General features: G+C 35.8%; 26 protein-coding genes and 1 long non-coding RNA gene across 53 annotated transcripts; 11 read left to right on the top strand and 16 right to left on the bottom strand.

Moving 5' to 3' along the window:
* Window positions 1-10610: 10610 nt before the first annotated feature.
* On the bottom strand, window positions 10611-17143 carry LOC110785412 (probable receptor-like protein kinase At2g42960). The gene is made up of 8 exons (XM_021989853.2): window positions 16646-17143; window positions 15285-16034; window positions 15090-15194; window positions 14835-14957; window positions 14419-14589; window positions 13911-14040; window positions 13498-13707; window positions 10611-11245 (listed from the first exon to the last, which is right to left on the bottom strand). Exons 2-8 carry the CDS (start codon window positions 15953-15955, stop codon window positions 11108-11110), a joined length of 1548 nt encoding a protein of 515 aa, XP_021845545.2. The 5' UTR covers window positions 15956-16034; window positions 16646-17143; the 3' UTR covers window positions 10611-11107.
* A 5959-nt stretch (window positions 17144-23102) lies between these two features.
* On the top strand, window positions 23103-44007 carry LOC110785405 (callose synthase 7). Of its 4 annotated transcripts, XM_021989838.2 has the most exons (42): window positions 23103-23550; window positions 24794-24894; window positions 25999-26111; window positions 26243-26330; window positions 26439-26549; window positions 26633-26788; window positions 27533-27622; window positions 27723-27814; window positions 27954-28077; window positions 30584-30718; window positions 30805-30881; window positions 30954-31041; window positions 31339-31461; window positions 31597-31714; window positions 32587-32918; window positions 33035-33087; window positions 33277-33337; window positions 34110-34191; window positions 34286-34335; window positions 34428-34514; window positions 34819-34923; window positions 35059-35153; window positions 35266-35347; window positions 35438-35601; window positions 35723-35846; window positions 36072-36181; window positions 36301-36412; window positions 36485-36636; window positions 38217-38326; window positions 38550-38669; window positions 38753-38821; window positions 38918-39104; window positions 39187-39298; window positions 39598-39720; window positions 40558-40676; window positions 40770-40853; window positions 41315-41427; window positions 41501-41730; window positions 42132-42929; window positions 43015-43065; window positions 43158-43343; window positions 43477-44007. In XM_021989838.2, exons 1-42 carry the CDS (start codon window positions 23337-23339, stop codon window positions 43741-43743), a joined length of 5808 nt encoding a protein of 1935 aa, XP_021845530.1. In that variant the 5' UTR covers window positions 23103-23336; the 3' UTR covers window positions 43744-44007. The 4 variants fall into 4 exon arrangements, with proteins under 4 accessions (XP_021845530.1, XP_056693642.1, XP_056693644.1 ...); XM_056837664.1 differs by lacking the exons at window positions 23103-23550; window positions 24794-24894 and having other exon boundaries at window positions 26248-26330; XM_056837666.1 differs by lacking the exons at window positions 23103-23550; window positions 24794-24894; window positions 25999-26111 and having other exon boundaries at window positions 26275-26330; window positions 26443-26549.
* Window positions 44008-44274: 267 nt separating this feature from the next.
* LOC110785395 (uncharacterized) lies at window positions 44275-50046 on the bottom strand. The gene is made up of 5 exons (XM_056837667.1): window positions 49832-50046; window positions 46883-47082; window positions 45481-45941; window positions 45304-45384; window positions 44275-44896 (listed from the first exon to the last, which is right to left on the bottom strand). The coding sequence occupies exons 1-4, from the start codon at window positions 49926-49928 to the stop codon at window positions 45345-45347; spliced, it is 798 nt and encodes a 265-aa protein (XP_056693645.1). The 5' UTR covers window positions 49929-50046; the 3' UTR covers window positions 44275-44896; window positions 45304-45344.
* A 17018-nt stretch (window positions 50047-67064) lies between these two features.
* Window positions 67065-68384, bottom strand: LOC110785385 (peroxisome biogenesis protein 7). Its single transcript, XM_021989817.2, has one exon. The coding sequence runs from the start codon at window positions 68277-68279 to the stop codon at window positions 67320-67322; it is 960 nt and encodes a 319-aa protein (XP_021845509.2). The 5' UTR covers window positions 68280-68384; the 3' UTR covers window positions 67065-67319.
* A 2278-nt stretch (window positions 68385-70662) lies between these two features.
* On the top strand, window positions 70663-78113 carry LOC110785375 (uncharacterized). The gene is made up of 2 exons (XM_021989809.2): window positions 70663-71344; window positions 77795-78113. Exon 1 carries the CDS (start codon window positions 70765-70767, stop codon window positions 71341-71343), a length of 579 nt encoding a protein of 192 aa, XP_021845501.1. The 5' UTR covers window positions 70663-70764; the 3' UTR covers window position 71344; window positions 77795-78113.
* Window positions 77872-81441, bottom strand: LOC110785371 (two-pore potassium channel 5). Its single transcript, XM_021989804.2, has 2 exons — window positions 80091-81441; window positions 77872-78818 (listed from the first exon to the last, which is right to left on the bottom strand). Exons 1-2 carry the CDS (start codon window positions 81203-81205, stop codon window positions 78614-78616), a joined length of 1320 nt encoding a protein of 439 aa, XP_021845496.1. The 5' UTR covers window positions 81206-81441; the 3' UTR covers window positions 77872-78613.
* A 5358-nt stretch (window positions 81442-86799) lies between these two features.
* LOC110784874 (taxadiene 5-alpha hydroxylase) lies at window positions 86800-90752 on the top strand. Its single transcript, XM_021989326.2, has 3 exons — window positions 86800-88047; window positions 89187-89377; window positions 90182-90752. The coding sequence occupies exons 1-3, from the start codon at window positions 87072-87074 to the stop codon at window positions 90473-90475; spliced, it is 1461 nt and encodes a 486-aa protein (XP_021845018.1). The 5' UTR covers window positions 86800-87071; the 3' UTR covers window positions 90476-90752.
* Window positions 90753-97721: 6969 nt separating this feature from the next.
* Window positions 97722-100135, top strand: LOC110785361 (protodermal factor 1). The gene is made up of 3 exons (XM_021989798.2): window positions 97722-97966; window positions 98195-98771; window positions 99536-100135. The coding sequence occupies exons 1-3, from the start codon at window positions 97810-97812 to the stop codon at window positions 99885-99887; spliced, it is 1086 nt and encodes a 361-aa protein (XP_021845490.1). The 5' UTR covers window positions 97722-97809; the 3' UTR covers window positions 99888-100135.
* Window positions 100136-108958: 8823 nt separating this feature from the next.
* Window positions 108959-116597, top strand: LOC110784644 (GDSL esterase/lipase At1g29670-like). Its single transcript, XM_021989107.2, has 5 exons — window positions 108959-109193; window positions 110089-110213; window positions 115662-115892; window positions 116024-116258; window positions 116353-116597. The coding sequence occupies exons 1-5, from the start codon at window positions 108959-108961 to the stop codon at window positions 116595-116597; spliced, it is 1071 nt and encodes a 356-aa protein (XP_021844799.1).
* Window positions 110469-112404, top strand: LOC130468077 (uncharacterized). The gene is made up of 2 exons (XM_056837663.1): window positions 110469-111783; window positions 112074-112404. Exons 1-2 carry the CDS (start codon window positions 110670-110672, stop codon window positions 112106-112108), a joined length of 1149 nt encoding a protein of 382 aa, XP_056693641.1. The 5' UTR covers window positions 110469-110669; the 3' UTR covers window positions 112109-112404.
* A 7-nt stretch (window positions 116598-116604) lies between the features above and the next one.
* LOC110785351 (uncharacterized) lies at window positions 116605-131138 on the bottom strand. The gene is made up of 18 exons (XM_021989791.2): window positions 130929-131138; window positions 130084-130156; window positions 126992-127035; window positions 125296-125338; window positions 124956-125180; window positions 124692-124814; window positions 123291-123362; window positions 121757-121801; window positions 121596-121675; window positions 121373-121437; window positions 121228-121294; window positions 120985-121098; window positions 119203-119276; window positions 117677-117774; window positions 117536-117592; window positions 117351-117419; window positions 117212-117265; window positions 116605-117033 (listed from the first exon to the last, which is right to left on the bottom strand). Exons 1-18 carry the CDS (start codon window positions 131021-131023, stop codon window positions 116959-116961), a joined length of 1473 nt encoding a protein of 490 aa, XP_021845483.1. The 5' UTR covers window positions 131024-131138; the 3' UTR covers window positions 116605-116958.
* A 5418-nt stretch (window positions 131139-136556) lies between these two features.
* On the top strand, window positions 136557-146265 carry LOC110785333 (DEAD-box ATP-dependent RNA helicase 53, mitochondrial). 4 transcript variants are annotated; one of them, XR_002532596.2, is made up of 9 exons: window positions 136557-137022; window positions 137881-138008; window positions 138157-138565; window positions 138761-138859; window positions 138971-139198; window positions 140369-140530; window positions 144555-145072; window positions 145399-145656; window positions 145849-146265. XR_002532596.2 is itself a non-coding variant. In XM_056837662.1 (8 exons), exons 1-7 carry the CDS (start codon window positions 136642-136644, stop codon window positions 145029-145031), a joined length of 1884 nt encoding a protein of 627 aa, XP_056693640.1. In that variant the 5' UTR covers window positions 136557-136641; the 3' UTR covers window positions 145032-145072; window positions 145849-146265. The 4 variants fall into 4 exon arrangements, 2 of the variants coding, with proteins under 2 accessions (XP_056693640.1, XP_021845468.1); XR_002532593.2 differs by having other exon boundaries at window positions 145843-146265; XM_056837662.1 differs by lacking the exon at window positions 145399-145656.
* A 1433-nt stretch (window positions 146266-147698) lies between these two features.
* On the top strand, window positions 147699-156145 carry LOC110785325 (DEAD-box ATP-dependent RNA helicase 53, mitochondrial). The gene is made up of 8 exons (XM_021989762.2): window positions 147699-148256; window positions 149087-149214; window positions 149371-149779; window positions 150125-150223; window positions 150329-150556; window positions 153347-153508; window positions 154543-154964; window positions 155786-156145. Exons 1-7 carry the CDS (start codon window positions 147861-147863, stop codon window positions 154921-154923), a joined length of 1803 nt encoding a protein of 600 aa, XP_021845454.1. The 5' UTR covers window positions 147699-147860; the 3' UTR covers window positions 154924-154964; window positions 155786-156145.
* Window positions 156146-159107: 2962 nt separating this feature from the next.
* Window positions 159108-162946, top strand: LOC110784865 (WUSCHEL-related homeobox 1). The gene is made up of 4 exons (XM_021989315.2): window positions 159108-159778; window positions 159963-160238; window positions 160388-160467; window positions 162145-162946. Exons 1-4 carry the CDS (start codon window positions 159541-159543, stop codon window positions 162700-162702), a joined length of 1152 nt encoding a protein of 383 aa, XP_021845007.1. The 5' UTR covers window positions 159108-159540; the 3' UTR covers window positions 162703-162946.
* Window positions 162947-170282: 7336 nt separating this feature from the next.
* On the top strand, window positions 170283-175824 carry LOC110784636 (probable polygalacturonase At3g15720). Its single transcript, XM_056836285.1, has 9 exons — window positions 170283-170327; window positions 170941-171096; window positions 171515-171652; window positions 172203-172373; window positions 172610-172817; window positions 172943-173024; window positions 174355-174463; window positions 174569-174685; window positions 175342-175824. Exons 1-9 carry the CDS (start codon window positions 170283-170285, stop codon window positions 175570-175572), a joined length of 1257 nt encoding a protein of 418 aa, XP_056692263.1. The 3' UTR covers window positions 175573-175824.
* Window positions 175825-176087: 263 nt separating this feature from the next.
* LOC110785315 (7-deoxyloganetic acid glucosyltransferase-like) lies at window positions 176088-181787 on the bottom strand. The gene is made up of 2 exons (XM_021989755.2): window positions 181123-181787; window positions 176088-177256 (listed from the first exon to the last, which is right to left on the bottom strand). The coding sequence occupies exons 1-2, from the start codon at window positions 181691-181693 to the stop codon at window positions 176298-176300; spliced, it is 1530 nt and encodes a 509-aa protein (XP_021845447.1). The 5' UTR covers window positions 181694-181787; the 3' UTR covers window positions 176088-176297.
* A 1511-nt stretch (window positions 181788-183298) lies between these two features.
* LOC130468076 (uncharacterized) lies at window positions 183299-185164 on the bottom strand. Its single transcript, XM_056837661.1, has 2 exons — window positions 184596-185164; window positions 183299-184468 (listed from the first exon to the last, which is right to left on the bottom strand). The coding sequence occupies exon 2, from the start codon at window positions 184460-184462 to the stop codon at window positions 183389-183391; it is 1074 nt and encodes a 357-aa protein (XP_056693639.1). The 5' UTR covers window positions 184463-184468; window positions 184596-185164; the 3' UTR covers window positions 183299-183388.
* A 153-nt stretch (window positions 185165-185317) lies between these two features.
* On the bottom strand, window positions 185318-189662 carry LOC110785304 (uncharacterized). The gene is made up of 7 exons (XM_021989743.2): window positions 188914-189662; window positions 187998-188084; window positions 187823-187867; window positions 187606-187701; window positions 187329-187430; window positions 185707-185861; window positions 185318-185619 (listed from the first exon to the last, which is right to left on the bottom strand). Exons 1-7 carry the CDS (start codon window positions 189517-189519, stop codon window positions 185538-185540), a joined length of 1173 nt encoding a protein of 390 aa, XP_021845435.1. The 5' UTR covers window positions 189520-189662; the 3' UTR covers window positions 185318-185537.
* Window positions 189663-192803: 3141 nt separating this feature from the next.
* Window positions 192804-198426, bottom strand: LOC110785296 (uncharacterized). Of its 6 annotated transcripts, none has more exons than XR_008928434.1 (6): window positions 198151-198426; window positions 197884-197956; window positions 197737-197790; window positions 196585-196730; window positions 194554-194803; window positions 192804-194411 (listed from the first exon to the last, which is right to left on the bottom strand). It is a non-coding gene; the product is annotated as an uncharacterized lncRNA (long non-coding RNA). The 6 variants fall into 6 exon arrangements; XR_008928436.1 differs by having other exon boundaries at window positions 197918-197956; window positions 198151-198425; XR_008928433.1 differs by lacking the exon at window positions 197884-197956 and having other exon boundaries at window positions 192804-193233; window positions 194189-194411; window positions 198151-198424.
* Window positions 198427-199707: 1281 nt separating this feature from the next.
* LOC110785288 (50S ribosomal protein L23, chloroplastic-like) lies at window positions 199708-203843 on the bottom strand. Its single transcript, NM_001426361.1, has 3 exons — window positions 203625-203843; window positions 200459-200786; window positions 199708-200312 (listed from the first exon to the last, which is right to left on the bottom strand). The coding sequence occupies exons 1-3, from the start codon at window positions 203794-203796 to the stop codon at window positions 200216-200218; spliced, it is 597 nt and encodes a 198-aa protein (NP_001413290.1). The 5' UTR covers window positions 203797-203843; the 3' UTR covers window positions 199708-200215.
* Window positions 203844-205740: 1897 nt separating this feature from the next.
* Window positions 205741-216061, bottom strand: LOC110785255 (uncharacterized). Of its 10 annotated transcripts, none has more exons than XM_056837657.1 (10): window positions 215705-216061; window positions 214837-215260; window positions 212058-212157; window positions 210107-210163; window positions 208561-208684; window positions 207737-207819; window positions 207202-207272; window positions 206989-207119; window positions 206483-206552; window positions 206133-206366 (listed from the first exon to the last, which is right to left on the bottom strand). In XM_056837657.1, exons 2-9 carry the CDS (start codon window positions 215166-215168, stop codon window positions 206491-206493), a joined length of 960 nt encoding a protein of 319 aa, XP_056693635.1. In that variant the 5' UTR covers window positions 215169-215260; window positions 215705-216061; the 3' UTR covers window positions 206133-206366; window positions 206483-206490. The 10 variants fall into 10 exon arrangements, 9 of the variants coding, with proteins under 9 accessions (XP_021845405.1, XP_056693634.1, XP_021845412.1 ...); XM_056837658.1 differs by having other exon boundaries at window positions 206133-206363; XR_002532565.2 differs by having other exon boundaries at window positions 206301-206366; window positions 206483-206555; window positions 207023-207119.
* A 2071-nt stretch (window positions 216062-218132) lies between these two features.
* LOC110784852 (uncharacterized) lies at window positions 218133-224027 on the bottom strand. 3 transcript variants are annotated; one of them, XM_056837655.1, is made up of 6 exons: window positions 223563-224027; window positions 221790-221912; window positions 221062-221161; window positions 219523-219692; window positions 218685-219058; window positions 218133-218597 (listed from the first exon to the last, which is right to left on the bottom strand). In XM_056837655.1, exons 1-5 carry the CDS (start codon window positions 223986-223988, stop codon window positions 218705-218707), a joined length of 1173 nt encoding a protein of 390 aa, XP_056693633.1. In that variant the 5' UTR covers window positions 223989-224027; the 3' UTR covers window positions 218133-218597; window positions 218685-218704. The 3 variants fall into 3 exon arrangements, with proteins under 3 accessions (XP_056693633.1, XP_021844999.1, XP_021844991.1); XM_021989307.2 differs by having other exon boundaries at window positions 218689-219058; window positions 223563-224026; XM_021989299.2 differs by having other exon boundaries at window positions 218133-219058; window positions 223563-224025.
* A 4420-nt stretch (window positions 224028-228447) lies between these two features.
* Window positions 228448-239895, bottom strand: LOC110785247 (protein CIA1). Its single transcript, XM_021989696.2, has 10 exons — window positions 239548-239895; window positions 238799-238945; window positions 238036-238254; window positions 237851-237912; window positions 235688-235753; window positions 235533-235604; window positions 231915-231977; window positions 230883-230952; window positions 229462-229545; window positions 228448-228814 (listed from the first exon to the last, which is right to left on the bottom strand). The coding sequence occupies exons 1-10, from the start codon at window positions 239722-239724 to the stop codon at window positions 228743-228745; spliced, it is 1032 nt and encodes a 343-aa protein (XP_021845388.1). The 5' UTR covers window positions 239725-239895; the 3' UTR covers window positions 228448-228742.
* Window positions 239896-240995: 1100 nt separating this feature from the next.
* On the bottom strand, window positions 240996-246141 carry LOC110785239 (reticulon-like protein B8). The gene is made up of 6 exons (XM_056837653.1): window positions 245972-246141; window positions 244099-244287; window positions 243799-243979; window positions 243571-243712; window positions 242328-242397; window positions 240996-241401 (listed from the first exon to the last, which is right to left on the bottom strand). The coding sequence occupies exons 2-6, from the start codon at window positions 244280-244282 to the stop codon at window positions 241232-241234; spliced, it is 747 nt and encodes a 248-aa protein (XP_056693631.1). The 5' UTR covers window positions 244283-244287; window positions 245972-246141; the 3' UTR covers window positions 240996-241231.
* A 2397-nt stretch (window positions 246142-248538) lies between these two features.
* On the top strand, window positions 248539-262752 carry LOC110785228 (UDP-glycosyltransferase TURAN). 2 transcript variants are annotated; one of them, XM_056837652.1, is made up of 17 exons: window positions 248539-248755; window positions 248909-249009; window positions 249421-249454; window positions 250270-250325; window positions 250402-250542; window positions 251798-251946; window positions 252030-252119; window positions 252207-252273; window positions 252355-252418; window positions 252492-252606; window positions 255853-256019; window positions 256109-256219; window positions 256342-256403; window positions 257229-257281; window positions 257892-257967; window positions 261210-262112; window positions 262446-262752. In XM_056837652.1, exons 2-16 carry the CDS (start codon window positions 248917-248919, stop codon window positions 261633-261635), a joined length of 1704 nt encoding a protein of 567 aa, XP_056693630.1. In that variant the 5' UTR covers window positions 248539-248755; window positions 248909-248916; the 3' UTR covers window positions 261636-262112; window positions 262446-262752. The 2 variants fall into 2 exon arrangements, with proteins under 2 accessions (XP_056693630.1, XP_056693629.1); XM_056837651.1 differs by having other exon boundaries at window positions 248540-248755; window positions 248900-249009.
* An 800-nt stretch (window positions 262753-263552) lies between these two features.
* On the bottom strand, window positions 263553-267822 carry LOC110785223 (uncharacterized oxidoreductase At1g06690, chloroplastic). Its single transcript, XM_021989664.2, has 10 exons — window positions 267346-267822; window positions 266776-266867; window positions 266626-266666; window positions 266342-266506; window positions 266214-266236; window positions 266011-266082; window positions 265673-265840; window positions 265030-265112; window positions 264874-264936; window positions 263553-263987 (listed from the first exon to the last, which is right to left on the bottom strand). The coding sequence occupies exons 1-10, from the start codon at window positions 267566-267568 to the stop codon at window positions 263802-263804; spliced, it is 1116 nt and encodes a 371-aa protein (XP_021845356.1). The 5' UTR covers window positions 267569-267822; the 3' UTR covers window positions 263553-263801.
* A 10838-nt stretch (window positions 267823-278660) lies between these two features.
* Window positions 278661-286494, bottom strand: LOC110785210 (bifunctional bis(5'-adenosyl)-triphosphatase/adenylylsulfatase FHIT). Of its 4 annotated transcripts, none has more exons than XM_056837649.1 (6): window positions 286315-286494; window positions 281677-281866; window positions 281448-281558; window positions 280412-280558; window positions 279275-279373; window positions 278661-279190 (listed from the first exon to the last, which is right to left on the bottom strand). In XM_056837649.1, the coding sequence occupies exons 2-6, from the start codon at window positions 281848-281850 to the stop codon at window positions 279074-279076; spliced, it is 648 nt and encodes a 215-aa protein (XP_056693627.1). In that variant the 5' UTR covers window positions 281851-281866; window positions 286315-286494; the 3' UTR covers window positions 278661-279073. The 4 variants fall into 4 exon arrangements, with proteins under 4 accessions (XP_056693627.1, XP_021845340.1, XP_056693628.1 ...); XM_021989648.2 differs by having other exon boundaries at window positions 281689-281866; XM_056837650.1 differs by having other exon boundaries at window positions 281642-281866; window positions 286315-286491.
* Between the last annotated feature and the right edge of the window lie 260 nt (window positions 286495-286754).

Below are 286754 nucleotides of genomic sequence, written 5' to 3'. Positions count from 1 at the left end.
AGAAAGAGACCATTCAAGAAAGGTGGAAAGTCCAAGGGCAATGCTAAATCAAAGCAGGACAAGTCCACACCAAGCTGTCTTTATTGTGATGGAATAGGCCATTACAAAAGAGAATGTCCAAAGCTAAAGGAAGATCAGAAGAACGGAACAGTCGTTCCATCTTCAGGTATTTTCGTTATAGACTGTATACTTGCTAATTCAACTTCTTGGGTATTAGATACAGGTTGTGGCTCACACTTATGTTCCAATCCACAGGGACTAAGAAGAAGTAGAAAGTTAAGCAAGGGTGAAGTCGACCTACGAGTGGGAAATGGAGCACGGATTGCTGCATTAGCCGTAGGAACTTACTATTTGTCGTTGCCCTCCGGGCTAGTTTTGGAACTGGAAGAATGTTTCCATGTTCCAAGTCTTACTAAAAACATCATTTCAGTTTCTTGCTTAGATGCTAAGGGATTTTCCTTTATAATAAAAGACAATAGTTGTTCGTTTTATTTTAAAGAGATGTTTTATGGATCTGCTAGATTAGTCAATGGACTTTATTTATTAGATCACGACAAACAAGTATATAACATAAATACCAAAAAGGCCAAAAAGGATGATTCAGATCTCACCTATCTGTGGCATTGTCGATTAGGCCATATAAACTTGAAACGCTTAGAAAGACTTCAAAGGGAAGGAATTCTAGAACCATTTGACTTAGAGGATTATGGTAAATGCGAATCATGTTTACTTGGCAAAATGACAAAGCAACCTTTCTCTAAAGTCGGAGAAAGAGCAAATGAACTATTGGGTTTAATCCATACAGATGTATGTGGACCAATGAGTACAAATGCTAGAGGTGGTTTCAGCTACTTTATCACTTTCACTGATGACTTCAGTAGGTATGGTTATGTCTACCTAATGAAGCATAAGTCTGAATCCTTTGACAAATTCAAGGAATTTCAGAGTGAAGTAGAGAATCAATTAGGCAAGAAGATCAAGGCACTGCGGTCTGATAGAGGCGGTGAATATCTGAGCTATGAATTTGATGACCATCTGAAAGAATGTGGAATTCTATCAGAATTGACTCCTCCTGGAACACCACAATGGAACGGTGTGTCAGAACGGAGGAACAGAACCTTGCTAGACATGGTCAGGTCAATGATGGGTCAGGCCGAACTTCCATTAGAATTTTGGGGACATGCACTAAATACAGCTGCACTCACTATAAATAGAGCTCCGTCTAAAGCTGTCGAAAAGACTCCATACGAATTATGGTTTGGAAAGCCTCCAAATGTGTCTTTTCTTAAGATTTGGGGATGTGAAGTTTACGTCAAACGATTAATTTCAGACAAACTTCATCCAAAATCTGACAAATGTATCCTTGTGGGCTATCCAAAGGAAACAAAGGGGTATTACTTCTACAATACATCTGAGAACAAAGTGTTTGTTGCTCGAGATGGTGTCTTTTTGGAGAAGGATCACATTTCCAAAATGACAAGTGGGAGAAAAGTAGACCTCGAAGAAATTCGAGTCGAACAACAAACTCTAGAGAATGCTCAAGATGACATTCAGGATGAAACTCAGAGATCTTTAGAAGAATCTGGTGAGAATCATGGTCAATCTAGAAATGTTACCCCGCGTAGATCGCAAAGATATAGATCTCAACCGGAAAGGTACTTAGGTATTTTGACGAACGAGAGCTATGACGTTCTATTACTTGAAAGTGATGAACCTGCGACTTACAAGCAAGCTATGACGAGCCCTAGCTCCAAGCAATGGCAAGAAGCCATGCAATCTGAATTAGACTCCATGTCTGAAAACCAAGTATGGGATTTGGTCGATTTGCCAGATGGCTACCAAGCCATTGGAAGCAAATGGGTTTTCAAACTGAAAAAGGACAAGGATGGGAAACTTGAAGTTTTCAAAGCTAGATTAGTTGCAAAAGGTTACAGGCAAGTCCACGGTGTGGATTACGATGAAACCTTTTCACCAGTTGCAATGCTAAAGTCTATTCGAATAATGTTAGCAATCGCTGCATATTACGATTACGAAATATGGCAGATGGATGTCAAAACTGCTTTCTTAAACGGCGTTTTAACAGAAACTGTGTTTATGACACAGCCTGAAGGTTTTGAGGATCCAAAGAATGCTAAAAAGGTATGCAAGCTAAAGAAGTCAATCTACGGATTGAAGCAGGCATCCAGGAGCTGGAATATACGTTTTGATGAAGCGGTCAGTGACTTTGGTTTCATCAAGAACGCAGACGAATCTTGTGTATACAAGAAGGTCAGTGGGAGCAAAATTGCTTTCCTAGTATTATATGTCGACGACATATTGCTTATCGGAAATGACATTCCTATGTTGAACTCTGTCAAGATTTGGCTTGGGAAATGTTTTTCGATGAAGGATCTAGGGGAAGCACAGTACATATTGGGCATCAAGATTTACAGAGATAGATCTAAAAAGATGATTGGACTTAGTCAAAGCACTTATATCAATAAGGTGCTTGATAGGTTCAAGATGGCGGACTCCAAGCGAGGCTACCTACCCATGTCTCATGGAATGACTCTAAGCAAGACTCAGTGCCCAAAAACACTTGATGAGCGTAGACGAATGAATGGGATTCCATATGCATCATTGATTGGTTCAATAATGTATGCTATGATATGTACACGCCCGGATGTTTCGTACGCACTCAGTGCTACGAGCAGATACCAGTCAGACCCAGGAGAGGCGCATTGGACTGCTGCCAAGAATATTCTGAAGTACCTGAAAAGACACAAAGATGACTTCCTGGTCTATGGTGGAGATGATGAATTAATTGTTAAAGGCTATACGGACGCAAGTTTCCAAACCGACAAAGATGATTTCAGATCACAGTCTGGGTTTGTCTTCTGCCTCAACGGAGGAGCAGTAAGCTGGAAAAGTGCTAAGCAAAGCACCATTGCGGATTCTACAACTGAAGCGGAGTACATTGCTGCACATGAAGCAGCAAAGGAAGCTATATGGCTAAGGAAGTTCATAGGAGAACTTGGTGTAGTCCCCTCCATTAAAGGACCAATAGCCCTGTATTGTGATAATAACGGAGCTATTGCACAGGCAAAAGAGCCTAGACACCACCAGAGAGTCAAGCATGTACTTCGTAGATTTCACCTTCTACGAGAGTTCGTTGAAAGAAAAGAAGTCGAGATAAGCAAAATTGGAACTGATGACAACATATCAGATCCATTAACTAAACCTCTGCCGCAAGCGAAGCACAACTCGCACACTGCAGCTATGGGAATCAAGCATATTGGAGAATGGCTTTGATGTCTCTGTTTAATGTTTTAAAGTTTTAGAGTTTAAATCTTTGTAAAACATTATTGGTTAATCATTCACAATAAATGAAAGGAATTCATTTTTCCATTTAATTTGTGGTTTATTAAATGATGAGTCCCTTCAACTTGACGATATATTCAAGATAGACTGTCAGGACCAGTCCTGTGACTAAGAAATGTCTATCAAGTGAACTTGAATGTCAAAGGTTGAAAATGGTCCCTAATCGGAGTTTTCTATAAAATTGGACGCATAGAAAACGTTAGACGATTAGAATGCAAGATGACTAGTAGTTCTGTTTCTTGAACTATGTGGACATGGCAATGTCATAATCATTTGCATAGATACTTACTTTGGGAAGACTAGTATCGGACAAGACCTATGAAACTTTACTGTAAGAGATGAAAGTCTGTCATAAGTAAATTTCATTAAATTATTAGACACTAAATCCTCAATACCTGAGTGATTTGAGATTACTTGTTTGAGAACTGGTTGCTTTGACGTTGACCAACCGTCGCACCGTAAAAGGAGGCTATAAAGGCAACGCTCAGGTAATCACCTATCAAACGAAGTCTAATCTCAAGATCGCAAGATTGGGATTGTCCTCCCATAAATCGGGATGAGATGCTTAAAAGTTGTACAAGGCCACTCGGAGAGCTAGAAACTGTGAAATGCATGGCCGTGCTCGGATGAATCATAGGCTATGATTATCTGTTTATTTGATCAGTTGAACTCTGAAACCGAGGAACACCTCTGGACATAATAAGGATGACAACTCTTACCTTATGTTCAAGAGCAAGCATCGAGCGACAAAGGAATTAGGAAATGCACACTTGTCCCTAAGGACAAGTGGGAGACTGAAGGAAATAATGCCCTTGGTCCAAGTATGCATTCTATGTTAAGTCTAATAAATGCGGTTCAGTATTAATTAACAAGTTAATAAATTCAGTGAGATCAAGTGAGCTGAATGCCTAGCTAGAGGCCGCTTCAGTTCAAGTGGAATTAATGATATTAATCCACAGCTTACTCTTGACTGAACCCGTAGGGTCACACAAATAGTACGTAAACGGATCAAGTATTTAATGGCATTAAATACTCCATCTATGAATATTCGGAACCGACGGATCTTGGTTTCAGTGGGAGCTAAGATCGTCACAGGCAAGAAATGAATACTCCGGAAACGATGATATTGCCGGAAACGGAAATATGGATCGTATCGGAAATATGAATATTATCCAAGTCGTAGATGTTGCCGGAAACGGAAACATGGTACGTATCGGAAAATATTGTTGGAAATGGAAATATTACCAGAATCGGAAATATTACCGGAAACGGAAATATTGTCAGAATCGGAAATATTACCGGAATCGGAAAATAATTCCGGAAACGGAAATATTAAATATTTGTTCGAAACGGAAATTAATTCCGGAATCGGAAATATTAAATATTGTTCGTATCGGAAATAGATTCCGGAAATGGAAATTTAATCGGAAACGTATCGTACGAATTAGCATCGGACGAGGCCTGCCGGACGAAGGCCCAGCACGAAGCCAGGCCATCGCCCAGCAAGCACGCACGCCACAGCCCAGCGCGCACAAGGCCGCGCATGCGTGGGCCGCGCTGCGTGGGCTGCTGCTCGCATGCGTGGGCAGCCCTTGTGGCTGCCGTGTGTGTGTGAGTTTGAGCTCATGCGAGATTCCTGAATCTGCAAGAGTCAGTGTATGATTAAATGTCTATTCCTATTGGATAAATTGATTAAGTAGAGTTCATGTAGAATTCTAATTCCAATTAATTCGCATCCTACTAGGATTACGATTCCTTTTCCATAACTCTATAAATAAAGGCCTAGGGGTCATAATTTATACACAAGTTTCAAAGTATTCAAAAGTGAGTTTTTGAGAGAAAATTCAAACACCCATCTTGCCCCAAAAGTGCCGAATTTTCTGAGTACCTTAAGGGCGATTCTAGTTGGTCAATCTTAAGGCGGATCCGGACGTGCTGTGGACTTTCTACGGAGGGACGACACTTGGAGTCCTAAAAGACTTGTTCTTGTTCGGTTCGGGCGCAGCTAGGGAGGGCACGCAACAAAGAGTATGCATCTAATTATGCTATATGATTATGTGTAAATAATATGTTTCCTGGGTTAATGGTTGTTTCCGCATGATCTATGTAAATGTCATATGTATCATAACCTAACACGACTTACAAGCAAGCTATGACGAGCCCTAGCTCCAAGCAATGGCAAGAAGCCATGCAATCTGAATTAGACTCCATGTCTGAAAACCAAGTATGGGATTTGGTCGATTTGCCAGATGGCTACCAAGCCATTGGAAGCAAATGGGTTTTCAAACTGAAAAAGGACAAGGATGGGAAACTTGAAGTTTTCAAAGCTAGATTGGTTGCAAAAGGTTACAGGCAAGTCCACGGTGTGGATTACGATGAAACCTTTTCACCAGTTGCAATGCTAAAGTCTATTCGAATAATGTTAGCAATCGCTGCATATTACGATTACGAAATATGGCAGATGGATGTCAAAACTGCTTTCTTAAACGGCGTTTTAACAGAAACTGTGTTTATGACACAGCCTGAAGGTTTTGAGGATCCAAAGAATGCTAAAAAGGTATGCAAGCTAAAGAAGTCAATCTACGGATTGAAGCAGGCATCCAGGAGCTGGAATATACGTTTTGATGAAGCAGTCAGTGACTTTGGTTTCATCAAGAACGCGGACGAATCTTGTGTATACAAGAAGGTCAGTGGGAGCAAAATTGCTTTCCTAGTATTATATGTCGACGACATATTGCTTATCGGAAATGACATTCCTATGTTGAACTCTGTCAAGATTTGGCTTGGGAAATGTTTTTCGATGAAGGATCTAGGAGAAGCACAGTACATATTGGGCATCAAGATTTACAGAGATAGATCTAAAAAGATGATTGGACTTAGTCAAAGCACTTATATCAATAAGGTACTTGATAGGTTCAAGATGGCGGACTCCAAGCGAGGCTACCTACCCATGTCTCATGGAATGACTCTAAGCAAGACTCAGTGCCCAAAAACACTTGATGAGCGTAGACGAATGAATGGGATTCCATATGCATCATTGATTGGTTCAATAATGTATGCTATGATATGTACACGCCCGGATGTTGCGTACGCACTCAGTGCTACGAGCAGATACCAGTCAGACCCAGGAGAGGCGCATTGGACTGCTGCCAAGAACATTCTGAAGTACCTGAAAAGGCACAAAGATGACTTCCTGGTCTATGGTGGAGATGATGAATTAATTGTTAAAGGCTATACGAACGCAAGTTTCCAAACCGACAAAGATGATTTCAGATCACAGTCTGGGTCTGCCTCAACGGAGGAGCAGTAAGCTGGAAAAGTGCTAAGCAAAGCACCATTGCGGATTCTACAACTGAAGCGGAGTACATTGCTGCACATGAAGCAGCAAAGGAAGCTATATGGCTAAGGAAGTTCATAGGAGAACTTGGTGTAGTCCCCTCCATTAAAGGACCAATAGCCCTGTATTGTGATAATAACGGAGCTATTGCACAGGCAAAAGAGCCTAGACACCACCAGAGAGTCAAGCATGTACTTCGTAGATTTCACCTTCTACGAGAGTTCGTTGAAAGAAAAGAAGTCGAGATAAGCAAAATTGGAACTGATGACAACATATCAGATCCATTAACTAAACCTCTGCCGCAAGCGAAGCACAACTCGCACACTGCAGCTATGGGAATCAAGCATATTGGAGAATGGCTTTGATGTCTCTGTTTAATGTTTTAAAGTTTTAGAGTTTAAATCTTTGTAAAACATTATTGGTTAATCATTCACAATAAATGAAAGGAATTCATTTTTCCATTTAATTTATGGTTTATTAAATGATGAGTCCCTTCAACTTGACGATATATTCAAGATAGACTGTCAGGACCAGTCCTGTGACTAAGAAATGTCTATCAAGTGAACTTGAATGTCAAAGGTTGAAAATGGTCCCTAATCGGAGTTTTCTATAAAATTGGACGCATAGAAAACGTTAGACGATTAGAGTGCAAGATGACTAGTAGTTCTGTTTCTTGAACTATGTGGACATGGCAATGTCATAATCATTTGCATAGATACTTACTTTGGGAAGACTAGTATCGGACAAGACCTATGAAACTTTACTGTAAGAGATGAAAGTCTGTCATAAGTAAATTTCATTAAATTATTAGACACTAAATCCTCAATACCTGAGTGATTTGAGATTACTTGTTTGAGAACTGGTTGCTTTGACGTTGACCAACCGTCGCACCGTAAAAGGAGGCTATAAAGGCAACGCTCAGGTAATCACCTATCAAACGAAGTCTAATCTCAAGATCGCAAGATTGGGATTGTCCTCCCATAAATCGGGATGAGATGCTTAAAAGTTGTACAAGGCCACTCGGAGAGCTAGAAACTGTGAAATGCATGGCCGTGCTCGGATGAATCATAGGCTATGATTATCTGTTTATTTGATCAGTTGAACTCTGAAACCGAGGAACACCTCTGGACATAATAAGGATGACAACTCTTACCTTATGTTCAAGAGCAAGCATCGAGCGACAAAGGAATTAGGAAATGCACACTTGTCCCTAAGGACAAGTGGGAGACTGAAGGAAATAATGCCCTTGGTCCAAGTATGCATTCTATGTTAAGTCTAATAAATGCGGTTCAGTATTAATTAACAAGTTAATAATTCAGTGAGATCAAGTGAGCTGAATGCCTAGCTAGAGGCCGCTTCAGTTCAAGTGGAATTAATGATATTAATCCACAGCTTACTCTTGACTGAACCCGTAGGGTCACACAAATAGTACGTAAACGGATCAAGTATTTAATGGCATTAAATACTCCATCTATGAATATTCGGAACCGACGGATCTTGGTTTCAGTGGGAGCTAAGATCGTCACAGGCAAGAAATGAATACTCCGGAAACGATGATATTGCCGGAAACGGAAATATGGATCGTATCGGAAATATGAATATTATCCAAGTCGTAGATGTTGCCGGAAACGGAAACATGGTACGTATCGGAAAATATTATTGGAAATGGAAATATTACCAGAATCGGAAATATTGCCGGAATCGGAAATATTGCCGGAATCGGAAATATTGCCGGAATCGGAAAATAATTCCGGAAACGGAAATATTAAATATTTGTTCGAAACGGAAATTAATTCCGGAATCGGAAATATTAAATATTGTTCGTATCGGAAATAGATTCCGGAAATGGAAATTTAATCGGAAGCGTATCGTACGAATTAGCATCGGACGAGGCTTGCCGGACGAAGGCCCAGCACGAAGCCGGGGCCATCGCCCAGCAAGCATGCGCGCCACAAGCCCAGCCAAGGCAGCGCCCAGGCCTACCGCAAGGCAGGCCCAGCGCGCGCCAAGGGCCACGGATGCGTGGGCCGTGCTGCGCGGGCTGCTGCTCGCACGCGCATGGGCAGCCCTTGTGGCTGCCGTGTGTGTGTGTGAGTTTGTGCTCATGCGTGATTCCTGAATCTACAAGAGTCAGTGTATGATTAAATTTCTATTCCTAATTGGATAAATTAATTAAATAGAATTCATGTAGGATTCTAATTTCAATTAATTCGTATCCTACTAGGATTACGATTCCTTTTCCATAACTCTATAAATAAAGGCCTAGGGGTCATAATTTATACACAAGTTTCAAAGTATTCAAAAGTGAGTTTTTTTGAGAAAAAATTAAAACACATCTTGCTCAAAAAGTGCCGAAATTTTCTAGTACCTTAAGGGCGATTCTAGTTGGTCAATCTTAAGGCGGATCCGGACGTGCTGTGGACTATCTACGGAGGGACGACACTTGGAGTCCTAAAAGACTTGTTCTTGTTCGGTTCGGGCGCAGCTAGGGAGGGCACGCAACAAAGAGTATGCATCTAAATTATGCTATATGATTATGTGTAAATAATATGTTGTCCTGGGTTAATGGTTGTTTCCGCATGATCTATGTAATGTCATATGTATCATAACCTAACAAAGCCTTCCCATGAGAAGTGTTGTTCCTTACTCCTTCGTCCCGGAATACTTGAAACGCTTTTTTTATCGGGCCGTCCCGGATTACTTGAAACGCTTCTAAAATTGGAAACTTTACATAATCTATTACTATATACTAAAAGAGACACCAGGAATGACACGTGTCAATTCCTGGTTCAATTTTTTCCCGCCAAAACCACTTTCCCAAAAAAAGTTTATCTGTTTGATTTTATATTTATTCTCTACCTTATTTATAAACTATTTATCTATGCAAACAAAATTTAGTTTATAAATTATGGCAATAATAGATACGGCGTAATAATAATTATTCTAAATTGGTGATATTTTAGTCAATTTGCTATATTAATAATGGAAATATATCACTCAATATTTTGGTGAAATTATCATATTAGCATTTAAATATGCATATTAGAAAATAAATTTAAACGAGTATGTTAAAAATGTTATAACTATGAAGTAGTTTGAGAGATATTTAGTTAAATATTTTGTGAAAAAAATTATCAAAATCCGTGCGTGCACGAGATTTAATCTAGTATTTTATTATTTCTCACCTTACCTAGGGCCCATCAACAACCCTACTACCCCAAATAAACATTAAAAAGTACCCCATTACCCCACACATCTCACTATCTATATTAAAAAAATACCCCACTAGTAACTACCTTTCAATTAAATAAGAAATTATAATGAATTAAACTCCGTACCGGTCAAACGATTTCAAGTATTCCGAGACGGAGGGAGTATAATATAACAGTGGTGTCAATTTTGAGGTCTCCTTTCCATCTCATGCCGCACAGAACAATCACGTAAATGGTCGATCACCATACACAAAATGTCGTCACTTTCATTAATCTTACAAGTTACAACTCATACTTCCTCCGTCTTTTAATACTCGCAACGTTTTGTTTTTCGCCACTATTCATATAATCTATTTTGACTATTTATAGTGTTTTTTATATAAGATAAAACATAGTCATGTGGGATCTTGATAGATTCGTCTTAATGTGTATTTTCAAAATATAACTTTTTATAATTTTTGCATAAAGAGAATTTCAGATATAAATGATCAAAGTTGTGCATTGGCATGCGTGAAACTAACAAACGTTACGAGTATTAAAAGACGGAGGATGTATGTCTCAGTATCGATCTTATTCACGATTTTCCCATGAATATGGGATTCCACGGTAAATATTCGATTTTTAAACACAAAATCAAGGAAATTACTACACCGCAAACAAAAGTCAGTGTGATATTGATACAAATGTTAGAATTACAAAAATCAGACCAACAACTAAAAGTGTTCATATTCATGTTTCCATACGATGTCTCTAAATTCTTTGACAAGGAATGTCTCTTTTACAAGAACACATGAAGTTATATGCCGGTTCATCTCAAAGTATCTTCAAATACTTCGTACATACAGATAATTAATAAATACACAAATTTGTTTAAAAGAAAAAGATTAAAAGAAAAAGCAAGCTAAAACGGGTAGAATTCACCGTGAATGAAAATTAGCAATAAAGAAAAGATAGCAAGATTATTCACTATTCATATCTGGTTATCTGTACATAGGTGCTATTCTGGTCTTAACATTTCCAATCATTCCCCAGCTCCCTGTCTTCCGAACCCCATTACCGAAGACGGGCAAATGAAGAAACATTTCACGCTCTCATGGACTCCTGACAGGTCTTACTTTGGAGGCATCAACGGTCGAGCAGTGACTGCACCATATTTTCTGTGCCAATATTTGATAAACCATGCTGCGACATTCGACGCCTATCCTTGTTTTGTACCAGGTGCTGGAAGGCTATCAATATCTTCCACTCTACTATTTTCATCACCAACTGAACTACCAATCTCCTTGGCGATCTCGAACTCCATGCTCGTTGTACGGCTCTTTCTATTTCTACGGTCCTGCAAAGTGCAAAGAACATAGGTTTTAAGTCGGATAATTTCCATATATGCTATTAGGAGACCTTCTCATAAGGTAAAGATTGCGTGCAAGTGAATTTGTCACGGAAATAAATGACTTCTAGAGGGAAAGACAGATATGTTTAAGCCCCTGGCTCTAAAATATTACACCAAGGCCCTATCTATCTACTACAAGTTAAACATCAGTCCTGAACCTTTGGTCCTATACATTCATCCCTCCCTTTTCCTTTTTTTTACTAAACAGCGGCTCTTAAAATTCAAGATCCGAGATTCAAAAGCCATTTTCTCAGGGCTACTAAAATGACTACGAAAAGCACAAACCAAAGGAACATATAACCAGAGGGTAGCTCCACCAAGTGCAAGTTGGGGTGTGAAATGTATCTGTAAAGTGAAACAGATGTTGAAGCAAAACTTAGGATGCGATATGTGGAATATCTCACAGAAATATCTCTAATGTTTATGCAGCTGTGCAAGGTCCTCAGCAAACCAAGCAATGGTATTTCATAGTTTGGAATAGACCTACCCTCCCTAAGCATAGATTTCTGATGTGGCTTATAATGCAGAACAGAGTGCAGACAAGGAGTAGATTGAAACACATAGGGGTGGCAGGAACTGATAACTGTGTTATATGTGGTCTGATGTCTGAATCTCAGGCTCATTTGTTCGGTTTCTGTGATTATGCTAAGCAATGCTTCAATGAGATTACGGCTTGGCTTGGAGTCCCATTAAAATCTGTGGAAGTCACATCCTTGTGTACTTGGATCAGGAAGGGTTACAACTTACAAAGGAACGAAATGGAGGAAGGGTGTTCTACTTGCTGCTGTTGCTGCTACTAGTTACCTGATTTGGAAGACCAGGAATACAGGGATCTGGGAAAGATCCATCCCTAGTGTTCAGTACACTGTAAAGAACGTAAAATACATAGTGAAACAGAGGACTACTCAGCTCATAGGTAGGAAAGTAAATACAGAAGATAGAGAGTGGTGCGAAAAATTGTAAAGATAGGGTGTTTTTTTTGCCGCTTTTTTCTAGCCTGATTGTTTTCCCCAAGCTACTTAAAGGGGTCCCTCCAAGAGGGTTTGTTCTAAGTAGCTAACCTATGGGGTTTGGTTTTGGATGCTTTGTTAATACATGTTTACCTTTTAACAAAAAAAAAAAAAGGAACATATAACAGCTATTTCCAATGCCATGTACGGAGTTGAGCTTACTAATTCCCTATAAATAACAGCCTTCATGTTCCACTCCGTCCCAAGCAACTGCTTTACACACTAAATTTTTTTAGCAATGATGAAAAAATGGCATCCATGAATTTACTCTCTTATCTTTTCTTCTTTGTTTATTTTTTGTCTATTAAACTCAGGATAGGTGTCAAAAATAATGGAATTAGAGAATAACCAGTTCTGCAGTTCACCGAGCTACAAACCACACCCTAGCAGCTTCTAACTCAAAAATTCTGATTAGCTATAAGTAGAAGCAATTCCCTGTTAAACTCCAATAACCAAAACATGGGGGCCAGCATGTGCAGGCAAAACATTAGCTTTCTATTTCATGAGGGCATTTTGCTGTTTCTCAAACTAATAACTAACTCGGCTTCCAGCTTTTCAGGTCAAGAAACCACTTCTACCTCTCGAGAAGTTGGATCACGCATCTGGCAAACTCTTATCAGCACTAAATTAGATTGTGTCTTGATCGAAGAAATTTGGTTTTCTTAGGGGTTTTTTAGTCAACATAGGAATAATTTATACCAGCATTCTACACGTCAGTGACATCACGTTGTCATGAACAGCTTTTGGAACAATCTTCCAATCGGTGCAGGAAAATTTATGAATGCAGTATTTTTGCCACTTCTCTAAGAGATGCAATGTAAGCTAGTCAACAATTCTCTTCCTCCCATTTGTATGGTCAAACTATGAGAACATACAAAGATAGGTTTTAGATGCAAAATTTAGTAGGTAATATATAAGCATCAGTTTTTTCAGTTGTGCCTTAAACTTTGTAATTTGATAATGTAATGAGAGAAGAAAAAAAGGAGTTTTTGACAATATGAACAGAAAGCAGGGAGTAATTTCGACATACAATGTAGAAAAACATAGCTAACTTTGCAGGACAACTTGTTAGAATAAACTAAAAAGGGCAGTCTAAAGCAAAAATTCAAGGTATATGGGAAAAAGAATATCAATCATAAGAAAACAATGATCTAAAAGATGTACTCTGTGATAACAAGAGAAGGGTACCTCGCGATTTGGAACCTCATCAGCTTCCAACATTCTTACAACCTGACTCATTTTGGGTCTTTTATCAGGGTCAGGATCAATACACCTTAGTGCTACCAGAAGCGAACGTTTCAGAGCACGAGTTGTAGGTTTAACTTCAAGGTTTGGATCTACAACTTCCTCGGCCCTTCTAGTCCCCACCATGATTTTCAGCCACTCTACAAGATTGACCTATCACAAGAATATGATTATCTATATCATCAACTGTCCACAATATGGTTGTATTTATCATCTGAATCACAGTCTAATATTTTGAAAGGGGTCCATATACAATAGTATGACAAAATAAGGTAATCAGCAGAGAATAAAAATTATTGACTGATGAGTGATGTTGCAAATGGAATGAACATTCATGAAAGTATAGTTCCTGATACCTCATTGGCAGGTCGGCTATAATCTACAGGGTCCCGTGCAGTTATGGCTTCTAACAGCAAAACACCAAAACTATAAATGTCACTCTTCTCATTCAGCAACCCGCTATTTGCATATTCTGGTGCCACATACCTGTAGTTTGTAAAATTGTCAGCGGCAACATCAAAAATTTCCATTTAGACTCCATTTGTTTCAACGGAAAAAAAAATTCACAACAATTTTCAAGGGAAAACACAATAGTAAAATAGTTTCCTTTGTTCTTTCCTTTACAAGAGAAGTTGAGAAAAAGGAAATGGAAGTGGAACGGAGAGGATGGAAGAGAGAAGACAAAAAGAGATATAAGGGAGTAGAGAGGAAAATGTAGCATTAATTCTGTACAAAAGGAAAAGTGTTTTCCACTCTTAGCAAAATAAACAAAGAAAATGTTTTTCTGTCAAAACAAATGGAGTCTTAATTGCTGAAAATTGAAGAACTGCACAAAGAAAAGATTAAACATGATAGGAAACTAACCCGAAAGTCCCCATTACTCTGGTGGTGATGTGACTTTCTCCAGAATCCAAGAGCTTTGCCAATCCGAAATCAGAAACTTTGGCGTTGAAATCAGTATCGATTAGAATATTGCTTGATTTTATGTCCCGATGAACAACTTTTGGTTCTATTGATTCATGCAGATAGGCAAGCCTGCAACCAACAGAAACAATTTTATAGCATTGCAAAATTACACTAACTTGTATAAATCTGCTCAACAGTCTTACAAAACCAGTTCATCAAATATGAATCTTGTTCATTACTGCAATTCTTCTCTGTTTCTTCCTTACTTTTAATTTTCCCCTCCTACCACAAGGATACAGTGGCTAATGATTGATATTATTCATAATATTATTTTTGCAAATAATACTGAATTCTAATTGTATTTGAATACTTACGCCTTAGCGGTCCCGAGAAGAACCTTGATGCGAGCCTCCCAGGTAAGGGTACCATGATGACGCATAGCTCCATGAATCCATTGTTCTAAGTTGCCATTGTTCACGTATTCATAAACAAGCATCCTGAAACCCCAAAATCAATTACTTCGTAGCAGATAACTTGTAAGAAATTTTCAGCATTACATATATGAAGGAACTCAAAATTCAAAATCATGAAAGATATATAGTTCTACATCAAGATAGATGATGTATTACCTATGAACCCCTTCAATGCAATAGCCTAAAAGCCGAACCAAGTTCTTGTGTCGAACATGACCGATCGCTTCGACTTCTACCCTAAATTCTTTCTCAGCTTGGCCCCTGTCAATAAACATTCAATGGCAAACTAAGATCAAAATAATAGCATCAGAATAAGTAGGCCTTCATAAGCTTCTGAATCTAAATACTTACAAATTATTCACAAGTCTCTTAACAGCTACTTCAGTTCCATTGACTAACAGCCCTTTATAGACAACACCATAACCACCCTCGCCTATAATATTATTTGCAGTGAAATGATGAGTCGCCATTTCAAGATCCCTAAGAGTAAACCAGTGTCCCCAACCAAGATGTGATATCTCTGGCAAACCAACCAAAGGAGAAGCTGTTGGAAGGCCATAAGGTAATGAAACATGCTTTGGAATTGTGCCAAAACTTCCATCGTCCCCAGAATGTGAGCTGTACGCCCTATCGTGGTGATGAATCGAACTGCATTGACTGATTGTTTCAACATCACTGGATTTACTCCTACCCAAATGAGCAAACATCTTTCCTGAATTTCTGTCACTTGATTTATCATGTACATTGAGGGATAGATGATGATGATGATTATTACTATTATGTTCATGAGGACCCGACGCCACAATTCTATCAACCCGTATATCCTTTGGAACATTCGGAATTTGAGAAAGGGGAAACCTGTCTACCCTTCTTCTTGATTTCCTCCGGAATGTGACCCATACACATAAGATACAAAGAATGACAACTATAAACAAACCAACACATAGTCCAATTATAACATAGAGCTTAATACCCAGAACTCTCTGTGTAAGTTTAGCACTCAAGGGGCCATTAGATGACATTATTAATCTTCTGCCAATACGAAAACCAAATTGATCACCTTATTTGAGTCTACAGGCTCCACTACCTACACATCTTCACCTGTTAAACCATAAAAAAATATGCTTCAAATTTCATATCCCCATAATCTCCAATTGTCCATCAACAAAAAAGGACAAAACCCCCATATGATCCCCAGCCACTTTCGCCACACACGGGCAGCAAAGATACTAGAAATTAGTACAGGAATTGTGAATTTTGGAACAGGAATTGCAAGAAGCCAATAAGTACTAATGGAGATCACATTCTTCATTACAGAATTAAAAACAAGTGACAATTCAACTAGCTATTTCACCCATTACTTGGATCTCCAAAGATGTAATTGCAGCATAAACTACCCCAACATCACAGAAAATTACTCACATTACTTTAAGCTGAAAATTTCCAAATCTAATAGAGATCAAACGCAGAAATTAGCATCACTTGTGAATGAAGTCAAAGATAAAAAGGTCAAAAGGGATGGAAGGAAAACAGAGATAACACAGCTAAAAATAATAATAATAATAATAATAATAATCAACAGTAGTTTTATTCTTAGCCAGTGTACAGAGAGCGGATTCGATCCAAGGTCTTGAGTATCGTCCCCAAAGACTTAACCAACTACGCTAATTGGCGTATACATAAGACACAATAGTGAAGGAAAGCATTTTTACCTTTTAGCAGGAATGGAGAAATCCTAACCTAACCACCTTGATCTTCTTCCTTAAGAATCCAGAGAAGCAAAGAAAGGGTTTGCTTTACACCCAAAACAAACTCAATAAGCATAGATAGGCCAATGTAGACCTAAAGCAAGCTACCAGTAACCAACAAAAAGCTCACAACTTTGAATAAGGAGTAATTTTGAAGGATTCAAACAAAACCCCACTTTGAAATATCATTAAAAACAAGAAATTGCACAACCCAAATGTGAAAAGGAAAACAAAAGGGTATCCCTTATTCCCTTTATTAAATTTAATTTTGCAAATTCCCAAGTTATTTTTCAATGGCCGGCAAATTCAAAGGATGTTAGAGGGTAAATATGGGAAAATATAAATAATATAGGGATCTAATAAAGGTGGAAGCTTTATTTGCAATGGAGGATAACCCAGGAAAGGATGAGTGAGAAACAGTGAAGATGAAGCAAAATTGTGGGTGAAATTGTAAAATGAAGAAAGTTTTTTCTTTTCTTTTTTTTCTTTTTAATAAATACTGGTAATTATTACTCCGTAATTAGATGTATAATCATTAGTTATTGACTCTCTACTTTGTATTAGTTATCGTGTGACACACTGACACTTATTTAACTGTTAGATTATACGGAGTATTTTTTATTAGCTATCGTGTACTCCGTAATACTTATTTAACTGTTGGATCACTATTTCCCCACTTTGTATAACTTCGATTTCATGCAAAGTCTAATAAAGTAAGGATAAAACGTCTGTAAAAAAGTATTAAGAATAACGCGATTTAATAGAAGATTAGCTGTTAATTAGTGGGTTTAAAAATAAAATAAAAAAGGAAAGGGTCAGAATCAGATAGTGAGAGAGAGTTGGGTATTGCCAAGCTGGAAGGGAGCCAAAAAAGGAATTGCTGGAAGACAAAAACAATACATTCCACCTGTTAATGCTACATAAAACTATGGAATATATATGTGGTCACCTTATTTGGATAGATTATTAGATTTGTTTATGTTATGTCATTTTTAAGGGAAGATTTTTATTTATTTCCTCAATTTATTAGTACGGATTATCTCCTTACCGTTACAGTTTTTGTGTCGACCAAATAATAAGGGCATGTGCGGCTAGGCATCGACCTTAAACGGGTCGATCATAGTTGAACCGTTCGTGTTCGGGTTTGTTTACCGGTGGTGATTTTGGGATAGGATTACATATAAGCATGATTTTATCGGTTTTGATCCAGGGGTTTTCAAAGTGTTTGATTTTAGGTTCTAAAGTTTATATCAAATTCTCTAGTATGAATTTTTTCGGGTGAATCGATTATTTACATAATTTAATTATGAAGTTTGATTAAATCCAAATAATTGAAAATGAAACCTAGTTCAAATAACTTCAAATTTAGATTATTCGTAAGGTCGTAACCAATTAACATTAACCCTAAACATTCTGTAATGAATAAACAATATATTTTTGTTTTGACGTACGTAGAATTTTTAAAGATAATGACATAAACGAGATTCGATCTCAGATTACATAGCACTTTCGAAAACTTTAGCCAATACAATTACTAATACATCCACATGGCTACACGAGATGTAAAAGTATGATGCTGCCTGTGATTCCCAAATCCCAAATAAAGTGTACAAGAAAGTGCCCATAATGAATCTTAATCATTTGTCCCAAAACATTCATTTTAAGCAGAAGAACAAAATTAGTGAGAAAACCAAAGCCCTTACAATAATTTGGTAGTGGAGTAGTGGAGGTTCAGGGTAGAATGTTCAGCTTTTAGATTTGCAGTATACAAATGTGGCAGCCTTCTAAATTTTTATAAACATTATTATTATGATATTAATTTTGGTGAATGATTATTTATTGTATAATTACTTTAATCTTGAGTGATTAATTAAAAAATTGAGCATTTCATTGCACCAACAGTCCAAGACAGATATGTCCATTTACTAATTTCTGGCACTAATATATAATTAACTTTTTCTTGTAATAGAAAGAGGCACAAAGGATAAATTGGTGTAGATGAAATTCGATTTTATATCTTCCGTAATACTACCTCCGTTTAAGAAAAGTTCTTTACGCTTTGGAAAATATGTCCAAATTATAAAAACTTTGACCGTAAATTCTCACCATTATATACATCAAAACGTTACATGTAAGATGTTGTTAGATTGGTCTCGGGATGTATTTTCATAATATCAAATTTTTATAATTTATTCACATACGAAATTGTATATATTAGTAGTTAAATATTGCATTGGAAACTGTGCAAATAGTAACTGTAAATATCTTTTCGAAACGGAGGTAGTACCTCTTAATATTTTTTACCAATTAATTATAGGTTATGTTTTATTCGACTTATTTCTTCACTTATATTATCTGAACTTGTTTTGGTAAAAAGTTTATTTGTCTGAAAAAACATTTTTTTGTGTGTATAATGTATGGAAAAAATTATGCTTTATGAATTTATCTTAACTTATCTGAACTTATTTTATTTAAAATAGATTAAAATATTTTAAATAAAACATACTTCGTATCATAAGTAACTTAAGGGATTTCAATATTAGTCCTAGTCAGAAAGATATTTAAGTCCATTTCCTATATAGCCGTTGTACTCCGTATTCAACATTTCAACTAAATTCGTAAGTTGGTCAACAATGTACTCTAGTAACTTCTTAAGCTATTGAAATCAAATAATCAATTCAATCCTGTTTGACCATTAATATTATGAAACTAGCTTTGACCTTCTGCCATGCACATTCGTATACGAATTATACGGGTTTTTCAAATATGCGTAGGTGGTGCAAAATAAAACAATATGGTCGGCAATATTGTGGAGTATGTAGTTGTTTGGTTGACAAAATTTGGTGAAATGGAAAAAGTAAAGCTTTCTACGGAGTATAAAATTTTCAACTTCCAAAAAAATAGGGAGATTCGCTTATCAAATCCCTAAAGGGGTAAGTAGAAATTCTCATGTAAAATTACTTCCCACTTTTTTTTTTGATAATTTGAGTCATTTCATTGCATTATTAGATCATTAAGGCCCAATTCAATTACAATAGTTCAGCAATCTTAATCCATCAAAACAAAATTATGACCCAAAAAACATTTAGACCCAAGCAATGAAATCATCTGCCCTACTTCCTACATTATTAACCAAACAACTTTATGGAACTAATTTCCTATGAATTTGTATTTCATGGGAAATTCTACTTTCTACGTGAACCAAATGACACCTATGTTTCAAAATAGATGTATTAGTTTGATTGATACGCTTCTATAACTTTATCCACTACTATCTCTGATTATCTATTAATAAAAAGATACGGAGTACAGAAATTCGGTATTATGAAGTGTGTGTTGTGACTAATTCGACAACATATTACTACGCCTTTTCATTATGCAAACTTAGTATATACTACTTCTTCCGTCTCACATTAGTTGTTACACTTTCCTTTTTTCCTCTGTCCTAGATTAGTTATTATACTTCTAAATTATGAATGATCCCACAATTACTATATTGTCTCTCTTCCCACTAAATTTTTTTGTCCCCACACCATTTCTTATTCAATTAAAAAAAAAACACTCCATAACTCCTATCACATCTACTTTTTCAGTAAAATAACAATTGATAACCAAACAACCACTTATCACCTAAAACTTTGTGCAAACGTAAGTGTAACAACTAATCTGGGACGGAAGGAGTATTTTATTATTCAAGTAAAAGATAGTATATATATATATATATATATATATATATATATATATATATATATATATATATATATATATATATATATATATATATTATATATATATATATATATATATATATATATATATATATATATATATATATATATATATATATATATATATATATATATATATATATATATATATATATATATATATATAGTGCAAAAGTCAAACTGATGCATCTACTCATGATGGGTGGAGTAGTTTGTATGGTTAATGGTTAGTCAAAGTCGGCTTATTAAGCAAATGAACTAGCCCGAACAAATTTAAGACTCATTTGATAAATAAGCCTTACTAGAATACCCTCGTGTTCGACTAGTTAGTGTTTGCAAAGGTCTCACTTACGGTTCATGCACTAGCTTATATCTTGTGCGATTCACAAAATTTTTAATTTAAAATGTTGGTTATGTTGTCTGTGTGATAGATGAGAGTATTTACACAATAGAATATGATGCAATTGGAGTGTGATTAATTGAATTGGAAAGTTATCTCGAAAAGAAAAGAAATTTGAATGCAATATGAAACAAATCTATGTTCTATAAGTGAAGAGTTGAGGACTTGGTGTCCACGTAAAATGACTAAAAATACACTACTTAAATTACTAAATTGCATGCGTGTATCAAAATTGTCCTTGCTTCTTTACTCTTTAAATTATTTAAATAATGATAGAAGATTAACTAATTAAAAAATTCAATTTAATTACTATATTTGATACATACATAATTTACCAGTATGTTAATTGGCTCCCAAAATAAAATAAAAAAGTCCAAAAACATATTCAATAACAAAATTCACATAAAATCATTTATGCGCACACGCAACGCTTGCATATAGGAATAATAAAATAAATAGTACCATCTTAGAATAGTGGATAAGAGGAAATTAAATAATAGGTAAAGAAAAATAGAAAGGAATAATATGCATGAAATTTAGACCAAAAACAAATACTAGATATAGGGGTCATCTCTCTTACCCTACGAATTGTCGTAGAACGCATTTTGAGCGCGAAATTGACTAGGGGAATTTAGAATTTGATTTTATGCAAATGAGTCTACGAATGGTTTAAAGGAGCCTACCAATGAGTTTTCGAATAGGGATTTACCTTTACGTGGATTTCGAATAGGGACATTTAGGGACATATCAACATAAAATTTCATATCAAGTTCCAAAAGAAAATTACTCCAAAGTGGTCAAGAACCAAAGATGGATACAGAGGCAAGAGTACGAATTAACAATGGATTAATTTGCCCACTTTTGACCTCTACTCCGATTCATATAATATTCGAAAGATGCAACAAAATACTTACAACCATTAAATTAATCATAAGCATTAAAAATAAGTAGGTTAGTTCAATTAAACACATAAAGACTATTTAATGGTGATCAATTCATTTGAGGGGTGATGAATCTTAATTATAGGCTTTTATGGGTTTCATTAAATGATAAAAAAGACTCGTGTGTCCTTGTTTTAAAATTAAAAAACATGGATTCTAATTCTAATTTGAACTTGCGATTTAAATTCTCTTCTCTTCCAAAATAGAAATAACTCGCCTAATTTATTTTTAAAATATTTTTCTCCTCAAAATAGAAATAATAACTATTTCTAATTAAATAAAATACACTTAAATAAATATTTATGTGGATTTAATTTAAAATTCCTTTAAAAAATACTTTATAAGTATAATAAATATATTTATTAATTTAATAAAATACGGGGTATTGCAATCACCTTGTTAGATTGGTTGGATAAATGCTTCGCCGAGCTTGATGAGGAGGAAATGGAGGATTGCCTTACTCTTTGTTGGGTCATATGGGGAGCTCGTAACAAATTTGTAATCGAGTAGCTTGTGCGTGACCCTGAGAAGATGGCGCAATATGCAATTAAAGTGAGTAGTGAGGTTAGAAAGGAAGCGTGCGAGCTAGTGTTGGCTCGATATCAATGGGTAATTCGAATGGGGGCGACATCTTTTATTTGATTATTGAAGATATCTTTGATTATGTCATAGTTTTATTGATGTTAGTTGGCCTTTTGTAAAACGTAGCGGGAATAAGATAGCCCGTAATTTAGCCCACCTTCAAAGTTCAACCTTGGGAGGTTGGCCAACGATTGTGGGTTGAGGACTTCCCGACTAACGTTTTGAATGTAGCTGCTACCGATCTATTAATCTAATCTCCCTTTGATGGGTTCCTTACAAAAAAAACTAGATTTTTTTGAAAAAAATAATTGATAAGGTTAGCGATCTTTCAAGCCAAACTATGTAAAGTTTGAGTTCGGTTTGTTAATTAACCGAACTATATTTTGGAGCTCAAGCTCAACTCGTTTATAAACTAACCTAACTCAAACCAAAGTTTAACCGAGCCGATTCTAAATTGTTCACGAACATTTTAGTTTGTATCCACTTTACGCTGTAGTGTAGTGAACAGTTCAGCGTGTCCACCTTAAACTGTAGTGTAGTGCAGTTTAGTGTGAAAACTAGAATCAAGTAATCAACCAAGACAACAAAACAAAAAGAGGGGATGAGAATGATAATGAAGCTAAGAATATAGAAATAGGAGTAGAGATGTAGAGTAGCCAATAGTGGAGTGGTCGTTAATTGTTAACATCGGAAACAACTTTTCCCGCCCCAACTTTAGTTAACTCACCACTTCCAAATGAATAGTCATATAAATAAGTATAAACTACAATAAAATTAGAAAAAGAAACCCAGAAAACATCCCCCTTTTTGCCATTAAAGTTGAGCTTCAATTCAAAAATGAAAATCCCCCCACCCAATTCTTTTCTTGCTCAAATAATAAAGTGATAAAGGAAAAGCAGTACTTTGGATTCATTGTCCCACTGTCTACACTAAGTATCTTCCCAATCCAATCCCCATAACAATGTCCTCTTCTCACCAATTCAGATTTTCTCAATCCCATTTCAATGGCGAGTACCAGTGGAAGCAAAGACGACGATTTTGGCCTTCCGAGGCCGATGTCCCGGCGGATTAGTCGTGCTCCTACTATGATTGATCCTACCAAGGGTGATAATGTTCCTGTTGATAGTGAACTTGTTCCGTCTTCTCTTGCTGTTATTGCTCCTATTCTTCGGGTTGCTAATCAAGTCGAGAATGAAAACCCTAGGGTTGCTTATTTGTGTAATTTCATCTCTTTTTTCTCCTTCTCTCTTCTTTTTGTGTGTTATTGGTGTGTGTTTTTGTGCAATTTTGGGTTTGATTGAGTTTAATTTTAGTGTTGTTTTTTTGATTTTTTTTAAAATGCTGTGTTTTGATTGGATTTGTAGGGTAAGCTTATTTGTATAAGGTTTGTGTTCATTGATTGTGAATGGTAAAACTTGGAATTGTGAGATGTGTGGTTTGATTTTTGAGTCCATTATAGACTGGAGAGGAAGAAGTAGTGGCAGGTGGTAGTTTCCGCGGCGGCGTCGCTTATCCTCCTTTTACCAACAGCTCTTCACTAGTGTGGATGTCAGAAGACTAATTTGGAAATCAACACTCATAAAGTCAGAAGTAGTGACTCGCTTAGTCACATATATACTTGGGGACTTGGAATAATTTTAGAAAAAGGTGGTTTGGGAGGGAAATAAGGTTGAAATTATGGTTTTTGGCAATAAAGAACATTTCCTATTGTTCCGAAATAATGCCTCAATTTCGATGTGGAAACGTTCTGAAGTAAATTCTGTCATAAGGTTTGTAGTGAGATTACTAGAAATGACTCATGAGTGCCATAACTAAGAGTAAGTTTTGTTTGGGAATGGAGGGAGTTTATAGTAGGACAGTTTGTGGCTTCAAGTAAGTACCCATGCTGTAGACTTTGCTTGATGCTGAATACAAAATCTCATCAAGAATGTGATACTTCGTGTCAAAATAATTGCTATTTTTGACTTTTAGTTTTAGTTTTTACTTGAAATATAAGGTGATAATTTTGCGAAAACACTTCTTTTTGATAAGTTTAGAAAGGTGATAACATTATGGTCTTCTTGCTCAGTACAATCTTCGACAGGTTCATGACAAATCAAGTCAGTTTGACCACCAAAGCTAAATGCGATTTCTTATTTCAAGGCATAGGATATTTGGTCTTTTGGAATGAAAAATATACTACATAAAACAAGAAATTGGATTATGTTCGTAGGTTTTTAAGCTAAACAGGCATAATCTGTTTGTCGAGTTGCTTAAGAAAATAAGAATATTACAGAATATTTCTGTATCAATGGTTATGCTTGCCTTGATCTGTAATGGTAATGGCTGTTTTTATCTTCAGTTCCAGGCTCAGAAGTTATATTCTTGTTGACTAACAGGAATAGGAAATACTGTCTATCAGTATTCACAATTCCTTCTCTTTTGATGCCCTTTTTCTCAACCGGTGTTGTTGATTAACCAGGTCGTTTTCATGCATTTGAGAAGGCTCACAAGATGGACCCAACATCAAGCGGGCGAGGTGTTCGTCAGTTTAAGACGTATCTATTGCATAGACTTGAAAAGGTGGGATCCTCTCCTTCCTGTTCTCTATCTGACCAATTATTTATTTTTTATAAGCTTTATGTTGGGTGGATTGTTGGAGTACTCTTTGCTGCAAAGAGCATATATGTTTTCTATTTGAAAAGGTGAACCCTTTACGTGTGAATTTCTTCCACCAAAGACTCAACTCTCTAGTGGTAGTAGACAGAAAGTTACAAATTTCATTCCATGTAAAAAACATCTTTGGTGATCTATGGATCCTATGAATCTGTAAATTTTAAAATTATCTTTTTGGGTTCTTAGAAGATGAACAGGTAAGGAAACTGTAGGGTTGGGATTATGAGGATTTCAGAAGAATTTGAGGGAGGCCAAGATGTCTTGGTCATCAAAAAAAAGATAGGAAGAAAATGGGTTTGCAAGAGCATATAGCGCTAGATAGAAATGAATGTAAGAAGAGGATCTTTGTGGATAACCGCAGGAGATAATTTATTGGTTCATGCAATTGACCCAATCCTATTGGGATTAAGGCTTTAGAAATGCTGTTGTTGGGTTGAAAAACAATTGTTTCAATGAGGGTTTGTATCTTTAACACCAGAATGTCGAGGGAGGATAGCATCCTTGTATTGTCATTAAGTTTTTTATCGGCAGCAATGGATACTTATGCTGTTCACAAGTTATTGTTAAACCTGTTTGCGTTGTGTGAAATACTTTTTTTGTGGCTTGTTGCAGGACAGATCCTCTGTCACCGAAACTAAGTAAAATTATTAATTTTCCAGAGTTACTAATATTTCGAATGTATCTTTGAGCTTGAGTACTTGCATCTAGCAGACAGACTTTTCTAAGTTTTTTTTTGCATTGATGTGGAAAAGGAGCAAAAAAAAAATGGACAAAGAGAAAAGGATAGTTCACTTGCTTGTTTCTGTATCTTACTTGGTACTGGAGATGTATTCATAGTCTAATGCCTACCGGTCATTAAGTGGTCATAAGGGGTTATGGGAAGATATAGTGTCACTGAATCTTCTGTGGTTCTCCTAGTGTTAGAACAGACAATTTTCTCCCTTAATATGTCCAACTATTCCTAGTGTGGAAAGTACTTGTTATGACATTTCTTTGTTGTCTTTATTACAGGAGGAGGCGGAAACTCGCCCAATATTAGCTAAAAGTGATCCAAGAGAAATCCAGAAGTTCTACCAAAGTTTCTGTGAGAAGAACATTAGACAGGGTCAACACACAAAGACACCGTAAGTTAGCCCCAAAATAGAAAGAGAAAAAATATGGTTAGGGGGAGCTATTGTGTAATCAATAGTACCCAAAAACAATGCTGTTGTTCATTAGATTTGAAATCTTACCTTTTTTTTGTTGTTTTTTGAAGGGAAGAAATGGCCAAGATTTATCAGATAGCGACTGTGCTGTATGATGTTCTAAGGACAGTGGTACCCTATGCTAAAGTTGATGAAGAGGTTTGGCTCATACACTTGCTTTGGTTTTGCTGTTACATTTTTGGTATTACCTTTCATATCAATAGTACAAGGTCAAAGATTGATTCTTAATATTCAAGTTCATGGCAGACAGAAAATTACGCCAAGGAAGTGGAAAGGAACCGAGAGCAATATGAGCATTATAATATTCTTCCCCTCTTTGCTATTGGCGTCAAACCAGCAATCATGGAACTTCCTGAGGTTACTTGCATTCTCTGGTTGTGATTTTGCTTTGTTCCATAGCTGTGTAAATTAATGATGACCTGTTTGTCTGAGACATCCAGATAAAAGCTGCAATTCGGGCTATACGTACTATGGATAGTCTTCCCATGCCACGATTAGCACAAAGTAACCAAGATGATAATGTTATTATGCCGGAGTACAGGGACAAAGCTATCAATGATATACTAGACTGGCTAGCTTCCATCTTTGGGTTTCAGGTAAACATTGTTGTTGAAGTTCTTTCCTATTTTTGTTACGGGCTTGAAGGAGGTTACACTTTGTTTTCCAGTTGGTATACAGCTTTAGCCCTTTTAGATTGTTTAATCTTCTTAATTTTCTCCAACCTTGCTAAAGCAAGACTTTTTCTTACGAGTTTTGCAAGAGCAGGGCTTCATGTTTTTTCAAACAACGTTCATCGAGGTTTTCATGTTTTTGGATGTATCCTCATCATTTTGGAACTTACTCAATGAAAGTCTAATTCTCTACTGAGAAATTAAATTGGGATCTAATTTTCATGAAATTGATCTGATTCAATTTGTTCCGCATGAAATCATCTCTTGGTTGCATAATGTTTTTGAATTGAGTGGAAATTGTGTAATAAGAAATTAGTTTACGAGTAAGGGTGTTTCAACTATAAAATTGAAAATAAGATCTGCCTTTTATCCCATTCTCTTTTCAGATAAACAATCTATTACTCTGAAAGGTAGGGCTGGTAGATCTAGTTTTTGGTATCATATTTTTTGTATCACAGTAAAGTGGTTTAGTTTCTGTATCATGTTTTTTTGTGATCCTTTATATGCACATGTCATCTGTTCTTTTTGTTCTGTTAATGTGTTCTGAGTAAATTGTGGATATCATTTCAATTTATAGAGATCAAACAACAAAGCTGATAGTTGCCAATCTGATATCTCCTTTTTTTTCCTTTCAAATTTTCCTATTCTTTCCTTTCTTTGTGGTAAAAGAAAGGAAATGTTGCAAATCAGAGGGAGCACCTAATATTGATACTTGCAAACATGGATGTAAGAATCAGAAGGTCCGAGGACTATGAAGTGGTAGGTTACCAATATTATTCTTTTCTTTTTTAGGTTCTAATGCTTTATGCTTCAGCTTATTTTTGTTGAATAATTAATACTTACTGATTGAGCGATGCAGCTTGACTTTCAAACTATACACCAGTTAAAGGAGAAGATTTTTAAAAATTACGAAAGATGGTGTGATTATCTTCATTGCAAATCAAATCTCAAGTAAGTTCTCTTTTCCTGTGGACAGGAAGAAATATCTTTTATCTAATGCTCAGCCAAAATGTACTACTAATTTTCAAGATTAAGACATACAAGATTACAAGGTCACTTGTTGACCAGGTTTTTATGTGGGATTTTCAAGGTTTCCTTCAGGAGCTGATCGTCAGCAATTGGAGCTTTTGTATATTGGACTTTATCTGCTTATCTGGGGTGAAGCTTCAAATGTTCGCTTCATGCCTGAGTGCCTATGCTACATCTTCCATAATGTAAGTTTACCTTAGAGTGTTCCTTTTTTGAATTTACTCTTGACCACATCTCCAAGATTCTATTTGCCCGAGGGTTGAAGTTTCTCTACCTTTCTGTAGTCAGAATGGATTGAAATATAACTGACACTGGAATCTTTTTTTGCAAAATACAATTGGAACTCTAAGAAATTATTCAATTTAATTGGTTGTCTGATAAAAGTTATAAAACAAAATCTACTTCAAAGCTGACAAATGATGTTGCATTGATATTTTAATTGATTAGTAATAGTGCATTGATATTTTGAGTGATACCTTGGAATAACCTTTTGTTCCTCTCGAGCCATAGCTCATAATCTCATATAATGTCCAGATATTACCATTTTCTATACTTGCAAAAAATGCATCATGCTAGAATTAATGGGAAATCCTATATGGTATTGCTCTATTTTTGTCCATTCTTTCTGGACTAAATTTTGTTTCATACTCCATATTTCATAAATACTTCGCATAACAACTACTCGTATTACCGTTGCACACCATCGCTTACCATTGAGGTTTCTATTCTTTTTATACTTATATGGGTGTTGTAGCAGCACTTTTAATTCACTTATTTGGTTCAAATGCTCTAATTGATAACAAATAGCCAATAGAGAATTCCCTAGAAAAGTTCTCTCTGTCTCTCCAAAACCCCTTTTCTTCCTTCTTCTCTCCGCCACAGCAGCATTTTTCATGGCTTCATGCTATCTTCATCAAATTGAAGTATTCCAATGCCATGAAAGTGAGTATATCTTGTAGCTTGGAAAAGTGTTTTTCTATTTGTTTGTGTGAAATATGGAAAAAGAAGTTTAAAATGTTTTCACGTCAACTGAGCACTTTGATCTCTGTAGTTCAGCAAAGAAGGAAAATTATAAACGGACAACTAATATGAATGTGTTGAAATATGCCAAATCAGTATGTCACTTCGAGTCTTCAAGTGATCCGGGCCGGTGCATCCCGGTTTGGAGGTTTAGGGGAAAAGGTCACCCCCGAAATTCGTGGTTTTCTGTACAGGATGTTTTCAGGCCTGTTCCGTTTCTGTTTCAGGGAGTAATTTATAAACTCCCTAATTTTGTAATCTGTATTTCCCAAGATCTAAGACTTCTTCTCCTTTTCCTTGTGCACGCAGCTAACGTGAACCACGCAAAATATATGTTTTTGTTTGTTGGTTAGCTTAGTCTTTCAGGTCTGTTCTAAAATGTTTTTGAAAAAAACACCCTTAATCGGCCAAACCATGGGCATTGTTTTTATTAATATCATAGTAGAACAACCGAAATGTAGCTCTGAAAGCTTAAATGTCTCCTCTCAATATTGTTCTATAACTAATATTAAAATAAGCCATGCTGCTGTCATTTTGCACACCTGTCAACTGCAGGAGAAAGTTTTTCGGCTCAAATTTTGTTCTGACATCATCTTTCGTATCCCTGTTTCATTTCCTTCCATTTTTGAGAAAGTACTTCATTTCCCAAGAAGAATAAATAACTCCTCAATTCCAGCCCTCTTTCCTAAACAATTATGTACGTCTCTTTTCCCAATGAAAAAAGTTGTCTTCACCATTACTACGACGGTATGATAATGGAGTGCCATTTTTAGTTGAATTTTCTCTTTTTTCTGGGAATTTCTGAATTGGTTTATGAAACAGGAAACTACCACAGGAAACTAGAAAATAATGAGCTACGGTGTATGTTTTTGCCCCTTTTATCATATTCGTTTGATCTAATTTAGATTTTGTGGTTGTTTTACTTCGTAGTATTTAAATAAGGATTACAATGTTGTTTTACTGATTCTAAATGTGACTGTTCATGGAGAAATGTATATTCCCTTTCTTATGGGAAAATATTCATAATCTTCTAACTTCAAACATGTTAAATATTTTTTTAATGTCGTGCATTGCATGGGAGCTAACACAGTTAACAGCTAAAAGATAGAGTAATGAGGACAAGCTGTCCTCCAAACAGAAAACCAAAATTGCAAATTAACCCAATTTTTTTTTTGACAAAGAAGCATATTGCGTAAATTGACGAAGGGGATATTGCGGAAATTCTCAAAAATAGAAGGGTAATATGTGTCAAAATGTTTTGTCCACCAAGTAAATCTTAGGGTGCCACCAAATAGAATTGTCAAAAGTAAGAGGGTATCACGAAATAGAACTGTCAAAATATCTCCTATTGAGGTTGTTTAGGGCATTTAAATTCTTCTCTCTTGAATCATGTTCTGTAACTGGTAACCCATATGTATGATCAGCACAAAAGGCTACTGCTGATGTTTGTCCTGGGGGGAAACCTGTTCTATGATATTGTGTTATTGCGATGTGAGATTATATGGTACGCAAACTGTTTATCATGTTATAGTGGAATTAGGTGTGTGATTTGTGACAATCATATTTTCAATTGAATATCATATCAATCTTTGTGGTTTTTCCTTGAACATTTCGCAATCTATAATTTTCCCTAAGTAAACTCATGTGTGCTATATTTTCTAATGCATGTAGATGGCTAGTGAAATTCATGGAATTTTTTATAGCAACGTACATCCAATCACAGGGGAGACTTACCAAACTACAAGACACGGTGATGAATCATTTCTAAAGGATGTTATATCTCCAATATATGATGTTGTGCGTAAGGTATGGTGTCTTGTATGTGTATAGTCTATTCTACTTTCCATATGCAAACTTCTGTCTTGAAGAATGACAGCCAATTGTTCTTAAAGGAAGCAAGAAGAAACAAAGGAGGGACGGCAAGCCACTCAGCTTGGAGAAATTATGATGATCTGAATGAATATTTTTGGTAAGTTGAAGGGCATATTTCAGTTTCTGTGCCATATTTGTTTTTTCTTATAAATGGGGTTCTTTTTTATAGGTCTAAGAAGTGTTTCAAGTTAGGGTGGCCAATGGATCGCAATGCTGACTTTTTTGTACATGCGGATGAGACACGGCCTTTAAGCACGGTAATAACAATTTTCTAATATTTTTTTAGTCGTATGATTGTGATAATGATTACAAATGTTATCCTTAACGTTTACAAGCTAATGTGATTGATATAATTCACTTGTTCGTCTTACATATTGACTTGAGTCGTGGGGATTTGTGCTCGCTTCGTATATTTTTGTTTTTCTCGCAGACCACAATTTTAAATTTTCATGTAAATGTAAAACAAGGGTCTACAGTTATAGGGTCCTCCGCTCCTGCACTTTATCACCAAACAAGATGTAAATATGTTACGAAATACATGTCTTCCTCTGCAGAGGCATGATCAAGTTGCAGTTGGAAAGAGGAAGCCCAAGACAAATTTTGTTGAAATGCGTACTTTTTGGCACCTTTACAGAAGCTTCGACCGCATGTGGATATTTTTCATACTTGCTTTCCAGGTAACTTCTGAGTTAAGAGTTCTATTATTTTATTTTATTATATAAACTGTATATTAACTGTCTAGTATTCATGAAAGCTGAAGATTTTGATGTTGATAATAAATCTGTTTGCTGTTATTCCTAATTTGTTTGCAGACAATGGTTATTGTTGCATGGAATCATTCTGGTTCAATTACTTCAATATTTGATACGGATGTATTCGAAACTGTTTTGAGTATATTCATTACTGCGGCTTTCCTCAATTTCTTGGGAGGTACTTTACATGAGCATCTTATATTTTGAGTCTTTACTAGCTATTATGATGATTTGCTTCTGTGATAATGCCTCAACATTTCTACTCTTTGGATTCCACCCGGGTTCAGATCAGTCTGGTCACTTTTCTCTGGATGGAGAATGTTAGTGGCTATGGGTATGGATTTAAGTCCAAGCTGTAAAGGATTTATATTTTAAAGTTTGAATTATCATGGTTATATGTATGAAGATGTACCTAGGGCTCAGGCTCATGTTTTTACAAAACTTTGATTGTTACCTAACTTCCCCCCCCCCCCCCCCCCCCCCCCCCAAAAAAAAGTACTGCAAGAGATTACCAAGAATCATACAACAAAAATGACAGAAATATATTTAGGGCGAAGAACAGAGATATGGTTATATTTATAGAAAAAATGATGAACACCTATCAATACAAAATAACCCACTTTGTTGAGGTGAGGGCCTCTCCTTAAACATTTCTCTTCCAAGAATCCTCAATAATCCTTTACACAAGCTTTCCTCCCCTATTTACGATCACAAAATCTTCTCACTATTCCCCTAACTTCTTTGTGATTTCCCTTCTCATATTCACTGTAACAACCATTACCCTTATCCTTTCTCCTTGTCTACGTCAATGGGGGAGGTTGATTATGCTCATGGCTTGCAGGGTCTTTCTTAATCAATTAGGATCTTAGTGATAGTTATTTTTCTGCTAGTTGGTTGTTGGTTTAATCGACATTTTCTTGATGGTTTCAAAATGAAAGATGGCAAATCATTCTGGCAGAAAGACTTCCCTTTTCACATGCTGGAGGGACTCCTGTTAGAATTATGATATGTGTAGTGTTAACAGTCGTTCTTTTCATTTCTTATATGCAGCAACTCTGGATATAGTTCTCAGTTTTAAAGCTTGGGGGAGCTTGAAATTTTCTCAAATACTTCGGTACATCTTGAAATTTGCCATTGCAGCTATGTGGGCAGTAGTGTTGCCTATAGGTTATACCAGCTTTGTGCAGAATCCAGCAGGACTTGTAAACTTCCTCACAAGCTGGGCAGGAGATCTTAGGAGTCCTTTATTTTTCAAGTTCGCCATTGCCTTATACATGGCTCCTAATATTTTGGCTGCTTTGTTGTTTTTCTTTCCACCGGTAAGAAGGTTTGTGGAAAGATCGAATTCGCGTATCATTATCTTGATTATGTGGTGGGCTCAGGCAAGCATATTCCGCATTACTAACTCTTGCTTTATTCTTTTCTAGTTTCCTGTTAACCTCCTGAAAGCGACTGTTATTTTGCAACAATGCTGATCTTTATTCATTTATTGGTGCAGCCGAAATTGTATATAGCAAGAGGCATGCATGAAGACACATTTTCCCTTCTAAAGTAAGGTCACTTTGAATTAATTTATGGGTAAAGGTTAAATGACTTAAATCTTTGTTGTAGATCATATCATTTTCCATGACTTTCAGATAAAATTGCAGACTTAAGTAGGTGTTCGTAGAAATTATCACTGCACTGTTGATTATAATGCTCTTGCTTGTGGCTCACCATGAAATCATCAATAATTTTCAGGTATATGCTGTTCTGGATCTTGTTGTTAATGTGCAAACTGGCATTTAGCTTCTACGTGGAAGTAAGTTTGGCTCCATCTGAAGTTCTGAAATGTTTATTTACTATGTCCCTGTTTGGTGGTAATGGTGTTTCACAATATGATTATGGTAGTGCATTTTGCCAATTGTTTTTGGATGTTTGACATAAAAGGATGCAGTGATCTGCATAGATTTATTTTCTAGATTCTCTAACAGTCTAACTTCCCCTGCTAGGCTGCTAGTATTCTGACATTGATATTTTGTTCCCTGTACTGGACTAGTGAACTGTCCTCCCTTAAATAAAGTTTCCTTATCATTGGATTTATATAATGATTGTCACTAACTTTTTTTTTTTTAACTACTACTCCGTAGTATTTATTAATGGCCTGTCCTATGCATGGGTTATATCAATAGAAGGAAGGGAGAAAAGGGTGGAGAAAAATAACTTCAGTGATGGGGATGAAACAGGAGAGAGAAAACAAAATGAAAAACTGTCAATGATCCTCATTACTCCCGTTCTATAAAATAAGTCCAAAAAAGTTGTAGATCTTAGTAGGAATGACAAATGTACCTTTGGGTTTGTGTTTTTTTATCATTTTTATGTACTAGGTAGAGATCTCACTTTAAACTTCCGAATTCGATTAATATTAATATAGGAGTGTACTCTAGTCATGATTCAAGTAGCTACTTCTAGTAAATTTTTTATTTCTTTGGTACCCTGGAATTCGTTGAAGGACCAGTGTATTTCTTTCTTTATTGTGTTAAACATTTCAAGTATAGTTCATTGAAGTCTAATCCTTCTTAATTGTTGCTTAGATCTTGCCATTAGTTGGGCCCACAAAGCTAATATGGCGGATGAAAGTCGATAACTACGAATGGCATGAGTTCTTTCCTAATGGTAAGTTTTTCCTGTGTTTTTGTGAATGTCACAATTTCCTCTTTGCAGATGGTTTATGATAAACTAATTGCGACCATATCTGTTGTGCATGTAGCGACACACAATTTTGGAATTATCATTGCTATATGGGCTCCCGTTGTTCTTGTAAGTGGTTCAGAAACAAAACAAAACAAAATGTTCTACTCTGTTATATTCTTATAGTTTCTTTGGTATCATAACATTTTTTTCATTTTTAGGTATATCTTATGGATGCACAAATATGGTATGCTATATTTTCTACCATTGTTGGTGGCATCCTTGGAGCTTTCAGTCACTTGGGCGAGGTTTGTGGTTTTCTTGTTCCATCTTTGAATGCAACATTTAATTGATGCTTTATCCATCATTTCTCAAGAGGATTTCATGCGTTATCTTATGAAGGAGGTAAATTGAAACAGAAGTGGTTGCAATGAAACCTACACTTGCTCATCTGGTGCCTAGATTTATTTCCCATGGCCTTTTCCTTAGTTGAAATTGGGCTGTCATATGCCAAGTGTTTGGATCCATCTATGGTCTACTTAATCTTTAATTTAAAACAAAAATTGAAAAGATGAAGTTTTTGCCTTTCTGACACTTTCTTTCCCTGTATAGATACGCACTCTTGGGATGCTGCGCTCCAGATTTGAGTCTGTGCCTATAGCTTTCAGGAAACGTCTTGTGCCTAGATTGATAGGGGAAACTAAGCGGGGGCCAGTGGTATTGCCATTTATCAATGAGTTTTAGTTTTTAGTATCTTAGTTGTGTACTTGCGTACAATGTAACCCACACCTCATATCTTGATGTGTTGCATTGTCAATTATTTTAATCTAAAGTACACATTTCGCATAACAGGACCCTTTGGAGGCTCGAAAAAATGTTGCAAAGTTCTCTCAAGTCTGGAATGAGTTTATACATTCTTTGCGGTTAGAGGATTTGATTGGCCACAGGTTGGTCATCTTACTTGAGACCTGCTAATATTGCTTTACATGTTAGTGCAGCAGAGTGATTATTTTGTTCATTTTCTTGACTATATTCTTCTTATCTTTCTTTTCTACCTAGGGAGAGAGATTTACTTCTTGTACCATACACATCAAGTAAGGTTTCAGTTGTCCAGTGGCCTCCTTTTCTTCTTGCTAGTAAGGTGTGCCCTGTCATTAAATATTGGTGACCTTTTTTTATATGCTGGTTTGGCTGTTATCTTCTTCATGATTCTACGTTTTATGTTTAACAGATTCCCATAGCACTAGATATGGCGAAAGATTTCAAAAAAAAGGACGACTCCGAGTTATTCAACAAGATCAAGGATGATGACTACATGTATTCAGCAGTGATTGAATGCTACGAGACCCTCAGGGAAATCCTGTTTGAGCTTTTGGAAGACGCAGATGATAAACTGTAAGCTAGTTGTTTCTATTATTGGCCCGTGCTATAACAGAGATCAGGTTCCTTTACAGTTTTTACATGTTATAAGGTGTGATCAATGCTTTTTTTTTTACCAATGTTTTTTTTTTCCCAGAGCAATTAGACAAATATGTGAAAAAATAGAAACTAGCATACAGCAGCGGAAATTTTTAACTGAGTTTCGTATGAACGGACTGCCTTTGCTTCATGACAAAATGGAGAAGTTTCTGAAATTACTGGTGAGATTTTTCATGATGCCATCTTCAGTGTTTTAAGTGATTCTGTTAATAGTTTCACAATTAATGCCCTGTGTGGAATATCCCGGTAGAAGCTGCTCTCTGCCACCGCAGTTGCAGGAGTAAGGTTGTGAACGTCGTGGTCCTTGAGTCTCGTGCATTGGGTTGATGTTGGTTGATGTTGGTGATGTATTTTCATGCTTTCTCACAAGATTGTATATCTGACAGCTGAGCGACAGTGATTATGATGATGAAGACCTATACAAGTCTCATATAATAAATGTTCTCCAGGATATAGTGGAGATCATTACACAAGATGTGATGAGTGACGAACATGAGTAAGCTCTATAATGTCCAGCAATATATATATGTTTTTTTAACAAATCTGACAACCGGAACATTGTGGATGATTTCAATGAAGTTAACATGATTCCTTCTGTTGTTCTTTGTATAACAGTATTCTGAAGAAGCCTCAACCGCACCATCAAATTGATGATGATGGAAAAAGAGAGCAGAGATTTGAAAGGATACACATCTCTCTCTTACGTAATAAATCATGGAGAGAAAAGGTATGCACATTTTAGTGTTTTCTTACTGAATACATCCAGTATATAACCCTTTCTTCCATTTCCTGCCTAGAGGTTGTCCGGCTACATGTTCTCTTGAGTGAGAAGGAGTCTGCAATAAACGTGCCAACGAATCTGGAAGCACGCCGCCGAATGACATTTTTCACTAACTCATTATTCATGACCATGCCATCGGCTCCCTTTGTTCGCAATATGCTTTCCTTTAGGTAAGACCTTCAGAATAAACTTGTCTTTCATTTTGTACTTTGGTCGCTTGCGTTTTCATTGTTGGTTGTTCTTTAATCTTAACTAGCCATACATAATCTACAATAGTCCAAATAGTTGATCTGCAATTTTTATACGCATTTCTGTTTCCAATCTGCCAACTGCAACATTTCTGTACAATACCAATACATGGTACTATACTATGAATATAATCAATGATGAAACATATTTTGTAACAGACATCATTGTTTACTGGTATGAAGAATTGGAAGTAGAAATCCCTGTTGGTGTTCTCACATGTGGGAGAGACAACACCCTCACGAAAAGGGTAGAAATACTCTCACAAAAGGAGAAACTATAACAATGTACATTATTGACAAATTATAGCACATATATTGATTGTCTGATTACGTGATTTAACTATCATAGAGTTGGGATCTGGTGAGAAGGGCTCTTGATGTGAGAAGTGTGGGAGGGTTTTAGCCTTTTAGGTACATTTAGCATAAGCTACAAGTATCTTAACCACAAAGTACATCGAATTAAAAGCATCCTATTGTTCTCATGATTCACATTGAGTACTAATTTCAGTAATATAATAATAGTAATATACTGTGTACACCAGTTAAATTAAATACGGAGTACATGTTAGTGATATTAGCTCTTCATTTTTCTTCCCCTCTATTAATTCATTTTCTTCCCTTCTTCCTCTCTTTCATTTGATTAATATCATGATCAATATTTTGGTCGAGCTTTGAATTTCACATATTGTTTTTTTTTTGTCCCTTTAGTTAAGTGCTTGTTTTCTTCCACTATAATTAATTTCAGAGAGAACTTAGCTTTCATCATTATCCGACAAATTAGCTCCTTGATGAATTTGTCTTTTATGACTATCATCCAGTTTACTTTAGTTGTTTTTCATTGCACATACTCCCTTGCTCTTCCTTGTTTGCTTAATCAAGCTAAAAACACAGATGAATCAAGTTTAATGTCATAGGTACATCAGATTCAGATTAATCATTTCCAGGCTTAATCTAATTTTCTTGCTGTCATGCTCAAAATGCATGATACAAAAACAGAATGCACCTGATTGCGAAATAAGTCTTAAGAGACGGACTCTCTCCTAAGATAGAGAGTGTATCAGTGAGATAAGGAATCCTCTAAACAAAAACCACTGGTATTGTTTTCCAGAGCCATTTTTAATCATTATTTACAAGGTCCTCGAAGATAAATCCCATAGACATGAGAGGGGAATTGAGGTACAATACTCAGCATGAGAAGAAATTGGATCTCCTCCTGCTTGATTCGTTTTGTATCTGGACTAAATATGCAAAATGTATCACAATATGACTTGTTTTCGTGTTAAGAGATTTTTTTCTTATATATTTCCTGTTCTTTTTCTTTTCTCTTTTGGGGGAGTGGGGGCAGACGTATGTTTGACCTCTTCCATATAAGTTATATTTACAAATGGATATGATCCTTTCCCGATTTCGACTGTTGCCTTTGTTTAAAAAATAACGATCCTTATTCATAATTTTTTAACAAATCTATTAATTATTTTACTATTTTCTGTCACATATGATAGTGTTTTGACCCCGTATTACAAAGAAGATGTTCTCTATTCATGGGAGGAACTTCATGAGGAAAATGAGGATGGAATTTCAACCTTATTCTATCTGCAGAAGATTTATCCAGGTTAGTCATTACTTTGTATCCTAAAGGTAAACGAAATATCTGGCCTTTCGACTGGTGTAGTTGAGCCTGCATATATCTTAATCTTTTAACTGTGCCAACATTGGAGATTTGCTGGTTATTGTTTCTGTTTTTATTTTCATCTGTGTTCATACTCTGTCTTCTGTTGTTGTTTCTTCACTAAATTCTGCCTTATGATGTAATTTCTGTGTTGGGATTACTCTAGATGAATGGAATAACTTCAAAGAAAGAGTAAATGATCCAAAACTAGGATATGCTAGCAAAGACATCAAGGAGTTGGTTCGTCACTGGGTGTCTTATAGAGGGCAAACACTTTCTAGAACAGGTGTGAATGTGCTAATTCTTAATTTTTTTTTTCTTTGTAAGTTTAGTAGCTGCCACTCAAGCTTCTCTGTTTGTGTGTTTTAGTTAGAGGAATGATGTATTATCGTCAGGCTTTGGATCTTCAATGCTTCTTGGAATATGCAGAAGATAAGGGTATGCTTTCTTTCTCTTTGTATTTCATTCTGTTTCTGTAATTGTTAGCTCTGAGTTTCATTTTGAATTATGACACTACTTTTTTTTACCTGGCAGCAATCTTTAGTGGCTACAGAACCATTGAGAAAAGTGAAGCACATAAGAAGATTTTCGACTATTCACAAGCTCTCACTGATTTGAAGTTCACTTATGTTGTCTCGTGTCAAGTGTATGGTAATCAGAAAAAATCTAGTGATGCTCGGGATCGAAGCTGTGCCAATAACATTCTAAATCTCATGTTAACGTAAGTTTGTTTTACTAGTGAATCGTAGTTTTAGGAAGGATCTGACATCAACACATATTTTAGTAATATGATAATTTTGTAGGTACCCATCTCTGCGTGTTGCTTATATAGACGAGAGAGATGAAAAAGTCGATGGAAAAAATGAGAAGGTCTATTACTCTGTTCTTGTCAAAGGAGGTGACAAGTTGGATGAGGTATGGAGGTTTTTAAGTTGTTACTTCATGTATCATTATTCTTTGTAGGTTGTCTTTGCCTGTTACTACATGTATGATGGAAGAAAGGGTGATGTCATTAGTGGTGAAAGATACTGCATAAATTTTCACTCTTTTCTCTTTGTGCACAACCACAGTAATTTTCTACTTACTTAATATACTTATCTTACTAATCTTAGTGCACACCAGGAAGGCTGACAGCCCTTTTAGTTTTGGGACGTAGAGCAAGATAACATTTTCTTATGAAATAATTGCTAATGATCAAGTTACATGTATTTTAGGAAATATATCGAATCAAGCTTCCTGGTCCGCCAACAGAAATCGGCGAAGGCAAGCCTGAAAACCAAAACCATGCCATTATTTTCACACGTGGAGAGGCTCTACAAACAATAGACATGAACCAGGTAAGTGATATTTATTCCTTTTTTACCAATTGGTTACTTATCAATTTATCATTCATCTCATCAGCTGATATCCCGCTTCTGACCTCTGATAGTGTTCCTGTTGAGGGGCTGAGTGAGGGGTGGCTGGGTAGGGGCTTGGGTATGGGAACCCAAAGTAAATACTCCGCAAATAATTTAATAAAAGAGGGAGAGTGGGATTATCTTGTTATGATTAATAATATTTGTTTTATATTAGTAAAAATAATATGGTCAAAGTGGGGAAATTGAAAAACAATAACTGTGACTTGTGAATAGGGTGCCAAATAACATGGCATTTTCATAATTAAATCGGTAAGAAAGCAAAAAAAAGTGGGAAAAAAAGAGTGTAAATTAAATGAATAAAATTTGAGATTAAATGAACATAATTGAAGTTTAAATGAACAAAATTTGAGTTAAATGAATATTTTGGTCCCCTTGATAGTTGATATGTTTACGATTATGCCATGTGATTTGTATTATTCATAAATTACAATTATTGATTTAGAAGCACCCATCAAAGTGGAATAACTAAAAAAGAACGGAGGGGAGTACATGACAACTAATTCCAGAGAGAGGTTGGAAATTAATTGGCTTTTTATTTCATCAACAAGATTTGTTTGTGCCTTTTCTTTTTACAGTGTCTAAGTGGGCAGCTTTAATTGTAATTTTAACTCTTTTCTCATTATTCTTAATGAATAGGACATAGAGTACCTTTTTGAATTTGGCAGCATAATTCTAATGTAGTATAAATACAAGATATGCCAAGATGGTAAAATCTTTGGGTTTGCATAACCTCTCGTTCTTGATTTTGTATCACAGGACAATTACTTTGAAGAAGCTTTTAAAATGAGAAATGTTTTGGAAGAGTTTCAAAAGTCACGTCGTAGACGTCGAAAACCAACAATATTGGGTCTGAGGGAACATATTTTTACTGGAAGGTTTGCCTTATATCCTTTCTCTATAGTCACGATTTCCTTGTAAGAACATTTAATATCAACATTGTCGTAATTCTCTTTGGGTTCAATTTTCAGTGTTTCATCTCTAGCATGGTTCATGTCCAATCAGGAGACAAGCTTCGTTACCATCGGTCAGAGAGTCCTGGCCAACCCTCTGAGGTAGATTTTGTTTATTCACATGGTTGAATTGGTTCTTTGTGCCAAGGTTGAACTATGTTATTCATATCAATTATCATCTTAGGCTTTGCTGTTATTGTTCAATATTGTCTAATATACAATCTATCAGTTGATACGTATTGGTTTTTCAACTTGCTGAACTAATATCCCCTAAGTTGTAATGAAGCATTACATATCGATCATATATCTTTTACAAGACCAATACTATTCAAAGCTAATACACCCGATACTTAAGTGAGATTTTTTATGTAACACCATGACAATATACATTTCCTCTAAGGGCAACCAATACTGGATATGGTTTAATGAAGTAAACACAACGTGCTTAAACCCTGTTTCCCTCAAGATTAAGAGCCAATGAATTTCTGGTTCATTCCTCATCAATAATTTGTGCTTCTAACTTCTAATGTTTGTTTTTCTCTCATTTATGAACACTTGAACAGGGTACGTTTCCATTATGGCCATCCTGATATATTCGACAGACTGTTTCACATAACCAGGGGTGGAATTAGCAAAGCATCAAAAATCATTAACCTGAGTGAGGATATATTCTCAGGTATGTCCTTTTACATCTCGAGAACTGAGATCCTATATTTGTAGCCTTTGTTAATTTGCCTCTGTTTTCATAGGTTTTAATTCAACTTTACGGGGAGGTTTCATTACACACCACGAGTATATTCAGGTAGGAAAAGGCCGTGATGTGGGAATGAATCAAATATCCCTTTTTGAGGCTAAAGTTGCCAATGGAAATGGTGAGCAAACACTCAGCCGCGATGTTTATCGACTTGGCCGGCGATTTGACTTTTACAGGATGCTTTCATTCTACTACACTACAGTGGGCTTCTATTTTAGTAGCATGGTATGGATGTCTGACAATCATTGAAGTACTTATTGAAAATCAATTTGCTTTATCGTGACTGACTTAACTATGCATATGTTGAATAGTGGAATGGAATCAATATCAACATATTCATCAAATGCACTAAGAAATACTTAATGTTGTTTGTTGTACACATCTCTAGTATCATTTCCTTGTCATTCAGTACAAAAACTGAATATTTACCCTGATAGCAGGCATTTAGCTGTAAATTAGATACACTTGTAGAACCTTCTCTATTCTTATACCTCTATGTTTAATGACAATTGTTAGAGAAATTGGTCCAGGCTGACGGATTTCAGGAGGGACTTGTTTGCACTTTGCAATGTAAATCTTATACTTTGTATATCTTTGTGGTAACTCATCTTATTCCCGCATTTCAGGTCACTGTTCTGACTGTATACGTATTTTTGTACGGACGTCTATATATGGTATTGAGTGGGTTAGAGAAGTCGATCATAGATAGTGCAACAATAAATCAAACCAAGGCCCTTGAACAGGCTTTAGCACCACAAAGTTTGTTTCAAATTGGTGTACTTTTAGTACTTCCAATGATTATGGAAATTGGGTTGGAAAGAGGGTTCCGTACTGCAATAGGCGATTTCGTAATCATGCAGCTTCAACTGGCTTCTGTGTTCTTTACTTTCCAGTTAGGAACAAAGGCCCATTACTATGGAAGAACTATATTACACGGTGGTTCTAAGTACCGAGCGACAGGGCGTGGCTTTGTTGTGTTCCACGCAAAATTTGCAGACAACTACAGGCGGTACTCAAGAAGTCATTTTGTTAAGGCTCTGGAACTCTTTATTCTTTTGATTGTTTATGAAGCGTATGGGGACTCATACCGTAGCTCAAATCTCTACCTTTTTGTTACATGGTCCATGTGGTTTCTTGTTGCATCTTGGCTTTTTGCTCCTTTCCTCTTTAATCCATCTGGATTTGACTGGCAAAAGACTGTAGATGACTGGACTGACTGGAAAAGGTGGATGGGAAATCGGGGTGGAATTGGTATACAGCCAGATAAAAGTTGGGAATCATGGTGGGATGGGGAACAAGAACACCTCAAGTATACAACTATTAGGGGACGATTCTTGGAAATAGTCCTTGCTTGTCGCTTCTTCCTTTACCAATACGGGATTGTGTACCATCTTGATATAGCTCATGGAAGCAGAAATTTCTGGGTATCCTTTCTAATTCATGTATTTCTATTTTTCATTGCTGCAATTCACAACTTCATGACTTTTATGTGTGATTTTCTCCTAATAGGTTTATGCACTTTCTTGGGTCGTCATGGCTACTGTTCTTCTTGTCTTAAAGGTAAATATGCAAGTTATCACCTTTTCCCCTCTTGTTAAGCCTAGAATATAGCGGATATTGATTCTTCAATGGCTTTTTGGTGTTGTCATCAGATGGTTTCGATGGGAAGGAGGAGATTTGGTACTGATTTTCAGCTAATGTTTAGAATTCTCAAAGGACTTCTATTCCTTGGCTTTGTATCAGTTATGACAGTACTGTTTGTGGTCTGGAACCTCACCATAAAAGATCTATTTTCTTCTATCCTAGCTTTCTTGCCTACTGGGTGGGCTATGCTTCTTGTAAGTCAACACTATCATTTTCTTGTCAGTTTCATTTACTCTCTTAATCCAAACTTTTGTCTATTGATCATGAGTTTTGTGTCACAAGTCTGATGATGGCTAACAAGCGTGTTTTTTCCCCCTTTTCTTCAAGATCGCGCAAACATGCAGGGGTTTGTTGAAGGGTTTAAAGTTATGGGATTCGGTTAAGGAGCTTGGAAGAGCGTATGAATATGTGATGGGACTGATAATCTTTATGCCCATAGCTGTATTGTCGTGGTTCCCATTCGTTTCTGAGTTTCAAACAAGGTTGCTGTTCAACCAAGCGTTTAGCAGAGGTCTGCAGATTTCAATGATTATTGCAGGGCGTAAAGATCGTTCCACTCCAAACATGCAAGGACTAGGGGTGATTGACTTGTAATTATTCTTGTAGTCAACAACAAAAGTTTTCTTAAAAACATTTTGTTGCTTGTATTTTGCAGCTATTAATAATAGTATTATAGTAAGTAGATTAGTAGAGTGTTAGTTATAAATTAAAACAACACTGATAGAGAGCATATTGCACGTAATTTTCGTACGCTGTAATCTACAATTGTGTAAACACCCATGTTATATGAACAAAATGATTTTCATAAAAAATAGATTTGGATTAATTAAAGATGTTTGTATGATTGATGGTGAAATACTACCAGTCTCTTTGTTTTAAAATGAGCACTTGGATTATTGTTCAATCATGAATGCCAACTTGTAGGGCTGTTGAACACAATGATAACGAATTCAATAGGAGGGACTAACAGAAAACATTAATGTTGTCTAGGGTTCTCAGAGAATTATCAAATGGAAAGACTGCAGAAACCTTCCAAATTCAAAGGTTTGAACAATTGCAGACCGGGAATTGTAAAGATGTACTCCGTATAATTGTTGTTACTCGAAGTAATACAAAGAGTGTATATCATTGCAATTAAAAAATATTATTGATGCTGAGATAAGTTCACAAAATGTACTATGCATAAGTACTGTGATTACAGTATGTCTTTCCAGAGAAATTTCCCAGATCTGATGTTTTACTGCACTTTTGACCCTAAGAGAAGTCCAAGTGCCCAACCAGAGGCTAACAGCAATTTAAATCAGGATCAGAAATTTAGAATGACTGTCAGGGAGCCAAACCAGCAGCAGATAAACCTGCAGACTGTCTTTTAAGTGGGTGAAAAACCTAATATATTGAAGCAGTTCTATGAAAACAACACTTTCTCTGAGTCAAGTTGGCCACTCAAATTTTTAACTTCTAGCAGCCGCAATGGGTACATGAAGTGGCACACTCTTTCTACCTTATAGCTGGAGGATCAATGTTCTCTTAACAGATCTTTATCTGAACTTCGGATTCTGCTTTGACTTATGATGATACAGCTCCAATTTGACTAATGATATAGCTCCAATTTGACTAATGATATAGCTCCATCTCTGGTTCCTTGAGTTGCTGTAAGTTGCTGCAGAGCCATGGGTACCATCTTCCTCAAGTTTCTCATCATTAGATTTTCCCCTAAACAGTTTTTCCATCATTTTTTAAAACATACCTGATAAAAAGAACGTTGACATGATGAGAAAGGGTGCTGACACACATATATACTTCAGTGAACTACATAGCATATGATAAATCAGGTGAAAAAACGGACACAGCACTTGTATACAGATGTACAATCCTGCCACAAGATTTGAATATGGAGTGTGGTTGGACAAGGAAGAGGGGAGGGGGCGGGGGGGTGAAGGGGATGGTAAAAGAGGTTTAAACACCACAGTAATTTTATAGAAGCAACAAGCAAGCAACCAATGTCTTGTATACAGCAAATAAGTTTCATTGACTTTATACCATCCAATTGCTAATTCTTGATACTACAAAAAGGGTCCTACTGATTTAGGATACCAAATTATAGCTTTCTTTTCTTTTTAGGCCAAAAGCATAGGAGAGGTAAGTTCCACACACCTCTTGTTAGTGTCATCTCCTCTGGAAACCTAGACAGGCATCTACTTGTTCCCTGCAATTTCCTCGACATACTTGCGTATTCTACAAAGACAGCAATATAAAGGGTTAGATTGGTCTTTGAATCATCGAGAAAAGGAAGGAATCTATGAGATGAATTCACTAAGAATAAACAATTACCTCACTCTAGCAACGCGAATGTGTTCAAGAATCTCCATTTGTTTTACTTTGGGTTTCTCTTCATTTTCTAGTACCAGGGCTGGAAGCTCTAAACTGGTGACCAAGTCATTTTCTATTTTATTTAATTGTTGGTCAAGATCCTCCAAGAAATCAATATAAGACGATGGACCTCTGAAGCTACTTGACATGTTTGTTTCAGTCCCACAGTTGATGCTTTCAGGAACTGTTTCCTCTGCCTCGCTATAAGACAGCATAATTCCTTCGCTGTCAATATCAGGCATGACTTCTTGGTTTTCAGAGACATCAGATCGGTTGAAGGTGGCATCGTTGTCATCATCTAAAATCTTCAAGTCATCTTGTGTTGGAGAGACAATCCGTACAGGACCTCCAGCATCATCTCCATCAATATCAAGATCTGATGCAACGTCCCTGACTAATTGTGCTTCTTTGATTGATATTGCCTAGAATCCGATAAATCTTTCAATGGTATGGGAACACGAAGGATTACAATTCGAATAACAACAAGAACCATGAAAAATCATGTGAAAAAGCCCTAAACTGCTCCAAACTGAAGGAGAGATTCCTATGCAGTCACGAACAACAGAAGAACCATAGACAGTTGCAAATATAGAAGAAATTGTCTACTGTGTGCTGCACTGCTGCATCTCATCAGTTGACAGGTCGTTATTTAATGCAGGTGATGTGGACTTTTTCAAATGCAGAAGCACAGACATATATCAGTCTTTATCTCCAAGAGTAAATTAATTCTAAGAAAACTATCAGACTATGCAACAGTTCTTGAAACAACTTCAACCTAATCATCTATTGACTATTGTGGCTGCCTGGCTAGTAGGGGTGTAACGGGTGTTCACCGGTCCAAACCTGGACCGGACTGGACTGGACTGGACTGGACTGGACTGGACCACCGCAGACCTGGATTTTGACAATTTAAAACCTGGAGACAGGACAAGTTATGCTTGGACCAACAGGAAATTCCCATACCGGAACGGTGTGGACCGGTTGTAGGCTTATTTCTATAGTTTTTAATCTTTTCTACAAAATATGGTACAAAGAAAATAGAAATATAGAAAACTAATTGGTTAAGGACTTTTCTTTAAAGCTAAAATAAAATATCTTATAATATAGTACTCTGTAATATTTAGAACATACTAGAGGAAATTAACTTTTTAAATGGTTTATATTCATATTTCTGAAGGAAAAACCGGTCCATTCCAAAACCCTCTATAACTAGGAGTGACACCCCTAATTGTCGGACAGGTAAGACTACATACTAGATGAATTTTATTGTATTTTTTGAAATTGGGGGATGAAAACATTTAAGACGGAGAGAGAGAGCCAGAGGGGGAAAATCATTAGTCTCTTATCCTACCCATGATCCTACCTCATTTAGCTTTGCTGCAAGCTCGTCAAGCAATTCTACACGACCTTTTGACTTCTCCAAAGCTGACATAATTTTCTTCTTCTGGAAAAGAAGCTCCCGGGCATCATTTTCTTTTCCCTTCCGTACACTTAGTGCTGCTTGTCGACGTAAGTTTTCAGCTGCTTCTGACAGCCGTAGGAGCCTAAATCTTGCATTATTAGCTGAAAAAACTCCAACAGTTCTTTGTCACTATAAGTCATATTTTGTTATATGCAGTCCTATTAGATTCATAAATAACTAAGCTAAAATATATATTATCCACAAAAAATGCTTACAGAAAGCAAGCGTGTTCATGTTTTTCTTTATCTTTTTCCCCCCTCTTTTCACAGAAGCACTTGCCATAGTTGAACCTATTTCTTTAACATAAAAGTGATTGTTATAATGTTATTTTTTTTCTTAAGCTTCAATCAAAACCAACATAAACGAGATCATGGTCAATGAGCCCTCTCAAGATCAAGCAATAACTCCTTAGAAAATGAACGACTGCATGGCACCATCGCATCAAAATCATGCAGCTTCTCTGACTGTATCTACTTTCTCTGCCCCTTACCGCTCTATTTTGTCTTGCAATGTATTTTCCCGGAGAAAATTTTAAATCCAGAACAAAACTGATAAGCGATGAATGGTCCAAAACAATCTGAAACATCAGAATATCTTATGATCTCCTAAGAGGAATTAGGGGGAGGCCTAGGGTGGCCATGGCCCCCCCTATGAATAGAAATATCAGTTGAGACACTAAAAGAAACTAGCTGAGTTGTTTTTGTCAGGACTCAGGAAGTAAGCTCCAATGTTAACGCGGAATCGAATTTGAATCTCCTTGAAGCACTTCTATGTTCCATTTTATCCTTTTTCTACTTGCATCTTACTAACAACACCCCTTGATGGAGCCAAAGATTCATTTGTTCTTTTGGCTTTGGGATGTAATGGACTAAATCAAAATGGCTCTTAAAACCTCTTCGCTTCCTTTCCATGAAGTAGAACATGGTCGTCCCGTTGTCCCGTTATCGCTTTTGGGTCAATTGGAAACAACCTCTCTCGTACGTCCGACCCGGGCGACCCCCCCTACCCTGCTTGTTGCGAGAGCCTCTTTGAGGCAATGGGGTAATGATAATGATAATGATAATGAATGAAAGATCTTACTAACAACACCCCTTCTGGGTTTTTTTAATTAACTTATTTTGCCTTCATTTTTTTTACTCCAATTTTGTTCGATTTGTCTTTATATTTTTTCTTTTGGAAACCAACACATTTAATTATTTTGGTATAAGGAAGCAACACACAGGATATAAGACTTCAAAAGGTCTTGCGCGGGATAACCTTTAAGCATTTTAGGGTAACTTACATCCACCTTACAATATTTATTGTACATCAGGTGAGTTTGTGATAAAACTTAATGGAGCTGAGTTTCTATCACTCACTAGATTCTACTCTGTCAATAGTCATCAAAAGTATCCTCTCATCTCTCTTGGCCGAACATATTATCTAGACTGCATGACAAAGGTACCTAAACTAACATTGTGTTTGGTAACTTGACTTTAATGAGGAAAACTAAGTACACTTGTAGATATGTATGAATTCATCAATTTTATTTGAAAAGTAAATGTGAGGAAAAATGTGGAAATCCTTTAGTTATAATTGGGATATTTCTCCTTTCAGAATCAATGGAAAAACCGTGGAAAACTAGGCAAATCTTAAATCCTCTTAAACCGTTTTCCTCATTAAACTAACCAAACAATTGAAAACTAGGTAAAATATTTTACTTTCAATAGCTTTCTCATTAAACAACCAAACAAGTGAAAGCTATTAAGTTCTTTAATTTCGTGTTTCCATGCATTTCCATTGTTTTGATTTTCAACACATTTCACCACTAATTGTATTTCCAAACACTGTAAAGATTTAACGCACTTAGAGAATCAATAGTAGGCTATCTCTTATTTACCCCCCTCTTAGTCTCTCTCCACCTCATCACTATCACTTAACAAGAAATATCTATCAAAAAACTCAAGAAATAGCCTACCTCTTTTACACTACCTCTTAGATAACTTTTTCATATTTTTTTATTCAATTTGGTAGCAAAAATGTCAAAAGGCAAACATAATACCAATCATTATTCCACCTCACCCCCTCCTACCTCTTATTGAGAGATGTCCCAGTCAACTTCTTAATAAGAGTGAGCTAAGAGTTACCCTAATTTTATTAAGAGCTAGCTCTTAAAATTTCTCTCTCCCGAATGGGCTAATAGATAGCCACTATTGATGCTCTTAAGCAACCACTTGGATTGAATACCTCAAAAGAGTTTGTTAAGCAAAGGTGAGAAAAAAGAACCTCACTTATGAATCAAACTCATTGCTTCTCTAATCAACTTTCAGAAAATCTTATGTCAAACCAACTACAAAGCCCCAAACATGCTAATAACATTGATTCACGCCTTCATCTCTACCCGCTAGAACGAAATCATCACCATAGTGTCATAGTCATCCATAAGCATTCATTAAATTGTCAACTTACCCATCAATCCATCATCTATAGCAAATACAAAAAAGTCACCCTATACCATACAAAACCATCCAATTGCTAAACTGACTTCTCGTATTCACACAATCATGCCCAATCAAATTATGAACAGATTCTCCTACAAAATACTACTTCATGTGTAACTTATCGTTAATTTTCTTAAACACCCACATCCCAAAATCATACAAGAAGTTTATTCAAAAGTAAAATTTAAAGACAATCATTAAAAACAGGAAGAAAACCCCAAAATTAAGGGTTACAATCTAAGCTACAAGATCTAAATGATGAATAATATAGTTTTGAATCCAATAAAATATGATTTTTCCCAGAAAAAAAATTAGCATAGAATGAGGTCAAAATTAATCACAAAAATCAGAAAAGAAACCAAGAAAATACCTTTTGTTCGTGTAATGTGAGCTTCAGAGTGAAGTTGATCGAGTTGAGAACGAAGGTGGTCAGTGTTAATGGTGGAAGCTGAGCACATTGCAATCATTTTTGGGTGTTACCAATCTCTCTCTCTCTCTGTCTCTTGCTCTTCTCGCTTTCGCACTTTTACGGCTCAATGGCTCATCCTCTGGCGGGACCCCCCATGGACTTTTTTTTTTTTTTTCGTTTACGACATTAGACATAATTCCACTCTAATGACTAGTGAGGGCGTTGTTTATCGGTTTACATTGGACAAGATTGAACATTAAGATCTTATTTAAGTATAGTAAAATTATTAAGAAGTACCTTGTTTTTGCTCCAATCTTCTATCGTATGATCTAATACTAAGAAAGACTCGTTGGATTCTTTGTCAAATAGGAGCGATTTTCAACAATAATGTTAGAAGATGCTAAAATTTCTAAAATACGCTCCAATTTATGTTAATTCCCATGATATTGTCCACGTAAGCAAGAAAATCGATCTTTTTTTTAATCAATCATACAAAACCACCAACTGAATTAGCGGCTGAATAAATTAAAGCAAACTGCTAACTCAGTTGACGGTTTATTTTACACAATTTTACACGTTACAAACTAGCTGGGCATGTGTGTCACTGCTAAAAACTATTGTACACATTTTTAGATGTTGTCAGTGCTAGAAACTACATCACATTTTAGATGGTACAAACTACTACATAGGTGGGCATGCGTGTCACAATCTGTGTGTAGTGCATTTTAATACATTTAATAAATTATTTTACAAGTAAACCGTCATTTGAATTGGCGGTTTACTATATACTCCTATAAAAATAAAAATAAAAAGTAAACTGTTCTTTTCTCAAAATTCCCACCATTACAAACAAGTAACCCCGACCCTACACATAAGCCACTTCCAAATGTGGAAAGACCGGAAGAGCAAGGTTGACATGGTGGTAATTGTTGAAGTATTTTAACAAACTTTGTCTTCACGATTAGATGATTATCTTTTATGTTAGGTTGGTGTATGTGATCATATTGTATTAGTATTTTATTGTAATTTTCTAATATCGTTAAATTTGATTATTTTGCAATCATATTCTATTAGCATCGTTTCTTTTTATGAAATGATTTGTTGCAAGCAAATCAGCTTGTTTGGTGCCTATTTAATGTCTTCAAAATGCTTTAACAGGAGGCATTTTGAAGACTTGTTAAAGCATTTTGAAGACTTAAAAAGGCATAAAACAAGCTGATAATGATATTCATTCAAGTAGGTATTACCCAATGCATTAGTGTGTCCAAAATACAAAAATGAAAAGAAGAATGATTCATTCCTTTTGATGTTGTATATTTCTCAGCAGCGAAGAACATCCAAGAACAACACATTGAGAGTTGTGGCGGCAAGATTGAATTTTGGGATTTAGATGCAAGTTAGTATTAATGTATTATAGATGAAAGGTGTTTGGGCTCCCAATTGATTCTCACTTGGGCCACTAAGTCCAAAGCCCAATGGCTCTAAACAAACAGCATCAAACCTACCAATGGCTAGCCAGCCATCCATCAAGGCCCAAGGCCCAAAAGCAATAAATGACCTATGGGCATTTATTATGCAAACACTATAAATAGGCCGCCAAGGCTCACACCTCAAGGTACGTCCAATTTATCGCCTTAGGACTACTCTTCTAGAGAACTTCTCTCTAAAATCCGAGCATCGTTCTTACTTAGGCATCGGAGGGGCTTTCCTCGGAAACACCCCCGAGGCTAGTGACTTTGCTCTTGTGCAGGTGAATTCGGACTCTACTCATTCAAACAAGCAAGATCTTCAACACATACGAAAGGGCCTTCATTCGAAGCCCATTGTTTCCGTATTTACAACACCGGAACAATTTGGCGCCGTTTGTGGGGAAGAACACTTCAAAGCCTTTGAAAGACATCAATCACCTCTTTTCGCGAAAATGGTTAATGATGCTATTAACAACAATGATGACGATATGATGGTGCGGTCAGATTCAGAATCTGACCAAGAGGAGCACCCTCAATCGATGGCGAGGTCACAGCCAAGCAAAGCTACGACCGCCACAAACGCAGGACCTCCGATTCCAACTAGGGAAGAGCTCACTGCGGCCATGACCATCATGCAAAACTTCCTCTTCAATGAGAAGCAACAAGGATTGGCAAACGACCGCAGAGAAGAGAGGAGGACCAGGCGAAGGCTGAACGAACAGCCCAGTGTAGAAGTGTCCAGACCCGAAAGAGAGCTCCTCCCCTTGACAGGAACACACTTGACGTCGAGATGGATGGAAAGCACGTGGGACACCCAAAAAAGGGCACAACAACAGCCAGATTGGTTTGCAAGACCATCGCCTACTCCAACAGCTCTCCAAAGCGAATCGACTACTCGTAACACTCGGATCCGAAGCTCGGTGCTCAGCAGGTTGAGGCCCTCGGTCCACTCAAGGTTAAGACCTTCGATCCACACGAGACTCGGGGTAGGCGAGCCAAGCAGATCTGGCGAACGACCCGAGGTCAGTAGCCGAGAGAGAAGAAGAGACAGGAGGCATGGTCGAACCCCTAGCCCCCATCGTACGCCCGAACGTTCTAATCACAGAACCTCGGCAAACGAAGGCATCAGGGCTAGACTCGGGAAAAGAATCATGACTCCCACGTCATCCCCTTTCTCGGACGAGCTAATCATGGAAGAAATACCAAAGGTAAGACTGCCAGCACACCTAACCTACAGCGGAATCACAGATCCGAGGGATCATGTCATCTCAGCAGCAAATGTTCCTGAGTCCCTACTCCGAAGCATGTTGGTGTAAATATTTCCCAACCACGCTAACTGGAGTGGCGGGAGAGTGGTTTAGATCGCTGCCGAAGGGATCGATCAAGAGCTGGAAAAAGCTGAAAAAGAGATTCTGCACACAGTTCGTGAGCAACAATCGCCCCGAGCGAACCACAGCAGAACTGACCTCAATCCAACAAGAAAGAGACGAAAGTCTAAGAGAATTCATGAAGGAATCAACAAACATACCAAACTTGCAGCCAGACGTGGCCATCTTCGCCTTGAAGCACACGCTCCAGGAGGGGAAGTTCCGTGACGAACTCTCAATGAAGAACCCCTCCAGAATAGCCGACGTGCTCCAAATGGCTGATGCGTTCATCAGAACTGAAGAGTTCAACAAGGCCGCTGCAAGACTGAAAGGATCGTCGGATCCGAGAGACACAAAGAATACCCAGAGCAAGCCCGAGGGCAGCTCAAGGAAAGGGAAAGAGAAAGTAGGAGCTAGAGAGATGAGCCCGAAGAAAGACGGGAGAAGGGGTGAACTTCAACCCAAATACACTAACTACACTCCACTAGCTCTGCCCCGAAAAGAGATCTTTAGCCTCAACAGAAATGATGAAAAGTGGAAACTACCGGGGAAGCTCAAGTCCAACCCAGCTCGGAGAAACAAGAACAAGTGGTGCGAGTTTCATGATGACTTCGGTCACCACACCGAAGAATGCAACTCGCTGAAAGACAACATTGAGGACCTCGTTCGTCGAGGCTACCTGAAACAGTACTTGTTAGACCGAAGGGAGGAAAAAGAAAAGGCCGCCAGTGGCAAACAACATGAGCAACCCCAGAAGAGGGTCTACGAAGCAACAGGACACAAGAAAAACGACATCCTAGTGGTGTTCGGGGGACAGAAGTCTGGCCAGGCCAGCAAGAAACACCTAAGAGCCCTCTCCCATCGGGTCAACTTCAGCGCGGTGGGAGACAACCAGCCACATCCCCCGAACATGACCTTCACTGCTGATGATTGCTTCGGAGTCCAGTACAAACATGACGATCCTCTAGTCATTTCCATGGACCTCAATAACCACAACGTACATCGAGTGTTAGTCGACGGAGGAAGTGTCGTCAATATCATCTTCAGAAACTGCTTCGAGCAGCTGATCCTCGAAGAATCAGAGGAAGCACTGACGAAAGTCAGTTATCCTCTGATCGGATTCAACGGATCCGCAGCTATCCCTCGAGGAAAGATCACCCTACCAGTCACAGTGGGTGAAGGCCAGGCGGCAAAAACCCTTCGGGACGAATTTCTGGTGATGGACTGCGACTCCGTATACAACGTAATCATGGGAAGAACCATGATTCACAAGATGCAAGCAGTCCCCTCCACATGCCATCAGCTGATGATATACGTCTCGGATGCAGGATTCGCCGAACGAATCAGAGGTGATCAAGAAGTGGCGAGAAGAACCTGCCACACTGCTGTCCGAAAGCCCAAACTAGGGGACGGCCCCGAGGAAGAAAAAGGAGCCACGGGAGAGGAAAGCGAGGCAAAAAGGAGAAGAGCAAGCACGAGCAGCCTATCTCTCGCAGAAGTTGATGCTCGCCCCGAAACCCTGTCTCCTGAGCCAGATCAAGAAATGGAGGATATCTTCCTCGAAGATAATTCAGACAGGAGCGTCCGAATAGGCAAGGGCCTAAGCTCGGGGCTCCGAATCGATTTGATCCGACTACTCAGGGATCACAAAGACATCTTTGCATGGTCAGCAGCAGATATGCCAGGGATAAATCCGAAGCTGATTTGTCACAAGCTGGACGTCAACGCTGAAGCTCGGCCAATCAAGCAAAAAAAGAGAAATTACTCCTCGGAGAAAAACAAAGCCATCGCCGAGGAGGTGAAAAAGTTGCAAGAGGCCGGATTCATCGAACCATGCATGTATCCGAAGTGGCTGGCCAACGTGGTGATGGTCAAAAAAGCGAACGGCTCATGGCGAATGTGCGTGGATTTCACAGATCTGAACCGAGCCTGCCCCAGAGACTGCTATCCCCTGCCAAGGATAGATCAATTGGTTGACTCCACCAGCGGTCATGCACTGCTCAGCTTCATGGATGCCTTTTCAGGCTACCACCAAGTATTCATGCACCCCGATGACAGGGCAAAGACAGCGTTCATCACAAGCGCAGGAGTGTTCAACTACAAAATGATGCCTTTCGGCTTGAAAAATGCCGGAGCCACCTACCAGAGGCTAGTTGATCACGTCTTCGCCGACCAGAAAGGGAGGAATGTGGAGGTCTATGTGGATGACTCCATCGTAAAAAGCATCAAGGAGGAAGACCATGTCAAAGACTTGGCAGAGACCTTCGGAAATCTGAGGAAATACAGCATGAAGCTGAACCCAAAAAAATGCGTCTTCGGGGTGAAGTCAGGGAAGTTCCTCGGATTCATGGTGAGCGAAAGAGGAATTGATGCGAACCCAGACAAAGTCCAAGCGGCATTGGATTTACCCGAGCCGAAGACCAAGAGAGATGTGCAGAGGCTAACCGGCAGGTTAGCCGCACTAACAAGGTTCATATCAAAAGCCTCGGACAAGGGAGCCCCCTTCTTCAAAGCACTGAAACCAAAGAACCTCCCCGGAGGAGAAGCAGAACCAGTCAAGAAAAAGGGGGTCCCGAGGAAAGTGGATCCCGAACTGATATGGGAACAGGAGCAAAAAGAAGCTTTTCAGCAACTCAGAGCCCACCTAGCTCAACTGCCGACACTGGCCAGACCAAAGGAGGGGGAAACCCTGTACCTATATGTCGCAGTTAGCCCTGGAACCGTCAGCGCAGTGCTTCTTCGGGAAGAAGAAAAGAAGCAACAGCCAATCTACTTCACCAGCCGAACACTCACAAGGGCCGAAACCCGGTACCCACTCATCGAGAAAGTCGCATATGCAGTAGTGGTAGCTGCACGAAAACTGAGGCCATACTTCGACTCCCACCAGATCACAGTACTAACTGACCAACCGCTCGAGAAAGTACTCGACAAAATAGAGAGGTCAGGAAGATTGGCTGCCTGGGCCTTCGAACTATCAGAGTTCGGCATCAAATATCAGCCGAGGACAGCAATCAAAGCACAAGCATTGGCAGACTTCTTGGCCGAGTGCTCATACCAGGAAATGCTGGATGATACGAAAAGCACTTGGGAGGTCTTCACTGACGGATCTTCCACAATAAACGGCTCAGGAGCAGGAGTGGTACTAATCCCCCCGACGGGGAAAAGCATAGAGTATGCATTGAAGTTCGGCTTCAAAGCAACTAACAACGAGGCCGAATATGAGGCCGCAATCGCAGGGATAGAGCTTTGCTTATCCCTGGAGGCCGAGCATGTTTGCCTCAAAACTGATTCCCAGCTTGTAGCCAACCAGATCCGAGGGGAGTATGAGGCCAAATGGCCCAGCATGACAGCCTACTTAGCAAAAATTAAATCCTTAACGTCAAAGTTAAGATCCTTTGAAGTCATCCTCATCCCCCGAGGACAAAACACGCAAGCAGACGCACTGTCAAAACTCGCAAGCTCAACACTCATCGACCTAAACAGGTCGGTCCACGTGGAAGTTCACCAAGAGAGAAGCATTGACTTGCTACCCACCACAGTATGCAGTTTACGTACCGAACCCAGCTGGATGGACGCAGTAGTTGCATACAAAGAAAGGGGAGAACTTCCCGAAGATAAGCTGCAGGCGAGAAAACTGAAAAGATTCAACAAATGGTTCATCATCAGCGCCGAAGGAGAGCTCATGAGGAAATCATTCTCTGCTCCGCTGCTAAAATGTGTGGGTCCAACAGACGCTGACTACATCCTAAGGGAAATCCACCTCGGGATATGCGGAAACCACATCGGAGGCAGGACATTGGCACATAAAGCCCTTCGGGCTGGGTACTGGTGGCCCACTATGGTTTCCGAGGCAAAGCAGATGGCAAGGAAATGCGAGAAATGCCAAAAGTTCGCACCAGCCATCCATCAACCAGCTCAAACCCTACAATCAACACTGTATCCCTTACCATTCGCACAGTGGGGGTTAGACATCATTGGTCCCTTCCCCTCAGCGACGAACCAGAAGAAGTGGTTGATTGTAGGAGTCGACTATTTTAGCAAATGGATCGAAGCCGAAGCTGTCTCCTCCATCACCGAACCTCAGGTCCGCAAGTTCATATGGCAGAACATCATCACAAGGTTCGGCATACCAAGACTGATGGTCTTCGACCACGGGAAACAGTTCGACAACACCCCGTTGCAAAAGTGGTGCAAACAGTTCGGCATACACCTAGCTTACTCGGCAGTCTGCCACCCACAAAGCAACGGGCAAGCCGAAGCTGCTAACAAACTCATCCTCAATGCACTCAAGAAAAGAGTCGAGGATGACAAAAACAAGTGGTTAGAAGAGCTACCCGGAACGCTATGGTCCCTTCGGACCACTGAGAAAGAAGCTACCGGGCAAACACCGTTCCACCTTGTATATGGATCCGAAGCTGTAATCCCTGTGGAAATCGGAACAGAAAGCCTGAGGATCCAGGCATACAACAGGTATGATGGGCTCCAAGGAGAAAGCAACAACCAACTTCTGTCTGAAGCTCTCGATCTACTGGATGAAGCTCGGAACGATGCAAGGACACTCAACGCAGCCTATTTGCAGAGGGTCAACAAGCATTATAACCGAAGAGTCAACGCCAGACCCCTAAAAGTCGGTGATCTAGTGCTCAGAAACGCCGCCTCGGTTCAGAAAGGACGGATCCATGGCAAACTCTCAGCCACTTGGGAAGGACCATACATCATCCATTCCGAAAAAAGGCCAGGCACGTTTATGCTGAAACAGTTAGATGGAACAATTTTGAAGAACCATTGGAATACCGATGTTCTCAAGAAATATTTTGTATGATCTCTGTCTGTAAACCAAGTAAGTTGTTTAATGAGAAGAGGAAAGCCATTGGCACCATGTGTTTCATTAAACTTATCTCTATATTTATTGTCCCCTTATATATATATGCAGCCTCGGATCTGATCAATCCGAGACTAAAAACAGGTTGACTTTGCCCATTCCTTGATAAAATGCAAGAAATGACCAAATCATACACTTCAGGGAATCGTCCAGAATCCTCGGATTCGCGATAACCAAATAAAACTTGTTCGCCACAAACAGTCGCTCGAATCAAGTTATAAAACTCCGGCTCAGATCCACGGATCGCCGAAGGCATAACTAAGAGGCAGACTAGCGATCTCTTGCCCAGGTTTCCGAACCACAAGAGATCGGAAGAACAATCCAAACCTCTGAGCAGATCGACGGATTTGAAGAGTCTGGAAACTAAAGAGTCTCTTAGCAGATCTACGGATTTGAAGAACTCGCAAAACTAAAGAGTCTCTTAGCAGATCTACGGATTTGAAGAACTCGCAAAACTAAAGAGTCTCTTAGCAGATCTACGGATTTGAAGAACTCGCAAAACTAAAGAGTCTCTTAGCAGATCTACGGATTTGAAGAACTCGCAAAATTAAAGAGTCTCTTAGCAGATCTACGGATTTGAAGAACTCACAAAATTAAAGAGTCTCTTAGCAGATCTACGGATTTGAAGAACTCGCAAAGTTAAAAAGTCTCTTAACAGATCTACGGATTTAAAGATCTCGCAAGATCAAAAGGTTTTTAGCAAGTCTACAGAAAGAGGAGCTCGAAAAATCTACGGATTCAAAGACCTAAAATTGCGAAAGTACAAAGTTGAAAAGAAGCAGCCAAGTAACAAACATTCATTTTTTATTCAATATTTGGGGGGAGTAAAAATACATTGAAAACCTCAAAAATTGAAAACAAAATGAAACAGTTAAAATCGGCAGCCATCAACAGACAATACCGGCCTACCGAAGTACTAAAGAAAACAAAAAGAAATGAGTACAACGCAGCGCCGAGGCAAAAGGGGGGAAAGGCAAGCACATGTTCGGAAGTCCTCAACTGGAACCGACCGACTCTGAAGAAGACGACTGCCCGAATCCCTAACTCTTGGGAGTCTCAGGAGCAGCCCCTAGGGGAGCATCCTTCGAAGAACCCCCAGCAGTAGTGTCACCTTCGGAAGACGCCTTCTGGGCCCGAGCCTCTGCAAGAGCAGTTTGACGTTCAGCTTCAGCTTCGTCTCGATCGGCCTGGCACTCCACCAAGTGATCCTGGGCCCTCATCCAGAGCGGAACCTTCTCATTCCAAGGGAAATGAGGCATGTGCTTCGCAAACATGCGCCGAGCACCCAGGATGCCATTCCAGTATTGCTCTCTACACTGATCAGCAGTGTAGAGGTCAACTCTCTCTTGCTCCAACTTCCGAATGGCCGCATCCTTCTCTCGGATCTTCAGCTGGAGAACGGGCACCTTGTCAGCTTGATTCTGAACAATCTCCCGATGCTTGATAAACTGCTGAAGCCTCGCCTCCGCTTCCTGGCTCTGCTTAATGGCCGCCTCAAATTTAGACGTCATCTCCTTGAGAAGACTGTCTTTTTCTTCAAGTTCGCTCGCAAACTTGGCGGCCATTTCTTTCCTCTCCTTGTCGAAGGAAGCTATCTTTTCAGCATCCTCCTCGACTTGGAAAGTGAGCTTCCCAACTTCGGCCCCAATCCGCTCAGCCGACTCCCTAGCCTCACGACTGTACTGAAGGTACAGTTGCTTGACCTCCACCAGCTCGGCGAAGAGCTGCCCAGCCTTCTGGTCCAAGATAGGGATATCACGAACATAAGCCTCCTGATATCTCATCAGTTGTCTCTCCTCAACCGAGCTACACTCGGAAGCGAACGAGGACCAGAAAACAGCCTGGGAAAGAAGAAAAGATGAGAAAAGATGAGGAAAGAAGAAAACAACAAACCAAAAACGGAACTCAAAACAGAATTTCCAACACTTACCTCATTCAGATAATATTGGGCCATCATAGCTGGGTTCCTCTCCTCAGCTCCAGGAACCCTCCACTGCGGGTTGGCCCGAAGAAGATTCTCCCGTGCAGCTTCGGGACCCACCAAAGATCAGCAGTGTAGAGGTCAACTCTCTCTCGCTCCAACTTCCGAATGGCCGCATCCTTCTCTCGGATCTTCAGCTGGAGAACGGGCACCTTGTCAGCTTGATTCTGAATAATCTCCCGATGCTTGACAAACTGCTGAAGCCTCGCCTCCGCTTCCTGGCTCTGCTTAATGGCCGCCTCAAATTTAGACGTCATCTCCTTGAGAAGACTGTCTTTTTCTTCAAGTTCGCTCACAAACTTGGCGGCCATTTCTTTCCTCTCCTTGTCGAAGGAAGCTATCTTTTCAGCATCCTCTTCGACTTGGAAAGTGAGCTTCCCAACTTCGGCCCCGATCTGCTCAGTCGACTCCCTAGCCTCACGACTGTACTGAAGGTACAGTTGCTTGACCTCCACCAGCTCGGCGAAGAGCTGCCCAGCCTTCTGGTCCAAGATAGGGATATCACGAGCATAAGCCTCCTGGTATCTCCTCAGTTGTCTCTCCTCAACCGAGCTACACTCGGAAGCGAACGAGGACCAGAAAACAGCCTGGGAAAGAAGAAAAGATGAGGAAAAGATTTAAAAAAAAAAAAAAAAACAACAAACCAAAAACGGAACTCAAAAGAGAATTTCCAACACTTACCTCATTCAGATAGTATTGGGCCATCATAGCTGGGTTCCTCTCCTCAGCTCCAGGAACCCTCCACTGCGGGTTGGCCCGAAGAAGATTCTCCCGTGCAGCTTCGGGACCCACCAAAGATCCCACGTGAGCCATGAGGTTCTCCCCCAAAACCGGAGCTCTAGCATAGCGAGCCATCGCCTCCCTTACCTCCTCGGGGATCCGTTTCAGCGGAACATCCGAGCAAGGGTCAGCGTGGATCAGTCTATCCAGGGCCGAGGTCGAGGTAGAGCCCAAGGTCGAGTGGCGCCTCTTCCTCGTCAGACCCTGTTCGGGTTGCTCCTCCTCAGCAGAAGGGACCTCCTTCTCAACTTCGGGAACCTCTATGTGAGCTTCGGTGAGATCCACCATCTCCTTATCTGGACTTTTCTCCCTTTCGAGAGAAACGTCAGCAGATTCCTCCTTCTGCTCGGCCACAATAGGGACATCCGAGCCAGGAACAAGGTCGGCTTCAATCGCCTCCATCACCTTGGTTATATCCTGGATCTCGATCCCTAAAGCAGCAGACGGCTTCAGCGGAGAGGGGATGGTATCTTCCTCAGCCAACGGTTGGTCCACGGGCGGCGGTTCCGCAACCACCACACTCTTCAACTTCTGCCCTGGCAAGGGCATGAAGTGAAGGAGATTCTTGGGAGGAGGCATGACTTCCGAAACCGCTTCCTACAGGGCAAACGCTCAAAGGTCAGTTTCGGAAAAAGAGAGAACGGACTACAAAAAGCTCCAAGTCAGAACAAATACCTTCTCCGAGGACTGAGAAGCCTTCGCTTTCTTCGGATGCGCGGAAGGCCTCAAAAGAGTGCTACCCTTCCTTTTGCGCTGATCCTAAACAGAGGAGACCAAGGGTCAATAAATGTAAAAGAAGACAAAGGAAGGAATAAAGAAAAAACCGTGAAGTACCCGGTTCCTAGATAAAGAGATATCTATCCGAGCCGGAGATGAAACCGAAGGAACGGCACGCGGCACAGCGTCAGTCCCAGGACCCTAAAAAGATGGTCCAGGACCAAGACGTTAGCCGACGGCCAACCAGAAAGAAAGACAAACAAAAGACTTCGAGATATAGAAACACTCACCGGATCCGAGGTTGTCCTCAAATCAGGGAGCACGACCTTCACTGGAACAGCTTCGGGAGAAGAGGCAGAATCCCACGGATCAGCTCGAACTTCAGATATCCGAGCGACACCCGACGGAGACAGCACGTAATCCTTCAAGCGAGGATTACGAGGATTCTCTTTCCCGAACTTGTAATCAGGAGCCGAGTCGTGAATGGTCTTCAGATCCAAAGAAATGCCCAAAACCACAGGATCAACGCAGCTAAAGCCGTACTCTGCAGAAACAAAGCACAAAACAAAGTCAATAAAACGAGACAAAAAGGAGGAGGACAAACTTACTAAAGCACGGTCCCAGCCGAAAGACACCTACCCCTGTCAAAAATCCTGCTGAGACCGGCAACAGCAAGAATGTCCTCCCGCAAGATATAGTTGAGGTTCGGGAGCCAGTTGGACGGCAGTTTGTAGTTGTCCTCCTGAGCCAAAAACCACTGGATGAGATCCACGTAGTGGTGATGGTTCCGATCCGGAGCAGCCACGCTTCGCATATCAGGATCAGGAGTCACAAACCACTTCGGAGGGCGGTAAAAATGTGGATGCTTCGGATCTGTCGGCACACGAACGAACAACCACTCCGTCTTCCAATTATGGTCAGAGCTGAGGTAAGGGTAGGCCGTAATGTAGTTCGGCTCCCCCTTCCTTCGGGACTTTTTGTTGATGATGGTCCACCAACCATACCCATCCCCCTTGGAAGCGTGATTGAAAGACAGATCGTGGAGATCCCGAAACACGGCAACAGAACAGGGAAAGTTAATAAAATCGCACACCCATCTAAATCCGATGATGTGCCTCATAGATTTGGGGGTAAGTTGGGCCAAGCTGATGTTATACGACACCAGAAGCTCGGAAATGAAGGGATCCAAGGGAAAGCGGAGACCGTTCTCCAAGTGATGAGTATACACAGAGATGAACCCCCTCGGCGGATGAGTCACCCGAGGACGCTCCTGATCGGGAAGCTCGCACCAGTACCCCAAGGCGTGCTGGATTCCGTATAACTCTTCGGCCCTCCGATGGTAGTTCCCCAGCTTCGCCTCCACCAACCAGTCACCACTGACCGATTTTTCCAAAGGACCATCGATCTTAGTGGTCTCATGCAGGATCGGGGCATACTTGCCCTGCGGATCAGCTTCAGTCCAATGAACTGGAAACTCAGGGTAAGGACGGCGCACACCCGAAGAACCAGCTTTCTTACCAGAAGTTGCGCGTTCAGACACGCTAGACCCGCCAACAACATCATCTTTGGAAGCATCCCAACCAGTCGAACGCCTCTCCGCCGGCCTCTCCGAAGGCCGACCCCTCGAAGTTTTCGGTAACCTGCCCGAAGGCACGTTCTCCCTCTCACTAGAGGACCCAACGACGAACTTGCTTTTGCCCCTATTCTTTGCCATGGTCGCGAATTCTCGGCCTAGGGTTTAGATTGAGGGGTAGAAGGAAAAACGAAGAGGAAAAGAAAATTCAGAAACAAATTACCTTTTTCCGAAGCGGAATTCGCCGATAAAACGAATAACCCAAGTTCCCGAAGTCTAAAGCTGGCCGAAATTCGTAGATCTGAAGAAATTTGAAAACTGCGATCGCCGGAATTTAGAGAGAGAATAAGTTTGAAGGAAGGAGTAAAAAATTCGAAAGGAGCAAAGCACCCAGTATTTATAGAAAAAAAAGGGAGGCGCATCAACTTCTTCAACCCACGATCTCCACGACACAATACAACTCCCAACACTTGTCATCAATGCAAATCATCCCTTTTCAAAAAAGAGAGGGAACTTTCGGACTTCTGACAGCTGGAAACCCACCCATTTAATTCTAAATGGACCGGGTCTGGGGGGCATGTTGTTTGGGCTCCCAATTGATTCTCAATTGGGCCACTAAGTCCAAAGCCCAATGGCTCTAAACAAACAGCATCAAACCTACCAATGGCTAGCCAGCCATCCATCAAGGCCCAAGGCCCAAAAGCAATAAATGACCTATGGGCATTTATTATGCAAACACTATAAATAGGCCGCCAAGGCTCACACCTCAAGGTACGTCCAATTTATCGCCTTAGGACTACTCTTCTAGAGAACTTCTCTCTAGAATCCGAGCATCGTTCTTACTTAGGCATCGGAGGGGCTTTCCTCGGAAACACCCCCGAGGCTAGTGACTTTGCTCTTGTGCAGGTGAATTCGGACTCTACTCATTCAAACAAGCAAGATCTTCAACACATACGAAAGGGCCTTCATTCGAAGCCCATTGTTTCCGTATTTACAACACCGGAACAAAAGGTATAAATGTGTGAGATCTTGGCTCAAAGTGTTGCACGCACAAATATTAGGAGGGAAAGAGAAGAGAGGTCAACTCTCGGAATGTTGACTTTTTTGCCCAAAAGTTGGATAAGTGTTTTTTTAATAAAAAAAATCAAGCCAATAAAGCACTTTTGACTATTTGGAGCAAAAACAAATTGGAACAAGGTAATTTTTCACAATTTTATCTTTAACTTTTCATAACTTGGAGATTGAACTGGTTACGCCTAAAAACTCTAGATTTAATCCGGACCATCGCTTCAGATCAGATTTAGCCATACTTGGTAGAAGCAAAACCCAATGAGTCTATTACTAAAATGATGAAATCCAAAAGGCTCTCTTCCAATGTAAGACATCAATCTGAGAGAAACCCAATTTTGGCCACATTTACAGTAGTGTTTAAAGATGGCCGTGGGCCGGGCCCATGCCAGCCCCACTGTGCATTGGGTCGGGTCAGGCTGGGCTGAAAGTTTAAAATGGGGCTCACATCCACAGGCGGTTGTGTCTAAGTGTAATTTTACAAAATGTAACATGTTTTGTCGTGCTTTTTCAAAAAAATGCGGTCATGGCTTTGTGCTCATGCCCGAGGCAGGCCGGCCCACAACCATCTTTACTCTTTAGTAGTGTTTAGACCTGTGAGAACCAGTAAGGGAGGGTGCGGGGACCAGAAAAATAAACGATATACAGCGTCGATTAAAACAAAGCAAACTATAATCAGTTACCAAGAAGAACAAAGCAAACTATGATAAGCTCATCGATCCAGTACGTATATAATTTATCATGTATACCATTCAGCAACAGGAAACTGCAACTCCCTCCAGCCCATACATAATTATATATATATATATCTTTCCATTAGACTTTGTCACGTCTATTTAGATTTTAGAAAGCCAAGTAATAAAGAAGACAGCCTCACCCAACAAAACCAGAAAACTAAACAAAAAGAATGATCATAATGATACTCAATAACCAAAAGGAATCAGCAGATAAGCTCGTCGTTTTAGTATGTATCTGTAATTCAAAGTTAAACTACCAAAGGAGCTTTCTTGCAAGTCAGCAAAGCATAGGGGTGAACTTGAGAATTTACATACATTTATCAAATTCACACAAGTCTATCTCTTCGACCACGACACCACATGTAGGAAAAAACACAGAGACTTACTTCCACTTCCTAAACAAACCTGACTTCTTCTCTTTCATATGGACGGAAAAAACCAGGTATTTGAGGTGAATTGATTCCCTTTCCCCCCTGGATCTTTGGCTATATACATGTACCAATATCAATCCCATACCGTTATTCGTTACTTTCCATTAACAATTTTATGGATTTACCCCTAAGAGTGAGCGCACATGTCTACTTCTCGGGCTTATTATACGAACCATTGACTAGGGTTATTCTCAACAAAATGCAATAACAAATCCAAATCTGTGAATACTAAAAATGTTCAACCTGTGAACGCTTTTGAAAAATAAAGGGAAAATAAGGCAAGGATGAAGAATATATCAAAACTAGTGCCTAAGGTAAGCAAGTGAAACATATACCTCACCATAACAGTAAATTTTCCCAACATACAGCAAGAATTAATCATCACTGTCAGCAATTTATTAAGCTATCATTTGTGAAACGATCATGCTGTACATTTCTTGAATATCATGAGATTCTTATACACACCATTATATAATAAAAACAGGATCACCAGATAACCGAAGAAGGGGTGGATGAATAAAGAAGAAACCATTAGAGTCGCAGAAAGTTTTGCAACGCCTCTTTGAACCCATTGCTAGCATTCAATAAAGGCTGGATAGGTTACAGATCGTTTGCAGACCCTAGCACAGTTGGTCTCTTTGTTGTACATGAAATACAACAGCAGACACGCCAAACAAAAGCTTCTCAAAGCTGGTGAAAATCAACTTCTTTAGTTTATCAGGTGGTTTGTGGAGAGATAACACACACACAAATGACACCGTTACAGGCAGATGTGTTATGCATGATCATCTAATTCCAATTACAGGAGCCTCAGTAAAAAACCAAGCAACAATAATGTCTAAAATCTATACTTTGAACAATACTGAGTAACCAGCAGATAAGTTTAACGATCCAATATATATCTACTATTACTATTGAGAAGTTTGTAGTGCAACAGCTACTGTTTATAAGACTTGGAATGTCAGGAAAAAGACTATGTGGGGACATAAGTGTTGGTGCTGTTACTAAAGAGATTCAAGGGGCAGTGAGAGTTAGAATTAGGAGCATGGTCCGAGTCTGACCAGGAATGGTTTAGTTTCTTGTAATGTGTTAGTTTTTTGTTAAGAGGGTCTTGTGGTTGTTTTTAGGCTTGGGGACGGAAGAGTCCTTCCTAGAAGGTTTGTTCCCCCAAGTACTCTGTTTTGTATGGTTGTTTTGTGCTGAATGCTAATAAATTCATCTTACTTACCAAAAAAACATATAAAAGCTAAACTGTCAAAGGAGGTTTTCTTGTAAGTAATCCAAGGAACTTCTTCCACAACCACCATCTAAGTCAATTAAGCTACCCCTACTCCAGAAACATTAAATTCTAACAATGTGAAAAGTTAACTATTCTAAAAAATGATGAATGACAGCACTGGAACAAAGAAGTGAGCATTATTTACACATTTGATAACATGCCAAACACTTCACTCAAGGGCAAAGTCACTATAGATATTCAGCTGCCAGTTAGCTGAATGTACAATACTAACAAAAACACCAATGCAATAAAAATCAAGCATAGTAACACGATGAGAAAGAGGATTAAGACTTTGAATTGGCTTTGAAAAAGTAGTTATTCAATTCAGCTCCTTTTGACAATTAACATTTAACCCTTACCTATCTTCCTTTGCTTGACAGACTCTTTAACTTCAAATACCTTCAGATAACTAAAATGAATAACTGAAATGCAGCTTAATGACCTTTCATAATATCCCTCCCTACCTCGTGTTTAATTGACCTAACAACAACTACATTCCTTCGACTTTCCATATTAACACAGTTTCATCTCTTCAACCCAAATATGGAGGGAAAACACACACAAACTTGCTCAAGCCTTGACTGATTCATATAAAGGTCAAACATCCACCCACCCTAAACCGAAGCTTCACAAAATACATTTACCATCATTGATTCCATTGTGTGGTGTTTTAAATGCTGATAATGTACAACCAGTGCACATTGTCCAGACTACAACTTCAAGTAACCAAGGGAAACAAGCAACTCAGCATAACAGTAAAGTTTACAGCAACTATCACTGTATCACTCATCACTACAAGCATTGCCGCCATTAATGGGGCTTTGATTGCCGGCTCAATTACTAGGATAATCAGTATCATCGAACCAGACAAAGCAACTTTTTTTTTATGCAAATCAGTATTAAACTACCATTTGCGAAACATTCAAGCTATACATTCCTTGCAGATCATGAGAATCCATACACATAAAAATGGATCATTGGACAATCCAACAAGGGGTGAATTGTATAATCAACTAAGTGCAATTACATCCAAAAAGGGTGGTGTACATGATCTTATTGAAATACTAACTATATCAACATTTTTTAGCCATAAATAAAATTCAATAGCTCAACACAAACAAGTACAACATACCTCCTCTTTCAAAACCCCCAAAAAAGCCTCTTGCTAAGTGGCTCTAGGATCAGTCCCATGTTGCCAAACATAAGCCATCTCATCCCAACCAGTACTAGCCAATAACCCTTCAACAAGAACACTCATATCGATTCCAACTGCGAATTCGGTATGATGATCATACTTCCCAATTAAGGCATCCTCCACCATGAAATCCCACATACAAACAGTCATATCATATGAACAACTCATAACCATATTTCGCCGATGGGGGGAACACTTCACCTTCCTCACAGCATACCCATGACCAGCAAGAACAGCAATGGGAGTCCTGTAACTCCTCACATCCCAAACCCGAACCGTCTTATCAACCGATCCAGTAGCCAGCAAACACTCATCATACTTATTCCAATCACAGGACAGTATCTCATGTTCATGACCAGGGATGATCATAGTAGAACCCGGCTCACGGACATCCCAAACCCGAACCGTGCAATCCCCCGAAGCCGAAGCGAAAACATCGGCGTGCCGGGGATTCCAGGCAACGGAGTAAACGCAGTAGGCGTGTTCCTTGAAGGTGCGCACACTGGTGGGTCGATCGACGGTCCAAAGCTTGACGGTGTCATCCCATGAACCGGAGATGAAGGAATCCCGGCGAGTAGGATTCCAATCGACGGCGTGAACTTCGCGGGTGTGTTCGGAGAGAGAGCGAGAAGGGTTTTGCGGCGGAGGTAAAGAGAGGTCGTAAAGCTTGAGGGAACCGTCGGCTACGGCTGCGACAAGGAGGTTGTCGTGGGATTCGGACCAGGCGATGTCGTAGATTCCGTCGGCGGTGTCGAAGAAGGCGAGTTCAGTGACGGGGGTGGGAGATGGAGAGGGGGAGAGGTCGAGGATGTGGAGACGGCCATTGCCGAGGATGCCGAAGTTTTGGGCGGTGGCAACCGCCAAGCGGTGTTCGTAGAAGGGGCTAAATTTGACGGCGTAGCCGTTGAACGGGGTTTTGAACACCGGCATGGTGTTGATACTGGTGTTGATTGGATGTTGTATGTGGCTAATTGGCTATATCACCTTTCACCTTATAAAATTATGTCACCTACTCCGGTCCAAACTCTTCCGGCTTAAGTGAAGAACCGAAAGTACTCCTCTTTAGCAAATCAACCCAACTCTTTAAGCGGAGTCAACAAAAGTTGCACTTTAGCCAGTCAACTCCCTTCTAATGTAAGAATACGATGATGTGTATTATCTTTTTTACTCTTATTCCTTAAAAAGAGGTTATTCAATAGGATAAAGTAAATTCGGCATGCTCTGATGTGTTTCAAAACACATCATAGGGGCATTTCTGTAAATACATTGAATTTCAATGGACATGTTTTAATCGTAATGGTACATGTTTTTATCGTAATGATACTCCGTTTAACGAAATGGTACTTTCTTTTTAATGAATGGTACACAAAATGCCCATCACAGCATGTCGAAATTCTGCTCCCCATTCAATAGAGTTTTTGAGTCTAAAACTAGCAAGCAACTAGGCTAACCTTTTGTTGGTTAAGGAGTCATTCAATAAAATAATACCCACCATACATGCATAAGAAATATTCTTGGTCGTACACAATCTTACGAAAAATTCCAGAAGATAGCTAATATGATATGCTATTCTTGCACCAACATGGCAGTGCAAGAATATTTTTTGTGTTGATCGACCACACCCACTCGACAAAATAGTTGTGCGGGTAGGTGTTTCTGCCGAGATGAATTTTTATTCTCTTATCTTCTTTCCACTATAAATAAGTCCAATATGCACCTCCGAAAATGGCACGATTTGATACACAAAATCTCTTTGTTAATACTCCCTCTCTGAATAATCCCCTTTAAGCCTCAATTTATTTTGAAATACTTTTTGTCTCTTTTCTAGCCTAATCCTAAACTCAATCACCTTGTTATTACTGTGGTGAAACTTTAACTTAGGGGTTTAAGACCATATCGAGGATAGTCTTGAGGATTTGACATTGATCTAGTAAAGAAAATAAGTAAGATTATGAGAACACAACATAGTTCTCCAATTGTGTGGTAATGTGAAATTTAATACTTTAATCTTTTGTTACCATATAAATGTTCACATAACTTATAATTTGAATCACGACTAATACGATTAATCACTCACTGGACAATTAGGCTCCTCAAATCTATATATCTAAATCACGTTTTCAACATTTTGCAAATTAGATTATATTTGTGCATACAAACTCAACAAACTACTAATCTAGATAACGCATGTCCTATTGAATGATTTATTACATAAAGTTTCAGGCTAGTAAAGACCGTTGCTAAGGTAACATTGTGCACTCTACGTGTTAATAATTTTACCCCCCAACACAATCTCTACTATATGAATGTGTGTAGGGTGATCTACATTTGAGATCACAAAGGAATCTAAGATCTTCTAACCAAATATTTGAGCCTTCTCAGATGTGTCATTTGTCTTACTCTTGTACCACAAACACCGAGTTTGTAAGTTTTCTCCCACAAAGTCAAACCCTATTAGCGACTCCATACTAGTTTAGGCAGGATAAGTCCATTCCTTAATCGAAATCCACTTCAATTTAATGATGGAAATGCACGCGCCTTGCCCCCTTCAAAAGGATGGGGGGGATTTTTTGGCACTCCTCACAATGATCAAACAATTAGCATACCCTAGACATTAAGTTTTTGATGTCATTTACCTTAAAGCACACAAGTGTTTGATGTTTTAATTTGTCTTAACTCTGGAGTTTAGAAAAAATTATTTTGATCAAAACTTTATCCAACTCTTACACACAACGTTTTTTTATGTGTTTTTACCTTAAACCACTCTCGAAATTTCAGAAAAAACTCGTTTAGATCAAAACCGTAGCCTACTCTTATACATTGACTTTTAATTGATATTTAATTTAAACTAGACCAAAGCCCTAAAATCAATACTCCTTCCGAATCTCAATACTTGCAACACTTGTTTTACTCGTCGTTTATGAATACTTGCAACACTTGTTTTACTCGTCGTTTATGAATACTTGCAACACTTCTACTATTGGGATTGGACCATAAATTTGTTTCTTGTTCCCTTTTCATATTTATCACATTTGCATCGATTCTTTATTATTATCTCTCACACAAACCATTAAAACATCTTCATTAACTCCACTTACCCATTATTTTATTCATTCATATGTGTTACAGAGTATCACATATTATTAAAACTACGTGCAAATACAAATGTTGCGAGTATACGAAAATAGCCAGAGTATAAAAAGGAATTAGTTGTGAACTTGTGATCAAAACCTTAGCCTACTGGCCCTACTCCTCAAACACTCTACGTCTCTACCTATTGGAATTCGCACCCTAGAACTTAACACACGACAGTACGGTACAAACCAAAAAAATTGCAAACTTTTAAGAACGTGATTACGTAGCTCCAAGGGTTTATCTTCACCAGTCACTACCTATTCTCTACTGGTTCTCAAAAATGAAGTATTTACGATTCATTTCACCCAAATTCACAACTCTACAAAACCCTAGACCCAATTTTTTAGGGTTCATTCAACCATCAAATGCTAACTCCACGCGGAATCACACTACTCCAGCTCAAGAATCAACGCCTAAATCACCGCCACCGGCGGCGAAGATCACCTCAATCGCCAATGAAATCTCGAATTTAACATTGCTGGAAGTGGCGGATTTGACGAGTTTGCTAGGGAAGAAATTGGAGGTCAAAGACTTGCCGATTGTCTCGTTGATGATGCCTGGAATGGGGTTCAGCCTCCGAGGAATGGGTGGCGCTGGAGGCGGTGCTGCGGCAGCTCCGGCGGAGGAGGAGAAGAAGGAGAAGACTGCGTTTGATTTGAAATTGGAGGCGGGATTCGAGGCCGGGGCGAAGATTAAGATTATTAAGGAGGTTAGAAGTTTTACGGATTTCGGTTTGAAGGAAGCTAAAGAGCTGGTGGAGAAGGCTCCGGCTGTGTTGAAGACTGGGGTTTCGAAGGAGGACGCAGAGAAGATTATCGAGAAGATGAAGGCGATCGGTGCCAAAGTGGTCATGGAGTGAGGTAAGTTATGTTAAATGATCTTTTTAAAATTATCTTTATGGAAATTCACTTCATTTGGTAGAACTTTGTATTTGGTGGTGTTTGTTATATGCATTTGTTGTTGGATTATATATGCTTTGAGTTAAAATGGTATTTTTGTTAAAAATCAGTAAATCAACCCGACTTACATGACTATGAACCTCTGCAATCATTACTGAAGCTGAGTTCTCCATTAGATTGTTGATTTAGGCAATAGTACTTAGCCGTATCAGAATTCTCTTTCCCTGGACTGGTAATGTAGAAGCTTGATTTGGGTTGTTAAACGGAATTGGAAAAAGAAATGGGATTGGACATGTTAATGGGTTTTGGCAACTATGTGACTAGTTGCTCTTTGAAGCTGGGGAGTGGCTGGAAAGAAGTAAATTCAGGAAAAATTCTTCCTTAGTTCGGGTTGAATTGTTTGTGGCGATTGAGTTTAGGAATTAGGGGGCATCTAATCATCATGTTCCGACTTTTTGGTTAAGAGCAGAGAAACCTTTGTGAAGTTGGGAGCATATTTTTGTCAAAGTTTGCTACTTACATGGATTGTTTGCACTAAGTGATGTTGGATAATGTTTCTGGCACCTCTTTGTGAAGGCATTTCCTTGGTCATGTATATTGAGGTTCGCGAATGGACCACATAGTTAGTTTCTTTTGCTTTAAATACTTATTAAGGGTGGGAAGAATCTGATTTTAGCCTTAGTCAAAAAGTTTGGATTGCGGACACTAGTTGATGTTGGAAAATACTATTTGCTACTTAGCTGTTGAGAGTTTTGCTTGGTCTTGTATACTGAGGTTCTCAAATGTCTCACGTTCTTGGTGTTGTTTGCGTCAACCACTTACCAAGGTTTGGAGGAATCTGATTCAAGCTTAAATGGGAACTTTTAGGCCCTGTTTTGTTCACCTTATTTTCACTTATTTCAGGAAAAATAAGTTCAGTTAAGTTCAGATAAGTTCAGATAAGATAAGTTCAGGAAAAATAAGGGTTGACCAAGTACAACTTATAACTAAAATAAGTTTTGATAAGTTTTAATAAGTTCAGATGAGTTCAGTTAAGTTCAGATAAGTTCGTATAAGATAAGTTCAGAAAAAATAAGTGAACATCAGGTGAATAGAACGCACCCTTACTTATCATTAAGCGCTGATTTCTATTTTATTCAGCCTTTGTTTTTAGTGTACTTACTGTTTTGAAGTGCGTAGATTGGTTGAGGATACTACTAAAATTTGAGCTTGGAGAATTCCCACCCTCGACAACTGAAACTTTAAAATTTGATATTCTAGCAATATAGCTTATATATCCTTTAGTGAAGTGATTCACATAGGTATTCATAAATTAGTGTCCACCTTATCTACTTTTTTTATTCCATATCATCTATCCTTGACATATTAAGGCAATGTACCTGTAACGGCTGTAAGTTTAAGATACCTGTGCAGTAATCATCTCCTCTCTCTCTCTCTCTCCAAAAGCTCAGAGTTAGATACAGATTGATAGACAAAAGTGCTCTCTCTCGGCCCTTACCTGGTTACTCCGACCCCCTTTTCTTCCTTTTGAGCATGAGCACCAGCAACCCCCATGACCCCATCTGTCTAGAATTCTAGATCCTTACCCTCCCCTCTCCACCAGACATCAAACTACTCCGCAAATCAAGTCCAACATGTTACCCTGCAGCCACCACAATAATTCTCAGCAATAAATCTTAACCACCTCAGCTTCGCCACTTCGCGGTGAGCCATATCTGCAACGTTCCTCATTGCTTGCTGTCCTTCTTTTGTTATCTGTCATTTAACAGGACATAAGGGTAGAAAGATTTTTGCACAGCGACTCAGCTAGTAATCAGAATTCAGTACGTCATTAGGGTTTGTGTTGGGTGGTGCCGTGGTGGCAGTCTTCCTTACACAGCAGATTTGAGGGGGATTAGAGGCTTTGGAGCGGTAGGGAATGGGGATGATGGCTGGTGGCACGGTTGTCTGATGGCGATGGTGGGAATATGGAGGTAGATCAAGGGAGGGAAGAAAGCCACCGTTATTTCTAGAGAAAGGAAGCAGATTTGTGATTCTTGATAGGATTTTGCTGGAGAAGGTGGGAATTGAGGTGAGTGGAGAGTAGGAAGCAGGGAGCCGGGAGGACAACCACTGTTTTCATCTGGGCAAGGGAGAAATATTTACAAATTGTTTTAGAGGATCTGCTGAAAAAGTGGGCATGTATGGAAGGAAGAGGGAGGAGCAGTTTTTGTTTTTTGGTCGTAGTAGGCTGAGAAGGGAAAGAGACAGGGAAGGGAGGGTTGCTGTGCGGTTGCGTTACTAACAGAAAGAGAAGGTGCCAAGGTGGATACTGGGGTGACTCGGGTGAGTAGAGAGTAGGGAGAACAATCTCTGTTTACATTTGGAGAAGGCATACTTTTTCCCGAAAAGGTGGGAATGTAGGGTGAGAAAGAGGGATCAGTTTTTTTCTTTTCTTGCCAGAAATGGGGAGGCTGAGAAAGAGGGATCAGTTTTTTTCTTTTCTTGCCAGAAAGGGAGGGTTGGGTGGGTAGTGTCGTTTTACTACAAAGCTATATAAACCTATCATATCGGCTTTTTGCAATGCTAACTTTAAATTGGCCCACCAATGTATCTCTTATAAAACACCGTGCCATTTTCAGGAGTATTAAACTACTTTGAGATGAGGGAGTAAGGCAAGGGCCAAAAAGTTAGGAAAAATCTAGACAAGGGCTACCATGTTCAATTTACATCTGATTATAAGTTTATGTGAGTTAAGATAAGTTCTGGTAAGGTAAGGTATAGGTATAAAGGAAATTCAGGTGAAAAAGAAAGCCTTTAGCCCTTTATGATATTTGTGAAACCAAGTCAACAATTAATGAATAATAAGGTCAGAAAAGTCTAGACAAGGGCTACCAAGATCATTTTATAACTGAGAATAAGTTTTGGTGAGTTAAGATAAGTTGGGTAAGTTTATATATAAGGCTATAAGGGAAATTCAGGTGAAAAAAGAAAGTGTTTATGGTATTTTTGAAACTGAGTCAGCAAAGAATGGACTTCTAGGGTAAGAGCATTTGTGCCTTAATAGAAAAGGGATGGACATTGGCGTTATGTTTACTCCTATAACGTGTTTGATTCACTAAATACATCTTCATTCTATTCTCTTTCATACATATGGCGCAAGTACTCACAACCAATCCATAATTGTAGTTTTTGAGGCTTCTAGTCTCATACCGCATTTGAATCAGAGGAACCAAATGCTTAGAAATTTCCTCATGACACTGGTGTAAGTTGTATGTTTGAAAGAATGGACAAGATATGAATCAATACATTAAGTCCTAGTGTGAAATAACTACATTGTCCAACTCCCAACCTCCATTATTACAGATATGATGTTGTTTTTCCCTATCCCTTTTCACATCACGTCACGTGAGTTCTGTTCCAGATGTAGGGAGTAAAATAAGTTAGATTAGAATCTGGGTTTAATTCCATGGATAATGTAGATAGGATTGTAAAGTATGATAGCCTTGAGAAGCAAGTAAAACTTTCTCAGTTCTTTTGTTAATCTGTTTTATATTTTGAGAACAGGTGGATTGAACATAAAATTTCGCCTGCTAAAATGGGTAATAAAGTAGAATATTTTGCTATGTCAAACAATTGAATTGGATTCGATCAGATGGTACTGAAAAAATGGAATGAGCTAAACCCCGAAGTATATAAATTGTATGTAGGCTTATTGAAACTTGAAAGGAAGAAGGGTATATAGGTTACGTTGTAGCCTGCTCATTTCTGCTAGACATCTCAGACTATTAGCGATTGATGGGAGCAGGAAGAGTTGGAAATGAAAAGGAGTGGATTGTTTGTGGAGTGCTTCCTGGAAACTAAGTTAGATGTACTTCTTTTGAGATTTAAAAAGACTCTCGTTCGAGCAAATTTATACTCCGCATGAATTTATATAGTATTCATATGGTGGAAAAGGTCTTGTTTTAACTTGACAGACTATGGTCCAAAGCCTAGAAAGACTTAAGAGTATTGTGGGCACTCATTTGGTTCTTGGATTTCTTGTTGCTTAGGTAAAGGACAGCAGCATGCCTCATCTGCATTTTCCCCCCCTCTGTGTGTGTGTGTGTGTGTGGGTTGGGGTTGGGGTTGGGGGGGAGAGGGGGGAGAGGGGATTAAAATCTGCAATATCATACCTTGAATCATTGCAGCATCTACTTCTACACCTTTGTTTACTTTTGGCTCCGCCAACCTGGTTTTGACTTTTGAGTTAACCAACTCACCGGCATCACCGAATACTTGCGAAAAGGAAGAGAGTCCACATTCCAATTACTTAATCTTTGGCTCCAGTATGTTGTTTCTTTGCTTGTTTCTTTGAGAAAGAGAAGTGTATGGTGTTAGCACAATGGGAGTCTAACCCATTTTTTGGGTTTACTTGAAGTAAGATGGAAATTTATTGAAGATAGTTTCACGGATATAGTACCTGGGAGGCTGTATTGGAGTACTCGGTTTACATTCTTTCTGCATCAATTGAGACTAGTTATAATTGTCTAACATTGTGTATGAGGGGAGCAATATATTTTAGCATTACCCAAAATTACAATCTGTTAATATTTCACTTGGGGTTTATTGAACTTTCTTTCTTGTCTCTTCTGCTCCTATAATTCCAGTATTATTTTGGGGGCTGGGTGCTTTACCAATTACGGAGTACCCCTTAATAATTATTCATTTGCTATGTTTTAGCTTGATGAGACTTTGCTTTATATTTTAAAAGTTCTAATAACGGTATTTTTTAGATTTATAAGAGTTCTCTTTCTGAGGGTTGCTTTTGGTCTTGCCTATTATGTGAAAGTTCTTTCGTAGACTGTTTTTGGATAGTTTTTTTATTTTTAAGGGTGATCATCTGAACCATATAGGTATAATCTACAATGTTGATTACTCATTCCCTACAATGAAAGTATGTATTGTCTTAAACTTGTAAGTTTTCTCATATTCTTCATATTTGGTTTATCATAATTGATAACTTAATCAAGTTTCTGGACATTGTTATGGCTTTACCTCGACTACCAACTTTTGGATTCCTTAAACTTTATAATGAACTGCTTTTTACATTGTTGGCCCAATTGCATGACTATGTCTTGGCTGGTGCTCTTTTCTTTTGCAAGAGCTATAAGCCCTATACGTCGACCTACTCGTCACCTATCAAATTTGGTTTCCACAAGATAAAAGCGGTCTGGTTCCATATATGGACTGTTGCACACCCCAAAGACCTAGTTGATCCTTACGAAGTTACGGTTGGAGTTTAAGAAGATCAACAATTTTTATTTCAAAATTACCCTCCTTTAAGAATTTAGGATTATCCTAAAACACCATTTCATACTTGTCAAAATTAGCTTTAGAATTAGACATAAAAAGCTTATCCCCAACAAGTTTCAAATCATTACTTGGATTTCAATGATCGATGAGATTTTCTCTAAACTAGTTATAATTGTCTAACATTTGTACAAGGGAGCAATATATTTTAGCATTACTCAAAATTACACTCTGTTAATATTTCAACTTTCTTTCTTGCCTCCTCTTGAGCCTATAGTTCCAGCATTATTTTGGGGGCTGGGTGCTTTACCCCTTAATTATTCATTTGCGATGTTTTAGCTTGATAATAATAGTATTTTTTTAGAAAGAGTTCTCTTTCTGAGGGTTGCTTTTGGTCTTGCCTGTGATGTGAAAGTTCTTTCTTAGACTGTTTTTTGGATAAAATTTTGACTTTTAAGGGTGATCATCTGAACCATATAGGTATTAACTACAATGTTGATTCCTCATTCGCTACAATTATAGCATATATTGTTTTCAACTCGAGAACCTACATAGATGTTGAAGCCTGAACATGAAAAAATAGAACTAATGACTGTGGAGTTGGACCCAATTATAAAAAAAAATCGACTCCCCTAACTAGATGTCATTTGAGCTATTTGCTATTGGATTTCTGGATTTTTGTCCTAGCATTTCTATATGTGAATGATTTGGCTTAATGAGGAAAAGTAAGCAGTTTTAGTATTTGTAGAGGATTTTGTGTCCATCACTTGTGCTTTCTTTAAAAGTTTCTATATGTGAATGATTTGGCTATATGTGCTTTCTATATGTGAATGATTTGGCTTAATGAGGAAAAGTAAGCAGTTTTAGTATGTGTAAAGGATTTTGTGTCCATCACTTGTGCTTTCTTTAAAAGTTTCTTTCCACTCATTTTTGTGCTCTATTTTCGTGGAGTCCTCGGTGAGTCGGTGGTTCATTATGGTTTACGAAATCATATGGCAACTTTTATTAGCTGTTTGGATTTGGGTGAAATGGTTTCCGGGGAATAATCTCTTCCTTATTTCATTTGTTAATGCTTGCAATTCAGTAATATTTCTAATTTTAACTTGAGTCTGTCTAATACATGCATTTCTGTCCTTACAGGTTCATCTCGGGTTTTAGTTAGATTTTTTGCCTAAAGAAGGTTTGGCAGAATGAAGGATTTCTTCTCTAATTTGTGGCATCGTTAAGCTTGCCAACTGTTGCACACACCATGCTTATTAGAAAGGGCTATGATAGGGATAAATTAATATCTCAATGATATACCTTGGTTTTTCCATCAAACTTGTAAGTTTTCTCATATCATTCATCGTTGTAGTCTTTAATGGAAGTAGGTGATAATGATCAAAATTGCACACTCAATCATGTACCTTACAGTTCTGCAATGGTTACTGCAACATAATAGAACATCTCCATTCTTAGATTTGTCAAACTGTTTTCCTTTACGATTTTCTCGATTATTGCACTGCTTAGATTTCGTTTTAATTTCAAGTGCTCGTGTCGGATAGCAATGTTCATATTTTGATGATATATTTCAGCAGTATCATGCTTACCTATCTACTTAACTTATGGGGACTTGAGTGGATTTACAGATTTTAGTTATGATGAATTTGAGTGGTATGACTGTGATATTACAGTATGCACAATTTACTGCTTTCATAAAATGCTCAATCGATCAGAAGTTGTTCTTTTTGAGCAGGAAGTAATGTGTTGCATCATATATTAACAAATGTATTATTTTCTGATGTGAAAAATCGTGAAAATTGTTTGATCAGAAAAAAAAGATCTCTTTCATCATCTCTCATGACTCACGATGCTACTCACTCAGACTCAAGTTCATATACATACAAGTATTATACAATACACATGCCGTTGAAAATGGCTGGTAAAGTGCTGTTAATCCTCGGACATGAGTAAGCCTTTTCATGTTGTGCCGTGACTTGCCTCATCATCATCATCATGTTGAGCTTCAGAGCATGGTATCTTATCACATCTTGCGAGATCTGTGATTGCAATTCTTCGACTGTGGGTGTACTCCAGAGCATCGAATTGCTTGCAGATCTCTTCAACGTCATTGTCTGTTATTTTCCCCATCTCTTTAAGCTTGAATATAACATACTCAGATTTACTGCAAACACCAAAATACTGTTAAAAGGCAGATGGCGGATCCGAAATTAAGAAAAATGGTCATGCGGTCTTGGTTAGAGGTATCATTATTGTTTGTAATGTTTTTTATTTGCTATAGAAAAACTGTTTTTTATTGGTGTTACACCGCTTCACCCTTAGGGCTACTTTAGATTTGGGGAGAGTTTTGGGTGGATAGGGTTGTTGCGGGGGATCGAACATTTTTATGATCTACTTCGTAGTTTGTAGTATCAAGTTTTCTATCTAGTTTTACACTTTTACAATAAGGGCGTGTTCGGCGGTAGCATTTGAAGTAGCGGATAGCGTTTTGACCAAGTCAATACGCTACTTGTAAAATTTGTAAGTGTTTGGCGAGGTAGCGGTTTAGGTAGCGTTTAGCGGTAGAGGTAGCGGTTGAGTAACTTTTATCAAACGTTAAAAATAGTAGCGTTTAAGGTAGCGGGTATCGTTTGCCAAATTTATATTAAAGTTCTAAATAATATTTCAGCTTTTATTTTATTTTATAATACAACCGTTACTTTTACCGAACACTCATATTAGGTACCGCTACTTTGACAGCTAACCGTTACCCGCTACTATTGACCGCTATCCGCTACTCCAATCGTTACCCGCTACTCAATCGCTAACCGCTTTCCGCTACCGCTACTTTTGCCGAACAGGGTCTAAGGCAATGGCCACTTGTTTTCATTACTTTCTCCCCCCACCAGTTAAGCTCCGTTTGTTTTGGTGTAAACTTTTTCATGAAAAACGATTTTTTTCTTTTTCAATCATTTTTGGCAAGGGATGAAAACAATTTTCATGACTCCTCAAAGGTGAAAAAAAAAATTCCATTTGAAAGAAAGGAAAATAACTTTTTCACTTTTCTTCCTTACCTCCTTTCTTCCCATCAATCTTCTCGCATTTTATTATTTCTTTTAATTTTCTCGTAAAAAACAAAGACAACTAGTTTGAAATTGTATTTTTTTTTTGGAAAGTCATTTTTTATTGAAAACGTTTTACATCAAATCAAACGGAGCCTTAAACAAAATCCTCTACTGGCCACACTTTACGAATAGCCGCTTTAATGTCATAAATTTGGCATGCTGTAAAACGTGATAGTGTTTCGTGTTGGCCATCATGATCATCTCCCAATAGTAGAAACTAGCAGACCTTAAGACGGCTAAGTGGACGGCTATTTAAGCTCTGATATAACAGAATTAGGTAACAGAAAAAGTAAAAAAAAATGCTGATAAAACTGAAGGTTAAATAAAATTACCTGATACTTCCATCATGATCAATATCAGCTTCCATTAAATCACCAAGAGTCATTCTCTTATGAAGAATCTCTTTTGCCGTTCCTCTATTCCTCTTCTCAATCCTATACTCAGTTAAATACAAGAACGCCTTAGCAACCGCCAACGTACTCGCCAACAACCACACAATAGCAAAACATCTTCCTCCAACTGTCTTAAAAGCATGATCTCCATACCCAACTGTCGTAACAGAAGTAACAGACAGATAAAAACTGTCAACCCAACTCAACTTCTCCAAGTAATGAACAGTAATCGTCCCAATAGTAAGACAAACAAAAACAACCCCTAATGCCAAACAAACCTTAGTCCTTATCCTCATTCTACCTTTCGTTTTATCAATAACATAGTCTCTTATAATCTTATTCAGCTTCGTTTCATCGAGAAAAACCTCCTCTTGCGACTCAAGCACGTAGGTAACCAACCCGTTTAACAACACATCGATGAACCCAAACCCGACTAGGATAAAGATACATGTGAACATCTTAGTAAAAGTTGAGGCGGGTATAATATCACCATAACCAATGGTGGATAAAGTTACTACAGTAAAATACAGAGCATCAACCACCTTATTATCAGTTCTTTGACCTTTAAATGTGTGATGGGTTAAAGTAAATACAGTTACCCCAACAGTTACATATAAGAGCAACCCAACCATAGCTAACTGAAGAATCCGTGGGGCCCTCTTTGTTCGATGTTTATGATCAAAAGAATGGTGTGGAATTAGCCCTTTTTCCTCAGTGAAAAGAGGTGGAGCAGAACATGATCTGTCAAAGTTGATAATCAGATCTTTATCTAAAGGACTGCAACTCATTATAGGAGGACATGAAATTGCTGTATCATCTTTTAAAAGCCTAGCAGTTGATTGACGTTCCATTAATTTTCTTCGAATTGAGTTAGCTCGTGGTGTATTGATGGCTTCATTGTTGAATAGAAGTGGTCGTAAAGATGATTGTGATCTTGGTGTGCCACGATCAAAGTAGCTACCAAGGAGTTGTTGTCGTGGCGACCCTGTTTCACGAGCCATTCGTCTTGTTCGTGGTGTGGTTGTTGTATCTTCTGGGAGAAATGGTTCATCCATTGTTAAACTTTTCTGCAACAAATTTTGGTTTTAGAGATTTGCTCAAATGTAAAAGAGTAAGCAGATTGGCTTTTTGGTTGTATCTTCTGGCTTTTTGGCTTTATGATCTGTTTTTTTTGGTTTAAGGTTTCCTAAGTTTAAGAAAATTGAGTTTATTTTTATGATTTTTTGAGTGGTTGAGAGATGCAGACAATTGTCTAGATACTACTGGTCAGGGAAATGGGACATCTGTGTTTTTTTTTTTGTTTTTATTGACAAAGATCTCTCGATATATATATTTACACGTATTAATTATGATTGATAAAGGTACAATAAAAAAATGATTTGTAGAAACTGTTTAAGGATTTGTTTTTCAAAATCAGGTGAATAGAATGTCACCACAAAATTGTGAACTATGTTTATAAATCGACGAATGGGTGGTATGAGAATCAATTGATGATTTGATGAAAAATACTATGCTCATTCGTTTTGCAATAACCAAAACAAATCATAACGGTGGAGATTCGATTTTAAGTAAAGATTGAAAATGCTTTCTATTCATTTGACATGCAGAGACATAAAGGAACAACAATGTCAATTTTGATAACCAACATAAAGTTGGTGGAGAACTCACCTTGTGACTTTAAGATCACATGATCAAGCTCTACCAGCGATTAAAATGGCTTCGGAGTTCATAGGATAACGTTTTTTGAATCTATCTTCAAATTAAAACCAAATATCAAGTGTGTAAATTGAATATTAATAGAGATTGATAAATTAAAAAAAGTAATATTTGCGTATGAGATAGCCTAAGTTTTTCAAATCGTATAGTTGTACATGTTAACTTGAGAATATATTGACAAAAAACAAATATTTCCTCCGTCTTTTAATACTCGCAATGTTTGTTAGTTTCACGCATGCCAATACACAACTTTGATCATTTATATCTTAAATTCTCTTTATGCAAAAATTATAAAAAGTTAATATTTTGAAAATACACATTGAGACGAATCTAACAAGATCTCACATGACTATGTTTTATCTTATATAAAAAGCACTAAGAATAGTCAAAGTAGATTATAAAAATAATGGCAAAAGTCCAAACGTTGCGAGTATTAAAAGACGAAGGAAGTATGTATTGTACCTTGAAAAGTATAACCGATTATAACAAGGTCTTATAGTGTGAAAGATAAACGGAGGGATTGCCGGATTGTTTTGTTATCCAAGTCAACAACGAAACCGTCGAATGAAAGTGCCAGTTGTAGTTCAGCTGTAAAATACTCCAGTTTTCTATTTACATTTGCTGAAAGCAACTAATACCGATTTTGACCTTTTTTGGATTTATTTGTTGATGATGTTATTGACAAATTCCCTTTCTCCTACTAACCCCGATAATTAAGGAGGATTAAATTAATAGGTCCGATAACCTCGTTGGCAAAATAAAGGCTGGGACCAGACAAAATCCATACTCCGTGTTTTTCTCAAACTCGATTTCTGTGATGAACTTCACCTCTTCAGGACCCATAACTTTTAAATGATCTGATCTTAACTAAATTTATTGTAGATCATATATAAAATACTTAATAATTTAATTCTAATTTATTTTAATAGGTTTATTATACTCCGTAATTATTATAAAACAAAACTATTAAATTGGTGTCGCTACTACATATTGTGATTGAATAATGTGATTTTATTTCACGACTCTCTTTTAAAAACACGGAGTTAATTTGATTCAAAAAATGGTATATTATACCTAAGAAAATTGGTGCTTAATTTATCAATAGTCACCATGTGAACATTAAAAGTCATTATGTATTTAACATGACTGATAGAGTAAATTATTGGCTTTAGGTCCACAATAATAATATTATTGTGGATCAGATCCATGCAAGAATAATCCCTATAACCTACATTAGCTATTGCTAATGAACATCAAAATTTCCAGGACTTAAGATATATTTTCTCTATTTCGGAATAATGGTTATACTTCCTCTGTTCCTTAAATATTACACTATCTTGACTTTACGCTTCATAACACATGACTTTGACTCTTAATCTCTCGAATTATGCATAGGCAAAAATTATAACAAAATTGTTATTTAAAAAGTATATATGGATATGAATCCAACAAGATCTTACCTGATTACATTTTTTCTCATGTATATATTACAAAATATGGTCAAATGCATAGCGTAAATAACATAAAAGTCAAAATGGTGCAATATTTGTAAATCGGATAAAGTACTTCACTTTTAGAAGTCACAATTTGAAATTATGTCTGAATATGCCACTCAAACAAATACACAAATTGTATCATGTGAGATTGTGAGGTTTTGTTATATTTGTCATTTTTAGAATATACTATTGACTATTGATATTGATGATAAAAGCAAACAACAAATAACACTTTATCTTGTAGGACAATTAAGGTGTCTAAATGGATATCCTTAGAATATGGTTGGCCTTTCCAATTGAAGGTCTCACTCATATACGAGTAACTTTTAGATTAAATTGCCAAATGAACCAATATTTAATGAAAGCCTGAAATAAAACACTTAAGAATAACAACAAAGTTCATGTATATTTCATCCTCTAACTGCTTCTTCTATTCAACAACCGGGGGCCTATCATAGAAGAATTAGCTATCGTTGTTAGTGTTAAGTAGTTTACTTCATTTTGTTATGTAAATTAGTTGTCGTAATTTGTAAACTTCGTTAATTTATGCAAATTTAAGCATATTTAAAAAAAAAAAATGATTCTTCTAATTCTCTCCGCTTCTTTCTTCCTGTTGGCGCTCCACAATTGACATGGGCCTTGTTGCTTTATTGGCCCGCTTTGGACTCTTCCACTTGTGGGCCTTTGGTGGTTTGATATCATAATCTGTAACTGGGCCTCGGTCCGTTATTAGTGGTAATTTAGAGAAGCCAAGTGCACCCTTTAAGGACAAAAATAAAAAATGTGTATAACAAATACAGAGGAAGTAAAAATCTCATGCTGTGATGTATCACCAAAAATATAACACCAACAAAGAGACAAAATAGAGAAAAGACAAAACTGCTTGCTGTCATATTTTTTTGGACCGATTACGGATCTAACAAATGATGTAATGGTACAAAAAATGAAATGAAATGGTATTTTTTAAGTAAGAATGGCATTTTGTAAAAAACAAATGGTGTTTTGTTAAAAAATGGTACTTGTTTTCTAAAGAATGGTACATTGTAAAAGAGAAATGGTAGTTCATGTCACTTTCTCTCTCCTCTTTTTCTGTCATTCTCTTCTCTTTTATTTATTAATTTTGTCCTTTTCCTATTGTCCTACTCATATTGTCATATTCCTAATTTGTTTGATGTTGGTGTAAATTTACGAAAATAACAGACTGCCGCTACGCCAACCTCAACAAATACATCCTCGCTTAATTTTATCTTAGCATCAGCAATACTTAATTACTCCACTTATTAGTCACAAGTGTACGTGAAAGTGCACAATGGAATGAGAGTGACTTGAATCCCTAGTGTTGAAGCTTGAGATCAATTGAGGTCGTTTCAAATGTATATGAATCGAAGGCCATTGAACGGGAGTCAACGAAAGGAGGGAAGGCTTTTGAACGTACTCGTAACTTCTTGCTTAATTGGTTGCTATAATTTACTACTATTTTTCGTTGCATAATGTTCTTCTCATTTTAAATTGTGGAGGGAATTAAGAAAATATTAATCTTACGAATATTGAACGAGAAGGAATTATTAAAAAGAAAAAAAGATTTTATGCTTTTGCATTAATTGAAGTAGAGAGAAAATACTTAAAAAAACAAGATATATATATAGTTTTTATATTTATCAACCTTTTAAGTTTTATGTTTTCGTATTCACCACCATATAAAAGATAACTAGATTTTGGGCTCGGGCAATGCCCCGAAGGCCGAGTCATCACTTGAATAATTGTAACTAATGCCTATTTTTCTGTAAAAATAAATAAATCATAATTAACTTCTATTTTTATTAAAATCATTTTTCTTTCTTTGCTATCACTTAATTATATATCGTTTGCAAATGTAACACGTAAATTTGCATAGCCAAGTGGATAAGTCATTTGTGGTTCCAATCACTAAGTTAATTATGGGTTCGAATCTTGTATTTGTAATTTTTGAATAATATTGGATGACACGTAATGACATGTGTCAAATTGAAAGAGGAGGGCGCCACGTGGCATTGTATACTTTCTTACAAACGCCTTTCAATATATTAGTATAGATTTTATACTTACCACAACTTTATGAAACGTTTTGTGTTCACCATCTCTTAACGGATTTCATCCAATTTTCCATCCATATAGATTTCACTTTACTAACTCTTTGATTTTAACTATCCACATAAAATTTCCTCCTCCCTCATCTTCTTCCGTTTCTCTGATTCCAAATTGCATTTGCTTCCTTTGTTGATACCATTTTCATGGCAATAGATAAAAAAAAACCATTAAAAAAAATATTAAACAAAAATAAATAATCAATGTCAAGCAAGTTCAAAACATGACGGTCTGTCAAATTTTGTTTTCAATTAAATGTAAGAATGGTTGCCCATGAATTAAGGGTTTCCATGGACTTGTAATAATAGAAGGCCGGAATTATAGATTAATGTTTCAATTTGAGTGATTGGGTTATAAGTCAACTATGTGTAAAGTAGTTCATCACTTAAACCCTAAGGATAACAAAAAGGAGGGATTATTATTATTGCTAATGTCTCTAGAAAAGAGTTCCTTCAATAATTAAAACTAACTTCAAAATTACTTAATTGACTAATTGTGTGGGAGGGAAAGAAATGAGGAATTAATTCCATCTTCACCATGTGATTGCACAATGATACATGAATAAAAAACCTTCCCATTGTGCCACCTGCCTCATGATAAGGAATATATAGTATTCTTTTAACAAACATGACTACAACAACCATTCGAGGGGTTACTAATGAGTTCTTGGCTTATTGATTAAGATTAAAGACCTATGTACAACAGATCTCAGGTTAAAATTTCTACTCCTCTCATTTATAATTGGTATTGTCCAAGACTCCCGGTGGCGTACGTAAAGATGGTCGAAAAAAGCCCGACTTGGCGCGGGCACGAAAAAAGCAAGGCTCAACACGATGACGAAGTCGTGGGCCGGATCTGACCCAATATTTTTGGAAAAAGCGCGACAAGACACCGCACGACTCGACAAAGCACGGCTTAGGCACGAAAACCCATGAGCATGGGCCATGTTTTGAAAGTTTTAACGCGACACGAAGCCGTCTGGACCTGACCCATTTAGGCCCTCGGCCCAAAGTCCAGCCCGGCCCATGGCCATCTTTAGGCGTATGGATCGGCTACATTCTCCGCAGTCACATTTGATCTTTCATTTAAGTTACAAGAACACATGTCGATCATAGTTACATGAAGCCACGTGATTGATTGATTGATCGATATACGGAGTAAAAGACAATATATGTGACTTTTTAATAATAATCTAATGGATTTTAAAATCTAATAACAACCCTTTTAGTCAATAATTCTATTCTATGATCATTACTAACAAGTAATAACCATCTAGAATCAAGAACTTTAAAAAAACATTTGTTACATTCCCCCAGTAGTGTTCATTTTGTCCAGCTTTGATAGATTCAATTTGTTAGATCTTTGTTAAACTAGTAGCAACTCATTGAATTTCTTAATAGCAAAGTGATTGATCATGATTCTCCCAAAAATCAATATAATTTCCAAATCTCTCATAATTAATTTATTATTAAATTATCCAGCTGTATTTTAAACTGTATTAACTTGAAACTAAACTAAACCAATCTTTATTTCCTTGCATTACATTTTGGTGATTTCTTAGCCTAACATTACACTGCACCAACACATGGCTGACTATCTTCGTGCTCTTGTAGCAGCATTGATCGGCATTTCCTTCCTGTTTCTTCTTCTTCTTCTTCGACAACGAAAGAAATCCAGATCATACGAGAAACGGCTACCACCAGGCGAAATGGGTTTCCCATGGATCGGAGAAACACTGGATTTCTACAGAGCCCTACAAAAGAACACCCTTTTCGAGGATTTCATCGCCCCAAGAATTCAAACTCACGGGAAAACCTTCAAGACGAGGATAATGGGAAGCCCTACAATCGTCGTCAATGGAGCTGAGGCAAACAGGTTCTTTTTATCAAACGAGTTTAAGCTTGTTGTCAGTTCATGGCCTGCTTCTGCAGTTCAGCTAATGGGGGTAAACTCAATCATGGAGAAATCAGGGGAACAACACCGTCTTGTTCGATCTATTTTGACTACTTGTCTCGGAAACACAGGTTTGGAAGCTTTGGTTCCCAAGATTTGTAGCGTTGTTAAGGGTCATTTGGATAAGAATTGGGGTCACTGTAATCAACAAGATGAAAAGATCATTTCGTTGTATAAAACAGCGAAATTCTTGTCGTTTAGAGTAACGTGTGAGTGTCTGTTTGAGATGGGAGGAGAAGACGAGGTGTTGTTTGAGTGCTTCGAGAAAGTTCTAGAAGGGGTTTTTTCTCCGGTTGTTCATTTACCGGGAACGAGTTTTTGGAGAGCGAAGAGAGCAAGGGCGGTGATTGAGAAGGTGTTGCTGAAATTGGTCAGGGAAAAGAGGTTAAAAATGATGGAGGAACAAACACGGTCGTCATCGTCGTTGTCGTTGTCGTTGTTGTCGAGGTTGGTGGGAGCAATGGTACGAGGTGAGATTACAGAGGTGGAAGTTGTTGATAACATTGTTTTGCTCATCTTTGCAGCTCATGATACCTCCTCTTTTGCTATTGCCATGACTTTTAAGATGTTGTCTCTAAATCCACATTGCTACTCTTTGTTGCTTCAAGGTATGCCCCCACTAACTAGTTTATTGTACTCCCTCCGTTCCAAAATGTTTGTTACATATTCCTTTTAGGTTGTTTCAAAATGTTTGTTACATGGGGAAATCTTTCCTTTTATAAACTTATTATAATATTATTTTTTGTGCCAACTTTTAATTTTAATTGGTCCAATTTTTTCAACTCATTAAATTTCTTTACAATTTCCCAAGTATGTTAAGTTAGCAATCTTTGTGCTTTTCCATTATTGGTTCATTTTGATAAATAAAACAATCTTATTGGTTGTTGTAATTATTAGTGGATTGAGGTTTTACTTGGTTTATTTTTTTAATAAAAAACCAAAAGAATCTTTATTATACATTAATAAACGTGCAAAAGTCCAAACGTAACAAACATTTTGGAACGGAGGGAGTATATTGTATATACAGCTGGCAAACATGTCGTGTCGGGTTGTGTTCGTGTAAAATATAAACGGATTGGAAAACACAACGTTAAACCGACCCGTTTAATAAATGTGTCGTGTCGTGTTGACCTGTTTAATAATCGTGTTGGAAACTTTTGACATTAACTCGTTTATTTTGTGTCGTGTTTACATGTTTGTTCAGTAAAATTGATTCCATTATAAAGGTTTATCACCAAATATATTGAATCCCTAGTTGTTTTTTCTTAGGCGGTTTAAGTCGTGTCAGTTTCGTGTTGAGAATCACAACACTAATTCGACCCATTTAATTAAACGTGTCGTATTGTGTTGACCTGTTTAATTAAACAGGCCATAAACCCTTGACAATATCCTTTTTTGTGTTCGGCTCGTGTCGTCACTTATTTTGTCACCTCTAATTGTATACAACATGTTTAATCACTTGAAACAAGTAATTAAAAGTCATATTTACCTATTCATTCAACGACAGAATGACCGTATCATATACAACATGTTTAATCACCTGAAACAAGTAATTAAAAGTCATTTACCTATTCATTCAACGACAGAATGACCGTATCATATACAACATGTTTAATCACGCGAACCACATAAAAGTCAATGTTTGCCTATTCAGTCAACGTTATTGGTTATCGATTTAAGTCTTTTATGCACATTTGTTTTTCTAACTTAGTAACATGCTTTGTTGCATGTGTTCTTCACTATGCAGAGCATAATAAGATTAGGAGCAAGAAAACAAAGGAAGGTGAAAATTTGACAATGGAGGATGTTACAAAGATGAATTATACATGGCAAGTAGCGCGGGAAAGCATACGCCTTTTCCCTCCGATTTTCGGGTCTTTTCGAAGAGCCATTACGGATGTCAACTTTGATGGATTCACCATTCCTAAAGGATGGAAGGTTTGTTCTTTCAATTAAGAAACCTCTATATTATTTCTCAATAATGAAAACCAACATCGGTTGAACCTCTAAAGAGAATCTGTTATTATTGTTGTATAACTAAATTAACTAACCTTGTTTGTCATGGAAGAGCATTATTTGCCAACATTATTGTAGAGCTACCACGTTGACTATCTCTACAATAATTTTAACAATTTTGTATCTTCTATATTCATGTCATCTCTTCATATGTCGTGATGAGTTGGCAAGTAGTAGCGCCATGTCATATCACGCACCATCGTTGTTTATTGTGTCTTATAAAAACCAATGTTTTTGTCAATCCTCGAACTTAAAAAAGTCAAAAGTAGTTCTTATTTAATGTCCAAATTTCTGTATGTGAGTAACAAATTATGATAACAAAATTTTTCTTAATTTTTATTCATTTATTAATAAAATCATATTCTCTGTATCTTGTTTAGAAAATTATTTGGATCAAACATAAAACCGTTGAATTAACAGAGAAAAATATATAAAAATATAATGTCGCACTTTCTTTTGATAAGTAAAAACACATTTGATTACGAAATTTCTTATAAATCATAAGTAAAGTAGTACAAAAAATAAAATTTTAAATAATGTAAATTACCCAAAAATCTAGTTTACCGATTATTAATTAATTAACCCATTTCATTCTTAAACTGCATAAATAATGAAATTCTTATTATTCTCAAAATGTATATATAGAATCATACATTTATGAGTGAATTTAAAATAAATAAATAAAGCTCCAACTACACTAATTAAGTTCTCCCTTTAATGGCGCAGGTACTATGGACAGCTTACGGGACACATTTCAGTGAGGAGTATTTTAAAGATCCAATGAGATTCGACCCGAAAAGATTTGAAGATCCGATATCACCTTATGTATTTGTTGGATTTGGAGGGGGTCCAAGGGTTTGTGCAGGTTACCAGTTAGCTAAGCTCAATATTCTCATCTTCGTGCATTTGGTTGTCACTCGTTACGATTGGTCTTTAGTTCAACCAAATGAGACCATTGTTATGGATCCTCTACCCTTCCCTTCTCAAGGAATGCCTTTAAAAGTTTCTCCCAAAATTTGATTACGTGAATAATTGATTAGTTAGAGTAGAATAAGTGAATAACCTACTTCTTTTTCATTTCTCCCGAAAGGGTGTGTACAAATTCTTACTATACACAAATACAAGTGTACCGAAATATATGTACACTTGTGTAAACTGAATTATTTATCAAATATCTTCTCCAATCCTTTGAATTTTGGGAAATCAACCACATCTTCAGAGAAGCAAACTGAGCAGTTGGTTGAATTGCTAACGTCGGGCATTTAGTTAGTGATAATATGTATGTTCAATCGCGTAATAGCCTTCAGTTATATTCTATTTTTTCTAATGACTACTTAAATGTCGCCCTTGAGCAGAGGAGCTCCTAATGTATTATTCTCTTTACATTTCAAAAAAAAAAAAAAAATGAAATACTCCTTGTCTACTGTAGATGGGATTGTAAATCAATAATCGTATTTTTTGGGTGTATGGAGTAATTGGATAATGCATGACAATGTGTTTGGTGCATTCTTTCAAGCATGAATAATCTAGACTTCCTTTATGCGGGGTTCACGGTACTCATATAAACAAACAGGCGGCAAGCTCTCACCATGTTCAGCCCCACATCTCCCTTTCTCATTGATTTGATTTAAAAATTCTAGACCTGATCAAATGGCGGGCTGGGCCGAGTTTGGGCCAGGTCGAGCGAATAAAAATCTGCCCATTATGTCGAGCCGGGCCAAGCTTCGGGCCAATTTTTGTGCCCAAAATCCGCTATTTCGGGCCAAAATTAACGGGATTTTCGGGCCATTTTCGGATCGGGCCAAATTTATAACTAAAATTGTTGTTTTACGTTATCCAAAGCCCGTATTTTTTTAAAAAAAGTTCGGGCCGGGCCAGGCCAAAACCCGCAAATTTTCGGGCCGGCCCCATGATGATCAGCTCTAAAAAATGCAAACTTGTTTCGAATTCAAATTTCAAATATAATTTAAAATTTATTTATTTTTGTAAGTCATTTATTTTGAGGACAGACCATCTATATATATTTTTTAAGATACAAATTATAATCTAGTATCAAAAGTGTTATTTTGCCTTAGAATATATTTGGAATTTGACTATATTTATTAGATTGTTGACGGGTTAATGACAGAGATAATTATTTTAGTGAGATCCCGATCGGAATGTCTAACGAGATGATGTTTTCGTCCAAGTGGAACTAATCCTGATTAGGATTATGACGTACTATTGACTGAATTCGTAGGGTTACACAAATGGTACATTAATGGATTAAAAAATTTAGTCAAACTAGAAAGTCTATAAATCTTCTAAAGAATATTGAGGATCGGGAACAATCTTATAAAGTGGTTAACTCTTTCTTCTTTTTATCAATGTAGTACATTCACAATGTGATATTTCGTAGGGGTTAATGTTAACCAATAATCACTACTCCGATACTGTTGGGATAAGAATTAAGCTCACTCTATGATCTTAATACGAATTTTTTTCTTTATATAGGATGATAATTAACCTGTAGTAGGTTATTCAAAAGGACTGGGTATGCAGAAACATTACTTTTGGGCTTTTTATGGGCTATGAATACAGCCCAACTAAAATGTTTAACAAAAACAGTACTTTGAAAATTGAGAACCTTTTCCCAATCTTCTCTTTCAAACAAGCTGGGTACTTTAACCAGGTTTTCCAAAATCAGCAAATTTTGTCCAATTCTTGTTGTTAACGGATAGTCCCTCCGTCCCGTAATATCTGCACCGTTTTCCATATAAAGTCGTCCCGGATTATTTGCACCGTTTCTGTAACTGGTAAACTTTTATTAATATTATATCAACTACTCTCTTTACATGTCATATTGTGCCATTGTGGTCCCATACACTGATACACCCTCCCTCCAACCCTTACGGCCTTACCTCCTTTAAAAAATTAACACATGTCCTTTACTTATATTAAAAAAAATACCCCCACTATCAACTACTCCTTCCGTCTCTTTTTATTCTTTGCGTTTGGTATTTTTCACGCGATTTAACGATTAATTAATTTGTATCGAGATTCCTCAATTTTTTTTTATTTAAACAAGATTAATTACTTTTATTTATAATGTTTTCCCTTTTATCAAAATTATGATATTGGAAAATGAGAAAAATTTAATGTCCCAATGAAAAAGTGTGAGATATTAAATGACCCAATGAATTTAATTGGCTAAAATAATAATTGGACACAAATTTTGATAGAGTACTAAGTCATATAAAAGGAAATGTAATAAACATTTTGAAATACCAAAAAAGAAAAACGTAAAGAACAAAAAGAGACAGAGGAGTATCATCTAATTAAATAATAAGTCAATTACATTGCATTAAACTCTGTGTTGTTCTAACCGGTTCAAGTATTCTGGGACGAAGGGAATACGTATAAATAGGCAGTTGGTTAGTCAAATATTCAGGGTGCATCATGTTCACATAACTTACACGCGATTAACTTATTTTAGCTGTAAATTAAACTTGATTAATTATTTGTTTTTAAACTTATTTGATCTTAGATTCAAAAAAATAGATTAAAGTTTTATTTTATAAACGTAGATCCAAGTTGTCCGCCGCTTGGTTTTCCACTCGTAATCAGCAAGACATACGAGCTGAGTATAGAATACAGTGGAGAATTGTTAACTTGTGTAGTCGTGTTGGAAAATGTTTGGTTGACCCTAAGAGTTGGCAACCCCTAAGATACATATAACATAAAATAATATATAAGCATAATTAATTGGAGAGAGAAAGTGTTGTATATAAAGTTTCAATGTATTTATAACCAATCAAAATTCAATATTGGAAGGGTTACCAACCCTTAAGGTCACTCTATCATTGTCCGTATTGAGTAGTTAAATTATTCACAAAGTTCTCAGTTACTCCTAAAGAGAAATATTACGAGGAACATAAAAGTTATTCGCAGATCTCAGTCGATGGACTGGCCAAATAAAAGTTACTGATCGATAAGAGTTACTCCGTTAAACCCAAACATGTCACGAAAAAACGGTACAAATTCGCCACAATCCACAATATAAAATGTTGATAGATCTGATCAAAGACCATTCTGCAAATCCAGTCTGTATCATTAAATGCCTTTTGACAAAAGTCAACAATGGAAGTTCTACATACGGTACCCAACTTTTTTTTTTGTAAATTTTCAACATCTATTAGGCCCGTTCGTCCTTACGGAGTACGTAGTACACGAGTGCTTACTTAAAACGTCTCAGTTTAAAAAATCAAACTACTCCAGTTTTGGGCCCGGGCGATGCCCCGTGTTACTATATTAATGACATTCACATGTACTTATATTTTCTTTTTCCAATGATAACATGAACACATGTAATAGCTTAGTGGTAAAGATTTTATTGTTTAAACTCAAGGTCAAGGGTTCAAACCTATTACATTGAGCAAACCACCCATAAGAAGAGCGTCATGTGTCACATAAACTTCTTTTAAACGCCTTTTAATATATAGTACTCCCTCCGAATCTAAATATTATTCCCGTTTCCTTTTTTAGTGTCCCAAAATAATCTTCCCATTTCTTTTATTTCCTTTTTAATCTCTTCCTTGTAATTTGAACTTTGTAATTCTATTGGTTTATCAATAAAAAAAACCTTGTAGTCTCATTGGTTGGTTTAAGTTTGGATGGATTAATGAGTTGGCATTTTTATTCCTTAAATTCTATTGGTTCAACTATTTTATTTTCTTGTGAAAATGGAATCAAAAAGCAACAATTCCCCATACAACTACATTAATAATAGTTAATCTTATAATGTTTCCTTAATAACCGCGTAAAATGACAAACGGGAATAACATTTAGGTTCGAAGGGAGTATAAATGTTCACCGATACACAACGAACGTGTTTACGTATTAGCGTATTGTTAGATTTATCTTGACACATCACATTTTCATAAATTTTAATTATAAATATTGAAAATATTGTTGCTCGAAATGAACATTTAAAACTAAAGTACATATGGTTGATAAAAAATATTAAAAGGGGTATAAAATGTCACTCAATTTTCCCGATCAGGCGATCATCCATCTTACATTCTTAGTTTCTTACCACCTCGCACCTTTTAATTGCCTTTGCCGATAGATATTGGCAGTTTGACCAACGCGCGGATGGTGCAGGGGCCTGCACGTAGATCTACGTGCACCTGCACCAAAACGCAAAAAATAAAAAAATACAAAAAGAACATAAGAAACTAAACAGAAAGAACATAATAGAGTAAACGAAAAGAACATTAACCAACAGCTGAAAAGAACACTAATGTTAAAAAACTAATGAAAATGTACAAAATTGAAATTACCATATTCTCTCTCCTGATACACTATAAAAAGAACAACTATTTTACAAAAAGAACATCATGTGAAAAATGCAACAGAAAAAAAAAACATATTATCGATAATATTATAAAAAATTTAAAAACAGTAAAAAAGTTAAAAAGAACACAAAATAATTAAAAAAAGAACAACAACTTTTTTAGAAAACACAAAGAACAAAATCAAAAGAAAAATAAAATAACAAAAACTCAAAAAAATTTAAGAAAAAAACAAAAAAAAGAACAAGAGAACAAAACACATGAAAAAGAACAACATTTTCTTTTTCCTTATCGAACAAAAGAACAGAATGAAAGGGACGAAAAGAACAACGAATCTATGTTCTTTTATTAGTTGTATTTGTTCTTTTCAAACCACTTAGTGTTCTAATTAAAAAGACAAAAACGACGATATTTTGATGCACTTACAACTAGATCTATATTTTTATTTAAATGTATTTTTGTTCTTATCCAACGCACCAGATCTATGTTCTTTTATTAAGTGTTATTTGTTCTATTCAAACGATTTTATGTTATAATTAAAAAAAGACAAAACGACGATTTTTTGATGCACTTAAAACTAAATCTATATTTTTTTTAAAAGTATTTTTGTTCTTTTACCACGAATCAGACTATGTTCTTTTTGAAATGTTATGTGTTCTTTTCAAACCATTATATGTTCTTTTTTTAACAATCTATGTACGTTGATATAAAAGAACAAACTATGTTGATTTAAAAGAACAAACTATGTTGATGTCACGGTAAAAGTAAAGTTGTGAAAAGAACATTACAATTTGAAAAGAACATTAGAAGAAAGAACAAGGAAACGTACCTTAAACACTTGATCAACATTTATCAGGATCATCAATATCTTTTAATAAATCTTCAAAAACTGATCTCAATCCTCGGAAAATATCACGCTCTCCAGATATTCTCTTGCTTCGAAAACTAGCCAAATTGAACTAGTGTTTTTCTTAATTCACTCATTTTTCAACAAAGGAGAAACATTCAGAAGGAATTTTAGAGAGAGAATACGGAGAAAATACATTTTTACTCTTTCACTCACCATCTCACTCTTTCTCTCTCAAAAAATCTCTCTTATGTTGAGAGCATATAAATCCTCTCCTCTTTCTCTCTCTAAAATGTATTTATAAAATGACTAATGGTTATGATTCATAAGTACAATTATTATATATATAGTTGCTGAAAAATAGAAAATGAAAAAATAGGAATTAGAATCAAAGAATAACAGAGAAGGAGAAAGGAAAAAAGAGTGCATAATGCATGAGAACTATGCACGTGTTTTTATTTTGTTCTTTTAGCAGAATATTATAAAAAGAACAAATGAAAAGACTAAAAGAACAAATAGAGAGACTAAAAGAACAAGTTAAGTACCTTGTCCAACAATAATATATGATTCGGAATCATCATTTTCATCATTCTGTTATGAATTATGAAGCACATTATTCATAATATCTGAAAAAAAAAATAGGTTAACATGTATAAAACCAAGAAAAAGAACGCAACCAAAAGAACAAAGGACAAATAAAAAGTAAGAAGAAAAATGACACAATAAAATAAAAAGAACAAGTTATGAAATGCAAATGAAATTGAAAATAATAAAAAAGAAGAACACAATAGAATGAAAGAACAAATTATGAAACGCAAATGGTCTATTTTTCTACTATAATGAAACTGTTCTTTTAACACGAGCATAAAGAATCTGTTCTTTTAATACGAGCATATGTTCTTTTAATACGTAAAAATGTTCTTTTCTGGAAAAAAATCGTAATTACATAATCCAAATCTTCAAAATCAGCGATTTCAACGAAATCGGCGTGTTGTTACATAATAAAATCATCAAAACCATCAAAACTCGATTATTACAAAAACAAAATCATCAAACACACGATTATTACAAAATCAAAATCATCAAAACCTAGAATTTATTATTTCAAAATTGAAAAATTACCTCCCGAAATCTGATTATCAGCTGTAGAATTCAGATTTGAAGAAGAAGAAGAATCGATTTAATTTGATGTTGAAGCAGAAAAATCAATGAATTTTTGGGAATTTTCACTACTTTCTCTCTCTAAGAACCATTTTAGAAAACCTAGTTCATACTTTTTCTCTCCTCTTCACAATTTGAGTTCAAAACATAAAATCTAGAAGAATATATATCGCAAGAAAAAAGCAAAACGAATAAAAAACGCGAAATACAGAGCTGAAAAGAACAGAGACTTTAATGTTCTTTTGTTCAAGGAAAATGTTCTTTTGTTCCCAGGATTTAATGAAACAAGCGCGTTTTATGTGTTTTTTATGTCGTTTTGTTTCCGGTGCACCTAAAGCACGGTGCACACGCCTGCACCATCAAATTTGCGCAGTTTGACACCCTACTATGGTATGAAATGTTATTTTTCTACCGTAATAGGTTCAAAATCCAAAAATATATTAGAATGTATAATTAAAAATAACTAGAATACATATGGTAAATAACTAGAGTACATAAAATGACATTACAATAGTAGTAGATAGATAAAAGCGTTAATATTTTAAGTATTACGAAGGTCTATGTGTAAGGGTGTTTTTTTTTAATTGATAATATAAAAGAGTTTTAGAGTAACAAAACAGTTGATATTATCAGATTTCCTTAATAAACCATCTTGAAGATGGGGATATATATCATTATTATTCCAATTACCCCCAAAGAAGGTTGAGATTAATTAACAAGATAATTGTACAATACTCCGGTCCAAAATAAAACAATCCAAGATATAGATGAATTGAAGATCAAAGAGAGTTATAGTAGGAACAATAAATGAGAAATATAAATGCAAGCAGCAACACATCTATCGATCAACTAACCATGCATATTACACATACTTTTCTACCTGCTTGTATTTATTCACCATAACCCTAGACTACCTATTCTACTCCCCCTTTTTTTCTCTTTATATTCTTCACCATTTTTCTTCATTTCTCATCTTCATAAAACAATACTTCTCTTTTTTTGAGAGAGAAAATATGACAGAAAAAAGGAGTATGTTTTTGTGGGTGGTTTTGGTGATGCTTTCCACTAATAATCTTGTTATTCCAGTCATTTCAATTACCAATAATAATAACAATATTGTTGGTAATGAAAAAACTTACTATTCTCCTGCTGACCCAACCCCTTCTTCAGGTGCATGCCCATTTCTTTTCTTTCTTTTATTATTTTTTTATTTATTTATTTATATTTATCTTTGATAGAGATGGATATATTTTATGGAACTTACATGCATGCATAATCTAATTACGTTTTTTTAATAAGGAAACATGAATTAATTACTATAGTAATATATAAATGGTTAAATATATCATGGTTAATTCATTTGACTAATTATATTACATGGTTAATTTAACATTGCAGGTCACCATGGAACTTCCCACAAGCAAAAATCTCAGCATCATGGATCATCCGCCTCCACTGGTGGTCAAAGCAACTGCCGTACCCCTCCTTCACCAAGCAGCAGCGGCGGAAGCGGTGGCTACTATCCTTCACCAACACCAAACCCTCCTAGCAAAGGAGGAAGCGGCGGCGGAGGGTCACACCATCCACCTAAACACCATACACCTTCTCATAACCCTCCTAGTGGTGGAGGTTGCCAATGCCCTACACCACCATCATCCTCACCACCTCCTTCAAGTGGTGGTGGAGGTAGTTATAATCCTCCAACGACTCCCGTCATTGTGACTCCACCAAGTACACCTTTAGTTTCTTCACCTCCTCCTAGCAGTGGTGGTAGTGGTGGCGGTAGCTATTATCCTCCAACCCCAAGCAGTCCTTTGGTTTCTTCACCTCCTCCTAGCAGTGGTGGTGGTGGTAGCTATTATCCTCCAACCCCAAGCAGTCCGACCACTCCACTGGTTCCGTCGCCGCCTTATCTTCCGGATCCAACCACTCCTCCTACGCCTTTTGATCCTTCCTCTCCACCATTCCCATGCACGTAAGTTAATTACTTCGTTCGTATATGTGTTCTGTTTGTTTTGTACATAATCAATTACTTGATTTAATCCACCACTTTTAGTTTTATTGCGTACCTTATTAATTAATAAGAAAAGTTGTGATATAACAAGGTCCTACATGCAAGTTTAAAGTTTTCAAAACGAACGTACCTTCTAAAGTCCTTTACTCTGTTCGATTTTAATTTCAAAATAATTACCCAGTACATAAAATTAAAATGATAAATGACAAATCTACCTATATTAAAAATAAAGAAAGTGGGGACACATGTCCCCGACCATTTGAGTAATTTTAAAAATCAAATGACTTGTAATATCAATCTTATATTAATTAATTAATTAAATAATAAATTAATTATTTGATTGGTACTTTATGCATGTTTTTGTATCGAAGCTTATTGACTTGTTAATAATTATTACTCCTTATCGACGAGTACGACGTGCTACATGAATTAATTTTGTGTTGTGATATAACAAGGCCCTACAAGTTCAAATCCATCCAAATAAACATTTTAAATTCTTTTTACTTTAAATATTTTTTGCTGCACAAATCACAAATCCACGTACAATGAAAATAAAGAGAGTAGGGCCACATGTCCCTGACCATTTGTGTAATTTTAAAATTAAATTAAATGGACATTGTAATATCAATCTTATATTAGTTAATTAATTACTTGGTACGTACATACTTTGTGTTTTCTTGTTGAAGCTTGTAGACTTGTTAATTATTCTGTGTGAGACGATGCAGATACTGGGGAAGTCATCCAGGGTTGATATTTGGAGTGTTAGGGTGGTGGGCAACAGCCGGCGGCGTATTCGGTGGCGTGACGGCGTTGCCAGGACTAAACACAGGAAGCAGTCTTCAAGAAATGCTAACAAACCCTAGACATGATGGTTATGGTTCCCTTTATAGAGAAGGAACTGCCTCTTTCCTTAACTCAATGGCGTCAAAGGAGTTCGCCTTCTCTACAAAGCAAGTCAAGGATTCCTTCCTCTCTTCTCTCGACTCCGATAAGGCTGCCGGTGCTCAAGCTAAGCTCTTCAAGCTTGCTAATGAGAAGAAGCTCAAGTTTGCTACCACTACTTCTTCCAAACCTTGATTAATTATTATTAAAGTTCATGCAATGACGACATACTTTTAGTAGTTTTAATTATCGTATTAGTTAATTAACGAGTGATTATTATTATTATTATTATTATTATGTGTTGTTTTGTTAATTCGTGATTATTGGAAGTATCTAAGTAATTTTATGTGAGACTTGATCGATGTTATTAGCACTATGAATCTATATATTATATATGATGAGTTGGATGTTTCTATCAAAATATATGGTACGTTGTTTTTATATTTTTCTTTGTTACATTTTTTAATTATATAGCACGTTATTTAATTCAAACCTTTTAAGAAAATATATATATATAAATCAACTTTAATTCTGTAGAACATTCTTGAACATGCAATATGGACGTACTATATGTGTAATGCACTAATGCTAGCTTGTTTCGAAAGAGATAATAACTCCTTATGGCCTTATGGAGTTATGGGAGAAGGATGGACGTATTCCACTAATTAACTTCAATTCTTTTCGATGTGAAAATAAAAAATAAAAACCTTATAATTAATGAATTTACTTATTAAATGAAACAAAGATAACCAAATAATTAAACATTTATCGCCCTCAGTCAATTTTATCAATAAACATTTTTATATATAGGACGGACAATGTATGATTTAAAATTTTTGATAATAATCAACGTATCTTGGTATATCTTATATATATACCACGTAAATTACATGGTTGTTGCACGTAGAGGTGGCAAATTAAGATTATCAAAATGTCATTAAGGGTCAAATTAAATCCAATAAATTATAATCAATACTTGAGTCTATGGTCATTTTCCAGAGTATTATACTTGTATTAATTAGTCAATTGCAAGTTGGATGATACATTTTAAGTTTGAACCAGATGATGTTAATACGATCTAGCTCGCTACATGTATTAGGTCTTTTCCTTCAAAGACTTGTATAAAAAGTTGATTTGAGTTTGATATCGATGTTAATAGACTCAATATGATACGAGTCAGTTTTGTCAAATCTAGCTCACTCCACGACATATAGTAGATGTCATGTTTCTCTACGAAGACTTGTATAAAAGGTTGAATTGAGTCCGAATAATAAAGTGCGAAGACAAAAGTAGTAGAACAATAGAAGATTAATATGGTGTTTTTGTGGGGCTTGACTGAAGAAAAACGACAAGCAATTACTACTTAATTAAATAGCCATAATAAATGAGATTGAACCATCCCTATTTACGAGCTGAGTACGGACTACTATACAAATGCATGACATGTTTGAATTTTGAGAATCAATATTCATTCGATTCAATTCAAATCGTATACACCAACTTCTTCCCACCACAATTAATTCATTATTTCATATAATTAATGTGCTTCGAATAAACAGCAGAGAAAACCTGCACATTCAACTATAACACATGCAATGTGACCAGTTTCATGTAAGTGACTATTAATGCAATAAGGGATTTTCTACGATCTGACAAGTGTTCAAAGACCGTTGTTACGGTAACTAAGATTTTCTGTTAAAAGAGTGTATTTGGTTCAATTTATCTTTACCTTGTACAGTTATACTTATCCATTTCAGAAAAAATAAGTTTGGAAAAATTTAGATAAAATAAATTGAAGAAAACAAACAAACCTCTAATTTAATTTTTAAGGAGTATCAACTAATTTGAATATAAACTAAATAGATCGAGTTAAATTTATTATAATTTGGCCACAAAAATAGATTATATAAAGCCTAACAAGTCACAACTCACAAGTAACAAACTAACAACTAACAAGTGCTCATGAGTTGATGAATTGATGGGCAGTCTTGCTCACTAGTACTTCGTAATAAATACTAGTGCCTTAAATTAATGTCTAATTTTACAGCTGTAATACTAGGGAAAACCCAAACCTTGGATTCCATATTTATGGAACATTACTTATAATGTTATTCTACACTTGTAAATTTAATTCATTAGTTTTCCATTTCCATTAAAGAAAATCCAAAATCAGAAATACTTTCTCCATACTTAATTTAATAAGATTAGGTTAACATTAAATAAGTAGTACTACATAGGAAGCATGGTGGATCTTGGTTAAAAAGTACGAGGGACCAAGGTGTGATACTTCAATCTTTCGTTAAGTACAAGTTCACTCAATCAATATATCACAATATATCACAATATTTTAAGTTTTTAACTTCTACGTAGTATATATAACTGATAATTTTAAAAAAAAGTACTAGGGGACAAATCCAAAATGGTCAGCCTTGGTGAAAGATCTTATCCTGGTACGAGTACATTTATAGTGTGAATCTACATCAATCTATGCAAAACTTTCCTATTTTATCGATTTAGTAAATGACTCGGCTTAGTTGTTATACGAAATGGTTGTAAGACGTGTCAAGCAGTTTACATGCCATGCTTTTTATTGATTCTTTATTAGCGAATATGTTAATGTTTTTTTTTGTGTAGAGAGAGTCGAGAGACATAAAGGGACAAGCAACAAATGATGTAGACGGGATTCAATCTCATTCTCGGATAACAAATAGTGTATATGTTAATGTGTTGATTACATTAAAGCTTTTTAATACGGTGTAGGAACGTTTTGATTTTTGAGATTAGCCAAACTAAAAGGGTACGTAGTTTTTCTCTATAAATCACAAAACTTGCACGAGACTACGACAGTATTTTCTTATATTGCATGGGGTCAATTTATATTTGCATTGAGCTTAGTGCTTCAATAACTAATTACGGAGTCATTTTTTGGAAATTGAAGAAGCAAACATTATGACAAAGATCGTCTAGATGTGGTTTGGTTTAGTCACACCATAAGTACTTTAGTTAATTAATTATAAGTATTTATTTATCAATAACGTATTCATACGTACGAGTGTACGACAGTTTTTTATGGATCTTTTACCAAATCAGCTACTTTTACAATTTTATTTACCAAAATGGCTACTTTTAAAATCTATTTCTCAAACTAGCTACTACCTATAATTTATTTACCAAAATGACTATTTTCATTTTGTGGCAAAAACAATTAAACTGGTTTGATTTGGTTCATTATTTAATATAGTTAACCTTTTTTTTTTTGGGTTTATTAATTTTTTTTTGTCTACTCTATACTCCGAAATCATTTTTCTTTTGATATTGCCCACAAATAATTTAAAATGTTGCTCATGATGGTTTTATTTCGATACATACACGATGCATGCACCATTGTAATAATTTAAGTTCATTTTTTATCCATTTTAATATTTTAATTACGTTTAGTTTTGACAACCTAAACTCGATCCAATGTTGGGCAAATTTGTATTATGCATGCATGCTTGTTATGACGCATCATCTTCTCAAATTACACCATTGCTACCTATTTCTTGCTCCAATGATAAGTTAATTATTAATTAATTATTTTAATTCAATTCATAGTTTCATACTTAATAATGAGAAATTACAGTAATTTAAAAAAATTAAAAAATACAATTGACTATAGTAAGATAGTGGTCCGCCTTGTAGGAATAATAGACGCAAATATTTGCACTGTCAGGCGCCTTTATTACACGCGCTTCTCCTTCACGTCACTTTCACGCACACGGTTTTAGAGTATGTTAAATTCTTGGTTGATCGAGTTTGCTAAGCAAATTCGTTTAACACAACGAATTCGCGTATCTAAGCGACCGAATTAACATATCCGCAACAACACTTCAGCTAATTTCTTTATATTTGTAATATTTGCGAGCAAGTCCCTATAAAAAAACTTTTGAAGTTGCTAAAAGGCTAAAAGTATTAGTAAATCGTCAATCGGCTTATTATTAAAAAAATTCAAACCGGTTCACTATGCAAAAAAAATTAATCGGGTTCATTAGTTTTATAAAAGCCCAAACCGGTTTATTGGTTTTTAATTTAAAGTCAAAAGAGTAGCTAATTTTTTTTTTGAAACTAAAGAGTAGCTACTTTGGGAAATACAATTTAAAACTAGCCGTTTTGGTAAATAATTTTTTAAAAGTAGCTAGTTTGGTAAAGGATCCGTTTTTTATACCAAACTGTTTGTATTTTGTGGATCATACAATCGAAACTATATATACTCCGTAGTTGCTTTTTTTTTCTTTTTTTTTTTGACAAAGGCTAACTAAACAACCGTAGTTGCGTATATGGAGGCTTAAATGTGTAAAATGAGCAAATAAAATGAACCGGCTTCACGTAGTGATTAAAATGTCATCTAAATCTTCTTCTATAAAAAAGTCGAAAGGGTGAAAAAATTTGGCGTAACTTTTTATACCTATTATACCCCTGCATTTGCCTTATTATTACGAGCATGCATGTGTCCTACTACTATATTTTATGCTTTGTATTTTTATTTTCTATTGGTTTCCATGTTGGTTTTGCATGATACTGGCACACACATTGATTCATCCACGTGTACATTTTGTAAAAAAAATGCCCCTCTCAAAAGGCTCAACAAAAGGTTGATCAAAAGGAGGATAGAGGGAAAATAACACTTTAGTTTATACGGAGTATGCCTTCTTCATTACAAGAATTTTCATTATTTGATTAACGTGTGTAATTTCTACATGCAAGTGACTCATTATATAATTTTTTTTATTTTTCCAAATTACATTAGATAATAGCTTGAGAAAACACATGTATATTGACACGATGGGTAAGTTTAATTTTTTAAAACTTCAACTATGGTGCAACATTACAAATCCTCAAATCTCTACGTTTAGTTTGAATGGTGTCTTGGTGTTATTTTATTTTATTTTTTGGCGGCATATTTTAGTGTATACTCTCTCCGTTTCTATAAATGGTATACTTTTACTAATATTATATCATTTTTCTCACTTAACAATGGACCCACATGTATTCTTACTTCCTAAAAAAACATTAAGAAATTCAACCACCTAAAATCCCACCAGTTTATTTGACACATTTCCACTAACTATATTAAAAAATATCCAACTATCAAATACCACCAATATATTAATAAGTTAATTAAATTGCCTAAACTATGTGCCAGTCAAATTAGGACGAGTATTAGGGGACGGAAGAGTATTTTTGAGTGATCGATATGCAATAAAGTTGCATGCCACAAATTATGTTTATTGCAATCTTATCTCTACTATTCTAAAAGTCCGTTAAATTTCATTGATTTGGCCGTTGTATTCAATTAAACTTCAAATTTTTTAGATTTAAATTCATTATAGAGTATGTGGTTTATAATTCTTTAGTTCACAGGTTATATTATAAACATTACCATATACGAAATATTCTGTAATAGTGTAATTACAATTATATAGCGGACACGTGCAAAACACGTGCCCGTTACTAGTAATGTACTACCTCCGTTTCAGAAAGTTCTTTACGCTTTGGAAAATGTGTTCAAATTATGAAAACTTTGACCATAAATTCCCACTATTATATACATTAAAATGTTACATGTAAGATCTTGTTAGATTGGTCTCGTTATTCATTTTGAGAATATTAACTTTTTATAATTTTTTTCCGTACAAAATTGGATATATTAATAGTCAAATATTACACAGGAGTCCGTGCAAATAGTAAGTGTGAAGATCTTTTTAAAACGGAGGAAGTACAAAAGCTAGCCCTTCTCTCAAACCCCCCCCCCCCCCCTCCCCCTCTCTTCTACAAGACCTTATTTATTTTATAGGACTTTTGCTAGATTATGTATGCAATCTTTATATTAATTTCTACACAACCTACTTAGAACACTTTCTTTCGAACTTTTTCTTATACACACATTAAAAAAAAAGAACAAGAAGAATACACGTGGCTAATAAAACATTCTATTTTAAAATATTAGTATAAATAGATGCAAGAATAATGGTTGGATATTCAAACTTTTAAATAACACCACTAAAACAACTTGAAATCAATTACTTTGGTTATAACGACACAAGAATGTTAGAATGCTATAGATTACCGATATTCCTTAGAATCTATCTATATATATTACTAACTTCAAGGCAATCCATGACATCTCTCAATGGGTCGCGATGGCTTGGCAAGTGATATGGCGTCGCCATGTCATACACATACATTATTGGTTGTTGTGATCTCACAAAAAATTATTGACATTCATCCTCAAACTCACGACCTCTTGTATGTTAACATAAAGTTTTATCCATCACTCCAACAATACATTTTATGACTCTAAAACTATTAAAAAGTAGAAAAACCATTCTTATCAATGTATAAAACTTTAATGCTCAAATTTATGTACTTGAATAACAATTTATGATAAAATTCCTTCTTTTTATTCATTTATTAATAAAATTATAAGTAGTATATCTTTTCTAAAAAAAGATTTAGATCAAACATAAAATTAATAGAGAAAAGAATCGGAAAAAATGGTTCGCTTTCCTTTAGCTAATCAAATAAAGTTTTACGCAAATAATGTAAATTACTCAAAAGTTTAGCCTATTGATTGTTAACTAACCAATTTTATTTTTCAACTATATATATATATATATATATATGAACTTCATATTATTCTTTAAATGCATACATACAAAAATTTATAAATGAATTTGAAATGAATAAAAAAACTTAAACTATATGCAACACTCGGAGAATCGCCCGAGCCACTAACTAGTTAAACCCCAAATTTTATTCAATGTTTAACCACATTATACAAAATTAACAAATGCAAGGAAACCCGTTTATTAAATATGCTTTTATACACGATGCTAAATCAATGAAACTCAATACTCCCTCTGTTTCATTTTGTTTGTTACGTTTGGACTTTTGCACGTTTATTAACGTATAATAAAGATTCTTTTTCTTTAATATTAAAAAAATTAACCCAAATAAAACCTCAATCCACTAACCACTATAACAACCAATAAAATTGTTTTATTTATCAAAATGAACCAATAATGGAAAAGCAAAAAGATTGCTAACTTAACATACTTGGGAAATGGTAAATAAATTTAATGAGTTGAAAAAGTTGACCAATTAAAATTATGATTTTTTGTATAAAACCACCTTTTAAAGTTCAACTTTTTGAAATAACCACCTTATATGTTTTTTTTCAAAAAAAACTTTAAACTTCTAAAGTTTAAGAAATCACCACCTTCTTTTAACTTCCGTCAAATATTTCGTCAAATGTTCCGTTAACTTCCAAATGTTTGGCCGTTGGATGTGAGACCCACTGACGGAATATTTGACGGAAGTTAACAGAAGGTGGTGATTTCTTAACGGATTTTTCATGAAATGCCCCTGAGGTTTGCGTTAATGCACCAAATACCCCTAATGTTTCCAGAATGCACCAAATACCCCTGAGGTTTAAAACAATAACACAAAATACCCTTAATGAGCATTTTCCGTCCATTCCGTTAAGTCTCCGTTATCGTGAATTTATTTTTTTGTCCTTACTCAACCATTATCTCTACTAATCCTAATATTAACCCTTAATTATATTATTTAAACCCCAAAAAAATTAACTACTATTTTTTTTTTTTAAAAACCCAATTCCCTTTTCCTCTTTTCTTTGGATCTTCAACGGCAGCAACACCATGGCTGCCCTTTTCTCTCCTCCTTTCCCTTGGCCTTCACTCTTAATTTCTCTCACATCCATGGAAGTTGTTCTTCATCTTCAAAATTCTAAAGCTTTTATAATCCTCTTCAGATTATTATTGATTGATGTTGTGATTTTGCCCCAATTCTTCTGAAATCAATTGAATTCAAATAATACCCAACTCTCCAAATCCCTCATAAACGATTTAATTGATATTACCCAATCACCAAAACCTGGTCTGTAGATTTGAAGGAGATGGTGGCTCTTGGGCGTTGGGGGTGGTGTCGATTCTTGGGTCACCGAATCTTTGGGGTGGTGTCGACTCTTGGGCAGCCGAACAAGAAGAAGGAGAGGACTTGAAAGTCACAGTTCTTCCCCAAATCACACCGGGAACAAAAATAGCAATGGAGGTGGAGATCGACGAGAAAGAGATCAAATCCGCCGGCGGAGAAGCTTTGACCGATGGGCGGCGAGGATTGCGTATTCACGGCTGGGAGATCGAGACTTCAAGAAGGAGAGAGAAAATCCAGCCACCGCGACCTCCGCCAGAACAAACACCTAGAGCTTATCGGAGAAGCCAATGTCGGAGAAACCAACGTCGTGGGTTCGATGATGATAGGAGACAGAAAAGATGAGATTTCGAGGGCTGATGAGGTTGATAATTGGGCCTCTATGAAGAAGCAATTTCAATGGTGAATAGTGGAAGAGGGTAGCGGTGGTGGTGATGGTGGGGGTGATTCTCATATAATGGTAATGGTGAAGAAGAGGAGAGAGACTTCCATGGGAAGAGGAAAGAATAAAGAAAAAGAAAGAGAAAGGAAGAGAAGAAAGAAAAGGGAAATAGAAAAAAAAAATTAGAGTTAAGTTAACGGAAAAGTTAACAGAATAGACGGAAAAAAGTCAATAAGGGTATTTGATGATATTGTTTTAAACCTCGGGGGTATTTGGTGCATTCTGGAAACATTAGGGGTATTTGGTGCATTAACGCAAACCTCAGGGGCATTTCATGAAAAATCCGATTTCTTAAACTTTGGAAGTTTAAGGTGGTTTTTTTTTAAAAAAACATATAAGGTGGTTATTTCAAAAAGTTGAACTTTAAAAGGTGGTTTTATCCAAAAAATCCTTAAAATTAAGAGTGGGCACAAAAAATAACACTATAATAAATTTATAAATAGAAAGATTCTTCCATGTAACAAACAAAATGAAACACCCTAAAAGGAATACGTAACAAACAAAAAGAAACGGAGGGAGTACCAATTAGCCAATTATGAAAAGTCCCTTGAAGTAAACACAATAATTATTCAGTAATTAAACACAGTCAAAATCAACAAATGCAAAAAAAAACTCTTAAAGAGTTACTACGTACATAGTAACATGATCACTAAAGCGATGAAACTTAAAACCAATTACTTGCTATATAGACCACATTAATGAAATAAGGGGTATGTTAGATTTCGGTTTATAATATATATTCTCTTAGAAATACATCTTTGTCACATCGCTTCTTACACGATTTACAAAAGCTTTTTTCTAAACCATAAAATAGTATACGAAGTATTATTCAATGGGATTATTACTAGTGACAATTGCAATATTAGTTGCAAGCTCGCAACTAAATATTATTACCGGGGAACCCCAAGTACCTTGTTTCTTCATATTTGGAGATTCATTGTCAGATAGTGGTAATAACAATAACCTTGTAACATTGGCCAACGCCAATTTTCTACCCTATGGGATTGACTTTCCTGATGGTCCTACGGGGAGATTTACCAACGGCCGGACCACCGTTGATATTATTGGTAATTAACTTTTTGCATACGCACTGGCTATGTTTAATTTTTCTTAAAAAATAATTGTTGGTCTATAATAATCATGTTAATTTGATATGGAGTAGATAATATATCTTGAACTAGATTAGGTCCAGTGCATGCACGGATATTTGAAAATTATTATTTGACTATCTTTTTTATAAAATATTTAGTTGAATTATTTATCCCTTAAATCTATTTCGTAATTAATAATCTCGAATGTACTCGTTTTATGATATTTTAACTTACTACGTATTATATATTTTATATGTTTAATATATTGATCTGACTAAAATATTTGATATATTTAATATGCTAATTGGGCCAAAATATTGAGTAAGAATATTTTCTATTATTGATATGACAGTTTGACTAAAATATTAATAATGACATATTCCATATTCCTATATTTTTTTCCATATATAAACATTTATACAAAAGGAGAGAAAATAAAAAGAAAAAAGAAAAAGTAAATATGTCTCTTTAGGAAAGAGTTTTTGGCGGAAAAAAATTTCACCAGGAAGTGACATGTGTCATTCCAGGTGTCTCTTTTAGTATAGAGTAATAGATAATGGAAGATTTCTTGATAGAATTTGAAGATAGATAACTCAATAATCAGTACGAAATGGGGCCCGTAGTTTGTTATGGGCCTTTGGCAGCTCTTCTAAAACAATATCATTTTGATCTTGTTAGCTAGGAGTAGGATTCATTCATTTTTTTCTTATAACTTATTTTAATTGTGTTTGCTTGATATCATTAACCTTTTGTTTTTTTGTTGGTGCAAATATCATTAACCTATTTTCATATGAAAGCTGAACCTCTTTCCATATATTAAGCTAAAAATAGAAATAAAACTTATGATTGTTATTGACATTTATTGACACAGGTGATCATCTAGGTTTAAATGGCTACATAAAAGCCTTCCCAATTGTAAAAGAGGAAGAAATAGTTGGAGGCGTAAATTATGCATCTGGTTCTGCTGGTATTCGCGCTGAAACTGGCTTCCAAGTGGTAATACTCATATACGTCTACATTCACATCCTACTATCCTGAAAATGGAGCATGTCTTTATTAAAAATTAAAAAAAAAATTAAAAAAACCTAGCTAAGTCATAATGTAGATCATCATACATACACTACAAGAAATTATACTATTAACAACGGGAAATCCCGTCGTAAAAGGCCAATAATTGTTGATTAATGAAGAGATTAATTGATACGGAGTATATTTAAACAGAATACCTTATGTTAAGTGTTTAATAGTGTTTAGGAAAGTAAAATTTGTTTCCTATCCTAATTCTTCTAGCTAGTGTCGTGTGTTGGCAGAAGCCTTTTGGCTCAAGGTTTTTCTTTGTATAAGTACTGCTTTGTTTCCTTCATTAATAAAGCGAGAGAACATTGTGCGTATCTGTGTGTTTTAGCATGGTACCAGAGCCCTCAAGGCTAAAGAAACTCTAAACCTGTAACCATGGCAATAGATGGTGAAACTCCTCCTCCTACTCCACCTACAAAACTTGACTCATCCTCACCGTTCTTTGTAGGCCCTCAAGATCGCCCGGGCGATTTAATAACTCCTACGAAATTGAAGAGAGACAATTATGAAGATTGGGCAGCAGACGTAAGGACAGCTCTCAAATCTAAGAGAAAGTTCGGATTTTTGAACGGCACATACAGAAAACCGGAGCCTCCATGTACACAAGATGATTGGGAAACTTTACATGCTATGCTTGTTTCGTGGATCATGAACACTATCGATCCCGAGGTAAAAACTAACCTATCTAAATATGATGATGCGTACCTGTTGTGGAATCATCTGAAATCTCTTTACTCTGTGGTTAATGGACCTCGAATTCAACAATTAAAATCACGAATTGCTCGTTGTGAACAAACTGCTACTATGCCTGTGTCCACTTATTTTGGTAAACTCAATGTTTTGTGGGATGAATTAGGAAAACATGAACCTATCATTTGCTGCAAGTGTGGATTGTGTAAGTGTGAATTAGGGGCTGAACATGAGAAACGAAGGGAAGATAATAAATTGCAGGAATTTTTGATGGGACTTTATGCTCCGTATTATGCCCAAATACGGTCTAATTTGTTGTCTTATTATCCACTTCCTACCCTTGAGAAAGCTTTTAATCAAGTAATACAAGAAGAGAGGGTGAGATGTGGTGATGCTGATGAGGACACGGTGGAAAAGAAGCCCGAAGTGGTCGGCTTTTTCGTGAATACCCTTGGCCGTGGAAGAGGGCGAGTTGAGAAAGTAGATAAGTCTGGACTAATGTGCTCACACTGCAAGAAATCAGGCCATGAATTGGTCAATTGCTTTGATCTTCTTGGCTACCCTGAGTGGTGGGAAACTCGCTCACAAGGAAGGGGTAGTACAGGAAGGGGTAGAGGTGGTGGCCGCGGTAATTCAGGTCGCGGGCAATCTGTGCGTGCAAATGTAGCTGACACTGGCAGTGGTGCGCAGCCGGTGGGGCAGCCATTGTCAACTCCACCTCATGGATTTTCTGCAGATCAGTGGAAAACACTCGTTGCGGCCTTTGGTAATTCTAATACTTCTACGGATCATTTGAATGGTGAGTTGTTTAGTACATTGTGGATAATTGACACGGGGTGTTCAAATCACGTGACTGGTAATCTGTCATTAATGACAAACATAAAAGACGTAAATTTAAGCCCAGTTGGACTACCTGATGGGAAAATAGTCCAAGCATGTAAAAAGGGGGACGTAAAACTCTCTAGTTCATTGATCCTCAATGATGTTCTATATGTTCCCTCCTTTAATTGTAATTTGCTTTCCGTATCACAACTTATTGCTAGCAAAAGTTGCTTTGTCACAATTACTAATAACATATGTGCTTTACAGGACCATCGTTCGAGGGAGCTGATTGGCACAGGTGAACTAAGGAATGGACTATACTATTTTCGGGATGTATCGACTGTGAAGGTGAATGTGGTGGCTGGTTCGAAGTCTTTGGTCTTGTGGCACGAGCGTTTGGGACATCCTTCTCAGAAAATAGTAAAATTACTTCCTTGTGTTAGTAGTAATAGTAAAGAAAGTTTGAATAAAATGTGTGAAATATGCCACAAGGCTCAACACTCTAGAAGTATGTTTCCTTTAAGTACGAACAAAGCAAATTGTATGTTTGGGATAATACATTGTGACTTGTGGGGTCCTTATAATACAATTTCTTCAAGTGGAGCTAGTTATTTTTTAACTATTGTCGATGATTTTTCTCGTGCCGTGTGGGTGTACTTGTTAGTTGACAAGAAAGAAGTATTTAAGATGTTTATGTCGTTCATTGCAATGGTGGATAGACAATTTGGTAAACAAATAAAAGTAGTACGAAGTGATAATGGAACAGAGTTCAATTGTTTAAATGACTACTTTGTGGCTAACGGTATTATTTTCCAAACTTCTTGCGTTGGAACTCCTCAACAAAATGGTAGGGTAGAGAGAAAGCATCGACATATTTTAAATGTAGCACGAGCCCTTAGATTTCAAGGAAAATTGCCTCTTTATTTTTGGGGGGAATGTGTGCTAGCCGCGGCTCACCTTATCAATCGCACCCCATCTATGGTCCTAAATAAAAAGTGTCCGTATGAAATGTTGTTTGATGCCTTACCAGATTACGAAGAGTTACGTGTTTTTGGTTGTTTGTGTTTTTCTCATAATCAACGGACTAAAGGAGATAAATTTGCTAGTCGAAGTCGTAAATGTGTGTTTGTGGGATATCCGTTTGGTAAAAAGGGGTGGAAATTGTATGATCTTGATACTAAGGAATTTTTCGTATCCCGTGATGTGACGTTTTATGAGGAAATTTTCCCGTTTATAGATCAAACCACTGCAAATTTTGTGCTTGATAATACGTACGATGCTCCTTTTGCTGGAGGCAATGACTATGATTTTTTAGAAGAATTTAGTTTGATTGGAGATGAAAATGAGGAGTTAAATGGTGTAGTAAATGAAAATGAAAATGAGGAGTTAAGTGGAGTAGTAAATGAATTTAATAATGTAGAAGATAATGTGGAATTTGGTGTATTACGTGCTCACGATCATAATATGCCGAATGCAACAATGCCGCCTATTTCTAACTCTTCAGTACCTCATACGGATGATCAACCAGTGGTTGTGGAAGCAGTTGGTGAAGAAAATTTGGGGAAAGGTTTACGTAATAAATTTCCCTCTGTGAAGCTACGTGATTATGTGACTCATACAGTATGCCAAAATAGTCCATCTCCGAGTTCATCTGCGTCCGTCACTTCCTCAGGTAATCCTTATCCTATAGCATTCTATGTTAATTGTGACAAATTCTCTGTGCTCCACCGAATCTTCCTTGCAGCTATAACTGCAGGAAGCGAACCAAAATCATTTAAAGAAGCGATGAAAGATGCAGGATGGCGTGAAGCTATGCAAAAAGAAATTAATGCCCTTGAAGAAAATGGTACTTGGACCATGGAGTTTCTTCCTCCAGGGAAGAAAGCCCTTGGTAGTCAATGGATTTACAGGATAAAGTTTCATGCAAGTGGTAACATTGAGCGTCTAAAAGCTCGATTGGTAGTGTTTGGCAATCATCAGGAAGAAGGTATTGATTATAATGAAACGTTTGCGCCTGTTGCAAAAATGGTTACAGTCAGGGTTTTCTTAGCCATTGCAGCATGTAAGAATTGGGAGCTGCATCAAATGGATGTTCACAATGCCTTTCTCCATGGTGATTTGGAGGAAGAAGTGTACATGAAACTTCCTCCAGGCTTTCAGACTTCAAACCCTAATATGGTGTGTCGACTTCGTAAGTCCTTGTATGGGCTTAAGCAAGCCCCTCGTTGTTGGTTTGCTAAACTTGTGACAGCTTTAAAGGCGTATGGGTTCCTGCAGTCGTATGTCGATTACTCGTTGTTCACCTTTACAAAGGGGAAAGTACAGATGAATGTGTTGGTGTATGTTGATGACTTGATTATTGCAGGAAATGATTCCGCTGCGTTGAAGGCCTTTAAAGATTATTTGAGTACGTGTTTTCATATGAAGGATCTTGGCGCCTTAAAGTACTTCTTGGGCATCGAGGTGGCTCGTGGCCCTGAAGGTATTTTTCTTTCTCAAAGGAAATATGCTCTTGATATTGTTGCAGAAAGTGGTTTGTTAGGCGGTAAACCAATCATGACACCAATGGAACAAAATCATAAATTGGCTCAAGCTAGTGGTGAATTAATTCATGATCCGGAGTTATATAGGCGCCTAGTTGGCCGTCTCATTTATCTTGCAGTCACTAGGCCTGATTTGGCCTATTCTGTCCACGTCTTGTCTCAATTCATGCAAACCCCTCGCCAAGAACATTGGGAGGCGGCATTGCGTATAGTACGATATTTGAAAGGTACCCCGGGACAAGGTATTTTGCTTCGGGGGGATAGTAAACTTAGTCTCACTGGTTGGTGTGACTCGAATTGGGCAGCTTGTCCCTTAACTCGTCGCTCTCTCACTGGTTGGTTGGTGTTCCTTGGTAATTCCCCTATCTCTTGGAAAACCAAGAAACAACCTACCGTGGCTCGTTCGTTTGCAGAAGCGGAGTATCGTTCAATGGCTGCCGTTACTTGTGAACTTAAGTGGTTAAAAGGTTTGCTCCTTAGTTTGGGTGTTCACCATCCAAGTGCGATTAATTTGTATTGTGACAGTCAGTCTGCTCTTCATATTGCTCAAAATCCTGTGTTTCATGAACGTACTAAACATATTGAAGCAGACTGTCACTTTGTTCGTGATGCAATTCAAGAAGGTCTCATTCAACCTTCGTATGTCCCTACTGAAGTTCAGTTGGCAGATATATTTACAAAGGCGTTGGGTACTAAACAGTTTCAGTTTCTCCTTAGCAAGTTGGGCATTCTAAACTTACACGCTCCAACTTGAGGGGGGGTGAAGAGATTAATTGATACGGAGTATATTTAAACAGAATACCTTATGTTAAGTGTTTAATAGTGTTTAGGAAAGTAAAATTTGTTTCCTATCCTAATTCTTCTAGCTAGTGTCGTGTGTTGGCAGAAGCCTTTTGGCTCAAGGTTTTTCTTTGTATAAGTACTGCTTTGTTTCCTTCATTAATAAAGCGAGAGAACATTGTGCGTATCTGTGTGTTTTAGCAATTAACGACGGGATTTCCTGTCGCGGACCCGTCATAAAAGGGGGTCGTCGTTAATAGAAAATCCTGTCGTTAACTCGTCGTAAAAGACATTTACGACGGTTATTCCCGTCTTTATTAGGTTGTTAGCCCCGTCGCAAAAGGCTTTTGCGACGGGATTTTTGACCCGTCGTAATTAGATTGTCGTTAAAGATATAAATTCTTGGAGTGATATTTTATGGTTAGACATATGAAACAATATATTTCTTAATTAATTTCATAACCATTTAAGATTATATCATTAATCTAGCTTGTATTAAAAATAATGGTAATGTTTTGTGTATAATGTATAGGGAGATCGGATTAGTATGGATGAGCAGATGAACAACCACAAAGAAATAGTGTCAAGAATCTCAACAAGTCTAGGCCAAAACAAGTCTGCAGCTCATCTGAACAAATGTCTCTACTCTGTTAATGTTGGGAGCAACGATTGGATGTTTAACTATTTCTTGAAAGCACCTCAAATGTCCAATCCCCAAGCTTATGCTAATACACTCATTACTCAATTATCCAACCAGTTAAGCGTAAGTTAAGGCAATAATTGCTAATATACGGTACTCCAAAGATTACATGACACGTGTATAGGTTACCTGTTATATATTGTAAAACAGATTACAATATAATATGTTTGATTTTGGTGGGTGTTGTAATGTAGAGTCTTTATGATCTAGGAGCAAGAAAGGTGATATTATTTGGACTTGGACCACTTGGATGTCTTCCCCTTACAAACATACAAGGGATATGTTCGAGTGTTGTTAATGATATCATGGATATGTATAACACCAAGCTAAAATTACTAGCTGATACTTTCAACACTAACCATTCTGATGCCAAATTTATTTGGATTAACACTTTGGATATTGTTTCCCCGAATAATCTTCAAGGCCTTGGTAATTAATACCACTAATCTTTGTTCTGTGCTTCTTCTAATTAACACAAATTCGCCATCTTATGTTACTGATAATTGGTTATACTTTGTTGCAGGGTTGAAGATAACAAATGTACCTTGTTGTGGAATATTTCAAAACATGATGTGTGATCCACTAAGTATTCCATGTATTGATAGAGGGGATTATGCATATTGGGACCAAGCACATCCCACTGAGGCTGCTAACAGGGTTTTAGCAGGAAGAGCCTACAAAGCACAAAACTCGACTGATGCTCATCCTATGGACATAAGCAGCCTGGCTCAGCTCGATCTGAATTCATCTACACCACCACCACTCTAGGAACAACTAAAACAATATCATTTCCATTTTACATTCATTAGTCCAATTTGGTACATGAAGGAAATGAGCCCAGAAACAAGGCCCATGGGATTCAAAATCCTGGACCATGGCCCATGGGCCATAGCTGAACAATGTGGATCCCTTGATCTACAAACAATTAATAATTCTTTGCAACTAAATAAAGGAATATATTTATATATCTAACACTGCACCAAAGTTTTCCATATTCAGAGACTGATGATGAGAAAAACTGTCTGCTGCTAGTTGGGGGACTACTGACTAGGTGCCTGTATTTGCAATCTTGTTCGATTTCGAACCTAGAAAAAGAAGCATATCCTTCTGAAACAATGCTGATCACACATTAGGCGTCGTGCATTTCTGTAGACTTGTTTGCAGTTTTCTTTGTCATGGTCCAGAATGATGCAAAGTATCGATTCTGCACAAATACAACATCTGATTAGTTAATTTTCCATGTAACTGTACACTTCATGGTAACCAAAAGTATCCCTTGAACAGAAAGTGTTCATATGAAAAGTAAAAAAAAGTAAGGTGGAACTAAAAGGCGGTGATAGACAAACAGCCACATTCTATACTTATTCCACTGAAAATGTTACCTGCATCATAGACCGAATATTTGTGGTATATGTCGTTGAGATAGTACTTTCCCTCTGTATATATAAACAAAGTCAATATAATGCTTGGTATTATTAACTGACATGGTGATAGAAAAGGAGACCGTTTTTTACAGCTAACCTCTAAAGTAAATCCATAATGTAAAGCCACTTTCTTCACATCTTCTAAACTCAATTCAATGGACATCTCCTGGAGAAGGGGTGAAGAAGTAAGGGAAAATTAGCAATTATTCAACCATGCACACGAGCATATTTGCATTGGAGACAGGTGTGTGTACAAACAATGAATTGAACGCCAAAACTTACGTTTTGCCCATATGTATCCGCAAAATGATAAAGCAGCGGTCCAAGATTTATCCACACCTATTTTAGCATCAACTTAATCAAATGTGTTGGATAAGAAATACAGAATAAAAAATACACAAAAAACAGCTTGAGCCTTCTTACTCCTCCATCTTTGAGAATTTTCCATATAATTTCAATGTACTCTACAATATTATGAGCTGTATCAATGAAAAAGCACGTAACTACAGCATCCCAGATTCCTGCAAGAATGAAAGGCAATAAAAAATCTTGATATAGCCAAAATGTTAAATGTCACGTGGCTTAGTTTCTAAACATCAATTCAACTTGATCCTTAAATGAACCTTTGAATGCTTCTATGAGAGAAACCTAAGTATCAAAGATGATTTCTTATGAACAAGTTTGTTTAATGCTTTGAACTAAAATTGTAAAAAGATTGAACCTATATTTACATGAATGTATACTGTTAAGAAAAAGATGCAATGAAAATTCAATCAATTGTTGAGATAAGAAAAGAGAGGTTAATAGAAAGAGAAAAATATGTTAACAATTGTCCACATATGGCCACAAGATATGGAAAAAATACAAATAAGAAGTTGAACCAGATGTCTCCGAGACTCTAACTTCATTTAGTTTATTTACTCGTTTTTTTGTTTACGGTAGCCAAGCAGGAAAGCTTTGTGCTAGTCCCCAAGCTGCAATGCCAAGGAAACTTGATGCACCCAAATATACCACAGTCGGCCCACGTATTTCACATCTCAAAGACATCCAACGCAAAAGATCGATATATTATCACACTCTTCATTTCACCTCAAATACCTATGCTGGATCCTAATAAACATAACACGGGTTTGGACACGAGTCACAAGCACTTGAATCCAAGTAACATAGAAATCCACTAACTATAAATCACTGAAGTATATTACTGGGCGAAGAGGGAACTCTCAACTGAGCAACCCTTTCCTTCAGTTTTTGATGTGGAATCAACAAGGAGTACACAGATCTGCTATCAAACATAGTTGTAGGTCACGTATCTCACCAAGCACATCCTAGGAGGGATTTCCTTACTTCTGTTATTCCACAATTGCTGCCTTAACAGAGCCTTTCTCAAAAGCTCCTACTAATTTCTTTAGAACTAGACCAATAAATTGGCACATTTCTAACAAACGCACAAGTTTAGCCAAATTTATGTTGATAAAGATTCAAGAGCTTTGTAATAGAGCACATTCTCCACTGATTCAACATGTCCACAGACGTATTCCTAGAAATGTAGCTTCAGTTTGAGCAATAGGGTTGTTTTTGTTTAACATTTCGGGGAAAATAGACTACTGTGTGAGAAAACTCACCTTCTGAGACCTACTAAATCTGTTGATAACAAGAAACAAGATAACAGGCCACAAACTGACTTTTGAGTTTTGAGGTTAAAGATCACTAATTTAGGCCATCAAATGTATGATTGATCTATAATGCTGAAGTATTAGTTTCAAGCTTATTTTGAAACATACTTTCAAAAGGATGTTTTTATAGGTTCCACTTAAAATATACACCGTATAATTTATTTTATTTTTTGATAGAAGTCCATACTAAAATATATGAATAGAAAAGGTTAAATAAGACCATTCATTTGGATAAAGAAATAGTATTTAGAAATAAGAATGAAAAATATTTACCTTCTTGGCCTGGATCACTATAAACTTCAACAAAATCCCCGCCACACATTGAAAACCCTTCAGTTATTCCTGCACTGTTCACTCAAAAGTCAATCACAGCATTTGAACCAAAAACAGCACTAGCTAGACACAAGTTAGGCAACTCTTTCTGAATAAAATCAAGAGAGAGAAATCACATCAGGTACCGGTCAAAAACATGATTTTTATGAATCTCCAACACATTTCAATGGCAAGTTGGCAACATTTGCATGCTGCTTGACGTACTTGAAGGAAAAGTGACACAAATTATACATTCGTCATCTTCATATTACACACATACACCAAACAAGACACTTACCAACAAATGAGTTTGGACAACAAAAACCACAATATCCTGAACTCTGGAATTCAGCTTCAATTGGAAAGAATACTTTAACCACATTTTATGATGCTCGGACTCAGAAATCACTACTAGCCGTGCGCCGGTGCCCATGTAGCACCCATATAGGATATAAGATCGATTACCATTCATGGATGTACCCACACCTATGCCTTTTCTTTGTACTTTGTTGCTAAATTAACTCCAAGCTAAGCTAGTAAAGAATAAATCTTAATAAAAAGAAAAGGTACGTATCAATTAGATAAGAAATTTTGTTCAAAGTACCACTGTCCTCTCATAAAATCCTAGTCATTTATTGAGTAATTGATTCCATTCATGTATTTTGAACTCAGGTTTTTGTTTCTCTAAGTTAGGCCCCTCCATATTCACTGACATTTAAATGGTTAAGTGTGATAAGGTTGCAGTCCGAAGCATACTGGTGGCCTGGATTTTATATAATTTGACTGTAAAACATTGCTTCTTAGGGAAACTCCTACGAGCTATTGGAAACTTGAAAGAAAATTTGAGTGAAACAGATTCTCTCTTTTACGTTTTATCTGAAAATATGGTCTTTGTGAACAGCCACCTATTCCAAGGTCAGCATCTAGGAATATTAAGGTGTGCCTCCAGGAAAGAGAGAGTTACTACAGTCTGCAGCACCTTTACATGGCAATGCGTAAAACTTAGTCTGAAACTCTAAACATCAACTTTACCTACCGACTCCTGCCTGCCACCTAAACAAAGCAGTGGACCAAAACGATTTGGTTTCCCTTGACAGAGCCAAGAGATAATATATGCCTATGGCTTGCCACAGTACGTGGATAGGTTTTTTGGACAAGAACTCCATGAAGAGCATATTTTGTAATGAACACATTGAAAACTATCACCACTGGTTTTAATTGTATACGAACAGTAGGTGTTTGCATAATCTTCGTTCTTAACTTGATATTGCGAGGTGCCGAGGTCACAAGATGATTGGGGTTGAACAATTTGGGTGTATCTCTGAGCATATGAAGGTTAGGAAGGTATAACAGAGCATCTGGATGAAAGATATAACATATTATTCCATAGATGTCAACTAGACGACACAACTATGAACTAATTACTAATTTGGAGTATTCAAACTATATATTCCGGGTTAACTTAGCCAAAGCTAAAGCTAACAACATGTTTTGTGTTGGTCCCTTTATGGTGTTGTGTGCCTGGCATGCCGGGTTAACTTACCACATTGTTGACTACTAAAGAAAGAACCTGAGACAAATTTATATTTACAAAATTACAGTTTACAACCGATTGACGGTGATAGTCAACAACTTCAGATGCAGACGTTGATAAATTTCGAAATAGTACCAAGCACCACAAGCTGCTGGATAGAAAACTTAAGACTGTCTCTAGGAATTTCCAGCAATAAATTTAAACAGTACCTAGCTGGAAGAATATCAGGAATAGAAACAGGACGAAGTTGGTCCTCATCTGAAACCGTATTGCAATTGCTGTGGATCCAAGGGTATATAGTCCATTCACCAACAGATTGAGAGCTGAAATTAAGGAAACCCGTCATATATATGTGTAATTAAATGTAACCCTATTCCAAGTTTCAAAAAGAAAATTATAAACCTAACCCAAATAAGTTGAAACGGCATATTGAAATTAAAATGGGAACTTACTGGTTCAGAATAAAGCTGGAGCATATCATCATGTAGTATGAAAATTCATTACCCTGGCATACAAAACCTGTTAAACATTCATCTAATCATGTCAGTGACTATTTTACATATTACAAATTTGGGAAATTATAGGAAAACTACAGACCAAGACGTGAAATGTCCAATGCCAACCTCCCGAGTCCAGCACCAGGAACCAGACAGCAAGGAGGACTATAAGAAGCCGGAAAAGAAGGAAAAAGTTAATATCTAACAATACTACTCTTCTAACAATTCCACTCATAAGGGAAAGCAACGTGAAAAAACAAAATAATGTATACCAACTTGCACCACATCAGTAAAAGATAGCTAAAGCTCAAAGGAAAACTTACCTTTCCTTGCTGCGTTTGGGAAACAATCTCTCAAGCTCCTCAAGAATGGGCTGATAACATTGATCACGCTCCACTTGCCCCTGTAGCATATCACAGGTGAGTATACAAAGTGAAGAAGTCACGAAAAAAGAGAATGACAGACTCAAGCAAGGAGAACATACCTCCAATGCCCAATCTCTAACTATATTCCTTATTATGCAGCGAACCTTGAGAAAAAAGAATTAAAATGATCATAAGAAATAGCTTAACGAATTTAAAAATAATCACCAGACAATTATAATAAAGCCTATAAGTTCGTTTTCAGCCAACCCCTCTAGCACAACACGAGTAACTACCGTATTATCTATATGGTAGATAGGCATCAATTCTAACATGAAAAACTTTCTCCTGGTAGTTCAATAATCTGCCCACTCATCTATTTTGTATAAATCAAATACTATATTCAATAGTAAAAACCTACACCAAAACAATGCGAAACTCGATTCTCAAAAACATGATTTTACTAAACCAAGAAAAATTTCACCCAACACGATAAGGTTTTGAACACAAATTTGTGATCCGGACCCGGAAAAACAACAAGCTCGACCCCAGAGAACAGGGTGAACTCTGGTCGGGTTTGACCCATCAGATTGAGATCCTAGAAAGGTCACCTGACAAAATCCACATAACCATATTCTTCCATCACACCCCGCTTACCCATTTTCCATCGCAGTTCAATACTCACTCTTACAGAGCCCCACACCATCCACTAGACCACTACCCAGATTTCCTCATTTCTATGTAATGAAATGTGAAGGGAAAACTCCAATTGTTGGAAAACAATCACCACTAGGTCGAGGGAAAACTAAAATCGTTGGTGCTGGACCATACATGGTGGTCTAATCACTAACATATGGTTCTCATTTGATAGAACAGCCAGCAGGACTATAATTTTTTAACTCTGCAAAAAAAATTGTGTGGTGCTTTTGAATGTACATGATGCACGTCAAGTTTTAACTTTAGGGCTCTGTTGGCATGGCAAACTTGCAATTGAGTAGAATACTACGTACTAAATAACAAGATCCATCAACATCTAGATTTAAATAGATTAGATTGATATGAAAGAATAGAATGAGTTGAGAGTATATTAATTAAATTGATTTCTGTATTGATGTGTATCCCCTTTACTAATCCGTAGTAGAAATTATGTTATTTATTGCTTTATTCGTCAAGGATTGGAGCCGTGCAGCTAGCTGGTGTACATGTAAAAATGAGAAAGATGAACATCCTTCTCTTTACTTTTATGATTCTTAGTGCTCCGGTATGTCTTGTTTGATTTCTGCCTTTCCATTTACCATCAATTTTATATTTTCGTTATGTAAGTTAGGGTTAGGGAGGTCAGTCACACAACTGGATCAAAGTGATGGTGGCAACAACTCATTTCATAGCCGGGAAAGAAAATGGTCCTCATCAGTTGGTAGCATTAAGATTGCTTTGATGGAAAACGACTTTAGATGGGAGGCAAAGCTATTTTAAAATGGTCATCGCCAGTTAATCACTCTTTGTGCTTCATGAACCCTAATCCAGTAAGCCATATCAAAGTATAGAGGATTGTCCAGAGACACATGCAAACATTCTTCTCCAACTAACAAGGTTCAGAATCACCTGGCATCTATACAATCAACCGTACTAAAAAAAAAGTGAAAATGTATATACCTTGTCAACATCAACTAGTGGCACATTCAGTTGCAATGATGAATTCAACCAATCACAAGAAAATGACGATGCCTGCAGAAAAATTTAACCATAAAAATTGCCACCAGCATATAAGTAATAAGTGAACATAGAAATGCAGAAAGCAGAAAAGCATGTTCTTGTGTCTCTCATTCTATAAGATTCTCTCTTCCTATCCAGGAAATAAAATAAAAACTTTATGTTTTCACCTCTCTTTTTCATAGCTAAATCATAACATAGGAAAAGGTTAGCCCTTGAACTCACTTAGGGAGGAAACAGGCAGTCTGCCATATAACTATTATTGTAAATGCCTCCACAAACAGGTTTTACACCACAGATATGAACTAAAGTGTAATAAGCTGAACTTTAAAATTGGCAAAATGGGGGGAAGAAAATGATGAACAACTACGGAAGTCTATACAAAGTTACAAACATAAGTCGCACAAATGTTATGCCAGCCATATATTTTGTATGGGGGCCATAATGGCAAATTAAACATAAAATCAGAGGAGTGGGTGAAGGAAGGATAAAGTACAACTACAGGTGTTTCTGCAGACACAACAATTGTACATGACTTTTAATGCTACTATTCCTAACACCAATCAGAAAGAATGACTGCAATGCCAATCTGTCATTGAGCCACATAAAAAGCCACAATGCAAGATCAACATAGCATAAAGAGTTGCAGTCTATAAATAAAGAGTGTAGAACAATGCCACAGTATATTGCCAGAAACAAAGTCCGAAAAATGGAAACCATGGAGAATAACTTATGTTACGGACTTGGTTTCAATTGGAAAGAGAAGATCTCAACTTAATTAGTTAATTACAAAAAAAAGCAGCTAGCCTAGCCCTAAAAATGATTTTAATCCTAAATGATGGCGCTTCAAAAGTTTGTGATGAAAGTAACAGTAAGGAGTATAGATTACCCAACATATACATATACATGACCAATGTGCAGATAGAAGAGAGTAAATACTAGATGTCAAATGACAGGAAAAGGGGAATACAAATGAAGAGGTTTAGAGCCTTTAGCAGCAAATTAAATTTAACTCAGATTTTAAAGACATTATCATTATCATTACCCCATTGCCTCAAAGAGGCTCCCGCAAGAAGCGGGGTAAGGGGGGGTCGGGTGTACGCAACCTTACCCCTGCAATTGCAGTGAGGTTGTTTCCAATTGACCCAAAAGCGATAACGGAACGACAACGGGATGACCATCTTCTACTTCATGGAAAGGAAGCAAAGAGGATTTAAGAGCCATTTTGATTTAGTCCATGGCTCAGATTTTAAAGACAGTGACAAAAAAATTAAGACAAACACCAACTTTAATGAATACTCAATATCAAAGAAAACTATGTAGGCAGTAATTTAATAAACTTACGTTGCCATTTGAATCAACCGCTCTAACTTGTCTTTCGCTTTCCTGACTACTAATGGGTTCGGTGGCACCAGAACCGACTTCCCCACGCTCCGGTTTACAGTTAAGGACTGGTAATTGCTCTCCCTGTTTGTTATCTACATGAAGTCAAATTTCTAATAACAAGCAAGGTGCAACATGTTTTACAAGAAACACAGGAAATGAAAAGGAAATCAAAGAAAGCCACATCTTCCATGACAAGCGAATTAAGCGGGTAATGAAAAGAACCTCGGGATTAGTGGTTTCTCTAGCTGATTTAGGCATGAGATCATTTTCAATATTAGACACTACCGGGTCTATTATTGATCTCGACATAGTTTCCCCAGTCGAGCCGTGATGGCTGTCCAAGAAACCCCCATCATGACGGTGGTGGTGCTCATCTTGGCAACATTCAAGAAGCTGATGATCATATAAATCTACATCCATGTTCATATCTAGTGGAGGCTCAAAGGCCTGCGATGAAGAAGTTACAGTAGATCAGCATAATATCAACAACTTCCGAAGAGAAAAGAAAGAGCTGAAACAAAATGAGCAAAGAAGGGACAAAAGGAGTGAATATGCACATTACCTGGAGCATGTTTAAAATAAAATATGTATTCACTGATATACACCTGCAACAATGCAATTAATGTAACAAATTATGCAAAAGTGAGAAAGTCTGAGAATATCATAAAACAGATTGTAAGAGCAAAAAAAATATGACTGCACACTAGCATGCCACAACATTGCATGGAAAATTCCTGTAACAGTGTTTGAATAACAATATGGACATACTTGAAATCTTAATATAATATCACTATTTGAAACCGAGGCTGTTAATGCCCCCGGCCCCCCACTGTGAGTGTGAACCAAACCCATATGCAAGAGCTAGATGATTAGATGCTATGTTACTCCGACTCTTCATTTTACCTCAAGTACCCGTGTCGGACCCTCGACACTCTGACATGGGTACAGACACTCTGACACTTCATTTTCGACTTAAATCCTGGAAATTTTCACAATTTAGCCGAGTCTGACACTTGGACAGGTACTCGTGTCCGACACTAGTACCCGAGTCCAAGTAACATAGATTAGATGGGTTAATGAGTCAAAACCACTTGTGAGCTAATTAAGCTCCACTTAGACTCAGTAGCAGCCAAACTTGAAGCTCGCCATACTTTAGTCTGATACACATAAACCTTTTTTGCACCTTTCAAAGTTATCCATCAAAATAATTTGATGTTGTGACTTCTGACAATCAAAGGTTTTTTTTAGCCCTGAGTCCCTACCTCCAATTATAAACCAATACATAAAACTTTATTATCAATCATCTCAGAATGAATTTCACAAGTTTCTTTGTATTAGCATATAGTAGAACTTCCTCTGTCCCGCATTACTTTTTGCACTCCCGTTTAGGAAAGACCCCACTAATATATAATACCCCTTTCTTCCCACTACTATAAAGTTAGGATCCCACCCCCTCTCTCATTGGATATAAATAACCCACTACCCTTTCTAATACTATGTGCCAAACCAAACAACAACTTTTTATCTTTAAACTACGTGCCTTGATAAGTGTGAAGACCTTAAAGTTTTAAACACGTGCAAACAAATTGGAAGTTTGGAATAGAGGGAGCAAAACTTTTAAGCTTGTAACCGTCTTGCTTGCTGTTATTTTCAAATTATTTTTAGAACACCAGTCCGACTAGATAAGGTGAGCCAAAGTTCATGAACTGAGCAAAACCAACCAAGTTGAATTTTAAGCCAGAACGAGTGGCCTTTGAAAAGTGGTTTTGTGGTCTTAATTAACCTGAATGATGAAGCTGAATCAATTCAATAACACCAACAAACACAATCTTTGGGATGAAAAAGTTCCCATCGATATGCAATTGTGCATACGAACTGAAGTAAAATGAACAACCAGAAGAAAAGCTGCAGATTACAAGCTCAGAGCAATTAAAGACAGACTCAAGTACTTGTTAAATTAAAGACACAAAACAAAGGGATAACTTTTATACGTAATTATCCCATACCACATTATCAAGTCTACAAGTTGACTTCATCCAGCTAAAGAAAAGTTGGTTAATAAATGGTCAAAAATGCTTTCTTCTTTTGCAGCCAAGAGAGAAATGGGGTGATCAAGGGTAACTTCCAAACATAATTTTACTAATGCTTCTGAAACTTGAAGAACCAAAATATCAGCAGCTTTTCCTCTTAAGACTACTTCCTAATTTTCATTGCCTTTTCAACACATGTCAATGCTGGAAGAGGATGAGGATTTTTACCTTCGTAAACTCTCGTATTTCAACGGCAAGTGCGAAAGAAGAGACTGCAAAAAGGTATTGAAAATTTGTGAGGTTAGAAGTAGACAAAATTTTAAACTAGTATGAAACCATATATTACTCTTTTCATATTATACAAGATATTTTACAAAAACAATGATTATACTTGGTATAGATTTTGAAGGTGACTGAAAAAAGAAGTAAGAATGAAGCACCATCACTTCCTACTCGCAAAAGATGTCAAAGAACACAGTTGAGTTGATTTGACATTTTTTTTTTAAGTAGAACTATATAACCAGCTAAAAAGGGAATAGAAGCAACTAAACAAACAACCTAAACTACAGATCAACCGTTTTTTTTTTTTAACCCCCCCAATTAAGAAACTCTTGAAAGCTCCAAATGCCTTAGCCAGCCTATAAAGACACTAAGTAACTGACTTTGTCCCGTGACAAATCAGAAGACAACAAAATTCGAGAAAAGAGAAAGGAGTTTCACATAGACAAAAAAAAAACACCATACAATTACCATTAAAGCAATGCACCATAGCAACTTCTTCTCCTAACCTTTGTCAAACCCCCTAAAACAAAGCTGCCACTAATCCCTGACCTCTTAGATAAAACCCGAAACTCCTCATGCAGCACATATCACCTCCTCCACATGTAACTTGCCATTCACAAAGTAAAGAAACATGTGAAGAACATACACTTTTAGCACGGAAAAGAAAGCAGATATCCGGTGAAATAACCAATCCCAGCCTTTGCTTTTTGCAGGGTCCGCAAAAAAGTCCTAACCTAAGATGATCGCTGGCCTTCCACATGTAGTTTGCACTTTGCAACAGAAAAGCTGGATGGGGGAATCGATTCAAGGAGCTCAGGAAAATATTTACAGGAAAAGATCCAGATGAGTCCCCCTTCCACACACCAGAGTCCTCCACAGCAGTTAATTAATCTCCAGTAAAGAAGGGAGCTCCACCAACTCCCTATCATGTGGTGATCTTTGAAATTGTAAATCTCAAACATTATCACAATAAACAGATACATCTAGAGTTGATTTTGGAATTATTACAAGAATGTTTTCACATATCTAATGAACAGAATAACCTCCTTAACCCGGCACTTATTTGAAGCTTTACAAGCTCACTTTACTCTGCCAAAAATCTCCCTCCACTTCTCTATTGCTGGTAACAGTCTTACTAAAGTTAAGGAAGACAGCCCTGTTGTTTTGCTAATTTGTTATATAGAAGTTAGTCCCATGGTTTCTCAATACTCTATCAAGCCACATCAGCACGTGTCTGCTCATAAATCATGATGGATCTTTAACAGGTATTTCACAGCTTCTCACGTTAATCTAGTCCAAAGCACTCTCACTTCCAAATTTTAGCTTAACTGGGAAACTGTAATCAGCATATATCCCTGCTCTTGGAATATACTTCCTCTTAAACAGTAAACTTCATCCCTGGACTAGGATAACAATTTTATGTAAATTATAAGAAATTCCAGCTACAAAGTAAAAAATGCTTAAGTTAGTAATTCAGGAATTCAAACAAGATAACTTCAAGAATCTCGTCTAGCAGTCCCCTAATTCAAACTACAAACACGTGATGGTCTTTATCATATACTTCCTTCATCCCTAAAAGATTGTTCCATTTGACTTGTCACGGTCTCCAAGAGTCCAAGACACGACTTAGAATGTAATATCTAATTCTACACGTGAAAAAAAAAAGTTTATTCTAAAAATATATATTGAAACGAATCTAACAAGACCCCATATGAGTATATAATTTCTTATAGGTTAGTGAGTATTGAGGATCAAAGTTTTTAAAGTTCGGCCAAAAAAATGCAATGGGGCAAACAATAAGGGACGGAGGGAGTGATGTGCTTGTTAGTTGTTGAAATCATTTCTCATAGCCACTACACTGAAAAACAGTAGTGCAGTTCAAAAAGGCAATTTATTGACTAATGTTTATCCTTTACAGATGTGGGACGGGCCATGTGGCAGGCATCTAGTCCCTATTTAAACAAATAAGAGTAGTGTCAAAAGGTGGATTTAAGAATTAACCATCTGACATGATATTTATGCTAACCTTTCCACATTTGTCAAATGCGACTACAACAGCCACAAGCAAGAAGTTTTTGATCACTTGCTAGATGCCACTTTTGGCAATCTGCCTACCACATTCATGAAAACTATTGCAAATTTTCTAGGTTACATGAATCTTAACCTCTTCAAACCCACCTTGGTAAGATAAATGACATTTTTTGTAGAAAGGGAATGAAGGATGCATATCAGTATACTAAATCACTAATCAATCACTAAGCCAAAATGGCAAAGGGGAAACAAAAAGAAGAAGAAAATAAAAAGAGAAAGATGCAGCCTAAGCTGAGAGCATTGGCACTTTATTAAAGTAATGTTTACTCCCATAATATTATACACAAAATCCAAATTTAGTTTACCTTGATCTTCACTTTAGGTGTTTGAAACCATATGATAATAGAGAGGGAGTAGAAGAGCCTATTTTTGGTCAATTATAAATAGTGGGTGAAATTATCTCACTCATGAATGTGTTCACCTTTCTACAGTTTTTTTGAATTAGTTATGTTTCTGGGCAAAGGGGGTGATCTCAATGCGATGGGTAAAATGGGGTGAATGTGAACTCACATACTCTTTAAAGATTCTCACCTTCAGAAAAAGACACAATGTGTACTTTCTCCTTACTTTTATATCGGTTTCCAAACAAAAGTATTTTTTGGACTTCAAGGTCAATAAAGACTCTGACTCATTTAGGGGTCGAAGAATTTTCTTTTGCTAGCATGATGCATAACTCTCATTTAGCCTTGTTTGTCTAGTAACCCTACTACTACCTCTACCTCTTAAAACTTTAACTATATATGTGAATTTGCAGCCTAAGAGTCTAATTCCAGTATTTCAGTTAGACAAGAAGTGAAAGGATCACATAGTGACATGCAATTGAGATCAGACTACGGAGCATACCTCTTAAAAATTTATAAAAGTCAGTGTTAAGGATTTGCAAACCAAGAAGTTACACACATAACCTGAATATTGAAACTCAGTGTCTCAGATGATTATAATAATACCTTGTGCGCAGGTGGAAGCTTTCTAAAAGAACTCTCATTGTGCCTGATATCATCTTCAGACGCGTCTGGATAGCTGTGTAACGAGTTTCAGCATTTAATTAAGTCAATTTCACAGACATTGTCAGATAAATCTGGGAGAAATGAAGCACAATAAAACGAGAAAACAAGCCAACACCACTTGTAACCCCTGTACAAGTGTACAACTTGTATCAAATTGAGCAATGCACCAATTATGTACAAAACTGTGTCCAATGTTATTACATACAACAAAAAAGGAAACACATGAACATCAATGTCTACCTTAGGGGTAGGACAACTCGATCAAATTTACGCAGTCTCATCCCTACTATAACCGAGAGCCGTTCCAATTAACCCTTGATTTGATATGCAACAACTTTATGCCCATAAAACAGTATAATCAGCCATTTTGATCTAGTTCATATCATCCAAACTTTTTACTATGATGATTTACACAAACAGGAATTGAGGAATTCACTTTATCCTGCTTTACAAACATCATGCCCTACTAATATGAATTAAAAATCTTGATTTCAAATACATATCAAGATAAGCTAAAATCAACTATTCCTTCTATAGTATTCAAATACCATACTGCACTATTTTACTCGACAGAAAATCGAATGTCCATTATACACCCAGAGTTTACCACCCACGCGGACACAAATTTGCAAACAATTAGGTGCGGTGTATATGTGAAATTACCAGAAATTATCTAACTAGAAGCTTAATTGATTATAAATTCAATGAAATTAAAAAAATTAAAAAGTAGGAATAATAGTAAAATTGAACAATTAGAAAAAAGAATAGAAAGAAAAAACACGTACTTAAGATAAGCGCTGATAATTCGACGGAGTGATTTGACTTCGAGGGCTTCTTCACATTTCCGGCGCCGGCGGTCGCCGTGTTCTAACAACTCCATTTTCGACAGTTTTTTTAATTATTTGAATTTTAATTTTAATTTTAATTGCTGGGTAACTGGGGTAACTGGACTGGGTTGAAGAGCGAAGAAAAAGGTTTAAACTTTAAAGTCCTAAAAGGGCCGACAGACAGTAAACAGTGAACAGTAGAAGTCTTTGTTCTTAAGTACGAAAATGCCCCTCAAAACTTGACATTGCTCACGTGATTTTTAGTGGCTCACATCATTCTTCTCTTCTTTCAAAACTCATAAATCCCACACGAGGTCACACGCCCCAATTGGTTACCCACTGCCCCCAATTGCCAATTACGGGGTGTTAATTCTCAATCTGACATGGTAAATCTGATGAAATTGTCCGATCATTTAAAATCAAATCGTTTAGAACCCGTGAGTCAAAATCAGAAATTCAATTTGATCTGATTACATTTAATTCGTTAATATTGATCTGATTAAGATCTGCATTCGATAACAGATCGATATGTGACAATCTGAATTCGTTCAATCCGAACCGAAGGGATCCGAAACTCGTTTATGACCAGATATGTTTCAACCCCATCTGATCCAACTCGAGAAAAGTCTGTTTTAATCCGATCCGTTTTCAAACAATGCCCTGGTTAATCCGAGCTTTTTCAACATGTTACCCAAGTCCGAAACGTTTCAATCCATGACTTGTTTAATCCAAACCGTTCAAGACCCGTGGTAGGTATTATTATTTGTTTCTTAGAATATTTTTTAGGGTACTTCGTCAAATCTCGTGATAGAAGGAAGAAACAAAAATCTATAAAAAGTAAGAAAATTGAAGTTGTATTGTTAGAAAACCTTTACTTTAATGAACTCTTCCTCACGATCCTTCTGTCGCGCCATACTTTAATTATTAAAAAAACAATATGGAACACAATACTTGTATTAAAAACGTATCTCATGGAGACAATTTTCTGAATACAAATGTTGATTAATAAATACCTCCTTCGATTCAAATAGTCTCATCATGTTCTTAAATAACTTATAACTTACATTATCGATCTTATATTCTTAATACTTTAATTTAAAAGTATTGTTATTGTCCCATGCCTAATTAATTCATGCATCGATATTATAATTACTTCATCCGTTCTTTAAATATTGCACCATGATTGACTTTACTCGCCAACGCATACTTTGACTCCTAATAACTCGAATTATATATATTAAACATTAAAAATATTATATTTAGAAAATACATATAGATACGAATCTAACAAGATCTCACATAGCTACAATTTTTCTTATATAGGAATCACAAAAAATGAAAATGTCTAATGTGAATAGTGTCAAAAACAAGATGGCGCAATATTTATGGAACAGATGAAATATATAATTTGGAACTGAATTGACCTGACCCGGATTCCGGCCCGCTACCAATTAACCCGATCGGGTAAGAACCCGGACATATATGTACCTGGATTCGATGACAACCCGTCTAAACTCGTTTTTAATCCGATTTTTTCGGTGTGTTACCCGATTAATCTTATCCGATATGCATTTGATCCGATATTAGTCTGACCCGATATAAACCCGAACCTGTTATAATTCGGCTAAACCCGTTAACAAAATGTCATGTTCCAACCCGATTTGATCTGACCCGAACTGTTTACAACTCAATCCGACATGACCCCATGCATAAATAATCTTATCTGTTAAGCTTTAACCCGATCCGATCTGACCCGTTAGCCAAAGGAATATGTTCCATCCCGATTTGTTTCAACCCAAATCCAATAAATCCGACCCAAACTAATCCGTTGATCCGATTTTACATTCCTACGAAAAATTGTACTCCACTACTTCGTATTACTATAAGATACTCCATTCAAGCACGGACGTGGGGTTAGGTGGCATGTCCTCTGTGGGACACGTATTGGACACAAATACTCCATGAACAAGCAAAGATATGTTTCCGACACGCAACATCAAGTGTCTGTTTTTTTAAATATTAGGACACGGGGGTACACAATTAACTGTATACGCGGTGGACACTTATTGGACAAATTTTGGACACATATTTAATGTTCGTCAATCGATACTTCCTGAAGTACGTCGTGCACCTGCGCCGCCCTATGAATATCAATACTCCTCTCGTTCGTCCACCTAAGAAGTGTACAACGAGCAACACGTACGATTGATAAAGTGAATTAAATTTTTATATAAATATATTTCTCCTATTAATTTGTTATATTTAGAACCCTAATTTCTTTAGATCCTATTTCCTCCATCTTTTTGTGTTATATATGGAATACTTGTCAAGGATAATGGCTAGTTCTGTATTGCTGAGTTGATTGGCTTTAGTATGGGTACTATACCTTTCTAGTATTTTGGGGTACCAGGCTACCAGCTAGTGCAAAAAAAACTCAAAATCGAGAACTGCGAGTACATAATTGAAAAGATGGTGGCAGTAATTAAAACTTGGAGCATTAGGAATCTCTCTTTTGCCGGAAGACTTCATTTGATCGAATTTCGTGTTGCAACGTTTGTTGGGGGGCAAATATTTATTTTTCCCAAAGTTGTTCTAAAGAAATTAATGATGTGCGCATGTCTTTTCTTCTATGGTCAGGGACTCAGGTTTATGGCAGTTCCAAAACATATTGTGTGAGTTGGGATAATGTATGTTATCCTAAGAAAGATGGTGGTCTCGGGTGAGAAATGTAATGTTATGAAAAATGATTGCAATTGGGAAATTGGTATGGAATGTCGAAAAAAAACTAATAATCTATTAGTATGTTGGGTCTATATTGTCTATATTAAAGACATGGACTGAGTGAGATAAAAGGCCCCTGTGAATGCAGGATGGGCAGAAAATTAAGTGTGTGTAGAGCTAAGGGATATATTAAAGCATCTTTGCATGATGATAGTTGGACGAGACCTAAGTCCAAATTCGTTATATGGTTGGCTATGCAAACAAGATAACAAGTTAAACATAACTTATGTAACAATGTCATATGTTATACAGACCTATGTGTGATATGTAACAATCACTATGAGACCCACCGTCACTTGTTTTTTGAATGTACGTACCTTCAGTAGACAGTGCACACCACAGATGAAAGTATGGTTGAATATTGGTACTCCTACAAAAACAATCTCATAATGACAGACCATTTGTGACAGGCTCAAATTTGTATGTGAATTTTTTTACGATAGGGTATTTACACTGTCATAGTTACCTAGCCCAAAAAATCTAATAAAGATTGACATGATTTATGGGACAAGTTATTCAATTACGACGACCCTTTCATGATATATTTTTAGGATATTTGAGATTTTAAGTTTTAATGTTTTCCGTGCAAACCCTATTTCTATTATATGTATTGTTCATGGAATACAGGATACCGTTGTTATCTCCCTTTATCGTCCTCTTTACAACACAAAACTCATCCTTAAATGTTTTTTTTTTAAAAGCAAAGATTAAAAAAAAATCCCCATTATTTTTTTAGAACAAATTATTTTTTACCACCTAAAAAAAATCAAAAAAATATTTTTACCACCTAAAAAACTAAAACTTGTATTTTACCACCTAATAAAAAAATAAAATTTAATTTTTACCACCTGAAAAAATGTTTTTACCACCTAAAAAAATAATTTAAAAATGTTTTTACCACTAATTTTTTTTTACCACCTGAAAATGAAAAAAATGACATCATTAATGTGAGGAGCCACAATAATGGTAATATGTTTGATATTTTATTTTCTTTCACGATTTCATGTATTTAACTCCATCCCCTGCCCCTGTTTCCTCCTCTTCCATGAATTCACATAATTTTTTCTCCCATTAATTCACAAAATTGACAAAAGTTCAATGGTAGTAAAAAGAATAGGGTGAAGGAGTTAAAGAAAATCGTAGAAGGGTGTAAAAAATTAGAGGAAAATTGAATTAGTGGGCCTCACACAACAATTTCATCTATTTTTCCGTTTTCAGATGGTAAAAAACAAGTTTTAATTTTTTTTAAGGTGATAAAATACAAGTTTTCATTTTTTAGGTGGCGAATGCGGCAAATTAGCCCCATAACTTATGTCTTGTGTGCAAACTAGTCCCTCACCTTTCAATTGTAGCAAATTAAACCCACAACTACATGTAATGTGCAATTATTTCCAATCGATAATTTGCCGGTCAAATACCATCGGAGAGAATACAATTTTCGCCGGAATAAAACCATTGCATGAACAAAATACATTCTTCTAAGTCCCATACAACTCGAACAAAACCAAAATCCCACAAATTGAAAAGCGTTATAAGAAAATACTACAGATCCTGACCATTTTAATGAAAGGAATTGAAGTTGGTTATAATCGTGACCATCATCTAAGATCTATCATGAAATAAGATGAGCAAGAATCTCATCTCAACTGTCATTCTAATTGAAAAAATGATAATTATTTTATGGCTAGATTTTAAAAAAAAAAAACATTAGAATTTAATAACAAATCGACTTAAAGTCTTTAATATAGTACTACGTACGATCTTTGTGATGTGTTACTTCTTTTGGTGTGGCTTACTAGTTACTCGGGAAGTTGAAGAGCAAGGAAGAAAGAGAAAGGGTGAGATTACGATAGATGTTGGTAGAGTATAATGCGGTAGAGGTTATCTACATACTTCATATGTATTTTGTTCATACAATTGTTTTATCCCGACCAAATTATATACTCTCTGATGACATTTGAACAAAAAATTAACAATTAAAGTTAATTACACATTGCACAATCGTCGTTGGGCTAATTTGCTACAATAGAAAGTTAATGGACTAATTTACACATGAGACATAAGTCATGGGGCTAGTTTTTACATTCGTCTTTTTTAGGTGGTAAAAGACATTTTTCAATTTTTTAAGTGGTCAAAACTAATCTATCCATCTTTTTAACATACGAAATATTGAAGTAAAAAGTTCATCCCTAAACAGTAAATACGAAATAACTTTTACTATATTATACCGGAATTGATTTAGGGGATGTTTGATTCGCGATTTTTAGGTATGAGTTTAGAATGATCTAAACAATCCGTGGACTATGGGCCATGGTGCACATAGAACATGGTGCACCATGTGCACCAAAAGAACACATGTGCATAAACAAAAGAACATGATACTACGACAAAAGAACATGCAATATCATGTTTTACTATAAAAAATCACAATTTATTAAAAATAATAAAAATATATGTCCATGTTCTTTTTACGTAACCAGAGGTTCACCATGTGCACCAAAAGAACACATGTGCATAAACAAAAGAACATGATACTACGGCAAAAGAACATGCAATATCATGTTTTACTATAAAAAATCACAATTTATTAAAAATAATAAAAATATATGTCCATATTCTTTTTACGTAACCAAAGGTTCTTTTAATTGTATACTAATGTTCTTAAGGTGCATTATGCTTTATGTGCACCATGGTCCACCTTCTAAATTGCGCTCCAATTGCACCCCAAAGTATGGGGTTTAGAAAAACAAGGGAGGTGATCGAGTATGACCCATACCTTTACTATAGGTATTAAACAAAAGGAAGAAACCATCCCTTTTTTCCGATCCCCGTTTCCTAAAACCCTAGTTTCCTCATTTTTGGGGTTTTTCCTCCTCTTCAAATCGGCAAAATGGCGACTTCCATGCTTCTCAGAAGGCAATTCTCGCCTACATCACTAGTATCCAGGCGCGCTATCGCCGCCTTCTCTACCCTCTTCAACTCGAGCCAACCACTGGCGGCAGCTTCTTCTACAACGGTAAAAAATGGTGGTTTTCTGGGTGGAAACAACGTATCAAACACTGTGTTTACACCTAGTTTTGAAGGTGCCAGGAGTTTGTATTCGGGACCCGGTCGTCTGGAATTCAGCGCGTCTTTCGCGTCGCAGGCGGCGGGTTTTGCTGTTGCCGATTATCCGGGTGATGAAAGTCTCGAGATTTCAAAGCTTGGTATTCATCCCGAAATCGTTTCCTGTTTGGCTAATAGAGGAATCACTAAGCTCTTTCCAATTCAGGTCTATATCTGTTTAATACTAATCATAATTTATTACTGCAACTTCAGTCATTTTACGTTCGTGTGAGTGTAATATTGAGCTGTATGACATTCTTTGTGTTTGAAGAGTCTATTGGAGCTAGTTTTTTTATAGGTTGCTGAAAATTGGGGTATTTGGTGTGTATTGTGAACTGATCAAGGGATTGTATTGGGTGTATTTCAATGATCAGGCTTAGTGTAAACAGACGTGTACCCCTAGGATAAATTTGTCGTAGGAGCCGTAGTGAACCACCGAGATAATATATTAGTTCACTTGGGCATACACACTGGGGTAAAAGGTATCAGGTTAGTAAAAAAGAATGGGATTTTCCCGTTACATGGGGAGGGGGTATTGGATCATGATGTTCTATGAGAAGAATCTTTGTAAAGTACTGGAATTGGAATCCTCAAAAGTTTATGGATAACCAATCAGACATGAAACATCCTTAGTTAGGGAGTCTTACTGTTTTGACTAGATGCTCTTGAGCTTAATATAGCTGTTCCGTTACTTGAGACGTAGACCAATAGGCTGATTCTATATGGCAATTTTGTTTGCCCGGATTGGTTACAACATAAACAAAATGAAAAATGACGGGTCTATTTTCATGTCACAACATTACCAATTAATATATATTTCTTAGGTGGCGAATTCACAGGGAGAGATTTTCATTCATTATTATGCATGTCTTTTGGCAATTTTGTTTGATAAGATTTGGTGTCACTAAGGGTGCCAAGTGTAGACGGATAGTACCATGATAAATAATTGCATAGATTTTACTTTGAACTCAGAGAAGGTTTATAACAAGGATATGGGCTAATTTTTCCCCTTAATTTTGTGCAGAAAGCTGTTCTTGAACCTGCAATGCAGGGTCGTGACATGATTGGCCGTGCCAGAACAGGGACAGGGAAAACCCTTGCATTTGGGATGCCAATATTGGATAAGATCACACGCCATAACGAGAAGAATGGGTATTTAAACTATTTTGATTCCAGGATATGGACCATAGTTCTATACTGTGGATGTTTTTTATGATATAATCATAGTTATCAATCTTGTTCCTGAACTGCTCAGTTCATTTCCATCGCTGCCAAATCTGATTATAGGATTCACTTGCAGGGCAGGGAGAGAACCCTTGGCTTTGGTTTTGGCACCCACTAGAGAACTTGCACGGCAGGTGGAGAAGGAGTTTCAAGACTCTTCAAGGCTAGAAACCTTATGTGTATATGGGGGTACACCAATCGGTCGTCAAATGTCTGTTCTTAGCCGAGGTGTTGATGTAGTTGCCGGGACACCTGGTCGGATTATTGATTTGTTAAAGAGAGGGGCTTTAGATCTTTCTCGTGTTCAGTTTGTTGTTTTGGATGAAGCTGATCAAATGCTTAATGTTGGGTTTGAGGAAGATGTGGAGGTTATATTAGAGAAGCTGCCACAAAATCGCCAAACTATGATGTTTTCTGCCACCATGCCAAATTGGATTTTGAAGATAACTAGGAAGTATTTGAAAAATCCATTGACGATCGATCTTGTAAGACTGGAAATAATGAGTTTAGTTGGTCATGCCCTGATATAGAACCAAGTTCAGATTAATGAATAATTCATTCAGAAAATTTGCAAGCTGTTTTTTTTTCTTTCTAGTATTCTACCACCTCCCAGCGAGGTGATCACGGGGGAAGGGTCATTTGTGGTTGTTGCTGAAAAGCTCCAGTCTTTTTTGTTGTAGGTTGGCGATTCAGATCAGAAGCTGCCAGATGGAATCTCTTTGCATTCAGTTGTAGTGGAACATCGTACAAAAGCAGGTGTCATTGGACCTCTTGTAACGGTAAATATATAAAATTTCGTATCTCATCTAATCATGTATGCATTATCTCTCTGCGCACATACATTTGATTGTCAACTATTTAGTCAGTTGTGTATTGCTAATTGCTCACAGGAACATGCAAATGGAGGAAAATGCATTGTTTTCACTCAAACAAAACGTGATGCTGATAATTTAGCTAATGCACTGGGAAGAAAAAATTTCAGATGTGAACCCTTACACGGGGATATTTCTCAAAATATGAGAGAAAGAACACTTCAACGGTTTCGGGATGGGAGCATCAACATTTTGGTCGCCACTGATGTAGCTGCTCGTGGTCTTGACGTACCCAATGTTGACCTGGTAGGCCCATTTTAACTTTCAAAAAATAAATAAAATGAGTTGGTATTGCTGAGCTTGAAAAATGCGTGAAGTTGTGAAAATTGTAGTCTGTATCTGGAGTAATTTTCCCTGGTCGATGGCATTTGCTTCATTACATCAGAGGAATTGTGGTTGCTTTTGGACTTTTGGTTTGTTACCTGGGGCACCTTTTTTCTCTAGCATACTTCCTCAATTTTTTTACCTTTTACAACTCTGAAAAATATTTTTAGTTACAGACTTGCAGCTGTTTTATATCACAGTTTCATGATCTGTAACTCGCATTGTGTATTTATTCGTTTACTTGACCACGTTAAAATTAAACTAACTCATTTGTATTTCTTTTAAACATATCACATATTCTTTATGTGTGATAAAATTGATTGTTCCTGGATTTGTTTCCAAAAACTAAATATCTAATTTTTCCACATGCCTTTTCTTTTTAGCAATCCTTGGTTTTGTCCTGTGACTCCTGTCTATCTCATAACAGTACTAAGAGTCTTGTTACAACAAAATCAATTTCTTCCTTTCGGCGGTGCTGATAGCCTTTTCTTGATACAGCTAAATTTTTGGTCAAGAATGGAGAGGCTATGGAGTGGTGAATTTTGATAAGAGCATTGAAATTATATTGCTGGTTAGGCTTTGTAAGGTCAAATTTTAAGTTGTATTTAGCTGTAGTCTAATCTCTTTACAATGGGAAGATAAGTGGCAAAAGTGGAAAAAGCACAAATACAGGGAGGATGAGAATGGGATGCTTGTTTGTACTTGAACAGATTCTTACTTTCTCTCCCTTGCTGTTCATTGAACTTTGTGATCTCTTTGTGCGACCATTTATGACCTCTTGGATTATGGATGTATGTATTTTTGCAATATTTGCCTTTTGAGCCATAGGTATTTAAATCTGCTTGGTCTCGTGATGGAAATGTTGATATTCAACTTGATTTTTTTTGTGCTACATGCAAAAGTTAAGTTATTCTTTTTTTATCCCCTTCAATGTAACTGAAATGTCGTACTTGTAAACAGATTGTGTTGTTGCCTGTTAGTTAGTGTCATAGAAATTGTAGTGTCTCTCTCTATATATAAAGTTTTCATTTATTTTGTTAAAATTTAGCTTGTACATTCTCCTACTTTCTCATGATGTTCTTGTTTCCACAGATTATACATTATGAACTCCCAAACAATTCAGAGAGTTTCGTTCATCGTTCTGGCCGAACAGGTCGCGCTGGCAAAAAAGGAACTGCTATTCTCATGTATACAATGGATCAATCAAGAGCTGTCAAGGGTATTGAGCGTGATGTTGGATGCAAGTTCCGAGAGGTTAATTTCTTTCTGCTGTTGTTTGCTACATGTCTTTCATGGGAATTTCATGGTTGGTTGCATATTAAATAAAATGGCTTAATAAATTCAACGCGCTTTTATGTTTTTGGTATGGTTTACAGTCATTGCATATAAGTAAGTTCCAACGTCAAATAGGATATCTGTTATCACATGTCTTGGGCTGTGTACATCGCTAAATATCTATCCCTGTCTAGTGCAGGAACCTCTTGAGAAATTGGTGTATTGTTGACATTATTGTGTTGGTTATTGTTGGCCCATATCTGATTGTCTCACCTGTCCTATTTTTTGAGGTCTCAATAAGATATGGGCCAACCTGATTATCTTACTGATTAGAACTTATTTTCCTAAAAATGATTTTTTCTCTTTAGCATTGCCGATTCACTGTTATATCTGTTCTTGGAATTATTAACTTTTACTGGAATAATATGGAGAATTTTATTGTATTCCATATTAACTGGTATTGTGTTGAATAATGTGTTTTTAAGTTGAAGAGAACCGGGTGGACTTTGTGTCCGAAACTCTTATGTGCTTTGTGTCCCAGTTACAATTTACTTTTTTAAAAATTTGTTGTTTCTAATCCAACCTTTAAGCACCCTTCTAAAAATAGTATCTACCTTTGAGTTATTTGGGAGTTTTCCTATGTTTACGGGGTATCTTCCCAAAATGGCTCTTTTACACCTAAAGAACAAGTAAAAAAATATATATTATTATTCAATTCAACCCTTCTTCACCACCTTCCCAAGATAACCAAAATGCACCTCGAGAAAAGCTCCGGAACACGATGCGATTAATTCAGAGATGGAGTGAGATGGACTGCTGGAGTAGTGCCCTCTTTGCAAAAATTAATTCCCCAAAAGTGAAATTAATGCAAGTTCATCATGACACTAAGAACCCTAAATTTTTGATGAAAAAATAAGATTCATCTCCATCTGGTGGTGATGGTCGGTGGGCCAGGTGATGTCGAAGGAGGCGGAGAGAGCAAGGGGAGAAAGAGCAGTGAAGGTGAAGGGAAGGGGAAGGGGGAGAGAGAAAGAGGAAGAGAGGTAAAGGGAGTCGGTGAAGTGGAAGGGGATTCATGGGGTTGCGAAATTGGAGAGGAGAGGAAAGTAGAGGGTTGGACTAGGGAGGACAGAGGGTGAGGGAAGTTGTAGCGGTGATGAGTTGGGCGGTGTTAAAGGTTGTGAAGTTGATGTTAACGGCGGAAATTGCTGTAGCGGAAAGGGTGATGAAGGTGAAGGCCAGAAGAGAGAAAGAGGGCAGAGAAGGGAGGAAAGAGAAAGATGGTTTTAAAAATAAAGCTAGACCAATTAGAGTGAGACACGTGTCATGTTTACTTATTATTCCGATTACCAACGGGTCGGGGACCATTTTGGGCATATACGCCATAAACGTTGGATTACTCCCGAATAACTCAGGTGGTGCCTTAGTTTTAAAAAGCGCGCTTTTTTGCGCTTAAAGCTCAGAAGCTCACAGCAAAACGCTTCTGCCAACCGAAGCCTAGCGACATAGTGCTTCTGCGCTTCCTAGCGCTTTTGCTCTTCTTGTAGTCTGGGCACATCATACCCTTCTTTTTTATAAAAAATAAAGCCACGTGACTCTAATCTTATTTTTTAAAGTATCACGTGATTTCTTTTTTTTTTAAAAGCGAATATTTGGGAAGTTTTTGAAAACCCTAGTGCAATTTTTTCCCGTAGCCGGATTTCTCTAGCCTTCTCGCCGGATTTCTCCCGTCGGATTCTGAAATTTTCTTTCATAGTTTTGTTTTTTTTTTTTTAATCTTTTCTTTCCCTATTTTCTCCATATTTTCTAAACTTTTGAAAATTTATACTTCCTCCGTCTTTTAATACTCGCAACGTTTGTTAGTTTCACGCATGCCAATGCACAACTTTGATCATTTATATCTTAAATTCTCTTTATGCAAAAATTATAAAAAATTGATATTTTGAAAATACACATTGAGACGAATCTAACAAGATCCCACATGACTATGTTTTATCTTATATAAAAAACACTGCGAATAGTCAAAGTAGATTATATGAATAGTGGCAAAAGTCCAAACGTTGCAAGTATTAAAAGACGGAGGAAGTATTTCTTTTCGGGTGCGCTTCGCCTACGAAAAGCGTGCGCTTTGCGCTTAAGCTGCAGGGCCCTTTTGCGCTTCAGTGCGCTTCGCGCTTTTTAAAACTAAGGGTGGTGCTGTTATTAGAAGGACGCTTAAAGGTTAGATTAAAACAACAAAATTTCCCTGTCTTTTTGATAAGAAAGTAAAGAGTTATTGAAAAAAACAAGAACCCTCAATACAACCTAAGGAAGGCTCTGTTCTAGCTCAAAAGACCACAACAGCCAAAGGCAACAAGAAACACACCAGAATACGTCTGTTACTAAGCATATGGTCAATTGACATAATTTTGATTAACTTTTTTCCATATACAATTGCTAGATCTACCTACTACATCATGCTTAATTTGTTCCTATTACATCATGTAATTAAGACCTTTCTGCACAGATGGGACTCTTGCATTCCACACCGTAATGTTTCTCGCTTGTCAAATTTTGTAACCCACGGCTAAACAGCAGTTAACCTTTTTTCTGAACTGTGAGCCACTAAACCTCCTGCGAGCCCACTGGAGTGAAGTAGGAAACAAAACAACTCTTGTTTTAATTCCAATACTCAACATCTAAATATACTCTGCAGTCAGCACTGTACTGACATTTAAACAATTAGATGGTTGCGTGTTTCACTAGCAGCATCACAGATTTTACATCTACCAGTTCACAGCTTCGGCCTGGTTTATAACATTTCATGCATCACCAATTCACCAGCCTTGCAATAATTCTTTGCTTAGGACAAATGAACTTAACCCAAATCAGCCTGCACCGTTGCCCCTATATTCGACTTTTATTAGGTTTGCTTAACAATCACTGATGGAGAATTTACCTTGAGTTAGCCAGGCACCACTTAAAGTACTTGTGAGGAGCTTATTCGTTGCCTGACAAATGTGTCGACAAATGTGTTTCCAGGCCCAGCTGGAACTGACAAGAGCTGAATACTCCTTCCAGCTCTTGTCCTTTATTTAGACGGTTATGGACCCACTTCACCTAAGGTTGTCTCCTTTGCGAGCTATTACAGCTATATGCTTTCCAATTGCCACCTTAATCCAAACTAGAATTTTTCTAACTCCAAGCTCACCTGCAGATTTAGGTCTGCAAACGTTATCCCACTTAATACAGCCAGACTTTGGGCTATTGCATCCCAGTCCATAAGGACTTACAAATACTATTCAACTTTTTGAACACTATTACATTATTCCAGGAGCTTGATGTGCTGAGTGGATTTTTTTTTGGAAGATTTTTTGCCATATGCATTGTCCATTTCCGATGGAGCAAAAGATTCATTTGTTCTTTTGGCTGTGGGATGTGATGGACTAAATCAAAATGGCTCTTAATACCTCTTCGCTTCCTTTCCATGAAGTAGAAGATGGTCGTCCCGTTGTTGTCCCGTTATCGCTTTTGGGTCAATTGGAAACAACCTCTCTGCAATTGCAGGGGTAAGGTTGCGTACGTCCGACCCCCCCTTACCCCGCTTCTTGCGGGAGCCTCTTTGAGGCAATGGGGTAATGATAATGATAATGATTTTTTGCCATATGCTTAATCTTGGGTGGATTCATGTTAACTATGGACTAAAAAACAAACTATGAAAATTTAAATAGCTACAGCCTCGAAATTAAATGTCTGTGTAATGTGCAAGGATGTTGCCTTTTTGCTTCCTGTTGCTTCCTGTCAAAGTGATGGACAAACTCCTAAATATTTTGTACATTGTAATTTGTATGTAGTCTGGAAGATATTTCTTGTTTCAGTTGTTTGCAGTATGCTAGTTGTATTGAGTATGCCATCTATAAAGGTGTCTCTGCTGTTGAATATATTGGAAACTTTGCAGTTGTCACACCAAAACAATGTACTGTTGCATCTAGAATAAATTACTGACTAGTTCTTCTTTTATCAGCTTTCTCCAGTTTCTACTGATGGTACTGAGATGGAGATGAGCAAGGGTGGTGGCGGACATTTTGGGTCTGGAGACCGATTTGGGAATTCAAGTTATAATCGTTCTGGAGGATATGGAAACAGAAGCTCTGGACGTTCTGGTGGTTATGGCGGGGATTCCTATTCTGGACGTTCTGGTGGGGATTCGTATTCTGGACGTTCTGGTGGTTATGGCCGGGATTCCTATTCAGGACGATCTGGCGGTTCTGGAAATTTTGGTTCTTATGATAGTTCTCCCAGATCAGGTGGCGGATATGATGATTCAGGTGGTAGGTCTGGTTTTGGCAGACCCAGTGGCGGCGGATACAGTGACATGGGGAGGACTGACAAATCTGGTGGTTTTGGTAATTTTGGTTCAGGCCGCACTAATAAGAGCAGTGGAGGGTTCGGTAACGCTAATTCTAGTCGTTTCGGCAGCTTTGGGGACGATAAATTTTAAGACGCCAGCTTTTTTTGGCTATGCTATCAATTTTTGAGCAGGTAGGTAGTTAATTTTGTTCTCTGCGCTTTATACGAATATTTTTGCTGCTCTTGTTTCTGCAAAACCTCTTCAGAGTGAGGCTAGATATCTAACACCACGTAAATATACTGCAATTCCTCTACCTTTCCCGTCTCTCTCATGACATTGCTAGGGTAGAAGGGTAAATTGGTACCTTGTTAGATATCGAACTTGTTAGCTGTCCATATTTTCCAACATGTTACTGCATATCCATGATTATCCTTTGTTGATGTTTTCCTACTGCTACTTTCTGTTTTTTGTGTGAGACCAAGTCTAATAATAACAATAATACCGGTACCTCTTCCAGGGATCCCAAACCTCTACGGTTGCCGGAGTTGATTTGGGTTTACATGGTTTAGACTTGGGGGCTCATTTTGTACGGGCGAGCAGGTGGTAGAGCAAGTCTGCTGGCTACCTGAAGCCAGTAGGGTGGCTCTCACCTCCAGTTTTAGCTTTCAAATCAGTGTGTGTGGTTCAACCGGGCCAAATTCCATCTAAGTGCCCCAGTTGTTCCTCATGCTACTAATATGTGTCTAAAAGTTCAATGCATCATGAATTCACACAGGTAATGCCCTGTGATGGTTTTGTTGTCTTAATGAATACTTATTTTGTAATATATTTGTAAGTGTTGTCGATTTAGTAGGATGCTTTAAATGCTCTTGTACTCGGGTTTAGTTGAATCATGCATGCATAAGGATTAAGGGCATAAGTATGTGATCAACTTCAGGTTCTTAGTTTGATTGGTTTGCAGCTGCAGGTGAGGATTTGCCTTCTGCTTCTCTGCCATTGAAGATGGTCAAGCCTCTTCTTATCAATTGGAAATCTTTGTTTGAGAAATTAAATTACCGAGAATTTGTATTATTTTCTCTTTAGCCTTTTTGATTTTGATATTTATTTCTTCTTTTTATTCAGGTGTATACGCTGTAGTTAGTATATCGTAGTTGTCGTGTAGTACTGCAGCAGGTCTTTTTTTTGTTTAGTAAAACAACGTTGCTTATAACTATGTATAAATAAAACTCTGGGCAACTAAGGTACATAACTAAGCTAGTGTTCTAGTAGTAGTTGAAGTTCGTTTCAAAAGTCCGTAATTGGTCAATAGGTCCGTAGTTAGGTTCCAATACATGTATTTTGCTTGTTTCGAAGTTATTTCTATTTATTTTTCCGCTTCTTTTTACTCTATTGTCATTTCCATTGTCTTTCAAATTCTTTTTGACTCTGTTATTTGGTTGTAATATGAACTAATTTGTGAAGCATTTTGACTTTGTGTATGAAGTGCCAACACATTTCTCTAACCATTAATATCTTTAACACCATAAGTTATAAAAAAATAATCATGTACCAAACAATAACTAAAAATAGAATTACATTTTATACATTACTCTGTAGTAAATATGGTCAAAATTATTATTACAAAGAGTATAAAGTTATAATGTCACATGCATTATACAAATCAGAGTACTCCATGTTTCTATTGTGGAAAATTTTCACTTTCAGTGCCTTGACTTGAGGTTAGACATAATTCCACGTCCCTGCTATAAGTAGCAGGAAATTGAAGTAGCTTGAAGTAGGCTTACCGATGGAGATGCTCTTAGCACCTCTTCTATTTTGATTTTATAATTTTTGAAGTTAAAGTCACCCAACCCTTATCCAAAAAGAACAAAACAAACTAAGAGGATACAAAAGGAAATAATCTAAATGAAGTGTTACTATTGACCAACACTTTTTTTTCATAAATAATATTAAAGAAGTTTATGATATTTTGTAAAATCGGTCATATAAATCTCAAGGCAGCAAAAAAAAAATTTTAAAACATCGGACGTTAAAAGTAATTTAAAACTATTGACACAAAGTGTAATTATTAAAAACAGAGTAGTGACGTAGAATCATGTCGAATACCCCATCTGTATTTTAAAAATGATACACTTTTCTTAAATAACTGTATTTTAAAAAGAGATACAATTTCCTTTTTTGACATGTTTTGGTCCTTACTTCCATTATACGGAGTATTAAAATATTTCCCTATTTCTTGTGGTCCCACATTTACTCACATCATCTTTTCAATATAATAAATAATTCAACCGCTATCCTATTTTCATCTTATTTTAATACACAAATTCTTATTTATAAGGGTTGTACAATAATTATTGTACACCGGAGTAAAAGTAACTCAAAATGCTTAAAAGTTATGCTTATATATATATGTAAAAGTTATCTATTTTTTAGTGATAAATTTTTTCATTTTAATAAAACTTATATCTTCAAAATCACTAATAATGTATAAAATTAATCATTTAATCATTTAATCATTTAATTGTTTATCTATCAACTTCTTTTGACTAATATAAAAGTTAATCAAAAATAGGTTAAAGTTACAAAAAATGGGTTGGGTTAAAGTTAACTTGGTGTAAAATAAATTTATTGTACATTATGTGCGCGCAAGATTTTTGATTTTAATAAAGACCACGAGAGTGGAGATTTTCCTTCTATTTTTGTAATTACTGAAAAGTGAAAATTGAAAATTGAAAACTGTAAAGAAAGAAAATTGTATCCTGGAAAAAGAAAGGCATCAGTTTGAAATATCTGCAGAAAGAAAATTGTATCCTGGAAAAAGAAAGGCATCAGTTTGAAATATCTGCAGTGCGGCTCCTCTCTAAACCCTCACAAAGTCACAAGGGTTTAACACTCTCCTCATTTCTCCTAAACCCCATTTCCTTAAACCCTAATTTCCCAATTTTAGGGTTTTGTCCTTTTCTCTTCAAATCGGAAAAAATGGCGACTTCCATGCTTCTTAGAAGGCAGTTATCGCTTTCATCACTAGCATCGAGGCGCACTATCGCTGCCTTCTCTACACTCTTCAACTCCAGCCAACCACTGGCGGCAGCTTCTTCTTCAACGGTAAAAAATGGTGGTCTTCTGGGCGGAAACAACGAATCTACCACTGTATTTACACCTAGATATGAAGGTGCGAAGAGTTTATACTCGCGATCCGGCCGTCTAGAATTCCGCGCGTCTTTTGCGTCACAGGCGGGTTTCGCCGTTGCCGATTATTCGGATGACGATAGGTCGAAGGCCGATGAATGCCTAGAGATATCTAAGCTTGGTATTCATCCCGATGTCATTTCCCGTTTGGCTCAGAGAGGAATCACTAAGCTTTTTCCAATTCAGGTAGATTTCTATTTTATTTTTGTTACTAATAATAATTTATAATTGCTAATTTTGTTCTTTTATGGTTATGTGATTGATCTTGAACTGTATGATATTCGTTGTGTTTGAAGTGTCTATTGGTATTTCATATGTTAGGAGTCTTAGGACTTAGGAGCTTGCTTAAGACTAAGGATCCGTAGTGATTTAGTGAACCATGGAGATAATATGTTAGCTCACTTGGGCATACACACCGGATAGAAAAAGAGATGAGGTGTGTGAGTGTGTTGTGTGTAAAAAAACTGTGGATTTTATCGTTACTCTCTGGCTATTGGATGAAGGTGTGTGACAGTGTGAGTGTGTTGTGAGGAGAATCTTTAGAATACTTGAATTGGACCCTCGAAGTTTATGGATTACCATGTAGACATCTGTAGTTAGGGTGCCTTACTGATTTGAATTCATGCTGTTCTTAAGCTTAACGTAGCTGTTCAGCTCACTTCAGCTTCTTGAAATGTAGACAAATTGGCAATTTGGTCGTCTCTGTCACACCATAAACAAAATGAAAAATGACTGTCTTTTTTTGATTTTTAATCTTTATTTTTTTATTTCCCAATATCTCCAATTAATATATGTTTCTTAGGCAGCGAATTCACGCGAGAGATTTTTGTTCATTTGTATGCATCACCGTTGCTTTTAAGTTGTGCTTTTGATGGGTGCCAATTCAGTTTTGTAAGATTCTGTTTCTCCAAGGGCGCTGAGTGTAGACAGATAGTACCATGATAATATCATAGATTTTACTTTGAAGTCGAACTATGTTAACATGGGCTAATTTTTTTTCTTTGAATTTGGTGCAGAAAGCTGTTTTTGAACCTGCAATGCAGGGCCGTGACATGATTGGCCGTGCGAGGACAGGAACAGGGAAGACCCTTGCGTTTGGAATCCCAATTTTGGATAAGATTACACGCCATAATGCAAAGAATGGGTATATCAACTACTTTGGTTCCAGGGATATGGACTCTCTTAACTGTCTGTAGATGTTTTTCATGATATGTTCATTGTTACTCTGTATAAATCTCGTTTCTCTACTGCACTGTTCACTCCCATCGCTGCTAAATTTGATTATATGATCCACTTGCAGGGCAGGGAGAGAACCCTTGGCTTTGGTTTTGGCACCCACTAGAGAACTTGCACGGCAGGTGGAGAAGGAGTTTCAAGAGTCTTCAAAACTACAAACTCTATGTGTTTATGGGGGTACACCAATCAGTCAACAAATGTTTGAACTACGAAATGGTGTTGATGTAGTTGCCGGGACACCTGGTCGGATTATTGATTTGTTAAAGAGAGGGGCTTTGGATCTTTCTCGTGTTCAGTTTGTTGTTTTGGATGAAGCTGATCAAATGCTTAATGTTGGGTTTGAGGAAGCTGTGGAGGTTATATTAGAGAAGCTGCCAAAAAATCGCCAAACTTTGATGTTCTCTGCCACCATGCCAAATTGGATCCTGAAGCTGACTAACAAGTATTTGAAAAAGCCATTGACGATTGATCTTGTAAGACTGGAAATGTTGATTTTATTAGTTGGTCATGCTTTGAATTTTTGATAAAGGACTAGGTTATTTGCCGAGATTGATAAAGAATGATTTTGAAATTAGGCAAGCTGTTTTCTTTTCTCTAGTATTTTACGACCCCCAAAGTGAAAACAGGGGGGCAGGGTTCATTTTTTAAATATTATGGGAAAGAAAGAACGTAAAAAGAGCCTTCATTCTGTATTATCTATCATGCTGGGGTAATTATTTGTGGTTTGTTGCTGAAAAGGTCCAGTATTGCCTGTTCGTTAGATGTCAGAATATCCCTTTTTCAATCATTTTTGAGTTTTATAGTTTTCTCTCTTGCAGGTTGGCGATTCCACTCAGAAGCTGGCAGATGGAATCTCTTTGCATGCAGTTGTAGTGGAAAGTCGTACAAAGGCAGGTGTCATTGGACCTCTTGTAACGGTAAATTTATAAAATCTCGTATCTCATCTGGTCATGTCTGCATTCTCTCTTTCGCATGTACATTTGCCCGTCAATATATTTTATTCAGTTCTGCATTGCTCTCAGAAATATGCAAATGGAGGGAAATGCATTGTCTTCACTGAAACAAAACGGGATGCTGATAATTTAGCTAATGCACTGGGAAGAAAAAATTTCAAATGTGAACCCTTACATGGGGATATATCTCAAAATATGAGAGAAAGAACGCTTCAACGTTTTAGGGATGGGAATATTGACATTCTGGTCGCCACTGATGTGGCTGCTCGAGGTCTTGATGTACCAAATGTTGACCTGGTAAGCCCATTTTAAAACCCCTTCAATGAAATTATTGGCATGGCTGACTGGAATTGATGATTTGAGTTTGTAAAATGTGTTAAGGTCTGATAAATGTAGTTTCTGTATCTGGACTTATTTTTCCTGGTTGCTGGTATTTATTTCATTACATGAGAGAAAATGTGACTGCTTTTGGAGTTGTGGCATTTGTCAGCTTTGCACTTTTCCCCCTTGCCTGCTTCCTCAATTTTTATCTTTTCTGATAGTTCATTAGGAACACTTGTCAAGAGGGGAGTGAATTGTTTCTTGGGAACTTGGGTAAGTTTCTTGCGGAATTTAAATAATAAAGAGACTGAGAACAATGAGCGAATAAAGATATAAAATTGAAGAACCTTCTTGATCCTAATCAAGAAGAACCTCACAACTCTTTTGTATTAATGCAATAACTCTATTGCAAATACACTCTTTAACTCGAGTTCCTCACAGGAATCCCCTTTGATTACTGTGCTACTCTAAGTCGCTCCTTTTCTCTTTGACTTAACTCTAAGTCGCTCTTTTTCTCTTTGACTTAACTCTAAGTCGCTCTTTCTCTCTTTGACTTAACTCTAAGTCACTCAAGGATCACTCAACCCTTAAACCCAAAATACAATATGATAGATAAACTCTAGTACATAATAAAGCTTATAGCAATAAGGAACTCAAGGAACACTCTATTTTGCAAACTGATTCTTTTAAAACGTTTAAGCCCTTTAAGATATATTTTGTAGAAATCAGTTGTGTTTTGAAAATCAAAAACTCTTTTCCTTTTATAGAGGAGTTTTACCTATGGTTGGATACCCATGTTCCCCTCAACTACACACTAACTGTTACTGTCTTTTGCTTGAGAAGCAAGGAGAATGTAAATCAGAATCCTATGTTTCTTTTATTAATTAAATTCATTTTATTTATTAACAAAGATTTTCTTGTTTAAAACTCTTCTATATTTACAGTCAATATTTTCATTTAAAACGTACCAAAATACTTATGTTCCTTTCGTTCTAAACTACGTATAAACAATATTAAATACTTACATAAATCCTAAACATAAACTCATATGTTATAGTCTTCATGCTTGCACCTTTAGGAAGCTTCACAGTTTGTTCCTTCTCTGGAACATCGAGGATCCACATAATATATGAGGATCTCGCCTTAGGAACTCGCCTAAGGATCTCGCCTTTGTAGACTTGCTAAATGATTAATTCTTCAACTGTAGTGTCTGACATGGATCAAGTACTTGCTTATATTCCACGTTGCTTAATTTATCCAACTCAGGATCTCCTTAACTTAGCATTGCCCCTCTAAGGATCTCGGAACCTATTATGCAACATTACTTAACTAATAGTCAGGAGTTTGCTTTGTCATCATCAAAACTTTAGGGTCAACATTTTCTTTTCAATGTCTTAAAATATTGTAGTTACAAACTTATAGTTGTTATGTATATTGATTGTGTTATTTGTATTTCTTTGTAACATATCACAATATTTTTATACTTGATTAAGACTGTTCACATTGCTTGTTCTTGAGTTTTTCCTTTCCAAACGTTATACTCTGTCCGTCCCAAATTAATAATCGTCACGCTTTGCTTTTTGGTCCGCCCCAATTAGTTGTCATTGTCACATTTTCTTTTATGGCATGGACCTGCTAATATTTTATCATCTCTCTCTTACTATCAAAAGTTAGGGTCTCACTCTTTATCTCATCCCATTAAATTATTTCTCCACTATCTCCCGTTACACTTACTTCTCTATTATAATATGATAGATAAACCAACATCTACTTATCGAAACTCCGTGAAAAACTCAATGCGAAATTAAATTGGAACAGAGGGAGAACTAATTATCAAATCTTATCCACACGCCTTCCCATTTGATCAATTCTTGGTTTTGGCCAATGCACCTGTCTATCGAATAACAACTAAGAGTATTACTCCCTCTGCCCCTAAAAGATTGCCCCATATTCCATAAATGGATGTCCATATTTGTTTGCCCCATACCTTATTTGGGTTATGGTCCTCACATGTTTCTCCTCATACTATTATTTAATTTACTAAAAGACAAATCTATCTGCTTTAGAGCATAACCAATTCTTAATAAAAGTGATTAAAAGCATTCGGGGCAATCTTTTAGGGACGGAAGGAGTACATTGAATTCAATTTCCGCCTTTAGTTGGTGCTGTGATAGCCTTTACTTGATACAAAGTTTAAGGAGGGAGATCCTGTAGAGTGGTGAAGAACATGCCTTTATTTTTGATATGATCATTGTAATTTTTAGTGATTATTGCTGGTTAGGTTTTGTTAAGTTAAATTTTCAGTCGTGTTTAGGTGTAGTCTAAATTCTTATGGGAAAATAAGCGGTGAAAGGGGAAAATAGTAAAATTACAGATTCTTTCTTTCTCCCCCTTGCCGTTAACTTAACTTCTCTATCTCTGTGGTCAACTGTTTGCTATCTCTTGGATTATGGAGCTATGTATCGTGCCAAGTTGTTGAATTCAGTCATTTTGAGCCATATGTATCTAGATCTGTTCGATCTCGTGATTTGAATATTGACAGTCAACTTGATCATTTTTGTGCTGCATGAAGTTCTGCTCTTCCTTTTTGATCCCTTTTATTGTGACTGAATATTTGTCCTAGAAACAGATTATGTTGTTGCCTGTTAGTTATTGACGGTAGAAAGAATGTATGTGTGTCTATATATATAGGCTGATGTATTAACTTTTTATTTATTTTGGTTAAAATTTAGCTTGTACTTTCTCATAATGTTCTTGCTTCCACAGATTATACATTATGAACTCCCTAACAATTCCGAGAGTTTCGTTCATCGGACTGGACGAACAGGCCGTGCTGGCAAAAAAGGAACTGCTATTGTCTTGTATACAATGGATCAGTCAAGGGCAGTCAAGGGTATTGAGCGCGATGTTGGATGCAAGTTCAATGAGGTTGATTTCTATCTGCTTTTGTTTGCTACATGTTTTCAAGGATATCTCATGGTTGCTTGCGTTTTAAATAAAATGGCTCATTAAATTTAGTTTTAGTGTGAAAGAGATATCTGTTATCGTGTGTCTTAGGCTGTGTACTTCTCTTCATCTCCGTCCAATCCCTGCCTTAGTGTGGGATCTTCAGAGGAATTGGTTTATTTGTAGACATTACTTTAGTTTATTGATGGCTTGAGGTTGACCCACATCTGATTGTTTCCCCTAACCCATTTTTAGAGGTTATTGGTACTGGGAGTCTGGGACCGTCACTTGGTCTATGTAGCTCTATTTCTCTCGAACTTTTAATGTTTGATGGAGGTTGCTACTCATAGACCCTATTCACTTCACCTAGTTTTTGCCGAGCTGGAATTATTTTTACTGATTAGAACTTATTTTCACAAATTAAAAATGAAATTTCTCTTTAAAACCAAATTTTACCGATGCACTGTTGAAAAAACATATTTTCACTGAATAAAACATATTTTTTACTGTAGTTTATATTTAAGAGATTTTGTTTTTATTTTGAGTTGAAGAGAACTGGGCCTTTTTGTCTGAGGGGTTATATATCTTCTGCTCTGTGTCTCAAACTCTCAATTAGATTATTCCGGGAGATTGGTGTGCTTATGAGCAGATTTATTTTAGGTTGTTTTTTTTGGCTATATGCTCCATCTTGAGTGGTTTCTTGTTAATTATGGCCACACTGAAAGTTTGACGAAAGTATGAACACTTATGTAGCTATGTATATTCGAGTAATGGTGCAAGTATATTGCCTTTTTGCTTCCAGTCAAAGTGAGATGGATCAACTCCTAAATATTTTGCATGTTTGTAGTCTGGAAGATATTTTTTGTTTGCAGTTTGCTAGGTTGTATCGAATAGATTTGTCTGTTATAAAGGCGTCTCTGCTGTTGATTATATCGGAAACTTTGCAGTTGTCACACCAGAACAATTTACTGTTGCATCTAGATTAATTTACTGACTCACATTTCTTCTTTTAACAGCTCTCTCCAGTTGCTACTGATGGAACAGAGATGGGGATGAGCATGGGTGGTGGTAGTCGTTATGGATCTGGATCCCGATTTGGGAATTCAAGTTCTCGTTCAGCAGGGTATGGAAACTCGAGCTCTGGACGTTCTGGTGGTTATGCCGGGAATTCCTATTCTAATGGTTATGGCGGGAACTCCTATTCTGGTGGTTCTGGCCAATCCAGTGGCTCTGGTGGTTTTGATTCTTATGGTAGTTCTCAAAGATCAAGTGGTACATATGGTGGTTCAGGTGGTAAGTCTGGTTTTGGTAAATCTAGTGGGTATGACAATTTCGGTTCAGGTCGCACTAATCAGAGAAGTGGAGGGTTTGGCAGCTTTGGGGACGATAAATTTTAAGACATCACCCCTTTTTGGCTGTGCGGGCAATTTTTGAGCAGGTAGTCATATTTTCCTATACTCTGCGAATATTTTTGCTGCTTGTTTCTGCAGAACCTCTTTTAGACTTAGGCTAGATATCTAACACCATGCAAATACTCCAATTCCTCTACATTTTGAGCGCAGAAAGTTAAATTGGTAACTTGATTTCGGACTTGTTAGCTGTTCATATTTTTGTAACATGTTACTGCACATGCATGATTATCCTTTTGTTGATATTTTCTACTGCTAGTTTCTGTGGCATCTGTGAGTCCATTTCTAATACAGTGTATATAATACCGAACAATACTCTTAATAATATGCAGTTTTTGCTTTAGGCTCCGTTTGGTATGGCGTAAAACAATTTTCCTGGAAAACAGCTTTCCTCTATTTTCAATTTTACATTGTTTGGTTTGCAAAGGAGTTTAAAACCATTTTCCCTATGAGTAAAATTGAATGATGGATTTTTTCTTATGTCTCTTGTACACTGCTTATTTTCCCTTTCATTTTTCTTACATGGAACCAAACAACGGAAAACTAATTTTGGAATGGTGTTTTCCATTTGTAAATTGTTTTCCATGAAAATCATTTTACACTGAAAATGTTTTACACCCAACCAAACGGAACCTGAATATTCCGTGTGGTCCCAGTTCGTCATGCTACTGAATGTTTTTAAAAGATCAATGCATCATGAGTTCACTAAGGTAATGCCGGGTGATGGTTTTGCTATTTGTCATGTCATGGCCGTTGGTTATTGCTGTTTTAGGGTTGAGTTTTGAATCATGCATAAGTTAATAAATATCTAATCAAATTATCAGGTTCTTAGTTTTAGATTGATTTACAGCTGCAGGCAAGGATTTGAAAGCCATACGGAAACAGATGAGCGTAGCAATTACTGGAATAATTATGATAAATTCAGATCGTTGTTTCTTCTTCTGGAATCGGAGTCATGATGAAACATCATACAAGTATTCTTGGTGGAGAATATGGTTTTTGTGAACGTAATACCTTGTTTGTATTATATTACCAGTTAGAGTAGGAGCTACCTAATTATTTATGTTAAAACTGTTCTTGGATATTTGTCCGTCATTTTTTTTTTATCATATAGAGGTAGTAAATAAGGTATTTTGAAGAGCTTGTAAGCCATCTAATTATGCGTATACGCTGTATTTGTCTAAAAGTTATACGAAAGTATTACCTGAAATACTTTTCTTTTGGTAAAATCAAGCTGACTTTGGCCACTATTGTATCCTTAAGATGCACAACGAGTCTGTAATGGTCTCTGTAGTTTGAAGCTGCTTCTGGAGAAAACACAAAGCTTGCAGGAGACATAGCTACCATTATTAATGCACGAGAAATAGAAGCATTGTTCTTTTGGTTTGAGTTCCGTAGTTTCTCACACACTGATATCAAACAGATTTAAAAGTTGTAGCATGAATCGAGTTTCCCATTTTAAGTTCTTGTTCACACTCTCGAGCTCTCTTACATTTTCACTGGGATCTACGATGGTGGTGGGTTGTGCCATGTGCTGAGTCTATCTGTCTTGGTCTTGGATAGGCCTGTCTCGTGCCAATGTTGTTACGTGTCGTGTATTGTCGTGCTTTTTATGAAATAATGCAGCCACTAGGTGCTTGTGGTGTGCTTTTCTTTTTTTCTTTTTTTTGCGTTATGTACTTATGTTGTATTGTGCCTCTGTGCCCGGCCTAATAACATATTTAAATGGGACACTCAATAATTTTGAAATTCTAGAATATGTATTTATTTACATGTTTTGGAAAATAAATTTATTTTGCTATTTTGCTATTTTGCATATGTATTTTTAAAAATATTTTCGAGTCGAAATATGAAATAACAAAAATTAATGTGATGCAAGTCTATCATATCCCTGGTCAATCACCTAATGCTCATTTGATTGGACTTCCAAAGGGACTATAAATGAAGTTGTTTTAGTTGTAAATTACTAAATTGTGTGAATTGGATAACCTTTATTTTTTAAAAATTTATCTTATACTATCTTGTTTTTGAAATTTTTTACACTTGTTATTAGGACGCACTCCAATGCAATATTTGACCATTTATATATCCAATTTCATGTGAGATAAAATTATCAAAAGTTGGTATTTTGAATATGTATCGAGATAAAGCTAACAAGATCTTACATGATAACATTTTGATGTATATAATAGTGTAAATTTTATTTAGGGTCAAAGTTTTCATAATTTGGACCCATACTCCAAAATGTCAAGAACTTTTAGGGTCGGAGGTAGTATATATGATCTTATTTCCCTTATTTTTCTTGAAATAAAGAGAAAACAAGGTGAACATATCAGGAACTTAAAGAATATTTAGTTTTAGTTTTTATGAAGTTATCTTTATCTAAACTTAATTTTCACTAAATAGGGCTTAAAAAACTTAAGTGTGTAAACTTACACGCAATAACTTCCCATGATTAATACTACGTATAATAATATTTAAACAAGCCGATCTTGGTGTAATGGTTGATCACTTTGTCTAGTAGCAATTGGTTGGGGGTTTGAATGCCAACCTTTGGGAATGAAAAGATAATTAGTCATCCCTTTACCTCTAGTTTGGAGCACAAAGAGTGAGATAAGATTAATCAATGTCGGTTGAAAGTGAACACCTTGATTATACAAAATAAAAAAATATATTAAATTACAATGATCCTTGAATATATACTCCTAGAACATTTTTTTACAAAAACAAAAATGATTTACGATGGCTATGTTGTCCTCCTTTTGAAATAAGCCAAAAAGGAGTACTTAACTAGGTTCTAATAAGTCTAGGTTTAATTTAGTCCACTGGATCTAAGTAAGTTATTACATGTTTTCCTCATATATTGAGGTGGTTTTGTGCGGTTTGACTTATTTTGACTTATTTTAAGAAAAAAAGAAGTTTAAATGGGTTCAGATAAGTTAATACAAGTTTTGAAAAAATAAGTTTTTTTTTCACATAAATAAGTTATTTTCTGATAAAATAAGTTCAGATAATATAAGTTCAGACAAAATAAGTTCAATAGTATGAAGCCTGAGTTAGATATTGTCAATTGCATTACCAGAATCACATAGATATATTTAATACTAAAAAGTGGAAAAACTAAACTTCTACGAAATATCTTATCCAAATTTATTTTTCCCGAAATAACTAGAAGGACAGAAGGAGAACAAGCATAGCCTAAATCTTATGAAGAGAATTTACAAGAACTTACGAGTTAAGGAGTACATTGGTTCTTACAATGTTTATATTAGCCTCTCTTAAGATAAACCGATACAAGTGAGGAAATTAAACTCTAATAAGAAATAAGTAAAATAACTAATAAGCATATTGAATTAAATAATTAAGATATTATCAATCCACCATATATACGAGTTAGATTTTGTCATTTACATTTCAAAACTACAATATAGAAACTATTTGAAAAACTAAGATAAGTTATTTGAAAAAGAAAATTAAGAAGTGGTTTAGGGGACATAGAGAGAATAGACAAGAAGAAGGGGGCAGTTGGGATTTAGAATAAGTGTGAAAGGTACCAAACATGAGACCAACAATCAAATTGAATGCCTTTTTGTGTAACACTTTTTTTTTCTTTCTAATATTCATTTTATTTTAATTTTATAATATACTTGTGTGAATCACACTCACTTAAGTCACTTTATATAATATCATCAAATCATGAGCCTTATGATAACCTCTTCCCTCCCTCCTCCTCGTCACGTCCTTTTTATGTTCCTTCTCCCGATAACTTCAGAATTCCACGCCTTCATTTTCTTTTCTCTCTCCCTTTTTTTTTTCCTCTTTTGTTTTCTTTCTTTGGCCACTCTTAAATTTTCCATTTTTAAGTATCACTCGGACTTTTATGTTCTTCACACAAGTTAAGCTAGTTATTTATTTATTTATTTTTTTTGTAAGGAAGCTAGTTAGTCTCATAACAAATCGTCTTACACTTACTTTGTATTAATTATCATACTGTTACTAATACAGATTTAAATGTAAGTTTAGAAAGAAATAAATGACATGACTTGTAGTCAGACAGTTAATAAGTGACGTACAATCATTCACAAGAATATGTATATTCACACACTTCTTTTATTGATAATCTTTTGAAACTTTTATTTAAGGAAAAATATAGTTGTGAGAGACATTTTTATTTCTTCTCAAAAAATACATTTAAACTTACTTTCAATTAAAGTTACGCATTGATAACCATAATATTCGATCCGAGTAGTGCAATTAGAAAAAGTGGGGGGAAGTAAAACTTTTGCTTGTAGTCAACTTGTATTATTGTCTCTACATTCTTTAACAATTTTTTACCCTTTTTAGCAATTCAAAACTCACATAACATACTCTTCACCTTCATTCTAACCATCTCTTCTCTTTCTACTATTTCAAGTGATCCATCTCTTTCACTTACCCTTGCACAATTTTCAATTTTTATTCTAAATACTACCTATTTTTATATTATGCACAATTTTCCATTTTATATATTATTCTCTCTTTAAAAGAGTAAAAACTACTTGGGGTATTTTCACTTACATTATATTGGTGCATTCTTTCTTCATTCTCTCAACACAAAACTAGACTATGATGGGTTATAATGAAGTAGCTAACCAAGATCTTAACTTAGGAGATCCTTTCAAAGGCAGTCGTAAACTTCGACCTCTCGTTCCTAGACCTTATCTATCATCTCCTCCTAATCACCATAATGTTAACACTACTTGTTTAACTGGTTTCCATAACCCTACAAGTCATCATCATCTTTTCTCCTTCAACAACACCGCCGCCACTCTCAACCACCACCACAACCACCACCCCCACTTTGGTAAGTTACAATATATATTCATAGTCACTAGTCATTGTACGTCTTTTTTTAATACTGTAATTTGAACCAGTAATGTAACAACTGCGTCATTATACGTCTTTTTTTTAATACTGTAATCTGAACCAGTAATATAACACTGTTCTATTTTACGAGTAATAATAAATTTCACGTGTGTTTTATGCAGTGGGACCAGAAGAAGGTAAAGAGACGGTTGGAACACATCAAGTGATGGTGAGCTCAAGGTGGAACCCTACACCGGAGCAGTTAAGGGCCTTAGAGGAGTTGTACCGGCGGGGGACTCGAACACCATCGGCCGATCAAATTCAACACATTACAGCTCAACTTCGCCGGTATGGTAAGATAGAGGGCAAAAATGTATTTTACTGGTTTCAAAATCATAAGGCACGGGAACGCCAAAAACGTCGTCGTCAGCTTCAACTCCCTCTTCCACCTTCTTCTGGTAACTGCACCTTAATCTAAGATACGTGGTAGTTAATTAATTGAACTTTGTCATTTTAAGTTCTATATACTATAATTCTTAATTATTTTCACAAGTTATATATAATTTGTTATTTTTTTAAAATTTTGTTATGAAATGAATAAATGCAGGAAGTAGTAGTGGAGGAAACAGGATAGGCTTTGAAGTTGAGCAAAAGAGCTCCAAATGGGCACCTTCCTCAACAAACAAGGTGTGAAATGAAATCCCTACTTTTATCTTTTTTATTTTATTTTAATTTTAATAAAAAAATGAGTATTGTATTCCTTTTTGCATCTTCCCCCCTAAAAGAATTGAAGAATATACTCTTGATTTTTTTTGCTATAGTCAAACTTTTATTCATCTCACCTACTTAAGCATAAATTACTTAGTCATTTTCAAGTACTTTAACCAAAATTAGTAACACTAATAAAATGTCGATTTTGGATCCTATAGAGTTGTAAAATAACTCTATAAGATAGAGTTTGAACATATCAACCATTGAATGAAAAATCAATGGTTCATATATTATCTTTCCAAAATTCCCCCTATTTTTTCTCATCAATATGAGCCATTGATTTTAAAATGTATGGTTTAGATACAACTCTACCTTGTAGAGTTTTATTACAACTCTAGAGGATCCGGACTCTAAAATGTCTGCTATATTTTTACCTCAAAAAATTTAAACAATTAGTACATTTTCAAGCTAATTCACCCTAATAATCGATTTGTCTAAATACTCGAGTTTAATAATACTGATTATAATAGGAAGACGGCCTATTCATATTCATCAAGTAATTCACATGAGTATATGATTATAAATGTATACATATAGGACGATATATCCATCATGACTTTATGATTAGGTAATTGTTATTCATAATAATAAAACTTGTACGACCATTTATAATATAATTAATAATAATAACAATAATAAGTGGGGAAAGATAGAACAAAAATGTAAAGAGAAAAAGCAAAAAAAAAAAAGTAAAAAATGGGTTGGGAAATGAGAAGAATCGAAAAGCTGGTTTGGCTTACTTCCTTTCTGTCGGGGGACCTTTGCATGCCTTTTCTTTTTCTCTCTTTCAATTCCTTCTCATTCTCATTCTCATTCTGTTTCTTTGTTTTTCTGTTTTCCATTTTCAATTTCCATCCACACATTCAACACTAACCCTACCCTTTTCTTCATTTTTCACCTACTCAAATTACTAAATTGCCCTTATTTAAAAAATAACAATTATGGTAGCTAGCTAGGGACACACTAAAAGTAAGATCGATTCAGTGTTTTTGTAACTATAATTATTTTGTCAACAACTATAATTATCCGTACAATTATTTTGACAGTATTTATTGACTTGTCTCATTCTACTTTTACTAGTACAAGTATTTTATTTGAATATATTTGCACCTGTACGTAATTAACTATAATCGGTATGTACGTACACTGTAAACATTCATATTTCACAATTTATATCGATTTTTGTATATACTGGCTCGATTATATCATCAAGTTTTCATATTGGACGTTAGACTTTGTTCTCTTCATATATACTATGGTCTGATTTTTCTAGTTTCTAATCTGGCCTAGTATGGTCCGAAGGTTTTATGTAAGTACTCTGTACTTTTCCCCTTTTCTAGTCCGATTTTTCTGGTTTGATCTAAGAATCAATAAGAATAAATTGAAGAGAACACAATCACCTAATACTCATTTAATAAAAGCCAACTTAATCTTGATGAAATTATCTTTTGTTTAATTTAATTGTGATAATAGATAAATTAAAACATGCAATTCGACCTGTCATACATAAATATATGATCATTAATAAGTGGTACTCCGTATAATTTTTGCATGCATGTATATATAATTGTGTTTGAATTTGATGATGAGCAGGAAGAGGATCATTCTGATCCAGCAACACAAATAGCAGAAGAAACAGGATTATCTAAAGCAACAGCAACAACAGAAATGATGATCCAATTCCATCAATCTCCAGAATTCCAACATAATCATAACATTAATCATAACAACATCATGACTAACAATTTTAATATTAATTCCACTGCTGCAACAAATTTATTATTTGCAGCAGAAAAGAATTCCACGTGGCAAACTCATAATAATAATAATATGATGGTCCAACCCTCGTCTTGTTCTTGTTGTTGTTACCCTTCTCCACCACCTCCTTCCCTTCCATTATTTTCTCTGTCCTCTAAACCTAATTACAACTCTTCCTCAAATATTATCACCGCCTCTAAAGGTGGTAACAACCTCTTCGGCCGCCTCGGCGAAAGCCCGAGTGCGTCATCTTCTCCTACACTTCAGTTGTTCCCGGTTGAAAAAGACGACGATGAAGATGAAGATGAAGATGAAGATAATTCATGTGTTACCTGTAACGATGACAAGGCCATGCCCAGCAACAATCCTTTTCCCTATTACGAGTTTCTTTAATTCTTTAAATGCGACTGTTGCATGGAGGAGGAGATACATCAGACTAAGCTATCAGAGTTGCATGTTGTATTTAATGGTTTTTTTTTATTTCTATTTATAGTAGTTTTAGTAATTAATTTAATTACTGTGGGAAAGTCACGTGATGACGTTACTACTTCATTTTGAAGTGACAATTTCAGAAGCCTTTTTGTAGTAACTTACTGATTTATCACATTTATGGTGCAATTTAATTAATTACGGAGTACCTTTTGTTTTTGTAATTAATTAAATAAATAGTGTAATGTTGATTGATGTTAAAATATCACGGAAAGACACAATCTTATACTGTAGATTTGGGAAAATGGAGAATTTCCATATAATGCAATTGGACCATGTTACATTTTTATCCATGTTTTTTTAATTATGTGATCACCACATATATATATATTTTTATAATATGATATTCTATCATTCAATTGGGATGGTCTATATATGATAGACTGTCATAACATATTTATGGGTATATTTGGTTAATTTAGGGGTATTGAGATGAAAACAATTAACATACTTAGACCTATTGTATCAATCTTCAGTGTGTTTGTAAACTCGAGTAGTCGAGTGTACCATATATACATGTGTTCTCGGTATACTCATTTTTATTTTTAGTCCGGTTTGAAGAACTTTAACTCCATCAAGGAGTACGCGCAAGGAAAACAAATCACTTAGGGCACGCTTGGATTGGGTGTAATAGATTATGGGGGTAATAAAAGTCAAACCACCATAATAAAAGGACAATGAAGGTGAATTGAGGTGGTTGCAAGGAGGGTGGTGTGGTGGTATTGTGATAAGAAGTTGTGGTAGTGGTGGTGTTGTGAGGAGAAGGGAGGAAGGGGGAAGTTATTACCCCCCAAATGAGGGTAATAATCACCCTAGTGGGATGGTGGGTAACTATTCCCCCCATGATGAGGGTATTTGTTCCCCTTTCCTTTTATTTTCTTCTTGCCAACACTAGCTTGTTCCCTTTGCCACCACTTCATCCCCTCATCATCACCTTCAATTACCTTAGTTTGACTTTTATTACCCCTTTAATACATTACCCTCAATCCAAGCATGCCCTTAGAATTATAATTACGGGTACATACCTGTTAGAATATGTGTTGAATCGGTTAAATTCCTTACTGCAACGCTCCTGCACAGGGATCTCGCTGGTCAGTCAGTGAGTCGGGACCTAGGGGCAACGCGCCCTGGTTTAGGGGTTCGGGGCAACGCCCCCGAACTTTACGGTATCTGTTATTCTGGATTGGGTTACCTGTTTATGGCCTATTTTCTAGATTTTTCCGCATTTGTCTAAAGAGTATTATATAAACTCTCTAGGTAATAACCTAATTCTACGTATTTCGGTAATATGTACTCCTTAAGGTTAATAAAACTTTCCTCTGCATATGAGCATAGTTAACATATATATTGTTAGTGAACCACGTTAAATCTATGTGTTCTTTATTTAGCTTAATTATTTCTTGCTTTTGTTATAACAATACGTACACTTTCTAAAATCCTAGATGGTGAGAATCGCCTGCCTTTAACTTCAATGCTTACAAAATATGGAGTACGTACTATGTAGTAAGTACTAATTAGAGATATGTTCCAAAATGACAAAATGTTACTACTACGTATAACTCTATAAGTTGAAATTTTATAACAAAACTATGTGTAAGATATCTGTAAGACTACTTGTCCCCTTAACTTTCTTTACAGAGGGTCAGGAGTATATACAAGCTTAACTTTTTGAAATTTTAAGCATAAAAGTTAAGATGTTACAATTATTTTGGAATAGCTGTCCACAAAGTACAATCTTACGGTTACTTTTGTGTACGATTGCCTTATCGAAAAGACGACTTTGATTTCTTAACTAATTGGTTTCATTACTTAACTAATTAGTTAATTGCATTGCTTAACTAATTAGTTCTATTGCTTAACTAATTTGTTCTAGTGATTAATTCATTGGTTTCAGTGCCTAACTTATTATTTCTGGTGCTTAACTTATATGACACCAAATCGATCGGTATTTTATATAGTGTTCCTTATATAAAAATTTGGGGGTTATCAACCCTTCATTATAATGGGTTTATGGTTGATTAATATCATTGAATTCCTTTGAAACCTTTGATTTCTTTGGGTTGTTTTGTCTCCTCCAAAAATCCTATAAGTACTCTTCATTTTCGAGTTGTTGGTACACATATATTGACCTCTTCCTCTCCTCCTCCTTTTCCTCTTTGTTTTGGAAGGAAGAATTTTGGTTCATGATTAAGTCATGATTATTCGTATTTCTTCAAACTTTTCCTTCTTATTCTTTTGGACATAAGTTTATGTGGCTCCATCTCATCACCCAAAAGTGCCTTTGTGTGTTGAGAGTTGTGTAAACATTGGGGAACGAATCGGTGAATACAATTGCACCCCGGTTGCACCGAATCTTGTTTTCAAGGCAGTGGTTTGGTTACCACGGCGCAACGATTTCCTAAACCCGTTCTTATTCTTATTCTAGTATTTGCCTTGAAAACCTAATTATTACAATAATTTACTTATCTTATCTTAACTTATCTGATTTTATTTTTTCTAAAATAGGTGAAAATAAGGTGAACAAAACAAAACATTACTTTGTTTATTATCCACACTCAATCCACACATGCAATTAATATCTTTTTTTTTTAACAACTTATACTTTGAGTTAATTTGTATTGTAACAAAACTTTTGTCAATGAACTTATTTATGAGTGTATTTAATCAAATGTCATCACCATATATATAGAATAGCAAAACATATTTTGTCTGAACTTATTTAAACATGTTCATTCAAACCCGGGTAAAATCGCACTCGGATCGGCAGAGCATGCATGTTGTAATGTACAGTACGTACGATGGATTGATGAGCTCTTAACTATAGGCCTAAAACGACACACAAGGACAATATATATGGTAAGATTGTAAGATAGTCACGTACAAAAAACTGTGGATGAAATATGAATGACAACAGACAATTAAGCTAAAAGAGAATTGGGGTTCATATAAATTCATACGTTGATAGAGATGGGTCTGGTCGTTTAAGTTGACGGGTCATATTTAATTCATTTGGTTTTTCTGTACTCAACAACAACAATGGACCTATCGATTTTCTTAGCTTAGCTTAGCTACAGTCCTCTAGCTAGGACAATCAGGAGAGAGAATTCAAACAGAATGTAACAACTTAGGAGAGAGAAAATCATAAAATTATCAACATCCATATATTGTTGCAGTGTTTTTTTTAATTTTCCAAGACAAAAAAAGAAGTATTTAAAAAACAAGCTAGGGTGTGTATGACTTGTTATCAACTGATGGAGACTTATGATTACTAAAGGAAACTCGAGAGTGAGAGATTTGTCCCTCTATTAAACTTTACTACTTTCCGCTTTTTTTTAATTTTTATTTTTTGGTAGGTAAAAAGAAATGTCTTACTGATCGATTAATTACCTACGTATCTATCATGTACTCCATCCGTCCCATAATTATAGTCCCGTTTGACAAAAAACACGGATTTTAAGAAAAATGAAATATAGTATATGAAAAAGTGGAATAAAGTATAAATGATGATTGAGTTGTAGAGCTGGCAACGGGTTGGGTTGGGTCGAAATCAGGTCGACCCATTTATAAACGGGTTGAGATTTTCCCAACCCAACCCGACCTGTTTAATTAAACGGGTTGAGATTTTCAACCCAACCCAACCCAACTATAAACGGGTTGACCTGAAGTTGACCCGTTTAATTTTTTTTTCCCACTTTTAATTGTAAATTGATTTGACTATAGAATTGCGAGGTGATTTTGTTATGGCATATCTCATTGCAAAAAGTAATTTTTCAATATGTATTTGACATGAATCAAAACGTCAAATAATTATTCAATGTTGAAGGGAAAATGAGAAATAAAATCTTTCAAATCACATTATACATATATATATTACATACTTGCTTGCACTTAAACGGGTTAGACGGGTTGTTTTCGGGTTGAAAATTTCAACCTGACCCAACCCATTTAATTAAACGGGTTGGGTTGGGTTGACCCATTTAATTAAACGGGTTGAAAATCTTGACCCAACCCTTTATTATTGGGTTGGGTTCGGGTTGGGTTGGTGGGTTGGGTCAATTTTTGCCAGCTCTATTGAGTTGTATGGAAAAGTAGAATAAAATACATGTGAAAGGAAATATAGTACATAGGAAAGTGGAATATAGTGCATGGTTGGGGTTTTCAATACATTTTTAATTAATATAGTACATAAGAAAGTGGAGACCTCAGTAGCCAAAATTAGAAATAGGACTTTAATTTTGGAACGCCCGATTTAGAAAACAGGACTATAATTTTGGAACGGATGGAGTATATGTCAACTCAACTCGATCAAGTTAAAAATATGTACTCTGTACTACTCTCTCGATCTGTCCCTTTTGTTTGTCTCATAATTCTCTTTGTGATCTCCCTTTGAGATTTTTCCATATATACCTTAAATGATAAGTTTTGCCCCTTACTTTATCTCTATTTCTCTTCATGGGGTCACTTTACTAACTCATGTGCATTATTTACACTCAATTCTTATTAAAGTGAAATTAATTTCTTCTAGGCAGTAATAAAAAAAGGTCGGGAGGAGGGAGTACCTTCTTAAATGGTCGGAAAAATGATAAAGTACGTATCCTCATTCTCGATAATTGGAAGGTACAATCCTTACCACTAATAAGTACTTAACTTGCTTTAGTTAGATGCAGTTGCATGTCTCCTACAGAAGTTACTCCTCCACTGCCGGCCTCCTCTTTTCTGAACTTGGATGCCGCCCAAAAGTGCGTACACTTATGCCAATGTGAAATCAATAAATCCATCGATCTACGATTCTATGGTTTGGAATCAATCTTTTACATGTTCTTCAATAGTACTGCAGTCCTCTTTTTTTTTTGTTGGGTAATGGTTTTTGCATGCATGTGAATGCCAAATTGGGAGGGTGTTTACATCTTATAACTAGTTATTGGTCAAAATTGATATTAGTAAATTGACATATTTATTGAATTACAAAATTAAATTTTATGTGAACAATAGACATAATAGTTTTTTGAGAAATAAAATTGATTGGTGTGTATAGATTTTACCCATTGTTTAGATTTATTTTAGTTTTTGTTTTCTTTCACAATTAATAATGAAAACTCATGATTTCAAATCTTATTAGAGACATTTTTTAAGTAAATGTTAAATTGGAAAGCACTTTACCACGTATTCGCTTATATAGTTCCATGTCATGTTGAGGAAATTAAACAACAATACATGGCTGCATAGCATGTCTTAGAAGCAATATCGATCGAATGAGAAAAAAAGGAAAGTAATTAATTAATTGGCAAACAAATGAAAAGAAAAAGGAAAAAACAAGGAAAATAATTAAGTTGACGAACTATATTACATGCATGATCGGACCAAACTATGTTTAAACGGTTTGGTGTTGTTTAGTTTTCGGTTAATAATTTTTTTTGTCAAAGTAATTTGTAACATAAATGTTTAACTAAAGACATTAATTTTTTTTGGGAAAATCAATATATTGAAGAATAAATCATATAAATCAACACTAATACTTTTTGGGTCAATGTATATTGGATATAATTCTTTAGAGAATACGGAGTACAAAAGAATATTTTATGCATAAGATGGTTTATTACGATTTGCGTTCGGTTTGGTTTGTTTCAATTTTTTGGAAAACCAAACTATAAATTGCGATTTGAATTAGTTTTCCAAATCAAACAACTAAAAAATGGTTTGCATGGTGTGGTTTACACCAAACTCTGAAAATCCCTAAATTACTTAGATCGAGATGGAGAAGAGAGACAATTGATATGGGAAAAAGGTATTGGAGGTAATGAGTTCAACATGTTTCATGAATTTCAAGCACTGTTTAAGGAAAGAAGCAAGTTTGGGTGCTTTATTTCTTTATGCGTTTTATTATTTTCTAGGAAATAAAGTAATTAATTGAATCACTAAACAAATGAAGTACACATATGGAGGTGTTCAAAGTACTTTTTCATTAGCAATTACTCATCTTATCAAATACGGAGTAATTTGGGAATTTACTGATTACACTTTAATTTATGTTATGGGATAATAACAAAAGATTAACTTTAAGGGATAGGTTGTTACTGATTAAGGTCGTTTATTATTCGATAAACTAAAATATGATACATTTTGGGTGTATCTATGTTAGTGGTTGGAGACTATTGTAGGAAGAGTTAATAGAATACGATTCTCTTAAACTATAAAACATGTCGTTTTAATAAAATTGTACACCTACATAACCATTCTTCGTTTATAGGCAACGTCTCTCCATAATTAGATGCACCGGTTCTTTTTATTGATCCAAATAAAAAAAAAGGGCCGGTGATTTTAGTGGTTGGTAATATACATACTTAAAAATTTAGTGTTGGATCTTTTTTCTCAATTACTTATATCTCTCAAAATATTATTCTGTTACGCAGATAATGGTTATGTCCAGAAACATATCAATTGAAATTAGTGAAAAGCTAATGGAATCTTTTAAATGGAAATGTTAATATAATCCAAAAGAATAGTTTAAACCAATATGCAATGATCGCCAAAATCAATTTTGTGACAATTTTTTTTTTAAAACAATAATGGTGCTTATGAGTTTTATCTTTAATAGGAGGACAAACTAAAATTATAAAATGTATCATGTGTGATTTGGGATCATATTTTGACTAAAGAATTATGTTACATGTTACCTAATTCTAGAAGTAATCATATGTTTATAATTGTATTTAAAAGAAAGACTAAAGTAAAACAGGGGAGAAGTTGAACTTGCAATTATATTCCACATGAAGTTTAACATAAATCTTTTGGGGTAGATTATTACACCCTTATGCATTTTCCGTTTGATGGTATTTTAATTTTGTTGTAAAGTTAATTGGAAAACGACATTTGAAGTTGTGTGTATTGTTGTTATTTTATGAACTTAACATAACTATAATACTTTTATAGTTATCCCGTGCATTAGCACGGGCACAACCTAGTAATAACTTACATACTAAAAATTCCACCAGGAATGACATGTGTCATTTCATGGTGAGCCCTTAATATTTTTATATTAAATTATCTAATATGGAAAGTATTATTCTAAAGGTTCAAACATATCCTAAAATAACCTGATATGCATTTCATAGAGGATCAAATAGTTTCACAAAATATTATATCAGACATTATATGGAAATATTCAAAAAAAAGTAAAAAAAAAGTTTATTAAGTTAGAAAAAAAGAAGCGCATTAAAATATTGCATCACTATATTTCTAATCATCTGAAAGAATAATAATACATGTAAATATTGCATCAGATATACATAAAGAATTAAAATAAAATCCAAGTTTATTTGATTTCATTAGGTAAACTTTTATTATTATTTAAATACTAAAGAAGTGAATTTATTATCATTCGTGCATGCACGGGTTCTGAACTACTTCAGTATAGTATATAGTATAAATGGTGTCCATGGCAACGTGATCCATCCATGTGTTTCTCATGTCAAGCCACGCTAACAATGGGCACTCTCACATTGGGCCCAAATATCGTGTTGGGCCATATTGTCTTATATAGTTGGGGATGATGAATTGAATTGAAGATTGTACATTGGACTAGAACTCAATTTTTTACGTTAAAGCCCAAACCAATCCAAAATCTAGTTACTATGAATTTGTATCCGTTTCACAACAATGTCTTGTACTTTTGTGATCCGTTTTTGGTAATAATATTGAACACATTTGTTAAATTAATTTATTATGTGTTGACAAGCTTTTGATAGCAATTAAGATAATTAATGTATCGTTTTCTTTTGCTTTGATGCGTTAGTTTTAGAATTTACTAATATTTCAATGTTTAATTGATTATGTCATTTTATTGTTGACTAATTAAATTTGTCATTGAACCTAAACTAATACTTTTACTATAAAAGCAATGTTATTAGTTCATGCTATAGACGTACAGTTTTAGTAGTTTGTCACTTGATCAATACAAGTACGCTCTAAATAATTGTTATTGCGTGTGTTCTTGGTCAGCTCATATGGTACGACTCTAATTAATCTGCAATTTATTGTCTATTTTTTTCTTACATTGTTGTTCATGGTCGAGAAACTAACTAACCCACGTAGATAATCTTCTAATGTACGTGTGTTCTTTGGTTGTTAATTTTTCTTATGCAGGAGTTTTTCGTCTTAATTGTTGTGTATGTTCTTCTAAGTGTCTCCCAGCTTATTTTTTGCATCCGCACACCGAATGGTAGTATTCTTACTTCATCGTCACAGTTTAACGTGATGAATTATGGAGCCATTGGAGATGGCTTACAAGACGATACTCCTGTACGTTTCTATTCAAACCTTTATGTCCCCGAACCAATTAAATTGACGTTGAAATATTTATTGGAAATTTGGTTGTTAATTATGAATAGCTATTGAATAGTACAGATTCAACTGGTAACAAAAAAAGATATTATTGTGAAGCATATACAAATTCTCAATTGATTTCCTCAGTTTTACACAATTTCTCCATTAATTTTGATATAAAATTATTATTAAAAAATTTGAACATATTTCAATTCATTAGTTTTAGTTTCTCAGTGATAACGTAGTTTTATTATTGCAACATGTCAAGGTTATCAAGTAATAGGTAGTATTTTTGTAGGAAAATAAAAGTCAAAGACTTGTTAATGTGACCGATAGAGGAAATATATTTGACGTGAATCTTTGTTTTGTATGCAATATGTTCCAATTGTTAAAGGCATTTTCAAAAGCATGGGCAGACGTATGTGGTGCTATAGGTGAAATTCCTACACTAACGATACCAGCAGGAAAGACATTCCTATTAACTCCAATTTCTTTCCATGGTCCTTGCAAATCAAGCAACATTCACGTCGAGGTAATTACGATTCTATACTCATACTACTATGTTGTAATACACGTGGAGTATGTTTTATTTAAGAACTAGATTAAGTCAATTGCGTGCACGGATATTCAAAAATTTATTATTTGACATCTTTTTTTATAAAATATTTATCCTTTAAAACTAATGCGTTTAATAAATTTTGAACGTACTCATTTAATCATCCAATGTGTTTTCTATGTTTAATATAATAATTTGACCAAAATATTCGATGTGCTTAATATGTTGATTAAATATATTTTATATTATTGATATGAATACTCCGTATTTGACTAAAATATTACCAAAATCGTCTAATACTGATATATTTTATAGCCTTATAATTTTTTCCATACATAATCAGTTTATACAAAAGTATGAGAAAATAAAATAAAATAAAATAGATATGTTACTTTAGGAAATAGGTTATTGGCGGGAAAATATTACACCAGGAAGTGACATGTGTAATTCCCGGTGTCTGTTTTAGTATAATGTGGAGTAATAGATATATCATGCTAGCTAAGCTAATTGACATCCGTAATGACAGATCCAAGGAAAATTGGTGGCACCGGACAACCGCGGTTCATGGAAAAATTGTGAAGCTAACTGTTGGATAGTTTTTTCAAGCGTAGAAAACCTCATTGTAGACGGATCAGGAAAGATCAATGGCACAGGCTCAATTTGGTGGCAAAATAATGACCCAACAACCCGTGATAATGTTGCTATGGTATGTTTTTAGTACTATAAATATTTCAATCCCATACATTTACTAATGATGACCGTCATTATATTACAGGGCGATTTGTGTGACCTTCCCAAGGTAATTAAAATTGAACCTTTCGTACATATACCGATATACGTGTAACATATGCACGTGCATTTTGTTTATAGGATTATTCAATATATCGTTCTTTATTTTCAGTTTTCTGATTAAATATCGTAACAAAATTTCAGGCTCTATGTTTGATAAATTGCAATGGTCTTCGATTACAAGGATTAACGCATGTAGACAGTCCCAAAAGTCATATATCGATTAGTGGTTGTAACAATTCAATTATCTCTAATCTTCAAATAATGGCTCCTGAAACCAGCCACAACACTGATGGAATCGATATTATTTCTTCGAATCGTGTTCATATAAGTGATTCCATTATTCAAACAGGTAACTTTATCTTGATCAACTAATGTTCTGATATCTTGCTAATTCATAATACGTACGAACGTACTCATTATATAACTTCAATTTTACTAATATATTGAATTTGTTTAAATTACATGATTAATTAGGTGATGATTGTATAGCAATAGGATCACACACATCATGGCTTAACATAACTGGGATAACTTGTGGACCTGGCCATGGAATAAGGTTCGTAAATCTTAGTAATTACATTTATATTAGGAAAAATTACTTTAAATAATCCAACCTTTTGGCAATTTTCCATTAATAATTCAACATTTGGATTATTATCTATTAATCCAACCTTTGCACCTTATTAACTTTTATTGCACCCAGATGTCCGTTTACCTGTTAACAAGGTCACCCTCTTATTTTTATTAAAAATAAATAAATAAAAAGCTTTTAGAAATACAGGATAATTGTTTTTTATTCAAATTCAAAAAATTAAACTCCTCCTTTCTCTCTTCTCGGTTTATTCCTTCCTTTGTTCCCCAAATGAATTTTCACCACCTTCATCGATGATCCATGCCAGCCACCACCTACGGCGTTTTAAATTATCGTCGTCGCTTTAAATACTCAAAGCCCAGATTCGCACAAGCCAACAAATATCCGATATCCAGATTTGCAAAAGGCCCGAGAAAATCAAATTGGGGAAAAAATTAAGGTTCTTGTTCAAATAATTTGGGGTACATTCTGAACAATTTGGTTCGCATTAGGCATGAATTTGGGTATTTTTTTATTTCGATCAAATAAATAGTTCTTTTACAATTTGGTAGGAAATCAAAATTTGGGTGGGTTGGAGCGTTGGTCGGCATCGGCGATGGTGCTTGAAGGTCAACTATGTTGGTGGTTGTTGCGGCAATGACGAAAGTGGTTACTAATTGTTGCTTCTGCTTTTGTACTTTGCTTTCTTTTGGGTTTCTGGGCAATCTATGTAGATTTGGATGAGAAAATGTAAGTGATTGAATAGTGCATAAAATCAATTTGTTGTGGTTTATTTTAATGATCAGATGATGCTGACGACAATGGTGGTGGGAGTGAGTAAGGTTGGGGGTGGAGGATGGAGGAGAAACAGGGGATATGGGTGGTGGAGGAAGGATGAGAAAAGATGACAATGGTGGTGAGATTAGAGTGACTAAGGACAGAGAGGAGGAAAGAACGAAATACAATAAATTAAAAAGAAATTAAATTATTAATTTAAAAAATAAAATAAATTATGACAAATGGCTGTATGACACGTGTATAGGTTACCTGATGTATTGGGTTGGTGACCGGTTGGGTGCAATAAAAGTTAATGGGGTGCAAAGGTTGGATTATTAGATAATAATCCAAATGTTGAATTATTAATGGAAAATCGTCAAAAGGTTGGATTATTAAAAGTAATTTTTCCTTTATATTATTGTATATATGGCGTATATATAATGTCGAATAAGAACTCATTAGACCGTCTTTCTGTCTTTTATAGATTTCCCTTATTTACACTGGACTATAACATGCAATACCATGTCTTTTTGTACAGCGTCGGAAGCTTGGGAAAAGAGGGTGAAGATGCTAAGGTTGAAGAAATTTATGTAAAAAATTGCACTTTTAAAGGAAGTTTAAACGGTGCGAGAATCAAGACATGGCAGGTTAATAAACATCATACTATGTATAATTTGAACGAGAAATCTTTACACACACTGATTTCTTAAGACTAATGCAGAAGATGATTTTTTTTTAAATATTTTACACAGGGCGGATTGGGTTATGCAAGAAACATAATATTTGAAGATATCCCTCTGATAGATGTTGGAAACCCGATTATTATTGACCAATATTACTGCGACGGTGCTAAAAATTGTGGAACTGCGGTAATTAAACTTTAAATCTTAATTTTAAATAGCGAGTCTTTTATACTTCTTCTGTTCTATTTTAGTTGAAACCTTTCCTATTCATTTCATTTTTTTTGCAAAACAAATGGATAGGTAGTAAATTACATGCATGCCCCCATTTTTAGATATAAGGTAGGTGATTGAATATGGATAAAGGTAGTTTGGTAAAGTTGCCAAAAAAAAGAAAGGTTACAACTAAAAAGAAATGACCCAAGAAAGAAACGTTGCAACTAAAAGAGAACAGGTTAACACAAATTCTTATTTACTTGGGGTGTACGATAAATATTGTACACCAAACTTAAAGTTAACGTAAGATGCTTAAAACTTACCCTTATATAGGTAAAGGTTTATTTTTTAGTGATAAAATTTTTCAATTTAATAAAAAATATTTCTTCAAAATTACTAATAATGTATAAAATTAATAGTTTAACCCTTTAAAATGTTTATCTATCAACTTTTTTTAAATAATATAAAAGTTACAAAAACTGGGTAAAAGTTGGAGAAAACTGAGTAAAAGTTATATTGGTGTACAATAAATTTATTGTACAACTTATTCATACAAGACCTTTTGACAGATTAAATAAAATATACGTACAGGACACAACATTTAATTATTTTATGTTTTGTTTGTAAAGCAATCGGGTGTGAAGGTAACGGGGGTGAGCTATAGAGGCTTCCATGGAACATCAAAAACGGCGGCCGCGATTAGTTTAAACTGCAGCAGCACGGTGGCTTGCACCGGCATCGTCATGGAGTCCATCAATATAGTTTCTTCAACTAGTTCATATGATACGTATGCCGTTTGCATTAACGCTCAAGGGAAACAATCACTTGTTGCACCTCAAGTGCCTTGCCTAACTCATTGAATTCTGAGATTAGGATAGCTCATTATTTGTAAGTCCAGCTAAAATTAGCTGGTAATCAATAAACATAAACATTAAATCTTAGTTGTAATTTTTTGAGATTAGGCTCAAATTTGCCTTTGATCTCTTCGATTCTGTATTCACCAATTTTTAAATGGACTTGGTCCACACTAAAATTTATTGTGGATCATGTCTTAAAATAAAGTCAACAACTTGTTACTAATTTATTTTGGCATTTTATTAGGATTATTATGAAAAAATATCAAATTAGTGTCGTTGATACATGTTGTGTGCTTGAATAATGTGAATTTAAGTCACAATTCATTTTAAAAACATAGGGTTATTATACTTCAAAAAATGGTTGCTATGTCTAAAAATTTTGGTGTTTCGTTAATTTATTATTGTTACTATATGAACAGTAAAGGTCACTATGAGTGTAAAAATGGTGCTAGAGAAAACTTTTGATTTTGGTTCCACACTAATATTATTGTGGACTAGGTCCACGCAAGAATAATCCGTCTGTATTAGGGTCCCTTGTTTAAATATAAAATAAGCAAAATCAATGGAAGTTCTACATTCATGAACTTAATCAGTTTCCGCTACTTAGTTTAGGCTCTGTTTTCTTCACCTTATTCGTATTATTTATTAGACAAGAACACACCAAAACAAGCAAAAAAAAAATCACTCACAACAAAACATATATCAGACAAGGTGAAGAGAACAGAGCCTTAGTAAGCATAATTCTGTGTAGGAAATCTCATGTACACAATGTCGTCGATTAAACGATTCAAACTGTTATAAGAAGATCCACCTACATCCACAGCTTGTGCAGCCAACTTAGCCATAACACCTGCCCTAGCTAAGAACTCTTCCCTTCGAGTCGTTCCCATTAGTTCTTTGATCATCTCCTCCACCACAACTCTATCACATTCATCCTTATTCATGTCTAATCCAATCTTCCAAACCTCGGTTACAACCCTACTATTCACTTGTTGATCCACAAAGAATGGCCAACAAATCATAGGAACACCTCCAACAATACTCTCTAACGTCGAGTTCCAACCACAATGTGTCAAAAACCCGCCAATTGCTTCATGCCCTAACACCTCCTCTTGTGGTGCCCAACTCACCACACAACCTCTTTCCTTTGTGCCCTCTACAACCTCAATCGGCACGGCCGCTTCTTTGCCGCCTTCGTCGTCTATTATCGAACCGGGCCTTCGAACCCATAAAAACCTAGTCTTGCTATTTAACAAACCATACCAAATCTCCATGAGTTGGTCCTTTGTCATTGACGCAAGGCTACCAATGCTCACAAAGAGGACCGATTTCCGAGGTTGGGCATCAAGCCATTCCAAGCATTGTCTATCTTCTTGCCATAGAGTATTCGAAATTGACTTGGTTGATTTTTGTTTTAACCTACACTTGAGGTTTAAATGGAGAGGTCCAATGTTGTACAGATTTGGACATAAAGCTCGTAAGTTATGGAAGTAATCACCTTCAAGTTCATCAAAGGTGTTGAGTATGTGCCCTTGAGCTTTTGGAAAATTCTTAACTTGGTTAAGTACAAGTTGTATGATAGGGTTTTTCGGGTCATAAGCCCGGCAGAAGCTTGGAAGATCGCGGCGTCTTAAGTAAGCTTCCATTCCTGGTACACTTGTTATTGCTGCATCTAAGTCATTCTCTCCTAGATACAAGTGAATTGACAAAAATGGTGTAAAGATCGAGCTAAAGACTGTTGATAAAGAATTAAACGTTAACATAAGAACAAAAAAACCTTCTTGTTGACTTTGTGAAAGTCTACTTTGAGATCCCAAATTATAAATTTTACACAATTCTTTTTCTAGGTAAGAAGAATGCTCTCTACAAAGCCGGAATCTCGCACAAGTCAATCTGACTCGTTTAGCGGGCAATTAAGTCCTTAGAGAATAGGGAGTACGGGAAATCCCAACCACAAAGTGCCCAAAGGAGGTTGACTACACCGCTGGTCACCCGCGGTTTTTTGCCCCATACCCGAGAAAAAATACTATTTTTTAATGCGTTGAAAAGTCAAACAAAGTACAAAGTATCGGCAATAATGACAGTGATTAATACAACAATGACAGTATTTTAATACAACAATAACATCATTTATGCAAACGATGACAAAACTTATATACTCCCTCCGTATTTTAAAAAGAGATACACTTTCCCTAAATGACCGTATTAAGGAAAGTTAGACAAATACAAGGGATCCTGAGAGAGTGTTTCATTTGGTGTAAAATATTTTTCTATATAATGAATTTTCTATTTTCAATCACTTTCTGTTGTTTGTTTTGGCAAAAAGCGTAAAACTATTTTCCAATAATGAGAAATGGAAAGAAAACATTTTTCGTTTGAAAAGAAGGGAAATCACTTTTCTTTCTTATTTTCTTTTCCTATTTTCTCATCAATCCTCACCCATCTACTCCTTTTTCTTATGAATTCTCTTGTAAGTAGACAAACAACGGAAAACTAGTTTGAAATTTATATTGTACTTTTCCCTGAAAAATCATTTTTATTGAAAACGTTTTCTGCAAATCAAACATACCTCACTAAAAAATAATCATTTTATATAGGCGAGAAATATAGTCTTTGGGTAGTCCAATTCTATCACAAAATTATAATTATAGACAAACTGAAACGGAAATAAGACGTCTCTATAGTGAGCGTCTCATAATTTTTGAGACGAAATTTTGGCAAATCCATTACAAATTTGAGATGGAATTTTTAAAATTTCATACGAAGTCGGTGGTGAGGAAGGTGATCGATGGAGACGGTGGCGTGGCTTAGGGAGAGGATGAGATCGGTTACCTTGAGCATACAGTTGATAGGACCTTGGATTGGTAAGGGGAAGATCACTACGTGTGGTGATGGTGTAAGGATCTTAGGACCATACTAGATTAAATCCCGTGCACGTACGGATTTTGATAAGTTTTTTCACAAAATATTTAACTGAATATCTCCCAAACTACTTCATATATAGTTATAATATTTTTAACATACTCGTTTAAATTTATTCATCTAATATTCATATTTAAATGCTAATATGATAATTTCACCAAAATATCGAGTGATATATTTTCCATTATTAATATAGCAAATTGACTAAAATATCACCAATTTAGAATAATTATTATTACGCTGTATCTATTATTGCCATAATTTATAAACTAAATTTTGTTCCATACATACATAGTTTATAAATAGGGTAGAGAATAAATATGAAATCAAACAGATACACTTTTTTTTGGGAAAGTGGTTTTGGCGGGAAAAAATCGCACCAGGAATTGACACGTGTCATTCTTGGTGTCTCTTTTAACTGAATATCTCCCAAACTACTTCATATATAGTTATAATATTTTTAACATACTCGTTTAAATTTATTCATCTAATATGCATATTTAAATGCTAATATGATAATTTCACCAAAATATCGAGTGATATATTTTTCCATTATTAATATAGCAAATTGACTAAAATATCACCAATTTAGAATAATTATTATTACGCTGTATCTATTATTGCCATAATTTATAAACTAAATTTTGTTCCATACATACATACTCCCTCCGTCCCGGAATACTTGACCTGTTTTCCTTATCGGGCCGTCCCTTAATACTTGACCTGTTTCTAAAAATGGAAATATTCTAACAATATTATATTATTTCTCACTCCACCCCTATTAACCCACCTACCCCCTACTCCATACAAAAAATAATTAAAAATTCAACCCCTACTCTCCCCAACCCCACCTCTTAACACATTTTCCACTAACTACATTAAAATAATACCCCACTATCAACTACTACCTATTAAATTAAATAAGTCAATTCAAGTACCTTAAACTCTGTGCCGGTCAAACCGGGTCGAGTATTCCGGGACGGAGGGAGTAGTTTATAAATAGGGTAGAGAATAAATATGAAATCAAACAGATACACTTTTTTTTGGGAAAGTAATTTTGGCGGGAAAAAATCGCACCAGGAATTGACACGTGTCATTCCTGGTGTCTCTTTTAGTATATAGTAATATATAGTAATAGATTTTGTTAGTTTATCTTCCATTTTTAGAAAATGTATTTAATTTGGTGTTTAATTGTTTGGATTTTGTCTGTACTTCTTTATGAATTTTGATGCCTAAGAGTACTTCTATATCTTAAACTCTTAAAGTATTGTCCTACGGACGTGTTGTGTGTTGTGTTGTGTGTTGTGTGTGTGACTTTTTTACTCCATGTGAAAGTACTTCGTACATCGTACTATCTCCGTTTCAGAAAGTTCTTTACGCTTTGGAAAATGTGTCCAAAGTATAAAAACGTTGACCGTAAATTCTCACCACTATATACATAAAAAAGTTACATGTAAGATCTTGTTAAATTGGTCTCGGAATGTATTTTCAGAATATCAAATTTTATAATTTTTTCCAATACGAAATTGGATATATTAGTAGTTAAATATTGCATTGGAGTCCGTGCAAATAGTAACTGTAAAGATCTTTTTGAAACGGAGGTAGTACATGACAAGTAAGTTATTAGGATAAACAATTATTGAACAAGTAACGTAATTTCGAATAATTGGGAAAGTCTAATAGTTGATTTCTTCTATGAATATGTTTAGTATGACTTAGTTTATCGCTTGGTGTAATTGCTAAAGATGACACTAGGCCGAGAAACGACACGACCCATCACAAAAAGAAGCACGTTTCGACTTGAGCACGGGGTCATGAGCCAAGACATTTTTTTTTGAAAAAGTATGACAAGACACGGCTTGGCTCGGCAAAACATGTTAAATTGAGTAAAATTAGACTCGGGCACGACGATTGGACCGTGTCTAGACCTAATTTAATTTTTCGGCTCAACCCGTCACGTTACAAATAGGATTGGCGTAGACCCACAACTGTTTTTAGTAATATTGATACCTTCATATTTGATTTTTACCAACTGAGGGCTGTGTGTGTGTGTGACATTCCTTATCATTCTTCCCATTTGCAAGAGACAATATTGAGCATCTGTTGGAGCAAGTGGTCATCGTTGAAAACACTAACTCACATATAATTTGAGACTAATTCATAGAATAGATAGAGAGATCTTGAATAACATATAAATTGGTGGGATACTGCACTTATCACCAAGTGATTTCAGTACGGAATTGAATTGTATGTGATCAGACTCTCCTCCAATATTGGGCTCCACTTAGCCCATTGAACAATCATAGATGGAAATAAGTTTGGGCTTGAATGATGTAAACGGGAGAGATTATCATCATTATTCATGTGTATATACGCACGAATAATCCAATTAAGCATGTCAAGTAATGAAATGCATACTCCCATTTCTGAAAATTCTTAACAATTTCATTATTTTAGTCGGTATCTAAAAAAAACTCTTAAACAAATTTCATTTACTATACTACCCCTCCGTTTCTGAAACTTTTATTTTTATTGTTAATAACGAAATATATCACTAGCATTGACTTGGTACATGAAAAAAGAGTAAAAGAATTGAAGGGTAGAAAAGCTTGGAAGTTGGAACACACTAACCTTGAAAAGGGAGGTCACGAGTTCGAAGCATGTTAGGAACACAAAGATAAGTCCAAAGACCACAAGGACTTATCGTTTCGAAGTAAACAAGTGGCACCCCTAACTCTTTAGCTACATCCACCATACACCCATAAAACCCATCCGCAATAATACATGTAACCGCCTTCTTCAACCCCGGCTCCGCCGCGCCGTACGCCAGCACCGCCCTTAGCCGGCTACCTTCTGCTTGGGCCTGACCTTGTAAGGTGTTGGTCATGTCAGCAAGTTGGTATAACCCTCGAGGATTCTCATCATCATCACCACCATCCCCGAGACCATCGGGAACGGTCTCGAATCGGAAGTTTTTTCCGAGGCGGGCAGCCGTAGTAGAGTGGTGAATAAGGCGGCGGTGGATGAAGTCGGTGACGACGAAGGTGACGGAGACGGCGGAGTTACTTAGGGAGAGGATGAGGTCGGCTAGTTTGAGCATACAGTTGACCGGGCCTTGGATTGGTAATGGGAAGATCACTACATGGGGTTCTGGTATTGATGATGTAGGAGAAGTTTTTGTAAGATGATATTGATGCTCCATTATTGTTTCTTAGTACAAAATGTGTTTGGCTTTTGTTAATTTCTTACACTTTATACTTTAGACTACATATGATGTTTATGTAAGGGAATAAATCACACTGAGATTCTATTCTTTTTGGTGGGCCTGAACATCAACAATGTCATTACAAATTATAAATGAAGTAATTAAATCTCTGACCTATCATACATTGACTCTTAAAAGTAGACTTTATTGGGTACGAATTATAATGTTCTTACGTAAATGTCAGCCAATTTAGTTGTTCAATACCTGAAACTGAATTCTGTTTGTCGACTTACACTTTGTGTCTCTTTGCACTCGGGAAAAACAGTGCTCTTGTATATTTTAATTTGATGGTATGGACGTGTTCATTAAAAAAGGGTGTAGCCAAGATATAAAATGTTATAACATCCCTGATTTTAGTTTTGTTGACTAAGTATTGATTAGTTTAAGGGATAGCGTATTATATGACAAGTTGTTACAAAGAGTTTTTAATTTTTTATGAGTAATCTCTTGTCGAAAACTGTCAAAAATATCATTCATATCTAAAGCTTCTTTTAGTCGCAGGTCTCAATTGATCTGAATTGACTACATTAAATCTTTAACGAATTATAAAGAGCAAATGATATAAACGAATTAAAATCAGATGAGTATGTATTTTAATTCTACCATTAAAATTTAAAAGTCACCTAGACGAAATTAGGTGGGAAATTAATATTGGTTGGCCTTAGTTATGTGACATGTAGTTTCCAACGTGCAGAAATGGGATGATATAGCTGCAGCTGACATAGACAGGGATGAATGTGAGATTTGGAGAATTCAATGTGCCGTAAGCAAGAGGCAATAGTAAAATGATACTTCCTAGCTACTCCGTAATACATTAATACATGTATGCCCTTCATTATCGTTACCCTAGTGCGTTCAAAGGGCTCCCGCAACAAACGTCGTAAGAGAGGCCGGGTCAGACTGTCCGCAATGTTGCCCCTGCAATAACTTTACCTCTGCAATTGCAGAGAGGTTGTTTCCATTTACAATAACGAGACTGTCATCTTTTACGTCATGAAAAGAAAGCGAAGAGGTGTTGAGATTTATTTTGATTTAGTCTATTATATCCCAAAGCCAAAAGAGTAAACACAAAATCTTATTTACAAAGGGTGTACAATAAATATTGTACATCTAAGTAAAAGTTAACCCAAAATGCTTAAAAGTTAAGTTTATACAGGTAAAAGTTATTAATTTTTTAGTGATAAGTTTTTCATTTTAGTAAAACTTATTTCTTAAAATCACTAATAATGTATAAAAGTAATCATTAAACCTTTAATATGTTTTCTATCAACTATTTTTTACTAATAATAAAGTTAATCAAAACTAGGTTAAAGTTCCAAAAAAATAGGTAAAAGTTATCTTGGTGTACAATAAATTTATTGTACACCTTATGCGCGCAAGACCTTTTGAAGAATAAATAATTTGAATATTTGGCTGCATTAGAAACGGACAAGTAATTTCGAAAAAAAAATGAATAAAAGTTGCTTAGATAATATGAAAATGGAATGAGTAACGACGTAAAATTGTCTTTGGAGAACAATTCGTTCAAGAGAAAGATAAATATGCAAAGAAATATAATCAGTTTTTCATGGTAATCATTCATATAAAGTTAACAACTACGTACGTAGTACAACAAACCACCCCATATGGTAATTAATCATCCTCATGGTCAATCGCTATAAACATTGGTTTATTGTTGTTGTTAATAGTATTATGATCAATGTCATTATTAGTACTCTTTGGGACAATCCAACTTGACATGTCGAATTCATCCTCCTTTAAACTAAGAAAATCAGATACTTCCTTTAATTCAACTTCCATATGTTCCACTTTCGTCTTGCAACTGTAGTATTGACGTTTCAGCTCCTGCACGTCGTCCTCAGACGACTGCAGCAACATCTTCGTGTCATGCAGCTCATTGTTGGTTACACGGAGTTGTTCTTGTACCTTTTCTATCTCTTCTTCCACAACTTTACTGTCATTTTCACCATTAAACACCTGTTGCTCGAGCTCCATTACCTTTTTACTTGACATTTCTAGTTCACTTCTAGCTGAATCTAACTCGGTTTTCATACAAGAAATTTCATCTTGTATTCTCTGAATTTCTGTTACCATGTCTTCGTTTTCCTTCTTACAGGAAAAAATCTGAATCTCGAGCTGTTCTACCTTTTCATTTGAAGATGTCAGTTCAATCTTGCTAGACTGTAATTCAGATTCAAATTCTGTAATCTGAACCTGAACATTCTGATATCTGATTTCCACAGCTTCGGTTTCCTTCTTACAACTACAAATGTCTTGCTCAAGTTCACCCACCTTCTTCTTCGAAATCTCTAACTGATTTATCGCGAATTGCAACTCAGAAGTAGTTGATGAAAGTTGATCTTGTACCTTTCGCAGTTCCACTTCTATGTTCTGACTTCGATTGTTGTAAATGGAAAGTTGATCTCGGACCTCGTTGAACTCTTTCTTACACACTTCTAACTCAACCTTGTTAGATTTTAATTCAGACTCAGTAAAACAAAGTTGATCACATACCTTTTCCAGTTTCATCTCCATTTCTTGCTGAACTTTTTCACAACTCGAAAGCTGTTGTTTGAGTTCTTCTGCTTCCCTCTTCGAAGCATCCAAGTTAGAGTTTGTAAACGATGCCTCAATCTTAACAGAAGCAATCTGTCTCTCAAGCTCTGTAATTCTTGTGTCAATGGCAGTAGACAGTTCTGCACCCATGTTAAGCTGTTGGAAAATATAAATTCGGCGAAAGAGATGAGATATAGAGGTACAGGAAGACTGAAATAAATCAATGAAGTATAATATGATGATCTTAAGCTAAAACCTGTTTTAATTAGGGAGTAACAGTTACCTTGATGATAATCTATTCCTGGCTTGTGCATGTATTAATTCATTTTTGTTCCTCATACAGAATATTCTTGGCATAAGCATGTAGGGTCAGTAAAGAATAAGTCTGTAGCTTCGGATATTAAAATTTGCAGCAAGTAATGAAGAGAATAAACTTAGCTTCAAGCAGGAAATTAGCAAAACATACATCATCCATCCCGAATAAGGATGTATTCTCTTCACCTGATCTAGTCTGAATGTTTTCTAGTTTCTGTTTTAATCTATATGTTTTCTATAAGTGTTATTTGTTTTTTCTTATCTGATCTAATAAGAAGTAATAAAAATAAGGTGAAAAGAAAATAACCTAAGCTGACACATATATCAAATTATCAACCCTTAATATATAGAGAGATAAGAAAAACTCACAAAATCTGTTTTTTTTTACAGTAGTTGTGTACTTGTAATGCTTACAGAGTTACACTTACAGGTATGTAATTAACCCACGATTACTGTAAAAACAGGTTTAATGAGTTCGTGTTATCTTGTTAATAACTATTATAATGTGTAATGAATTGATACATACTGCACTTATTACTAAAATGATACACAACTATATTTGAGCTATAAAATGTCCGCCTTATCTTCCCTCAACCTGAATAAAAATGAATCCATCATCATCTATTCCTTTGCTTTCTCTTCAAATCCTCTTCATCCAAACACATTGCTCAAAGTCACGGGCAATAAATATCAACAAACCAATAAAACTAATGGAATTTGGGAAACCAATTACCTGGTTACCAGATAATCTGGAAAACAAGAACAAATACTACTCAATTGTACAGATCAGCATGATACAGGTTGCTTAATTGCAAAATTTTCTCAGTAATCTCGGAGCATAAAGCGGTTGTTAGGAACCAACAACACCCCAACACCAAAAAAATTACAAAATCGGGAATGAGAAACAAATCTATAACAGCATCTCAGCGATCTGAACAGCGTTAAGTGCTGCGCCCTTGCGTATTTGATCACCACAAACAAAAATTTCCAACCTGCAAACATTACCACTTTTAGTATGTTACGAAATTAAAAACGGTCAATAGAAAGTCCCAAGGGTAATATAACAAGCGAGCTCATACCCGCTATCTCCATCTTGAGAGACATCACGCCTTATCCTGCCAACAGCAACATCATCCTTGTTGGAAACTTCTAAAGGGGTTGGAAATTGATTTGATGGACGATCATCTATTACCACCACACCGGGAGCATTCTCTAAAATCTCTCTTGCTGTGTCCTGGAAAATAATTCAGAGTTGGAATAGATGTTTTCAGAGGTCATAAATCAAGTGCATACGATAAAATAAAAATAAAGATTCACGTCAGAATTCTAGCTTACAAAAGGTGCTCATCTGAATTCAACATTATCACGTCTCAATACGATTGTGTGTATAATATGATCCACAAAATGAATGATCACCAGCTAATCTTAGAGGAAGTAGATAATATGTGCTATACACAAGGTTAATGAACATCAGCTTGGTAAGAGAATGACAGGCAGTAACCAGTAACCAGAAACCTAGGGCATTTTCTAGCCAGAGAATGATGAGCATGCCCCCTAAGCTGAAAGCCCAACCAATACAACTGGAACATGGTGCTAGTATGGTGCAGATTGCTCTCGTATTAGTGGGTTTGTTTTGGTATATGTTCGTTCATCTAGCTTCTGCGTGATAGGGTAAATTGGCATACCTTCTCTCTATGGCTCTTCCAGAGCAACGCCACATTGATAAACATTGCAAACTCATCGACCTTAAGACACATAATCTAGAAGGTTTCCAGAATGGAAGTCTGGTATAGATGTAATGCCAACTGACTGGCAATTACCTACATCAGTAATCATTTGTTGAAAAACTTCTGAAGAGATCCTCCTTCGGCTCCTTTTAGCTACATTGGTGGGTAATTTAAACTCCCTAACCTGAAACATATTCCTTCACAATGTATGTTCGTCCCTTTAGTGGCTCATGTCAGTAGTCAATGATTTAAGTAGTACTTGTTTAACTTCATATCATCCTCGCTCCAGCATTAGTTCTTTGCCAACAGCCTTCATCACAACGCCATTCCAATAATACACATGCAAACATGCCACAGACTTCTAACAACTACATGTTTTTTTTAACTCGTGATCTATAAATCATTCGTAGTAGTAATGAAGGCCACACACACACACACAAAAAAATCTCCTAGACAGGGATAAAGTGTTATCATCTCTTCTTCTCTATCAATGTACCAAGAATGAAAAAATTCAACCACATAGGTAGAGTAATAACTTTAGCATACGATCCTCAGGAGTCGGGATCATGAAAAATGGGTGAACAAAAATTCCAGCCTAGATCACTAGTTCCAACCACCCGAATGGCCGAATAGCATACCAGAGTAATCAAACTGGTGATATGCAAAGGCAGGTAATTACCAACTATGCACCAGCTAGCCACAAAACCTTTTACTTCTGGAGCCACAGCCCTCAGAATCCTGAGTCTGGTGAAGAATAATGAATCAAGGTAGGGCCTATTTGTACATAAAATCTAGTAGTCATGACTAGATTTCCTTGCAAAGTTGTTACGTCAGCAAATCAGCTCTGAAGTCTGAACATGCACATTATATTTACTACAATCTCAAGGAGACTAGCAACAAGGAAATGTATGTTATTGAACCAGAAAAGATGGGGCCAGCGACAATCAGAACATAAAAAGAAATGAAGTATGTACCTCATCAAGGGGAGTCTCAAATTGAAGGTTTACACTCTCAGCATGTGCACGCATTACAGGGACCCTTATACATGTAGCAGTAACTCTGACAGTAATATCATTCTACAGAAGACAAAGAGCAAAGTTATAAAAAAGACTTCTTGGCATAACTACATGAAAACACCCCAGTACACTAATAAAGAGCAATAAACCAAAGCTACAATAACAAATCCCACACTAGGTTAAGATAAATAAGAAAAAGCAATAGAAACAATACCGTGATGCTTCAAACGCTTACCCAAATTTTCCTGGTTTCCTTTACTAATTTCATCTCCTCTTCATTGTACCCATTGGAAAGAATCGGTGCGTTGTGGGAGAACAAATTAAAAGCATACTACATAAAAGAGAATGACAAGAACCTTAGTAAATGGTGAAAAGGGAAGGGGTGAGAAAGGTGGGGGGGGGGGGGGGGGGGGGGGGGTATAATTATTAAAGGTACATAGTCAAAAACATACCTGCTGACTAAAAATGTTGCAAGTTGGAGGCTTGCCTTCCAAAACCTTCACAAAGAACAATGCAAATATTGGATTAATAAATGGGTCAAAAGCACATTGCTTGCATTTCTAATAGAAATTCTACAGATAGAAAATAACTACAATAAGAAACTTCAAAACATGAATTACGATAAACCTCACGAGTTTGCAGCTCAAGCTCTTCCATTGCAGCAGCACCAGCACCACTAGCTGCCTGATATGTACTTACAACCATGCGCGTAACCTGCAAAATTCACAGCTCAGATTGAGGGATAAGATTTCATAAAAAAAAAGCAGAGAAGAAAAATGCAAATGAGAAGTGCATTACAAGAAAATTAACTAGACATGTAGTTACACAGATGTCCAGGAAGTCAAGATCTAAAGGCTCAATTTAGTTGAAAACTACACGAAGTTGCAACCTGTCAAACTAATAGCTACATTATTCAAGCTAAACTGCTAAATACAGATAAAAGATACAGAAACACAGTCAGTACTAGCGCTTTGAGTATTTCACTACACTTTTCCGAGTATCATATCTTTCCCAATCTTGCAAAAAAAAGTTTGCATTCTGATTAGCATGCCACATTGCCACTAACTTTGGCCACCTAACCCCTCCCCCAAATCAACATTGCAGAACCTTTTCCATTGCAATTGCAATTAATATAACATTGCTTAGATCATTGAAGTTGCGAACCTGATAATGGTAACAGACTAACAGCTCTGCTCTAATTCTTATGTTAACCAATAAAGTACCATTAAAACAGAGATATAGAACACTAACACGACAGTTTAATCAAGCAATCGTTATATCCTAATTTCACCCGAGTTCACAATCAAACTGCTCAAAAGTATTACTTCCTAATTCCAACTTCAAAAAAATAAAAATAGCTTATTTAAGAAAAGTTCCCGATTTGCACATTTGCACATTATACTAGTAATAGTAAGTCAAACTAAAACCAACCGAATGCAACATTTAGCTAGAACTGCAAACGCATTTAATAAGAACATTAACAAAAACTCAAAATTTCCAGGAAAAAAAAATAAAGGACAAAAAAGTGAGAAAATTCCCAAACCTTAGCACGGCGATGAAGAGGAGTAGCAGCCATCAAGCAAATAATAGTAGAACAATTAGGGTTAGCAATCAAAGCGCCCTTTCCATTACCAAGCTTAATATGAGCCATAGCATCAGGATTAACCTCAGGAATAACAAGGGGGACATCATCCACCATTCGAAATGCCGAGCTATTATCGACGACAATGGTGCCCTTTTCAACAGCCAATGGGCCAAATTGCTTGCTAATTGAACCGCCAGCGCTGAATAAGGCAATGTCAACGTCATCAAAGCTGTCGGCGGTGAGTTCTTCAACGACGTAATTCCGGCCTTCGAAGGTCATCTCCTTGCCGGCGGAGCGTTTGCTGGCTAGGAGCTTGATGGAGCGGTAAGGAAAGTCGCGGTCGGAGAGGACGGAGAGGAACTCTTGGCCGACGGCGCCGGTGACTCCGACGACGGCGAGGGAGGGACCATCGTCGCGGAGGGACATACGGATGGAGGAGGGGGGAGAGCGGTGGAGAGGAAGAAGGGTGGGGGAAGTGCGGAGGAGGGAAACGCCGCCGGTGAGGAAGGGGGAGTGGGGTTTGGTGGTGGTGGTGGCGGCGGTGAAGTTCATGGCGGCGTTCATTTTGAGAGAGAAATAGAACGGCGGCGGGAGGTGGCGGGGAGAGAGTGGGGAAGTTGTTAGGGCTTTTGAAAAGGAGAAATCAAAGATAAATGGGACTCGATTTTTAATTTAGAATTTCGGACCATTTCATGAGCTTACGGCTGCTCGTGGTTAAAATATTCACCCAAAACACTCCATAACAAACAAGGCAAGTTTATTTTTAAACTCAATTTAAGGTTAATCGCCTTATAAATAGTTTAGTGGAGTTAATTGAACTAATTGTAAGTTTACATGAAATCCTTTTTCATAAAAAGCCGAGATCATTATGACGTAAGCTAACAAAAATCGATCATTACATTTATGAGAGAAAAAGATAAGAAGAAATTGTTATCGACATCTGTTTTCAACAATTCTGCAAGGTAATTTGTAAAATTTTAATTTTAGATTACTTTTTGTCGTCAAAAATTAGGGTTAGTTGAAATCCCTTTTCGCGTAATACGGTTGATAATGTGTAATGATTTTGTTGACTTGAATGCGGAATCTGCTTGAATTATAATTTTGATTTGATCTACAGCTGTGTTCAACAATTGTGCAAGGTCATTTGTAAAATTCTAATTGTACAATTGTGCATTACTTTTTTTTTCGTAAACAATTAGGGTTTACGATGGTTTGAGCAATTATTAATAAACTAATTAAACAATTTAAGGATTTCTTGCGTTTATAAAAGGATTTAGTTGAAATGTAATACGGTTGATAATTTGTCCTGATTTTGTTGACTTGAATGCTGAATATGCTTGAATTATAATTTCGATTTTCTTTAACGTATGAATTCAGAGTATACTGATTACTATTCTATTTTGCAATTGCAGTGATATGGACGATATTCAATTATCTTGACACTGATTTTCTTGACCACAATGATGAGAATGATGATGATGAGAATGATGCTGAGAATGATGATTCAAGGTTAGTGATTATGAATCTTCGTAAAAATGTTATTATAATTCTGATAAACATTGATGATTCCGTGTTAAGTCACTTTTGCTGCTGTTCTTAGTGTCGTTTTGATGATTTCGTGTTAAACAGTGATTATATTCTATATTGCAATTAAACAGTGATTATATTCTATATTTCAATTAATGATTCCAATACAGCAGCACATGAAAGGATAAAATTATAGTCATACCAAATACTTATATGAATGAAATATGAGTAATAGTTTAACATAGTTGATTGAACTAATTTACTAATTGTAAGATAATACAATCAAAGTAAGAATTTATAGAACTAGTTGTTGGATCGTGATCCCCCAAGATATACAAATTGGGTTTATAGAAATGCTACGTAAAAGACGGGCTTTTACAAAATTATGGTAAATGATAGGAAAACAAAGTTAAAGTAAATATGTATGTAATTGATAATACAGAATCATATATACATTTACGACAGAAGATTCAATGATATTTTAGCATTCCACATGCAACACTGAACTCTCCACAATAGTTATTGTAAAATACATTAATTACGATATAAGTGTCAATGATATTTTAGCATTCCACATGCAACATTGAACTCTCCACAATAGTTATTGTAAAATACATTTACGATATAAGTGTCAATGATATTTTAGCATTCCACGTGCAACATTGAACTCTCCACAATAGTTATTGTAAAATACATTTACGATATAAGTGTCAATGATATTTTAGCATTCCACGTGCAATATTAAACTCTCCACAATAGTTATTGTAAAATACATTTACGATATAAGTGTCAATGATATTGTAGCATTCCACATGCAACATTGAACTCTTCACAATAGTTGTTGTAAAATACATTTACGATATAAGTGTCAATGATATTGTAGCAATCCACATGCAACATTGAACTCTCCACAATAGTTGTTGTAAAATACATTTACGATATAAGTGTCAATGATATTTTAGCATTCCACATGCAACATTGAACTCTCCACAATCGTTATTGTAAAATTTTCTTAGTACACTGTATTAATAAATTATTCAATAAGAAAAGTCATAAATTTTATAACTGGTCATTAGAAAACTAACAAAAGCCTGTAATTATAAGTTCGCGTCTTCAACTATGGTATACCGACAATTAAACGCGTACTATTTCTTGAAAGTAAGTGGAAATACTATGGGAAAAACACGAGCATTCATAAATGTATGTAAATGCTCATATAGAATTTACGATTATCAAAAAGTAATTAACTATGTTTTTTGTGAGGGAGTATATCGCAAATCACAATAAAGCCACTTGAAAGAGTATGTAGCTCTTGACTTTATGTGCTGAAATTCTCTATATCTTTCTACAACGTCCCCACCTCATAAACTATAAATTCAGCATCTAAATATTTAGATTAATTGAACTGTTTGCGAAAGGCACATGGGCATTTTTGCTAGAAAAATACAAAAGCCATAATATTACTCAAACAATGTTTTAGAGACACAATTTTCATGCCAAAAAAAGATGGTACAATTTAGCAAAACGAAAAGGGAGGAGTGTAACTGCTGCAAAGGGATGCTAGTAATTCATGTAATTAAATAGACATTGATTTGAGTACTCCAACATGAAGGCATCTATCTATACCAAGTATTTAAAAATGAACACCATAGATTATTATAAGCCATGTGACATCTCATTATTAGAAACCATGTGACATCTCTCCTTTCATCCATCATTTTATTTTGTTTTTTTTCAATTTTTCTTTATTGTTTCTATGATTTACAATTTTTAATGCCTCTTCCACTCTATTTTCCTTATTCAACATCCAGTTATTAATAGTCTAATATATTCATTAGTCTCTTCCACTCCACCCCTTTAACATCCAATATTTATTCAACATATAATTTTTATATTTTTCCAACCTTCAAATTACACCTTTAGTTAATTCATATATTACCAAAAATCCAAAGTACTCACTAATTAAAACTTCAAAAGACATCTGAACAACCACTGTACAACCGCCCTTTATATGAACGGGCTCAAAAGCAAGTTGCTATTGGTAAACTTTTCCAATACTCTAATTTTCACTTTTAGCCAATACCCGACAACTGCATTTATCAAATAGATTAGAACTAAGTTTATCAGATAGATCACCACATTTTTTACAAGTTCACCGATTAGAGAGTATGATACTCAGTAACAAAGTCAGACCGAAAAAGAGAACTGTCTTTATCAACATTATTCTACTAAAATGACAAAAATCATTTAAGAGTGGCAGAATATGCTTTACATGCTAATCTTTGTGACTTAAGCAAGTCTACTTATATAAAATATGATGATTTTAGTAATTGATAAGTGCTATAATATTGACTATAACTAAAATTTAGTACACAACCTCGCCGCCCGCACCCAATCTCCCTTCTCTCCATAAAATATATGTTTGGACTTTGTTTCTACATTTGGCCTTTACAATATTGCTGAAAGATAAAATAATAACTTCGATAACAAATGTGATCCTCATTGGCTCGTTGAATATACCAGTATGTACCTAATCGAACAAACCAACAAAATCACTCCGTATTAAATTAACCTAATTTACACAATTCAAACTAATTACCAACATTTTCCTAATTACCAACCATTTCTTACACAAAATTAAATTAAATTCAAGAAACGAAAAATAAATTAAAAGAGAGAGAAATTATGTTGCAAAGAACCAAGTCAAGAAGCTCAGCACCAGCTTTTGAATCACATACATCTTGTTGTTGGCTGCCATCAAAAAATCAAATAAAAAATATAAAAAAGAATCGGAGAATGTCAGAGAAGAGAGATCGAAAATGGTGAAAACCACCAAGTTGAAGAAAATTGCAGATGGAGAGATCGATTATCGATTCATGAATTTTCACAGACCCTAATCCAATCCTTCAATTCCGAACCCTCGATTAAACCCAACAAATTCAAACACCCAATTAAACTAAAAAGCAACGAAATGGGGAAATTATTTCCACAATCATGTCTACCATTTTGAGAAATAACAGAGTTAGAAAATAAACGAGAGATACTCAACTTTGAGATTTTCATCGTGAACCCTAGCAGCAGCACTATTGGAAGGCCTTGCTAATCACATAAGAGTAATGAGAGAGAAGAGAAGAACCAATTTCGAAGAGAAGAGAATAACCAATTTGGAACCAACGAGAGAGAAGATCGAAGAAACGAAACTCAATAATTTCGAAGAAGAGTAATGTCAGAGAAGAGAAGAGAAGAGAAGAGAAGAGGAGGAGAAGCAGAGTGGCTGCCATGAAAGAGAAGAAAAGAGGAGGAGTTATCAAAGAAACCAGCAGAATCGAACAAAGAAAATGAATTTTTGTACTTCAAGAGCCTTGTTTTACTAATGTTTCTTTCCAATATCAACCAAACAAGTGAGGCTTCAATTCCTATCTAATGACCTGACTAACATATGTTATATAACCTACTCAGTCGAATGAAGTTAACTGGTTCAATTCATGTATAGTTCACATAGGTTGCAGATCAAATATCTTGCAGCTTAACACAATAACACCTAAAATGCAGAGATCTCAGTACAAATTTCCACTGATGTATGCAGGAAAACAAACACAGACTCTGGGGTTAGTGCTGCCGGTGCACAAACTAACAAGAGCCCTCAATTTTCAGTGCAATGCGTTAAAAAGACAAATGACCCGAAACTGCCTAGAAAGAGACTTACCATCAGTTTTCCCTCTGAAGTTTTCTCCTCGATCGAGTGACCCGCCTCCACCACCAGCCATGAAGAGATGCATCCATTCCTCCGGATAAACATGCACAACTAAACTGAGTGTCTCGCCTTATTCAAGCCCCAAGAAAAAGGAAGAGAGAATCCCTGATTGTTTTCATCCTAACCACCAATTCCTCGTTTTGAAGGCAACATATGATATGATCTGACAAGCTACCTATCATTCAAACAAATGAACCTCAATCACCAAATCGCTTATTGTCCAAGTCTCTAGAAGAAGAAAAAAAATTATAATCCTAAAATAGTTTTAAGAGTTGATTATCCTGCAACAGAAGCACCAAAGGGATATTTAATATTACCTTTAAACAAACCAACAACTTAAAAAAGACACCTTCCCTTCATTGCGGAACGATCTCACAATCATCTTTCACCAACACCCTAGTCTGAAACAGTAACTTGTTATCTTTAATCTGATTTTCATCTACTCTTCATGCCTGACATTGGGCATTTTTAAGTGTCACCCCTTTCAGTACAGTGATCTCCCTGATCTTTATCACATTGGCTATACAAACACATACTCCGCGATAGCTAAAAATCCAAAAAGTCATCCTGAAAACAGTGGATTGGTGGTCTTAAAATCCAATTGGCATTGAAGTTCATGTATAATAGTAAGATGAAGGCATGAAGTGCAAAAAACCCAGTGTACGGACAATCAAAGCCAAGGACAAATCTACAAGCAGCAGGGTCCATAAGAAAAATATTTCCATCAAAGAAGTACTTGGAGAAACAGTCATGGGTTCCATGAGGGGAGAAGTTCCATAAGTAAGCCTACAGATTACAGAATGAGAGTTTAATCACACAATGTAGCCACTAATATGTTCAATCTTATTATCCAACAAATTAGCTACATTGCCTGACAAAGTTAATTTAAGACAACATCTTTCAACAAACTTTAAAGCTTTTTATTTCATGTATTTATCTGAAAGTGGCAGATAAAAAGATGCCACTTACATTCCTGAGATTAGAATATCAGAACCATAATATCCATCATCATTTAAACTCATAACTAAAATATTAAACAATGGCTAATTTGATGTAGAACAATGATTTGAGGGAAAGCTAATGAATTTGTGTGTATTTTGGCGTGAAAGGGCCCACATAGATATCCACAAAGTGAGAGTGTGAGACCCCACTTGCATTATGGCTTTCTCCATTAACTTCTGTAACCTTACATTTTTTTATCTCTTATCAACTTTTATTACCACTTATTAGCACAATACCACCTCTTCAGGTGTCGACGAGTAGTTATGAAAATTAGTAAAAAAATATATTAGCAACTTATGAACTTATGAGGCATTTACCCTGGACAATTACAATACCACCTCTTCGGTTTGAGGTTGGAGGTACAGAAAGCAGCTGAGCAGAATAATACAATAGCAGAGTTAGAGAGATGAAAGTTACCAAATATGCAATTGCATCTTCCACATTAAGTTAGCAGCTCAGTAGAATAATACAGTAGAAGAAAGCTGCTCAAGTAAACTTTCTAGGAAGATTCTATAATATAACCTATATGAAAATCCTCCACCTCACCATGCCTAAACCAAACACCAGAATAGCAGAATGCTAAGCATGTGTTGATCACCAACTGTGTTCAGTAATTGTGTACATGTGCACGTGAACTCATTTCACAAATATGATGTTCATTAAATCAGTTTCACATCAAAGGTAATTGCAGCATTTGGATATACCCTTTTACCTTGTTAGACAGGGATATCAAATGTGAGACTAACTGAATTGCTAGACAGGGATATCAAAGGTATAAGGGTAATTGCAGCATTTGGATATACCCAAATATAATATCCCAGTTTTGTCAAGAATTGGCTGGAATCGAGCACAATTTTTAGTTCTGAAATTTAAAACAAAAGTTGATTTCAGGAAACAACAAAAATCAGTAATTGTGCAGCAGCCAAACTCACCGTTCTCACCAACCAGCCTGGATTTTGCACAGTTAATTTGATCAAGCTTAGAGTGTGCAAAATTCAATTGTAGAAAGCATCATAAGCTAAATAAGGCTCTTAAAAAAAGAACATAGGTAAGGCATAATTAGAGATCTTTGAGCAATGTTAGGTGATACAACGGAGAAGCTAGCAATCCCATCTAACCGATGTGTAGCATGTGTTATGCGTCAAACAATGAGCAAAATAGTGAGAAGTAACATAGGTAAGGCGTGATTAGAGATCTTTGAGCAATGTGAGGTGATACAAGGGAGAAGCTAACAATCCCATCTAACCGATGTGTAGCATGTGTTATGCATCAAACAATGAGCAAAATAATGAGAAGTATAATACAAGCAGTAAATTCACCAGCTCAGAAAGATGTAAAGAAATAACCTTGCACCAAGCCCTTCAATTTCAAATGTAAAAAGACTTAGTTGACAGCTAACTCGGTCTTGATTTTGCATGACCCAATTCACCATCTGAGTAATGCCAATTCCACGACCCAATATTTCCAAATTGCAGTGCTAGCTCCAAGAAATCTGCACAAAGTTTACAGTCTAGATAAGCTGAAGTTTACAAATGAAGTTCCTTTGCATCCGACAAAAGCTATATTACTAAGGATAAATAAACATGGTAATTTATACTAACTAAAATTAAAGCGGAGGAAGTATCTCAGTTTCAATTTACCGCCTCTCATTTGGAAGCACAAGTAAAATGGATCATGTGGACAATTTACCCATAAACTTGGGGCTGTAATACATAGTTTACCATACTGTTGGTTGTCCTCAATTCTGCTGCTAGAATATATCAATCACTTCCTAGGGACATTAGTACTAATATAATCTTATAGTTTTTTACCAATTGTTTTTTTTGGTCAAAAACTACAAATAAGCTGGATCTCTACGTAGACGAGCACGAAAGCTACTACACTCTTAAGGCCTACAAATAAGTTTAGCAGCATGCACCTTAAAGGCGAACGACAAAATAATTAAACGAATCTTTAACACCGAACAATAAACGGACCACCCAAAATACCCATAACATAGCACAAAGGACCAAGTAACTGAGACTGGAGATCACAGTCCTAAAGGCACTGTAAAACTTTAGAAGTGCTATATGGCTATTTGGAGAGCTAAATACCACTATATGGCAGGCCCGGAGGAGGTGGGAGGAGAACGACAGGCATGCTAGAAGTTGCAACTTGAAATCTACCAGATATTCCAGTTTTCTTTTCCTAACTTTTCAAACAGACATAAGAAATTGCAAACAGCTACAACTCGAAATTAGCCAAGTATCAGAACAACTTTAAGCTAAAACTTCCATCAGAAAACAACTCAACAAACATTTAGTACAACATAAATCTTAGATTAATAACTTAAATAATTGTAGTAGAAAGAAGCTCAAAATATTAATAGATAATTCAAACAAACAAAAAAAATCAAAATTCATAAACCCTAAAAATTCATTGACAAACCCAAAAATCAAATCTCAAAAAACTAAATATGGGTATGGATATTAATGTAAGAACAATCTAAACCCAAGTACCTTATGGGCCACAAACGCATTGAAACGTGTGACAATCCGAGAATGGAGCTTTTCCTGAGATGAACAACAGACTTGCTTCATAAAGTGAGCAAAGGAGATTGAGTAATTCTGACTGAAGAGGTTCAACAAAAGAGCCGCAAACACTACCAAATCAAATTTTGCAGACATAAATTCACTTAACCTCTTCCCTGTAAAACCCCCAAAACACAGACTTGGTGCCCTTCATCAAGCCAAAATCCGACACAATCAAGAACAATAACAAACACAATCAAGAAAATAAATCGGGAAGCTGGAAAAAAAGGACTAAAATCAGAAATTAAAACAACGGTGTTTGGCAACAGTGAACACATAATAAATCAAAACAGAGAAAACCACATTCAAAGGCGTAGACAACGAATCGAAGAGGCGACTCACCGAGCAGATGGAGACGGCCGAATCCAAAGAACAGGATCCCATATTTCAATCAGACTCCCTATAATACTTTAGATGCTTCTATGCAAAAAACAATTCCCGCAACTGGGTTTTGCTCTAGAAGCACATAAGGTATTATTGGAAGACCTTGGAATGACGATGAAGAACGGAAGATGAAGTAGGGCAAGGGTTAAGAAACCAGAAAAAGGAAGAAGAAGCAGCACCATAGGAAAGATGAGGAGCTGAATGAGGAAAATGGGCGTAGAGAGTAGACACATTTAGGGCGTGGCAAAATCGGGTGAGATAATAGAGGAAGAGTAGAGACAACGTGGCAAGATCTGTAGAGGAGGGCAAACCACGTAAAATAAAGAAAAATAAAGGGTATTATGGTCATTTAACTGTTACATGAATAGTAATACATTTTCAAGTCTTTATGTGTGTTATGATTATAAATTAAGTGCACCTCTATAAATATGTGAACAAAAGTTGTCCAACCATCTTTTTCCCAAAGTAAAATTTATCGTGTTGACATAATTCTCCATGTTTCGCAATAAGGATTTTAACTGGATTTTTTTATCTCGAATGTGAAGAGAAAATACTGGATGATTTTTTGCTTACTCGTTGTCTTTACAGGGAATGTGCTCGTTGTCTTTACGAGAACTAAAGATAATTAATTGCTGATTGTTGGGAATTTAAAAAAAAAAAACTGAAATTCAAAATTAAAATTTCAAAACACATTTCAAATTTCAGTTTAAAATTTTTCATAAGAGATGAATCTTTTAAAATTAAGGTGGCATGTGGTGGTGTGCAAGATACTCTTTCACACCTTTTGTACTTCTATCATCTTCCGAAAATACATGGTATTTTATTTCCTCATTTTGGAGGGCAAATAGGAAATAAAATTGTTGATTGCATGATCAAAATTGCCGAACATTACAACCAATTTGTGATAAATACTTTTTTTGAGAAAATACACTAGTCAGTTTTAATCTCCACGTATTAATGAGGTAAAAAGTGGAAGTATGGAGTAAAAAAAAATCTCCAAAATCATTCAAATTTGCCACATTTATCGAGAACCTAACCAAATGGCTAATTACCCTTCTAAGTTTGGGCATACTTAAAAAGCTATAAATATTTTGCAAGTGGACCATGTATCTTTATTTGATTTTTGACAATGAAAGAAAACCAATAAAATTCCAGGTATTATCTTTCGGATGAAATACAACAACTCTACAACGACGAAAAGATAGAGAATAATGAAACTAACAGAGGACTAAGGTCAACATTCTACTCTCAAACGCCCCTTAAAAATAAAATAAAATAAAATAAAAAACTCTATGCTCGAACATTGATGAACATAAGACCTTGGATTAATAGATGTAGATCTCCTGAATAGATTAGGTCAAAATTTTCGAGTCCTTGCACTTTGAAAGAAGGATTCTTAAAGTTCTTATACCATTCCGTACATCGGCCAAAGCTCACAGCTTCAACATTCAGACATGCACCACTTTGTGAAAATCAAATAATAACTGCTGCACTACATACTATTAAGCCAAGCTATCTTGCAAAAAGTTCTATTAATATGCTTATTACAGGAGTGTGTGTTGTTCATGTAAAAACTTATAAGCTCGAAATTGAATTCATATGCAAAGAGTATAAACATAAACATTTCTTAAAAAACCGGCCTGAAAAAATACTGATAGGAAGCATAGTTTGCTTTCACTCTGACCACTTGCAATGAACTCTTTCCACTAAAACACATTGATCCCGCTTAAAGCCTTGAACCTTAACACTACAACAGCGAATGTAAAACAAAAACAAAAAAATACAGAGCGAAATACACCTACTTCTGGTGCTCGAGAAGGTAAAAAGGATGAGCAAACTTAAGTGCAATACTCACTGACGGAAGTTACACACTTTAGAGATACAGAGACTTGAAAGGCTAAGAGTGAAATACTTGATAATTGCAAATTACTAGTGATCCCATCTCCAAACAAGGCTCCAACTTAGCTTTCGTCGTCAACAAAGGAGAAAGAAGGCCACAACTATACATCTAAAAGTATTCAAGTTAGTTTCCACCTGGGAAAATTCCTATCTTCTTTGCCAGCTCTGAAGCATTGTACTCTTTATTCAACATAATATACGCTTTCTTTGTTCCATCAGGCCTGTAAAACAACATAAAATGTATAATTAATGAACTATGCTGAAAATTCTAGGTTTTGTCCAGAAAAGGCATTACAATGGTATGAAAGATGTAAAAGGGATTAATTTAACAGCAGGATAATGGAAAATAAAAGGTCTTATAGTTTACCTGATCAAAGTATTTACTTTTCGAACTTTCACACCAAAAAAGTTACTGATAGCCTCTCTAATCATCTTCTTATCAGCACGAACATCAACAGTGAAAAGCAGTGAGTTCTCATCAGCAATATTCTTTATGGCGGCCTCAGTTATGATGGGGGATTGAAGGATCTGATACACATCAAGTACTCTCCGAGGGTACTTCAGTTTTTTAGCCTTTTTTGATGTTTTGGGTTGAGAAGTAGCTGCTTCCTCTGTAGTCGGAGCAACTGCTTCGGTGGCCTGGGCAACCATCAGATCCCTACCAAAACTAGGCTTGTTCATCGGAGTAACTGCATCTGCAAGTAACTATTTTGTTAGATTAACTCACATTTATATACTGGATTCAGTAAATGGCCAAAATAAAAGTTGCCACTTTACACAACTGACATCCCTATAAACAGTACTTGAACAGACTGATTGACATTAGCACATTACCATTAAAGTACAGGAAACTTTAATCAATTAGACCAAACATTACCCAGTCACATCAATCGTTATGCTACTTATTTCATGTTTGGCAAAACTAGTTGTTTTAGCAGGATTAGTATCTACCTTAAAAGCTTTTGTCTCTTACTAATTTAAGAACAATATTCTCAATTTACAAGGGACTCGATATCAATCATGTAAGTTTCCACACAAAATAAAAATTAAGGAGGTTATTTTTCTTTTTAGAGGACAATTGGGTGTTTCAAAGTAGCTAGCTGCAAGGAGAAGAAATTTATGAATGGTGTGGCATACTTTGACTATATAGAAGCAAAGGATGCAGCATAACCATAAGCTGATAGATTTTCTGAATCCGTACTACCTTCCAAGGAATTGGTAGAACTGTAGATTTACGTCAAAATGCAGCACTGGTTTATTTCTAAACAGCCCAAGTGGTATGATGTCCTAGAATCATGGTGGGGCAGAATGCTTGTCAATTCATCTTTTGCGACTCCAACAACATTTGTAATACTCGTCACATTTGAACTCAGGAGAACATGCAATTGGGCTTGTTTGCGTAATACAAAATGCATTCGGCATTCCTATAGTCACGCTAAGTATATCTACGATTTTGCCACACAAAAAACTTGTCCTAATTCCTAAATTTCTTCAAAGCCCCAATACCACCAATCCTTCACACAATAAGAAGAGATAAGATAGAATATCATCGTGGAAGACAACAGGTATTGCCAATTACAGTACTGGCGAATGCAATGCATGAGCTGCATACATAGTGATGGACTGATGGCCAAGCAGAGCTGTTCATCACAGCTGGGTCTAGAATTTCTCAGCAGGGGATACAATTAGTTTCAATAGGACACTTTGCAAAAAAAACCCATCTCCCGGCACACATTCAAAGAAAATACATACATAAGAAGAGCCAACCTCATATTTCCCTTATCGAGTTATCTCTAATCCCTACCTACATATTCCCACACGGTCAACCATTTTTTTTAAAGCACTAATCCCCAACTCCAAAAACCAAGGTTTTTTTCAAATGTTTCGTTAATCTCTTATATTCATCATCCACTTTGGCTCTAAGATCCCTTTTTGGGTGACGGCGAGCAACAAAGGGCAATGATATATACAGTATTCGATTTAGTGCATCTGCACCCAAGAGCAGTATGTACCAGTTAATATTTGTTCATTATACTTGCGTAGTTGCATGTCCTTTAATCATACTTGCATGTTTTTTTTTATTTTTTATTGTATGTTATTTTTACTACGTATTCTTTTATTATGAATAGTATGTTATTTACTATGGACTATGGTTTATGAATGAAAATGAGATGTGTTATTTTACTTTAAACTATATTCTTTTGGGAACATGGTGCATAACATCATTTGCGACCTCAAAACATTAAACAATTAAGCTAGTCTCTACATGCAAACACAAGGCTACAAAGAGAGGAAATTTACAAATGTTTGTCATACTTTTGACTATTTAGAAACAAAGGGTGCAGCTTCACCATAGGCTGATAGATTTTCTGAATCGCAACTACCTTCCCATGATTTAGTATGATTTTCAATGCTGTAGGGGCTTTTTTTTTTTAAAGGCCAAAGCAGTAGGGACTTAGGTAAGAGTGCAGCATTGGTTTTTTGCTAAAAATGGTATAGTGTCCTAGAATCATGGTGTTGTAGAACAACATATCAGTTATTATGTTTGCCAATTGCCCAATTCATCTTTTGAGTCTCCAACAACATTTGTAAAAAACGTCTAACTTCACCTCCAAATTGCAAGCATACAATTTGTGTCTGTTTGATTGATACCAATGTATTCCGAATGTCATGCTAAGAATGTCTAGGATTCGTAAGAAGAAAACAGCATTTATTTTACTAATACTAAACCTCACTTGCAATATATTACCAAAAAAACATTGCAAAAGATAATCTTGTCCTAAATTTCTTCAAAGCCACCATTAACCAAGACGCCAATCCTTTACACAACAAGTAAAAAAAAGCTAGAAAATCATCATGACAGATTGGAAGACAACAACATTCTGCTTATCAATGTACTGGTGAATGTAATGCACGAGCCGGTCACATAACTTCGTTCAGACTAATCTGTTCATCACAGCTAGTTCTATAATTTCTCAGTAGGAGGACACAACTACTTTCTATAGGATACTTTATAGATAAATCATCTCCCAGCACACTTTCAACTAAAATTAATACATACTTCGTATATCAGAAGGGAAAACCTTCAGCCTCATATTTCTCTTATCACCATTCTCAATTCAAACAACCAATCATTTTTTCAAATGTATCGACAATCTACAGTTATACTCACTTCCCATTGTACATCAAGCCACTAAAGACAATGATGTAGACGGGATTTGATATTACGTCATAACTCTAATGTATCACCCCCTCAAAACTCTAACTACCTAAGCTAGTTACTAACATTTCTAAGTAAAGGGAACTTTTTCAATTTTCCTTCATACAGGCACATCTCAGATTCTAAACCCACATTAGTTTCCCACTTGGAGTATAAATGTAATCAATAATCCTAAAAGTATATGCATATTTGCAATTCAACATTATAATAAGCAATACGCAATAAGCAACAAGCAACAAGCAATACGGAGTATAAATCAATTACATAATAAATATAAAAAAACTAAACAAGTTCGAATTTGCAGGGCACATACCATGAAAATTGAAACTCTTCTGGGTATGAAGCTTTTTGGAGGAAATGCAGGAAATTTGAGCTTTTTTGTTGGGAATTTGGAAAGTGAAAGAAGTAGCAGATACATTAGATGAAGGGTTTGAGAAGGCGAAAGATGATGAGAGAGAATGCAGGTTTGGCGCGGTGGTCGCCATGGCTGGTAGAGAGAGGTGGAGAGTGAGGAGAGAGAAAAGGAGCGCAGATGAGAGAGTAGGAGTAGCGGATAAGCCTGAATTGGTGCGTCCCTTCCCCTTTGAAACACCCAACTATCCTAAAAAAGAAAAAAATGAAAACAAAAAAATAAAAATAATAAAAACATCCTTAATTTTTATTTTATTTTGGTGGAAAACTAATATCATCGAACTCCACTAAATCGATAATAATACAATATTGTTCAAAAATTAATGAGAGGTAGTTCAGACATACTCCCTCCGTATTTATTTGTGTTAAGAGATACATTTGGCCGGACACGTGTATTAAGAAAAAGAATTAAATGAAATAAAGTAATAAAACAAGTGGGGTTGAGTAGATATTTTAATAAGAAAAACAAGTGGGGACTATGTCATTTTAGGTAGTGGGAGTGGGGTTGGGGTGTAGATAGATTATTTAATTAGATGGTGGGGTTGATAAATTATTAAAAATGACAAGTGTATCTCTTAAATAATTACGGCCGGAAAAGACAAGTGTATCCCTTAAATAAATACAGAGGAATAAGTTTTTAAGATAGTTAATAATTTTGATATAACAACAACTAGTTTTGCCGAACATGAAACAAGTAGGGTAAAGATTGATATGAAATATCATCTTTTATGGTCAATGACATTCATAATGCATCGAGTATATACCATTCTTCTATGCAATGGGGAATATTTGGTGTAGTGGTAAATGTTCCCCTTACTTTTTAGATGGCTAACATGTTAAATTGGATTATATTGACCCTCGGGTCAAAGTTATTGTCTATTTTGTTACCGATGCCTTAGTTAAACCCGCGAAGGATAGTTACTATTAAGCATAGAGTCACTAATAATTTTAACTTAATTATTTTCTTAGTCCCTCCCAATTCGTAGACTATGGACTGTGGTGCACATAGAGCTACGTGCACCAAAAGAACATGTGTGCATAAGTAAAAGAGCACGACACTACGGCAAAAGAACATGCGATATAATATTTCACTATTTTATTATAAAAATAATTTATTATTTTACTATTTATTAAAACCTAAATAAAAAAAATACTCATGTTCTTTTCTCGTAACCAGATGTTCTTTCAATTATATACTGTGTTCTTTTGGTGCACGTAGCTCTATGTGCACCATGGTCCACCTTCTAAAGTATAGCTTTGAGGCAAGACATATGTTATGTAAGAACCAACCTTTCCCTGCAAAATGTTGGTGATAAGGCCACCCATACTAATGCAGCTGATTGATCTTGTTCTTTGTAAGCCCAATCAATCTGAATGATCACTTGGTAAGGTTGATTGATCATAGACTTCCCCTAAATGTTTCTTATGTCCAATGTTTCTTAGCATTCTAAACCTTGGTTTGATATATTGATGTGAGTCTGGATCCTCTGTCCCAAAATTTGTCTATTGCCCTAACTTGGCAAAAATATTGCTAAATAGCAACGAGCACGCTCTCTACCTCCTTAAATACTTCGTCTCATTTATATAGTGATGAATTTTTATTTTTATTTTTATTGAAAAATGAGGTTTATTGGCCTATTGAGAATGAAAATATCAATCGAAAAGTTTATTTTCGATGAGAAATCATCTACTAATCATCGGATCCCCCCTCCCCCACCATCTTAACCAGCAAGTCACCAATTTCATCACAACAAATGAAAATAATCCAATTTTGTAGAACACGAGAGATTCTGATTATAATCACTATTTATTCCCGCATATCGATCTTCCAAACATCCTATGCTGTCAATCGAACAAATCTGTAGTTGTATACCACCACAAAGCTAATCATGTTGTGCACACAACACATCGACGAAACACATCTATAAACTCGAAAGCATTTGTTCAGCTTTCAGTAGATGGGGTTGGCTTCCAATCTAAATTCTATGCAGCCACTATGAACTGCTAAATACAAATCATTTCAGCCAATTCAGTGGGAAAATTAGATTACAATGTAGCAAAAAAAAAAGATCAGTACAGCTTCTACAACAGTACAACAATGCCTTGTTTTTGGCCAGCAAGCAATTAGTTCTCCTACTAATCCACCATAATACACAATAAACTAAAATAAAAATGGAACTGCTGAGGGCAAAAGCTACAGATTCATCCTTCTTTGAGACCTAGCAACTAGCATCACACTGGCCTATTGGGGTAAACACAGGGTTATAATTGTAATTGGAAACCCTAGAATATTGTTTTTTTTTTTACTTGATACTTTTCAATGACATTACACTATACACAGTTTAGCTCCAAATCAAGAGACAGAATAGATGGTCAGATGCACATTCTCTTCTTCTATTTATGCGATGCGTTGCCCAAACTCCATTTTCTCTTGATGTTAAATGGCAGGTTCCAAAATTGTGTTCTTCTACACACAGACCCAATATATGCAACTGAATCGTACACAACATAAAAGATGTCCTAACTAAATTTACAGCATAACATTCTGAACTTGCAGTTGAGACACTCCTCCGAATCTCCTCTATCAACATCGTGACTCCAGCTTGGGCTGCAATCCATTATGCACGCCAAATATCATTGTCTACTGGAAGGAACGTCAATTGACAAACAAATAATAATATATTGTCAGTTTGCCATTCAATCCATGTACACCACAAAATTACAAACACAACATAGGCCTTATTTTCATTTTTCCCTTACAGGTTGAATTATGAAATGAAAGAAGATTGCATGAGATCATTCAGCGTTACAGAGGGCAGCATTCTTCTTACTACTGTAAGACAATAGAGAGGCAATTGAATAAATTTCATTTAGCAAATACAAGCCGAAGATACCAACAAGTTATTTTCCCTTCACAGATAATGCATGGGATAATCAAAGCACACTAATTTAATTCACAACAGCAAATTTGCCAACAAACATTGAGAAGGAACATGACTTTTGGCACCTGAAAAGTCAAAATTAATGGGGATATTAACCAAGTCACAGACGACGTCAAAAGTTGGAGTAAGGGTGAGGAGCAAGATGAGGACTTTGATTGTGGGAAAAGGCACCAAAAAATGGTGGAGGGTAGAGGGTTGGAGAGACAAATTTAGTGAGGAATGGGAAATGGATGGCGAGAAGAAAAAATGAAATTGATGCTGACTCCAGAAAAAATCTTCATAGTTTACTCCTAGGAACTAATCAAGATGTACAAAAAGCAATACCGAAATGAGAATCAGTCAAGGCATGAGAAGCTACCGAAGTTGTACGTGGCAAGATACTATTAGCAAGATTCTGATCAATAGATATTGGAAGCTCTTGCATTTGGCCAAGTTTTCCAGAAAGCTGTCTCATGCTGCAGTTGTTCAAAAATTGCAATTACAAAACCGAAAGAGATCAATGTATACGGAGTAACAAATTAGGTGAATAATACATACTCATTCAGGATGGCATTGACATTATTAATGTTGTCTCTTGTACGACAAAAGAGATCAATGTTATCCTGCAACTGAACACAAATGTATGTTAAAAAAAAGGTATCAATCAAAAGGGCACTATCATCGAGGACTATCAGATATGAAACACCTTGGAACTGGTGTTTTAATCACAAGAAGAAGCTGGACCTAAGTCATGTCGGATTGTTTCGATTTAAACTCTCAAGATATCAAATTTTAATAATTTTAATCTCAAGTTTAAGATATAATATAACAACCAAAATTGTGCACTGGGAATCATAAAAGTCAAACTGGGTAAACAAAAGAAAAACAGAGGGAGTACTTTTGAACATACAAATCAGGAAACTTCTAATATTTATATTTTTTATGCAAAACTTAAGAACTTATAGTCTTATATAGGACAGGAGGGAGTACTTAATAATTCCAGAGCCAAAAAAAAAGAGAGAGAAACAGACGATGTTCTATTTGTAAAAATTGAGTTCACAAAAGAAAGATCTTTCAGTCAGGAAAAGCCTACCTTCAGCAATGACATGTTACTGTTAATCTGATTTAAGGCTTGAATATTCTGCTCCAATAGATGCTTAGCTTTGCCGGTCAAAACTGTTAGCAAGAAAAATGCAAACAAGAATTCAATAGGAGCAATATGCCAATTGCATTTAGTAAATGTGTGTATACTCGGGCAACTACCAAGACCTTTATTCAAATTATAACCAAATTCCAAAACCGAACACAGGACAGCAATTGTCTACATGAGTATGTCAAATCACTTTTTAAGATTCATGTTTTACAGCTCCGAAAAAAGTTCATCAAGGAGATGATGCCTCAAGCTGACTTCTGGAATAGATAGATCTACATGGGAATCTCATTTTACCTTCGTTCTCAACTTCATTTCATAAGGGGGGAAAAAAGTTGATTATCAGACACAAAAAGTCTAAAGCCCGCTCATGAAGTAACAAGAAATTGTTGCATATGAAAAATCCAACGGGAATAATGACATAGTACAAAAATGTTTCTCAAAGTACTGTAAAGGCCAAGCCCCTTTTTCTGACTAGAACCTATTGTGACTTGGTGAGGATGTAAAACTGTGCAACGTTAGGAAATTAATACTCCCCTGATCAAACAATTTCAATTAACATTCCAAGGAATCAACCACAAAACTAAGAAAGACATATCAAAAGTATATAATACCATACGTACATGCATATAGTTCAAACACAAATGGGCATTTCCAAATTTTCTTTAATGTAATAGACATAAGATTGGTGAAGTTAGCAGGAGATGTAATGATTAGAAAATAAATCAGGGGTCCAATTTAAAATTTTGAACGACAATTAGACAAACCTTGGCATTTTACACGCTGATTCTGATCCATCTGGTTCGGCTGAGGAGAATATGGAGTCATGTTCACGTTAGATACTGAAGCCGACGCCAAGTTAGTCTTTGCAGATGATTCCACGTATTTGTCCTGGAAAAGTACGATGTATATCAGCAAATAACAGATCATTAACACAATAATTTCAAGCTAATCACAGCATTGCATTGGTGGCTTAGCAACCAATTCACTGAGCATGCTTTCTACAATATTCGAATATCCTCTCTCCTCTCTCTCCATAATAGATTACTACAAAATTACAGCAGGCAGACAAAATATAATGTATGAAAATCCAGTGAACTGTTGTGCATTACTTGTCTTTAAAAAGGGTAAGAAAAATCAAGATGTAGAATTGAAGATAACTCAACTGCAAAAAATAAAAATAAAAATCCTCGCTGTTTTTTTCCCCTTCTACTAGCAGCAGGGGAAGGGGGTTGGCAGAAGGTGAAAAATAAAAACAAAGTGTTTCTACAAGGTGCATATATATATATATATAATATATATATATATATATATATATATATATATATATATATATATATATATATATATATATATATGGTATCTGTTTTAATATTAGTTTGCGTGATACCATAGAGAACCCTGTCTGGAAAGCCAGTGGTGACACTGGACTTTTGAGTAATAGATCAAATGATAAACTTAAGATGCCAATGATTTCAATTTATTTTAACTGTTTAGGATGAAGTTAGGGTGCCAAGCTGCCAAAGGAGTCAACTAGGAAATGTGAAATAGGATCCACAAAGACAAAATCAAGTTGAATAAAATGAAAACAATTGACTTTATCTTGCATTGAAATTCCAAATTGTAGTAGAAATATTTTTTGATGGACAGAAGAGAGAGAAAAGAGAAAGGAAAGCAAAGGGTGAAGATGAAGAGAGAGAAAGATGATGATTGTGGGTGATTACTGAATAAGTAGGTGATATTGCCTTAAAAGGTACACTTGTTAAAATGCTTCAAAACAACAGAAATTAGATATTGGGGACGAGAATAGCACATCGACTTCAAAATATAGGGAAGGGTATCCTACATAAGTTTGTATACATGGAAACCACCCATCACATATCAATTCATCAGAACAAATAATTTGATGAATGAGCGAGAGTGACAGTCATAACATTTTTTTTTTTAATATGCTAGTGACTAATCACCTTTTTGTATATTACCAAACTTCAAGATCGTTAACTTGTTATTCATTATCGATCTCTATTAATCTTATTTCAATTTAAGGGGGGAAACCTCCAGCAAAAAGGTAGAACACAAAGAAAGATGAAATTATCAAAGGCATATATTATACAGGTTATACATAGAAGAAGACAAACAAAACCCGAAATCACTTTAACATATTATTAGGTTTTACAAGCTACAAATAAAGGACATTTCAGAAGAAGAAAAAAACATACAGACATTGGCCCACATTCAACTCCTTAACTGAATCATCATAAAAAACCATAAAGGGAAATGCATACAACTTCATACACACTTCAAGAATCATACCTTTCTGTAATTCCCTTTCCTTCCCAAGTGTGATTCCTCTTGTTTTCTCCGCTTTCTCTGTGAAAATTCAATTAATAAGTAACATGTTTAAGTGTACGAACCAAATGCATACCTAGTTAGACAAAGTGAAATAAGCTACTAAGTACTCCTTTTCAGAATTCCAAAACACTACAATTTAGGCGTCCATCAGCTGGAACGAGAAGCGCAATAAATTGTACTGACTAGCAGATGGATTTCCCACAAAGGGTGGTTCAGGGCTCTGCATTACCTTTCATTTTTATTTTTCAACAGCACACTTTCAAAGTTACCATGTTAAATACTTGGAAGAATGGAACAAAAGACAAAAGGAAACAAGTCTGACAAATGTCATGAAATCTTCCATATTCAAAGGAGAGCATAGGATCATCCTGCATTTGCACGCAAGAGGGAGAGAGTAAGATGACAAATTGCGTCCAGAGGATTTAGGCTTGAACTTCTACAATAAGGTGGATAATAAACTCTTACATTCTATCTCAAAGAACCCATAAGTAAAGTGACCTGCGTAGTTCGAAAGATCTTCTCATTTTATCTTCGGTGGAGGTTATTCCCAGCTTAGGTAATTTCGTTATGATTCTATTACTTCGATACTTCCGTTAAGGTTGTATGTCCAGTGCAGTGTTTTCTAGTCATATTCGCTCGTGTACTTGAATTTGCTAATTTTCCATCAGTCTATCCACAATATATATGTTGGTTAAGCGTTTAACAGCCACCCAATAAAACTTTTCCCTGTATTTCATTGTACAATCGTGTTAAACAAGACTCTTCATTTGTTCTTCCTTGTCATCCAATCGCCATTAATACAATGGCACTTGGTAAAACTTCCCTGTATTTGACAATATATTCATTTACATATACTCTCTATCTTGTATGTTGTATCCATTAATCACACCATTGACACAAACGCTTGGCCCAAGAAATCTAAAGTAACATTTCATGTACCCATCTTCGTTCTACTTAATTTGTATCCCTTAATTTAATAATTTCCACTGAATATCTCCAAAACTATAACTTGAACCCTTATACCTCCATTACATAAGCTAACATGTGACCAAAAGGAAGAACGTGATGCAGCTAAATATTTTGATCCTTAGGATAAACCATTGGCAGATTCAGCTACAAAGCATAAGGCCTGGCGGGAGTGGAGGGTTCAACTTCAATCTTTGACTTTCACTATAATGTTGTCTCCTGAGCTTCAATTAGGATAGACCAAGCATATCACTATTCTGAATTGTGATGGAAGCTCTGGAATGAATCTGCTAAAAGAAAACTTTGTTCTACGGACCATTTTTCTGAAAAGAAGTTCTGTTCTTCATTTCTGATCTCAATCCCTCCTTAGTATCCAGGAAATCACCTCCTTTTCATAGCCTGAATTTGCATCAACTTGAAGGATGTGATCTAAGTCTCATCTCTTTGCTTATAACTTGCACGAATCCAAATCTAGTGTCCACCATCATTGTCCCTTACTCCAAGAGATTTTCATTTTATAAAGTAACTCGGCTTTAGAGATAAATAGATTTGTACTTTCTCCGGGTTTTTTTAGTTGTACAATACTGATTTTTCAAGGACATATTTTTTCCAACGCACTAAATTTTTTCAACGCACTCAATTTTTCAAGCAATATACTGTATTATTTATCTTAAAGTATAAGTTATAAAAAGTTGATATTTTAAAAATACATATTGAGATGAATCTAATAGGATCTCACGTGACTATGTTTTCCCTTACGTATTAATTAATATAGTTTACCAATCTTGTATTCTTTAGCTTTATTCAAAGTGATCACTTTCATTGAAGTTGACATAAGACAAACAATATATGCTCAAACTAATAAAGCTTGTGGGTTTCACTTTCCATGAAAACTAAAAAATATGTGAGATAAGATAGTAGATTATACAAAAAATGAACAACTCACCGCCATCCACCGACATCTGAGCGCAACATCACGTACAGTTTTGTCTCGCAAAAGAGCAGCAATCTTGATGTACTTCAAGATACTAGGCTCATCCTTATACCTGAGAATCACATAAGAAAAGTAGGGTTAATAATAAAACTTAACGGGGAACTGAAAGACATAATTCGGCAATCATAGGATCACAGCATACAGCAGTTCAGTGACTATGAGAAGGCAAAAATTGATAAAACATTCACGGGTTATACTAAGATGCCCCTGGCACATATTTTTGCTCTGACTTTACAAATGACTTAAAACAATTTGATAGATAAATAGAGTTGAGGAGAGTACTCTGGAGTTTACCTGAGAGGCCATACAGTACGTACAACAGTAGAGGGGAAAGAAAAGAGAATCAAGAAATAAAATGAGAGGAAACAAATCAAGAAAGGAAAAAAAGGAATAAAATATGTGAGAAGTACTAAACAATTTACAAATATGTCAAAGACCATCAAGACATTGACAAACTTCACAAACGTAGAACATAGTTAAGAAATGCATGCCTTGCCTATCAATCTTATCACTGATTTACAATAAAAGTTGTGTTAATGGTAAAACTTAATGGGAAACTGAAGGACATAAGTTTGCAATCATAGGATCACACATATAGCAAGTCAGTAACTATGAGAAGGCAAAAGATGCTTAAAGCATTCATGAGTTTACAAACATGCCCCTAGGACATTTTCCCCTCTTTGAGGTTCCATATGACTTAGATAGAAAAACAGAGATGAGGAGAGTGCCTTGGAGTTTACTGAGGGGCCATGCACTGCCCATGCGGTACATACAACAGTACAGGGGAAAGGAAAGGGAATCAGGAAATAAATTGACGGGCTGTCTGGTTGGGGGGATTCAAGAAGGAGAAAAGCAATTAAACCATTATTTCCCTTAGGGAGGATTTGGTTGGCAATTTTCGATTTCCTTTCCCCCATTTATTTTTGAAGTTCCACATAACCTCTCTGAACTGATTCCCTACCCCTAACCTTGACTTGAGAATTCCTTCAGTTTCTTCTACACAATATATATTTTTGACCACATTTGACCACCACCACAACTATCAGCCCACCCAACACATTAACAGCCATCCCTCCACCAACCACAACACGCAGATACCAACGACCACAATCTAAACCACCAACCACTAGCTTCATACCCCTACCAGGACAACTACCAACACCCTCAACCCCTGTGACCATCACAACCACCAAACAAGAGCCACAAACCTGTCGCCGTAACTCAACCCCACCTTAATACTCAATCCAAATATTGTGTCACCTGCCGCTACAAACACCGCTGACCACCAACAAGCAGCCATTAAGAGAAAGCGAGAAAGACATACTTTAATTTGCCAAATCAATCAAGCATTTAGATGGTTAAATTTGACCATGAAAGCTACAGATCAAGAACTTCCATTGTCAAATTTGACCATATAAGTCTTCTACAATGATGGTGAGGGTAGATGTCATCATGTCAACTGTGGGCCATGCTAAATGGTCGGTGGGGAATTGGTAGTTGGCGAAGATAAGTTGTGGCAACGGTGGAAGAAAAGAGTAGGATTGGGGCGGATGGGTTTGAATACTCGGAGCTAATCTGTAGACTCTATTGTAGAACTTTGATTCCTTTTGTTCACTGCAGCCAAATAATGTAGAGAATTTAGGAAAGGTTGTTACTTATCCTTTCCTTACTCTTTCTCAATTCTTTTGCGTTCCTCTGTGGCTAACCAAACAGCCCCTGGGAGGAAAGAAATCAAAAAAGGAAAGACAAGGAATGAAAGCTTAATCCCTTTTAAAATGTTTGGTTCCTTAACAAAATGGAAATTGAAACATTTTCAGAAACCATCCATCATCACCTCTGGAAGGAGCTCCTCCTTCCTCTTTAATCTTCTCCTCTCACAGCTACCATGGCTGATGTGCTAACCAATCCCCTCCCCCACACACACAATACCACCCGGCCCATCCCATTCTCCCCACAATGCCTCCATTCCAGGTACCTCACACACCCTTGTGTAACACCTAGGGGGGCAGGGGAATAGGGAATACCTCCTTTGATGAGTACATGGCTACATGCAACATAAGGCTCAGTTCCCCTCAGCTTGTTTAAGTTTCGGCAAATATGAATTTAGCTAGGTAAAAGTACAGGTACATAAGTTAATTATTAAGCAAAAGTAACTTTTTTTCAGCAAGAAATAAGTTCTTTTACAGAAAAAAAAAGAAAAAGTTAAGTTCACCAAAAACAAGCTGAGGAGAATAGAGCCTAAGTAACAAAAAATAATAGTGTATCTCAACCAATTGACCAAATACTTACAAGGGGGTAGAGTATTTCCTTCCCTCCAAACGGTCCCAAATTTTAAGTTATCCTAACAAACTCACTCCCCTAAGGAACACCTAGCAACAGGTCAACCAAGAAAAAGACTAAGACTAACCAAAAGGCCATGTGAGAACTGAGAAGTAATAAACAATTTACAAATATATCAAAGGCCATGAAGATGTTGACAAATTTCTTAAACGAAGAACATAGTTTAGAAATCCATGCCTTTGCTATCAATCTTTTGACTGGTTTTATTTGTGACAAATATTTCTGTTGTAGGGCAACAGTAACTGTTCATTTCCAAGTAGCTAGAATAAATTACAGCTAAGAATTTACCACTTCAAACATTTTAAACTAGGGTATGCTAACATAACACATAAATTAAGATGGGATCATGATCCACAAAGATAAATTTTATGCCAAAGAACAGAGTACTAACTTGACAAGGCTTTCTTCCAATTTGTATTGTTCTTCCTCAGTCCACTCAACAGCTAGACCAGCATCGTGCTTTAACCCAGGCACGGAATCCAAAAGAAGAGTACCGGATGAACTGCCAACAGTAGTTGTGGTGGGACTGCTGGTACTAATGATGCTAGAATTGTCACAAAACATAAGATTTCCACTATTACCATTCATCCCATAATAGTTTCCAATGGGGATCATCTCTGACGTGCTATTTACAGCCCCTGACTGAAACGATATAGCATGCCGATGCAAACCAGCACCCAGTGTATCTTCTTGATGAAAGCTTGTATTAGACTCTGCTGCCATCTCAATTGGATTCACTTCACTCTCAAAATTCACAAGAAATCCGACCACAGATGAATTGTACTATCAAATGTCACATTGCGTGAAGGCTACACCTAACAAAAAGCACTTAAAAATCAGAAACAACAAAAGCTCAAAAAATGCACATAAAATTCAGCTAAAAACTCAAATATTCTCATCTAATTACATAAAGATTAAACTTAAGCTAAAGAAAACACAATTACAGCACAAAAATTAATTATCATAATCTAATTACATACAAAAACAGCTCCAGCTTGCTAAAATAAATCAAAAGAATAAAAAAGCTGGAAAAAAAACCCGCATAAATGAGGAAAGAGCAAGAAAGGAAAAATCAAAACCCAGTGAAGATTCAAATTCCCAGAAAAACCTAGAACTAGCTCAACGTGGAAATCAAAGGGAAGAAAGAAAATCAAGCTCAATAAAGTAGAAAATTCAAAAAAATAAATTAACAAATATACTTCAAATCAAGGATACAAGAAAAACCCTAAAAAATAGTGAATAGTAGAGAGAGGAGATACCTCTAGAAATGCAAGAAACATCGAAAGGGGGTAAAATAGGAGGAGCCCTAATTTGGGGTTTCGTATATCTTCCCAGAAAAATGCAAGAATACCCACAAAAACAAAAACCAAGCAGCAGAAACGCTACTTTAAAGCTATTTTCTCTCACTCACTTTTAAGAGAAATGAGTAGAAAAAAGACAGATGGGAGAAAGAAGGTATCCGCCAATGGGGAGGCGAAGAAGGAAGGGAAAAGGTGGGTGGGGGGAGGAGAGAGAAAGATGAAGAGAGAGTGAATGTATGCGTTGGTGTGTGAGAAAATTATAATTTCCTGGTTTTGTTGTTGTGTGTGTGTTGTTGCAGATCTTGGAATACACCAACAGTGAGAATCCCAATAAGGCAGCATTTGATACCAATTATTGTGGAGCCGAACCCCACCCTTTTTATCTCTCTTCCCCTCTTCAGATCGACATCTCTCGCGAGTAAATATTCGGTAGACCTCAACTTATAACGGTTTATTTTAAACATATGATTATATAATTGTATTTGAGCTCGTAATCCTGAATTCATGATAAACATCTTTATTCTATAAGGAAAATTTGAGGTATTAGGGTCGAAGGATGATAAAGAAATGAGAGTAAATATTACGTGGTAAGACTTTGATTTTATAACCTTGACATCCTTTATGAGTAAGACAATGAGAAAATGAAAAACTTCATCCAAGCAGCAATAATGCTACTTTATTGTTAAAGAATATAAGAAGCGTAATTGGAGCTCACAGCCTTCAATTTATGAGAAACATTCCTAACTTTATGAGGAAATTTTGAGATGTAAGGATCGAAGGATGATAAGGGAATGACAGCAAAAAATACCTAGTAAGACTCTGATCTCATAACGTCATTTGCAAGCAACTATAATGAGAAACTTCATTGTACAACAGGGTGTATCTTGTTGTTTTTATTGCTCATATTCAACTGAGTTAAGAAATAATTTTGATTATATTTCACGCAAGACTGGTTATTGTTATGCATAGAAAATTAAATATGGTTACCAACAAGTAGATTAAATACTACTTCAAATTTTGGTGTCATGCTCAATTGCACATAGTAGTATATTATTTTGTGTTTGTGTGCTTGCTTTTTGATTTTGCACTGTGTTTTTAATATGCCTTTTTTCATTCATATAATTTGCCTTTACCACCCCTCTTTCCCAACCATTTTGCAACTTGCAAGGTAAAGAAGAAACAATGCCCAAAAAGAAATAAAAAGCCACCAAAGGGAGTGCGTGTGACTACTATTTTACACACATTGACACATACACTACTGCACAATATTTTAATAAGTTGTAGAAAAATATTACTTTTTTCCTACATAAGTATCTATAAAAGTATCTATTGGTAAGGAAATAGTATAATTTTATGGGTCGATAATGGAGGACATCGTACTTCTTTTATGGTAATCTATTACTTTATATAATCTACCACCCAACTTCAAGGATAAATATATTAAGTAATTCTCAGCGCCTACGAAAAATCTTAAACATTTTTAAGCCAAGCACACTAATTCCTTCTTTTAATTAAGTAATTGGTATTAAAAAGTAATAAGTTATATTGCATAATGTTTTTAACTTATGAATGATAGTACATCATAGGGGGAAAGGGTACTACATAGTTAGTTAAGTGGTCAGATAATATAAAATTAAGTTAGCATGTTAAGATGGATGTACCGTTGTTATTTAAAAAAGAAAATCGTTAGCAAATAATAACATTAAAGTTCTTTTGTGTGGCTGTCACAAGATTTGAACAGTGATTTGATTTAGGTTTTTAGGGGAGATATATGAGTAGTTCATGGAGCTTTAAACCTAACTTTCAGAAACATCAATTTGATTTATATTCAAGTGTCACTAACACATTGATTTGGTGACGAATAATACTAGGATTAATTATGATCATGTATATCTATGATAGATTTCCAAACTGAATGGCGTTTTATCACTCATTTAGTCACCATCTAGAAGAAGCTTAATTAGCAATTATTCAAATTTAAAGACAAAGTAAATTCGTTTATACTACGTGCTACTCCCTTAAAATCCCAAGCTCTGTTCAATTGAACTCATTAAGTCATTTTGTACTTTGTCCGCAAAAACTTTTTTTTGACAGCTATATGCAGAAACTAATTTTGTTTAAACTTACGTAAACTTATTTCGTTTGAAATAAACCAAAATAAGTTGAAATAAACAAGACAATTACAAAAACGTTGAAGATTAATTCCAACTCTACCATTTTAGGTCTACTTCCCTATTTGTCCCCAGCCAACTTTCCGCACCATTGTTGCATTCTTAACAAAACAATGCAAACAGATTGAAAAAGAAAGGCTCAAAATATCATATCAACTAACATAACCAAGCAACCTGCAATCAGGCTCAGCACTCCCAGCAGATGAACAGAAGACTTATCTTAAACTTAACTTGAAACCGGTACTCTTTAATCGTTAGCAGGTTTATTAGAATCAAAATCTTGCTTGCAACATCAAAATATTATCAACCAATAATTCTCAAAACTTCATCTTCTGAAAGCCAAATTAGTTATAAAAATAAAAATAAAAAAATTAAAAAAAAAAAGAAAAAAGGATACAAGAGTCCATATATCTAAGGATGCTTCACAGAATTTCTAGAATTCAACCCTTTTTCTTCAGTTTTGATTCACTGTCACTTATACAGTTATACCCCATTGTCAATCAGACATCTTGCCGTCTGAAATCCTTCATACGCACAAAGCTAGAAGTTATCAATCATCAACCAAACAGAATTTCAGCTCTGAAGCACGATGATGGTAACAGCAAATGTACAGAGGCATATCTGAGTAGAGTATATAATACAGCTGATATTGCTCCTAATTCAAAGATAATTCCTAGTTTCTGCGAATGAAGTGATAACAAAACCATGATGAACATAAGGGCTTGTTTCAGATGTGTTTAAGCAATAAAAGGGGGGCAAAGAAGTACCCACAATGCGCCAAACAAGGTCAAGAGGTTGGCAATGGCAACAGCCTGCTGCGGGCTGCAGCTCTCTCAAGTGCCTTCTGTCTCTTGGCTTCCATCAGTGATTTTTGATCTTCTGTAATCTGACTAGGTTTGGGGTTGCCACCTCCTACACCTAATGACTGATCTAAAATTTTCACTGATTTATCACTCGGAGCAGCAGCTTTTTCAAGTGCCTTCAGTCTCTTGGCTTCTATCAGCGATTTTTCTTCTTCTGTAAGCCGAGTAGGATCGGAACTTTTACCATTACCTATTGATTTATCTGAATGTTTCATTGATTGGTCACTTGGCGGTATATCAGCACCTGTCGTGTTAGATTGCCTAGAAGCGGGTGTTTCCTGTTGCAAAGCAGCAAGTGCAAATAAGAAACAATTTTAGGTACCCCCCAACCCAGAAAAAGAGAGAAAAAAGGTTGATGCAAGACTATTTATGATGGTTTATCACTATCAGAATCAATGTTGCCCCCGATTAACTTTCTTGAGCTTACTGATTATTAGTAGTGTATCCTAATGCTTGCATTATATCTAAGTTTGGCAACTTGCTAATTAGCTGGTTCCTTACTCGATTATTAATCACAAGTCAAGAAGATGCATGTTAAACTATTCCTTTTCCAGTTCTCTATGTGCATGAATTTTTCAGCTATCTCTAATCTCTACACATGAGCAGTATTTCTACTGATATACTGAAGAAAATAAGGTACCTCAGAAATTATGCCTTAAAGATAACATTTCCAAATAAATCGACTATGAGATACATGAGCACATAAACTCAACCGAGACCCTGCCAAAGATGTGGAACTTACTTCAACAGTCTTGTCATATATTTCATTGAGCATATCTGCATGCATGTCATCAGCGTCATTGTCATTGAAAGTTAAGTCATGCATGTCATCATCAGCATCATTCCCATTAAAAGGCAAGTCATGCGTGTCATCAGCATCATTCCCATTAGGCTCCCCCACGTTTAAGACATCTGAAAGAATTGAATGGAAACAAGCATGTGAAGAGCTAAATAAATCCATCTACCAATTTCTAAATGAAGTGCACATGAACGGACATGTCACCATCACAAGATTGACCAAAAGAACACAATTTCAAACGTAATACTGAGCTGTTAAATAGTTGCTTACTCTTGCAGACTTTACTTAAAAGCAGCTTAAATACTATGTCAGTAGTGAATGGGTTCCCTTTTGACGCAACTCAATGATATAGATGAATATGAAAATAAAGTTCATGTTAATGGCAAAGGGCCCTCTATTAAGGAACAGAAGTCCTAAATATCTCACATATCAAGAACTTGCTTGTGAAGAAAACTAAAAGCAGATATATGCGCTTTTTGGGGGGGTAGGGAAACCTCAACCTACCAACTAAGTAGGGTAATACCTCAAACAATTACACTGTTTGGATGAGAAGATTAGAATGGAGGGAAGGAAAATGAAGAATTTACTTTCTTTTGGTTGGATATTTTGATTTCAAGAGACAGTTAACAAACATTTCTTAATATACTACATTGCTATCCCCTCTAAAAATAAAAATTAGTGGTTGGGAGCTTTGGGGCATACCAGAAGGTAATGACAGAAAGAAAGGCTACCATTTTGCTTCATGTTTCAATCCCTTAAACATTCTCCTTTTAGTTAAACATGAAAATGCCAGGCCAAATTTCAAATATGCATCCCAGATTCCCAGGCACAGTCTAGTGACACTAGCCGGGTTCGCCCCCATACTAGCCTGACTCACTGCCAAAGTGCCAACTCTAACCATGTTAAGTTTCATCCTTTTTTCAGGATTTTATTCAAGTCATATTGGTCATTAGTCATTATTGTCTGCAGGTGAAAAGGCAAAGGCTCAATTTAGGAGCTCTGTCCAATTTAAAGGTCAATAGGACAAACATGGATTGAAATATGTGAACGTAAACCAACAAGGACTGAAAAATAATGTTCGCACTTCATAGTTCATAATAACATTCATAAATTCATAATCAAAGTAGATCTGGTAAATATGGGATTCCTTGTCAGAAAATAGAAGAGTAGTGACTGGGACACTGCACTATATCATGTCAAATATCCATTCAAGACAATTGCAAAAGCACCAAGCATCCTAGATATGACTGACAGGAACAGAAAATAAGTACATTGAGAACAAATTAATAACTTTTGGCATACAATAATCTCGTTGATCACCTTGTTTGTTTTTTTCGACATGTCAGCTTTTTCTATAATTATAAGTTTTCACAATTCTCCTTTTAAGTGTTAAGGGATAATATTTATGGTAAATCCATCATCAAAACTCAAAACAGCTAAAAATTAACTAATAGGACAAATGTATACAGCAAAATAGGATACCTTCTTTATCACACTGGGTCTCATTTTCAGTAAAAGACTCTTTCAGCTTTGTGGGATCCCCTCCATTAGCAACTCTGTCTTTTAACTCAGCAACACAGGTCTAGGAAAATCACAGCTAGGAGATCAGTATAAGAAAAAAAAAAAAAAAAAAAAAACTACTAATAAGTAAGGAAAAGGGGAATTCACACCGATATACTGTGTTTTGATCCTTTACAAAATGATAAGCGATAACATAGGTTAGGTTTATGTTAACGAAGTAGACTGCAATTATTACAACCAAAAGGCAAGAAATGTTAGTGAATACAAAATAGAGATACAAAACAGGCCAACCATGTGCTATCAACTATGCATGGCTACATGCTCCTTACATGCATCCAGGAAAATAAAGATTTTTTTTATTACTATTGCTTACGTAGTAATTGGAAATGTTCATCCTAATTGAAATATCTTTTGTTACTATATCATTCTATTAAAACATAAATAGTCAGATCACATTCACTACTCACCATTAGTATACACAAAAGCAGTTGGGTTGGTGATAAGGAGCAAAATGAGAGTAGAATATACTATAAGAAAACCTGTAACTGTTCACCAAATTAAGAATTTTGACTTGGAGAAACTGAAGATTATATAATGAAAACTGAGCGAAAGAAACGTCAAAATACATAAAAAGGCAATGACAAGTGTATAAGCACAGAAGGAGTTTTAAGGGAAAGAAAATATTCTACCTTCACACGTCTTGTGGATCCAGCTTCCTCTACCTTGTGTATGAACTGATCAAATGGGAAGTATGGAAGTAATTGTGCGTGCCATTCAGCATACATACGTAGTAGATTCCTCAAATCATTGACCTGTAGAAGTTAATTAAGAAAAACGATCACAACATAGTAAACAGATGATAGTCATGTACAAAAAGAATTATGAATAATTTAAAACAATAAATAAGAATGATCTTATTTCGGTGCATATTTATTCTGCAGATGGATTGTTTTGAGATTCAAATGCAAAATACCTCTTGAGCAGTTGCATACATCCTTATAAATTAAGTGATTTCTAGAAAGTATGTATCGTTTATTCTATTTAGCTTTCAAATAATAAATTAGACGGGAACTTGTCTCTAACAACTCACTGAGCAAGATGAAATAATGACAAACAGTATCCCTAGGCCTAATAAGTTACTTGTATAACTGCTTCAAGGCAGGTACGAGTAACTGGTGTCATGTACAGATTAAAATTTTGATCTATTAGGTGTAATTTAGGTATCTTTTTCAGCAAGTATATAAAGCTTAAATCAAATGAGAGGAAATGAATTTGACTTATTCATGAGCATTAGTATAAGTTTACTCTACCAAACTTGAGCATCGCTTGAATTATTTATTAACCAACAAGATGATTTGGACAACACTGCTTGATTATAGAAGTTGAACCCTAGTGTGACTCTTGGAGACGGTGAACTTTGAACAATTTTGACTTATCAGCAATGATCAGCATCAACCTCAATGTTCGGATAGGGGAGAGTCAAATGTACATAGCCTTACCCTACACTCCTACAGAAATAACAGATGGTTCGAAACTGATACATAATCTGAAATAAAGAGGCATAATAACCAGATGGTTCGAAACTGATACATAATCTGAAATAAAGAGGCATAATATCCAATAGTTTTATTAGAGGGTGATCTTATGGTTTGCTTCTTGTGATATGCAATAGGGGAGTGTTTGGTTTGGTCTTAACTTTTCAATCATTTTATGTTGTTTGATATGGCAAGGGGTATAAAACAATTGTCCAATAACTCCCAAAAGGGTGACAAACAATTTCCATTTGAAATGAAGTCTTAAAAGGGTGAAAAACAATTTCTATTTGAAATGAAGGGAAACCACTCTTCCACTTTCCCTTCTTACCTCAATCTTTTATCTTCCCATCAATCCTCACCATCTACTTTCATTTTCCTTTCTCTATGAATTGTCTTGTAGGAACCAAACAAAGGAAAACTAGCTTGGAATTGTGTTTTCACTTGGAAAATGTTTTCCAGGTAAAATCATTTCTCACTGACGTTTTCTGTCAAACCTACCGGAGCCTAAATGACCTAGTATTAAGGTATTCTTTCCACTTGTTCGTTAAATTTCTTGTAATGGCAATCACATCAAACTGATGAATAGCTTGATCACTCACTCGGACCTCTGTTAAGGAAATCTTTCATCATAACATGCGCCAATTTAGCCTAATTACTATCTTCATTCCTGATGAAAAAAGGGTGCTTTCAAAGGGAGAGGAGTGAATTTTTTAACCATGTGAAAGAATTTAGTAGTGACTTAGTGTCAATTAAACTATGCACATTTACCCTAATTCATCTCCAGTTCAAATAAACAGGAAAGTAGTAGTGACTTAGTGTCAATTAAACTATGCACATTTACCCTAATTCATCTCCAGTTCAAATAAACAGGAAAGTCAAAATTAATAGAGAAATTGAAATTAAAAAAGAAAAGAATAGATGTTATACCTCATGGCCACGGCCTCTGCACTTAAAATTACGGGGGAAATAACGGAGAATGTACCCGAGACCTTGATCGGAGAGCAGTAACTCCGGGGTGAGCTTCGGCCGAGTTCGGGGCGCCTTCTTCGGCTTCGAAGCAGAACCGGTGGGCTTCAATTGGAAGCTACTGCTGCCGTTATTGCTATTACCACCATTGCCGGACTTTGAGAAGTTGTTGAAGGATTTGGGGTACGCAGAATCAGAAGTTGGATTGGAATTAGGGTTGGAGTTAGGGTCAGCGTTTGAAGGACAGTCGCGGGACCAGTGGCCAGGGCGGCCGCACTTGTAACATCCCGTCGGAACTGCTCCACCACTGCCGGTTTCGCTCATTTTTGGTGGTTGATTTGGAAATGCAGGATCTAAATTTGGGTCTTCGGTTCTCAACCCTATCATTCTATCAATATCAATATGGTTTCCTCTTCGTTTTGGCGGGTAAAATGAGAGGGAAATTTATTTTCGCATTACGTCAAATATTGAACACAAATCTATACTATATATATTAAAAGACGTTTAAAAGAAAGTTTATGTGACACTTGGCGCTCTTCTTATGGGTGGTTTGCTCAATGTAATCTTCATACACATTTAAAAAATATCAAACTTGGTTTGCATAAAGGTTTGAACTGTTGACCTTGAATTTAAACATTAAAGTCTTTACCACTAAGCTATTGCATGTGTTCATGTTATCATTGCAAAAAGAAAATATAAGTAAATGTGAATATCATTAATGTAGTAACCCGGGGCATCGCCCGGGCCCAAAAACTAGTTCTTATTTATAATGGGTGTACAATAAATATTGTACGCCGGAGTAGAAGTTGACTTAAAAGGCTTAAAAGTTACATTTATATATGTAAATGTTATCTATATTTTAATGATAAATTTTTTCATTTGAACAAAAATTATTTCTTCGAAATCACTAATAATGTATAAATTAATCATTTAACCCTTCAAAATGTTTATCTATCAACTTTTTATTTTTATAATATAAAAGTTGCAAAAAAGTAGATTAAAGTTACAAAAAAATTGCATAAAAGTTATTGGTGTACCTTGTGCGCGCAATAACTTTTGTACAAAAATAACTAACTAAAAATAGTTGCAATATTTTTTGGGTGTTTGGTAAAAAGAGATATGAGAGGGAAAAAAAAAGTTTTGGAGTGAATTAATGAGAGGTTTGACCTTTAGTATTGCAACTAAAAAGAATCATAGGAAATATAATCTAATTAAATAAGAAGTCAATTTGTCGGTCAAACCGGTTCGAGTATTACGGGACCGAGGGAGTATTGTCGAATGTCGGTCAAACCGGTTCAACTTTTACATAACGGTCTTCCTACCAGGAGCAACTTAGTTTACCGTAACATTGATATTCCTAGTTGTTGCCCTTTTTGTGCCACTAATACCGAAACCCAAGATCACTTGTTCTTACAATGTCATATCACTAAATAATTTTGGAACTCTTCTTTAACTATTTGTTGGCTTGGTACTCAACTTAAAGCAAATTCAATTTTCTCTTTGTTTCGTACCATGAGAAATAATGTTGGCTTACCAATTAAGAAAATTGTAACTTGTTTATGGAGTATATGAAAAACAAGAAATTCTACTATTTTTAAACAGACCCATTTCTCTATTGTTAATCTATACACTATATCCTTTAAAATGTTTAATGAATGGAATATGCGAACTTTTCTTGACTCTTTGGAAATGAATTCAAATATAAACACTTCTAAATGTCCGCATCGTTATATTCAGGTTGTTTGACACCTCCCGCGCCTGATACTTGTAAACTCAACTTTGATGGCTCTGTTCGTCAAAACTCTGGTGCCGCAGGGGTGGTCATTACGGACAATTTTGGAAATAATGTTGCTAGTCGCTCCTACAATCTGGGAGACACATCGGTCTTTCTCGCAGAAGCTACTACCCTTCGCAACGGGTTAATTTTAGCAATTGAAAATAATATTAGACATATTTTCATAGAAGGGGATAATTTGCTAATTATTCAAATTTTGCAGCAACATGCAACTTGTCCGTAGAAGATTAAGTTACTTAATTATGGACGACATCAAGCACCTACTTACACAATTTGATAGTTATACTTCGAGCCATGTATACCGGGAAGCTAATCGTGTACCAGACTATGTTGCAGGCATTGGTCACCACATTCAGAATTACCAAGATATAGCTAGACCCTCTCATTGATATCAAATTTTCTTATTTTATTTCCTTAGATAAATTAGGTTACAGTTAGGGATGGAAATGGGTGAGATTTGGGTCGGGTGGAGCATCACCCGCATCCATCACCCGCTTCCATCCGCTCCACCCGGTCCATCCGTCACCCGCTTTACTCATCACCCGCATTCCGTCCATCCATCACCCGCGGGTGAACCGGGTGGATCGGGTGATATTCGGGTGAAAATTATTAACTATTAAAAATTCACCATCTAATAATATGCATAATAATTAACGAAATGAAAAAGGTTACATACCTTCACTTATTTCCAAAACATATAATTAGTTCTTATCACGCATAAATTATAACCAAAAAAGAAAATTAAATAAACACTAACTTAATACATAATGGATTTATACACATTTTATGTTTAAATATTAATATAAATAATATATTTAAAATAAATGGGTGACGGATCGGGTGATGGATAAAAAAACATCACCCGCATCCGACCCGCATCCATCACCCGCTTCACCCATCACCCGTTTTTCATCCATTTAATTCGGGTTTTCACCCATTTCATTATAGCGGGTGACCGGGTTAATGGATCATCCACTGGATATTTCCATCCCTAGTTACAGTCTTGAGAGAAGACTATCCTAATTTCTGTTCACTTTTCTTTCTTCTTTTTTTTTTTAAAAAAAAATCATTTGCAGCGTGAAAGTGTAAAGGGGTATTTTAGTGTTTTACTTGTTTTAAGTTTCATTACACAATTTTACATTTAGTACTTACGGTTAATAAAAACGCAAAAAAAAAAAAAAAAAAAAAACCAATGCAGACACTCCTAGCTCGATCGCCCCCCTTCCCCCGCACTCTCAGTCTCACTACAAAAGGTTGCCGAAATGAAATAGAATCCCAAACACATTTTTCAATTCGGAGAGAATAGCAGCAATGAGAATTGCATATTCCACGCTTCAACTCGCTAGCTTCAACTCGGTCGCTTCAACTCAGGTATATTTTGATTTTTTGAGCAGTTGTTAAGATTTTTAGAAGATAATCTGCTAAAAATATGTGTCGAAATGAACCACCACTACCGCAATGCGCAATATGTTCTATTTTAAAACGTTGGTCCGTGTTTAATCTTAACTAAAAATACGTAAACATTAAAACTATTGTTGTAAAGTTTAAGATTTAATAAATAACAAATAATTTGAGATAAATACTTTTAATTGAAATTTTCTTTTGTACGTGCTTCGTAAATGATTTTATGTAACTTCGTAAATGATTTCATGTAATTGATTATTTCATTTTAATTGAATCATTTGGAAAACAAAATTTTAAAATAATTCAAATAATTAGTATTAAAATATATATGCACCACAAATAATATATTAATATAGATATTTGTATGTTTCGTAGCAAAAAAAAAAAAAAAGTTTATTGACTTATTTAAATTACAACTGTTTTTACAAATCTCGAGACTAAAAATTAATTGCAATTATTTTTAAAAATTATGAGAAAAACACAATTAAATAATGTGCTTGTAATTAAATGAGCGAGAGTGCGAAGGTGACGCTAATTCTCCGACAAAAAAGTAGTGTAACTAGTGGCGGAACCAGGATTTGTCAGATGTTGTGTCACTGCTATCTATCGACCACACCGATATATATGAACTTGGTAGGACACCCTTCAATACGTTACTCCATATTTCAAAAGCTTATAATGTATCCCGTATAATAAAATATAATGCACCTTATTCTATGTTACAACCCATAATTACATTCAATATGCATATACTGCATTTTTTTAAAAAAAAAATTATAATTGTGTACTTTTTTGTTTTGCGGCACAAATATATACGTCTTTAAAGTCACAATTTTTCTTTTCAATCTTAGAAGAGTATAGTCCTTTCTTGCAGCGGCGAGAGATAAACGATAACATCAAATTAATGATTGCTAAAAAAATTTGTTGAAAATTTCATAACATATGCCGACTTTTGTAAACAATAGTACTCCGTACTACGTTCAACAACACTGTTAATATGGTGAGGGGTGAATTAACACACCTGCTTCCTCATCTAATATCTTAGTACTACTGTTTTTGAGGTGCTTTGTTACTCTTTGCTCATACTTTAGTAGACCGATAATTTTATAATTCTAATCTACAATTTTAATTTTTGAATTAATTAATATCATAACACATTTAAAGAGGAAGGGGGAAAGTTAAAAAGAAAAACAAAATAAAAGTCTTATAGAAAAATATGAAATAGCTAATGGCAGAAAGAAAACAAGGAATTAGGGAATTCAACCAACAAATAAATAGAAAGGGAGCAAAAATAAACGTGCTATAAGAAGGCATTCCAAACCACTGAAGCAAGAAGGCATTACATTATATAAGAGACGCTTATTTATAATAACTATGTTTTGTTTCTTCAAATTTCTCTTTTTTTTCCCTTCCAGGAATGGTGTGTCACGTTACACACCTTGTCCAACAGCCCAAGCCTAGCTCCGCCAATCTGTGAGTGAAAGTGTGAAGGCGAGTTCAATAACCTCTTGTACATGGTGAAATTTACTTCCTGGGAAGTCGATTATGCCCCACAAATACTCACTTCCTTGCACATCAAACGAAGTACTTAGTATCTGAAATGTGAAATTTACGAACGCAAATTTAAAAAAGTATGACTCAAGTCGGTAGAAAAATACTATGTATTTCTTAAAGTCCTCAATCGAGGTGTTGATAAAATTTACAAAATTTTACCTAAATCCTAATGGTTCTGTTACACCAACAATATTTGGCATAAACAGGAATATGTTGTTCAATGCTGTATTATAACTCTGGAATCTGGAATCGAGTTTACATAACAATACATGTAGCTTACTAGCTTAACTGTCACACCATTTTGCAAGGAGAAAAAAAGGCAGCAATATCACATCCCAGCTAGAGTACAGTGACAATCAAAACAAGTTTTCTATTTGGAGAAGCAGAATCAAGATGTAGATGCACACTCCCATATCCTGATTGTTCCATCATCGCTTGCTGAGGCAAGCAACGGTTTTTCCTGCATGACAATTGTGCATCATGTCATACAAGGGAATTGAAGGATGACAAATCTATCTCATGGAATTATCTTTTTTAAAGATATCCCCCCTAATTAGTCCAAAAGACCCTAAAATGTCAAAAATATAATTAGATGCCAGCGATATCAGATCTTTTGGGTTTATCATGAAAACCAAGAACTGTTTTTAAAAATAAAACATCAGCAGCCAACCAACTACGATAATGCCCCTTCCAAAACCTGTACATGAACAAGTTTCATCACCCTTCAAAGTTGAAAGTACACCCTCTCTACTGATGTAATTGTCACACTCACCCTCTCTGTTATTCGTTACATCAAGTTTCTCATCATAAACTTCAATAAATTGGAGATTGGCAGTCTTTTTTAACAAATACTACTCTTTTTTTTACCCTTTTGTGACGTGGACACTGGAAGGTCCCACAAACGACAATCTGCAAAGCATTTGTGGTCTTTCGGAATTCTGCAGTTCACCTTGTTACTATCCTAAACCAAACAGTGACTAAGTAGACTACCTATACCAACATCTTCTAGCTTTTCTCAAAGGAAAGGAAAAGGGAACCCCCACCCTAATTTCATCAGTTTGCCAGATTCGCACCAATATGTTACCATTTGTAGTAAAAAAAGCTTACCGAAGGACTCCATTGTATAGAATTCAAATCCATTTCATGTGCCTTTTCCTTCTTTGATAGTAATTTGTACATGGGGCCATCTACCTGAGAAGTAAAAGAACAGAACAAGTCACTACCTCAGCTGTGCACAGAACAGGTTAAAGAATAAACAACGTATTTGAAAAGATAGCCAATAGCGTGCAAGTCTAACATAATGAGTTAATGACACAATTCTATGCTAAGTTTCACAGTCCAAGATAAAATTAGTTACCTAAACAAGTAGCCTCTTAAAAAATGCAAAAAAATTCTTTCTTCTGATTGTTCACATGAGAAAGATAAACAAGAATGCCTAACAGAATAAGGGGACGACATCTCATCCCCTCCAACTCAAAACAGAAATACATGAATTATTTCAACAATTCAATACAACTTCTGCTGGAAGTAGTAATGAATTTTCTTTGGAAACATTGGTAAAAGATAAAAAAAAATAAAAATTGAAGCAAGGCAACATAAAAATCACTTCTCTAAATTTAAACCACTCTTATATTTATGTGCTGGGTAAATATTCATTTAATGCAACTAGCATTCATTTATCAACTAAATTACACTGACAAAAAAGAAGTGTATCAGTAAGTTTTCCCACCAACTGGCATCAGCACGAGCTAGCAGAGTTCATGTTCTCACTTCCAATTTGATGCTTTTTCCCTTCAGCAACACCCCCATACGGGCCATACCAATTGATATCATTCCTTCCACAACACACAATTGAATACTGTTTTGTTTTCCTGTTCCCTTCTTCCCTTAAAATTTATGTTCCTCTACCTCCTAATCTACCTTTACAAAATTAGAAAATTTATTCTTTTTGGGAAAGTAATTTAAAAGAAAACCATTTTTCTCAGAAAATTCCTCCCATTTAAACTCAATTTGGACCTTGAAAATTATCTTTTCTGCTTGTTACCTATAAATTCATGCACAATAAATAGAGGGGAAATAATACCTCAGCACTTTAAAAAAGGATAACAACCAATTTTTAGTTTTTACACCAGCCACTCTGTATCATCAAAATATTTGTCATCAACCATTAACGGGATGCAAGTCAATTAAATATCTTAGCCTTACCCCCTCAATCCCTCATGGCCTCAACCAGCCAAGTCAAGACTAGTAGGTACGTTCTTTCTCTAAGTACATACATGCATAAAACAGTGTTGAAAAGAAAATGACGACTACATTTGTCAGAATAAATAGAGTGAAGAAGGTATGCAAAGTAAAATGTATTGGTGCAAAATCACATTCCATACCCTTTGCAATAAAAATTAAAAAACAAAGCTGTGAAATAACATTATGTGTTCATGTTGCAATCTCACTGTTAAGTACTCTTTTCTAGCCCCCTAGAATCACGTAATCCCCAAGTAGTAGAGTGAAGGCAAGAGAGATTAGCATACCTGACCATCATCATTCTCAACAAACAAGCGTATCGCATCATCTGCAGCGCCAGTAGCAATTACACCATCCCTACAAAACCGTATATCCTAGATTAAAATCATTTATTGCTGATTCAACAAAAGGGGAGATACGATACAAAAATCTAACGGCGAACATCATGAGATAGACAAGAGGAAAGAAATGAGAATTAGGGTTGGGTATTTCACAAGGACATATACACTGGTGTTTTTATAAAGACATTCTACAATGCTAATAGAAATTCATAATTCTTGTCATCATTTCACTTTTAAGCATATTTCACGGCTTAACTACTCACTGTATAAATGATGTTTGCACTCTTGTATTCTTAACTATACCTCACGTGTATAATATATTCGCAGTCTATCAATGATGTTTGCGCTCTTGAGTCTTGACTTTTGTTGGTTGTAAGGGATTAACACCATTCTCCGCTCTTTTATGTTTTTATACAAAATATTCAGAAAAGATAACACATAAACCAGACCAGCCAAACAAGTGATAAAATTAATCCTGTTTAGAGCGTTTACTGCAGTTTTGCTGTTGTATCAAACCCTGCTTGTATCTTGCAGAACTTCGTTATACCAAACTCCATTACAGCACAACTCAACAAAACAGTGTATTTTCAAAATAAACACGCGCATATTCAGTTATCCTTCCAAAAAGGAATAGAACAATATGTTATTATGTTGCAATATCGTTGGTCACAGGTGTTATTAGCAAGTAGTTCTTGTTAATTTGATCACCCAAATGCAACTTATCTATGTAAAGAAAAAAGGATGACACGTGTTCTAACTTAAAGATCCATGAGAGTGGACCGGCAGTTTTTTTAAGAATTTGCTTCAAGTACAGAAAATATTGGCAGATGACAATTTTTTTTAAACCTTCTTTGTGCATGATATAAGACCAAGAAAATGAAAAACAAGTGAGATTCAAGGACACTTGAAATCAAACACACACATACAAGAATTAGCAAGACTACATAATACCAAAGGTTCAAGCAATTGGAATACAACCTTGACCAATGAACTGAAAAAATAGTGCGGTCATGATAGCCTGACATAGTGCAAAGGTGTTTCCTGCAAGATAGAAATACAAAGATATAGTCAAAAACTATATAGTCTATAGCGAAAAAATGCTGCTGAACATTGACATCACAATTTCTACCATTATGCAATATATTACCATTCGTCTAACCAACAAGCAGAAATATATAAAAACAAACCACATGAAAAGCAGCTTAAAAACAAAAAGTGATGCCATACGTCCAAAAGTCGCGACTTTATGTGAATTCCTTTTGTAATTTTGTTGTGTCTTTTATTACGGAGTACTTTATTAGAAGTTCCTAAAAATAAGAAGTTATTTTACCGTATACGTGAACCTTTGTCCTAAGTAACGTGCGTACTAAGTCACTTTGGGACCATTAAAACGGACAGGAGTAACATTTGTAGAAAGTAAGTTCTAATTTCTAGGAGAATGAAACTCAATTGCGCACATTATTAGCTAAATAACTAAAAGCTACACTATGACATTCGTTTTGTAAAAGATTAAATCATAAAGCTTACTGGAAATCACTGACTAGTGATTTCAGTAAGCTCTTGGCAGTAACTAACCTTGTGAAAAAATAATGGCTTTGGATTGAAACAGAAATCTTCAAAAATTCGGGTTAAACAGAGATATAAGGAAATTAGTGACCGACTGCTGGTAAGAGTTAGATAACATGTACAGGGAGTAAAGATAGCAGGTTAATAGTACTTCAATCTACTATATGTTGCCCCTACTTATTAGACCTCCAATCAGTTTGTTTAATGGTAGTGCCACTACTCATGAAACTTGATATACAAAAATGAAAGAACTACTACATCAACATAGAAAAGATTATAAAAAAAAATGTAGAACCTATAGATTAAAAATTGCAAACCCACTCCAAAATCAAACTGGTACATAAAACAAATCAAACAGGTTGACACCATCTAAACCTAGAAATCCAACAATTTTGCAGTTACCAGAAAAACTCAATGATAAACAGGCTAAAATCATTCTGATTTACTATATACAGGCATACAGCAATACGTCTACCTGACTTCACAGAGGACTAAGCCCTTGCTAGCAATATGGACATGAGCTGATGAACATACTGTAATGGACTAAACAGTAGAAGGACATAATGCAATACCCCAATACCACCCACAACTGCTGCAAACATATACAGGGAAGAAAAGGATGTCACCACTACAGGACAAAAGGGATGTAGAGGCAGCCACCAACCCAAGGGCAGTAACCACTCCACACTCCACAGAGTGGCAGCCTGCAGCTGCTATTTTGTTTAGACTACTTTTATTAATTGTTTTTGTCCTATTACTAGCAGTTGGTAATTAAAAGGAGAAGGGAAGGGGAACCAGAATCATGTGGAGAAATTAGTAAAGCTTAGGCTTTGGTGAGTGGTGACCTCAAGTCACTAACCCTTGGAGATTGGTGGCCTCAAGTCACTACTTTTATCCCTTTTTGTGTTCTTCATCCATCAAGCTAGTTAATATAATTTCTTCCTTTACTTTTATGCTCAAATTTATCAGTTCATCACACTTGGTATCAGAGCGGTACAATTCTGGGAGGGATCTGATTTTCCAAGTTTCCAAAAAAAAAATAAAAAAAAATGGATGTTAACAGTTCTGATCAGAAATCATAGGAGAAGTGGGATGAGATTCTCAAAAAATGTAAGGAAGATTTCGTGAAAAATACTATGGAAGGTCTTTCTCCGATCTTTTCTTCGTTACGGAAAGAATTGAAGGAAATCAAAGAGAAGTTTACTGAAATTAGAGAAGAGATACTCAAAGAGGAAGAGAAAAAGGCAGTGGCGAATTCGGAGGTGGTTGAAGCGGAAGTGGTGGAGCATGCAAATCTGCAGAGAAGTGGATCTAGAGAAAATCTACCCTTTGTCGCCGGCGGAAATGCAAAGGCACCAGATGCTGGAAAAGGAGCCTCATGTTGCAGTTTCGTTGTCAAGGATTTTGGTGGTAGGATGAGCGGAGGTCAAGGATTAGGAGGCTATGCTGGTGGCGTGTCTGATGTTCTCATAAGGAAGCGAAAGAAGAGGACATTTGAGAGGGGAGGTGCTGGAGGCAGCGGCTCCGGCGGAGGACCAGGCCTTGCTAGACAAGGTAGAGTGAGTGGTGATGTTGGTGTTTTGTTAGGTAGACAACCTGTAGAAGTATTTGAACGTGGTGGTCCTGGTTTCTTTAACGGAAGGTGTAATTTGGGTGGTGGAACCACCACTTGCGGTGGCCTGAACATGGAAAGAGGGGAATTTGTGAAGGGCGGGTCAGGAGCTAGTGGTTCTGGTGGGGGTCCAGGTGGCTGTCTCAGAGCTGGTGACGCCGGAAATATGTCTGGTGGTGTAGGGTGGAGCTTAAAGTGGTTATTGTTGCAGTTGCAAAGCTTTCTAGGTATGGAGTGTGGCTTCAGAGAATATTCTTTTGGCTTGAGGAAGAAGACAGAATTAAAATATGCTGTTGAGGGTAATTATGTACTTGTTCAAATTGTTGAGGTTATGCTGCTTGAGTCACATGTTCTAAGCCAGGTCATTGCAATTATAAGAGGAGGAATGCAGACGAGCCCAAAGTGTGGGAAGTTGACTCAAGAAATGGGGCCTGCTCACTTTGAGCCCAACTTGACAAGAAATGATGACAAGCTTTTTGCTGGGCATCTTGGGGTTACTTTCCTTAAATCCATTTCCACATCCAATCCCCACACAACTTCTTTCAACCTGTACACTCATTCCCTCAGTTCAAACAACATCCATTCTCCCCAATACTTCATAAACGTTTATGATCAGTTACAAGACTTCATTCTCGTGTCCACGTTAATGACATTCTTACTGACATTTACTAATATGCTCGAATGCCACTGGCAGCACAATTGCGGGGATGACAAGTTGTGGTATTCAATGATAAAGTACCAAGAGTATATACCAACTCTCACAAATGGGAAGCCGCAACGCAATCAGCAACTTATTCTCAGTTTAGGCCGCAAGAAGGTGGACATGGATCATTGTTGCCGAGGCCGAGAATCGAGTGCCGATTACTACCCACCTTGAGGACAAGGTGGAAGTTTAGGGGGTCGGTATTGTAATGGACTAAACAGTAGAAGGACATAATGCAATACCCCAATACCACCCACAACTGCCGCAAACATATACGCAAACATATACAGGGAAGAAAAGGATGTCACCACTACAGGACAAAAGGGATGTAGAGGCAGCCACCAACCCAAGGGCACTAACCACTCCACAGAGTGGCAGCCTGCAGCTGCTATTTTGTTTAGACTACTTTTATTAATTGTTTTTGTCCTATTACTAGCAGTTGGTAATTAAAAGGAGAAGGGAAGGGGAACCAGAATCATGTGGAGAAATTAGTAAAGCTTAGGCTTTGGAGAGTGGTGACCTCAAGTCACTAACCCTTGGAGATTGGTGGCCTCAAGTCACTACTTTTATCCCTTTTTGTGTTCTTCATCCATCAAGCTAGTTAATATAATTTCTTCCTTTACTTTTATGCTCAAATTTATCAGTTCATCACACATACATCTTCATATCTCAAAGAAAGATGAATATATAGCATCAACAATTAAAAATTTCTTACCAAGGTGCAAAGCCCTCGTTAGATTGCCCATGCAAGTTGTCAGTTCCCCATATTTTAATAGTAAGATCATCACTGCAAAAAGGGTAAAAGCATCACGTTACCCATAACGGTGTGATAATTGGTAAAAGTGGTCAAGCGATAGGGTAACAGCATACCTACAGGTTACCATTTTGTCGCCACTAGCATTGAAAGATAAAGCCCATACTGTTGAAGTATGCCCACTGAAAAACAAACAATAGAACTTTAAACAATGAGAGTTTATCTATTCCTCAATAAGAACAAAAGTGAGAACAATAGTGGTTGCGAAACTTCTTAAATTGCATCTGACACCAAGTTAATCATGTGGCATAGCGTGTACATCTCAAATTTAATGGATCAAAAAGTAATTAGAGCTTAGAAACACCAAAAAGTTGACTTTGATGCTAAGTTTCCACAAAGTTATGATGCTATATGGTTTTGAGCTAGTATCACGTAAAATGTATTCACAATTCAGAACATTATCAGTTGCAAACATACGTTGCAATATCCCCTTTGCATATGGCACAAAAAAGAGCACGAGAGAAAATCAATGACAAACAGACCCAAGTGGTCAGGATTGAAAGAAAAATAAACACATTTAATAAATCCGTAAGAATGTCTAGGATGTAGCTAGAGCCTAGAAGCATGTATATTTGGAAGAATATACTACGGAGGTTCTAGCCAAGGAGCTCTCAAGACTCACTTTGCACAAGTTATAGCATTTTGAATTATTTATAAAGATCAGAACCGAAGTTTGCCTAAAAATCCCAAGTTAGAACCTTCAAGCACAAGTGTGGTCACATGCCTTAATAAAATGTGCTATCAAGAGGATCAAACAACAATATAATACCATATACACATAGATTGCCTACAAAAAAAGATCCTGGAGATATAACAACCCTACCCAGAAACAATACTAAGCACAACCAGCAACTAGATTTTCACAAGCACAGTAAGCTTGTAGAGTTGTAGCAAAACAATGCATCTCAGAACAGCACCAGACTTTGATAAACAAGACATCAGCCCAGGCCTCAAAAACTAAATTAGCCAGAGCAACAAACTTGTGATAGTAGCAAGCAATATTGACCATACGAGTCAGCATGCAAAAATAAAGCCAACGTGTATATGGCTTATAAAACAAATACGAGTAGCATTTATCATAGAGCAAAAGAGCGAAATAGGATTTGCTTAGCACTCCTGCAGACTTCTAAAGCAATGGAAACCCTAGTGCAACCTTTGACCAAGCAGAATAAGCTGACAAATTAGAGCAAAAGCTTGATATTGCAATCATCTTTACATATTACATCTACAATCAACCCTAAGGATGATTTCCTTACCAGAATATTACTATGAACTATGAAGACAGATATTGCTGTAGATTCTAGCATTCCCTTGACACCAAATGGAATGTACAAATTCTGGAAAGCACACCATGTGTAACTTTCATTTTGCAATATCATAAATGGTTTTTTGAAGACACTACAACAGCGTAATGTACAATTACCTTTTTTTTTTCTGTTCCATGAAGTACAATATTATGCACACATAGGATTTAATTACCCTAACTTTGCTCGTTGAACTAGTAGGTAAAGCAGGAGACTATTTCTCAGATTAGAATTGTTCATCGTGGTACAGGGGTCTCTTACCTCACGGCTTCCAGTTTCCACGATATTCTCTTGAAATAGAGTAATGTATGATAAAGAAGTCACATTACTCCTCCCCTTGTGCACTTTAATTTGCTATCAAACTTCCTTTTCTTTCTCCCCCTCTTTTCCATTCACAACACCAAATGATGGTGACCAGGCACGAGAAGTTGTTTTTCTCTCTGTTATGAGGGTTACTGATACTGAGAGAGTCTATGCCTCTCATTCTTTCTTGAAAAAATTGTACAAAGAGTAAAAATCAATTTAAGATTTGAAATTCCAACTTATTTATAGAAGAGCAGCATCACTACAGTCAGGAGTCTGAGGGCCACATATTCACACTGCACAATTCTAGAGTGATCAACTATTAACTCGTGACCTTAATAACTAGCAGATTGTCACTGGAAGGCCATAATCAGAACTTCAAGCACACATGATTACATGAATCCTTCCCCAAAAATTCCCCACTGAAAAATGAGAAGCTTTAAGGTGCTTCGCAGCTTCTCAATATAGCTTTTTCTGCTCATACTTGATGCGACAAGAAATTGAACATACTTCATTATGTCCTTCAGGAACAAAAAATTAAACACACAAAATATTACAGTACCTAAATGTATGGAAATGCTGAATAGTTCAACAAAGCATAGATCATAATACCTGCTAGCCTCATTTAGTGTTTGAACACAATGCCAATCATCATCACCGTCTTCAGCCCATATCTGTAGGAATAAAGGCAATAGAAATTTAAATCAGATCCTATGGTCAATGCTCAGATTAATACAGAGTAATAAGCCATTCTTTATACACGGAAAAAGCTTTTAACAAAATAAAAGATTATGTACCTTGATACTATTATCATAGCCACAAGAGAATAAAACATCCATCGAAGGATGCCACTGAACCATTTTGACATCCTGTGTATGACCTTGCAATACAGACACACACTCAAATTCATTTCCAGGCTCAACTTCCCATATCCAAACAGATTTGTCTCGACCACATGTAGCAATTAAAGAACCAGATGCATTCCAAGAGACGCTTTTCACTTCATTTTCATGACCCTGCGCACAGTATAGCCCAATTTAACTCAATTAAGTATAACCAGAACTGAAAGTAGTTATAACTAAAAATCTGAACAGAAACAAAACGAGGATTGAATCCAAAGTTCCATCCTTTAACTAAATTTAGGCTTTGAGATCCAAAAAAAAGAGCTTTTATTCAATCGGACACAAAACATCACAAGCCCAAGCAAGCAAGGTGGCAGAAGAGACATCAAAGAACTATCCAGAAATATTGCAATTCCCTATTCAGTTACACACAATATCCCATTACAATCCCACCTACATATCATACTTATATTTGATCCAGCAATCCAAAGTTGGAAAGCTTCCCAACCATTACAAGCACTTTCAATTTTGCTGAAACCGACAAAAATCCTCACCTAAAATGTTTACTATCATATTGTGTATAACTCCACTCTCGATTTAACTACGAGTTCAAAGACCCACATAAGAATTAACTGACACTTAGACCACTCGCCAGGTTATAGAACTTTGGTTCTCTACATTCTAAATAGCAAATGAAATGTCAAGCCACTAAAAGTACCTCCAAAGTTGAGATGCATTCAAAATCACCTCCAATATCTTCCCATATGGCAGTAGTAGCATCAAAGCTAGCGGTAGCCAACATTTTCCCCGAAGGTGACCAAGCACATGATCTAATGGTTCTTGTGTGCGTCTCCTCCAAAACCGCCTGCATAACCCACAGTTTTGTTAGTTGTTACTACTCACCACTTTTTCACAAAGAAAGAAACACATACTCTACTAGTCTGATGACTCAAGAACATCAAAATTACCCCAGCTACATGACAGCAAAAACAGAATTTTCTTATTTATAGCTGCTTTGGACTAGCCTGCGCTCCATTGGACAGCTTATTGATTTAGATACACGCTTCAATAGCATGCTAAGAAGTAATAAATACCAAAATTTTAGTTAGAGTCAATGAGTCATCAACTCATCACTAGTTTCAAGCTTCTCATAGCAAGCAATATGTGAGTGACAAACTGACGAAAATCGGCTCTTAATTAACTTACTTTATCAAGATTGTTGGTAAACAAAACCTACCTAAGCAATTATTAGTAGTCATTAGCAATTTCTATTCCATCACAAAACTCGGCTCGAAGTAACCTTGATCCTCCTAAATTCCGTTCACCTGATCAACGTATACTTCAACTAATTATTCAATAACCCAAACAAAGTAACTACCATTAGCATAACATCGACCAACTAATATGAATCATAGAACAACCAATTGAAACCGAAAATCGACAAAAAAAGTTCAAAAAAGGGGAAACCTTGCAATGGAAGGAAGCAGAGGAAGATTGTTCCCAGATACGAACAGTTTTATCGCCGCTACAGGAAGCGAGAAGATTGGTGTTGGTGGGGTTCCATGCTAGTCCCCACACTCGATCAGTGTGACCTTCTAGGGTTTGGAGGTGTCTCAGCTCAACCATTTCGTCAATTGAATTCATTGATTTCCTGTACTTTGAATTTGGTTTGATTGAATTTGCGATTGATTTGAAATTTTTTGGAGGTGGGTTAACTGAATTGAGAAGGGGTTTTAGGTTTTCAGTTTCGATTTGATGATGATGTTGGCGGAAGTTCCCTCTCCTTCTTCTTCTATTACGGGCCAGGATCGAAACGGCTCATGCACGTGTTAAAGTCATGATATATATAGAATTCTACTACTGTATACTTGGGAAACATAAATTCTTATTTACAATGGTTGTACAATAAATATTGTACACTTGAGTAAAAGTTAACTCAAAATGCTTAAAAGTTAACCTTATATATATATATGTAAAAGTTATCTATTTTTAAGTGATAAATTTTTTCATTTTATTAAAAGTTATTTCTTCTAAATCACTAATAATGTATAAAATTAATCATTTTACCCTTTAAAATATTTATCTATCAATTTTTTTTACTAATATAAAAGTTAATCAAAACTAGATTAAAGTTACAAATAAAAAAGGTTAAAGTTATCTTGGTGTACAATAAATTTATTGTATACCTTGTGCGCGCAAGACCTTTTGTTTAGGAAATTATGGTCGTGTTAGTTTAGGAATCTAATAAAGTCATAATCTATGAAAGTTATGGAGGGATTAGTACAATAAATATAAAAAATAGTTACGAATCTTTGTTTTTATAGATTTTGTTTTTTATAGATTTTGTTTTTGGATTAACAAAATTATTGTAAAAATGGCAATACTATTAAGGTAGAAAAATAATAATTACGAAGTATGTTACAAAAATAAGATTTCCTAAAATTCTTAACTAAAACTCTAAAAGAAACGAAGATTGTTTTTTTACATTTTCTATTAAAATTTCAATATTAGTTGACAATGTGTAAATTTATACTCTCATTCCCTGACGGCTGATTGGCAATGAAGTCGTGAAAATTTATACTCCGTAATACTCCGTACATACGGAATTACGAGTAGTAAGTAACTTCTTTTTTTTTGGGTTCTGGACATTGTTACAGCACATAACTTGATTGTTTTTAATTTACTAATTTTATTTTAGAATTCACAAAGTTATAGTGACAGTTGCAGAGTAATTGTAGAAATACAACAACCATTACATAACAAAAATATAATTTCCCTAAATTGCTGAACTAAAATCTTACGAAGATGACATTTTCTGAAAATGTATCTTAATATCAACAAACAAATGGCGTTTCAAGCTTTGTAATATTCTCCTGATTTACCAAAATGAGTAAAAAATTCACCACAACAGAGACTTCGGATGCTGGGAAATTGGAATATAAGCTTCAGAATTGACTTATATCAGTAACAACATTACATATTTGTATATCATACAATGTAAAAACCTAAACGATGTGCCAAACTCTTCTTTCCAGGAATAAATTATGTAATGTTGCCAACAATAAATTACACTAACAGTCTGGTACTAACAATTTCATGCACAACTTACAATGAGATATATAGACCTCTATCATCAGTCTATACCTGTTTCTTACTCATGTTTCTTTCCCCAGTATTTTCTGGAAGGAAGTCTACTGAGAACACGAGCATCGACCTTCTTATAATGGTGTGTCATGTTGCTGATGAAATTTTCCACAAAACCATCAATTTGATCATCATACTTTTCATACAGAACTGGAAGAGTGTGAGCAGCAATTATACCTGATTCCAAAGAAGAAACAGCCAGGATTAGTTGATCAACAACGATATTTAAAAACGATATTCTACCTAATAACTAATACTAACAACGGATATTTACTTCAACAGTGGATAATAAAAGCAAATGAGGATTCAAGGAACATGAAAAATGTAAGCAACTTAACCCTGTGAAGTGAACTAACAAATAATTCAAAGATAAAATAAGTTCATCTAAAAATAGTAGAGGAATATAACCAAAAAGATGCTTGAAGATTTGAAGTTTCAATGACGTGGGCGAGGGTTTTAGTCTCTTAGAGAAGAGTGGTGGGACAGATGGTAAGGAGGAAATGGCCAATGGAGTTCTAATCAACACATGAGATACGAGAAATTTCACGCGTATCATTGATACGGAATTGTTCTTGACGTTATTCAAAGTATTAAGGCTAACCGCAAAAATACATAAGCCACCACTTCATTCCTACTTGCTTTCACCTTTCCTCTGCTTATAATAAATCTCCACAACATGGTTCAACTGTCCTTGCCTTCTCGAGTTATTTACTTTAATTCTAAAGGCCGTATCTCTTTCTATATTCACAACTCTTTTTTCTGTATGATACAAGAGTAAGAATGTGAAATAGATGGACATTGAAGAGTGCATCTCACTGTGGGAACAAGAAAGACAAAATCTTAAGAAGTAAAGAATTGAGTAATTGACTAGTAACTGTAGAACTGTACAAACATTATCATGTTAGTTAACAAGTTCCTAACTTCCATTATAGATTAATCATGTTAATAATGAATCATAAAGCTTTAGAAACATCTGAAAAGGGAGAAACTAACATAGACATGTAAGGTAGTCTCTATATTATGACCATACACGTGTAATTAAAAAAATTGCGATAAACTGTAAAAGGAGAAACTTTGAAAGTACATGAGTTGGCAACTCTTACCAATGTAGATAACAGTTAGGAAATTGCACCAGCTCCCAATCATAGCAGCAACCACCAATCCTGATACAACCTGAATATCACCAAAGTCATTTCATTTCTTTTACTTCAAATTTTCTGCTTACATTTGAAAGGCATTCGAGCAGAGGAGGCAAAAAGAAAGGAAATTTGAGCATGTGCAACGGGACAATTAGGTGATCCATCAATCCTTAATGAGTCGAAGACAATGTACAGTGCATGCATTCAAGAAAAATAAGCAAAGAAATAGTATACTGCTTTAATCTCTAAAATTTCAGCATCACTCAGACACTGTACACATTTTAAAGGGGGGTAAGAAAATTTTCAATCAGATTACGGTTGTTTCCTGTGCGAGTCCTTTTGATATTTGGTTTCCTAGTTTAGTAAATTAGGACGGTAGTATGCCTAGAAATAGGGGGTAGTAGGCTGCTCAGTGCTCACATTGTATCATCAATTTAAAAAGAGAGCCGCGTGTGAGGATTGAGGACTAGTGAGTAGTGAGAGTTCTCATTAATTTGAGGGAGAATTTCAGAAATCTCAATCAAGTGTTTTTGAACTGTTTGTTGTTGATGATAATCCGCACAGAATAACATGGTTCTTTCACCAAAATAAGGAAAAATCTTTGTGTTTGTGCTGCCATTGTCATTCTAACCTTGTTATACAGACTATTTGTGTGTCACAAAGTGGAATGAAAGTTCTGGAAAAATATAGATTAGACCATTTAAATAAAGAGCCAATGACAACAATTTTTGATGAAACAACAGACTAAAGAACTGAGTCCTCACATCAACAATCATAACGAGATTCAACACATCAGATACTTTAATATAAACAAGTAGCACAACAGATGTCATGTCATTTACTTAGATTAAAAACAAAAATCCCAAAATTATTCCAAGGCAACTAGTAGACCATAAAAGCTGTAACCAAAATGAGGTTCAAACAATTTCAAATTCTTTAGGAATTACTTTCTACATTCTCGACTGGAAAGCCTTTCAGAGGTTTTTTAAAAACGATAACAATAATCTGCAGTATGAACAAACGTGGGACAAAAGCAGAAACTAATAAGATATTACTTTTCAGTAGAACATCAGAGTTCCAAATATTGTTACTGAAGTTCTACATGGACAGCCAAGAACTAAAAAAAACAAATGATTGAACACGAGAACCAAATAGGAGATGAAAAAAAGACAAGATAAAGGAAAGAAGGAGCAGATATATTACACACCATAACAAATTGCTTTAAGTTCCCACCACAAGCAATATTTTGCAGAAATTCCAACACCCGGTTGACTTCTTTCCCAACTATCATGCCAATATTAGCAAACCACTCATCTGGTACGTAAATTCGTGGAACTTCAGATGGTGACCTGTATATATAAGTTGTTCCAAAATTTTAGGAGAACTCAACTTAAATTATCACCAAAGATAAATAGAACTTGAGCTAAAACATTACCTGTTCATGAAACCAGAGGCATTTGACCAAAGAAACTGAGCAAGCATGCCCAGAGCCACAGCAAAGCAGACAAGGGGCAGAAAATTGTAATTCAACCATTCAAACATCACCCAGACAACAGTAGCACCAACTAAAAAACTGGCAGAGATTTTCTTGTTCCTCCACAGCAACACATCAGCAGCTGTTTTTACAAACAAGAGAAAAAGTTGGACACTTGAACAATATTCGATCATTCGTGAAATTGAAGGGAATATAACAAACAAAAATTCGAACAGGAAAAAAAAAACACGAAAAGCTTACATTTTCCACCTCCCAAAACTTTATGCACAGGCTCCTGACGTCCAAAAAGACGATTAAACTGAGAAGCGACAGGATTGGATACATCCTCCTCAAAAAAGGAACCAGACTTTTGTTTTTGAACACCTTCAGAAATTGTTTCCATTATATTGTTGAGAAGGTTCTCAGCTGTAATATTCTCAGGCATTTTCCCTGTAAATTAATACAACCAAACATCTATTATAACACTGGCTTGCTTGGGTTGTTGAACTACATTTCATTAACGTGATAATTCTTAACTCATTTCAGACAAATAACATTAACAAATGTAGTAATTCCCTAAATCTGTATGAACTAGTTTCCAATCAATCTATTGAAGTATACTGTATACCCCATCCTGCACGTTTCCTACATGATGCATTGTACTAATCTCTGCCAAATGGTCAGTGTAAACTGTGTAATGGTCTCCAAAGTCTCAGTAAACAATAGCCCAAACTAAGATTAAGTTTTCGATTTTTTTCTCCGGTCATGCTAATTCCATAATTCAGATTGTATCTCATACATTGCGGAGAGAACGTCAGATTAATTTAGCAGCTTAACAAGTCAATGACTAGGTTCTTACTTCCTAGGAAGCTTTTATGGTAATCCATTCATTTCCAGCAGTCTGCAACCTCAGAAAACGATCAAGCTTAGACTGACTTATTGTCACCTAACTAATAGTCTCACTACTCTTTCACGTCTTTTCACGAACTAAGCATCAACAAACAAAAGGAATGGAGTGAATTGTAGTAGACAGCACAGGCAACTAGATAACTATTTTGAAATGAACATGGAAGGACAAATGTTTTTGCAATATAGGCCGTCATTGTTAACTCCCAACTTGGACCGTGAAAGTATGAAACCTAGCACAAACTCTAATGAATTAGCATATACACACCTGAATCTGCGTAAAACTAACAAATTTTGCTAAGCACACCCTCCCCCCATCAGAGAAAGGACATCACAACAGTTCTAATAGTTAGCTGTTAGACAACAGTCTTCAACTCTCTGGTTATACTTTCAATTAATGAGATCAGATTCGATGCACGAAATGCTATGAATAAAATATTCCTACAAATTGACATTGTAACTACAAATAAACACAATTTCGACAAGGTTTCGTTTCTTCGAGGTCATAATGAAAACTGCGTTTATAAATTAATGACAAGCTTACCACTTTGAATCCTACAGGAAGGTGGCTGGATCAATAACAAAGCTAAAAAAAGCCATCCAAGAAAGGCACATGTGAAAAAAGTAGTCACTCAAACCAAAAAACAAAGGCTAGCTTGAAAAGTATGTGGGGATATCATATAGAGATAAGAGATTAAAATACAACAACAAATAAAAAATAAAAAAATTACTCCCATATTGCTCTAACTTTAATTTTAGGATTTGGTCCATAGCATCATCATAAATCATAAAAATGTTTCTTCTCAACAATTGTATACAGTACTTCGTACTTCATATATTATCAACAATTATGGAATTTCGAGTTAATTCCTTAAATTGACCTCGAACTAAATGTGATTCTATATCCAATCGAACAAATCATTATAATTCCAGCAATAAATACCCATTTAGGGTAAAAACTCAAATCAACCAAGATGAACTGAAGAAAAGCACATTAAATAAATAAATAAATAAATAAAACAAATAAACCCCAATTCAAAGACGTCACAAACAAGAAAAACAAAATTCAACCCAGTTAAATTGAACACAGAAGCATGAAGAATTCAGGGTAATATATAGAATGATTATTGAATAATAATGAAATCTGAGAGAAACCCAGAAACATAGAAGCAAGAGTGCATGAATGAATGGAAACAGAAGCAGAAATATAGAGAAAAAGAGCACAAACCAATGAATCGAAGAAGAAGGGAGATGGAGGTAGATGGGTTTTTGTGGGCGGTTAAATTTCAGTTTGTTGTACTTGTAATTGTTGTATGAATGTATGATTGATGACAGTATCGTAAATTGGGAGTCGTCCGTCCTCATTTTACTTGTTTGGCGTCTCGACCAATTGTTTTGATTTTGCCAATCCTACCTGCCTTTTCCAACACTTTCACAATTACCACGTGTGCTAATTTTCTACTTTGGGAATTGGATTTTACGGAGTATTTATTTATTTGTCGAGTTGCTATTCTCGAACATGCTCTCATTGCTCTGGTGTCCAATATCCAAATTACCAACCACACATTATTTGAAAACTTTCCATTGAGAAGAGAACTCTATCTTGTATGTTGTGTTCGACAATAAAGAGTGTTTCGGTATCAGCGTGGGAAATCCTTGATCGCGGGTCGTACGATTAAGATGCGAGGGTTTTGAGGACGCTCCTTTCGATATCGAAGTCAAATGGGGTTTTTGGTTAGACTTGATTGATTGCGTAACCTTTTATCATGCATATCAGCCGTATTTATAAGATGGAAACCCCTTATTCACGCCCGACCCTGAACCAGTCCAAAGTGGGACACCGAACAGGGCCTCATTTTAGGAAGGGCTCAAAATTGCAGCAAATTTTACTATCGTTATATAGAAAAAACTTAAAAAGTGAAGTCCATATAACTACATAAACAAACTCATCACGTGAATAGTTGAAAGTAAAAACCATAAAAGCGAAGTCCACATAAGCAAACTCTCTCTCTTCTTTGTTTACCATCCCAAGTTAGAGGAGAAGTGAGTGGGGCCTCTGTTAGAAAAATCAAGCATAAATGTTCCAACAAACTCCACATAATTGTACAGTTAATTTTGTAGATTTTTTAGAGTTACTGTGCATTAATTTGTATAGGGGTCATTTTTAATATTAGCATAGGGCTCTCATTTTTTTGGGGCCCTACCCTTATTAGGTTACTTGGGTAACACGAAATTCTCGTCCGATAGATTTTTATTAGGTTTAGAAGTCAATCTGTACGGCAAAGTACAACAAGACAAACCTTAGAGATCATGAGACGATCTTCCATTGCGGATCGTCCTCCAGTCATCCCCTAATATATGTATTTCACTTATGTCCATCCTAACCTATCGTGTAGGATCCACGTGTTGACGTGTCGTGAGTCGTTTGCATTTCCAAACAACTTGCCCCCAAAATTCATATAGAGTACTCTCTCCGTACTTATTTAAGGGATACACTTGCCTTTTCCGGCCGTATTTATTTAAGAGATACACTTGCCATTTTTAGTAACTTATCAACCCCACAATCTTATTAAATAATACATCTAATTTAACCTATGACCCACCATCCTATTAAATAAATAATTTCATAAACTCACCCCACCTCCCATCCCACCAAAAGGACGTGGTCCCCACTTATTTACTTATTAAAATATCTAACTAACCCCACTTATTTTATTATTTTATTTTATTCAATTCTTTTTCTTAATACATATTGTTTTCAATTAAAATTTAATAAGAGATAATTAATATACTTCTTTAAAAAATAAAAATAAAATTTAATAAGAGATAATTAATATACTGTAGTATATCGTTATTTTAAAAAATAAAAATGAAAATAAATAGAGTCTTTAAAAATGACAAGTGGCATATAAGTTTGTGTTTTAAAATATTAATTAATATAGATATATTACAGTACTCATAAATGAAGTATCAAATACAGAGTACTCAAATCCATACAACTTTGATCCATTAAGTCACGAGATACGTATCAAACAATGCCTTAGCCTAGTAAAAATGATTTCACCTACCAACAAAAAGGTTGGGGGTTCAAACCCACTAGGGACACTTTGTGGGAGGGACCGAGGGAGAGTTCCCTTTTCCATCCCCCCAAACTCAAAGTGTCTAGCATGCTAACCCGGGCGGGGTTCCGACCCGATATGACACTTCATCTTACTTTAAAAAAAAAAGGTAACGAGATACGTGAAGTTATACCCAACTAAAAAATACGGAGTAGTATTCTATCTACTTCTTTACGTATTCCGCTTTGGTATCCCATTTTAATTTTTACATTTTGAAGATTTCTTTTTATATTATCACATAAATGTCTCTAATATTCTGTCCAAATTTGTGTCAAGTGATTATTTTAATCAATAAAATTCATGGGCCATTTACCCTCGCCATTTTTCATCGGGGTGTTGAATAATTGGCACCTTTTCCATGTCAAAATGAAATGTAATTTGCTTGTTTAAAAAAAAATAGAAGAAATATCAAAGTACTATGGATTATGGAGTAGTTGTTAATTGCGGATAACAAAGGTAAAAAAATAAAAAGGAACTCAAAAAGTAAAGATGGTTATGAGTCGGATCGGCTCGAGACCCAACCCGGTACGAAAAAAACTCGGTTCGACGTAGACACATTAAAAGCACGGCACGAAATCATGAGCCGTGAGCTTGGATCTGGCCCATTCCGCAGCCCGACCCGTCCCACGGCCATCTTTCTAAGAAAGTACCCAACTATCATCCTGCCGGAAAATAACGATACTCGGCGGCGAACATGACAATAGTGAACCGGAGTACAGTTTAAGTTAAAATTACGTTACCTTTTCATGGTATAAACCACCAAAAAGAAAACGCAGAGCTTATTTTAATCCCAATACTCATCTCTCACCGTTTTCGCCTCCATTAAAGCCAAAATTTTGAGGAAATTCGAAGTTTAAATTACTCAATACTTACACTGATCTACATTTTCGGAGGTATGAATTTAAGAATTTCTTTTTGTAATTAATCATTTTCAATAAGTTGAACCACTTTGATCAATGTCAATTTTAATTTTTATATTATATTGTTTGTATGATCCAAGTTCATTCTTTCGATTGATTTTACTTTCTTGTGATAAGAATTTGAAGAGCAGAAGATGGGCAAAAGAGGTAGAGCAGCAATTGTTGTACTAGGGGATATCGGCCGTAGTCCAAGAATGCAATATCATGCCCTCTCACTTGCTACCCAGGTCAATTTCTTCATGTTTTTTTTTAATTTTAATTTTAATTTTTATGATTGTTGTTGGTTGTGGTCGTCTTCGTCGTCTCAAGCATCTTTGAAGTTAGACACATAGTTGCATACGGAGGTTATTGCGACCAAAAATAGTATTTCATTCGCAAGGAATTGAAAAGCACAATTAAATGTGGTCTTGAAAAGCAGATGTTTAGAATCTGTAAAGAATTTTGCTGGTAGAAATTATATATGTAGGACTGCTGTTTATGAGCCAGATCTTAAACAAATTCCACAATTGTTGCTTTGGAGATCATTTTAGTTTCTAGTTTTCATGGATTAGCTGAATCGGCTACTTCACAGCCGTTGCTTTTTTATGCTTTGTTATTTTTATGGTTCTATTTGACTGACACTGTTGTTGTTGTCTTAGGCATCTCTCGAGGTAGACATTGTTGCATACGGAGGTATGTTCGGCGTGGTTATTGTTTGAATTTGTTTGCATCTAGTGTTTTTGAATCAGATTTTATCTTGTGCTCAAAGATATAGGGTTCTGACCATGGAATTTCAACTCGAAACCCAAAACTACTTGTTGCAACAATTGAAATATGGATTTGACCCAAAAATAACCATAAATTACCTTAGTAACCCGAAGCCAACCTGACCAACCTCTTTAACACATTTAGGTGCCTTCTGTTGGGAATATCATTTAAAATTTTCAAGCTACTAAGTTGGTGGCCCGTGCTTATGTTTTTAAAAGACTAGGATAGGCCTCGGGAAGGATTAGTAAACGAAAACAGGATTCATTAGTTTGAAGAATATAGTGAGGGGGCTACCAATTTATGGGGAACATCCCTTGGAGCTTTGTGGCATCATTTTGGGTTGATGTTAAGACTTTTATGCTGGGCATTTCATTATGAGTTTTCTAGTCTAATCAAAATGCTGTGTTTGGTCTTTTTACGCCACAATTATCATAGTACAAAGCTTGTTCTCTAACCTTAGAGAAGAAAAAGGAAGGCCCACCTTCGTTTTGGTGATTCTTCTGTTGGTAACAAAAACATGTAAAAAAGGTTAAGTTTGTTCATCATTTCCATGTCGTCGAATGCTATCAATGATTGCCACAAGTTGTCTTCAGAAGATTTTTGTGAATTCTATTAAGTTTACCATGAAGATTCTTTTATCCGTACACTTACTTTACCTCTCTCCACAAGAACTTTCTTATTTTGTGAAACACAATTGAGTATGTTATCGTACTTATTTAGTTGACCTGAATCTTTCGTAGGTTCTGATCCACATGTTGCTGTTCTGAAGCACCCTTCAATTTGTATTCATCAAATGGTAGTGATTTTGGTTTATGCTTATAATTGTGTCTTGCAATATCATGTTCCTTCTTAATTTATATCTAATTTTGTAGGCACAATGGCCTAAATTTACGCAACATCTACCGTGGATACTTCGTTATCTTGTACTTCTGCTCAAGCCACTATTTCAGTTCCTTGTACTCCTTTGGTATCTTTGCTTTAAAATACCAGCTCCAGATGTTTTCTTAGTTCAGGTGAGCAAGTTGGAAGTACACAAACTTATTTACTTAAACTTGCTGGTTATCAGATACAATGATAATTTAGTGTCTGTGGATCGTTGTGGAGCCAGGCCTGTTCTTGACATTTTGGAGGGCTGGAGGCCCTAGGTGAAACAAGAGACAATTTGGCCCTTCATAAATTAACTGAATAACATTGTTTGGATGCGTCAAATAACTAATACGAGTAGTATATATTGTTCAGACTATCCAACATAGACGGGCAGTTCCATCAAAATGACTAACATAGCATACGCTTTGCCTACTAATATTCATATTTGAGTGGAGTACTAAAGACCAAAAGATTTCAAGTTCATAACCCAAATTAAGCTACAAGATGACAAACCAGAAGAAAAAAAAGAAAGAAAAAAAGAGTAACAATAAAACAAAAGTTGAAAAAGGTTAACATGAAATTGCGGGAATAGGGGATCGAACTTGTATTAAGAAACAACAAGGAACTTCTGACCACCGTAGCGAAGAACCATATACATGCTCTTTACATCGTTATTCATTACTAATAGTATAATGTTGTTTAGACTGTTCTTTTTGGCCCCTTTCCTGCCTGGATCCTAGGCGGTTGCACCTCTTGCCTATGCCTAGGGTCGGGCCTGTGTGGAGCTTTCTTTACTTGATATGGCCCTCTTCTTTGGTGGTGCACGAGCTGTAGGATATTTTTTACTTGTAACTGAAGGAACTTCGCCTGAGTTGCAATCAATTAGTTACTCCACACGATTGAAATATGAAAGTATCTAAATAATTAGATAGTGACACCATAGAAAAAAGCCTTGGAATTTCCATTTCAGGAGACACTCACAAGAGTTGGAGTTGGGGAACCTCTCTGGTTAGTATGTGTGTCGGGGGTATTACATGCTCTTAGATGATACAGATAGGGGTGGGTTGGGTGATTGTAGAGGTGTTTTTTCTTGCAGTTCTTTCTTTGTACACTTAAAAAGTCTCACAGTTACTCTGTATAGAATTCCGGACAAGGTTGTCTTTTGTAGCTGGGGGTGTTACTTTTGGTTTCAAGTTTAATGCCTGCTCTCAAAGTAAAGAGGAGTGGTGACTTACGTAATTGTTACATATCAAGGTTTTAAAGGTTGATAATTAATACTGAAAGAGGCCTACATTTATGATGGTGTGTTTTTTTACTTCGCCAGAATTTTTCATTTTCTGATTATTATTCAATAATCATTATTCAATAGTTCCTTTATCTATCTGTTTTTGTTTTACAAAGAATCCGCCATCTGTACCAACCTTGGTGGCTGTGAAATGGGCAAGTTGGATCAGGCATTCGGCATTCATAGTGGATTGGCACAATTTTGGATACACTCTGCTGGGTTTGTCTCTTGGTAGAGGAAGCCGTTTTGTTGCAATATATCGTTGGTATCTTTCTAATTGGTTGGCGTTTCTATGCATGCTCTTGCAATCACTGTATGTTTATGATTTATGATCGTCTTTTCATAAAGGTTTGAGAAACATTATGGACATCTGGCAGATGGCTCTCTCTGTGTAACAAAGGCCATGCAACATGAATTGGATCAGAACTGGGGAATCAGGTGAGGGTTCAGTTGTGGTTTGCAGCGTTCTTGCTGATAAGGTCGTGTGTTCCCTCAGTGATGTAATATATTTCCTATTGAATGTAGAGCCACTGTGTTGTATGATCAGCCTCCAGAATTTTTTCACCCCGCTTCAATGGAGGAGAAACACAGAGTGAGCTATCTTTATCGTTTTAGTTAAGCTTTAGCTTTTTCTTCTATTTGTGAATTTGAATTTTATGTGAATCTTCTACAGCTGTTTCAAAAATTAGATCAAGAGTTCAGACACTCTGAGGGAATTCAAGATTGTATCAGCCATGGTAATCTGTTGACAATATTTCTCGCATAGTTTAGGTGACATGAACCACCTGTTAAAGCTTTCTACTTCTTCAGGAAGCAGACACATGAGGACAGATGAGCCATTTGATACACTGTTTACTAACATCTCTGGGGTTGGTGTCACTGAAAAGTCAACCAGGCCTGCACTTGTTGTTAGTAGTACAAGCTGGTGAGATCTGAATCTGCAACTTAATACTTGGTTGATGTGCTATACTCCAACTAGATTTTACATTTCTCCCTTAGTTTTCTGTTTGAGGTTGGTAGAGAATTTTTATATATCTTCTGATGCCTTAGCCTGATTAAAATAACAAAAAATGCAATAAGTTGTTGCTTTGTTAGTGTGTTTATGTGTTTGTTTATCTTTGGAGCAAGGAAGGACACACTAAGTATTTTTTGCATCTTTAGCCTATAGTGTTCCGTGTAATAGCCTTCAAAAGTAAATAGTTTGATCTTGAAACTTACTGCCATATTTCTGTAAAGCATATTATATGATCCCTCTGATAGATAGGTTGTAATTGAGCTGCTCTAGGAACTCTTAAGCTGGTATAGATGTATAATTTTAGGAATGTACTCCAGTCTATCTCTTGCACCCAAAGTCCCTTTTTCTTCAAGATGAAGGATTTATTGGAACCTATTTTACTCAGACTCGGGTAACCATGTCGGACAAGGGTACATGTCCACGTGTCCGACATAGGGTTACCCGATTCGTGGTTTGCTTCGGTTCGCGATTTGCGGGTTGGTCGGTTTTAGGTTCGCAAGAAGGGTTTGGAACTCTTTTTTCCGTGTTTTTTTAAAAAATTGTTCAAAATATTATAAAGATTTTTATTATACATATATTTTCCTTCTCAAATAAAAAGGCCCAACATATTTTTTCTTCACTCGCCTTCCCTGCTCTTCAGTAGCTAAAACTAGGGTTTCGGATTTGGCACGACGATACCAGAGATTTGGTTCGCGACCCACAATGAATTGGGTCGCCAGAGAGCCCGTTTCGGTATGGGCGAACAAATTTGAGATCCACGGGGGGTGCCTGCGAATCCGGTAACGCTCCGACTAGGCTATTTTGAGAATTTCTTTTGTGATTTTGGTCCAAAATGAAGTGTCTGGTGCCCATACCCATGTTCGAGTGTCGAGGATCCAATACGGGTATGCGAGGTAAAACAAAGAATCCAAGTAACATAGATTGGGACGGTCAGAGCTTTTATGGAGTTCCTTGTTAATGAACATCTGTTGCGACTTGTGAGTTTGTCAGAGCTTTTGATGATTCTGATGGATTAACTGGGATGATGATGAAGCTGTAATTTCCAGACAAAGCCATTGCTCCTCCCTCACTGCTTCACCCCTGCAATATAATGGAGGAAATGTTTTAGGCTAAATGGTTCATCTTTTTGTTTAACGATCTTCTCTAAATGATTTGGTGATTTCAACATTTGCAGACAACGTCAACTTTTCTAAATACTTGGTAAATCTTTTCGTGATGGCAAGGTAATGCAGTCAAATCTAGGATAAAAACAACTCCTAAAATAAAGATTAAGATGATTGACATTTCCAATCTGTATTTGTTTCAACGCTTCATGTCTCCAACTTTTAGCATAAAGAGCTGACCTATGTTGACCAGAATGGTCTTATGGACACAACAGTGTGAAGCATACTTCTAATTTTAAAATACTTTTACATATGCTTTTCACGTTACAACTTACAAGTACATGTACACATTTGGTAGTTCCTGTTAAAATTCTGATCTCAAGCCCATACTTCTTTTTTCAACGAATACGTGGTTCAAGGTAATGGAAGTGTTGGTTTAAAAACTTGGAATTGAAGTGTTGAGTAAGGATTCTATTCACTTGTCAGAGTATCGAGTGTCTAATGTATCAGGTGCGTTACACAAAATGCAGAGACAAAGTGACATAGGAGCTTACTTCTTACAAACAAACACATGTCATTGCCTAGATATGGACGTATTGAACTATGTAATCGAATAATGGCACGCCTCCATGACTTGTCCCTTACTCTTAACACCTTTAGATATACATAATACCTGCTTTTGGGACCATCTACTCATGTAATCTAGAACTTATTTTTTTGTAGTTAAATATATATCTGATGGGCGCTGTTAAAAAGTTTCACTTTAAGCAAAAATAAGGCTAGTAGTAAGTATTGACGAGGATTTGGAAGATATATGACAGAGAAACCCAAATTCCACAAATGGGGGAAGAAAGGAGAGTGAAAGGATCTCTTCTTTTTTTTCTTCAACATTTGGGTCACAACACTCTTGGATATTTGATTGTTACTAGGTAACTTTGATGGAAAGTGGTGGTTTAGAAGTTATTGTGGAGAATATGAAAATATTGTACTGACTTTGAGAAAATTGCTATACCATAGTAATAGCTAAGAAAACCTCCCTCCTCCTCACCAAAAAACGAAAGGGGAAAAATAAGAAATATCTTTATTTAGTAGTTAGATCCACAAGTGGTCAAGGAATGTGTTTGAAAAACAACAATGTGCCATATTGATTTTCAATGTGAGTGTTGAAGATAATTGTATTGCACTTGTAGGACTTGTTTTGACTATAAGCACTTTGTACTTGTAACTGGCGATTATTAGATGCAATAACAGGTTTGACTTGACCACTTTGTAGAAGTTGATTGGAAGTAGTTTTTAATCATTAAATGAGTTTTTTGGTAAAAAGTTTGAATCTAGAAGACAAATTTCTTACATTAGTGAATTACATTAAGTCGTAAACTCACTAAACTGTTTAGTAGGGGGTCCCTTTCTGAGTATTAATCAACTATTTTGTCTTTTTAAAAAAAATGTTTAGTAGGGGTAAATATATCTCCCCATAACCCAAAATCTTGTTTTCCAGTGCATGTTGCAAGTTAGTATTTTAAGTCCATAAGGCTGACTTAATATGATAACCCGTTATCCTATTCACAGAACCTCTAAAAGAAAACGTTAAAAGCTTACTAAAATGCAAAGTTGCTATGCTAAATGCTACTCCCTTTGGTCCATATTGCATTGCATGGGGTAATATTTAATGAGTAGTACTCGTGTGAAGTAGTGTGAAAAGTAAATGGAATTGGACATACAGGGTAATTCTCCACTCCTCCATCACCAAATGCCGATTCACCGTTTAAGCGACTACTTACCTTAGCTTGAATTTGTCAGAGGAGAGGGAGATAGAGAAAGTAGATGTAATTGGAGACCGAGGTAGTTTTATATTGAGGAGAGAAAATAAGTAGGTGTGATCGGAGATAGTTCGTATTAAGGAGCGTGTGTGACCCATGTCTCTTTTCAAAAACAGGGGGTGAAATGTAACGTGAGGCGGATGAAAAAGGAAAGAGTGAAACCTTCTTAGTTTGAGGAAGATCATCTTATGATATCCTGTACATGCTGTTAATTTGTCAATGCATACTGTTAGGACACCAGACGAAGATTTTAGTATCCTTCTGGAGGCAGCAGTCATGTACGACAGACGTGTTGCAGCAATCTTAAATGAGGACGATTCAGTCAAAGAAGAGGTCCTTTGGGATGAAATGAACAATGGGAAACAAAATAATTATCCCAGATTGCTATTTGTAATAACAGGTGCTTCTTGTCTTGACGTATGTATGTTATGTTCTATTGCTTAAGAAGCAGGCTAGGGAACTTGAAATTTGATTATTTCCATATTGCAGGAAAAGGCCCTGAAAAAGAAAAATATGAACAAAAAATAAAGAACTTACACCTTAAGCGTGTGGCTTTCCGTACAATGTGGTTGTCAGCCGAAGATTATCCCCTGCTTCTTGGTAATATTATTAGTTTTCGGTTGTTTGCTTCGTTTTTTCTGTTGGCGGTTGAACTCTCTTGCTGCGTACTCTTTTGTTTATAAAAAGGTGTAGTTAGTGATTAAAATTTTGGTTGTTTATAGGGTCAGCTGATCTGGGGGTTTGTCTGCATACTTCCTCATCTGGATTGGATCTTCCAATGAAGGTATTAGGTGGTTCTAATCTCAAATACTCCTGATTTTTTGTTCTACCCACTTACTGTAGATACACAGACCAAGAAAAGCGGGGAAAAGGTGGGCAAAGTAAGAGAGAGGGAGAAAAAAGTGTGTGTGTGTGTAGGGGGGAGAAATTGTGGGGTTGGGGGGGGGGGGGGGGGGGTCATGAACTCACTTGACTCTCAAGAATTGTAAGGTAATTGCTTTACTTTAATTAGATAAATAAAGGAAGGATTTTAATTGATAGATAAAACTCAAGGCTTACAAAATACAGATTGTGTTTGAGAACTTTTGAGAGTTCTCTTCTCTCCAATTCCACTCAATACATTCAACATGCCTTCTCCTATCAACTCTTCCCCTTTTTAATTACAACAATCCAATAAAAGAAAATGCATTACTAAAAAGCTAACATGACAAATAATTGCTGCCTCAGGCTTCCTACTGCTTGTGTAGTGGCTCCGCACCCCTAAAAGGTGGTAGGCACAACCACCAAGTTCCTCCTTACTTCGCTTTTCTCCTAGTGTAGGTGTGCAGAATTGGTGGTCTGCATAGAGTAGGTGAGTTCGTTGCAGGGGGGTAAGATGATAAAGTGTACCAAAACCGGAATCAAGTAGAAGTGGGTAGAACAAAAAACAAAAAGCACACTAAAACGGAAAGTGGATAAAACCAAAAGAAATGGAGGGAGTATATGCAAGTGGTGAACGCAAATATCCAAATAACTTTTATTTCTATTCTTTGTGGTTTAAGAAATGAACAAAACCCGCTACTCTGCATGAATTCTTGATATCTAATATGTCGAAAAATTCTGGTGCTAGGTTGTGGACATGTTTGGTTGTGGCTTGCCAGTCTGTGCTGCATCTTACTCATGGTAAAATCTTCAGCTGTTGCTTCTTGTTTTACTGTTTCAAGTTTAATTGTAGATGCTCATCCATTGTTTTTATTAAAGCTTAACTGGGGTACCCTAAGGCATGTTATATCTTTGTGAGGTACAACTTTTACTTCATACTTTGAAATACCTGGTCTTCAGTAAATATTCAGTGAGAAACCTTGTCACTGGAAGTTAATATGACATTAACTTCTTAAATGCGTATTTTTATTAACTCTGGGTTATATATATCCAATTTTTGCCAAAAAAATCGAGTAGTTTAGTAAAAAGTTATGGAGTTAATATTGAAGGGGGTAAGATGGTCATCAATTGAACATGTTCGGAACTTTCAGCAAATAAAAAAATTGTCAATGGTGAGACAAAGCATACATCCTTGAAATTGTATTAAGCTCGGGATACCTTCAAGATTAAAGTCATTTTAGAGACTACCTCGGTGATAGTAGTCCCAACTTTAGTGTATTGGTACCTCAACTCCTCAATGAAAAAATAGCTTTCGTAAAATAAATTCCTTATGAAGGAGCATCATGATTCTTTTGAAATGCGATTTTCTCCATTTCTTAATTGTAATACGCTGGCTGGGTGAACATTTTAGTATTGAGGAGCTTGTCAAAGTTGAAAGGAATGGCCTTCTTTTCTCATCTTCTTCAGAACTTGCGGATCAGCTCTTGGTAAGACCTCTTGAGTTTTGAAATTTTTATTCTTTTGTGCCTGATATACTTTAAAAAAAAAAAAAATTAGCTTATTGTTTGAGCTGTGGACATTTGCGAGACTGGATTGCCTTTTTTGTGTTTTTAATGTTGGGAAATATCCTCCTAAATTTCATTAATGTTGTTTTTCTCTGCATTGTATGTTGTGATGTGCAAACTAATTTGTGATAAACGATTAAAAATATTTAAAGATGGTTGTGGCCTTGTGGGTCAGGCCGTGCTTCGTGCCGAGCCCACGTGCCTTGTGCTTGAACGGGCCTGGCCCACTCCAAACCCACTTGTTTCATGCCAGGCCGAAATTTTCAAAAGCCAACATAGGCCCTCGGGTTGGGTTGGGCATTCGCGCCTAAGCCTAACTTCACTAAATTTGACGTGTTTTGTCGGGTCTTGTCGTGCTTTTTCCAAAAAAATGTGGCCCGAGCTCAGCCCACGATTTCGTGCTCGTGTCGGCCCGTGATTTTTTCATGCTATTCCCCGGCCCGGCCCGGCCTAGAGCCATCTTTAACAATATTGAAGAGCTTAAGCAAGTAAACCAAACATGACATGAAAACAAGAAGTTTACCGTGGAAAACCCGAGCATGTGCAGGAAAACCCACCAGTCTACTAGAAATGATGATGAAAATTTATAAAGAGATTACCAAGCTATGAAAGCTTCACCTCACAACACTCCCTCACTGAAACCCTAACTGTATGAGCTTTCAATGAGGCTTTCTCTCTCTTAAGTCAACAACATGTATTTAAAGGAATCTACAGTGAAAAACCCACGATGTGGCTAATTTTGGTCCAGCAGCCACGAGGGTGTGGACGCTCCGCCTTATGGTACAAAGGACGCTCTACCGCAAGGAGCGAACGCTCCGCCTCTTGGTGTAGTGGACACTCGAAACTCCCTGACTCCAACGTCCCAAAGTTCGATCCGGCGCAGACGAGCAAGATCAGTCGAGCGCGAATGCTCCACATTACAGCTCCTCTTGCCTTTAACCCATCTCTACACCTTCAAGCCCAACACTGTGGACTTCAAATTGAAACATCTCCTGTTATTAATCTTTCTTTCATGCAGACTTTTAAATCCCTTGTTTCCCATGAACAAGGGGCTCATTGCATGATTCTGGTCTATGTTGCTCACTCTCTTATTTGGATGACGTGTCTGACAAGGGATTGTAGGATCCAACACTTCTCTGACACTCTAGATGTAATAAATTTCATACAAGGCCACTACATAATTATATATTTGGGTGTCACGTCGGTCGAAGGATCCAACATTTGACACCCTCCGTCAACCACAGTGTCGAAGTAACATAGATTCTGGTTATCACTAACAAACTAGAGAAATGCCTCTCATGATACAAAAATCATGCTCAGCAAGTATGATGTCTGAGTTTTAAATTTCTAGGCACAGCTGAAGAATTCTAGGCGGGTTTTCCCTAGGTACCTGATCTAAAAGTGTTGGAACCTAGCCACTCTGATGTTTCTCGCTGCAGACATAAAGGGCTGTAGTGATTCCAACCTAGGAGAACACTTCAAATGATCTACTGCAAATGCTCTGAGATTCTGTAATAGCTTCCTGAGTTCTTGCTAGAAGATAGTGAACTTTCAAAACTACCAAGTTAGAGAAAACAACATGAACCCAGTTGCTATCCTTAAAGCATAAGATTGTAAAATGAGTTATCTTTGACACAGTTGACTTGCTTTTTGGGAAAAGTTTGGCAATTTGAAATAGAAATTTTAGTGGCTAATGTGATGCAGAGTAAGAGCTTTGGGATTAGTCAGCATGCTTTACGATTTCTAGTAAATGAGCTCTTTAGTAGAATGTTGGAGGCTACAAGTACTTTGAGGCTCAAAGATCCTTATAATCCTATATCTGTTTCTTTTTACCTTGGTGTCGGACGATCTTTTCAGCTACCTCTTCTCCTAGGTTCCAGTGTTATTTTAATTCAGGGTTTTATGGTTGGTGGAGATTTGGAAAAGGTTTCCAGACTGCATCTGATAAATCACAGAGTTTCTACCTATGACCTTTCCAGCTAAGGTCTTTCGGATAAATTCAGGTCTTAGGGTAAAACTATGGTTATTACTTACTTGGACGGGTTTGCATCTTTATCTGACTTGTGTCTTTCTATGAACAGCTGTAAACAAGTCCTATTTTTGACAGATATTCCGGCTACTAACAATTATTATCTACTTTTCCCAAAACATGTCGGTTTCCCCCCAAAAGAAAGTTTCTTCTCTTTACCTTGGGTTGAAATTTTTTATCTTTTACATAGTAAAGCAACTCCCCTGCTCCACAATACTTAATACTAGCTTGTTATCCCCAACTTACTTGATTCCTTGTAGGTAGGTTCTGCGTATCATGTAACATGAGTTGTGGTTCTATCAAATCATTTGCTCTACCTTGTCCTTTGTCTCTTGAAATTTGTGCATAGCACCTTGAGTGTCATCTTTAAGCTTTTCTCTTGTAGCAAAAGCATCAATATTTAAAACTATGGTAGAGGGAAGAAACATTGGTCAAAATTAGGATTTTAAAACATCAAGTTACTATGAAAATTTCTCTTTTATTTCAGAAACTATTTTGGCACCTATTTTTTGATTTGATTTTTCTGTGTGAGGATTATTTATTAGTTTTGTGCTACTGTCAACTAAGCTAGAATATGACAGCTTTTTGAGTAAAGGTAAAGAGATTTACAATTTTTATGTGTTTGTAGTCCAGGTGTCAGGTAATGTCACCTTCTGATGCTTTGGTTCCCAAATTATAAAGAGAGATTGGGTGGTACAGTACTGTCTAAGACGTGGCTTTATATTCTTGCTTCAACCCCTTCCCTTACACCCCCCCTCCCAAAAAGAATAGAAAAGCAAATCCAACCCTTTTACATTTGGCTGAAATTTGTATAAGCACAATGCTGCATAACCTTATAAATTTTATATGGAGAAATTGTCAGAAAGAAAATAGTTCATCTGGAAATTTTAGGGGCAAATAATTTATGTTTGAATGGACAATTTCATTTTTCAACTTTCTGTACATGACGAGTGATGGATCAATAGAAGTGATTTACACCTCCAGTCTCTAGATCTAATTGTTGGATGTTATTCTGTCTAGAGATCTATACATATACGAATTATATAAGTAGACACTATTCTATTATTTCTGACTGTATTGCTACCATCTTGGCTATACTGATATTTAAAAATTATAACTTTATTTACTTTTCTAGATGCTTTTCAAGGGTTTCCCTAATGAATGTGATGTGCTCGCATCGCTGAGAAATGGAGCCCTAGAAACAAGGTCTTCAGTAGCTTGGTCTACTGAGTGGGAGGAACATGCAAAACCCGTGGTACTAGAGGCAAGTTTGTTACCGCTTTTCCTATCTATCTGCTTCATTGTGGTTTTACTTTTCTCTAGGTGTGCACTCTGCCTATTGGGAAATCTAAAAGGTTTGAATTTTGCAAACATGAATGCGACTAGGAATTTTGTAGGATTATTTTGTCAAAAAACACCTTTTATGACCTCCAAGTTTGAAGAAGTACCCTTTATAATATTTTGTGTGGATAAACCTTTTCAAGACCAAAAGCTTGTCAAGTTGCACCTTGCATCTTTATTCGACTTTCTGGAAAGAAAATTAAATTTTCTGGCGAATTGACTCGTATTTCACTCTTTTATTCTTTTTTTTTTTCTCATGTGCTTCCCCCTTCTCTCTCTCTTTTCTTCGTCTTCTTCTGATTTCCACTACTTTCCCCCCACCCCCCCAAACCCACCTTCTCTTGCTCAAACCTCCTGCCATGGATTCACCCTTTTCTTGCCAATTTCTCGCTTCATCTCTTAATGCCGCCACAATTTTGTAAAGATCTGTATGTTTGTCACTTTTGCCAAAGTCACCAAGTATACTTTGTGACAAAAATATAACGGATTCACTTTTTGCTTCTTGACAAATTCCATTGATCTAGTGTGACAGTTACTTGGAGAGAGCTGTCATAGAATTTATAAAATCTGTATTTATTTAATGTTTCCCTTTCCTGATACTTGCAGGTGATATCTCGAAATTCTAGTTGATCTTTATGGTATTCTCTTATGTGTCCTGACTGACAGTCACCTGCGTGTAATGTCACGAAATACAATGGTATGTTATCAGCGTTCTTCTTTTTCTTTTATCAATCTACTTCTCTTCATGGCCTTATATTAAAGCTGGTAATGGTTCGTATGATGTATGAATGTATGATAGACTATTCTGAAATGGTAGTCCTTTTTTTGACAGGATAGTCATATTCATCTATTTTTCCTCCCTGTAAAATGGTTATTTTTTCTGTATGATCTTCACATGTTCATGGTGTCTACTTTGTTGTGAAGTACTCCGTAACAGACAATATATTTCGTTTTACAAATATTATGGTCCACATGGACATTTTCAGAATTATAGATTCTCATAGATTATGTTTTGCTGCTATGAAAACAGGTTTATTTCTACTCTTTCGGACAATTAGGCGACGCAAAGTTTTAGATGACACCTGAAATCCATGTTGAACAAGGCTCCTGGTATAGTTGAGCACTTAACGAGAATGGTAGTCCGTATGTTGCATTTGTTCCCCTCTTTCATAGCTTGATTTTGTGTCATTTACACACTTATCTGTATCAGTAATCTCAACTTAGTAATGTACATTATATAATACGAAGTACTTATTTGTCCAAACACAAACATATTAGTCAAGTATACTTTTTTTAATAATGAAACGACATGCATACTATTTTGCGATGTTTGGAAATTAATGTTTCATGTTCTAAATCAGAAATAGATTACGATAGTTTTTTGCTCTTGAGAAATACTACGTATTAATATCAGAAATATGCTCAGAAATCAAATTATTGACTTATTCATAAACTCTTGTTCCTCCACCGTATCAAAGACGACCTTGCCTCTCGTCTCCGCCAAGCAAAGAACTAAGAAGTAAGTACCCACAAAAAAGCATTGTGATTTTAGGGTATTATATGTCAATATCCACCTAGCTGCTCAAGTTTTTCATGGAAATCTAATTGTGGAATGTCTACTCTTGAAAAGTGTAAGGAAATTTCACATGGTGGCCTCCTATTCGAAAAATCCTATATGGTAGAAACAAAAATAAATAAATAAAATCCATTGATTTTCATTCTAAATGGCTTTAAAATGTGTTTGTGGATCACTTGACATTTTCTATAGGTGATTTGTGAATTAGAGTAAAGGCCGAAAACGGGCGAACTTGATACAGTCCCTGACTGTATCCATCTTGATTCATGACTATACTTGGAAGTCTTCATTTCTTAGCATAGCAATTGAAGAATACTAACATTAGTTTTCACCTGATAGGGAATATAGGTCATTTAAATGCACACGATGTGTGTTTCACATTTCAAAAAACATGCACGACAACTCATAGTATATTGACAATGAAAGTATTATGGTTTGAAAGAATATATAGAAAAGTAAGGCTAATTTAAGCATTTTAGGTGGATATCAAACTCTTTCGGAGTTAGTTTATACATATAATAGAGATTAATGGCGACATGATATGCTTAGCCTTACACAAGGTACAAGCAATGAAATGCTCTTTCTGATCTTTTCATGAGAATACCAAACATGTGTTATTGTACTTGGTGTACAAGTATGTAAGAATAAAACTGTGATTTAGCATGATCCAAATCTATTTACAATCATATACTTATAGGAAGAAGTATTTAGCAGTATAGTATCATGGCTCCGACTATAGCCATATATGACCGTACCGGGTACCGTCTGGCTTGCTGCAAAACTAACTTAATAATGAAAGCCACAGACTTTTTACAACTTCTCAACTGGGAAGCCAATAATAGGCTTAATTTCTTTGGCTAAAGAACGCAGCTCTGCGATTTCTTCACCACTTAGTCGCCACCCGAGTGCACCTGCAAACTCTGCTGCTTGCTCCCTGTTTTTAGCTCCAGGTATAGGAACTACATTCTCCTGTGCTACTAACCAGTTCAGAACTACCTGCACAAATCAGAAAAAAGGGCATCAGAATAAAATGACTGATTATCTTGAAATAGTTTCATTGTTTTGCTTATGTTGCAGGTATTCTTCATTTCACCTCAAGTACAACTGCCTGTGAGGTAGAACTGGCAAAAGATGACCCAACCCACCAACCCGACCTGAACCCAACCCAATAATAAAGGGTTGGTTTAAGATTTTCAACCCGTTTAATTAAATTGGTTGGGTCGGGTTAAAATATTCAATCCGAAAGCAACCCTCCAACCCATATAACTAATCGGGTCAGGTCTACCCTCATAAAAAATTTAATTTTGGGTCTTTTTAGCTTTTTACAAATTATAAATATGAGAAACTTAAACTAACGTCTAGCAACCGCCAATACTTATTTTTCTCTCTCTAATCTCAATACATATTGGAGTATTAGTTTATCTGCTATGAGATTTGTCTCGGAAAAATGATCCATTTAGTTATAAATTCAAGTCAATTTACATATAAACTGGAAAAACAACTTAAACGGGTCAATTTTAAGTCAACCCATTTATAATCAGGTCGGGTTGAGTTGAGAATCTCAACCGATTTAAGTAAACAACTCGGGGTGGGTTGGAAAAATGTTAACCCATTTACAAATGGGTCGACTTGATTCTGACCCAACTCAACCCATTGTCAGCTCTTGTGAGGGGCCAACAAGGTTATTACTTTGATATATATGCGTCTAATTAACACAAGTACCCGAGTCCAAGTTAGCTTAATGTTTGGTTAAGAAAATTTCAAGTAAATAGGAGTATTGATTTTTCTATGATCTGACACTGATGAGGAAATTATACAGTATGGTAAGACAGTTAACTTGGGAAAAGAGATTAGTAAATTCACATCAAGAACATATATATACCTGAGTAGAAGTCTTATCGTAGTTCTGTCCTATCTCTTTAATTCTATTCACCAGAGGTTGCAGCTGCATTATTGCATAAAAACATTTTCAGCAGCATTAATCTCTTAATCCAACATTTCATTCACAGTTGTGCGCACAGGGACCAATAGTAGTTACCTGAGTTAGGTATTCTCGAGTATATATGCGGCCTCGTGGACCAGAAGGTGGATTTTCTGGTGTGTACTTTCCGGTCAAGGACCCTGCATATTTGCATAGATTTATATCACAGGTTATTCAATATTACTGATGAAGGGTTTTGGATGAATATTACATATGAAAATTTTGGATTTCTCATTCAGAAAGCTCAGATATATGAGGATAACAGCCATAAGAAAATATGCTTGAAAGTTTGGTTACATAACAAGCATGACTACAAGTTACTAAACATAAAACATGTCATCAACTGATCAACAAGTTCGATGTTAGTTGCAGCTGAGCTTAAGGATTTGTTCTCTTCAGTCTTCACCTTATTTTTATTGCTTATTAAATCAGACTAGAAAAACCAAACCAAACCAAACCAGACCAGAAAAAAGCAATGACAGAAAACATTTAGACCAGACCAGACCAGAAACTAGAAAAATCAGTGCAGATCGGGTGAAGAGCACAAAACCTAAGCCTACAAACCTTTCTTTCTGAAACCATATAGAAAAAAAGATTAATCTTGAGACTCGGCATTTTGGCAAGGCTTTGGTATGTTCCCCTTGGCAACTAGAAAGAGGTATATATGTTGGGAATGTGAGAAGTGATTTGAAGCACAAACCTTGAGCAATTGGTGAATAAGCAATCAAAGTGATCCCAAGCTCGTCACAGGTAGCCTTGACACCATTTTCCTCCGGTAGCCTGTAGATAAGGCTATAGTTGACTTGGTTTGAAGCCAGAGGGATGCCTCTCTTTTTTAGCTTCTGATAAGCTTCACGTAGCCTCTTCTCTGAAACCGAGAAAGATCACCAGTTCTAATTTTGGTTAGGAAAATTTTGACAGTCCAAGTATCATGACAGAAAATATGTAACAAAATTCAGGTTTCAGGAGTTCCCTTAACCAAAAATCCAAAATAAAGGGATGCATAAACCAAATTAAGCAAAATAAGTATTGACATACCGCTATAATTGGAAACCCCAACAGCCTTGACGAGGCCTTTCTCAACAGCATCACCAAGACCGTCAATGTACCCTGGAAAAGTCATCCTTACAGAAGTTAGATTGCTTAAACTCCAGATGATGATGATGATGATGATGATGATGATGATGATGATGATGATGATGATGATGATGATGATGATGATGATGATATAAAGGAGTAACCTTCATTTCCCCAGATTCCAGGCCTGGAATCAATCAGCAAAATACAGTAATTAACTTCAAATCCTTTCACAAAGAGACTGACATAATAACATAGATGTTGGCCACTTTTATTGTAAGATGATGCTTACCAGTGTAGCTGATAGAGCTCCACAGATGAGAGACCAAGGCGACAGAGAGAGTCCTCTAGTGCTTTGACAACACTTTCACGTCCTAATCTCCATGGCAGTGCAGCAAACTTTGTCGCAACTGCAACCTCAACTCCCGGATCCTTTTCTTTCCGCTCCTTAATAAACCTATCAAGGGATTCAGAAGTCATGACTACAGAATAGAAGCAACAGTTTTTATGTCACTAAACATTGTGATGTTAATTTGATGAAATTGCATGTTGCAAGCAGTTGTAGTCTAGTATTACCTTCCAAGAAGAGTTTCAGAGTTGATTGCACCCAAAGAGAACTGCAGGAAAGGTGAGTGAAAGAATCACAGTGACAAGGTTTTGAAGCCAATAAACATTATGCTGTTAATTTGATGAAACAGAACATAGTTGAATGGAGTAAAATCTGACCTTAGAGCCGTAGACCTCGGCAGTGTCAATGAAACTAATTCCATTATCAAGACTTGTGTCAAATGCTGCCTTTGCTGCTTTCATCTTCCTGTCTGCCATATCATAAAAATACCAATTCCACTGTCAACTCTTTTTCACTGTGCTCAAGTAGGAAAAACGTACCGGCAGGAACAGTTAATTCAGTACAAGTATAAAGGTTAATGTCTCCTCTAAAACTCACATCAGACTACTTTTCTTATCCAAGTATCTGTCTCCTGACACACCCTCCTAATGAACTTCATGAATGTCCACCAACAAGAAGTTATCAAACAAAGATCAATAATTTGAGTTTCTATTCAGAATAATTTGATACCCATTCATTCAGAATGCAGTCATGTATCCTGTTTTAGGATGTCCGGAAAATATTGTCACCTTTTCTAGAACAGTAATGGTTTATGAATAAATACTCCCTCCGTCCTGATTTAGTTGTAATAATACTACATCAAACTGTGTTACACTATCAACATGACTATATATTAGTTCCGGACAGTATGTAAATGTCAAAGAAAGAGATAGAGAAAAATAATTTACCATCCCATTCAAAGTTGTTCCAATAACTGGTATCACCCCAAGACCAAGCACCAACACCTAACCTAGTGACCTCCAGATTAGACCCTCCTAACTTGACCTTTCCTTCATCAATGGACTTAACTGAAGCATTATCCTCGAATGATGTAACTGCCCTTATCACATTTCTGTTTCTTTGGCTACCATACAAACACCAATTTGCAGCACCATTCAACTGCAAAGCCATCTTCAATTCCCACTTTTCACTTTTTTTTTCCCAAGGTTTTCTTTTTTTTGCTAAGTATTTTTTTTATCCTAAGTATTTTTTTTTTTGTTTTGGCCAAGTATTTTTTTTATCCCAAGTTTAATAAATTAAATAAAATATGATCTTTAATTTTAATTTAGTAACTCAAATATGAAAGAGCTAGAAATTTATGGTATGCGGGTGTGACAACAAAATGTGGGGTGTTTAAGTGCTTTGATGTTTGGACCCACACCACAAATATTGAACTGTTTTCTTGTGTTTGTGGGTTTTTGGCAAAACATGAAAATTAAGGCATTTTTATTCTTTTTTTTTTAATAAACATTTATTTTGGATTCTGGTAGAAAAAATCTCAAGAAAACATGGTCATGAATTCAACAAGTAGCTTGGTGGGTCCTTATTTCTCTATTTTTTTATTTCTAAATTTTTTGGTTGCAAGAAAGTGTGTTTCTGAGTTTCAGTTGGAAAGTAGTTGCCAATCAAAAGAGACGTGTGGGAATCAATTACACCGTGAAAATCAGCTCACTTTGGCCGCTGCACAATGCTTTGGAATTCTACGGGATGATGATAGAGGTACACAAGGTGTGCAAGAGTATCTTGCACACCACCACTTATAATATGCCACCTCAATTTTAGAAGATTCTATTTCTTTTGAAAATTTTAAACTGAAATTTGAAATGTGTTTTGAAATTTTAATTTTGAATTTCAAATTTGTTTTAAGTTCCCAACACAATCAGCAATTAATTATCTTTAATTCCCCATAAAAGCAATAAGTGCATTCTCCATAAAGGAAACGAGTAACCAAAAAATTATCTAATATTTTGATCTTTTCATGACTAAAATGATCCCGTAAAATGGTTTTGATCCGCAATTAAAAATTTGGTTACTTATCCTCCTGAGAAGAATCGAACACAGGTTTGCGCAGTTAGAGTAGATGTTGTAACAGCTTAGTAGTGACCATTGTAGCAAGGGGTATCAACACGTAAGTCATTGCAAACATAAATCTTTTGATCATTTTACCGAGTTTGAGAATTCTAAATATGATTTATGTAAAGGTGAAATGATCCTTTATAATCCTAGATAATATTATAACACATTCATGTGTTCTAGCTATTTTTTCTAATTTTGGTGGTGGGTCATAATTTTGTATTATAACAAGAAGTAAACAACTTACTCAGTAGATGTTTATGAAAATGTTAAGAGTTACACATCTATATATTTTACTTGAGTTTATTTTTATTTAAATTTAATTTCTTCAAAAGTTATATAATCTTGTGTAATCTTAGCCAAACTTAGTAATTAAAGGCTAACTCTTCGAAGTTTGATCTAAACAATTCATTTACAACGTACGGAGTTATATTTTTTGATAACGTTACTATTTTACAGATTTAGACATACGTAATAAAAATTTCATTTGGAGATTGGTAAACATTTTCTGGTATCTTTAAGTTTTATTGTAAGCCTTTGTGTAATCAGAAAAATATGTAGTATATAATTTTTAAAAAATAAATTATATTTTTAACAACCAACTCTTTTTTGATAATGAGGTAAACTAATTATCAGATAGTCCCCATAAAGATAACGATTTACCAAAAAATCATAGTTAAAGTTGAAAAAAATATTCAATATTAAGTTTGATGTTTTATTTACTAAAATAATCCCATAATTTAGTTTGTCACATTTAAAAATTTGGTTATTTTTTCTCTAGTCAAAAATCAAGCACGAGTTCTCGCAGTTAGATCGAGTAGATGTTATAGCAATGTAGTAGTGACCCCCTTAGCAAGAGGGATCAGCACATATGTCATTTCAAACGAAACTTTTTAATATAATTTTACGGAGTTTGAGAATTCCGAATAAGATTTCTTTAAAGGTGAAATCATCCTTTTTAATCATAGATAATAATACAATATTCGGTCCTAATTCAATAAGGGGTTATTGGCAAAAAAGCTTTTTTTTATTATATTTTTACTAGGAAGTACTCCGTATGTTTTTTCAATGAAAATTAAATTTTATAAGTATGTATTTTAATACATGGGATCATTTTATGTATTATGAAATCTAAACATTCGCTGCTTATAAAACCTTATCTATATTCTCAAAATCTCAAATATATTATATATTTTCTAGCACAAATGGATGTGCTGATACCCCTTGCCAAACTGGTTACACCGAAGTTTATATGATCATCTTTACACTGCCCCTAGACCTGCGTTCGATCCTTTATATGTGCATCTCTTTTTTTCCTTTGGGCAATTGTTGTTTTATATTATTATTGTTTTTATGATTTCTTTTTAGTATTTACGGAATCATAATAAACAATACTTCCTTTTTTTTTATGTATTGAATCTTTTTATGGGATCATTTGTAAGTTTATTCATAAATTTTATCCAATTTTCTTTATCTTTTCATCCAGTTATTAGGGAGTAACGATATGCTATTTCGACAATATATGATGTGGACTGTAATGACAGATGTGTGAAACGACCAATCTTTTGCATATCATAAACTCTTAGATGTAATTTAAGTTTCAGATATTATGAATAATATAATGATTTTTCAAAAAATATGTTTGTTGTAAACAATGAAATTTAGACTTTGAGTTTAATTATCATGTGTAGCTTCATCAGAAAACTTTTTGTTATGTCTTGAAAAAAAAAATGCATGTACTCATATGATTCGTCGATGGATAATGAAAGAAAAAGCATGTACTGATACTCATATCTTTAAACTTAAAAAAGCATAGTTAAAGGTGAAGAAAAACATCAACAATTTGATCTTTTCATGACCAAAATGATCCCATAAAAATGGTTTGTCACAATTAAAAATTTATTTTATTTGCTCTTGACAAGAATCGAACACTGGCACACACACTTAGAGTATATGTTATATCAGTAGAGTAGTGACCATTGTAGTAAGGGGTATCAGCACGTAAGTCATTGCAAACAAAATTATTTTTGTCTAATTTTACCGAGGTTGAGAATTCTGAATGTGATTTTTTTAAAAGGTCGAATGATCCTTTTAATCATAGATAAAGTTATAATACATTGTGTTTTCCAATTTTGGTGGTGGGTCGTCATTTTGCGTTATAACAAGAAACAAACAACTTAGATGTTTATGAAAATGTTAGAAATTACGTATCTGTTTTACTTGAGTTTGGTTTTATTTAAATTTAATTTCTTCCAAAGTTAAATGATTTCGTGTAAACGTAGTCAAACTTAGTTAGTTATTTAAATCTAGCTCTTTGAAGTTATTGAAATCTAAACAATTTATTACAACGTAAGAGTTACTCCCTCCGTCCCTTAATATTTGACATGTTTTGACTTTTTGCACTATTCACATAATTCGCTTTGACCCTATTTTATTTCCAGTATATGAAAATAAATGTTAGTATATAATATATTGTTGGCTTCATCTAAATGTATATTTTCAAAATATTAATATTTTTATAAATTTTATAATATATAGTTAAAGAAATTGGTGGTCAAAGTTGTGCATCGGCAAGCGTGTCCGGTCAAAACAAGTCGGGTATTAAGGGACAGAGGGAGTATTATTTTGGGATATCATTACTATTTAACAGGTTTAGACATACGGTAATAAAGAAATTCATTTGGAGATCGGTAAATATTTTCTAGTATCGTTAAGCTTATTGTGTGTCCTTGTGTAATCATAAAATATATAGTACATAATAAAAAATAAAAGAATTATATTTCCAACAACCAACTCTTTTTTTTTTATAATGAGGACAATTAATTATCTGATAGTTTCGATAAAGGCAACGAGTAGCCAAAAAATCATAAATAATGTGAAAACATCCAATATTTGAACTTTTCATGACTTAAATTATCTCATAAAATGGTATGTCAAAATTTCAAATTGTATGTCAAAATCTTGGTGGTGGTCGTAGCTTTCTATTATAACAAGAAGCAAACTACGTAGATATTTATGAAAATGTTAGAAATTAAAGATCTATTTTACTTGAGTTTGGTTAAATTTAATTTCTTCAAAATTTAAATGATCACGTGTAATCATAAAAATATATAATACATAATTAAACAATAAAACCAAATTTATATTTTCAACAACCAAAATTTTTTTGATAATGAGGATAAATAATTATCTAATAGTCCCCATAAAGACAACGAGTAGCCACAAAATCATAGTTAAAAGGTGGGGAAAAAAAATCAAAATTTGATATTTTCATGATTAAAATGATCATATAAAAGAGTTGTTAATACTTAAATAAAATTATTTGTGGGCTCTTGTTAGGAAATGAACACGGGTGCACAATTAAAGTATATGTTAAAACAACGTAACAGTGACCATTGTGATAAGGGGTATCAGCAGATCAATCTTTGGAAATTAAATTGTTTTAATCTAATTTTGTTGAGTTTGGGATTTTTTTTAATTATGATTCTTTTAAAGGTGAAATAATATTGTATAAGGGTAGTCAAAGTTAATACAATGTGTTGCGTTAGCGTACTTTTCCAATCTTGGTGGTGGCAAAACTATTTTGTATTATCAAAGATATGAACAATTTAGGTTATTATAAAAATGTTAGGAGTTACATATCTATTTTAGTTGAGTTTGATTTTATTTAAAATTTAATTTCTTTAAATATAAAATGATCTCGAATAATGGTAATCAAGGTTAATAAAAAAAATCAACATGTAACCTAACTTTTCAAAGTTACACCTAAACAATCTATCTACAACATACAAAGTCATTTTTCAAAATATTATACAAGTCCAAACATACGGTAAGAACAAATCTTTTTTGGAGATCGTTAGCTATTTTCTTGTATCGTTATGTTTTATTATAAGCTCTTGTGTGACCATAAAATTAAATATGTAATATTTAATATAAGGAAAAACCAATCTTATTTCACCAATAAACCCTTTTTTATATTGAGGACGATAAATTATCTGATAGTCCCCATAAGAGCATCGAGTTGCCAAAATATCCATGTTCAGGTTGAAAAAAATGTATATCCAATATTTTGATTTTTGTATGACTAAAATATGATCCCATAAAATGTTTTTTTACACTTTAAACAAATTATTTTTGGGCTCTTGGTAGGAATCGAACACATGTTAAAGCAGTGTAGCAGTGACATTGCCACAAGGGGGTATCAGCTCATCAATCCTTAGAAAGAAAATTCTTTTATTCTACTTTAGTCGAGTTTGAGATTTTTATGTCATGATTTCTTTAAAAGTGAAATGATCTTCTATAGTAGCAGGGAAATTAAATAAAGTTTTGTTGCAGCTAAATTTTTCAATTTGGTGGTGGCAAATTTATTTGTATTATAAACGATGTGAATGATTTAGGTTATTATAAAAATGTTAGGAGTAATACATCTATTTCAGTTGAGTTTGATTTTATTTAAAGGTAAAATTACACCCCCGCTAAACTAGTTACTTGATCATCCTACCACTAAGGTTATTGTTCGATCCTCCAAAAGTGTAATTTAAAAAGAAATTGTTATCATATTTTTTTTTTTTTTTTGGCATTTAATATTTTTTTATGATGTACTGAATTTCAATTGAGACTAAAGATTGTTAACTTATTAAATCTGATTTCACATGGGATTACATTTCTAGTTTACAATTTCGAATTTAATTCGGAATTCTCAACTGCAACCCGACCAAAGCTCCGTTGTTCAATGCTTTGTCGTTCAATCACCTTAGTCGTCGGAAATTACTATGCTTTAGTCGCCGCCCCAACAACAATAACAAACGAGATTAATTTAATCGCTCTTATATATTGATACATAAACAATTACACATATATAAAAGTATGCTTATAATACATACTTCGTATGAGACTAAAAAAGTTATATTTCTCAATTCAAAATTCACTTGTATACAAGACCCAAAAGTAAAACCTACAATCCAACACAAAATAAAGATCAACGTAACCAAAAAAAAACGCAAACTAAAAAATAAGTCAACTCCAGTCAAAAGTTGACCAGGATGACAAAAAACATATGATAATGTGTAATCGTAGCTAAACTTAGTAATTAAAAACTAACTCTTCGAAGTTATGATCAAAAGAATTTATTTACAATGTACGAAGTTGATTTTTTTGGATATCGTTACTATTTTACATGTTTAGGCATACAGTAATAAAAAAAATTAATTTGGAGATCGGTAAACATTTTCTGGTATCATTAAACTTATTGTAACCCCTTGTTTAATCATAAAAATATGTAAACACATAATTAAATGATAAATCCAGTTTTATATTTCCAACAACCAACATCTTTTTTATAATGAGGACAAATAATTATCTGATAGTCCCCATAAAGGCAACGAGTAGCCAAAAAATCATAGTTAAAAGTGAAAAAAACATCCAAATTTTGATCTTTTCATGATTAAAATGATCCCATAAAACGGTTGTTAATACTTAAATTAAAAAATTTGTGGGCTCTTGTTAGGAATCGAACACAGGTGCAAAATTAAAGCAGAAGTTAAAGCAGCGTAACAATGACCATTGTGATAAGGGATATCAGCACGTTAATCTTTGGAAATAAAATTGTTTTAATCTAATTTTGTTGAGTTTGAGATATTTTCTAATTATGATTCCTTTAAAGGTAAAATAATCTCATATAATGGTAGTCAAAGTTAACACAATGTTTTGCAGCTAACTTTTTCAATCTTGGTGGTAGCAAAACTATTTTGTATTATAAAGGATATGAACAATTTAGGTTATTTTAAAAATGTTAGGAGTTACACATCTATTTTAGTCGAGTTTGATTTTATTTAAATTTTATTTCTTTAAATGTAAAATGATCCCGAATAATCATAATCAAGGTTAACAAAAAACAATCAACATGTAACCTTACTTTTCAAAGTTACAACCTAAACCATTTATCTACAACATACGAGGTCATTATTTTTGGAGATCGTAAATATTATACAGGTCCAAACATACGGTAAGAAAAAAATCTTCTTTGGAGGTTGTTAGCTGTTTTCTGGTATCGTTATGTTTTATTATAATCGCTTGTGTAACCATAAAAATATGTAATATTTATTATAAGAAAAAACCAATCTTTATCACCAATAAACCCCTTTTTTATATTGAGGGAAAAAAATCCGATAGTCCCTAAAACTCCATAAGAGCAAAGAGTTGCCAAAAAATCCATGTTAAGGTTGAAAAAATGTACATCCAATATTTTGATATTTTTATGACTAAAATATGATCCAATAAAATGTTTATTTACACTTTTAAATTTTTATTTTCGGCCTCTTGTTAGGAATCGAACACGGGTGAGCGTAGTTAGAGTAGATGTTAAAGCAGTGTAGCAGTGATTATTGTGACAACGGGGTATCAACACATTACTCCTTGGAAATAAATTTGTTTTAATCTACTTCAGTTGAGTTTGAGATTTTTATGTTATGATTTCTTTAAAAGTGGAATCATCCTCTATAATCGTAGTGAAATTAAATACAGTTTTGTTACAACTAATTTTTTCAATTTGGTGGTGGCTTGATATAATCTTTAAAAGTGAAGACTACTCCATATCTAAGCACCATTTTTGCTCAAATGGATTGATATAATCTTTCTCCAGCCAATACAAAAAATTGTCCTCCTGGTTGTATTCATTATTTCTTTGACAGCAAGCTATAACATATTTTGAGTCTCATTATGCCCTTTGTCCATCTTAAAAGCGACATCGCTAAGGCCCTATAAAATCACTATTGGCCTTTATTTTGGGATCAAGCAACTTACTCTATTTTACTCCTCAGAGTGAAATATCCTCAACTCTTAGCTGCAAAGAGGAGGATTAGCTTTTCAGAAACAAATATAACTGAATTTGTACAAAAGTTAAACGATTTCGTGTAAACGTAACCAAGCTTAATTAGTAATTGAATCTATCTTTTCAAAGTTGTGATCTAAATAATTAATTTACAACGTAAAAAGTTATTGATTTTGGATATCGTTACTATTGAACATGTTTAGACATATGGTAATAAAAAAATTATTTGGAGATCAATAAACATTTTGTTTATGTAAGCTTGGCATATCGAAAAGTTGATTTTTTGTTTTGTTTATGTATTAAATCTACGGTAAGAAAAAAATCTTGCCGAAAAGTTGAGCTTGGATATAGAAATGCAGAATCATACTTCCTTTCTTTATGTATTACATCTTTTTATGGGATCATTTGAGGAAAAAAATTTCCGATAGTCCCCATAACTCCATAAGAGCAAAGAGTTGCCAAAAAATCCATGTTAAGGTTGAAAAAATGTACATCCAATATTTTGATATTTTTATGACTAAACTATGATCCCATAAAATGGTTGAATGTTAATTTATTAAATCTGATTTCAATTGGGATTACATTTTTAGTTTATAATTTCGAATTTCGGATTTCTCAATTGCAACCTGACCAAAGCTCCGATATTCAATGCTTTGTCGTTCAATCACCTTAGTCGTCGGAAATTACTATGCTTAATAAGTCTTTAGTCGTCGCCCCAACAACAACAATAATCGAGATTAATTTAATCGCTCTTTAATATATATATATATATATTATATAAATATATATATATATATATATATATATAAACAATTACGCATAGATAAAAGTTTCATTTCTTATTAAAAGTATGTTTATAATACATATGAGACTAAAAAAAAAAATCTCATTTCAAAGTTCACTTGTACACAAGACCCAAAAGTAAAGCCTACAATCGAGCACAAAAGAAAGCTCAACAAAATCAAAAAACGCAAACTAAAAAAGAAGTCAACTCTAGTCAAAAGTTGACCTGAATGACAAAAAAACACTCCATTTGAAAGTACGATCGTGAAGCATCAGTAGCTGAAAGAATCAACCCTTCCAGACTGGACCAACACCATAGCAGTAACACAAATCGGAACAGACATGATCAGGCAACGTTTCAACAAAAGTCAACCTGAGCAGACCCCTGACGTTGCCTAGGCTCTACTGATTGAACCTCCAGGCGGTGTATAAATACTCCGTATCAAACAAAATATCACAGGCCCCAGAACCAACAATAACCTAACCAATACCTACAACCAATCTGATTGTTGTTAACACATCAGAATCATCTGATGCACAACCTGCAGAAACACAGAAGCATAGTATAGTGTTTGAAGCTAAGTCTACGAAGGACTTGTTGACAACAATTTACCACGTTTACATATTTCCAGTGCACACTTATATGCTATCTTCATCTATTTCTTGAATGCATGCTCTTTCCGTATGATATTTGTTTGGAAGATCTTATTGTCCCTCTGACAGATACCTCATGATGTTTTTATATGTTGGCACTTGAATAGTTTCTGTTGTTGTCTAATGCATGAATCTACAAATTGCGCTGGAATCTAAAACGGACCCAAACAATTGCAGTACTCCATAAATAAATAATTGACACCCAAAAACATACAAAACACACAGAACAAAAATGTAAATCTCAAGTGAAACATAAATTACAGGAAAAAAAACCTTGCCCAGTAATTGGATAATGGCCATTATTGAGTAAGGAACCAGAGCTTCTAGCTGACATCCGAACCTTCTCTAGTACTAACATTAGGAGATAACTGAACTCCTATTTTACCAGTTCCATCGAAAATCTCATTTGGGGTAACCTTAACCTCAAGATCACCTTGTCCCCTATGAATTTGTGGCAACGCATTCTTCCAGTGACTAGTCTTAATAACATCAACTACTTCAAAAAACTATTTTTCGGCCGATTTTCAACAGTCATCAAACAGAAAATTGTAATAAAATCGCCCAAAAATTCTCCAACAATCATCAAGTAGCAAATTGTAAACAAATGAATTAATCAAGAAGATCAAGAAATCAAACCGAATCTATCAATTTGAGGTTCCAGATTGCCGCCTCTGTGGTCCGCCATCGCTCGGACGACAATGAACTTCGGAGGGGAAAAGGTGAATTGCCGATTGTGGAATGAGTATTCCTTGCTCCAAACAACAAACCCAAGAATCGCAACCAAACCACCGACCAACCCCCGATTAAAATCCGGTCAATCTTTCGATCAAAACGCCGAAGAACGAAGAACCCTAGAATTTGGGGGAAAACTCAAAAATAAAAAATTATTTGATTTCAAGGTTTGAAAGAAGATTTGTGAGTAAAATTAGAAGATAATTGGAAAAAATGAATCCCTAATTAAATAAATTCGAGTCCAATTTGAGAAAAAATTGAAGCATAACATTTGGGGAAACTTGGAAAATTGAGAAGTTGAGAGTGGGAGAGGGGAGCCAACGATTAATCCTTACCTAGGAACGGAGTTTTGAAGAAGAGGTGAGAGGGGCAGAGTAAAGGAGAACCGTTGTTTAAACACACGAACTCATTCAATTCGAAAATCATCCCACGAATTATTTGTGTAAATGGAGGATGGAATAAAAAATTTGTAAAAAAAAACATAACCTTTAATGTCAGAAATTGAAGGTTTTCTGGTTATTAATGGCAGAAAATAATATGTAGAAGATGACCTTGAAGGTGATGTTGGCGCTCAACCAAAATTTCCCGCTAAACAAGGGTTTTATGGCGCAAAACAGTGAAAAACAATACCGCCTAAAATCTCTATTTTAGTTTTTGTTTTCCCCCCTTTTTTCAATGGAATATATGAGGTGTCTAGATATAAGTGGTGGTGTGTAAGATGCTTTTGTACACCATGTGTATCCCTAGCCTTTTCCAATTCTACGTAACAACGTAACCAAACTCAAAGCACCCAAAAACTTCAACGAAAATTCGATATAAATAAATTTATTGTACATTGGATAACTTTTATCCATTTTTATAAAGATTTTATTTATTGGCCTGTAACGGGCTTAGGGTCAAGGAAGGGGAACATTTTAGGAACTGGTGCTCAAAATTTATCTGGTGAATCAACTTTTTCACAAAAACCAAAAGGAATTTTAAAATAGGAATAAGAAAGTTAACCAACAAATACAACCGTAATTCCGAAACACATATACAGCAGAATTCATCACCTTATACTCTTATAGAGTTCCTTTTTCAATGGCCAAGCAAATACAACTAAGAAATACAGAATATAAAATACGAAGTATCATAAATATACAAATAAGAAAATAAGGGAATGTTATAATACTAAATAAAATCGCTAATGGGAGTAGCAACTGAAGTCCCAAATGGTAGTGATTTAGACAAACAGTGACACAATACATAACCGGACAACCCCTCATGTAATACAATCACATACAGTACATTTGGTTGGATTGTGGCATGCAATTAGATGTTCAAATACTGTTTAGAAATGACCTGAAGCAAGAAAATACGACTCTTCTGGAGTTTGCAGAGAGCATTCGCCGTCTAGAAAAAATTTAACCCTGCATGACCTAGCATTAATATTTCAATCATTATTGCATACTATAGTAAGTTGCATAAAACCTAGTTTCTGACGAAACCAAGAGTGTTCCTAACAAGCAGGAAAGTGAAACTACGGAGAAGTTTGAACAGAAGCACGCATCATTCTGCATTAACAGTTAGGCGAACAGAGCCCTGTATTTGTCTGCCTCCTGAGTCATCTCGTCAAGGGTTCTATCCTTCCTTTCCTTGTCCAAGTCCAGCTTTTGAGCTAATTCCTTCTCCTTAGCGTCAATCTGGTTCCACAAAGATCAGGAAAGTGAGTGAACAAGTTGCATACTCAGGTTAACGGGAACTTTAGAAAGCATACTCAGGTTTACCGCATCATAGATCTCATCATTCTTCTCAAAATCACCGCCCTTCCGAGGAAGTACATGAATGTGGACGTGTGGTACAGTCTGTCCTGCTTGAGGCCCATCCTGAGATTTCATAATATACTTGCTAGTTAAATTGACTGATCAAAACGGATGACATGCATTCAATGATCATTTTAAGATGTACTCTGAATTTCTGATAGAGGATAATTCATCAAATATATAACCCCATAGGGTTCCATTGAAATGGAAGATGCTGCAGCATGTGTACAAACATAACTAACGAAAAATATTTCTGGGGAAAAAAAATCAAATGAAAATACTTTAACTAGATATCAGTGGATGATCCAGGACATGAAGTCATTAGAACCTCTAGTCTTGTCCCTACATCATGAGTATGAGGTGAGAGAGCGCCAAGCGGCGGCTAAAGTTAATTCAGAAATCAGTAAAAAGAAACTGCACGCTCATTTTAAAGCCGGAAAATATCCAACTGTGTCAACAACAAAAAAAAGCTGAATTGAAGATACTATAGACCTATATATTAGCCAAACGAGACACCAAAATTCTCTATCCCAATAACTTAATGAAATACATGTTGATGTACAGGTGTGAAAACTGATAGCCATGTTCTCTAAAATAGTATTTTAATCTAAAAATATTTTGTGTAACTTTCACAAATATAATGGAAAAGAAATTATTGGTCCAACATCAGTCTTAAAGTCCGAATGTGTGGAGAACGGGAGAGTAACGAATAAGTGGAAGTCACAACAAGGTAATATAAATCGTATGGGCAAACAAATGTTCAGTGAAGTATGAATCAGTGCTTCCTATCTATTAGACATAACTATATTATGGTCCTCCCTAGAAGGCTAGAACTACCTAAAGTATGATACTAAAAATCAAAAAACAGTATTACTTGGGTCAGCATTAGCAGTACAGTAATATGTCTACCAAGAGGTCTCAATGTTTTAATCTTACTTAACTAAACTTTGCTATTGTGATTTGAGAAATATGAGGGGGAAATGAGGGGAAAGAACAACATACCTTAATCAAACAAATTCATAAATGCAAACATGACACACAAAATAGAAAACAGAAGAACAAAATATTTCATTAAAGTTACTGTGATGTTGCAGTACGTACTTGGATTGCAAGAGTTAGCGACGATGCTTTATGGTAGAGCTCCAACTGGCTGCCAACTTTTTGTGCAGTGAGCCATAAGTCACAAGTCTCATCACTAGTGAGATCGGCAAAGCGCTTGACTTCACGCCTCGGGGAGACAAGTACATGTAAGAAATGTTAAGTAAACCAAGCAAACAGAAAACTCAAGCATTAACATGTTCCTTCCTGTCTAGAAAAAATTTACAAATTCAGTTATAAGCTTTTTCTTTTCTTTTCTTTTCTTTTCTTTACTTGAGGGGAATTTAGTTATAAGTTTAGACTAAAAAAAAAATCAACAGGGCATTATAAATGCAGATGAAAATCATGAATATCTTCCATCACATGTCGACACACACACAAGCAGACAATACTTAGTTTCAAATGCACTGATACAGCAACCATCAGGCGTCCATACAACAATCACCAATAAACTCACACCACATATTAAGATATGATAATCGGAGGCATAAAACACTTAAGTCCACTGATTCCAAGTAAAACCTTAAAAATCCAGTATGACAGCCTTTAAAAGGAACCTGAAGTATGTTCATAGGAAAGTCCCCTAAAAATGTACATGGGGAAGTAAATGAAATCCAAACTGGAGCCTCAAAAATAATGTGAGAGAAGGTGCTTTGAACGTATTTCTTCACTATGCAAGATGTTTGAAATAAATACTAGCAAAGTTTGAAGTTCACTCTTACGTTATGTTACGATCGTATGTATAACAATCTATCTGGGTTTGATATAGTAATTATAATACTAACATATAGTTCGTAGGCCTACTACTATATATGTGCAAGCATGAACTAATATGTAGCTTGAAATTGTCCGGTTAAGTGGAAAATTTACAGAACAGGACATCATATGGAACTCAATATCATAAAAAACAGAGGATATGACCTGCAAAAAAAAACAAAATGAGGAATCTTAGACGCTGGAAGCAAGCAAGAGTATGGAGAGTAGAGCAAAAAAGTTAATCAATAATATTAAAGGAACAATGAACAATGTGAAAAGGTTTACCAGGGAGAAGGGGCCGCAGATTCACCATGGCGTAAGAGAGATTGGTAGAGTAAAATACTTCTTTTGGATTTATTTTGTAAGGCCCAAACGTAAAAGATTCGGACTCCATCTGCACGTTGCATGTGCTAATGATTAGGAATTGCAAAATAACTACAACAATATCCAAATACAGTTATTGTCACAAAAAGATACATGTGCTGAAATCTTGACAACCAAAAGAAGAAAACCCTGAAACCCGCCTTGCAGGATCTAGTAACCATGGAGGAGAAAGCTCGAGGCCCTCCTGATGATGTGAAGAACCTAGCGATGGAGGAACACCTCATGCTCTGGTAACTGGAACTCCTGGTAATGGGAGTATAAGTCTGCGCCAACAGTATGTGCTCCAATTGCCTTAAAATCATCTTCCCTAATCCCAACCTGGATTTCATATAATGATCTAAGAACGAAAGAAAAATCTCAAGAAATGATCAAGATCTTTGCTATAAGGTACTTAAGAAAGGATGATCTATTATCAAAAGTCGACCAAGAGATATTTTAGTGGAACCTGTTTTTTCTTGGATAAACATGGTAATTCTGGAATCACGGAGAATAGTGGTAGGTTATTAGCCGTATAACATATCGACTTACACAAGGGATACTTGGATCTTGGAAGATTACAATAGAAATAAGGACAAGTTTTCTAGTCTAATAACAACCTTAACGGAATAATAGTTTGTGCTGCTCCAAATTATTAAGAACCATAATGAAGACCTTTTGTTTCATCCAGCACGGGCTGGAAGAATCAGGCGGCACTTAAGATTCTATTTCTACAAATGTTTTAGCCTTTAAAGTGGAACTTCATTGCCAAAAAAAATATTTTAGAAAGCCCTAGCACTTCTATTATCCTATGAGATATATAGTAACCCCACTTTTGCTAAAAATACAGCAAGAATCTAAAGAAAGATACATCGAACATGAAAATATCGACGACTGTTAAACGTATCTCCTGTATAAGCTGAGTCTAGGATCATAGAATGTCCAAACCCTGCATTACAACAAAATGTTGTTTCCAGAAGCCATGAAAGCAAGAAACCCTGATAAAATAGTTTAACGAGTGAAAATAGAAAGTAAATATAGTAACAAAAAACATATGTCTGCACAAGCAAAAGCCATTTTCAGTTATCGGCAAAAAAGTGTTGTACTAATAGAAAACAAGAACAAACGGAAACTCGGGAAGAGAATAATGTTTAAAGAGGTGAAATCAAAACAAGTATGCACGTCCCTATATCCCACAGTGCTTGAGAGAAATATTGGAAGTGTAAATCCTAAAGCTATGCCATGAATGTAAACCTTCTCAACATCTGTTTTAGTAAGATCACCTCAACTCTTGAAAATCTAGAATTACGCCTCAAGAATCATGCAAGACGCCTTAATTATCATACCTAAAAGTTCTAAAACCCAAAAAATTCTCCACCCCAACAAAGCCTTCAAATTAAATATGTAACGAAGTTCCAAGGGAAGCCCAAAAAAGCACAAAGGAAAAGGTGCCTTGAGAGTTGACACCCTTTTTGTTTACCACAAATTCCCTAAAATCAGGCTGCTTGTTAATTTCCGTAACCCTAGTAAAGAAACAAAAACACCTCTATTAGATTGATTGATTGATTGATTGATTTTCATGAAACAATCTCGGTTCTACAACATTTGAAATCAACTACAACTACTGGTGAATTTCTTGTTTATTTTTTCTCCTATCCATCATCTTGCTTCATTGATCAATTCACCTGGAATTCCGATATAAATTCCATAAATGTTGTACATCTCCCGTTTGATATCTACAAACATCAAAACAGTACCAGAATCGCATACACGGGTTATTAGAGCAACTCCAATGGTTTCTTGTAGGGACTTGCTTGCAAATATTATAAATGTTAATCGAGTAGCTAAACCATTGGTGCACATGTCCTAAATTAGCTTTGTTAGGCAAATTAGCTTTGTAGAGCTAATTAGCTTGAAAAATATGGCAAAACCAAAATGATGTTTTACACGTACAAAATAATAAGTGGCAAGTAGCCAACCATTGGAGTAAAAAATAGCTAGGAATTGTGTAGCGTAAAAAGTTGATATGGCATCACAAGCTATAATATGATTTAGCCAACCATTGGAGTTGCTCTTATGAATCTTTATTAAAGTAATTGATATGCCTTATGTGCTTCATTCCCTATTGATTAATAACGGAAATTAAGACTTCAATCGCAGTCTCTCTACTCCAGCCTTCTTGCTCAAGAATGGATGAGAGCTTTGAGGAGGAAGAACAACATTTGTTCTTCTGTCAAAATTAATGTGAAAGTTTCCTCTTAAAAACCCTTAAGCCCATATTTTCTTTTAGGCCCACTTAATTGTCCTAATATGATACTCATTGGCTCCAACTTTACATATAATGTGTGGTCCATATTTATCCATTATGGTGGTCCTAAATTGGAGGGCCATCTTAGAATCTTCCGTGATTAGTGGCTTAGTGCTAGGTAAGTAACTTCCTCCATTTTGTAGGAAGTACAACTTCCTAAAAAAATTCACGCCCTAAGCTCATGTCAATCAAACAACCTCTCTAGTTTTTACTTCCAAAGAAACTAGACTTCCCATGAATTAGAATGTCAACTAAACAATTCCTAAATTTTGTCATCAGTGTAACCGCCATCGGTCCAACTCAACTTCTGTCACAACATAAATGTTTCAACTTCTTTTATTCTCACAATTAACAACTCTACCACTCCCTTCATGAGACTAACAACCCTGCCTTCTATAAAGAAGATTCTATTGATCTAGCATGGCAAGTGGATATGAGTTGACAACACCTGAGATTTAACAACAATGCCCTCTAGAAAGCCGCTTCTTTACATGTAGCGATGTAAATGGGTCTACACTGCTGGATAAATGGGATGATAGAGAAATACAAAGAAAGTGAAATGTTTCAATCATAAGCATGGCACTTTATACACAAGACTAATATGATATATGACTACTGCTAGCTACATAGTAGCTACAATAATCAAGAAGAGTTAGACCTTTGTATCAATCAGAAGTGACAAATAAATTCGTGCAAGGGAGGTCGATGAAGTAATCTACAAGTGCCCGTATGGGAACATCACGAATAAAATTATTGACAATCATCCCGAATAAAATTATTGACAATCAGGACTCAGGAGGCAACAATACGATATCTTAAATCTCTGTTGTCCACCAGTTTAAGATCAAGATGTTGATTAATTGAACTATTGCATGGGAATAAAAATTCTAAGGGAAGTTAATGGGTGATAATAACACAAAAAAAGTTTGTTATAGATCTGCTACAAGAGATCAGCAAGTGGTCATGCTCAATCAGTAAGTGATTAGTTAACTGAAACTCAACCTCAAACTCACACATGATGAAGGGATCACTAGCCAAGAGAAAATACAAAGGATTAGTTCGGAAGCTCAAATGTCTGACACCAATTCTCGTCACACTCCTAGTCAAATCATGCACGCTCCAAGACCCCCTCATATGCAAGCTTCCACGGACACCATGAAGTATATCAAATATGATCTGGCCTTAAGCTTGTGCACAAGTTTTACTCCTCATTTCCAACTTCAAGCTCGTGACTCAACCTCAAACTCACACGTGTTTTGATTATCTAATGTTCCTTCTCAATAGCAAAGTGATTTCTTCACCAAGTGTCTAACTGCCTACAAGGAATAAAGCATTGTCTATTTCTCTGTGAGTTAGTGTAAAGCTCCTTTCCACTGCCCAACCTTATGGAGGTATAGTAATGTAGCTAGCTCTTTCCGAGTTTCCATAATATCCTAGATAATAAATCCAATTTTCTATTTTCCACCTCGTCATAGAGATAACCAAGTTAATTAGAACAGCAGCTCTAGGATATAATTTCCTTGGAAAATATCTTGTACATTCCCTGGCACAAACAACTCTCTCGTATGATTCTAGTAATAAATGAAACAAATTCTTTCTGCTTGTCATGAACTCATTTCCAAATTGAAATCCTATATATAAATAAGAATGTCAATTTCTCAACTTTTAACCACAAACCTCAAAACTCCATCCTAGCAATTCTATGCAATCCCTTTTAAATATTTTGTTTAATAAAAAAAACAAAGAAATTTCCTAAGAATAACAACCTAACCTACTAACTTCTCAAAACAACAAAAAAAAACTCCCCAAAAATAACTACTTAGCCAACTAATTTCTCATGTCCACCTTGTGCATTAGCACGGATACATTCTAGTATCATAAAATTCAGCAGATACTCGCAAAAGTCTATTACAGTACTTAATTGGCATTCGATATATGATAAACCTAACAATGTTAAATCTCTTGCAAAACCAACATCAAACAATCTATCGGGTTAAGGAGACCCACTACAGCAAGAATGACAGCTTCATTTCGACAATAATTCAACAATCGCAACAACAAATACATAACTTGGACAAAATTCATTCCATGCTAACATAAAAATCATTCCATGCTAACATAAAAATCATTCCATGCTAACATAATACGGCGTACATTAATAATAGTACCAAATAAACATAAAATTGGGCACCAATTCAAATAAAACAACAATTAGTACATTATACGATCAATCCAACAATTGAACATCACAGGTAATTACCAATTTCAAGAAACAAATGACAAGAAAAACGCAAGCACTAATTCCAAAACAAGTTCAAAAGCATCACAAAATTCAACCCAGAAACTGAAACAATTAATCTAGTAGTTAAATACATCATTGATTCACTCTAGAAAAATATCAGAAACTCTCAAAGATATTTTGCGGGAAACAAAAATTAATAAAAAAAAAAAAGAAAAAGGCAAAGATGAGTGGAGCAGTTACAGTTGATGATGACGGAGTCGACGAATGCGGTGTTTGCGGGTGTTGCTGGGAGTGACGCTGCCAACAAGCTCCGGTGCTTCGGTCTTCTTCTCACTTTACAATTGGGGAACACATTCACAGCCTCGCCATTCCTCTTTTCTTTTACTTTATACTTTAATCGTACTCTTCGTAGGAAAAAAGAACCGGGTAATGACTACATTCGGGTTAATTATTCGAGCAAATAAACCTAAACCAAAACAAAACAAAACAAAACAAAACGGGAAAAGGGTGAGAAAATAAGCAAATACGAAGGAGTACGAATACCTTGTTCGGCCAAATTAGCGATAGCAGTTAGCGATCGAGTAGTAGATAGTTGTCATAATAGTGGGCAAAAGTGAATAGTAGTGGGTAGCTGGTAGCTGGTAGCTGTCAAAGTAGTGGATAATTGGTATTATTGATCG

This window comes from Spinacia oleracea, chromosome 2, assembly GCF_020520425.1.
Source record: "Spinacia oleracea cultivar Varoflay chromosome 2, BTI_SOV_V1, whole genome shotgun sequence".
NCBI classification, from domain to species: domain Eukaryota; kingdom Viridiplantae; phylum Streptophyta; class Magnoliopsida; order Caryophyllales; family Amaranthaceae; genus Spinacia; species Spinacia oleracea.
This window is presented reverse-complemented; position numbering and strand designations above follow the sequence as displayed.

Bases quoted from the DNA above. Each gene is read 5' to 3' on its own strand.
- LOC110784852 (XM_056837655.1), bottom strand. From the start codon at position 223,988: ATGATAGGGTTGAGAACCGAAGACCCAAATTTAGATCCTGCATTTCCA. The intron at 221,913-223,562 runs GTATAACATCTA...TAACTTCTACAG, and splicing joins GCAGAGGCCGTGGCCATGAG to GTCAATGATTTGAGGAATCT. The intron at 219,059-219,522 runs GTAAGTTCCACA...GCTTTGCAACAG, and splicing joins TATATGACAAGACTGTTGAA to GAAACACCCGCTTCTAGGCA.
- LOC110785333 (XM_056837662.1), top strand. From the start codon at position 136,642: ATGGCGACTTCCATGCTTCTCAGAAGGCAATTCTCGCCTACATCACTA. The intron at 137,023-137,880 runs GTCTATATCTGT...AATTTTGTGCAG, and splicing joins CTAAGCTCTTTCCAATTCAG to AAAGCTGTTCTTGAACCTGC. The intron at 138,566-138,760 runs GTAAGACTGGAA...TTTTTGTTGTAG, and splicing joins ATCCATTGACGATCGATCTT to GTTGGCGATTCAGATCAGAA.
- LOC110785325 (XM_021989762.2), top strand. From the start codon at position 147,861: ATGGCGACTTCCATGCTTCTTAGAAGGCAGTTATCGCTTTCATCACTA. The intron at 149,780-150,124 runs GTAAGACTGGAA...TCTCTCTTGCAG, and splicing joins AGCCATTGACGATTGATCTT to GTTGGCGATTCCACTCAGAA. The intron at 153,509-154,542 runs GTTGATTTCTAT...TTCTTTTAACAG, and splicing joins TTGGATGCAAGTTCAATGAG to CTCTCTCCAGTTGCTACTGA.
- LOC110785351 (XM_021989791.2), bottom strand. From the start codon at position 131,023: ATGGAGTTGTTAGAACACGGCGACCGCCGGCGCCGGAAATGTGAAGAA. The intron at 125,181-125,295 runs GTAATGTGCATA...TCTTCATCGCAG, and splicing joins TTATTTTAAACATGCTCCAG to GCCTTTGAGCCTCCACTAGA. The intron at 121,802-123,290 runs GTATATACATTT...TTTTTTCTCAAG, and splicing joins CACTAGTTGATGTTGACAAG to GTTCGCTGCATAATAAGGAA.
- LOC110785405 (XM_021989838.2), top strand. From the start codon at position 23,337: ATGGCGAGTACCAGTGGAAGCAAAGACGACGATTTTGGCCTTCCGAGG. The intron at 38,327-38,549 runs GTTAGTCATTAC...GGATTACTCTAG, and splicing joins TCTGCAGAAGATTTATCCAG to ATGAATGGAATAACTTCAAA. The intron at 38,822-38,917 runs GTATGCTTTCTT...TTTACCTGGCAG, and splicing joins GGAATATGCAGAAGATAAGG to CAATCTTTAGTGGCTACAGA.
- LOC110785239 (XM_056837653.1), bottom strand. From the start codon at position 244,282: ATGCCTGAGAATATTACAGCTGAGAACCTTCTCAACAATATAATGGAA. The intron at 243,713-243,798 runs GTAATGTTTTAG...TTATATATACAG, and splicing joins GCCTCTGGTTTCATGAACAG to GTCACCATCTGAAGTTCCAC. The intron at 242,398-243,570 runs GTGTGTAATATA...GGTGATATTCAG, and splicing joins ACTTAAAGCAATTTGTTATG to GTTGTATCAGGATTGGTGGT.
- LOC110785371 (XM_021989804.2), bottom strand. From the start codon at position 81,205: ATGGATGAACCATTTCTCCCAGAAGATACAACAACCACACCACGAACA. The intron at 78,819-80,090 runs GTAATTTTATTT...TGGTGTTTGCAG, and splicing joins GATCATGATGGAAGTATCAG to TAAATCTGAGTATGTTATAT.
- LOC110785375 (XM_021989809.2), top strand. From the start codon at position 70,765: ATGAAGTATTTACGATTCATTTCACCCAAATTCACAACTCTACAAAAC.
- LOC110785228 (XM_056837652.1), top strand. From the start codon at position 248,917: ATGGGCAAAAGAGGTAGAGCAGCAATTGTTGTACTAGGGGATATCGGC. The intron at 252,274-252,354 runs GTGAGCTATCTT...AATCTTCTACAG, and splicing joins CAATGGAGGAGAAACACAGA to CTGTTTCAAAAATTAGATCA. The intron at 256,220-256,341 runs GTAATATTATTA...GGTTGTTTATAG, and splicing joins AGATTATCCCCTGCTTCTTG to GGTCAGCTGATCTGGGGGTT.
- LOC110785395 (XM_056837667.1), bottom strand. From the start codon at position 49,928: ATGATTGCAATGTGCTCAGCTTCCACCATTAACACTGACCACCTTCGT. The intron at 45,942-46,882 runs GTAGGATCATGG...ATCGGATTCTAG, and splicing joins TTGCAGCAAAGCTAAATGAG to GCAATATCAATCAAAGAAGC. The intron at 45,385-45,480 runs GTAATTGTTTAT...CTGTCTTTGTAG, and splicing joins ATTCGCGTTGCTAGAGTGAG to AATACGCAAGTATGTCGAGG.
- LOC110785304 (XM_021989743.2), bottom strand. From the start codon at position 189,519: ATGAACGCCGCCATGAACTTCACCGCCGCCACCACCACCACCAAACCC. The intron at 185,862-187,328 runs GTACATACTTCA...ATTATTTTCCAG, and splicing joins TTGAGACTCCCCTTGATGAG to GACACAGCAAGAGAGATTTT. The intron at 185,620-185,706 runs GTATGAGCTCGC...TAATGTTTGCAG, and splicing joins TCTCAAGATGGAGATAGCGG to GTTGGAAATTTTTGTTTGTG.
- LOC110784636 (XM_056836285.1), top strand. From the start codon at position 170,283: ATGGGCACTCTCACATTGGGCCCAAATATCGTGTTGGGCCATATT. The intron at 170,328-170,940 runs GTCTTATATAGT...TTTCTTATGCAG, and splicing joins ATATCGTGTTGGGCCATATT to GAGTTTTTCGTCTTAATTGT. The intron at 172,818-172,942 runs GTAACTTTATCT...ATGATTAATTAG, and splicing joins TGATTCCATTATTCAAACAG to GTGATGATTGTATAGCAATA.
- LOC110785385 (XM_021989817.2), bottom strand. From the start codon at position 68,279: ATGCCGGTGTTCAAAACCCCGTTCAACGGCTACGCCGTCAAATTTAGC.
- LOC110785361 (XM_021989798.2), top strand. From the start codon at position 97,810: ATGACAGAAAAAAGGAGTATGTTTTTGTGGGTGGTTTTGGTGATGCTT. The intron at 97,967-98,194 runs GTGCATGCCCAT...TTAACATTGCAG, and splicing joins TGACCCAACCCCTTCTTCAG to GTCACCATGGAACTTCCCAC. The intron at 98,772-99,535 runs GTAAGTTAATTA...GAGACGATGCAG, and splicing joins TCTCCACCATTCCCATGCAC to ATACTGGGGAAGTCATCCAG.
- LOC110785412 (XM_021989853.2), bottom strand. From the start codon at position 15,955: ATGTCATCTAATGGCCCCTTGAGTGCTAAACTTACACAGAGAGTTCTG. The intron at 14,590-14,834 runs GTAAGTATTCAA...TGTTGGTTGCAG, and splicing joins CTTCTCGGGACCGCTAAGGC to GCTTGCCTATCTGCATGAAT. The intron at 11,246-13,497 runs GTACCCTTCTCT...TGCACTTTGCAG, and splicing joins ATGAGGTTCCAAATCGCGAG to GACCGTAGAAATAGAAAGAG.
- LOC110785223 (XM_021989664.2), bottom strand. From the start codon at position 267,568: ATGGCTTTGCAGTTGAATGGTGCTGCAAATTGGTGTTTGTATGGTAGC. The intron at 265,113-265,672 runs GTTTGTGCTTCA...GCAAATATGCAG, and splicing joins TTATTCACCAATTGCTCAAG to GGTCCTTGACCGGAAAGTAC. The intron at 263,988-264,873 runs GTATATATATGT...TGATTTGTGCAG, and splicing joins ACGATAAGACTTCTACTCAG to GTAGTTCTGAACTGGTTAGT.
- LOC130468076 (XM_056837661.1), bottom strand. From the start codon at position 184,462: ATGGGTGCAGAACTGTCTACTGCCATTGACACAAGAATTACAGAGCTT.
- LOC110785315 (XM_021989755.2), bottom strand. From the start codon at position 181,693: ATGGAGCATCAATATCATCTTACAAAAACTTCTCCTACATCATCAATA. The intron at 177,257-181,122 runs GTTAGTGTGTTC...ACTTGTATCTAG, and splicing joins TCGTGACCTCCCTTTTCAAG to GAGAGAATGACTTAGATGCA.
- LOC110785247 (XM_021989696.2), bottom strand. From the start codon at position 239,724: ATGAATTCAATTGACGAAATGGTTGAGCTGAGACACCTCCAAACCCTA. The intron at 238,946-239,547 runs GTTTCCCCTTTT...TGGGTTATGCAG, and splicing joins CTGCTTCCTTCCATTGCAAG to GCGGTTTTGGAGGAGACGCA. The intron at 228,815-229,461 runs GTAAGCTTTTTT...ATTGTCATGCAG, and splicing joins CTATACAATGGAGTCCTTCG to GAAAAACCGTTGCTTGCCTC.
- LOC110784644 (XM_021989107.2), top strand. From the start codon at position 108,959: ATGGGATTATTACTAGTGACAATTGCAATATTAGTTGCAAGCTCGCAA. The intron at 115,893-116,023 runs GTAAGTTAAGGC...GTTGTAATGTAG, and splicing joins AATTATCCAACCAGTTAAGC to AGTCTTTATGATCTAGGAGC. The intron at 116,259-116,352 runs GTAATTAATACC...ACTTTGTTGCAG, and splicing joins GAATAATCTTCAAGGCCTTG to GGTTGAAGATAACAAATGTA.
- LOC110784865 (XM_021989315.2), top strand. From the start codon at position 159,541: ATGATGGGTTATAATGAAGTAGCTAACCAAGATCTTAACTTAGGAGAT. The intron at 160,239-160,387 runs GTAACTGCACCT...GAATAAATGCAG, and splicing joins CCCTCTTCCACCTTCTTCTG to GAAGTAGTAGTGGAGGAAAC. The intron at 160,468-162,144 runs GTGTGAAATGAA...GATGATGAGCAG, and splicing joins CACCTTCCTCAACAAACAAG to GAAGAGGATCATTCTGATCC.
- LOC110785288 (NM_001426361.1), bottom strand. From the start codon at position 203,796: ATGGCGACCACCGCGCCAAACCTGCATTCTCTCTCATCATCTTTCGCC. The intron at 200,787-203,624 runs GTATGTGCCCTG...AGTTACTTGCAG, and splicing joins GAAGAGTTTCAATTTTCATG to ATGCAGTTACTCCGATGAAC. The intron at 200,313-200,458 runs GTAAACTATAAG...GTTGTTTTACAG, and splicing joins AAAGTAAATACTTTGATCAG to GCCTGATGGAACAAAGAAAG.
- LOC110785210 (XM_056837649.1), bottom strand. From the start codon at position 281,850: ATGATTTTAAGGCAATTGGAGCACATACTGTTGGCGCAGACTTATACT. The intron at 281,559-281,676 runs GTTTTCTTCTTT...TGCAACGTGCAG, and splicing joins CCTGCAAGGCGGGTTTCAGG to ATGGAGTCCGAATCTTTTAC. The intron at 279,374-280,411 runs GTACGTACTGCA...ATGAAATCTCAG, and splicing joins CGCTAACTCTTGCAATCCAA to GATGGGCCTCAAGCAGGACA.
- LOC110785255 (XM_056837656.1), bottom strand. From the start codon at position 215,168: ATGGCAGCAGAGTCTAATACAAGCTTTCATCAAGAAGATACACTGGGT. The intron at 212,158-214,836 runs GTTAGTACTCTG...TGTGATTCTCAG, and splicing joins TTGGAAGAAAGCCTTGTCAA to GTATAAGGATGAGCCTAGTA. The intron at 208,685-210,106 runs GTATGATTCTTG...GTACTTTTCCAG, and splicing joins GGAAAGGGAATTACAGAAAG to GACAAATACGTGGAATCATC.
- LOC110784874 (XM_021989326.2), top strand. From the start codon at position 87,072: ATGGCTGACTATCTTCGTGCTCTTGTAGCAGCATTGATCGGCATTTCC. The intron at 88,048-89,186 runs GTATGCCCCCAC...TTCACTATGCAG, and splicing joins CTACTCTTTGTTGCTTCAAG to AGCATAATAAGATTAGGAGC. The intron at 89,378-90,181 runs GTTTGTTCTTTC...TTAATGGCGCAG, and splicing joins CCATTCCTAAAGGATGGAAG to GTACTATGGACAGCTTACGG.
- LOC130468077 (XM_056837663.1), top strand. From the start codon at position 110,670: ATGGCAATAGATGGTGAAACTCCTCCTCCTACTCCACCTACAAAACTT. The intron at 111,784-112,073 runs GTGAGTTGTTTA...TGTGCTTTACAG, and splicing joins TTCTACGGATCATTTGAATG to GACCATCGTTCGAGGGAGCT.